The sequence below is a fragment of the Lagopus muta genome, chromosome 6 (assembly GCF_023343835.1).
Source record: "Lagopus muta isolate bLagMut1 chromosome 6, bLagMut1 primary, whole genome shotgun sequence".
Taxonomy (NCBI): domain Eukaryota; kingdom Metazoa; phylum Chordata; class Aves; order Galliformes; family Phasianidae; genus Lagopus; species Lagopus muta.
This window is the reverse complement of record NC_064438.1, coordinates 49,675,420-49,963,777: the sequence shown is the minus strand read 5'-3', so window position 1 is coordinate 49,963,777 and position 288,358 is coordinate 49,675,420. Positions and strand designations below refer to the sequence as shown.

At 42.4% G+C, this 288,358-nt stretch overlaps 3 protein-coding genes and 1 long non-coding RNA gene across 15 annotated transcripts; 2 read left to right on the top strand and 2 right to left on the bottom strand.

The window, feature by feature from the left end:
* Positions 1-7,177: 7,177 nt before the first annotated feature.
* Positions 7,178-9,003, top strand: LOC125695255 (uncharacterized). Its single transcript, XR_007377907.1, has 2 exons — positions 7,178-8,105; positions 8,237-9,003. It is a non-coding gene; the product is annotated as an uncharacterized LOC125695255 (long non-coding RNA).
* Positions 9,004-104,248: 95,245 nt separating this feature from the next.
* On the top strand, positions 104,249-191,648 carry CDC42BPB (CDC42 binding protein kinase beta). 3 transcript variants are annotated; one of them, XM_048949453.1, is made up of 37 exons: positions 104,249-104,645; positions 129,119-129,210; positions 139,652-139,735; positions 143,194-143,289; positions 147,330-147,478; positions 150,926-151,019; positions 151,910-152,110; positions 153,699-153,947; positions 155,207-155,286; positions 156,255-156,421; positions 156,520-156,639; positions 158,638-158,771; positions 160,440-160,682; positions 162,360-162,470; positions 162,867-163,111; positions 163,287-163,392; positions 163,942-164,066; positions 165,037-165,142; positions 166,726-166,874; positions 167,453-167,547; positions 167,635-167,714; positions 170,348-170,437; positions 170,875-170,949; positions 171,339-171,444; positions 173,953-174,089; positions 174,635-174,774; positions 176,320-176,401; positions 179,335-179,551; positions 179,934-179,996; positions 182,527-183,123; positions 185,794-185,891; positions 186,002-186,086; positions 186,240-186,360; positions 186,454-186,571; positions 187,663-187,771; positions 187,857-187,927; positions 189,984-191,648. In XM_048949453.1, the coding sequence occupies exons 1-37, from the start codon at positions 104,468-104,470 to the stop codon at positions 190,113-190,115; spliced, it is 5,145 nt and encodes a 1,714-aa protein (XP_048805410.1). In that variant the 5' UTR covers positions 104,249-104,467; the 3' UTR covers positions 190,116-191,648. The 3 variants fall into 3 exon arrangements, with proteins under 3 accessions (XP_048805410.1, XP_048805409.1, XP_048805412.1); XM_048949452.1 differs by having other exon boundaries at positions 170,860-170,949; XM_048949455.1 differs by lacking the exon at positions 170,875-170,949 and having other exon boundaries at positions 104,250-104,645.
* Positions 191,649-195,155: 3,507 nt separating this feature from the next.
* On the bottom strand, positions 195,156-213,102 carry AMN (amnion associated transmembrane protein). Its single transcript, XM_048949466.1, has 12 exons — positions 212,689-213,102; positions 210,514-210,632; positions 210,361-210,405; positions 202,583-202,670; positions 200,467-200,702; positions 199,824-199,961; positions 199,640-199,742; positions 198,894-198,976; positions 198,314-198,500; positions 197,357-197,531; positions 195,764-195,866; positions 195,156-195,674 (listed from the first exon to the last, which is right to left on the bottom strand). The coding sequence occupies exons 1-12, from the start codon at positions 212,813-212,815 to the stop codon at positions 195,564-195,566; spliced, it is 1,515 nt and encodes a 504-aa protein (XP_048805423.1). The 5' UTR covers positions 212,816-213,102; the 3' UTR covers positions 195,156-195,563.
* Positions 213,103-217,932: 4,830 nt separating this feature from the next.
* TRAF3 (TNF receptor associated factor 3) lies at positions 217,933-287,431 on the bottom strand. Of its 10 annotated transcripts, none has more exons than XM_048947893.1 (15): positions 287,233-287,428; positions 286,322-286,377; positions 284,222-284,316; positions 268,613-268,754; positions 263,441-263,582; positions 250,527-250,783; positions 247,855-247,906; positions 245,501-245,605; positions 244,556-244,723; positions 240,595-240,675; positions 237,755-237,829; positions 235,859-235,951; positions 230,996-231,136; positions 226,696-226,870; positions 217,933-225,563 (listed from the first exon to the last, which is right to left on the bottom strand). In XM_048947893.1, exons 6-15 carry the CDS (start codon positions 250,766-250,768, stop codon positions 224,992-224,994), a joined length of 1,704 nt encoding a protein of 567 aa, XP_048803850.1. In that variant the 5' UTR covers positions 250,769-250,783; positions 263,441-263,582; positions 268,613-268,754; positions 284,222-284,316; positions 286,322-286,377; positions 287,233-287,428; the 3' UTR covers positions 217,933-224,991. The 10 variants fall into 10 exon arrangements, with proteins under 10 accessions (XP_048803850.1, XP_048803852.1, XP_048803849.1 ...); XM_048947895.1 differs by having other exon boundaries at positions 268,613-268,751; XM_048947892.1 differs by lacking the exon at positions 284,222-284,316.
* Positions 287,432-288,358: the final 927 nt, after the last annotated feature.

Below are 288,358 nucleotides of genomic sequence, written 5' to 3'. Positions count from 1 at the left end.
GAGGAGGAAGAGAAATGCTGGACGAGCTCCAGATATGGGTTAATATTTCCTCTAGGATGGGAGTGGTGACGCAGGCTCTGTGCTGGGGGTGAAATGACGGGTTCAGGCAGCTGGAATCGATGGGGCAGCAGAGAGAGAAGCAACCTGGAACCTGGTCCTGCCATGTGTGGGATGAAGTCCCCAGGGGTGAAGACTCAGGTGTAGCCCAGTGCTGATGCATGGGCATGGCTTCATCCCATTTCACCTTGTGCTGCCCCACTTCTAGAGGTCACAAGTGGCCCAATCTGAATAATAATTGACAGGTGCAGGTGAAGGACCAGGAGAACTATGCCTGCAGCTATGCATTTGTACAATCAGCCTTTCATTCCTTTCCTTGCTTTGGTAACTAATATCAATGGGGTTGTTAGCCATGGATTCTTCCATCCCAGCAGCTTTTGGGCATGCTGAAAGGAACTCAAAGCAAAGCAACAAGGATGTAAAGCTATTAGCGTGTCCAGAGGAGGGCTACAAAGATGGAGAAGTGCCTGGAGAGCAAGGTGTGTGAGGAGCAGCAGTCCCTGGGTTTGCTCAGCCCAGAGCAGGGGAGCTGAGGAGAGGCCCCATGGCGGCTGCAGCTCCTCACAGGGAGTGGAGGTGCTGAGCTCTGCTCTGTGTGACAGTGACAGGGCCTGAGGGAAGTGGATGGAGCTGTGTCAGGGGAGGGGTAGCTGGGGGTGAGGGACAGGCTCTGCATCAGAGGGTTGTGAGCATGGAACAGCCTATGCAGAGCATGGCCCCGAGTTGCTGGAGTTCAAGGAGTGTTGGGACAGTGCTCTCAGATTTAGGATTTGGGTTTGGGTGGTCTTATGTGGAGCCAGGGGTTGGACTCAGCAATCCTTATGAGTCCATTCCAACTTCTATGATATTCTATGATTCTATGAACATTCTGGTGTCTGGAAGGCTTTAATGACGTTGAACAATGCAGAGCAGGCTGGTGGCAGGATGCCTTTGTTTGGGACAAAACATAGCATCATTTGGGTGCAGGAAATCCTGCCTGGAATCCCCCTCATCTACACAGTCCAGCACTGAGCTTCTCATTTGAGCCATATTTCAGACAGAGGCAGCCTTGTCAGGCTGGGGAAGGTTGCAGTGAGCAGCACTTCTGCACTTGGCAGAGTGACAATGGGGACAAAGGGAAAGTGCTCTTTAATCAACGCGTGACAAGGTGTGGAAAGCCCCTTCTTACACAAAGTCCAAATAAACATATTTCTGTTCAGGTTGGTCATCTCCTCTGCCAGACATTTACAGGATATTTCTTTGCACAGGCAGGTTGGCTCTGGCTGGGGTCCTATGCCACCAACTCACAGACCCTGCTTGTGGGATCAGACCCTCTTGGGAGCTACCAGCTCTTCCAAACCAAAGCCAGCAGCAAGAGTCCCCAGGCTGCTGATAAACATAGCCTGTGGATTCCAGCACCCTGTAGTTTAGGTTACCCCAGTCCCCACCAGATGCTGACTACAAGGCAGCAGAAATTCATGAGTCTGCCATGGAAGTTCATGAGAATTTAAAAATGTATGGTGCCCCAGAGTTATTTACCATTTTACTTCAATTTTGCTAAAGGGTCCTAACCCTCCAGCTATCTGTGAGAGGTTATTTTCTTTAAAAAGGAAACCTGAAGGTCTCCTTGTTCCAGCAGGGGACTTTAAAGGGAAAAAAGCACCAATTGTCATGAAGTTCCAAAAAATAGTGAAGCTGGGTAATGGTATAATACATGTAATCCTTCCTGCTCTCTATTGTCCCTGTAGAGTGAAGCCTTCAAGAAATCCTTCTTGTTTACAAGCCACCAGTAGCAGCTCTTCGTTATCGGGAGCATGTTTTCTGGGCAGAACCAAGGTGTCACTGTTGAGCATTCAGAGGACTTTGTGCTAAAAACCTTGTGGTCCTTAGTCCAGTGGGCAGCACGTAGACACCACCTTATCCCCAGTGAGCTGTGGGACATCTCAGCCAGTCCATGAGGCTCTTCCTAAATAAACCCATGCTCTTTGTTCAAAGTGAACAAAGAAAGAAAAGCAAATCCTGCAGGAAATGCCCTGTTCTTTTCCCCAACAGTGCCTAGGGCTATCTCTGGCTCAGTCTTTGCTGATCCATCTCCTGGTACAGCATCAGTCATGAAGCTTTGTGGCTGTGCCAGCCTTCACGCTGAGCCGGCACGCTCGGTTCTGTTGTTCAGACCTGCCATCAACAGGAACACATGTTCCTGAAAAGATCTTGCCATCTGGAGGAAGCACTGGGAAATTACCTTCCACCAGCACCAGCCTCATTTCCTTCTCGGCCTCCCAGCACAGTCGTGAGAACAAATGAATCACCAGCACAACCTGGGGGCTTACAGCAGGCTGGTAGACAAGACGAGGCTGGGACCTTCCCACCAGGAAACTCAGCCAGGGAGGAGAAAACAGAAAAGATGGAAAAAGATGGATTGGGAATTAAGAGACAACCTGACAAATCCAGGTGACAGTACAAATACTGCAGAACTGTGGTCAGGGATTCTGTGGCAAGCACCTGCTGCAATCCAGTAGCCAATTCTTGCAAGCTATAATCAATGAGAGATTTGCAGCCTGGCTTTAATGGAAAGCCAAGCTCATTCTTAGCTCCTTCACTACAGGAACTTGACTTTTTTTTTCCTTTTATGTGTCTCCTAATTCATAACACAGTGGTGTCAGTGCTTTCACTCTATCTTACTAAGATAAGACTGATTAGTGATAGATTTTAATGGCAAGGAGGTACTAGTGTCCAGATGCCAGGCTGACAGGGATGCAGACATGGTAGGGGAGGCATGATATACAGATCTGGGAGCGATGTACAAACTCTGTGTCCCTAAATACCTGCATATTTCTGCAAATGTTGGCAGAGGGTGGGAGCCAGCCCAAGACTAGGGCAGAATGAAGGTTCTTTGTGCACATTCTGAAGGGCTTTGTACACATAGCGTGAGCTTCCACTTCACAGGCTTTCAAACACTTATGGCTTTCCCCTCACAAAACATGGTGCCATTGCAAAAAGTGACAACCCAGCTGCCCCGGGGGTTTCCATGGCGACCCAGCCTCATTCCCCATCTGATTTGTTCAGTTTAGAGAAGAGTGATTTTTCTTTTTTCCTTCTCACAGCAAATCGACCCTCAAGCCCAATCCATTTCTCCTCAGTTCCCAAGGCCATGGTGTGTGCTCATGCATCCCTGTTCCCCCTGCATTCACATGCTCATGCCTTGGCTGTGCTGCCCCATCCCAGAGTCAGCCCATGCCAAGTGGGTCAGTCCCTGACAGCTCATTCTTGGGGCCTGGTCCAGAGCTGAGGAGATGCTCCTGGAGATATCTGATCTCAAAAATGATTGCTGCTAACATCAATTTCTTTTCCATCTACATTATTGTGAGTTTTTTCATGTGGCAATGTGTCAAAACATCCAAGAACACTGCCCAATTGAAGCCGTTGAGCTTTGAATCCTGCAGTGTCCACATGGCTTTTGCTACAAGTTCTGCAAAGTTACTGGTTCATAAAGATAACTTTAACCAGAACTGGAGAAGATTAGGATCTGGAAAAGTGTTTGGGCAGTGGCTTAGGTGCTCCTGCTTCCATGTGCATGGGGAGACCCCTCTGGGGTGCCTCAGAACCACTTTGCTCCAGCACCATGGCTGAAGCGGAAGCACTATGTCCCTGCTTCCTCTTCCTCCTCTTCCTCTTTTGAAGTGTGAAGTTATTCAGGAGAGAAAGTACAAGGATTCACCCCACCAGTTTGTTCACAGAGCTTGAAATAAATAAACCCCAAACCCAATGAGGGAACTGTGGTAAGCACCAGGGCTTGCAGTGAGCCCCAGGTGTGAGCAGCAATGCTGCCATAGGAAAGACAAACACAGGCAATGTGCAATCGTAAAAGAAAACGGAGAGCATAATTTAAGCGAGTTCTGCACTAATAATGAAGAAAATTCTGGCAGGTGCTTGGAAGCTGCATTTCTGCAAAGTGAGGAAATACTGCCTGGAAGGAGGTGCTGCTGCCCAGGAGATGGGTGTGTGATGGGGCCCTGCACAGATGTGAAAAGGACTTAGCAAGTATCACATCTCAAATGCTGTGTGGAATGAATAAATGAGTTCTCATTTCATTACAGAAGGGAGGGCCTGGAGGATTTTCCATGAGAGCTCCCACTGCAGAAACCCATCCTCAGAGCTTTAGCAGGATAAAAAAAAAAAAGGTTTCCTTCCTCTTCTGGAGAAGATCTGAAATTGGCCGTCGAGAGCAGGACTTTGTTTTTCTTCTTTATTGATATCATCAAGAAGTCCAGGACTTTTCTCAATGAGCGAGGCACGAGCAGGGCTGCAGGGCACTGGGGCTCCCATCAGCCAACAACTGCATGTTTCTGGCTTTTGGGGACTGTCAGCCAGTTCATCAGGGAAATATCATGGTGAGAGCCCCAGGGAATTGTCCAGTCCCAGCTGGTGGTGGCCGTCAGCATGCAAGGACAGCCCATGACCCTTGGAGCAGTCTCTGAATTGTAGTGCCACAGCCTGTGGCCTCCAGCATGGAGATGCCTTCTTCCCCGACGGGATGCCCTCATCTGTTTCATCATGGGAGCTGCCAAAGCACATCTAAGAGCAGAGCACTTTGTTCATGGCAGCAACTGCAGATTAGCAACTGTTATGCTTCCCTTTGCAATTCACCCTAGGCTGTGCAAAAATATTGGTTTGATGCCAACAGGAAAAGCTGTGGCTTCTGTGGTATGGAGCCCGGTCCTTTGGCATGGGGCAGACGTCCAGCTCTGTCATAATGCTTGGCTCCAGAGAGCTTCTCCATTGGGTTAAGCACAGGCTGAGCACTCTCTGTAAGCTGGAGCAAAGCTGTGCTCAGCAATTCAAACAGAGTTAGAGTGTTCCATTACTTAATTTGAGTGGCTAACAATAAATCACTTCTGGGTCACAGGCACCTACTACTGTGTCTGTCACTGAAGCCAGGTTTTGGGTTTTGCAAAAGCATCATAAAGGACAAGGGCCTTGTCCTCTATTACAGAGGTTTGCTTCACTGCACCAGCATCGCCAGCCCACTGTACTCAAACACTTCACCAAAGCCAAGTTAATTGTAGAATATCCCAAGTTGGAAGGGACACAAGGATCATCAAGTCCAACTCCTGGCTCCTCAGGACCACCCAAAAATCAGACCATATGTTTGAGAGTGTTGTCCCAATGCCCCTTGAAGTCCAGCAGCTCGAGGCCATGCCTACTGCCCTGGGGAGACTGTTCCAAGCCCACTGCCCTCTGATAAAGAACCTTTTCCTGATATCTAACTTGAGTTAATATTTATTTGTATTCTATGCCGTGCTGTGTTATGGGGTTTGTAGCCTGGCTCTGTAGTTTTTTGCTTTGTGTGAAAACAGAGAAATGAAGAGATTAGCCAGTGCCCATTCCTGGGCTCAGCCTGTTAGCTGCACAGCTGCAGGATGTTCTCAAGCACAGGAGCTTTGAGAAATACCAGCAAAGCTTTAAAGTGGCCTTAAAAGAAACCTCTTTTGGTTTGGTTTGGTTTGGTTTGGTTTGGTTTGGTTTGGTTTGGTTTGGTTTGGTTTGGTTTGATAGAGTGAGAAGAAAGGGACAGGCTGGTTCTTAATTGCACGATGCTACAAGCTAGTAGATTTCTCCCAGTGCCAAAGGGTGCAGGTATCACCCCTCCATGTTGTCCATGCCAATGGGAACTGTGATGCCCAGCATGCCCACAGCTCTGCACTGTGCTCCCTCTGTACTCAGCTCTGCTGAGTCCACTTCTTAAGTACTGTATTCAGTTTTGGGCTCCTCACTACAAGATAGATATTGAAGCCCTGGAGCGTGTCCAGAAAAGGGCGATGAAGCTGTGAGGGGTCTGGATGTCTATTCCCAGGGGTGAACCTCTGGAAAGTTGTACTTTCCTTAACTTGATGCCTGGGGAAACCTGAGAACTAGCACTTTATTTAAATATATATTTCTGTACCTTTTTTCTTTTTTTTTTTTAAATAAATGTTTTTGAAGTTTCACTGAAGATGTTGTCACTGGAATCATTATATTTCTATAGAGATTATAATGACTCCTTTTGAAGAGTTAGTCTCAGTCAGTCAGTGCTTAATTCACATATCAATGACTTCATAAACCCTAAATCCACAACTCTTCTGAAACTGTACTCATCTGCTGTACCAGTGAGTGCCTGCTTCTTAGTGCCAGATTGTTTCTCTATAGGGCCATCTCAGCAGCAGTGGAGCCTTGGCCATGCGAGGCAGCGCCATGCAGGTTTTACAAGCCAGTGTGAGTACCACAGCCCAGTTGTTCCCCCTGGCTGATTTGCTCCAAGTTTCTTCATTTGCAATCCATTGATTTGGATGCTTCACTCTTCTCCATAATTTGCAGCATTTAATGCTTTTTGCATGACAATCACAGTGGGTTGGAGTTTTCTGGCCCAGACTGCATCCAGTGTCAAAAATGGCATTGCCATCTCTACATGGAGCAGCTAGGAGCCCAGCACCCCCAGTCCCTGAAGTGCTCGGCCCAGAGCGCTTAGTGCCTTTCCAAAGCAGAGCAACTGGCTGACATTCTTTTTCTTTTATAGTCAGAAGATTTATACAGCCGTGTTTTGAAACCTCCTAATGTGTGGGGCTATACAGGAGTCCTAATCGCAGTAGCATAGCAGGTGCTGCTGTAAAAATTCAGCTTTCTTTTTTGTGGAATTTAATTTTATTTAAAGTGCTGACAGGGAGACAATGAATTGCTCACACGCGCTGGTGGATTTTGCCCCTCCTCCTCATATCTCTTGCAAAAATGGGTACAAAAACAGCATAGGAAACAGGATGATTCCTCTAGCATTGCTTGGTTGACAAGAACTCAACAAACATGCATTTGCATCCCTAGTCATGTTTCTGCATCCCTGGTCCTGTCTCTGCATCCTTGACCCTGCTTTCCTCCAGCAATTTGGAGGCTGAAGACCCATTGTAGTATAGCAGCTCTGGAGAAACTGTTGTTGCTGCACTGTGATGGGTCCCCAGGTGTTTTGGTACTGTCACATAAGATCAAACTCCAGTTCACACTGACATTTGCATGTGCTGTGTGGCCAATGTAAAAAGCATATATATCAGATTTTCCCAGGGGATACGAAAAAAAAAAAAAAAAAAAGAGAAGAAAAGCAAAGGAGTTGAGTGGAACAGATGCAGACCTGATGTACTTGAGGCTGAATCTGTGCTCCTATCAGCATGAAGCAGTTATTTATCATGGTGAGACAAGGGGAGGCTGCATGGGGCTGTTGCCATAAGGGTACCAGGGCTGATGTTTGGGTGCCATCAGTGCCCAAAGTGTTCTTGCAAAATCTTCACTGCACTGGAGCCAGAAGAAGAGAGTAAGTAATCTTAATTGTCTCTATCTGCTCTAGCATAAAAGAAATCAGGTGGTGCTGGATACAAACAGAAATACAAACCTGTATTTCTTCCAACTTTGGAAACAGAGGCATCAGACTTACTGGCTTTTTGCTCAACTTTGCCCCTGCATGCACCTCTTGCTGCATGATGCAGTTGCCAAAATGATTTGCTCCCTTCCTTTGAAGTTCTGCAGTAAACATTTTGTCCTCTTACAGTGTTTTCCTCTGCTTTCTTTCTTCTGCAAGGTTCTGGTGCTGGCAGAGTGAGAGGATTAAAGCACATCATCATTTTCATTTTACTCTCTGAATCACGTCAGTGAGAAACCATCTATTGCTGGATCTAAAACTCACTCTGCCTCACTCTGCCCCTGCCCTGGAAACCTTACAGGAACAGGAATGAATGATGGCACAGCCTGAATACCCAGCTTTCCTCTTTGATTAGCTGGAAGCAGAAGAGTCCAGTGTTCTCAGAGGCAGGACAGGGGAGGATGGAGGTCCCTGTGTCCTGCCAGCTCAGAGCAGACTTTGTTGCCTTGCTCGTGCTCAGAAGCATAGCTTGGATCAATCTGTGCCCCTCACTGCTGGAATGGAGCCAAGTGCTGCAGCTGCCCTGCGTCCTGCAGCTCACAGACAACTCATCCACATGCTTTGTGCACCACCAGACATGTTCTGCATGAGTCTGAGCAACCTGTTTCAGCCTGTTCTCCCTCCTACCTGCGTAAGTCTTGCCAACTTCTTATATTTTTCACCTACATAAATGCTTTAACTTGAACTAATGCTATTGATGTAATACTGAGGACATGACATGCTCTACAAGTCACAGCATAACCTGGGTCATGTCCTTCTTAGGACCAAGCCAAGCTCTTGCATCCAGAGAGCTGAAGATCTGTTGGAAAGCTGAGCATTAGTTGGAAATTGGACAACAGATGATGCTCTCAATGCTGTGCCCTCATCACTTGTGCCACTGCTGAGCTGAGCTTCCTGAGGAACAGTACTCACCAAGGCTGGCTGGAGCCATGTCCTTCATATGATAGAGCCAGGAACAACGCTTGGAGACATCCTCAGCTTTGCAAAGCAACCCTATGTCCTCTGGGCAAGAGGGATGGGAATGCAGCTCCAGGGCTCCTACTCAGCAATCCCTGTTGGTACCCAACAGGACTGGTGCTGCAGCCACAAACCACTCTGTTTGCAGCAGTGCTTATGTTGCTTCAAGTCCCAGGAAAGCTCCAGCACTTGGCTGAGCCCCAGGGACAAGGTCTCTATGGGAGCATGGAACCCTCACTGCTCCTTGATAAAGTCAGCACTGAGTGGGCTTCCCTCTGATGCCGCTGGGAAAGAAAGGGAAAACAAAACAAAGCAATGTTGAACTCAGCAGATGGAGGGAGCTGAGCTTTCTGACTGTTTCTATGGAGCCCCTCCCAGCACTGGCTTGATGTGGGTCTGAGCTCCATCCCTTCCCAGAGGGGTGCCTCTTCCCATCCCCCTGTAGGACCCACTGTTCTGATAACAGGTTGGTGCCACGCCACCAGGCAGCCTGCTTATCTGGGTACCCAGCAAACGATTTGGAAGAAAAATCCATTTTTGACTCAACCAAATAAAACATTTTTCATTTGTTCTTTTTCTTCTCTCTCTCTCTCTCTCTCTTTTTAAAATGTTCTGCGTGAAATGTTGCCTGATCATCCTGCACCTCTCTCAGTTCTGCTCTCAGCTATCTGTGGGTAGAAGTGGAGGGCAGGAGGTGATGATAAGTGATGAAGCTAGAGAGATGATTAAAATGCAGGAGGCAACTTCACCAAACTCAGTCGTAAAATGAGATTGTTTTTTCCCCAGATGAAGCTTTTTGGAGGATCCAGCCCTTGTCTGTGATCAGATTCAGATGGTGAGGATCAACCCATCATGGGCTGCTGCTCTCTGAGAATACCCCCATGTGAGACTGACACCTGCACAGGCAGACATGGCATTCCCACTCTGCAGTCCTTGGTTTGCTGCTCTGTGCCATTCAGGTTTTTCAGAAATCCATAGGTGCTGTAACTATGCAGCTCAAGGCTACCAGGGGCTTCAGCTCTCTTACACAGGAACTTGGGCTTTAGGCCAGTTCTATCATTTCTCCAGGAAAGAAAAGTTAGATATGCTTGAATTAACAAAATTCCAAGGCTGTTCTTCCATCTTTCTACATTCTTCGTGTTCTAATCGACCATTTGGAAATCCTTTACTCAGAAGGGGAAAATAAGGATAGGAGACATAACACTGAGGGAGAAAGGTGTATAAACCCTTCCACTCTACAACTGCAAAATAGCAATTGGACTGATAGATCTCATTTTAAATGCAAACACAGATTTCTTCCCCAGTCGGCTAAAGAATCAAAGGACAAACAGTGAAGCCAAATTTGTATTGCTTCTGTGACTATCTTGCATTTTGCCTCCCGCATTTTAATTTTCTCTCTGGCTTCATCTGCTAAACTGATGCTGAAATGTGTTTGGCCTCATGGTGATTATCTTTGCACCACATCACAGAGAAACATCAGTCATTTCCTCTTCTTTGACCTATTAAACAATTCTTTCTAGCATATTGCTGACTTTGATCAGATTGAAAGAATATAGTCAACAAGCCTTTTTAAGCTTCCACATTAAACTTCTCTGTGTTTTTGTTGTTTTCTTTTCAACATCATATTCTGAAATACAAGTCACCCTCTTCTCAAGCTGTGATTGCTCCGAGTTACTCAGCACAGGGGCAGTTTGGTTTCAGATTTACTTCTCACTACATCGTGTCATTCACTCCACAATGTGAGGACACTGCATGGAGATGAAGGTAAACCCCAAGCAGTGAATCAGGTCATTATGTGCAAACCGGTACCTGTACTTGTGTAATTTCTTGAATTACCTCTTATCTCCTCATCTTTTGAGCACAATTTGTGTGTGGGGGTAGTTCTCATTCCTGTGAGCAACATCTCCAAATTCTAAGGATTATTCTTTCTTGACCTTGATGATTCTAATATATTTATTGTATTTTGGGGGCAACAGAAGGTGGGAAGTTGATGTGAGTTTATCTCACACCCACCAGCCTCAGTGTGAGCAGAGCTACTGCCACCAGGCACTTTTGGGAAGCCCCAATACACATCATTAATTTGGGATTCTATGTGTTAGAGGGTCTGTTTTTAACAGGAAAGATGAAACAGAGGTGGGAAACCTGGTCATGGGAAGCATCAAAATACAGTGCGTGATATTAGAGCTGTGTTTAATCATTCACGGTGACCACTGTTCTATTTGTGAAAAGAGCACCTCTGGATAGGCTGACCACACCGTGCTTGAATACAATGGCCAGCAGTAAGACTGTTAGTGAGATAAGGACCAGGACTTGGCCTTGAATGTTGATCAGGAGAAATTAATGTATCCTGTTTGGTGCTGACCGTGGCCAGCTCCTGAGTCACAACCCATATCACATCCTTGAACTTTCGTGACCAGGTCTGTGAACAGATAAGCAGGGTAAAATGCTGCAAGGCGAGTCCTGAAAGGACTTCTGCTTCAGACAGAGGTCTGTGCTACTTTTTTTTTTTTTTTGTTCATATGGAGGCCTTAAAGAAAATGCAATGCAAACCTAATGCAGGCACTCGTTATTTTCCTTCTTAGGAGGCAGAGCTGACTTGTACAGATGCAGGTAGATCCTGGATCCAAGCACCTTCATGCAGCAAGGGATGTGGCATGCAAGGTCTGCATGTGGTGGCAGTGCCCCTGTGCTACAGGAGCAATGTGCAATGGGAGGCCAAATTCCCCTCACTGCTCCCCTGCAGGTGCACAGCCTCTGCTGGGTGTCCGCACCCCTTCACCGCTGTGTCATCCAAACAAGTGGCAGTGTTGGCACAACCAGCTGCAGTTGTATGGGCACAAGTGGCTCCCGTGCTGCTCCAGCTGAGCGCTGTGCCAAGAATGCACAGGCTGCTGCCAGGAGGCAGAGCCAGCAGTGACTGCATTTCACTCAGTGCACTTTTTTTCCCCATAAACTCTTCAGAGTCCGTATGCAGTCCTTGTTGTGGCTGTCCTGCATGTCCTGCACCCACATGATGAATGGACATAGAGCCACCTGATGTCCCAGTGATGGGAAGAGACATTGCCCCATTCCCATCTCACCATAAATCCCCCATTGCACTCCAATCCCATGACAGGAGTAAACCAAGGTGATGTTTGGGTGAAGCCCAGACTGGCAAGCAAGTCTAGTTGCTGGAGGGCACCCTGAGAAACAGCCACTGTGTAGAGCAGCAGGGTCAGCTCTCTGCTGCCAGTCTCTTCTCCCCACCCTCTCTATGTACAGACATCCTGCACAATCTCATTTCCCCAGGAGAGGCTGCAGCACCACACTTCCTGAGCTGGTGGCTTTTAGTCTCAAGGGAGAAAACAAAGCACATGAAATTCAGGCAGACTTTTGGCTCTGCCTGCAGCAAGTTTGGGCACAGCTGCACTTCTGCATTCATCCTGAGCTGTTTGCAATCTGAAGCTGCTAGAATCATAGAATCACAGAATATCCTAAATTGGAAGGGACCCACAAGGATTACTGAGTCCGACTCCTGGCTTCACACAGGATCACACAAAAACTAAACCCTATGTCTGAGGGCATTGTTCAGTCACTCCTGCCTTGGGGAGCCTGTTCCAGTGCCTGACCATCTTCTCAGTGAAGAATCTTTTCCTGATATACAACCTGAGCATGTCACTGGTATGGAAAAGTGTCTTAGCATCGTGCTAGAGGCACCAGCATTCATTGGCTCTATGTGCTTGTGGTGCCAGAATGTCTTGGAGAACGAGAGTGAGGAAAGAGACAGGAATATAAACAGTTCTGAGAATGAAAACAAGTAAAGACAACATTGAAAAAAAAGGAAAAAAAAAAAAAAGAAGGTAACTGACAGAAAGAAAAGTCTTTTCAACAGAGGGAAAGAAGACAGATGGAAAGACAGGAGAGAAGAGAAGAGAAATGTGGAGAAATGAAGGAGAGGTTGGGGGAAGGCTGCACAATAATTTGGCACCAGTTCCTTGCATTAGTTCCCTGAAAACTGTGCAAAGCGGGGGCAGAGAGCTATGGATTACTTGAAGTGTAGCACCACAATACCGTGGGTTGGCCACTAAATTACCATTCTGAGAGTCTCTTGGCTTAGCCTCACTGCTGCTGTGAAGAGAGCGACGTGTGCTGAAAAACAGACCTATGAGGAAGAGGATTGAGACTAGAAATTCCATTATATTCTTGGCACTTTGACATTTTTCCTCCCCTTTTGTGAAATCTCAAGGGAGCGCTGCCTACTCTTGCAATAATAATAATAAAAAAAAAATAGGTAGCATATGAGTTGGCATGGTAACTTCATCTACTAAGTAACTAACATGTAGGATTTGATTCTTGATCTAGAATAATAATGTCAACAGCCTCCAGGAAGGTGCTTACTTGTGACTGACTGCCTGTTCCAGACTGGATTTCATGCTTCTCTTACACTTGATGGCCTTGGTGAAACTCATCACAGGGACAGGGACAGGGACAAACCTGAGCCACTCTGATGCTGGAGTGCATGTTTGCTGGCTTCCTCCACTACACCTTTCAGGTCAGTACAGCTTGCCAAGCACTGGTTTGCATTAATTACTGTTGTTGACTGGGTATTCTGAAAGATCTGTAGAGAGGATCAAAGGTCTGAGGACTGAGCAGACTGGTTCTGATGTAGCCGTGCTGCAGCATCAGGCACCCTTCATGCCTCCAAATGAGCTCAGTAAGTACTCTCCCACCTGGAAGGGCCCCACAGGATAGACCAACTGTGCCAAGGAAACAGGGACAGTACATGAGACAGAAGTGGAAGCTAGCTGTTATTACCATTTTCAATAAGGCAAAAAAAAAAAAAACCAACAACAACATCCCTATACTTTATTTTGCTAGTGCTTATGGCTGAGGAGTAGCTGTATGGTTGGAATCCACGTATCTCCTTCATCCCTACTGCTGATCCAAGAGAAACAAGTGCACACAAACAAGGCTCCCATGAGGAGGGGGAACAGTGGGCCCACAGCCCAAACAATTAATCCTTTTCTATCTCTATTTTTCCATCCCCACACGATAAGTCTGCTGCTGGAATTCTTAGGGTGCATTGTCCATCTTGCTCCAAGAGCTGGACAGCTGCAGCCATCCTCATCAAGGTGCAGGGTAAAGAGACAGTCCAGGGGATTATCTGGAAGAAACCTTTGCTCTCTATAGCACAGCTGCTCTAGGGAGTTGGCTTCTGTGCACACTTCTTGTTTAAATTTCCTGCATTCTTCAGCCTGTCCTTTACACAGGTCCCACATAGTTCATTTTGGTCTCAGGGAACAGACACTGCCCTACTGGTATAAAGACTATTTGGGTCAGTGTGGCTTGTTACAAAAGAGCATAAATATGACTATAGAGTATTTGACTAGATCCATCTAGCCCAGTATCTTGTCCTGAAAGCCATCATAAATGGATGTGCAAAGAAGAGAATAAGAAAGCAGACAGAGATACTCCTTCACTCTCCAGCCATTTTCAATTCAGGTGTTTCCTGAGCTAACTGAGGTCTGTAGCAAGTATCTAGCAACTTCCAGAAGATTGTTGGTTTTTTTTTTCAGGAACTTCCCAGGTTCCTTTTGAATGCATCCAAAACATGCAGCAAAGAGTCCCATGTAGCCACCTGCTGTCTGAAGAACAACTTACTTCTGCTTGTTTTGAAGCTGGATGTTACAGGCTTTATTTTCTGCACCTAATTACTATACTGGGAGAGGCAGAGAATGCTTCCTGTGCAGGAGGAAGCTGCTTCAAAGGGCAGCTTTTAATCACTGTGTGGCCTGACAAGGGGGATACCCTGATGTAGTGATAGTGTGTTTAATGGAGTACATACAGCTCAGCAGCTCTGTGGATATCAGCTCTCTGTGCACTCTGCAGGATGCATCCTCTTGAGTTCATCCTCAACCAAAGAGAAGACAAAAATTCCTTTTGAGCATGATTTTGTCTACTTCTTCCAACACATCAGGTGCTACAGTGAGATATATCTTATCCTTACCTCTTTTCTTACCTCTCTTGTAGCCTTACCTGCTGTTAACTTAGCTTCTTCTTGCAGTGGGTACAGAGGTACCAGAGCTCTTTTTGTACCAGTGAGTTCCTAGCCAGCAGCCTTGAGGACCACACCGTGGCTCCCAGCCCCACTGAGACACTGGGGACCATGCAGCTGAGCTGCCGGTAATGCTCATCCATGAGAGCAATTCCAAACCAAATGGTCCCTCTCCTCCCTACAGGCATCTTCTAAATGCCGAACAGTGTCTGCTTTAAAGATTTTCATATCAAACAAAGTTATTTAAAATGGCTGAGCGATAACCTCCTCAAAGGAAGATTTATTAACATTTACATCCAGTCCTCAGTGGCACAATAAAAATATATTATACTTTAGGTACAAACTGCTTTGCCTAGGGGAATCCCAATAAAATCAATGATCCATTTTTTTTTTCTTTAAAGTGAGCAAGAAGCTCTAAGGACCTTTATTTCCTTCACTGATCAGTGACTCAGAAATATTTTTCATCACACATCTCTTCCCCGTAGAGTTCCCTTTATCCTTGCTGTCTGTACTAATGAAACCAGCTACCAAAAGGCACAAGCAGTGACTGCCTGAACTTTCTTCTCACTTTATCTACTCTCTAAAGAAGGTCTGAGCCCAGCAGGGTTTTCTGAGCGCTGTTTCAGGGTTTCTAGGTGAGTACTGTAAGCACAGGGTCAGACTCCGCTTGCAGCCTTGTATCCCTTTCAAAACCTCAGGGGTTTGTCTCCTCAGCAGAGGCAGCAGGGTGAGATGTGCTGCCAGAAGGTGCTGCTACCCAGCCATCACCCCACCGAGCAGCGGGGCAAGGGCCCTGCCCCATTGGGATGGGAAGTGTGAGCAGCGTGGCCTCCTCCAGAAAAACATGGGCTTGAAAAGGAAAGACAGAGAACACATATAGCGTTGCTTTTATGAGCATCAGATAGTGAACAAACACAAACTCAGAACCACGCAAGCAACGGGGCCTCTTTCAGCCACACATAGGCCCTGCTCGGTGCCTACAGACAAGCCAGCTGCATCAAAACCATCAGGAGGAGAGCAAGGTTTCACACTTCAGGGTGTGATCAATGACAGCGACTTTTGTTGTGAAACAGCCCCGCCAAGGGACCTCACACCTTACTCCTCAGCTGGGAACTGTTGGCCTCATTGCACGGGGCACCTGTGAAAGAGCACAGTGAAAATCTACCCTCAGCAAATGGCTGCACAGCACAGGGTTCCTGGAAGCTCTGTTGTTTTTGGAGGGTGAGAAGCAATACAGAGCAAGCAAAATCCTTTCACAACTTTCAGTTTGTGCCACTGACAGATTCATAGGGTTATTGGTTTAAACTAATGTTAATGATAAGAAAATAATGCTGATGGTTGACAGTTTCCAGCTGTGAGCTAACAAAACTACTTAAATATGTGCCCAGATTACTTGCCTTCTTCTCAGCTGTGGGCAGTATTGTTAAGCCAAACTGCCCAGGAGGTCTTTCTGAAGCCCTGAATTTGTGCTCTGTGTATGTGAGAGTGAGAAAAGTCGTGGGATCCCTTTGCACCCTGGTGAGTGATGCACCTCTGTTGGAACAGGGAAAGCTGAATGCATAAAGTACAAGTGTGCAAAGCTGCTTAAAAAATCATGAGTGAGAGGGCAGCTGGAGCAGAGCACTTTGAGGTGAGAATATGACTACAGCCTGAGCTAGGACTGGAGCTGTGTGCAGTTCTGCTAATGTGATGCTCCAGGAGGACCCTCTCTGACTTGCGAAGCATCTTCCCTGAGGCAGCCTCAAGTTGGAAGAGGTCTAAAGTTATTAGGTGGGTCTACTGGAAGCTTGCCTTTACTCTTTAATCTTCTGGCTTTCTGAAAGCTTATGACTTTTGCACCCCATGGGGCTGGCACTGCTGGAACTGCAGTATGTGAGGCATAGAAATGCTTCAAAGCCAGGCCTGAGCTTCATTCCCTAACTGACAGGTTGCTGGAGTTGAACTTGTGTGGTGTGATGGCTGCTGTGTTTGTTTGCTGCTCTGGTGGATCTGCTGGGCCTTTCGTGTCAGGCCTTTGCCTTATGGAACTGGGCTTTGAGGGCTCCCTCCAAATAGCTTTTGCTCTAGAGTCTCCAACAATTATTTCTTTCTGTCATATATCTGTAGAAGCAACAGTAAAGATATTGGGAGAGCATTTGGTCCACATCAAATGCTCCATGTGTTTATTTTAGAGTGAGGTCATAGCTCTCAGAAAAAGAAAATAAATAAAACCCAAGAACTTGTTTTGAAATTACCCTGGAATTTTCATGATTGCTGTCTATATGCTTATTGTTGAGTTTTTCAGAGTATTTTCTGTGCTGAAGCCAATATTTTGCCAGAGATGCTCAAAATGTTCTGTGAATGAGTGCAAGGAACTGATTTCCTGTCTGTTACAAACAGAAAAGGCTCCTTCAAAGCCCAGAGGTATTAAGAGACAATAATTTTGGATTGTTATTGAAAAGCTTACAAATCTGTGAACTATTACATGGGGCTGTCTAGCAATGTTCTTTGCTAGCTTATGTAAGTCTTCAATAGAAGGTGTTCTAAAACTCGTATCCCATTGTTTTCCAGTGCTGTATCATGCAACACGAATCAAAGTGAAACCTTCATTTGAATGCCCATTCAAATGCAGAAAGGTTGTTGTTCAAGATTACGTTTAATATGCTTTGAGCTTTTTGTCTTTTTTATCCTGAATCTTTATAAAATGAGGCCTTTCTGACTATGTGGGTTAAGCAGCTGCATGAACAGTGAGACTTTTTGCGTTGCTAATAGTAAGTGCCATGAGATGGAAAACAGGCCTGGGAAATGCCAAAGTCCAAAAATCTGGAATAAAGAGGCTAAAGCAAGCCAGGAAACTCAAGCAGTATCCAAAGGCCTTGCTCATACTCCGGAGATTGTGATATTTGAGGTCACTTTGATACTGATGCTCCTGGTAAATTTCAGTCCACCCTTGTCATCCTGACATGTCTCACCTGCCAGGCACAAAAGGCAGACTTGTTTCTTCCAGCCAGCATTGTGTAATAGGCCAATGATTTTAATTTTCATGACCTGTTCCTTTTTAAAGTGACTGTTGCCATTGCTGTAAGGATCATACAAGGTTGGTTTTCGTTTGGAGCTTGCTTATAACTGAGTTGATCTACAAATCCTGTTGTCCAGCTTTTTTAGGATATACCCAAGACAATTTTCTCTTCTGTTATTTGCACAGCTGTGGAGTACTTATACACCCTAAGATCTCAGCAGTTTTTCATTATGCCTTGCCATTTTATTCTGGACATCTGCTGCAGGCACTCTCAATAAAAGTTATTTAATGACTGTTGGCTAGACTCCTTTTCTAAGACTCACCTATTACTGGTGCACTATTGCTGAAGAGCTGTAGCTTGGTCCTTGGGGTGCTGCGATTCTATGGGAGGCCAGGGAGGGGAAGTGCTATCCTCTAGTGTGAACAAAGCCATCAGATTTAGGAAAGTTACTGCTGAAGTAAGCCTGTTAGAAATTCTCAAGGATTCTGTTTCTAGATGATATCTGAGGATGTACTGATATTTTTTCTTCTGATTTTTAAGATCCTTTGGCTACTAACTGGCTCAAACTAGCTTTTCTGCCTGCTGTGTAGCATTCACTTTATCACCCAGGATATGAAAGTTATTAGGTAAGCCCAGAGTACTGACCATGCAATCCAAACCTGGAACTGTAATAGCTGTGAAAAAGGCCGGAGACCAAAGTAATGATTCTAGTTGAGGGAGGGAGAAACTTTTGATTTTTATCTCTGGTAGTAGTACTGAGTGTTTGTTCATTCATAAATTGAGATACTCCTGGTGTCTGGATGATTCCTCTAGTTGTATAAACAGGTCTATGAAATTCTGAGAGGCAGTGTAAGAGTTGAATACTCTGGGATCATACCCTTTCTCACTTAGTGCAAGATCATCAAATGTAATTATCAGGAGATCGGCTCAGAACGTAGGAGAGGTTAATTTTTCCCACATCACTCAGTAGAGTTGTAAATTGCTTTGCTAGAGGATGTTGGAGGTGATAGAACCTTGAGTAGATAGCCATGGAAAATTAATACCTATTGGCACTAATTAGATGCGAAGATGATCACATGACTCAAGAAGGCCTTGATCTGTTCATGTTTGGGGTGGTGAATAAGGGAAGTGCACCTGGTGGGAAGAAAAAAATCACTGTATGCCTGCTCCATTCCTGTGCTCTTTCCCTGAACATCTGCTGTTAGCTGCTATTGGAGCTAAGAAGTAGGGCTAGATGGACTTTCAGTGTGACCCGATTCATTCTGGAGTTAGAAGATATCTGTCATAGAAAATCTTCAGCTCTCCTGTCAAGGACTTTCTATAAGCTAATAAAATTTGGGCACATAATAGTTGCTATTCTTCCATTTGTTTGAATGATGTGGAAAATATGGACAATGCAAGAATAGGACAAAACCCAAGCTGCACTGGAAGCCTGTTCTTGACAGAGTTGCGGGCTCTGTTTGGTACTGTTATACAAAAAGAACTGCCTTGGAACAGGCAACGACATGTTTCCATCCTGACTGTTGCAGTCATTTAAATCCCTTTGGTGAGGAAACTCGGAGCATGTTTTTCCTCATGCTTAGGGGTTGATGCCTTTCCTAGACTCAGCTGTGGGCACGTAGCTCTGTTTTGAAGCTTTCTTTACAGAACTGCCAGAAGAAAATGGTAGGAATTTATTCTGGAGTGCTTCTCTGAATCTTTACTTCGCTGGGAATTTCTTTGAAATCCTCTGGGGTGATTCTTGCTTGTGATGTATATAAAATTCTATCATTATGCTGATGAAGGCAAGTTTTCTTTGAAGTGTCCTTTATTCAACATAATAAGTAAAAGGTTTATTTAATGTTTTCATTGTCCTTCACAGCTAGAGAGTATTTCATGTCAGTTTTGATTGAGTCATTGTAGTTGTAACTCGTTCACTTATAGGTCTCTGTGGTCTGGAAGAGATCTTGCGTGCCCTTTGGTGCTTGCTGCTTCATGCTCCCAGGCAAACCTGTCAATAGTGTTCAGCTCTTCTCAACCTGATCTTTTGCAGGTTCAGATTGATGCATATTTTTCATCAATGGTTTTTTGTCTTAATTATTAATAATGAGGATATTCAGAGCAGCCTGTTTATTTTCAGGAAGACTTGTTCTTTGGTATTTTGACATCGTTTTTGCCTTTTACCTCCTGTCTTCAGGAAATCATAAAAAAAAAAAAAAAAAAAAAAAACAAACTGCAGTGTTTGTGTGTGGCACGTGTTATCAAGAACTGGTTCTCGTGTGGATAAGTGGGTTTGAGGGCTGTGTTCTAGTTTTCTTCCATATATTAGAAGGGTTTGCCTGTTTTTGTTTTGTTTTTTTTTTTTTTATTAATAAAACCACTTGGGTGGGGAGAGAAGCTTTTGTATTACTGGCAGCGTCATCCAGATAGTCCTTGTATGCTTATACAAGCTCTTCATAATTAAAAGAAACTTTACTCTGTAATATGAATGTTTCTCTTCTAACTTTTCTTGGGAGAAGAGGGGTAAGAATTATATTTTAAACATAGCGATTCTTTTGGCAAAGCTTCCATCTTTATTTTTGATACATGGAACAATTCCTTGTGGTCCAGTGATATTACTTATTTCATCCTTATCTATTTGTACTTGCACAGTTACTTTGACCATGAATGGTTTAATATTATCACCTTTCTGTAATCATGATAGAACCTATTTCTATGTTTTCTTCATTGCATGCTTTTATTTTGGGGGTAGGGGGGGTTGAGGGGGTGGAATAATACTGAATGGTTTTCAGAAGCATAATCTGTCTTGTATCTATTCCCGGTTTTCTTGCATGGTGTCACTCAGTCTCCTCTTTCTCCAGCTACAGTGCCTCAGAGGTTTATCACTTTCTTGTTCTTGTTTGATGCAGCTTATTCCTGGTCTGCACTTAAGCTGTGCTCTCCATCTCTCCTCTTGCTCAAGCTGAAATTCCTTCTGGTGTTTCTACAGGTACATTCTGTAAGCTTGTCTGAATCTTTGTTTCCAATGGACCAGTGAGGGTCATCTACTGCCTAGTCCTAATCAAACTATCTTGGCTAGAAGTCAGGACCTTGAAGGGCAAATCTGGAGCATTAGATTCTGCTTTCCCTACCTCAGAAAAATCTTCTGATGCCTTGAATTGTCAACCTCCATCTAAGAGGCTTCAATCCTCCTCTCAGCTTCTAGAGATGAGAAACTAGTTTTGACGGGACTGTATGCTTCCATCTCCTAGCTGCCTCTCTCTGTCAAGGTCAGAAATTCCCATGTTGCTGTATCCTTAGTGTACCTCTTGCCTTGTAAGGTGAAAGTTGTATCTTTATGGCAAAAGAAAGAAGTAGCAGAGAATGTGGAAAACTAAGGCGAAATGGGCACTTATCAACATCTTTGTGTGAGAACAGTGCAAAAATTGTTGGTTTTTTTTTTGTTATTATTGTTAGCTTTCCTTTTTTACATTAGCAATTCATGTCTTGTCTACCCTGTTTGTTTTTTTTTTTTTTTCTTCACTGGAGAATTAATATTATTATGACAGTGCAAGTAAAAGCTGACGAATTTCAAGTAGAATTGCTTTTCCTACAAAATGTTTTAAGCAGTCTGTATTTAGCTAACATTTATCTAACTCCACTCCTAACCAACAGTTGGAAGAGAAATCTTTGCAGTTTGACACCTCCTCCTCTCCCCCTTTCACTAGAAGCTGCAAAACCTCCTACTCTGTGTCTCTAGATCTTCTTAGAAGACCTCTGCCAAAACAAAACTTGATGTTTCTTATTTTTTATATAAGGAAAAAGCACAAAACAAAACACTTCCAGCCTCTCATACACAAAGTATCAGAACATGGCACAAGTCCAATTTGTCTCCCTTCCCATATTTCCTGCACATCTACTCTCGCAGAGGCAACAAAAGCCATCTACTACATGCTCTACTCACCAACCTTGTAATGCCTCTCTGGCTGGAGAAATAGCAAGGCTATCTCCCATGTGATCCTGTTCTTCAAGGCAGGCACCAAAGCAGGGACTTTACCAAGCCCCTCAGCATTTGGCAGCAAACAAGATCCTGTCTTTGACAGCTTGGAATGAACTCTCCAGGAACTCTACCAGCTCACAGTGAAGGCTTTGGATCTCCGTAGTTATTTCTGTAGTCATTAACTGTTTCTCATGCAATTTATGGACATAAAGACTTTTCTTCAAAGCAGAGTGTGGCCAGGTTTCTCAAGGCTTCACCTAGGAAGTGATGAGCAGAAGGCATCTGCTCCAAGGTCACCTGCCAGCACTGCGTAAAGAAGACACTGACACTGGTGCTTTCTGGTGCTCAGATGGAAGAGATTAACTTGGTTCAGCTAAATATAGGCAGAAGCAAAAAGTGAGGGCAAGGCACGTTGTGTGGGAGGGAATTTCGTGAATGCCAGTGCTTCTGGAAGCTGCTGGAGAGACAAAGGGTGAGGTTGTGGTGGACAGTGTCGGGGCATGGGCACCCACTGTGATGATGGCTGGGAGCTCATGAAGTTCTCCAGTGCATAAGCAGGGAATGAGTGGAAGCAGTGAGATGTCTTTACCTGTGTTTGGCACTGGTGCCAACTGGTTTTTGTTTGCTGTATCCAGCCCTCAGGTGCCCAGGTTTCCTTCTTTGTCCTCCCTGGTTGAGGAAAAGGGGAAGATAGGGTAACTGGGCCTCATGGCCTGTGGATCATCTCACCTAAACAAGGTCTGAAAGGTAGAAGTGGGGCTGCTGTGTACAGTTGATTATGGGAAGTCCCTTCGGGAGCATTTCAGCCCCTCAGGGTGTTGAGAAGGTACAGGGTAGGTAGAGCACTGACTGGGATACCCCACTGAGCACCTTACCCAAAGTGCCCCAAGTGGCCAAGGGAAAATGGCATTGCACCATTCACAGCTACACTGGAGCAGGATGCTCGGGAGAGGAGGTGACAGATAAGTGCATGCCTGTATCAGTTCATTTGCCATTACGCTGCCCGTGCTGTACTGTGAATTGCATTGCCATTAACCTTTGTGCTATTAACTGCCACTCATCCATCCTAATTACAAGAGGAAGTGATGGTGGGAGAAGGAAAGAGGGAAGCAATCTGCGTAATGGTTCAGGAGCACAGAGCTGATTTGCACGAAATCCAATCTGAAACATGAGAGAGAATGTGATTCCTTTCTGAAACAAAATAATGCATTTAAAGGCAGATGGAACTGGAAAGCACAAAGGAGCCGTCCCCAAGCAGTCAGACAACTGGTTGTGGTGAGGATTTTCTTGCAGAGGTCCAAACAGTTGCTCTGCCAGAGATGGGATACGTGTTTGTCGCAGAGCTGCCTGCTGGTTTTAGGGGGAATTCTGTCCTGGGCTGCCAGAGAAGTTCCCTGATAAACTTCAGTAGCCTCAATTGGTGCCAGAGCACTTGCTAAGAAGGTGATGTTTCACAAGAATATAAATGCTTTGTCAGGTTCTGATCATAACTTTTTAATGGGTAGCTCAGAGTTCCTTCTCCTTCCTGTACAGCACTGCAGTATGAAGACAGAAGGAGGGAGGGAAGTTTCTGTTTGACCATGTGCTTATTCAACTGTTGACTTTCTCTTTCAAATGCACATGTAAAACTCAGACAGTCAATTTCAAACTAAAGATGCCACGTGGATGATTTTTTTTGTAAATGCTGAAATAAAACTTTTTTTAAAGTACTTTTAGTCATCTGGAACAGTTGACTGAATTCAGTGTTTGTGTTTGGAGCAGCACGATATGTCAAACTTCCAACTCACTGAGTGTTGTTTTTCTGACCCTCTCTGACTAGCCTGCCCTGTGCAAGAGGCTAATGGGGATGGTGAGCATTGCTGCCCCCAGGACGATGGGGAAAAGTGTACAGCAAGGCTGGGCACTCAGCCAGCACCAGCAGCTGCTGCTTGGGATGACAGAAGAGGGAGAGCGAGTACTGCAGTGGTTCGTGTTCATCACATTGATCAGTGACCTCCAAGAGAGAGTGAGGACTGAGCCAGCTGAGCGCTGTGCTTAGGTTAGCTGGGCTCCAAATAGGGCTCTGATGAAGTTCAGTGTTGACAGAGGCTAACTTATGGCTCTTTGGAAGATTAATTCAAAATGTTTATTTTTTTGAGTTTCCTAATTAACTGTTACTGCCTGGGGAGCAAACAAGCTAGCAGATTGCAGTGGGTAGCTTGCTGTCTGAGCAGGAGTGACAAGGATGCAGACACCAGAGTTCTGGACAGCCAAGTAGATGTGGAAAATGTGGCTGAAAAAAATGCCAGGCTGCAGGATTTATAATGCCTGGGGTCAAGTAGGTCTGTGATCGTTAGTCACTGACCAAAAGGGGTGATGAATGCAGAGTGTCTCTGTCACCTCTGAAAGGCAATGCAGGCACTGGGTAGCTGAGAACAAGAGGAGGCACAGCCCTGTGTTTTGAGCCTGGGCCCATGGGAGCCTGGCACAGTGCAGCAGTGAGTGGCAGGGCTTTTCTCTAGGGCTGCCAGAGCAAGAACAGAGGTATTATTTGGTCCTGGCCTTGTGGCACTGAGGAAGATGAGAAGCAGATGTGGTACTTCTGCTGCCTGTCACAGCTGGAGCTCATTGGAAGCCAGACCTGCCAGTGGGATACACAGCCAGGCAGCAGAAGCTGATACTCCTGTGGCATCTTGGCATCCAATCTGGTGTCCTTTCCACATCCTCAGTGGATGCCCTGATCAGATCCTACACAGCTGAGACACAAGCAGCAGGGCCACCTAACTGTGGTGCAGGGAGGCAGTAGCTTCCATTTAGACAACTTTAAGCTGCCATGGAAAACAATGCCTCTGTTACTGTTATTGTCTGTTTTGCTCTTCCGTGCCTGACAAAGCTAGGCTCTGTACTCAGTCACCATTCATAAGCAGAATTGCACCTGGGACATGAATTCTCAGTTTTTCCAATGAAGAAACAACTTCATGAATTCCTGACTGACTGCTAACTAACAGTTCACTCCAAGAGAGCAAGACTATAATAATGCTATTAAATAATGTTCTTTCAGTGTTTGCCTGCAGATCTGAGCACAGCTTCATCACCATGCTTTCTGCAGGAGCTCCTCAGATACCTGGAGGTAAATAGGCAATCCCAGGCAGTGCGTCGTAGCAGGCTTCCCTCTGTGCTCACATGTCTGTGGGCTTCAGTGAAGGCAGATGATATCTCTGGAGGTGCTGGGAGACTGTTCCATCTTCCTCCCTTGGAAGGCAGGGGTTAAAAGGAGTCGGGAGTGCAATTCAGGACAAGCAATACATGTGAATGCCAACCTGTTGTTACATAGGCAGCAAATTAGGAAAAAAATAACCATATGTAATGAAGCTGAAAAGCAGGATTCCTAAAACTGTTGGATGGAAACAATCCTTCCCCAGTGCGTTGGCTGCAGAAATCATTCGGTGGGCTCTGTGGTGCTAAGTCAGGACAGGTAGGTGCTACCACTCAGCCCTACCACAGAGGACACGTTCAGGCTAGATTACCTCAGGCAGTGTTTGAAACTGTTGCTTTATTTTTATTCTATATCCTACAGAATGATACATGACTAATGCTGAAGGTTTGCATATAAAGCTGGTCACAGTGATCTCAGTTGCTCTAGTCCAGGTATTGGCCAGGAACTGATGCTTCCACTGCAGCTCAGACTGCAATAGCCATCTCCTGATAACCCTGTGGCCCTGCTGGAGCAGGAACTGGTACCAGGCTGGGGGCTTGGTGCTACAGGTGTGCAGTTGGGGTTACCTCATCCCTCACCAGCACCATAGTGTTTGGGTCTATTTTATTTTTTGTGTTGTTGTTCTTTAGTCTCCTGACATTACACCATCCTTTGTACTTAATGTGATGGGACTTCTACAGATGCATAGCTGATGTGGAACAAAGCCTCTGTATGGCTTGTTCACAGGCAAAGCTGGCCCAAATAATTTGAGGTAAATCAGGCTTGTGAAATTCAAGGTTTCATTTTAAAAAGGAGGAAAAAATGAGTGAGTTTGCAAACAATGTAGCTGGCTTTAAAAAGACTTGAGGGTTTTTGGTCTTCAAAATAGCACAACCAGATGGTAATAGACTATTTTTGAACTTCTGTTACATAATTTTGCGAAATGTTTTTCTTCCCTCTGTGATTTGGAAATATCTGTAATTCAGCCTATGCTGCTGCTGTATATGGGGGACTCCTGATATAAAGACACTCAGAATATGCAGTGCCAGGAGTTGAGGTGGTTCCAGCATGGGATGTGCTCTCACTTCAGTATGGATCCTGGGGACCAAGAACACAGTGGATGCTTAGCAGGGCCCGTAGGTGGTCCCAGGTGCAGCAAGCAATGAACCAGTTTTATGTGAGGTATGATGTGGTTCCCAGGAGAGGTGGTCACAGCCAGGAGGGAGTTTTGGTGTCTGGGGAGAGGTTGTATGGCCCATCTAAGACATCTTAGGAGAACTGCAGCACATAGGAGAAGAGAGGAAGAGGCACCTCTAATTGAGAAGAGTCCTGCAAGATCTAATGCAAAGGGACTGTAGATGCTGCCTTCAGGGAAAGGAGTGAAGTCACTTGTTTCCCTACACCAGAACATGGTGTTATTTGGAAGAAAAGTCTTAAGTGACCATTGCCATTACTTTAATGCTGAAAGAGAGAGTTGTTCCTTCTCTACTCTTAAGTGACATCACTGTACAGCTCCATTTGAAGCAAGGCTTTAGAAAGGGCATGAGTGTTTGCTAGCAAGACAGAAATCATTCTTCTCTGGAAACAGTAAAAATAGCTTTTATTTTTTTCCTCAAGAGAGCTCAGGCTTTATGAAAGAGATCAGTGTTTGATTTTTTTTTTTTTTCTTGTTTCAACCTTTAGCGTCACTAGAGCTGAGAAGCCATTTCAGACGAGGATGGTTTTCCTCTTTTCCAGTCTGTTTTTAGCACACAGCTGCAGCTGGTGTGGTCTGCAACCCTGCCTCCTGGGGCAGTGGGTTACCAGCTTGGTTTCTCCAATCTGAAGACACTTGTGGAGCTGCAGAGGAAGGGAAAGCTGCCAGCACACCAGTTAGAGGATGCATTCTAAAATACGGAATTTTGTTTTAATGTAAAAATATCAGGTTATCCCTGTCCTTCTACTCCATACAATTGACCACAACTCATGAGAATTCAAATCAAATGTCTGTTTTTCCCTCTTCCTTGGAGAATTCTCCTTTAGACCAGGTCATAAGCGTGCATTTGCCATGGGTTCCCAGTTGTGCTGTACATTCATCACATAGGACAGAAAATAGCTTGTAGCACTGTGCCAAGCTGAAATAATGCCAATAGACAATTTTCCACCAGAAAAGTGGAATTTTTGTCAGGAATATTTTTTTTTTAACGTCATTATTTTAATAGTCTGTCTAATGTCACTGGAATGGAATTGCTGAGGAAGCATAACAGTTCAGAAAACCTTACTCTCAAATTTCATTTTTATCAGAATGTATGCCTTAAGATTATTTCTTAAAAATTACTCAAATTTCTGAGTGAAATGTGATTCATTCTTGAGATTTTTAAATCGGACATTTGTTACCGAGCAGAGGTTTGGTTTTCTGCTCAGTACTATCTCTGTTCCTTAAATGGCCCAATTTTGACCTCCTCCTACCATCACCCAGCCATGTGCCATGAGGGGATGCTCCTGCAGTTATTTGCAGCAAAGGAAAAGGCAGCTTGCTTTTTTTTTCCTCAAGTGGCCCAAAATAAATGTGTCCTTAAGTGAATATTTCTGCAGTATCGCTCAAGGGAAGGGGAAAGATTCATGACTCAAGCTGGTCTACACAGTTCAGAAGAATAACAAAAAATGATTTTTGCAGGTTGCTCAGATTCTGATTTCCTAAAATATTTGATTTGGGATCAAATCTGGAAAAAAAAACAACACAGGTATTTGAGCTCTGGAGTGGCGTGTTGGCTCAGAGCAGTGGAAAGAGACAATTCACAAAGCCACAAATGTCTCACTGTTCCAATCTCCCCCAAGATGTCTCTGCTGTTACCCACACTTAATGGTAACATCATCCCACAACTCACATCATGTGTAGATCTGTTTTGGGTCCCTCCAGGCTTTGTGCTTTCTCAGCACATGCAGGCCTATGGAGTCTGTACAAGTTGGTCTGCTTTCACGTCTGAATGTTGAGCACCTTGTGAGAGCTGAGTGTGTGATACAGTAGCAGTGCAGCTGTGAAAACTCATCTGGATTTCTAGGTCTGTGTTTCCTCCCACCTCTTTCTGTGAAGCAGATGAATCAATATGCTTTGCTGTTTTTCCATGCTCATTTGAAGCTGAGGGGAGAGCACGGTTGCATCTCCCCCTAGCACTGACTGCAAGCGTTTCACCCCTCCATTGCTTTCAGGCTGGAAGTTCCTCCAGCTTCATTTTTATGCCACAAGCAGACCAAAGCCTTAAGCCAAAATAATGGGACTTATGATTACAGCAGAAAATTTAGAAGCAAAGGTTTAAAAAAAAAAAAAAAAAAAAAAAAAAGATTATCCCTACATTTCATCCAGAAGCTGTTTGTGACTTGAGGAAACCATGCGTGCCCTGCAGCTTTGCCTCCACCTCTGTTAAATGAGCCCAAAGGCTGGCTTATTTGTGAACACTCCTGATGTTCACAGCTTGAGAAACTAGATTGTCTTGAATTTTGGCTGTGCTTGGCCAGTAGGGTCAACAGAAGACTCTAAATCAGTGCTGCTCATGCCCAGTGCCTAACCTGCTGTGTCCCAGCCTTGAAAATGGCTCCTGTGTGGTGCTGCCTCTTTGCCTAAATGTTTTGGGGACTTGTTATTGCTGGTTGAGAAACAAGGAATGAGAACATGGGGATCTAAAATAATGTGGAAGGACCAAGGCAACTTGCTCATTCTTCCCTCCCTGGTCCCATTGCCTGTTCCATTGCTCAGGTACCCCTGGGCAGTGACAAGTGACCTGTGCTGGACTTGTGGCTGTGAACTGGGGATTGACCTCCTCAACAAATACATACCATTTGGGGCTTCTCTCAGTGGATAACTTTTCTATTTTTGTCAGGGTGAGGTTCTTTTCTCCTGGTTGTGTTTAAAGCTCTAAGTGACAAAACTGAGGGACATGGTTTAGTGCACATGGTTGGGATAGGTTGTCAATTGGAATAGATGGCCTCAGTGGTCCTTCTTAACTTTAATGATTCTGTGATTCTAAAACTGCTGATTTTCCAGCTGTGAGAGGAACTACCTCTAATCTGGTGTGGAAGGCTGTGTGGCATCAGCAGACAATATCATTTTCTGCAAGGTCAGCAGTAAAACAGCAAGAAACCAAACTCCGTTTTGAAGACTATGACTAGGCAAGGGCTTAAACTTAATCTGTCGATTTGCTTTCACCACCAAAATGCAGGTGTCTGTACTGCAATCAGTCAGTTCTTCATGCAGAACAGGTCGGAAGTATTGAAGATCTGCAGCCCTGTGTTGACAGGAACACACTTTAAACTCTGCTTGCTTTCTTTCCTGGATAAGAAGAAATGCTATCTTTAGTTTCCTATGTTCCCAGCTTGACTCTTGGAGCAACTCTTTGGAAAATCAGCAGGGCACAGGGGGCGCTTATGATCAATCTCAAAGGCCCAAGGGTTGCTGGGTTCTTAGAGGAAGAAGTGAGTGCTGATAATACTCTCACGTTTATGCTGCTATCTGATCTTTCATTGCTCCCCCAGCAGCACCTCTCATCCCATCTGAGTTTAGTGGCCTGGAAAGGAATGTATATAAAGGTGAGGTCAAATTAATAGGTGCTAGAAGAAAAAGCAAGGGCGGGCTTGCACCCAGGAGAGGGAAAATTGGCCTCATTGTAGAAAGAAGAAAAGAAAATCAGAGGGCTTTTTAAAATATCAGGAGCAGTGTGTTGCTGCGTGCTCTGTGCTGATTGAGTATAGTTTGGGGGAGGTTTGCTTTAAATATACCTTCCATACCACTAGACAGAAACATGTTTTTTAGCGAACTTTAAACATCAGCTGTAATAGTCTTTGGATAAAAAGGCAGTCATTATTTCTTCGAACGCGCTCTCCAGGGCTGAGCAAACGTTCCGTGTGGCAGGGTGGTGGCTTTAAAAATAGCTGTTCGCTCCACAGCCTCCCAGAGTGGCTGGGAGGGAAATGAGATGTTGGGCTGGGAGCTGTCATTGATGTGGTCAAAGAGCTGCAGAGGCAAACCCTCGTTTCACTGAAGCCAGTGGAAATACAAAGCAGTGGGAAAGGCGTGCAGAGAGAGAGGAGGTTTGGGCATCTTTGGGAAGCTCTGAGTCTTTTGGGAGCTATTTTTAAAAGTCGTAATTTGCTGAGCTGTTAGAGAAAACTGACACCCACCATCAAAATCTCAGAAAACTCGGCTGAAATGGGCAGTGACAGCAAGTTATTTCGGGTGACGTGGCTGTGCCACCTCTTAAGGTTCTTGTGCAGCCTCTTAAATGTCCAGAGGCAGATATCCATGTGTCCCAGCTTAGGGCCCCTGTGCTTTGCTATTCCCACTGATTTTTTTTTTTCTTTTATTTTTTTTATCTCCCTTTCTGTAATTGAAGCTTTTTTTTTTTTTTTGTCTACCCACAGTAAAAACGGGGAAAATATATTCCTCTTTTCTTGATAATGTTCTTTGAATTTATCCTAAGCAGAATAGACCTAGTTCTTCTGCATGCCTGTCCCTTCCTACATGTGGGACTTGAATTTGTACATGCTGTATTTCATCCTACCTTTTTTTTTCTTCAGGATATATCGTTGCTTTTTTGAGACTACTTTATATTCAGTGATGGTCCAGCATGGAGCAGGCCTACCCATGCTAATGCTATTTGTGAATATCATAAACATCTTTTCTATTCCATTTATAAAATTGCTGAGGAAGATATTGAAGGGTGAAGAACCCTGCAAGGTTCTGCAGAGTAAATACTTCCAGTCTTACTGTGAGAAAGTGCCACAAGGTGAGCACACGATGTGCCAGTGTACTTCCAAAAGGTGAGATGGGGAATATAGCCAGCTGCCCCTCTCCTCTCGTGCTGGCAGCTCTCACACAGGCACAGCAGCAGCTCAGCCCTTTCCTGGGCACAGTGCTCCAGCGTAATTTTGTTCTTCAGGCTTCGCTTAACACATGCATTTTCAAATGGGAATATGTTTTTTGTCACAAGAAAGGAGGAAGTCATGGGAAATTTAATTTTTGGCAAAGCAGCAATTTCATTTGGAATTTCAGGAAACATGAAAATATTGATTTTTTTTTTTTAAATTGTTTTTTTTATCTCCAGTTGTTGATTTTCAAAATTAGATTTTTTTTTTCTTTCACTTAGATTTTTCCTTTCCACCCTCTTCTTTCATAACCTCCCCTCAACTTTTCCCTCATCTGCTTGCCAGGGATATTATGATATTTAAATATTACTTCAGAGTCTTCCATTTTCCATTGTCTAACATTTGAAAACTTTGATTTGGAGAAGATAGTGGATAGAATTAAAAAATAATAATAATAGGAGCCAACAACTGTGAAACAAAAATGCTGAATTTATTGGGATGTATGTGGAGCCATGCTTGTGCAGGGACATGTAGGAGAATGCTGATTAGGAAAAAAAGAATAATAATGTCACTTGGTGGCCAGGGGGAAGGAATAGGAAGTAAGGAAAAAACAAAAGCTTCTGTGGTTTGCAAAAAAACACTCAGTAAAAAGTGGGGAAGAGGAGCTGACCTATTGCTCTGACCTGGCAATACGTACTCTGTTACACATCTCTGTAGGTCTGAATACATTGTTTTCATGCCACTAAGACTTGTTAGTGGCCAAACCACAGTGTAAAAGACCCTCTTAAACCTTTTTACCGGTATTTATAGAGCAGTGGGTTTGTTAATCTCAACCCCCCCCCCCCCCCCCCAGTAAGCCTGCTTCATACCAAAGGTGATGATTAAAGACCCTCTTTTCAGCAACCCTACACAAATAGGTTGCTGACTACTTGTTTGACAGCAGAAACTGGGCAAATGATGGCATCCATAGGTAGCACTGTGTCACAAGTGCTGGTTTCCCATATGGCTGTGTGTACAACCAATGTCTCAGCAGTGAGTACTCACTGTGAAAGTTGAACTACAAGGTTTTCTGTAGGGGGTGGCAGGGTTTGGGGGCTCTCATCATCACCTCAAATGTGAGATTTTTTGAAGTCCCAGTTTGCACCACTGCCCTTATGCTGGGACGAGTTGCACTGCATTGTGCATTAGTGAGAACAGTGTTTCCAAGGAATGTTTTTCCATATTCTTATGCTCTCTACTCTCCTGCGTGCTCAGATAGAGGTTTATATGGAATATTTTTTATTCTTTTTTTTCTTCCTTTCTTTCTCCTAAGATGTTTTTCATTAGAAATATTTTCTGGATAAAAATGTAGGATGAATGTGAGCTGAGAAGCTACAGCTCAAGCTTCTTGAAATCTGTACTGGTTTGAATTGAATCTTGCCTCTTAAAAAGCAAACAAAGGCAGTCCTATCTTCCCTGTAGATGGAAATGCTTTCCTGGTTCTGCAAAACTGGAAGTGAGGAGGCAGCTCCTTTCATGTGGGGGTGAGGACAGAAGAGGGAAGAGAACATCACATGGATTTTACGCTCTGACTCACTGGCAGTATCTTTGAAGACACCTTTTTGCTCGGATGGGAGTGCATAAATATGGTGGCTTTTCTCTTCAAGCCCTGTGAATGCTGACGTGCAGAGCTGCTGGTTTGGGTGCATGAAAGCTGAGTCAGGCCATGGTCTCAGATGTTGGTCCCAGGTGAGCTCTGCTGGTAGCACCTGTGGTCCACCATCCTTAGCTTTGACCCAGAGTTTGCACTGATATGTGTTCCCTAAGAAGTTTTCAGTTTTAATTCTCAAACAAGAATTGCCCTAATGTCGGTTAACTCTGAACCCTAGGTGGTAGGTGCTGGTGAACTCTGCAGTGCTCTTGCACAGGACTCTGCTGTGTATTGGTAGCACAACAGTAAATGGATCCAGGGTGCCCCAGCACTGTCCTACTAGATTTTATGATACATAAGGTTCCCTGAGCATCACAACACACTATGTATATTAGACTTGCTACTGCATTTTATGTGCTTATTTCTGCTTTCATCTTCTGCCTCTTCCACAGTACCAAATAAATTAATCAGGAAAAGCTTATTGCACCAAAGCTATTGCAATTCACTGCAAAAATGTTGTACAAGAAGACAGAAGATAACTGATTCTACTTGGCCAAATCATGCTGTTATTACACTGGTGTAAGTCACCATCCAGTCATTGGTCTTTGAGAGGCTTTATGCCACTAAAAAAGACTGCCTAGCTAAAGTATGTGCCTATTCTGGATTCATTTCTCTTCTGACTTAACCAAGTAACTGATCCTTCAGCAGTCTGTCAGAAATCCTTAGGTTGTAGCTGAGAGGGGCTGCTGATCTTTCTTGACCCCAGCAGACAGATCACATCTAAACCTTCTGGATTTCTTCCCATGTTTCCTCTCTATAAAATGTGTTTTTAGCCATGCTAGCATTTGACCTCCTGCCTAGACTTGTTACTTTGTTTTGCTGTCCTACTTTTTTTTCCCCTGTATTTTTGAATGATACTGTAAGAATATTCTACTATTGTCCAGCCTGAAATGTATAGCTGGAAAACTTTATGCAAACGGAAGAGGTAAGGTAAGTCTGTCTCTGTCAGTATTAAGTAAAATTACCTTAATGCATTTCTATGCTATTTTATTTCTGCATATAGTTTTTCCTTCCTTCAGAATCTGTCCTAAAGACTACTCTTAATTTTTTTTTCTTCCTGTCATGTATGTGCTACATTTGTTCTTTCATCATCATGTACAACTGCCCCTCCTTCCTTGAGGATCCCTGCTACCAGAACCATGACTTCACGTGTTCCAATTGAGATCATTTGTTCTCTGCACTTGCTGGCTCTGAGACAACATCTTAAACTTTTACTTTATGCGCAATGCTCCTTCTGCTGTCTTTATCCACTGTCCAGCTTGCTTTTTCTGTTATCTGCAGAGCCAATTTCTCACTCAAGCAAAGTGTTTGCTTGGTTTTGGGGAGACACCTCAGTTGCCTTTAATCTCTGCCATGTTCTTACCACATAACAGAACCTCTCTGTTCTTATTCTGCTTTCATTTATGTAACTGAACAACCTCTGTGTTATTATTTCCTGTGCAAAGTTTAACTCAGCCTGATTCTTGGCAGTCCTTGTTGGTTTCTGAGCCATGATAGTCAGGAATATCATCACCAGCTGCACTTATTTTCCAGGCTGTTCCTGGGGCAGTAAAGACTCCCAGAGTGATATGATTCTTCCAGCATGTCTCTGCCCAGTATCGTTACAGCAGTATTTGTCCTTGACCAGGTGAAACTACAGTAGGGTCCCAACAAAGTCCCAGTAGACAATTGTTCCCTCCAAATAATGACTCAACAGTTCTCAGTCTGTTTTTCATATTCTGTCCAATTATTTCTCTACAATCTATCACAGTGCGTGCAGAAGCTGTACCTTCGTCTACTGCAGCTTCACTGTGGCCTCTGTGAGATAGTATCCTTTCTTCAATGTTTGTGTTGCAGTCAGAGCTACCACTTCTTTGCATCCCACAGCAGGGAGATCTTAACTCTGTGTTGTTTCTATCAAGAGATGTTTCTACCAAAACTGTCTTCCAGGTGCAGCTACCACTGGCACACTGATTGCAGTGTCTCACATGCCAAATTTCCTCCAGTGAGACTTGCTTTAGGGAGCCTACTCCTCTTGGTATGGGCTATTGTTTTTGGGAGTTTCTCTTTTCTTGTTGAGTGAAGGTCTCTCTTCCTCATTTCTCAGCCTTGTGTAGCTGGAGACTCTGGCTAGGTGCTTGTATGGTAATTACACAAGACAGTATTGACTGAATAACCTAAGGCATAGTGAGGTAGGTGACTGCAGATGCCTCTATCACCTGCTACTAATTGGCACACCTGTTGCACAGACCTGTCATACCACAGGATGTAGCAGTAACAAATGAAATCATGGTAATTGCAATCTTCCTTCAAGCTATCATTCAATTTACATTTTAATTAATTTTATAAGTCTTGTATTTGTGAAATATTGAAGCAATTAAAGGTATGAAGGAAGGAACGTGTCAGTGTCAGTTAAGGATAGTGAGTTAAAGAGGTGAATTTGGTTCAAGACAAAGTTGACACAAACAATGATGCTTTGCAATTTCTAATTCTGGCATGTGACATTTTCTAAGCTCTTTGGAAACTTGCACAAAATAAGCCACAGTCTTAGAGCTTAGACATTTTGAGAGACGACTACTTCTCTTAGTTTTCAAAGAGAAAAACTGAAGCAGAAGCAGTTGAGAAACATCAGTTTATCTGCAGCAGAGCTTGGAATTAAGTCCTGACCTCTTGAGCAATCCAGGCAGGTATCTTCCTTACAAGAGCATTCTTCTCACCAGCGCTCAAGAAGTAATTACATAATACTTGTGTGTTTTTGTGAGTGTGGACATGCTGTTATTGCAGATCTCATAATCTGCCCTTTGGCTACCAACTATTTGGAGTCCTCAGAGAAGGGCTGTTACAAAAGAGAGCATTGCTAATTCCTGTGATTGTCATATTTACTTTTATTTTAAATCCCTACTTCTAGATGCAGAAGCTTCACTTCTTAAGCAAAATCTTCTAGCTGTCACAGGTGTGTAAAACATTGAACACTGCTCCTAGCAGCACAGAAATCAGAATGTTTTTGAATAGTGTCAAGCATATCACCACTCTATTTTTTAAGCCACCTCGGCAATTCTGTAGGATAGATTTGGGACTTTCAGGGCTACTGTGCATCAGATGACAATGGACCTGGAGGCACAGAGCAGCCTCTATAAGTGGTGATAGTCATGCCAGCAGTGTCTGCAGAAAGTGGCCAGGGCTTTTCATCACCAGTACGCATTGGGCTTGATCTGTGCAGAGATGTGGCAAAGATCTGACATCATGACTCTGTGATTCCGTGATTAAGTTTGGAAAAGATGAGTAATATCACCAAGTCCAACCATGAATCCATTCCCAGTAAGCCAAGTTTTCCTTAGTGTCATATCTCCATGTTTCTTGAACACCTCAGTCACTGCTTTCAACAGGCAGCTCTCTGCTCCTATGTGTGTTCTTATAAAGCCTATAAGGAATGACATGGGGCAGAAAGCTTTCACTTCACTTGGTCTGGGCAGCTGTGCCCTGGGAGAGCAGGGATGACACAGCCTGGCTGGTGAGGGGTGAGAGAGCTACTCCTCACATAGACTCAGTGCAGGGAGGTGCTGAGAAAACCAAGGGAGGAAAATGCTCTTTTGAGGGCAGAATTGCCAGGATCAGATTAATTTGCAAATGCCATTTATTTTTATTCTGTCTTAATTTGATTCTTATTTACACCAATGCGTTCTTTGTTCTTTGCTGTTAACAAAATGCAGCTCTTGAATTTTACATGGCTTTGCATAGCAGCTGCTGGCTATGAAAGGGTGGGAACTGACCTGAGTTTCCTGCAGGGTTTTGGGTTCTGTTCCAGAGTTGAAAAACAAGGACCATGATGGCTGCACTTGGGGACCAGCATGGCACCAGCTGCTGGTGAGGGGTGGCCAGGGAGACATCTATCTTTGTTCTGGAGGGAAGAGGCCTTGTGGAAAACAGAGGAGAGGTGGGATGAAAATTGAGCAGGGAGTATGTTCTGCAGGCCAAGCCTGCCGCAGCTGCCAATGTCATCAACTGCAGGCCCACGGTGTGGCGGGAGCCACCCTTTCCAAACACGGCAGAGGACATTGGATGCTCTCCCAGAAACAGAGCTGCAAACCCACCCAGAAAGCTCCCGGCACAGGCAAAGAGAAATATTATTCTCCCATTAAAAAAAAAGAAAAAAGGTGATAAGATATCCAGAAAACATCTCCTCCCAGTGCCTGCTATGAGGAGGGAGAGTGAGGCTGGAGTGAGCGCACATCCCAGGCTCTGGACACCGTGAGAACACTTGCTCAGTTCTGATGCTATGCATTAGCAAAATGGGAGAGTGGTGTGATGTGGAGCAGATAAAATTAATAAATGCTCTTTTCATGTTGAAATTGTACTTCTGTTCCGTACGTTGAGCAGTGAAAGAGAACAGCTGTGTCAATAGCCCATTATGAGTTAGGGGGAAGAGTGTTGTTTAAACCTATGTTGGCTCATAGAAAAAGTTTAAAGGTTTTATTTAAAGCAGTGCATGGCTCCAGCATCAAAGGAACGGGGATTACAGATGTGCTTAGAGCATCCTCTGAGCACCATGAACTCAGAGCAGCGGGAGAGTCCTGAGAGGTGAGAAAAAGTGCTGGCCATTCTCAGAGCCCCAGTGCCAGCAAAGTTTTTCTGTCTGGGATTTGATATGGAATATGAAATTTGCTGACTTATACTGCTGATAGAGTGCTGATTTGGGGAAGTGGAACAGAACAAGGCAGATGTCTCTGAAAGAGTCAGAAACAATATATTTGGAAACTTCAAGCTTGAGGATTTCCCTTGTGGTGGCTAGGAGGTCCTTGGGTCATTTGTACTCAGCAGAGGAGAAGAGTAGTGACTGTTCACCACCCCTTTGAGACTGCAGCCTGCAGAAGGGGCTGCCATTTGTCCCTTCTGGGGAAATATCTAAGTGGAGACTTCACTGAGGGCTCCTCCAGGGAGCTAGGCTGTGTTTCTGAGCAGCCAAGCTGATGCTGGAGCACCACTGCTTCTCTTTTTACCCATTTTTCCCCTGAATGCTAACCCTTTCAGTAGCAATTCTTTTTTATTTACGCCTTCCAGAATCCCATGTGAATATGAACTGCTCACCTTAGAGTTTGTGTTTGTTTATCCAATGCTTTCCTTAGGAGGTGAAGCCTTGTATGTATTTGTATAGGGAAAATGCTGAAGCTTTGCATTTTAGGTAAGTTGCCAGCTGATGCAGAAGGTTTTATTCTGAAAGTTAGATGTGCCCGGTTGAAAAATGGCATCTCTCTACCATTGAAATGAACGTTTGTGCATGTAATGCCCTAAGTGAATACTCAAAGGGAAAATATTTCTGTTTATTCATTTGTCTTGGAACTCTCTTAAGACCCCTGATGTCACAGGTTTGGCACATTGTTTTCTTTGTATCCTGTGTGGTGAGCCCTTTTCCCTTCATTTTAAACATGTCTATGCAGGTGAGATTGATTGTTCTCTTCAAGTGTCTCTCTCCATTGATTACAAAGGGAACAGCTCAGAGTATGCAAACTGCTGAAGTTAATGTGTCCAGAAGTGTTCAGCAACCTACGTTTTCCTACACGTTGCACTGCAGAAGTACCTGCTTGCCCCCTCTAGGCTCCTCTGTATCAGTTTGCCAAGGCTTTAACTATATATAAACTACTGATCTCTCCAAATTCATTAAAGGAAGATTGATTGTTTCAATTCTTGTGTATCCGAGGGCTGTTTCTCTTGGAAAATCATTGGGTTTGGCAATGGCAGGGCTCAAGGTCTCTACCAGCCCATTTCTGTTGCTCTCTAGGCAGTTGCTGAAGGCATAGTTCTCCCTAGCTTGTTATTTCCAGTTCTCCACGCACATGCCCTTGGTGTCTGAGCAGTGGATCTCTCAGCAGCTCCTTGTCATAGGCTGCTTCTGCACAGCTCATGAGCAGAGACGTTCACATAGTTAAGTCACTCCAGGAGTAGAGTTGAACTGAGAGAAAGGCAGAATTCCTTTGGAGCAGAGTGGCAGAAAGAAAGATTGCTTGAGATGGCACTTGATTAGCAGCATCCTTCATGCCCTATCCTCCATAGTTGATGTGGGCAATCAGGAGAAGGTGTTGCCAAGGCTACAGAATCTTCTCAGTCTGTTTCAGGTCCTCTGTGACTTCCCTCTCCCCTTTTCCCTCCCTTACTGTGCCCAGACTTTCTGTTTAAATACCATCTGTTTCAGCTGCAATTTGCACAAGTGTCCCTGAGAGCTTTACTCTCAATTCTCTGTAATCTGCCCTTTGTATGCAAACCCTCTTTGAGATGGTCTTGTCACGCAGAACATACACTTTTCTGTGATGAGTGATAAAATAGGGATGCGAAAGCAATAGAAGACAGGTCAGGCCTGATGTTATTCCTATTAGAACCAGATTCACCTGCAGATAGTTCCTGAGATCAACTTGCCAGTAAAGCAAGACAAGATTTTGTCTTAACTGATGAAAGGGTTAATGGAAGATGCTCTGTAATGAACTCTCTGGTGTGTATTCCTGCTCATATTTTGCAAGCAAGATACTTATTGGTGCCAGCAGGGATTTCAGGCGTGGAGTAATGACTTTGCCATGGTGATCCACATCACTGATGCAGATCAAACCAGGTTTAAAATTGGCTGAGTTTCAAAGATTGGATGCTGATTCTCCTCTGCTTTCACCCTCTCTTCCCCCATGTTTTGTTTCTTTTGCAGAAAAACAAATTTGAGGTAGATAAGCGAGGTTGTTGCTGGCAAGGAGCAGCATCCCTCAGCCAGTCAGGCTGAGACTGTTATAAAAAAATTCAAAAGCAAGATGAGTCCTTTCCCAGCAGATTTACTGTAAAGCATTTCTCAGTGTCCGACCAACTCATGTTTCTTGCAGTATTGCTGGAGGAATAAGTACTATCAGAATCCCTAGAATTTTTGTATGTAATCACCTTCCTCCTTTCACTGCTTCACATGTACCCCGAACTTTGCAATACTTTTGCTGCCAGCATCATTTTTGGAAAAGCCCATTGCTGTTCTGCTGCAGGCTGCCCTGCCACAGATACTTGCAAGCAAAGCTCCTCACTTGGTTCTTCTCATTAGGAGACCCTTTTCCCACTGTTTTTCATTCTTTGGCCTTTTACTGTTTGGACTGAAGTCATAGAATGGCTTAGACTGGATTGGATCTTAGAGATCATTGAGCTCCAACCCCTGCTAAGGGCTGATTACCTTCCACACATTGGGCTGCCCAAGGCCCCATCCAACCTGACCTTTAACACCTCCAGAGATTGGGAACCCACAGCTCTCTGGGCAGCAGTGCCAGGGCTTCACCACCCTCTGAGTAATGAATTTTTTCTTAAACTGAGAAATATAATATCTGAAAATATTCTGATGGAGCCCAATAATTTGAATGGCTGCATATGTAAAGATGTTGACCTAAAACAGCAGTTTCTGGGCATAAAAGCATAAACTATTGTTTTGCCCGTGTTATGAAATGGTTGAAGGAATGATTTAAAATTTGGTGAGGCTGTTGTAGGATGGACACCTTTTTCTCTGAAAATTCCAGTTAATGTGTGAACCTTCATCATAATCACAGTTTGCATGGGGAGACTTGAGGGATTTCACAGGTAAGTTCTCCCCACATCTCTCCTTTCCATGAGCTCTGTGCACTGCAGGGAAGAGAAATGTGGAGCTGTCAAAGCAGCATTGCACTCTCTTTTCCCCACAGCCACTGTCTGCACCCCATAGAGCTCTGGGTCTGGTGCTCACTGGAGCTTCCCTTAAGTTCTAGCACCAGAAGATGTTCCCTCCAACCTAGCAATGAACTTTTCTGCTGATGTATTACCTCGTTTCGCATCTTGCAAACGAAGCAGTGTGCTCTGAGGCAAGGAAAAGTGCCTAGGGGCATGCTGGATCTGCTTCATACAAGGTTTGTTCTCTGAGACCTCATCCCAGCCCCATGGGGTCTCATCTACCTGATGGGCTTGTCCAGCGGTGGTCCTAGGGGTCAAAGCACTAAGAGATCCCAAAAAGGGAGAACATGAGCCCTTTCCTCCAGCTATCACCTTCACTCTCTCTTGATACCTCCATGTGTCAGCTCCCTAACTTAATAGATGCCTTCGCTCTTGTGTGTTCTGAGGATTTTCTTTCAGTTAAACAGGAGGTGGGAGAAGGGCGAGAAGGAGAAATGATGGACAGTGCAAAGGAGCAAGAAGGGGCAGAAGAGATGTTACAGCATGGCTGAGGAAGAGCAAATGGGACATGTGCAGGACTTCAAATCCTTGTGCCTTAAAATGGGACTGTATGTCCAGTTGTGTATTGGTGTTAAGAAAGCCCTAAAGAGGATGGAGAGGTGAAAATAGAAAGTAGGTCTGAAATGTCTCTCTGTACTCACCAGTGTTGAGACCTCACCTTGAGTACGTGTTCAGTTTTGGATCCCTCACTACAAGAGAGACACTGAGGCTCAAGAGACTGTCCAGAGAAGGGCAGTGAAGCACAAGTCTCATGGGGAACAGCTGAGGGAAATGGGATTGTTGAATTTGGAGAAGAGGGATCTCAGTGGAGGCCTTGTTGCTCTCTACAATTGCGCTAAAGGAGATGGTAGCGAGGTGGGGGTCAGTGTGATGGCCTTATATTGTCCCAGGGGAGGTTCAGGTTAGATATTAGGAATTTTTTTTTTTCTCGGAGCAGTAATGCATTGGCACAGGCTGCCCAGGGAGGTGTGGAATCACCATGCCTAGAGGTGTTCCAGAACTATGGAGATGTGGCACTGAGGGAAAAGATTTAGTGGGTGTTGTGGGGGTTGATGTTGGACTAGATGATCTTAGAGGTCCTTTCCAGCCTTAATGATTCCACAGTTCTAAAAAAAATGAACACTCTGCCTGAGCAGAGTTAGGAATGGTCTCCTGGCTTCCAGGCCAGATTCAGAAAAAACATTTCAAAAGCCATTGACAGTTGTGATGCCTCCGAACAGATAAAATGGTCACAAAATGGGGTAGAGCAGGTGCTGGCAGAGACCTCTTTTCCTGGGAGAGCAGAAAGTCTTCCCTGTGGAGCTGACACCACAGTCCCCTCTGCACACAGGACTGAGAGCAAACAGGACTGGATCCAAGCTTAACAGGATTCACATGGAAAAGATGAGAGGAAGGCGTTTTGTTCTGCACGCCCAAAGCACAGGGATTTCTGCCCTGGCCGTTTCTGCTGGGTGTGCTGAAAGGTCAGCAATATTTGAAGCCAACCAACAAATAGCTATTTTTGGCTCCTACTTTGCAAACACCACTTCAGAAACAACGGGTTATTTTTGTCCGTCAGGATTTCTCTGATAACTTTGCTCAGTACAATGTTAAATAATCAAACCCTGCAGGAATAACAGCGCTGTATTATAATCCCCTATTATCAGATATGCAGAGGCGCACAGGGGTGTGTGTGTGAAGGGTGAGCTTAAATCTTTTAGCAAATACAAAGGAATATTTATATTAATCATAGCATCTGAGTCCCCATATTGCAGTGATTTGGAGTATTGCGTAGGTGTACATAGAGGTGTGGATTTTTAAACAAGGGATACTTGTCCCAACAGGAGAAAATATTAATAACTATTGTCCTCCACTGCTTTTTAGCAATACGGGTGCAGAACATGGCTGGTGTGACAAGGAGCAGCTGAGGCACCTGCAGAGCCCAACTCCTACACACACACTGTCACTGCGGCTTCCTCCGCATCTGTGCTGTGGAAACACCTCCTTTGCCCATGAAAAGCCTGGTGGAAGTGGAGCGTACTGATTTGTGAGTCACTGGTAGCACTGCTGCAGCAGCCACAGCGGAGAGAAGCTCCCAACTGCTGGCTTTCTGTGGTCTGTGTCACACAGACAAAATGGGAACAGAGCTGTCTTTTGCTGAACTCTTAGATGGACTCAGCAGAGACAGCCTTTGACTGAAAAAGCTAAAAGTTTCTCTAGAGAAGACGGATGTGGATAAGAATTTTATAATACCTAATTCATTACTAGAGGAGTTAAGCATGAAAATCTCACAGGCCATCTGCACCTATACAAAGAACATTTTTTGAAACATTCTATTGAGATACCAAAGAAACATCTGATTTTCAAACACCTTCATTGCAGGTGATCCTTTGCAGGATCTGTTGTGATAGGACAAGGGGAAATGGTTTCTAACTAAAAGAGAGGAGGTCTACAATGAGTATAAGGACAAAGTGTTTTACAGTACGGGTGATGAGGCACTGGAGCAGGTTGTCTAGAGAATGATGGATGCCTCATCCTTGGAGATATTCAAGGTCAGGCTGGACGGGGCTCTGAGCACCTGATGGAGCTGTGGCTGTCCCTGTTCAGTGCAGGGAGGTTGGACTGGATGACCTTTAAGGGTCTCTTCCAATTCAAATGATTCTATGATTGTATGATGATATGGAAAAACCTGCTCCTGAGTGCCCAGATGGTAACAAGCTCCTCTAGAAACGTGGAGGACCTGTTCCTGTGAGAGTCAGGTGCTTTGGAGCCATGTTGCTCCAATTACCTGCTACTGATATTGGGGAGAGTCACTGTAGTGCCAAGCCTGGTTCAATTGCTTACCTTTCTGTTCAGCTTATTTTTCCATTCCTTGGATGGCATGGAGGGAAGTCCTTTCTGTCTTGTCTTGTCTAACCACCAGTGGGTCATGGCCTGCTGCCTAGGCACAAATCATCATAGAATTTTCCGAGTTGGAAGGGAAACTTAAAGATCATCTAGTTCAACTCCCTGCAGTGTTCAGATATATCTACAGCTCAGTCAGGTGCTCAGAACCTGATCCAGCCTGACTTTGAATATCTCCAAGGGCAGGATATCTACCAGCATTCTGGGCAACACCCTCACTGTAAAAAACTTCTTCCTTATATCAAGTCTAAATATCACCTCTTCTAATCTTCCCAAGTGCTTTGTAGGGCACCTCAGTATCTGCTTTGGTGAGCCTCCTGATCTGCAAGATGCACAGGAGTCTGGCCCTGGAGCTTATGTTGTCATATGGGTCTGTCCCAGCTGCAGAAAATAGACTTGATATGGTGATGGATCTTGGAGGCTTTTATCTGACTTATGTTTTTATTCTTCCCTAGATCATGTTCTCTCATGACTCCAACACCCAGAGCTGGGAGACTGTCATCAAATCTCAATCTGGGGTTTTTCTAAAAGTTGTTCTCAGCTTTTTGTGCCACAGAGAAATGGTTGAAAATGCAGTTCCTCTCTTCTTTCTGCTGCAAAGGGCAACCAGGGAGCCTAGATCTGTCTGTTTTATATCTTGCAGTTTATAGCCAATTACAGAATTTTTTGCACACCTGGAGCTGTCTGTGATACAGCTCAGAGATCCCTGTGCCTGGACCGCCCAGGTTTGCAAATATCTGCACAGATAAGTGTGCAATGTCTTCAACTGGTAATGCTTTTTGCAATAGCTGTTTCAGTGTCTTTAAACAAGTACTTGATACTCTGAGAGTCCATGTTCCAAAGCACTGGCCTCTTTTGGAGTATTCGTCTGCTTTTTGTGTGTGTGATGGAGAGGCTGCTTTCACTCTGTCAGAAGGAAGATTACATATGCAGTTGCATATTAGGGTTGCTCATCTTATGGAGTGCTGAGCAGTCTTCCTAAGCAATGCTTCAGTCTTTTGCTCAACTTTCAAAATGAATATCCCAGAGAGGTCTGCATTTTCTGGCTCAGAAAGACTTTCAAGCACAATGAATCAAAAAGGGGATGATTTTTGAAGCACTCGTATGGGAAATTTATGGCTTTGCTTCTTTCCAAGATGAAAAACCTGATGTAGGCTATAAATTTACTTAGAGGTTTGCCTTTATAACTCAGCTTGTGACTTCTCATGGGAAACAGAGATTGGGTGGGTATAAATCAACCTGCACTAAATGGAATGGCTGGGACTTCAGAAAGAGAAATCTGGTCCAAAGGACTTGCTCTTTGTTGTGGAATTAGGCAGAGGTCAAACTCTTTGTTATTATTTCATGCACAAAGATCCTCTGGAATGAATCTTATGGCACTTTTGGCCAGGTGAGCTGGTGTGAGCAGGAGCAGAGCCAGGGAGGATGCAAGCTATAAAACCGTGCTTAAGCCCTCTTACATTTTTCCACTTGTGCCAAGAAAGACAGAGATGTTCTCCCAGTACTGGCAAGGAGAAAGAACAGGATAGGTTGGCTTGGGGCAGCACAAAGAGCTGTGGGATGGATGCCTTGAAATCCTGAGGTTATGGTGTGTGGTAGTGCCAGCAAGAGCCCAGTGTGGCCTCACGCTGCAGCTCTGCTTGATGATCCCACGCACCCACAGCCAGCCTTGGCTACCCACATGCACAGCCTGTGGTGGTCATCCCACACAGCAATGTGAAATCCCAAACTACTCTGCTGGGACAGGGAGAAATAAAATTGAACTGGAACAGGGAACCAAATTCATGTTTAATACTGATTAGTTTGCATTGAAACATGGCTGCTGACAGGTTATTTTGTTTAAAAAAAAAAATGCAAGAGCTCATTGTGTCCCTCATTCTGCTGCCTACTCCCTATGGGTGGAGTTTCACTGAAATCAGCTGGAGCCCTTTCACATACAGCAAACAGCAGGATTAGCAGCAATGTTTTGCAAATATCCCTCTTACTCAAATAACGTATTAACTAAAATGCTCCATTGAGCTGCAATCACTAGTAGAGTTGTTTTAGTGTATAGTTTCTATGGTGAGTAGTATGTTTTTGGAAGCAGGTTTAGGTATTTTTTTTCCTCCACTTGGAAGCACTGCATTGAAGAAAGAAGAGATTGTTCAAGGATTTCAATCATGTTTCTCCGAAAAATGTTTTCCTTTTCAATGTGTGGTAATGCAACTTCATTTGCATGCTGCTACAGGCTGTGGGCTAAACTGCTTGGCTGGATAATTGTTTAACAAGATACAGAGATGCCCCAGAATTAGATGCATGTTCAGTGAAAAGCCAAGCAATGCTCCCGTTTGCAGTGCTCCAGGGTGCTGTGCAGTGCTGGGGCTGAACACAACTTAGAGCAAATCTCTGCATTAGAGCACAGGACACAGAGAGGCAAGTCCCACCATTTGCTCTGCCAAGAAGTGTTTGTCCATCCCTCTGCTCTGTAGTCTGGGGACATGGCTTCTCAGCCAAGCTCCCTCTGGCCTGTTTGCATCCAACAGAGGCAGCTGCATCCTGGAGAAGAAAGGTGGGTGTGTAGCAACATCGGGTGACTGCTGATAGGAATGTGGAATATTTTAACTATTTCAGTTTTCGTGTAGAAAGCTCAGCATAGGCACAAGGAATGCAACAGCAAACACCCAAAAAGGAGAAGAGGCGAAGACTGAACAGTAGCAGGTTTTAGTAACTGCATGCACGTTTCTGCACATTAATCTGAAGATGAAATTCTTAAATCATGGCAATCTCACCACTAGATTCTATGCAAACTCTTTTGTTGCGTATAATGACTCTTGTCCAATTTGCTAAGCAGCAGTGATCAATGTCACATTGTGTAGGCAGCAGAAGAATTATTTGGTAGTCTTTTTAATTTTAAAGATTTCTGAAAAACTAGACATATAAATTACTGCTTTTAAGTTTGGAGTGAAGAGAAAGAGTGTGAAGAGTATCAATGCTCTTAATCAGTACATCATAGAGTGTGGTGAGGCACTGGCACAGGCTGTCCAGAGAAGCTGTGATACCCCATTACTGAGGATGTTTGAGGCTAGGCTGGATGGGCCCTGGACAACCTGATCTAGTGCCTGATTTAGTGGTTGGTAACCCTGTCTTTGGCTGGTGGATGGAACTATATGGACCTTAAGGTCCCTTCCAACCCAAGCAATTCTGTGAGTCTATGATATCTCAATACCGTACTCCAGCAGCACCCCATGAGTGCTTCCACTGCTAAGACAGTGTAACACACACCCATCTTTGCAGCTAACTTTATGTAATATGTGTATGACCACTGCATTTCTTCATTGCCAGACATGACCTGTGCAAGATTCAGATGCTGTGTCCTCCATCACATCCCATCCATAAGAATGTTCATAAATCCCACAGGTCTATGTAGCTGTGGAAGTCAGATGAGACAATGCAGAGCGTTGAACTCAGGAAAAGCAGATGTCTCCAGGGAAGCAAAGATGGAAAGGTTGAAAATCTGGGGACCGAACAAAAAAAAAAATCTCCATGTGTGACTTCAGCTCAGTTAAATGAAATGGCTATGCTGAAGTTTGGGATGAAACCAGAGCCAGAGCAGCAGCCTAAGGACTCCTACAGCCCAGCAAGCAACACTTTACCCCTGATTAATACGCCTGCCTCTGTTTGTGGATACTTGGAGATTGCTTGTGAAGTTCAGAGGCAAGAGGCAGGAGGAGGAAGTGCAGTGCTGCACAGTGCATGCATTGGCTCCCAGCAGTGTGTCCATCTGCTCACGTGCACTAACGAAGGCCTGCTGTGCTGTGCCTTTCAGAGAGCTCCCATCTTTGGGGCCTGCTGCATTAATCTTTCATAGGCACTTTGTGTGCTTGTCATGTAGGAGTGCAGAGGCTGAAAATAAGCTTCCTAGCCAATTAGGTACACATTAGCTAACTTCTGCTCTGGGCTGCGGGACAAATCCCCCAGCCTCTGGTGCAGTAGAGACTAGGTTGGGTTGCACCATAAAGAATCTCGACCTCTCTTTTTTAATCCTTCTTCTGTTTGAGCTACCTGAGCTCTTCAGTAAGACACAGCTCATAGGAAAAGCCATGGATTCAAAAGGAGGCTCCAAATGATCCAAATCATAGAATCGATTAAGATTGGAAAGACCATTAAGGTAACCTAGTCCAACCATCCACCCATCCCACCATGCCCAGTAAAACGCATCCCTTAGAGCCACATCTCTGTGGTTCTTGAACACCTTCAGGGACAGTGAATTCACCACCTCCCCGAGCGGCCTGTGCCACTGCATCACCACTCTTATTGAGAAGACAGTTTTCTTAATGTCTAGCCTGAACCTCCACTGGTACAACTTGAGGCCATTACCACTTGTCTTATCAAATGCTCACATCCAGTGCATTACTCAACTTGATGCAGGTCCTCAGCCAGGGGAATTACCTCTGTGCACACTTGATCACAGAGGAAAATTGGGTTGAAGGTTTGTGAGCACAGCTGCATGGACACAGTTGGGTTATTTTAAGTTTTTGTGGTATAAATTGGTTATCTGCATTAGCTTCATTAGCTGCTTTTGTACATCAGACATTCCTGCTCTTTTGTGTGTATTGTATCCACAGTATCTTGCTTTGAGTTGGCAGTAAGCCATTACTCAGAAGGGAATGGTATCACCCTAAGAAAAACAAACAAACAAACAAAAAGACCAAAAAAAAATGCACAAAGGGAAGATCTATCTTAATTATGGGAAAATTAAATGCAGAGTTTACTGTTTTACTGGTAGGCTGAGGAAGAGTGGCGTAAATAAGTTTTCAGAGTTAGTGCTGACAAATGTGGTCCTGACAAAATTCAACTTGTGAATTCCAGCTGTGGTCTTAAACTTTATTAAACTGCACTCAAAAGAAAACTGAGGTGGTAAAGTAAAATAATTAGTGGTGCCTTGTAAAACCTGAAATATCAGCATGAATATTGGACTGCAGTGCTATTCACAGTAAATTTGGTGTGGAAATCAGCTCTGAGAGTTTCCTCTGGCATCTTTCTCTGCAGAGCTGATGGTTACTCTAGGAGTGTTAAATACTTGGTGCTTAGTATCACATGCTCTGTGCCTCTGTCTCATTCTGTCTGTGTATGTTTAACTCCTGTAAACTTGGTTCACCATCATGGTGCAGTACTCACACATCTACTCACTGCCACGTCTCATCTACTGCAGATGTTACAGAAACTCTGCTGTCTGTGAATGCTCAGGGTGGGATCATGTTATACAGACAGCCACATTCTGCTCTGATGTAAAACATGGTGTCATCCCACCACCTGCATCATACTTCTACCAAGAACTTGTAAAAGCTTACATCATTTTGAATTCAAAACATAAAAATATTCAGTGTGCGGAAATTTCCTTGTAAGTAGGTGTAGCTCCATATGCAGGAAGGTTTTGCTCAGGCACAGCAGCATCTGGTTCTCATTTTGGCAATCAGTCATGTATCCAGTTTTATGGGGCTGGAACACAAGAGGTCAAATGACTTCAAGTCAGGCACCTAGTTGGTGGACCAGGTTGATTTATATCTCCAGATGCTCTTACTTCTTTCCTTTGGTCGCTCAGTTTTACAAACACATATGAAATATACTTTCCAGCATTAACCAGGTATTGCTTCTCTCTGCTCCCATGGCCTATACGCACTCATGTGTTAAGACTTCACAAGATCACATCACGGTGTTCTCCCAGGCCTGCATGCTCTCTGATTAGCTGTGTATGGTGGACTTAGCCAAAGCCATGCTTTGTGTATCAAAGGTCATTCGTACACAATTTTTATTGTAAATCTGGAATAGCAAGCACAGCTCTTGGCGGAGTTCTGCATGGCAGAAAGAGTTTATATCTTCATAGAAATGCATGTGAGCTTTCCTGGGGAAAAAAAGGAGAAATAAGTTAATTTATTTCAGGTTTTCCTAGCAATGTAAGAGTACTCTGGACAGATAACTACAGAGGCACTGACTTGTTGCTTTTACACTGCTTATAGGCAGCTCTTGGACCATTTAAACTACAGTGTGTTAAGAACATTTCTGTAAAACAGGTTTTCAAAGCACCCTTTTTCTATTCTTTCTTCCCTCCCCTCCGTGTCCAATGGCATCTCTCAGCTGCAGTGGGCCCAAAGCAATGTCACCAAATTTGGGGGTTTCTACCAGTATATTTGCCGCCATAGTTTGTACCCATACACCAAAACCGTGCAGTATTTTGATCACTTCTTTTTCTCATAATGTATATGGAAGTCTTGTAGATGATTTCTAGTGGGCAGTGGCTCGATTTCTGGTTTTATTCTGAATCACTTGGAACAAGACCTACCTCTGCATGTATGAACTAGGCTTAAAAAGCTAAAAGGGTGAGGGAGAATACTGGGCTCTTTGTCATGCCTGGAATTTGTTTGAAACCTCAGGAAAAAGGCACTTTATTTAACTCAGCCCAGCTATAAATAGGCAGTGACACCTTAGCCTGTGTGTGAACTGGGGAACTCAGGTGTGTCTCCTCAGTTGCAATTACACTTGAGAGGTGCAGCTTGAATTTGAGTCCTGTCCCTATGCTAAGGGATCATTAAATGTAACCAGGGCACCAGAAGTGGTACAGAGGGAGAGCTTAAGTAGAATGGAGGAGCTGGGACTAACAGAGCCAGGCAGCTGCTGCAGTTTTATTCTTCTTTTCTTGCTCGTGTTCTGGTTTTGCTTTAAGCACCAAGTCTTCCCAATGTTTAGCATCCCAAACCTCATTTTAAATCCGTTTCTTGCTCCTACTGGATCAAAATTTCCACCAGTTCAGTGCGGTGGAAGTTAAACCTGGTATCAGTAAAATAACACCTGAGCTGCTGGTTTTCATTCCATGCCACTTTACATTGTGCTAACCCCGTATTTTTGCCACAATGCTGTGCTCATAGAAGTTGATGAGACAGAAGGGTGAATTCTGGAGGACACGTGAGCACTCCAAGGCCAGACAAGGCTGGGGTGACAGAATCATTGAATGGAATCACAGAATCATTAATGCAGGAAAAGACCATTAAGATCATCTAGTCCAATCTTCAAATCATCTAGTCTAACTGATGGGACAGTCCAGCTCCTGGCTCTGGCTGTATGCCCAAGCAGCATCCTAGAGGCTGTATCCCCTACTGAACGGTAATGTGGGGGAGTGCAGCTGTCAGGGCACAGAGGACACCTGAGTATCTGACAATACCCAATCTACGTTCCGTAAATTAAATGACTAATTCATAAAGAGAGCCTGTCACACTCCAGGAGCCTTGCTGAAGCAGAACGCTGGCTTGATTGCAAACATCCATTTAAGTGTTGGAGAGAAGGGAGGAAAATGCTTTATCGGCATTCTTAGAGGAAAATTGCAACTCTTTAATGTTTCAAGTTTAATTTCTTTCAGTGAAAACTTCTAAAAAGAAAAAAGAAAAAAAACCCATTGTTAGAATCCTCATTTTCCAGAACTGAATGAATTTAAACAATGAGGAGTTACTGTCTCTGAAATGAAAGCCACAATGTCAAAGACAAAAGGAGGAAGGGTGTCCTGCTGCAGTGCATGGTAGAAGCAGTGAACAAGGTAAAAGCTTTTGTAGCAGTAATGTGAGGGATGTTCTGCATCTGTCAGGGCTCCCTGCTGCTGCCAGGGATCACTTGAATTCCCACAAATACTGGATTTGAAGAAAGAAAAAAAAAAAAAAAAAACGCTGCCAAAAAGCCTACAACTTATTATGTGATTTCATCTATGGTAAGGGTGGTGAGGCATTGGCAAAGGTTGCCCAGAAAAGTGCCCCATCCCTGGAGACAGCCGAAGTCAGGCTGGATGGGGCTCTGAGTACCTGCTCGGAGCTGTGGGTGTCCCTGTTCAGTGCAGGGGGTTGGAATAAATGGCCTTTAAATGTACAAGAGTTAGGGTCAGTCTCCTTCTGTGGGGAAATCTATACCTGGACTACAGATTTTCCATGCATGGCACAAGTGAAACACCAGTGCGGAGTGATGCCAAGCATCAGGTTTACAGTGCATGGTGCCAAAGTCAGGGTCATTGCCTTTCCCTTGGGCTCAATTTCACTTTCAGGGCTGGTGTTGCCCACCAAGCACCACCTGCTGTGGATGGCAGGGCCACTCATGGCCACCAAGGGGCTGGTTGTCCTCCAGCAGCATTCCTTGCTATGTTCCCATCCCAGTGAGCACAGCCTCAAAAGTGAAACAGTGACAGAGCCTCAACTCCCATTTATCCAATCCCTAACACTTGGGTAAGCTGATGTTTTTGGAAAATAATTTGTTTGTTCGGTGCTGACTATCTCTACCTCTTATCTTCTCTGCCACATGACCCCGCTCTCCTTGCAGTATAGGTTTCCAGTAATGTGAGTTCCTGCTGGGCTCTACAAAAGCCTTTCCAGAAAATGCTAAAATTGTGCATCGCATTAGGAGGGCTGTGACTGTGCCAGCTGTCAGCGGGGTGAGGGCCACCAGGAACAGCCCAGCAGCAGCAGCGAGGTCTGAGGTGCTGCCCTAACAGGGCACAGGGGAAGAGGTGGCAGTGAGGTGGTGGTTGTCCTCTTCTCTTAGTTAACAGTGATGGGACAAGAGGTAACATCCTTAAGCTGTAACAGGAGAGGTTCAGGTTGGTTATTAGGTAACATTTTTTCTAAGATAGAATGGCAGTGCATTGCCACAGGCTGCCCAGGGAGGTGGTGGAATCACCGTCCCTGGAGGTGTTCAGGAACCATGGAGATGTGGCACTGAGGGATGTGGTCAGTGGGCATGGTGGGGGTGGGCTGATGGTTGGACTAGATGATCTGAGAGGGCTTTTCCAATCTTAATGATTCTGTGACTCTACGATTCTAGGTGGAGAGAGTGAGTGCTGTGGGCATGAGTCTGAGTTGAGTGGTGGAGGAGCCGTGGGATAGAGGACAGCAGTGGGACAGCTGCCCAAGGCTCCCTCTGGGCTTTTAGACCAAGACACTGCAGATACATCACATCCAATCAGTCTGTTATAGGCATTTAATAGGCTAAATGGTGTAGTACATCTACAGAACATACATTAGTTGAGTATTATGTACAGGTGGCATTTTACAAAATTAGAAAGAACAGAAACAGCAAAATCCAATGATGTCTTACTCCATAAAACTTCCTTTCTGCACTACATGAAATATTCTACAAGCTGGACTAGAAAAATATGACTGAATGTCTTTTTTTTTTTTTCCTTTTAAGTTTCTACAAAGCTTTTCATCCAGAAAAAAATACAAAACAACAACTGAGTTTATCATAGAGACAACACTTGCACACAGACAAAGTAAGTGGACAATCATAGGCCTGCAAGTTGAATAAATAGGGCTTGTTCATATAAAACAAGTTTCTCTCTATCTGATCATCTACTTAAGGGCCTCTGGCCCATGCTCAGAAAAATAAAAGCAGGAGGAGGAGTTTGGCTCTGTGTGATGGTTAAACTGGGGCCACAGAGCTTCAGAGGAAAGCTTAGGTCTGAAGCATCCATTTGCTTCAGCTGAAACACTCAAAGGGAGTAGCAGAAAGAGGAAATAGGAAAGAGGGGAGTGATGGGGATGGAAGAAGGAAATCTGGCATTTCTTCATGGGCTGCAGTGCTGTGTGTGATGAGCAAAAAAAAAGAGTAGCATCGTGTGGCTTTTTGTCAGGGTGGATGTTGCATTTTGTTGTTTCTTTGGAAAACTTATTTAGGGAAGTGCCATTGACCTCAGGTGGAAATGGGATAAGGGCCATCCAGAACAGGAAGGGAGGGAGCATCTGAAAGCAGATAGAGTGCACATAAAATGAGGGGAAGCGTTCCAAATAACTGGTTTTCCTTTCACGAAGTAAAAAGCAAATCAAATGACACGTCTGTCATCATTCCCCACGGAGCTGGGCAGACGCAGGGTCAAGGAAATCATGCGGCCAAAAATACGTCGTCATCATCACTACTTTTCCCTAGAGCTCCAGCAAACTCCAGCCAGTGCTAGGGCAGTATTTAAAGGGCACCCTGTGCCCAGGCACAGCAGCCAGACATAGGAGGTGATCCCAAAATCTTCTGCAGCTCTTCTGAGGTCTGGCGCACCCACCACCATGAATAATTTTGGGACAGGTTGGGGAAGGATGTCCACATCAGAAAGGCAGAACAGGTTGTTATATAGGTCAAGAGAGCAAAGTTAAACTTCATTATCACATTATACTACACTACAATGCTTATAAAAAGGGTTCTAGGTCCCAAACACCCCAAATAATGAGCTAGAATTTTGTACATAAATTAATGTTGCTTTGAAGTAAAATAGTCTCTTCTGTTTGTATTAAACATTCATTGCACAGAATTCTTTGTAAGTAAATATATTAAATTTGGTTGCTAAGAAGGTATAAATGTATCTTAGTAATACATCTGGCCAGTAAATTTTATCCATCATCACACAATTGAAAGTTTCCTTTAGAGAAAATTATTACTGGAGAGAAAAATGCACTTGAAAGTCAACTCAGGAGTTAACACTAGGAGAAATCCTGTTATTTCATTCCACCCACAGCAAGCAGCTTTTTCCGGCTGCAACATTAATTGGAAGTACAGACCCTGTCCAGCCCTGCCGAGATGGAGGCATCCAGCTTCATAGCTCTCAAGACTCTTGTCACTGAAGCAGTTACACTCTTTAAGAACGTGCATTATCTCCACCGACACTGTCCAAGGGGTAATGTTTTGGGCTGAGATCATTACTTCTCCTGGGATGGTGCCCAGCAGGAGGGAGTCTCTGGAAGGTCCCTGTGCAGGAGCAAGCTCACCTCTGTGAAAATGGCCCTCAGATCCATCTCCAGACAGAGAGACAAAGAGCATCCAGCAAAGCCCAGTATGTGCAGAACTCATCCCACTGTGGGCTGCGGTCTTGGAGATGGCTGTGCAACCAGAGCTGAGGGGCTGGGCAGGGTGAGGGCTCCTCAGGGGCAGGATGGAAGGTGCTGTGCGTCTCACCAGCCTGGCCCTCTTCCACTTTCACTTCTGGCTCGGAGAGGACCTGGCACCAGGTGAGGAAGCTCCACAAAAGAAAAGGGAGGTTGGGCCATGTCATGAAGCTCCCTTCACCCCCCCAACCACAGCGTGGCTTGGGTTAAGGAAGGAAGAGCTGAGCCTCTGCATCTACTTTATACATAAAACATACCAAAGGAATAGTTACGACATCTTCTATGAACAAGGTGGGACAAATCCAGCCTAAGCAAAAGCAGGAGCCATTTTGCTGCCTTCAATGGAGAGCACAGCTGGACCTGGACCCCAAGGAGCACACAAACAGCACAACCCACCCAACCAAATCTACAACACACAGCCTCACTCCACGAACACCAGTGACTAGCTATTCCAGTTCATCAATGTACAGCAAGAAAGTGTCTCTGAAACTTCTGAGCCTTACTGAAAAGACAGTAAGCACAAGGCTGGTTCACCTCAATTTGCACAGGTTGCCCAAAGGGAGAGATCTGCTCTGATCTGCACCCAGGCGGCAGCCTGGAGATCCTGCGTAGCAATGGAGGCTGATCTTACACTCGTGTCTCTATACAAAAGTTACAAAACCAAATGGTGACGTTATATTACAACTATTGTCCGTAATATCACAGTGCTAGTTTTAAATGGCTAAAAACAATACAGGTTTTAGATTTAGACACCCCTTCTAGAGAAATGTAACCCCTTGGTCCTGCTGTTGATACCTGGAAGCAGCCTTGCTTAAAAAAGGTAAATCCAATGAAATGTGCTAACTGAAACTAAGAACATTTTTCCTTTGTAATCTCAGGTCTACGGTGCATTTCCTGACACGTCCCTTTGTTTCCTATGGACAAACTAAACAAATAATATGAATCTCAGCCTGAAAGTCAAAATGGTGAAAAGAACAGTTCTAAAGCCCATACACTTCCTACCAGGTACTAACTAAATAAAACCCTTGCAAATTTAAATACAGATTAGTTTGACATATCTTCAGAGTGTGTTAGCTTGTCAACAATGTTCACAATGAAGTTTCACTTCTGAGGCCATGGAATTCCTACTCATCCTTTTCAGTTCTGCTTTCAAGAGTATCTGTGCTGTCTTCCACTTCTGGAGCTGGATGCGCTAAAGTATCTGCAAAGAAATGGTTTGTCAGTATCGATTCCCCCACACTGTACAACAGCCTTCATGTGACTCCCTGCTCCAAGAGGCAGATGATCTGCTGGGCACTCAGCCTTGAAATTGGTAATTTGTTGTACTTGCAAACCGATAGTTAAAGCTGGAGTAATGTACTCTGAGTGCATCTCAGCCTGACTTCACAGGGAACTTCAGACCTTGGGATGGGTATTAATGAGATGAGGTGATGACCCTTTCGTTAAAAGCAAGACAGCCACCAGAGTGGCAGGGCTGCCTGCTGTCTAAGTGCTCAAATGTTTGGTCCTGAAGACGTAGCAAGTCCTGCTGTCACTGCACAAAAACAACACAGAGGCCATCGTGCACTTCTGGTCCAAGCCATAGGTTGGGTCCTATTTCTTCTTGAATGATACAACCCTGTGGTTGCCTCTGCCTAGGAATGTTGATTGGTACAGTAGGTGATTTGACACCGCAAAATCAGACCTTGTGTCATTGCCCCTCTGAAGGCATGGGAAGGTGCATCCTGCACCCCATCCTAGCTGCTGGCTCTGGGCATTTGTGGGGCAAATGTTGTTGCATGGAGAGGGAAACTGTGTCACTCTTTAAGGGGAAATGAGAGCACTGAGATGGAAAAAAATCCACCAGAACTACACTAACAAGGTCTTATCTTTAGGCATATTTAGCCCACAGTGACCCTATTATCGTATCTACATATTTGTGAGCTCCTGTTACACTAATGCACTCCTGGGATACCTTTGAAAGCATGCAGCTGTTAAATACTCTACTTCTAGGCTAAGAGATAGGGAGATAAAGATACACTATTGAAGAGGGTTACTGTTTCCTAGAGTGAACTGCTAATGTGCAGCACACTGCTTGCTGGCCCTGTGAGCGGCCAGCACTGAACCTGATGGAAACACCTCAAAAGCCTCAAGGACTTGATCAGTTCACAGGACTCCCCTCCATGTGCAGGTGTTTCTGTGCACCCACTGTTATTTGGTTCTCTGTTGAGCCTAAAACTGCCCTTTTCCTATGGGGAGCAAGGATCAAACTGCTCTTTCAGACCTTCCAGATCCATCTGCTGCTGCTGCTGGACACAGACTCTTTGGTCACCGTGAAGACCCTTGTCCTCTGCTGATTTCAGGTCATCGGGAGGCCAGCGCAGCTCCCCACTCTCCACCTCACCGGACTCAGTTGGCTCCACCACAATCGATGGCAGTCTCTTGGACAGCTTGGGGTACTTCTCACGTGAGTCTGGGAAAGCCTGGTGAGACACATGGGGACATTCCTGTCAAAGCCCTGCCCAAAGATGTGTATGTAGAGTAAGTGTGATGCATGCTCCATCTTAGCATCCTTTCTACACCAGACGTGCACTCCCATCTACTATGCCCATCAAAAAGCCCCTTCAACCTGGTGCAGAGTGACTTACATGATCCAACATGCACAATAAAAACAGATACATTGGCATTAAAATTCACTACGTTGCCAAATCCTCATGTTTCATGGTATGTTTGTAGGATACAAAGCTCATTGCTGGAATGCTAAGCTACATGTATGCTTCAGCTTTTCTGGCCACTGTCCTTTTGCTCTGATGTGATTTATTCACATTTTCATGCAGTGAGTTTATTAAGAAGACACCGTGCTGCAGAGCTATTTTCTGTAATGTGAAACTATACTTTCTGATGCATTCATGCAAACAGGTAGCCCCAGAGATCATCTTTACACAGAGGATAGTGCCAGCTATTATTTCATTTGTCACACTGAGCCTACAGGTCAAACTTTATGTAGTGATTAGAGCTTGAAGTTGAACAAGGTATTTTTAGTGAAGGATATTATAACACATAAAAGTTATTTCCCTTTTTCAATACAGCTGCTTCATTGTAGCTCCTCGGGGTACATTGTTTGTGGGTTTTGTTTTTTTTGCTGGAGGCCAGAGTGAACCAAAGGAAAACTCACTCCAGGTCCTTCAGGCTATTAACATCACACAAACTTTACTGCTGAATCCTTGTCTCTTGGCTTTTCAATTGTCCATCTTGTGCTAATGGGCTGTAAAGTTCTTCCAGCTGGATTTCCAACCCAAGCCACTCTACAGTTCTATGATTCAGTATCCCCCAGGACACTGCTTGTTAACCTGGTAGCATAATCCACTGGAGGTGTTTGCTCCTTGGCTTCTGCCACCTCCCTTCATCTTGAGAGCTGCTCTTTCTGAGAGCTCATGCCTTGCTTGTTCTGCTTGGCATCAGTGCTGCCATGGGTATGCGAGACTGTAGGAAGGGACAACTTCCTTCCAGCGTGTCTGGGAAGCACATTTCAGTCTTTGCTGCAATGCCTGTATCTGACTGCATGCTGAAGATGAGGATGGATAGTAATTCTCATCCTCACGCTCCCACTCCCCTGGGTGCTGTCATGGGGATTCATCACTGCAAACTACATGAATATGGAAAATTTTATACACTATTGTTAGCCTTGCAAATTGAGACACAATTAAGAAGGACTTTTCTTGTGCAGTTAGACCAAGGAAATCACTGAAATTAAACCTGTCTAATGCTTCCCAGAGCTGCACTCACAGGGGTAAAACACATTCTGATCAAGGATATTCACACAGGCAACTCATGCTGACTATGAGAAAAGTTCCCCCTAATTTCTCATTACTCCTCTGGAGCTGCTTATAATTTGGAAGGAAACTTCCATGTCAGCTGTCTTGATCGCAAGGAACATTGAAGAAGTTGCTATTGTAGCCCATAGCCCCTTGCAGGGGGAATGCAAGTCAACAAAATTCCTGCTTTTTCCATCTTTTTGGAGACCTAGGAGATGACACATACCAGTGAGAAACTATGATTAAACATAATTATTAATGCTGCAACAAAACTTAGGCGAGGCACCTGTATAACCTCAATGCTATTTTCAGTTGTGCTGTTCTCACACGAATCACATCGTGTTTCTCCCTCGGCACCCTGCATGTACCACGTCCCCCCAGGAATGAGTCAGGAGCAGCAGGAAGCCGCGCTGTGTTTTTCTGCGGAAGCTGGAGCATGCAGCGAGTGGGCAGGAGCAGCAGGAAGAGAAGGACGGCTCTCCTGGCCAGAGGGCTTGGAAGGTGCTGGAACAAACCAAGCTCTCCTGCTGAGTCACTGGCTTCGTGTTGCCTCTCATTTCGTTTTACTTTCTTGTCTCCATTGGACATCACTAAGCTGTGGATAGGACTCTAACCTACAGCAGTTTTCACTAAGAGTAGTTAGCTGAGTTTAGCACTGACTTTGCTCACAGCAATACATCTTGTGCTGCAAAGCAACCCACGCCCACCAAGTTTATGGGATTTATCCCCGAGCAGTGGCACCCTGACTCAGGAGCACACCCAGAGTGAACATCAGGACACTTTGCGGTTTTTCCACCGGTACCTGGCTGGAAGGGCCCCCTTCCTCCTCAGGAGACTGACTGAGAGCAAATTCCTCCATCACCGGTTCCCGTGTGTTCATCACCTCTGTCATGCTGCAAAGATCAGAACAGAATTGGAAAAACTCAGCTCTCTGCTTAGCCCTATTAATACAACAGGTTAACACAACAGCAAACATACTGTTCTATTACAGTGCGCACTGTCCTTTCTAAGCAGCTCCTGAAGTATTCCCTTGCCCGTGCTTCCTCTCTTGGGCACATGTGCCTGGGGTTGTGGTCCCCACAGTGTGACAGTATGGTTGCATCACTAAGCCTTGGCTTAATCTGCTGCATTTTTATCCTAAAAAAGTGCAAACCAAAGGTTCAATATCGATCTTGAATTAAATTCTCATTGTGATTCTTTGTGATGTCTTTAATATTTGCCCTTCCCAGTTGTCTCCTCCACTTCCTTACAAGCCAGCACTTCTTTTTGAATGGTTAATTCCAGACACTCCAGCTCTACTGGTGTCTAAGGGCCAGATTTGTCATAACCTTTATTTCCCTGAACACTCAGAGAAGTGTTGAGTGGGATTTTCAAATGCATCAGGGAAGGTTCGGCACCTAAATCTCATTTCAATCGAGGACTTAGGAACTTAAGCTGCTTATGTTCCCATTAGCCACTCCTTGCGCTGTTTGGCACCCAGGGCACACACCCAGCATGTGCCACACACTGCCCAGGCTGTGGCATGCAGGATGTGGGCACCACCACCTGCCACACAGCAGCTCCCATTGAGCACGACTAAACTCTGCCATTAATTCTGGTCCTGCTTTGCACACACAAAATCCTCTTTTGTCAAGGCTTCTCCGACTGAGAAATGCAAACTAAAACATCTCAAGGATGGCTTGTTGCAGGCTTACATTACCAATTACCCCACAAAACTAAATTTCACAGCATCTGCAATTACTACAAAACCCATCACAAGGAATTTAATTAGCTATAGCACGGAGCAGATTGATAGCACAGAGACTGTCACTCCACTGTATCGTAACTAAGAAAGAGCATTGCAGACCCAGGAGACACTTCAGCTGAGCTGTGGGCCATGGGCTGACCCTGTAGACATCCAACTTGGAGAAAGCTTAGAGAAAGCCCTGTAAAAGCCAGCCTTGGACTCAGCCATCACCAAATCAAGCAATATGTGTCCTGCTACATGCACACAATGGAAGAGCAGAACAGGGCTACTAATTTCAGCAACAGGATGGACCAGCCATTTCCCTGTCCATCCTCCAGCCTAAACCATCCTTCCAGGATTTGGTGCCTCATCCCCTCTCATCCCGTATATCAAGGAAAGAGACTGGGATGCGAAAGTGCATGCGTGCCTGGAAATCATCTCAGAAGTTCTGTGGCTGTATGAAGACTTAGGCTTGGCCAACACAGGGAAGATACGTCCCACCTCTGCCCTGGAGGTCAGTCCCCGCCAGTCAGCAGCAGGTTGCTGGGCTGCCCACAGCTTGCTCATTTATTTTAGCAGCATTTCAACAAGTACCAAGTCTGTAAATCACTTCTACATCCTTGTTCCACAAGACATCAAACATATACATCTACATATGCACTTTCAAATGTGTAATGTGAGATCAAAGATGTTGTTAAGACTCATGAAATTCTATTATTGAGCAATAATGGGCTCTGTGCTTCCCGAAGACCACATTACACCCTGCAGATTATTTCCAAATGATAAAGACAAATGGTTCTGGCTGGGAAAATGGTGACAGTCCTGCCAGTGTTATAGCAGATGCCTCCATGAATCAGCTCCCAAGCTGCTGAAGCCCAGGCCATTTGAGAAATCTGTGCAACTTAAGGGTTTGATTGAATAGGATGGCAGAAGTGATTGTACTTGATGCATTTCAGAAAAGAACAGGGGGGCATGCAATTGGCAGAGGAATTGGGCTTTAGCTGGAACAGATTAATTGTTCTCAGTCTCCACTCAGAAGCACTAAAGGAAATCAGAGGAATTCTATAGGGGCTGGAAAAGTAGCAGTGGTCCTAGCAACCTTAATCAGGTATTTAACTCTAAAAGCAAGCAGATATAAAACAGTTGTGAAAGCAGCTGCAGATCAGTTCATCTAAAACTTTGAAATCACTGTAAGACATCACCAAATTGTTTATAAAGAGACAGAATCTGAATAAGGCAGATGGGTGCTGCTGAGGGCTTTTTTAACTGCAATATGATTTAGGTGCAGGAGAAATTTTACCTCTCAGACAGTTTTGATGGAAAAAATATTGAGCTACTTTTCCTGCTGCTTTTATGTGAGAAATGCTAACATACAACACGAAAGTGGCTGATAGCAGCAAATGGTTATAAGAACTGCATTTCCTTCAAAGTGAGTCTCGCATTTATGTTATGTATGGTAGGTGCTGATATCACCAATGACATACAGTAGCCATAGTGATGCAAAACAAGGCAATAAATAGCATTTACAAACAAAGAATAAATTCTCTTCTGATGGATGAGTCACCTACTCTGAACCTTAAAATTCTTCTAGCAGTGAATTAAGAGATGCATTTGCTTCCCCTAGGTTTAATTAAGCTTAAATATACCAATTATGAAAAAAAAAAGAGCAAAATCTATTCTTGCTTTTCAGTGACAACTACAGTCAGAGATGATTATCCTAAATGCAACTGCTACAGTGGCAGGAGCATGCTATCCTGATCTGTTTCCAGGGGCATGGAGCAAACAAACAGCCCACTCTCTGCTGTTTGTGCTTGCACTGAGAAGGTCAGTAACGTGCAGAGCAATATATAGGTTGACAAGTGCTAAACCACTGACTGCGAGAAACAATGCACACATTTTTATTTTGGTTTCTGAACAGAGTGCAAAACTGACCTGTGAAATTCCTGGTTGCAAAACTGTACTTGAAGGAAGACCCATTTCACTGCTCAAAACTGTGCAGCACTTACATGGATGTGGAAAACAGGTGGGCTGCATGACGCAGGCAAATCTCCTTATGACGTGGGGCAAAACCACCTCTTCTCTGAAGCAGGGATCAGAGAACCGGGCAACTGTGTGCTTCTACCCTAAGCTATTCCAAGCCAGCATGTCCTGAATTTTTGAATGGAGTATTTGAAGCCAAGAGAGTCCCCTTTCAGCCCCTCTGCAGTTTGTATGCCTGTCAGACTTTTCAGGGATAGAAGCATTCTGTAAGCTTGTGCTGACAGCAGACAAGTTCCTTCAGGCAGCTGGACTGCATGTGCATTTTGCAGCACAACCAGCAAGAGCCTTACAGCCCACACTTCCAGCCCTGCATAGCTGGTGGGCTCCATGGCCATGTGCTGTGTGCCCCAGCCTGGAGATGCTCAGAAGTGCACCAAACTGGGCCCAGTGCTGTGCTCATGGTGTGCAGTCAGAATGTGAGACTCAGAAGGGACAAATGGAAGTGTGGGGCCGTGACAGAAGGAAGCACATTACCTTCAATCACACAAATGGGCGTCGTTTCTGAAAACTCCTGCAGATGTTCACTCCTGCTGACAAAATGCTGTGCAGGCTCTGTCAAATCCTAAAAGTGCCTGAAAGAGACAACACAGCAGGGTCAGAATGCAACCACAACAAAGCCAGCAGCATCCAGGAGGAGGACCACGGTGAGCTTGCTGCTTCAAAAGGAGGCAGAGAAATTCCTGCTTTGGAGCTCTGGGTAATTTTCTACACCAAATGGGAAGTGATCTCACTTGGGATGGAGCTCAAAGCATACGATATGGATTACCCAGGCTGAAATACCTTGCAGTACAACTCTTTTTATGATGATAAGCCTTATTCCTTAGTGTAAGCTACATAAAAACTGTCGAAACGGGAAACACAGCAATTCTTTCATCAAACCCTAGAATGGCTTGGGTTGTAAGTGACCTCAAGAATCACCACGTTTCAATCCCTCTGCCACAAACAGGGTTGCCATTCATGCAGGAATTTTCCAGATATTTGGAAAAATAGAAAATAAAGATGTATCCCCTTGTTTGGCAGGTTTTGCATGCTTAGTGAAACATAGTTCAAGACATGAAAGTACAAGACTCGTGCTCTTGAATCAATTGCTCAACATTCAAAGAGGAAAAATAAGCTGGGAGAAGGTTAACTGAGTTACACTGCTGCACTTCTTCCAAATGTCGTGGGAGAAGGGATTTTTGCAAAGGTCTTCTCCAAACTGAAGACAATACTTTCAGTGGTATCAGGGTGGGGAGCCTGCTGAGCAGAGGTGAGGATCCCACCATTTCAAAGAATTATTCACCAATTTCTTATGACTTCCCTGTCGGAAAGTCTTAGCTGAGGAGCTTGAGGAGGTACAGTGGTGAAATATAGTCAGCATCTGGGCCAAAGATGATTTTCTGAGAAATTTGTTTTGCTCAACAGCTTGCCAAATATATATTCATGCCAGCCACAGCTATTTCCTTGGATGGGAAAAAGGTGTTTTCAGTGAAGTGAATGGCACTAGTGTATATATTTTATATCCTTCAGTGGTTTGGATACCAGCCCAAGTGATTAAACAAATCTACCTGCTCTGGAGGCCTTCCCACCACGATTTATAACACTGGATTAGCCACACACTGGTTTTTTTGTCGGTTTTTGGTTTTCTTTTCAAGAACAGTGAGACTGTCCATTGCACTCTGGAGTTTCTCTCCATGCCACAGGCCATGCGTACTGCAAATTGGAAAAGCAGAAAATCGCATCTCCTTCCCCAGAATCCAATTCAGGAGGGTTTCATTCTTGTCTGGCAATTTTCCTTCTCCCCCAGTGATCAAACCAACTCCAGAGAGGCTGGTGTTTTTTCCCTTAAAAATTCATGACTACACTCAGACCTTGTCTCCTGTATGGAAACCAAAGGAGCATCCAATACCTTGTCATCCAATACTCTGGGAAGAAGATTTTTATCCCACTACCCATTACAAAACAGCTGCTTTTAAACCCATGAAAATTCAGCAAGTACTCATGTACCTTAAATCTCTCCTTCGGAGAAGATTAGATGTCATAAGAACAATTAGTAAACTGAGTCACCTCTCGGTGAAAGACAAAATGGCATAAGAAGGAATGAGCTGGGCACCAGCTGGAAACCAAGCCAACCCAGCTGCCAGTTAGGTGGATGCCTGGGTTTTGTTATAAGAGGATCAGTGCAGGATGGAATGACCTAAAACAATGCCTTTTGCTTTGCCAGCCTCAGTAAGGACTTTGGGGTAGAACTGAACCAAGACCAATCCCTCTCTGCAGCTGTGGGGAACTCAGTGCCATGAGGCTTGCAATGAGAGGGGACAGCAGCCCCTGAGCCTCAGCTACTGAAAGCTGTAATGAAAATAAAGCCACCTGAGCACCGCAGAGTGGAGGAAGCCCCTTCCTGCAGCCACACAGCTGTATTTCAAAACAGAATAATTTCTTCCCAATCAGTATTCTTGGAGAGTTCAGTGTTGAGCAGCGTATGAAACTACCAGAATGCATTATTCTCTGAAGAGTAAATACTCACTTTATCTACCTAATACATGTGATTATCTTCTTTGGCTGGCACCAGAGGAAACATTAACTAATACCCTTCCTTCTACGATGCTGCTTAATCTTTTAAAAACCAGCCACGGCTATTGAGGCCATGCGATGAGCCTTTATGCAGTGGAAATTGCCAGGAAACATCTCCAGCAAAGCCTTGCTCTGTTTACCTCTTCCCACAGCTTTTCTACCGTCTCCACCTTTGCTGCTTTTCTGATCGCTCCAGCCTTGTCTGCTTGGTGCTTTCCAGTACAGAGCTATTGGGCTGGGGACTATTCCAATGAGCTGGTCTGCTTAGGAGCATGGCACCAACCATGTGGAGATAGAGCTACAGTAACAACAGTAGAGATGGTTCCACCTGAAAGACCAAGGAAATACCTCCGCAGTGTCCTCTGCACCTGAATCAATGGCTCTCCTCCTGCCACTCCATAGAAAAAGATAGATTTCCACAAAAATTTCAGGTCGCATATTAGGAAAATCTTCTCAGAATGAGTGGCAATGCATTGGCACAGCTACCCGGGGAGGCAGGGGAATCACCGTCCCTGGAGGTGTTCAAGATCCGTGGAGATGTGGCACCAAGGGATGTGGTCAGTGGGCATGGTGGGGACGGGCGGGGTTGGACTGGGTGATCATAGAGGTCCTTTCCAATTTTAATGATTCTCTAACTCTATGAAAACAATGGGCACTGATTGGTGCCCTCTGGACTTCTCTCTCACTTCGGGGCGTTTGGAGATCCTACACCAGAAGAGGTGGTCTGTCTCAGAGGAATGGTCTCATCTTCATTGTAAGGACAGCCAGGAGCATAAGCAGGATTTGGAATAGGTGTGTGGGAAGCCCAGTCCAACTTACCCCTCATTGGCAGCCTTCTGTATGTGACTCGCAGAAGTGGACGCCTTTCCTTGGGATAAATTCACTATGAATTGCAAAGTAAGTGTTCTTAAGGTGAATGTGCTTTGTCAGCAAGACAGAAAGAAGAACTGATCGCAGTTCCAGTGGCACAGAGCTCCTCAAATGGGAGCAACACCTCTGACACCAGGTCTCTTGCGTCTGGAGGAAATCCCAACTCATTCCCCAGCCACCTCAGTGCTGAGGACAACTAGATGGCATGAGGAAAGCAGAGCTCAGGCACCATGGCCATGGCAGCAACAGGCAGGGCTGGGGCGAGATCAGCAGCTGCAGCAGGACAGCCTCCTCCCTCCCCGCTTCCCGAGTAAAGTCATTCCCCACGGAGCACAGATGGAAATATTATGATAACAGCCTAACAATGTTGCATTGAAGGTTCACCTTGTAACACAAATAAGTGTAGATAGGCAGCAGAAATTGGCCTTGAAACACTGATCTGTGTGCAAAGGTATCATTTCTCCCCTTCTTATTACAATGGGGTGATCCCAGGGGGCTTTCCAGCCCTGTGCTTAAATTGTGAGCACTGGAATCTTGGAGCTCGCCCACACATCAAACAAATGGGAACCTCAGCCCTGACTTTCCCATCCCCCTCAACCTCACTTCCTTACAGACTGTGGGTAAATGGAAACTTTTCTCCATTCGAGGAGCCTAATCTTCATGTGTACTACAAAAAGAGAATAAATCCCTCTTATTGATTACAAGGAGAATTGGAACAGGCCAAAGAACTGTGTCAAGAAAGAGAAGCAAGGATCCACTTCTTGACTTTTGCAAACCAGAAAATTCTGACAAACTACAGCGAGCTCTGCTCAGCAATTCCCAACAAACAGGAGCTTTTTCCACCTAGAAGAATGGATGCCTTATTTGGGCCACTGTGCTGCAGCAGATTGGGCTGTCAACTCAGTCAAGGTGGGTGTATGGGCAATGTAGGACAGCTGTAGTGGGTGAAGGCATGAAGGGGCTGCTCACATTGTACCAGAAGGTACATGTCCCTGCAAGGAAATGTCAGCATTTTCTAGGGCCAGGAGTTTCTATTCCCTGGCCTCTTTTCCCAGGTAGCTGGCAACAGGATGAGAGGCCTTAAGTTGTGCCAGGGGAGGTTCAGGTTGGATATTAGGAAAATTTTTTTCTTGGAAATAGTGCCAATACATTGGCACAGGATGCACAAGGAGATGCTGGACTTACTGTCCTTGGAGGCCAAGAAATGGTTGGATGTCACACTGAGTGTCACAGTCTAGAGCAGTCACAGGCATGGACTCATGGTTGGACTAGATGATCTTACGGGTCTTTCCAACCTTAGTGATTCTATGACTCTGTGGATCCAGTTTTTGTATGCTTTGGTCTCACGACATTTTACAAGGATGGAGCTGTGGCTCCGTCCCTGTAGCACTTCAGGCCACATGGGTGAGTGCCTACTGAACTCACAGATGGGAACTTGGCTTCTTAATGGACGTATTTTATGGAGTGTTGTGGGTTCCATGGGACTTGAGAAATGTAAATTACAGCATGGGCCACTGAAGATAAATGCGTGTGTGTATGAACTCCTATTTAAACCTCCCACTTCTTTTTGGATGCAAATCTCTTTCCTAAGCAACTGAGAAAAGTGTGATATGTGTCAGAGTCTGGAGATTAGAGATCTGTTCTGTTCCTTGTTTCAGAAGCTCTTGTCTTTGGCTGCCCACACAGTACTTGAGTTCTGCTCTCTGCAGGCCAAAGCTGCCTGCCTCTCCTTGGCACCACAGGCTCCAAGGAGATGTCGATCTCCCTCAGGAAGCAGCAAGATGAAATGACTCTCAATGTGGAGGAGCCGGCATTTCAGCATGAGACACAGCACGGAGTTGGGGAGAGCAAAAAGGGGTGGGAGGTTGCTATTTGCAGACCTCTCTGCCTCCCTCCTCTAACTTTGCTCTAAGCAGTAGTTTTACTGTTCCTGCGCCAGAAAAGCTGCTGGGGTAAATATCACCCTGGGGAATTTCTCAAACACTCATCTGTGGACTCAACACTGGAAAATACAGGCTTGCAAAGAGCTTGGTGCTGGTGAATCCCTCCAGCTCAACCTCCTCAGCTCCCCTGGGAGCCTGGTGAGGCCAAGGCGACCTTCTACATCCCCAGCTATGGAGCAGTGCAACTGCACACAGACCTCAGCCTTAGGTTTGTTGGAGTCGCTTAAGTTCCCACTGGCCCTGCTTGCCAAGAAGAGCTACACTGATAAATGGCCAGAAAAGAAGGAAAAAGAACTAAATGAGGAGCACAATGACCACATTTTCAGTCGCATGGTTTGGGAGTGACTCAAAGCTTTAAGCAAATGATGTTTGCAATGCAGCTAGTAATGACTGCTTCTTTGGTGCCTTTTTCTTTTCCTTTCCTTTCCTTTCCTTTTTTTTTTTTCTTTTCCTTTTCCTTTTTTCTTTTTCTTTCTTTTCCTTTTTCCTTTTTCTTCTTTCCTTTTCATTCTTCTTCCTTTTCCCTCTTTCCCTTTCTGTTTTTCCTTTCTCCAACTCTCTCAGCACCCAACTACCTGAGCTTCACAGCAGAAGATGCTCCCAGGAAGAGACCCAGCAGCAGAGGGGAGCAGGGCTGCCAGCCACACTGCAGGGCCAGGGCAGAGGAGCAGGCAGCCAGGAAGTGTGTGCGGAGCAGCAGAGGGAGGGAGGAAGCAGCAGAGCAGATGGGAAGAATGACTAAGCAAGCTCCTCCGAATGCTTGTAGACCTCAGTATCATGGAAATCTCCACAGAATCTTCATAAAGTGTGTGCCAAGAGGAAGTTTAGATTTCTTTTTTAACACTGGATTCAGCAGCTGATTGATGTGAAAGGACCTCATTAAGAAAACAGCCCATTAAAATTAGAGATAAGCTGTTAAATGGTTTTAGGGGTATCTCCTCTGGTACTTGCTGTGCAAATACTTTGTCATTGAGAACACACTTTGGAGATCAGAAATGCCAGTGCCAAGCAGTGTTACTGAGCTCTGTTCATGCAAGCGAACCTTGAATTGGCTTCAATTTTTCCAAACAACTTTATGAACCTAACACCTTACAAAAAAGTACAGCATTCTTTCTAAGTCAGAGCAACCATTTCTAAAAGGAATCATAGAATCATGGAAAGGTTTGGGTTGGAAAGGACCTTAATGTCCACCCAGTTCCAACCTCCTGCCATGAGCTGGCTGCCACCCACCAGATCAGAGCCCAGGGCCCCATCCAGCCCAGCCCACAGGGATGGGGCATCACCGAAAGGTCTCTAAAGAAATGTCATGGAATCATAGAATTGTTTGAGTTGGAAGGGATCCTTAGAGGTCATCCAGTCCAACTTTCATGCACTTGTTTCTGTTTCTCTGGAATACGGTGATTCTTCTGTCCCTGATGTCCCTCCCTTTATTGTACCTGTGGGATTGTAACTGATAAAAATCAGCTTCCTTCTGCTATTCCTTAAGTGTGATGACTGCTCCAAAAGAAATGCCTCCTATTTTATTATGTTGGCCCACTATATCAGAAACAGATGTTGGTGATATGGCAGTAGAGGTTGAACCTCCCAGTCAGTATTCCACTACTTTTGAAGTGACCTACATATTTCTGGATGGCTCAGAATTCATGCTACAGAAGATGAGTGGGAAAAAAAAGTGTCTTAAAATATCAACTCAGAGCAGGTGATTGTTGGGTGGAAACATCCTGGGAAATGGGTTGCAAAATGCAAGTGTCTTTCTGGCGCAGTGAAAGAGTGCTCTGGCCTGTTGGTCTGACACTGCTAGGTAGCAGGATAGGGCAAGAGGTTAGGTAGATAGAATAGCATTTACTTAAAAGACAAACTAATTACTGCCTTGTAACTTCAGGGAAAACAGAATATGGTGTTAATAGTATCGTGATGTGATGCAATATTGAGATAAGTTTGAATTCAGTACAGCCAAAGCAGCAAAGGTGTTAAAAGCTGATGGGAAAATAAACTAACACATAAAAAAATCTTAACAAGCCCACACCACCACCACAATAACAAAACCACACACACTCCTAAGCAAAAAAAAAAACAATGAAAAGATTTGTGATGTCCCTTACTGGTGATTAGCAGCACAACCACAGGTGTTACAGCCCCGCAGCCCAATGCCAGCAATGCAGCTATTTTTCCCTATGAATTAAAACTCTGACCATTATTGAATTTCCGAAGTATGGGAAGTTGCCCCAGGCTGAGAAGGAAGACAGGAGAACACTGTGTGCTATCGCTGTAGGGTTGGGCACGACGGATGGCAAGAACAAAACCTAGATAAAAATGAATTATTTTTTAAAGTGCAGTATTATTTCTTTGAATTAATCCTTACATTGAAAGCATATGTGCGTTAGTAGGGCTATGTGTCCCTCTGCAAAGTGATGCTCTCTCCTAAGTGTGAAGAAGAGGTGATCCCGGCCCCTAAGAACGTGCAACCAAAGAGGGACAAAGGCTGGAACAAGGGCCGAGTTAAGGTTTTGAGGACCTGTTTGTTGCAGTCAGCCTTTTCATTCTACCTGAGTTGTTACTAGTTGGTGGTTTTCCTGGGGCTTGCAATAAGGTCTTCCTTTGAAGAAGGAAAATGCAGGAAAGTGATTCATGCACAGCTTTTTCCAGAGAGCACAGATGTCTGAGGAGCGAAGGGAAGGGCACAGCTGTGAGATGACACGGGGATCCTTGACATCCCCACAGGGCTCCTCCATGAGATCTGCCCTGCAGCCTGGCTGCCCTGACCGACCACCCCAAACCAGGCAGCTGTGGGTAAAAGGCCCCACAGATGGGGACATCATTTTGGAAATGGAACGATATCAGCCTGTGACACTGTGGGTCTGACACCTAATCTGTACAAAAGCCTGTTGCTTGGTACAAAGAGATCATTGTGAGGAGGGAGGGAAAATTGTGACTATATTTACACATTCATTTCTCCTGGTAAAGTAATGTAGCAGAGACGTTGGAGGAAATTCCACATGATTGACAAATTGTCAGGCTGGATCGGGAAAGCAAAGAAATGGGGTTGAGTCGCTCCCTGTTTGCTTGTTTTTTCTCTGCAATCATTATGCTGACCTTGAAAACGTGTTCTTTAAATGGAATATTAATTACCAAAACCCTGAGCTGTGTGCTGGAGTCTTTTCTGGGCACCAAATTTGCTGTTCATTAAATCTAAGAGATGGAAAACAGTGCCTTGGGACGGATGGTGTGTGGGCAGATCTCCCCACTTCAGCTCCAGGCTGCCCCTAAGGAGGCACTGCGCTTGGGACCGGGTGCGAGAGCACAAACTTCTGAGTTCTTCAGTACGATATGAACCTACAGCCAGCAGAGCTCTCTCTGCTATCGGGCTGCATTGTGGTCTAGAAAGGGCTAATGGAAGCAAACGTCTCTGCGCATTGCCTGTTGTGGTTGGAGGGGTTAACGCTGTGTGCAGCCCAGCCCAACTCCCCTCCGAGCCTGCAGCCGTGTTCAGAAACCGACAAACACATCTCTGTCCCAGATGAACCACGAATTTTTGTGGTACGCTCATTTGGCAGCAGGAAAACATTCACACCCCTAGCTCGGAGAGCAACATAGTCCTCATTTACGGAGGAAAGGGGCTCTTTCTTTCCGTACAAGTAATCAAATGTGGGGCGTTCACCACCTGATGGATAAAGCAAGATTCCAGGGATCTTTCTTCCTGCTCAGCGAAGCTGTGTTGTTCTACACATGCATTTCAGTACCCTTTTTCTTGCCTCGAAAAACCCCGAAATAAAGGAACAGCTGAAGCGAGCGCAGTGCAACAACTCCCTCCGTGCCACTCTCATTCATCGGGATTCCTTCACACAGCCTTTCCTCTCGCCAAACAAGTTTTGCTCTAGAGGAGAACCCATTCTTTAGCCGGCCACCCTTAACACCCTTCACTAAACAAATAAGCACGCGGGAAAAATAACAATAACAACAATAATAAAAGAAGAAGGAAAGCGACGCAAAGCCGCCCTTTCTGCACCCCGCCGTTCCCTCCGCGGGGACGCGGCGCTCCGTACCCGAGCACAGCCCGAGCGCTGCGGTCCCCGGCGCTCCGCAGGCTCCCCTCTCCGCACCAAGCGCTGCCCGGAGCTCCCCGGGGTGCAGCGCTCCGCCACCCGCACCCACCCCGAGCCCGTCCCGGCTCACCGGCGCGGAGCGGAGCAGCGAAGCGAGGCGAGCCGAGGCGAGCCGAGGCCGGCAGCCGCCCGCCGCCCATGCACGGCGGCAGAGGGGGAGCCGGCAGCTCCGTCAGCGCGCCCGCATCCTCCCGTCCGGCCGCTGGCACCGCGGCACCTCCCCGCCCGCGGACCGGCCCCGCTGCCGGCGTGGGGAAACCACTCCCCCGGCAGCGCCGGCTGGGCGGGGAACGGCCCCCCCCCCGTTCTCCCCTTCCCGCCGCCCGGCACCTCCCGCGGAGCCGCGTGGGTTCGCCGGGTGCCGGTCCCACGCGCAGGGAGCAGGGGATCCTCCCGCCCCATCCGCTGTTGAGAAAATGTTGAATGCACGAGGGGCAAAGTTTCTCTTCGGTCTTTTTTTTTTTTTTTTTTTTTTTTTTTTGCAGGGAGGGATGTGTCCTTTCCCCCCTCACCGTCCTGTCCATAGGTGCCCCTAGGGCTGTGGCAGGGGCTCTCTCTTGCAATCAGTTTCCACAGAGGGGTGGCTGGGGACGTTTGCAGCCCCTCTTGTATCTGTAGGGCAGGCAGAGAACAAGGGCAGCGCAGTGAGAATGGGTGCTGCGGAGTAATGGTGGGATGAAGACCTGGAAAACATCCTGCTGGGAAGTGACTCAAGTGCTGGGGGTGCCAGGACCTGGATCTGCCTCCATCCCTCTGCACGCCTGGAGCTGTGGGATCAGCCAGATGAGGTGTTGGGTCCCCCACTTTGCTTGGCCCAGGAACTGTGTGGCTCTGAGGAGGGACGCATAGTTGTGGGGACATGGCTGGCAGATGTGCAATGCTCTGGTATGATGCATTGTGTGGTCAGAGAATCATATAAGAGAATAATGTCAGGTTGGAAAAGACCTCTAATGTCATCTAGTCCAATCCCAACCCATCCCACCATGCCCACTGACCTCAGTCCCACATCACCACAGTTGTCTAACACCTCCAAGAATGGTGACTCCACCACCTTCCTGAAAGCAGGAAGAAAGGAGATCAGCCTCCAGGTTGGGGTGATTCACCCTTTGGTTTCTATGCACAGTGATTCCCAGAGCCTGGACTACGGATGCAGACCTCAGCCCAGCAGCAGCCCTGGTGTCTGCTGTCCTTTGGAGCTGCTCCAGAACTGTGAGCAGTTCCCCACCACTACTTTTTACACACTCATTTTACAAGCACGCGTAATATACAGCTATCAGTTTAAATCCAAATGTACCATATATCATTTGGGTGTATAAAGTCTCAGTGTGCTGAGGATGAACTCGGCAGAGGCAGTGGGTTGGCCGTTTGCTTGTGGCAATTTTGTTCCCAGGCTCATAACAATGATTTACTCCTGTCTGAGGATGGGACTGCTTTAAGGGTAGATTTATAGGATGATGTTACAACTGACCTCTCAATAACACTGGGAATTGCAGGAAATATTCAGGAAGAAGTCACTGTGAGTACAACCCCAGGGAGGTCTTAGGGAATCCGTGTGCCCTGAGGTTGGTATGAACATTAATGAACCGTTCTCTCTATTTTCCTTCTTCACTCCTATGAGCTGGTTCCCTTATGCTCTTTTTCCAAGGTTTGTTGCTTTGCCTGATGTGCCTCAGCGAAGTGAGGGTTCCTGTGCTGCATCTTTCAAAAGGTGAGATGAGGCCAGGGCAGGGGGTGCCTGGTTTCAGAAAAAAAGGTGTGGGTGAAGGAATGTGACCTTTCTTTTCTCACACAATCCTTTGTGATATGGTCCGTGCCTCTGCCAGCTCAAGACATCCCCACGGCAGCTGTTGGAAAGGCTCAAATGAAGCAAACAGCATTGCCTTGGCCACTGGTGCTCCACAGGTGGAATCTGAGTGGTGTTGGCAACCTCTGAGACTCTCAGTGGGGTATTCAGTTCCCCCCATGGTCATGTTGATCTGCAGAGACATAGGATTTAATTATGTGACTCATTATGTCAAGAGACCCCTTGTCGAATAGATGCTTTTATTAAATAAATATCCCAAAAATAGCTCTTGGCTCCTAGAGAAGGATTTTGCATTTTCAGAAATAGAGCAAGACTGGTTTGGGAAGGGCTCATCCTACGCACATTGAGGTGAAAACCCGTGACCCACCTGCTCCTTATGGTGATGCACCGTGTGAGCCCCAAGATAGGCCATGCAGGTGTTACAAACGCTGCCCAAAGTTTTGGTAGATGTGGCCTCTCCTACTGTATCTTTGTGTTTCTCAACTTGATGTAGAAGTAGCTATTTCCCAAGCAACAGAGTTCAAGTTCGTGGCTTGGAAGCCAAGTGTACAGAGGAGTGGTGGCCAAACTGACCACTGAGAGGACCAAAATGATAATTGGCCCATCTACCCAGAAGTAATTTCAGATAAAGCAGTGCTTCTCCATAATAAAGGAGCATCATGGGGAGACGTGATGGGAAAGTTGACTCACAGCCTGCATGGTTTTTGAATCAAAATTACAGCTTTTAACATCTGGGCTCTGAATGTGGAATTGTTTTCTGTCTTAAGTTGTTTGCCTTACGTATCATCACAAGCTGCTTTCTCAGGCCAATTACTTTAATTGCCACAACAAAACACGTCAAATCCGGGTTTACGACAACATTGGTCTTCTTTTCCCCTAATAAAGCCCTGAGTGACATTAATCTGATGTTGGTCACCAAGCCTCACTACTTAAAACTGTCTTCTCTCTTATTGCTGATACAAAAAAATTAACACTAAGAACTGCAAACAACAATTAGTAATAGGATTGGGATGCAGACAAAGCCCAGATAAAACTCCCACCATAGTGAACACAACCTCAGCTATGTTACAGCTGCTGAGGGCAAATCCAGGGCTGCATCAGGTGCTGCTTCAATGCTGTGGGCCTTGGGCTGAGCTTTATGTGTCCATCACATCACGCTTTGATTGTAGGCAGTGTGGAGGAGCAGCACCTTGGGAAGAACAGCATCTCAGGGACACTGGGGTTCCCACATCCCACTGGAGGCTGCAGGTCTCTCTGTCACCTCCTTCCTCCCTCTGGTACATTTACTGCTGTGAATCTGATCTTTTTTCTGCCATCCGTCTCTTCCCAGTGGATCACTGCTGCCCCTCCTGAGCACCTCCTGTTCTGAGTCGTGAGATGCTGTGTGAGATCTCTGTGAGATGTGGAGGTCATCTTGTACAGGCTCCAAGACAATTAATCATCCCAGGCCCGGGGCTGATGGAAAGTTCTCAGTCCATTTTCTGATTGCATTTGTCTGAAAAATGGTTTGCAGAAACAAGGGAAGAATCTCCAATTCCTTTGCAGGTATTTTATTACTTTAAAAGACATTTTTTGGTGAAGTATTTGCAATACTTGAGATCACATTAGCTGAATGTCTGGAAGGAAAGCCCAGGCACCAGCAAAAGGGATCAACTCCTGCCTGGTACCGAGGTCCTTGTGCTGCAAAATCTGCTCGTGGCATGGCTTGGAGTGGGGTATGTAAGGAGTACGGCCCATACATGGCTGTGTGGTGTCCCTCATACTGCAGTGGGGACCTCCATATAACAGGAAAGGTTTGTTTATATTATTGTGCTTATTGCTACTATAAAATACTACACATTACAGCGCTGCCATCCTTGCCTTCTCTAAATCTGCCCACTTCTGGTGTCGGAGCAAGGTTTTACCTATGGAGATCACTCTCTGGCCATGTGAGGGCTATAGGATGGGCTATAAGATGGGCTCCCCCAGCTCTCCTGCGGGCTGTGGCTCTCACTATGGTTGCCATGGTGGTAGCGAGACAATTAGAATGGCTTTATAACCAGCTGAAGGTACCGACTGTTTCCTGGATACCATACATCCCAATCAATCTCAGCTCTGACAGACCTTGGAGCAGAGCCAGGTCCAGTGACAGCAATTGGTGCCATTTAATGTATTTCTTTTTTCTTTCTTCAGCTCTCTAAGGTTAGCTTTCCCACACCGAAGCTGCAGTTCAAGGTAAAAAGAAAAAGCCAACCTTCATCCTTTCTGGATTCGGTATTTTTCAGCCAGCATCCTTGAATTTGAGTGACACAGCGCAAAAATGCAGGAAGTTACCAGCACTCTCCTGATCTTTTGACCTGCAAGAAGCTGAACGGGCTTCATGGCACTGAGCGATGTGGGTGCTGCCCTTTTGCTCAGCGCACGGAGTGAGGGATTTCTTTGTCAGGCTCCTCCTAGCAGGCTGTGTGCTGCCCGTGCCAGGCCATTCCCTGTGGGTGGTGGGGGCTGGAGGCAATATGTTGGAAGTCACACTGTATCCCGACAGCTTGGGACTCGGAGCTGTCAAGCAGTGGCTCATTGTTAGTACAGCTTCTTCCAGAACGCCAGGAAAAGAAAAGACGGCTAAAGGCTTTTTATGGCCTGCTGACACACGAGTCTGCTAGGAATCGGGCTGCCTGTGAATCCAGAGGGAAAACTGAGGGCTTTGAGGGGCTGGGCTGGTTGTAGGGCTGTTGGTCCCCACAGCTAGCGAGAATGCTTAGAACAATCCCAAATAGCACCATTACAACAATTAATCTGAACCTGTTCAAGGTTTGTGGCCCTGCTTAAGCCTTCTGAATTGCAAAGCTATTTTGGAAGGCGCTGGCCCACATCTTTGCAGTCAGCCAGTAGTGCACACTCAGTAGCCTTACAGCGTTTGCATTAGATGATCAGATGTTACATCGGTCTCCTGAATTCCTGACGTGCCCATGCATCTGCAAGCACTTTGGGTTTACCTGATCCCACATGGAGGAGCTTCCAGCAGCCTCCACTCCACAGGAAACCAGCTACCTGCGGGAGTTCCTCAGTGACCACAAAGAACAGCTTGAAAAAGACCTAATTTTCTAAAAATAAGAAATCTAGCAGTGTAGATGGAAGGTTATGGGCTTGTTTAAAGGCTCTGTTTGAAGATATTTTTTCCACAAGTCCTCCTTGACACCAGTAGGTCTTCCTGGCTGCTCGTGTTGGATGATTTTATTTCAAAATCTGTTTAGAAGCTTAAGTTCTAACCAAGGACAATAATTACCCAAATAACAATGAATTTAACCAGCCACTCAGGAGTCAGGATGATTTACAGCTTTCAGAGGAGCTGGTGCTCGCTTGCCTTTTGTCTTTCTACTTAATGCCTCTCTAATACTCTTCTCTGGACACAATGACTTTCTGAACTATTTTTTTTCTCCCTTTTTTTTCTTTTTTCTTTTTTTTTTTTTTTGTTCTGAAATAGAATGCAGAGCCCCTCCACCACCTAATTTGCTGCATACAAAAGAAGATTTAATATCCTCTAAATGACTATAAAGCACAAACCTACCAGATGGCAAATTTAGATGCTCAAGGGGGATACAGGCTGCTTTTCTTGGAGAAGCATTTGAATATGGCTTTGAAAGAGAGAGTCCATTGATGTATTAATCTTTTCCTTAGTGGAGTGCTGTGGTATAACTCAGGAGAGGTGCAAGAAGGAAGAAATGGATCTCATGGCCCAGCAGAGGAAACAAATGGAAGCATTTTACTGATTTCTTGGGTCTCTTTGAGAAACATTAACTACGACCTTGAGCATCTCTGCAGAAATTTGGAGCGCTATTGTTTGCATCCTAAGCATAACTTTACAAACGTGAAGAAAGGAAAGATTCGAGAAAGTTACTGGCTTCCAAAGACTACTTTCTCTACATCTAAACCACGGATGTTGTTTACATATTTTCAGAGCTCTCCAGGAAGAAACTGTTCTGCTTCATTTTCTTTTAATTTTTCCTATGCCAGAAGTCAACTTGCTAACAAGATTAATTGATAAAAAGGAGGACTTCTTTAAGAACAAATGTTTTGAATTTCAGTTCAATTCCAAGTCTTTGGCTGAATAACTCATCTGACACATAACTGAATAATTTTGCTTCATAGATTATCTGAGGAGAGATCACAATATTTACATACGGGCCTATTGTTCAGATTTATTGGCTAAATAATTTATTGGAATAATCTGTGCTCTGCATCTTATTTGTGGCCAGTTCTTTGGGAGATGTTGATATTCTGATGGTGTGATATGGTTCTGTTCCCATCCAATATCCCATCCAAGTGGATGAGTGTAACTTTCTGGAATGATTTTGTGATGTAAGTGGTTGTTATTGTGAGTTTGAAATGTGTTTTCACGCTAACTTCACACTTGGTGAGTATTCCTACCAGAAAATGTGTTCCCTAGGATAGCTGTAGAAAGCAAACACAAAAAAGGAAGAAACACAGTCAAAGCAAATCCATAAAAAGATTCAGATGAACAGAGATGTATTTGCAGGATATGCTTATCTCTGTTGTGATGCAACATGGAAAAGGAGAAGACCTCAAATTCATAAAGTAGAAATCTGTGTGCCAACAAGGTACATGGTCCTGCATGGGCAGCTTGGAAGATCATCACTGCCAGACCTACTATCAAACAAATATGACCCATAGTGGTTTGCACTCCTTTGGGGCTATAGATTACACAGCAAAGCATCAGGAAAACCAAAATGTCAAGTTACATATCAAATGAAGAACAGAGAGAAAAGAGGAGAAGGGCATATTCTCATGGAACACAATGATCTCAGTATTAGGGATGAAGAAAATAGGGTATTTTATGTGTTGTTTCCAAACTAACACAATAGCCTGTAGTAATGGAAACTACCTGATACTCTGAAAACAAGAGAATAATTTCCATCATGATCAAGTGATCAACTTTCACCCTGAATATGGAGATCAGGTCCCCTTATCTTTGCAAGTGCTACTAGAAGACCTGTTTGGTAACAAGAAAAGAGTTCAACCTAACAACAGTCCATTCATCCTGGCATTGCATCAGGCAAAAAATCAAGCATTTATTTGGAACATGAATGCTCTGCAGACCTTTGCTTCAAACAGTGCTTGCCACAAGTCAATAGGTGTATTAAAATAACAGGAGAGGGGCCTTACTCTCAGAAAGCCAATTGAACTGTGTTTCCCACTGTGACAAAGTAGATTCGAGTGGAGAACCTTTCACAGTGCAGCTGTAAATCTCAATGGTGAAAACCAACCATTCCATCTTCAATCCCAGCTACTAGCTAGGATGACAGGCTGCAGTATTTTCTCCTTTAGTATTCACATCTTTCTCTAAATTTCAGAGGACTCCTCTAGACCAACAAGAACAGGTATTGACTTTTAGAGCTTTGACAATCTCTCTCTCCCTCTCGCTCTCCCTCTCTCTCTTTCTACTTACAATCAAGCTTCACTGCCTGCTCACCCTGTATCACTACTGTAACAGTCTAAGATGCTTCTATTGACAATCCTTGGGTGAACATTTTTTGTTCAATATACTGGGAGATGTCCTGAGTTCCAGTGGTCCTTTGCTCTTCTCTGTGATCTACAGATTTACTGGCAGTACGTTGTGGGATTCCTATCCGAAACTACAGAAATACTGGTCTGGAGGGGTAAGTATATTAAAATGCCAAACTCCCATGATTCACATCCTTTCCTACCATCCATTAATGTTTCTGGCACCATTTTTGAATTACTTTTGGGCAGCAGATGGAGGACATGCTGCTGAGTGCTATGATTATGAGATTCATTAATATGGATGGGATTATGCACATGCATTTGTAGTTGGGCAAGTAAAAGAATTTTCATCTGGGTTTTCCTTGGACATTTGATAGTGAGGTGGTACAGCTTCAAGAAATGATATTGCAGAATCAAATGTGGCAGAGCGTTTACTTGAGTTAGTTCTGTTTGATAAATCTTTTGATTCAGGATGCAAACAGGCAGCAATGACTGGTAGAATCCAAAAATCAGTGCAGAACTGGATGGCCACTGCTAGTGGCAAAGCTTTTGATGACAAAGGCAAATTACAAGTATGAGCGGATCCCAGAGCTACAAGAACACAGGCATGAGAGTGCCCATCAAGTGAACAACCATGCTACCATTGCCTCTGGCATCTTGCTGCTGATTGGAGAGCTCACCAGCTGGAGCTAGGTGATGAAGTACAGCAAGTGTTGTCATGGGGATTTGTAATGGGGTGGGTTCTGCTCTGTCACGTCACCAGCCTGGAAATGTGCAAGAGTAAGTGCTGGCCTTAAAGGATTGTAAATGAGATAGACACACGCCTACTCTGGGCTTGCAGAAGTCAACTGATCACTATGAAATATTCACCAACATTTACGTGAAGTTGAACAGTCTGTGACGCTTCGTTATTGCAGAAATGGGTTCTGCTTTCTGGAATGGAGAGGGACTGTTTTTTTTCCAGAGGGGATATGAGCATTATGGTTCTTCTCCTTGTTCTGAGCATCTGGATTCAGTGTATGCTCTGTTTGCCTGGCCAAGGAATTTCTTTGTTGGTGGTTTCAGCAAGATGGAAGAATTCTTTAGCTTTGTATGGAGTGGTTGCAGATGATCAATGGCATGTACTTTAGGAAGATGGAGAGGAGGGAGGTGGTACTTCATGAGAAGGGTAGGTGTTTCTCATCATGATGTGCTTCATGTGATAAATGCCTGCAATTTTTTGCACATCCATAAGAACAAGAGAGACATCCTGAAGGAAGTATTGGAGTGGGAATGTGGGTGGGAGCAGGAGAAATTTAATATTTTAAGCAGATGGAAAAGTACCTCTGTGAAATGACCAAAATAGTAATGACCACAGCATAGTGGATATTTGGTGTGCTGAGGACAAAGAGTGATTTTTGGCCTATGAATGCATTGTAACCAAGGAAATGTCTTCTTCTTTGATGTATTGATGGTGTGTGGGTATGATCTGTCATTTAGGGGTTGAGCTGGATCTACATGACCTTTTCCTGTCAAATGCATCAAAATGAATTTGAGTGGGGAAAGTGATGCATGGCTTGTTGAATACAAAACCAAAGACTTCAGCGAGGAAACACTTAAACATAACAGCTATGAAAGAGTTCCCTGGTTGCACTAAAGATATGTAGGAACTCTGGGAGGTGCCAAAGCAAGGTTAGCAATAATGAGAGCCCCGACATTATGCATGTTCCAGGTTGCGTGGAACTCTCTGCTCAGCGCTGGTACCAAAACCAATGTCTCAGCTGTTTGCCTTTGCATTGCCCATCCAATCCCCTCTTCCAAGGTGCCCCATTCCTAATTTTAGGAGCACCCCAGAAGTGCCATCTCCCCCCACTTTCTCTGCAGCCCCTCTGTTGAGACGTATTCTAGAGGCGCTGAAACAGATTCTCTTGCACATGTTTTTTTCCATTCAGGTATTTTTCAGTCTCCCCATGTGTGATAACGCTCCTCCTCACACAGGTTGTGCGTTACAAGTGCTAAGGGAAATGATAAAACCTCTGAGTACTTATTGTCCATTCCTAGTTTCCATAGCAACCTTGATTAAATGCTTCTTTTCCCACGTTTCAGGAATGTCATTTACCTTCTTTCCCACTCCCTAGTTCCCCTAAAAGAGGGCACTTCCAGGCACTTCTCAGGGGCAGAAATAATGAGCTGGGAGCATTTTCTAGTGAGTTTTCTGCTTGGGATGTACTGCTATTGCACACGTATGGGGCTGAGCAGTACAAGTACAGCAGGGAGCAAGTCTGTGTGTCTCTGATGACTTTGTTTGAAGTTGTATGGTGTGCGTGCAAAGAGAGAGTTGGGTGATAAGCAGATAGATAGCCAGAGCATGGGGAAGAAAGGTGTCCTATGTTGGTCAAATATTTAATTTTTACATTATATAATTTATGTGCATTTATAAGTATCTACTGTTGCAGGCTCTTTCTGCACTGTTCAGCAAAGTTCCTCTTAAGGCAGTTGGAGGCATTGCCCAAATCTGCTGCATCTGTGCCTGTTCATGGTTGCCATTCTTGATTTGCACCTCTATAGATCCTCCCAAGACCTGAGATATCTTTTGTTTTGTAAGTGGCAAGGGGGTAGTTCTGAAAAGATGGCCTATTCACCACAGTTCTACCTGGCAGCAGATTCTGTAATATCAGATTCTGTGTCTTCTGTAAAATTACAGTCCAGCTATGCAGGGGCACCAAAAAAACCAGCCCCAGTAAGGAGCAGTATCACCTGGGTAGTGTTTGGAAACCTACCAGAAGTGTAGTGTTAGTACCAGGGCTAGATGAACCTCAGATGTTCTGATTCACCAAAAGTAAGGTTTTCTTGCATTCTTTCCTTCAGAATTTCTGTAAATCAGAGCCAAAGACACAGACTCAAGGCTTCTCAATCCAGAGACACTTTCCAGATACATCTTTCTGACCCCGCAGTTTGCAATATGAGCCTGAGGATGTTAGGTATCCACAGAAAGGCACCCCAGAGCCTGGCCTCCAATTTGGTCTTCTCCATGAAACATCCCACATGGCCCTATCCACGAAACATTCAAGATTTGAAGAAAACAGCTGTTGACCTGAAACTCAGCTAAATGAGCCTTCATGAACCCTGTAGACCATCCAGCCTCACTGAAAATTCTACCATCACCTATTCACGGAGTTTTCTTGTGGGTCCAGCAGTGAAAATGCATGAAAGGTCTCAGGTGGAGGACGCCATCCTTGCTACTTAATCAGTAGACAGTGACTTCCCCACCTCCCTGGGCAGCCTGTGCCAACGCATTACCGCTCCTTCTGAGAAGAGACTTTTCCTGATATCCAGTCTGAACCTCTCCTCACACAACAGAGAATGGTGAATTCATTGATTTTTTTCAGATCTATGTTGACTAGTCAGCAAATTTGCTACAGAAGTGAGCAGCATGAGGGCATCTGGCACTTTTGAAGCAAACTAATTAAGTTACCCTTTTATACCATGATCTTAAATGTGATCTTGTGGAAGAACCTGGAGGTACAATTGTGTAGTTCTGCCTGCATAGTAAGTTCTTAAGCATGATCAGGATGAAGTATGCTCCACTAAAGGTTCTTTGGATTGCTAGGGTGACCAAATTCTTCAGAGATTATAACTCTCCTGTGTGTATTTCTTGTGATATAGACTGCATACAGTTTGCCAAATTCTTCACATACTCGTTATGGACAACAGTTTCCACATGGATTTAATCCCTACAGGGTTGAAGTGCAGAATGGGGAACGGAGAGCATCCAAGGGTGGACAATACTAAGTAGCATTTCAGATTTTCACCCCTCAGTTTTGTGTGTTCTTTGAAAATAAGCCTGGGGTTCCTAGATTAGTTGAAAAAAAAAGAAGGTATTTGAAGAAGGATTTGAAAAATGTAGATAAAGGAAGGGATTGGCTGCACAGGTAATTCTGCATCATAGCTATGAGCACCTCATCTATCTCCCAGCCATTCCCATTACATTTAAATAGAGCTGTTGTAATGAAGCATTGAGAGGTGAGAGAAGGGGGTTAATGTACTACTTTGTTACTGCTGGAGATATTATTTCCAATTTGATGGAGGTCATGTGAAAATGAGTGTGGTTGTCTCCACTGATTCTTCAGGGCACAACTGATGGCTAATTTCGTTTTGCATTAGTTAAGAATCAGCATCAGAAACTTTGGCAGAGGAGACTGCTCATATCCTCTTGGTTTTATTTAACATTACATTGTTATTACCTGGAGTTTACTCTTCTGGTGTGATGCATTTTCCCCCCTTCAAACAGGGCAAACTAATGGTTACCCAGAGGCCTGTAGAGCATATAAATGGGGCTGAGTTACAAAGGTCAGCCCTACAGATATGTTGGGCCGTACCAAAGAGCAAAGTGAACAGATTAAGCTGTATAAATATTTAAAGAGTTGTAATTAGAACTAACATGGCTTCACTCCCAAGGCTCTTTATTATACATGCACATGACAGCAAAGTAACTAATCGTGACCTTTTTCCACTTGTTTTTTACTTACATTTCTGACAGGGCATTTTTCATACTCCGAGATGTTTCTGGCTGGTGCTGGCCTTCTGGGAGCAGATGGAGCTCAGATCAAAAGCCCAGTGGTACCTGAGGAGCCCAAAGTTGTTAATGACATGAAGCTGTCCCATTGTCACAAAGCAGGAACACCCTTCTCCTGACTGGAAGACAGCAGCTCATCCTTGGCCTCGGGACCACATCTCTCTTACTACTTGTCACAGCTTCTACAACTCTTCTCAAGTACTCAATCTCACCACCAAAAAAAGCTGTAGTTGGTACAGAGCATCATCTCCCCTTTGCTTAGCAACACGTTTCCATGAGCATCTCACTCCGCAATGCCTGCTGCTGCTTCGTCGCTCATTGGTTGTGTCTGGTGGAAGGTCTCCATCCTCAGGTGGAGGCACATCCTCACCTGCTTGTCACCCACAGCAGCAGGCAGCACTCCATAGCACAAAACCCAGGGGGCAGCTCCGGGACACAGAGGCTGAGCTCGCATGGCAGCTGTCACAGGGCTTAGCTCCTCAAAGCACAGCCCTAGTGCCACCAACTCTGGGAAGGGAGAGCACAGGGGACCAAAGCTGCCGGTTTGCAGATGTCTGAGCTGACTTCCTCAGGAGAAGAAGCTAAATAATGATCAGAGATTTCCACTGAATGGCCCACAGACGGCTCCTGGGGCTGACTGGGGTCAGACCCATGAATGCTCCCTGCGGCATTGCAGAGGGTATGCTCCTTGCTGGGACCAGCAGGGCTGCTGGAGCACCAATACAACTGTTCCAGACCTCCCCCCTTCCTAATCATGGTGTTATAAGCCTGCCTCTGCCCCTTCCCACTATGCCAATGGCTCAGGAGGAGCTGAAATTAGCAACTCTATAGCAAACAGCAGTCTCACCTGTTCTAAACCAAACATGGTAGGGATGGACAACATCACCTGGACCAAAGCAAAGCCTGTTATGGTTGTGAACCAGTTTGAATGACATTTTCATTGGGAAGTCTGGTGGTAATTGAACAAAATGAAAGAAAGAAAGAGAGGCAGGACAAGGGAAGATGTGTCCCCGCAGAGGCTGGAGGCTTGCAAGTACAGCCCAGCAGCCCACACCCAGATGCACAGCTTTGCAAGTGACTGTGGGACAGGAAATACACACGTTCACAGGGAAAAAAAGAAAATGTTGTTTGCTGCCCTATTCTTCCCTACAGCAGAATTAATTGGGTCTTACTGCTGCCGTCTGTACGCCAGCAGTACTCCCACAGCACCGACTTTAATAGGAGTGCAGATTGCAGGATCAGGCCCACGGTGTCTTGGAAAAGATGAATAATAATCACTACATGGAGAAATACTGCAGTTTGCAACTCAAAGAACACTGTAAATCTGCTTCGCAATTTGTAACGCCCACAAGTAGCACACTGTGTGAAGCTGCACTTAGGGCACAAATCGCTGCTCCGTAGCTGTGGCTGCAGAACTCGGCTGGTGCCAGCACAGAGTGCGGATGAATGGAGGGAAGGGCACAAGGTGGAGGAGCAGGGACCTTTGCTTTCATGGAAGCTGCTGTAGTATCTGACGACACTCAGCATCTCCCCAGCTCCGTCGCTCCTGGAGCAGCTGCAGGAATCACACAGCAGCGTTGCAGCCTGGCAAGGGTGAGGAGAGCCAGGCTGGCTGGGAAATTGGACAAAAGGGGCTTGGTGCGAGGTGTTCAGAAATCTTGAATGGGAAGAAAGTGTAGGAAGATAAACAGAGCCAACAGCTGAATTCCCACCATATTTTGAAACAATGACCAAAGGAAAATGTAAAGGAGGAACATGTCCTCGGAAAGGTGGGGAGAAGGGATCCACAGCTCAGTGGTGAGAGCGGGTATTGGAGGGGCTTCACTGCACCCAGGAACTTGGACTGTCCTGCCCACGTATATGGGATTACAAGAGGTGCTGCAGGCCCTGAACATTGGATCAGGGTTGGCATAGGGAGAGTTGCAAATAATACCGTGTGTGAGGGACAAAGGTAGTCAGATGTGGGATCCTAGAGAGGCTGTGCAGATTGTCAAAGCTCAGCTAGGGAAGACCCTGGGTGACCTGGTTTAATTTTGGCATTTCTCCTCCTCCTCAGGGGAGCAGGAGTGGATGACCTCTAGCAGTCCCATCCAACTCAGACTGCTCAATGATGCTTGACTGCAATCTGCAGGGATCTCAGATCAATATTCTGCCATTTTAAAGAGGCTGCCTGCTGTAGTGCAACACTTGGAGATCTGGAAGGGGGCTTTCAGGAGAACACAGCAGGGCCTGAGCCATTCCCAGAATGACAACCAAATTTACCCGGTTTCAGAGTGGGCTTGATCGCATGCCTGTGTTTTGTAGGGAATGTGAGGGATTTTACTAGCAGCATTTGCACTGGGTATTGCATCTCCACTTGCAAAGGAATAAAAGAAAACCTCTGCTTGTTGCAAATAGTCACAATTTTCTACTTTACACCTCATGTCCTGAGACACATTTTTGGTGCTGGGTTTGGGCAGTGCTGTGCCAATGGGAGCAGGGACATTTTGTGCAGCCAAGGCCTCTTTGCTGCCCTCACCCTGCCAGGCTCAGGAGATGGCATTGCAGCTGGAGCATGTCTCCAGCAGTTTGCTGGAAAAGTAGCTCTGACTCAGAGCAGAAGTCACTGAAAATAACAGGAAAAAGAAAAATCCCATCCCACAACTCAGATCAGCTATCAGTGACTCCAATGGAAATGCTTTCTCTTGAGGTAGCCATGCCTTGCATGTCAAGCTGTGGCCAGGATGCTTCTGCAGCCATCACTCGCCTAGGGCTGAAAGCAGCAAACAGATCCCATTTGATTATTATTTATTCAGTAACACTTTGAGGGTGGATGCTATGCACACAAAGTACACCCCTCTCCCTCACCACCGTACTGAAATTTCCAGTCTGTTTTCTCTCTTGACCCACATTTTTGCAGCAGGTGCTTTTGAATCAAAGAAAGAAAATGAGAAGCAGCTGCTTGATGGCTACTGAAGGCTCTGGGATGGCAGCAGCAGCAGCCTGAGCTGAGGAGGATGAATAGGCAGTGTGCACGTGAGGGGGTCAGAGGTGGCGAATAAACGTGGTTTGTCAGAGAGTTACAGAAATAAAGGAATGAATCACATCGCTCTCATCACCATAGATGAGGTATAAGTAGAGTTAATCAGCACTGAATGAAAGCATATTAACTCAAGAAGAATTATTCATGCACTGCAGGTGTTTTCTCAATCCCTGTCCATGGAAGTAATGAGCGAGAGCAGTAATTGGTGTCCAGCCCATCTCCAGCCGGCAGCTATTGCCCCTTCTGGACTGAATTAATCTTCCAAATTGCCACGCTGCTTTACAACACATATTTCAACATAATGATCTTTTACTTATTATTATTTTTGGTAGCTAGTGAGTTATCGAGATTGATAGCATCCTTTGCAAGAGAAATAAAGAACCCTAAGGGGAGCTGATCACTCATTGAACTTTTGAACTACCTCCACGTCCCCCCACTGGGACTTCAAAAATATAATGTATTATTTATCCAGCCCTGGCTGTGCCTCTCACAGTGTGGTAGGAAGCTTCAGGGGACTAATAACAGGCGCCTGTATGCTTTCCCTGGATGCTGACTGGAGAGAGCCTGCTACTAATTTGCCTTTCAATAAGGACAGCATTTTTCCTTCGTAGTCACTTTTTAAAACAGCTGTCTCTCAGTGTCAGGTTACTGACGCGGCCACCAGAGTTCCTTTCCTTCTGGCCAGCAGAACTGCTGCTGTGCGTGCAGCATCCCTGTGCGTGTAGCATCCTTGTGCGTGCGGCATCTCTGTGCGTGCAGCATCCCTGTGCGTGCAGCATCCCTGTGTGTGTAGCGTCCCCGTGTGCCGAGCATCCTTCTCCCACAACTGCGCTCCAGTCCTGCGACCTCCCAGCCCTCTGGGCTACCGCCACCCTTCCTGCAGACGAGACGAGGGCTGACCCAAAAGGTGTGGGTGAGACGTGCCCAGGGATCCGAGCGGAGTTAAGGCCCCCCAAGCGGAGCCCAGGGCCCACAGCTCCGCGGGGCGCGGCGGAGGCAGCGGCCGCCGTTCCTTTACGCCTGGCTCCCTCTCGTGGGTCTCCCCAAAAGCACAGCTTCTCGGCTGCTGCGGGAAAGGACGAAGACGTGCAGAGATATTAGTCAACAGCCGGCTGAACGTGAGCCACCAGTGTGCCCAGGTGGCCGAGAAAGCCAACGGCATCCTGGCTTCTATCAGGAACAGTGCAGTCACCGTCCCCGGAGGTGACATCCTTTCCTTCCCCTCATGCTCGAGCCTCCCCACACCTTTCTTCCTCTGCTGCCTGCCCATTGTGCCCCAAACCAAAGCTGCTGAGTGCAGGACTGCTGCTTGCCCCCTGCTGCTTGCCCCTCTGCAATCGTGCACAGAGCCTGATTGCAACACAAACAGTAACAGTGGCGTGTAAAATAATCCTCTGGCAAAAGGGAGGCTCACAAGGGAAGTGGTGCTCGCTAGGTTTTACACATTAAACACCCAGGAGCCTGCAGCCATCCCTAGGACAATTTGTTTCAATTCCACTCATTTTCTTGTGAGATACTCCGTAAGACCCACTGACGGTGCGTGAAAAAGGAGCTCAGAAGCATTCTGGTGTAGAGCAGTCACTGAGCCATCCAGAATTCTTGATGGGCTTTGTTCAGAAACGTAGATCACCTTGTACTGAAAATGTATGGGTAAAGAGGGCATTTTGTGTTACTGTGCCTTGCCCTTCCCACTGGTGATGTTTCACTGGGCTCCTTGTCACCTCAGCACAGAGAAGCATGCACTCCCAGGTTCACTAACATCACTTGCTCAGAGTATTTATCAAATATTGTGTGTGCTAGGAATGCCTGAAGTTTCTGACAAACAAGAGAAGGCTATTTCTGAATGATGCCATTCAAACAGGTGGGTTCCCCCTCAAGATGGAACTATTGGGTGGCAAGGGGATGCACTGCTGAGACACACTGTATCCAGCAGCCAGATTCCCATTGCAGCTCATCTGAGTTTCCAACTAGCCAGGGAACAGTCCTTGCTTGTCCTGGGGCTGATACTGGTCACTCACACTGCTGCCATCGCTGTCCTGGCAGTCTGTACGTTGTTCTCCAAAGAATCCTTTGTGGGAAGGATAAATGCTGCCACAGCCTGGCTGTTCTGTGCCCTCTGAGTTGGGAATGTGCTGCTAAATAAAACAGCATGTGCTCTCTGGCTGCCTCTTCCCACCTCCTTTGTCTCTGGCTGGAATTATTTATTACCCAGGAGCAGCTGTGAGTGACTGGATACCTCTCTCCCCATCTGCGAACGGCAGCAGCCAGTGTTGGGTTCTGCCTTTTGATCCCTTTGCTGCTGGATCCACTGTGTTTCAGAGGACCAGATTCTCTTGATGTATAATAGAAATGAGAGAAGATGTAGTGCTTACCCCAGAAGCAGCCTCTTTGGTCAGCAGGCAGATGAACAGAGAGAAGGAAGGAGGAGAGGACCACAAAACCTTCCAGGTCCTAAGCAAGTGAATACACTACTCATTTGGGAATCAGAGTTTGCTCATTCCTTACCAGATACACAGACACCCAAGCTCAGAAAGTTACTGACTCTTGTATTTACCACTACAGCACTGATCCTGTCTCAAAGGCAGATTGCTTTTCATTACTCTTCTATTTACTTCTCAATTTAATATTACACAGAAGTGAGCAGAGGCAGCTCTCAGGTACTCATTCAGGTTTGTCCAGGCTCACTAGGAGCTGTTTGCAAGAAGATGTGGTGAGAACCTAACAGGAGAGATCACTGTGGTTGAACACAAAACATTTGGGAAAGGTGATCAGTTGGTCTTCTGAATCTATAAGCTCAGGATCCCTTTGAAGAAAGGCCTGTGGCTGTGAGCTGGGTGCATGCCAGTTCCCACACTGCAGCCACTGCTCACACAATGGCTTGCATGAAACCAGGAGCCCCATGGCTGCATTTGCTAAGGTGCTGAGCACTGGAAACTCTGACTAACCCAGCTGGGAGTCATGGGCTGCTTGTTTTGGAGAGCACTTGCAGTTAGTCAGGCTGCAGAACTAGCTGTGGGCAGCAATGTGGACTCTTACTGCTCAACTCATTCATCTCATTTGTAACTGTTAGAGAGGAAGATACATCCTAGAAAGACATCACATGTGACAGACATGCTCACATGTCTCCTTCCTTCTGGACACAGTGCAGGGTCACAGCACCCATCGTGGTCACAGAGCATGTCGTGATGTCTTGCTGCAGAGAGCAGGATCTGCAGCAGACACAATGAGCCAACTGGTGCAGCATGACTGCTGAGCCACCTAGCTTGCTCTCAGCAGCTAGGTGAGGCAGGATAAAGGCAACTGGATTTGGATTTAAGATAGGAAATACAGCTCTTTGGATAGAGGACTCTGGCTGGAAATGATGGATAACCACCATCACAAGCTTCTGTCCCCTCTGTTGGCTGCTGCTGGGGTGATTTACGAGCTGGTTTATAGGCAGAGGCATGTGATAGCAATTGCCTGTTCCTCTCTGCAGCACGAGGAAGGCTGCAGCTGGCAGCAAGGCTGGGCTCTGCTGCGGTCCTCCACAGAGGGACGGCAGCGTGGTCCTCCCTGGGACAGCACCCACAGCTGCAGACATCCTGGTCTCTTATGGGCAGCCAGGAATTGAAAAATAATGTTCACGAGGCAGCTGCAGTGTTAAAGGGGCCAGAGCTGCAAAGATGCTATTTTTTAAATCAAGTACAGCTATTGAGTACATCTTCGCAAGTGGAGTTCTTGGGGAAAAAAAAGGGGCTTCGTGTGGAATTAATGCCTGGGGGTTTGCTTTACGGTTCCAAGTTAATATGCTGAAATGATTTGCAAAACAGTGACAGAAAAGAAAAAATGTACAAACTAGTCATGCATTTAAAAAGCATGATCCTTCAGTGGACTAGAGCCAAGTAATAATGCATTCAGCTCTCACTGAATTTGGGCTTATTTTTGAAAGAAAATGTGGAAAACCATTAGAGACACGGACTTGTTAGAGCACATCCAGAGGAGGGCCACAAAAATTATCTGGAATACTTGTCCTATGAGGGCAGGTTGAGAGCTGGGGCTCAGGGAAACATGAGAGTGGCTTTTTGGTATCTAAAGGGGGCTGTAAGAAGGAAGGGGACAGACTCTTTAGCAGGGTCTGTTGTAATAGGACAATGGAAAATGATTTTAAACTAAAAAAGGGGAGATTTAGATTGGATATAAGGAGGAAGTTTTTTGTGATAAGGGTGGTGAGGCACTGGCACAGGTTGCCCAGAGAGGCAGTGGGTGTCCCATCCCTACAGACAGCCAAGGTCAGGCTGGATGGGGCTCTGAGCACCTGGTAGAGCTGTGGGTATCCCTGCTCAGTGCAGGGGGTTGGAATAAATGGCCTTTAAATATGCCTTCCAGCTCAAATAATCTATGATTCTTCTCTGGGGAATACACTGTGGCTGCAAATGAAGAAAGATACCAGAATTCTGACAAAAACTAGAAAGTTGCCGGGGTTGGTTACACTCCATATGGGGGTATGGAGGTGACAAATGTGGATTTCTGGCAGTCAGCACTGGCTCTATTCAAAAGGGCAGCAATGACAGTGCTGCAAGAAACATTGGCCTGTGACTTTATAATTGGTTTCCATGGAAAATACTGTGCCATGAGAGAGTATGAATTCAAGTCAGGAAAAAAGCCAAAGACTCGGAAACAGGATGCTGGGATGCAGTGGAGAAGGAGATGGGTGGCTGTCTGTAGGCAGCTGCACGTGTGTCACCAGAGGTGGGTTTGTCCCTGCAGTTATCCTGCACACGTCAGCCTCGCACAGATGGTGACAGCCCCTTGTTATCCACCCCACACCTTGCAGAGGCCTGCTCACCCCAACTCATGCTTCCTCCAGCCTCATCACCCTAAACCAGACCCCGCAGCCCTGAGTCCCGCAGAGCTCAGGCACAGCCCTGAGTACAAGTCACTAGAGGGCACTCGGGTTATTTTTTCCAGCAAGTCTTCAGTATTAATATTCATAACAAGCACTGTGCTCCTGGAGTGGGTTGGCAGTGTTCTCCTACACGGATGGGAGGATATTCTGATGGCTGTTTCCTTGGAGCAGGACAGTAGTGCCTGTTTGCAGAGGGGGTTCCAGGAGACTGAAAGCAGCCCCAGGAAGTGGCATGCAATGATGTGCCACTAGCCCTGCTCCTGCCATACAGCTTTCATCCTGGTGGAGGCCAGGAGGAGCCCCAGCCCTGGGCTTTCAGTAAGTGCAGCAACCTGCCAGCCTCAAAGGGCTTCACACAATAGGTACTTCCAGTCCTTAGTGCTGGGGCTGCAGGAATGCTTGGGGTTGTCACAAATTCCCCTCAGCTATGACAAGCTGAATCCCAGTCACCACAAGCCTCCAGCCTCCATAGGAGCAAGGCACATGCCATGCACGTTTCCCTCTAGCAAATGATGTTTCATTAGTTATAATGCTTTGTAAGTTGTAACTGGTATTCAAATCAAAGAGAAGTAGTGTATTTTCCCCTGTTTATTGCCACTTTATTTGTACTAGAGTAGCAGCTAGAGGCTCTGATTGGGACCCCTGTGTGCAAGATATAATGAAAAGACAGTCCCTGCCCTAAAGAACTTCCGGCTTAATTACCGAACAAGAGACAACAGATGGGTGTCCCATACAGACAGGGAGGAGCACGAGGTAACAGGGAGACAATTATGATTAGCTTAATAAGCCGCGGTCACAGTACAGCAGCTGCCTGCTATTGTCTGTAATTGTCACTCCAATTCCTATGAAAGAACTTTTTCAGTTAATCAAGAAATGAGCTCCATCACTTTAGGAAGAGAAAGCCCATTTTCCACCTCCATATCACACACATTACCATGGCCACAGCCTATAGAGCTGTGCACTGGTGCAGGAACCCTGGAGCACCCTGGGCAGCCTGGAGCCAGGGCTGCACCAGCCCTGGGCAGCATCTAGGCTTTCCACCAGGGCACGGTGTTTGGTTGGTAGCTTTCTAAGGGCAGAGCATCTCCTCCATCGGTGCAGATTTTTATGAGCGCAGCATGCAGGCTCTTGTTCATCACATATGAGAACACACAGGTGGTGACTGAGCTGAAAAACAGTTCTCTGTAGCCAAGAATTTGCTTTATAAAATAGTGTTACTGTGCTCTTTTTATCTGCTGTAGCTTCCATGGAAATAAATAAGAGGCATTACTTTCGGAGCAACCTATGTTTAGTACTTTTTGTTAGAGCAGTAAGATGCCAGGTTTATTAGCAAGCTGAACAAAATCTGTGGTGTTAATGAGTGTTAATAGCTTTGCATTTACTTTGCTGTCACAAAAAATATAATACAAACATTCAAAGATTTTATGGTAGCTGCTGCTGAATCATTGCAAAGTGGAATAACTTCATCACAAATTATTCCATCATGTTTGCTTTCTCACTTGTGTTTCCAGGGTTGTATTTCTTCTGTTTTCCCAACCAGTAAATATCAACATGACAGGTACAAGCAAGACATGGGATAAAGGACAAGAGTAATTTTAAAATGAAACCTCCCAAGTTGAAACCTAGCAACTATATGGCAGTCAATCTGCTGCTTCTTTCCCTTCTGCTGAAGCCAGTATAAGTCACTGGAAAAGGGATGCCACGGAACGTAGCTATATGCTCATCACAGCCAAGGCCACAGAACGAGGTCTCTTGGGGCCTTGAAGAACGTGACAGTTGGAAATGATTTCCCTGCACATATTTTGCACCATATGTCCTAGCAGTTGAAGTACCTATAAAGTGTGTCTAAGCAATGACACGCTGCCAGGATGAAGGCTGCTGTTCCTCATCCTTTCAGCAGCTCTGCTAAGAGCAATAGCCATAGAAGCTCTGGAAATCTGTTGGTGTTCTATACCCTGGGAATGCAGAGCTGGTTTCTTTGTCACCCAGCCCAGTAAAAAGGTGAGAGACATCACAGGCAATTAAAGGCAAGCCAACGTTCACCGTGCAGAGTTCAAAAATACTTGAACCATCCTGTCAGAATGAGACGATATTCCCAAAAGACCAAATGCAAAATGCAACCAAATACATTAAAACAAACAAACAAACAAACAAACACAAACATCTATCAGAAAGAAAATACTGTTATTTGTGAAGGATGCAGTAATCTGGCTGGGGCAGGTCTTGATCAATCAGCACTTTGGTGCCTTATTTACAATGATGAGGCAGACAAAGTGGAATGATGGGAAGTCTTGCATAACTAATTCACTGCAATGCTTCAAAGCTGTTAGTGGGATGATAGTAAGAGAAAATAGAGTGGATATTTTGTGCCAAGATTTTTAAAAAGCACTTCATAAAGGGAAAAGTTAAAGATTAATTAACTACCGGCGGTGTTATGAGAACGGAGTAAAGAAGCGAGTTGGATAGACAGCTGGCTTAGAACAGCTTATGAGGGGAGGCTAGGACATGAGCAAGCCAGCAAGCATTTGATTTTACGACTTTAATTATCTGTAATGTCTTGTATTTTTAAATTACTAGGTTGGAATATGAAATATTAGTTACCAAAATTTGCAGGTTAAGACAACAGTCAGAGATTTAATAAGCAGGAAGGGAGCTCTGTTCTGAAAGGCAACTGTGAAAATTACAAACTGCATTTCTTTTTTTTTTTTTTTTGCGTGGTTCTCTTCCATGCACAAGCAAATGACAACTTCATAAGCACCTGCTTTGCAAACCGAACTGGAGATCCGTGAATGTCAGTGGGAATATTTGCAGAGTTGGGTGCTTCTCAAAGTGAAACAGGGCATCAGTCCCTGACCCCAAGCCAATAAAGGAGAGATGTGCTTTAATGTTGATGACTAATGTGAAACAATAAATCAGGGAGAAATGCCAAGCTGCAAATAGCACTGTCATGCATTATACTGCCAAGTGTTCGGGAGCCCTATTCAGAAAACTTTTGAGCTCATCAGCATTGTATGTAGCTGCAGTAAACCCGGGAGAAATAAAGACATCACTGATGGTACTGAATGCAAAATCTACACCATATGGTCAGTGCTCAGTGTGTTTTGCTCAGATTACAACATGAAACAAAAGCAGTAGTTCCATAAACACTGTTTTAGAACTAGGCTAAATCTCATGAGCTATGGTAGGCTTACGCACTGCTCTTCCATTTAAGGGATCTTTAAGACACAGAAAACATATGTTTCGTATAGGGAAGGCTGCTCAGGAATTTGACTGTTCTGGCTGGTGGGGCTTTGTGTGTTTGACGCTGAGCAATGGCTTAGGAGACAGAAATTCACAGGCCATGCAGAAACAGGCACAAGAATATATATCGTAAATACAGCTTCCATAGTGGGGGAGGAGAGTGGGACTTGTGTGCCTGCACCCAGCCTGGACAAAGAGAGCTGGATTGGGGAACAGGGAGGGAGCGCTTCATAGCTGTAGGCAGCAAAGCCATCTCAGGCTGTCTCGAGTCCCGTGCTCAGGACTGGCTGAGTGCAGTCTTGGCACCAGGGCTCTGCCTCTCACAGGTGTCACAGTTAGATTTCAGTCTTTGAAGAGTAGGTTTTGCTATTCTCACACTCTCACTTTCCTTCTTTCACCAAACTGGGCATGCAATTTAGGTCACTGGCAACCTTTCCATGTTTGTTTCAAGCCTCCAAGCCAATAAAAATAGCTTGTAAAGGTTTTCATTTCATCCCCATTACCCATTTTTCAGTGATTCAGCAGGAACAGTCCATGCCCTGCTGCCTTGCTGCTCCTGAGCTTCCCAAGTGACTCCTGCAACTTTTTTGTAATTTCTCAGCAAAACTTTTCTGCTGTCTGGAAAACAGCCACTCTCTCTTCACCTTTGCCCACCTCTGCTGTGGAGCTCATTAACGTGTTCTCTCTTCTGTCTTTCTGCAATTGAATCCTGTGTAACTGAAAGTTCCTATTTTGTTCCTTCCTGGAAACTTGCTATCTTTCCTTCACAACCACTTATGAAAATGCTCACATACTGTTAGGGTTTCTACTCTGCCCTGTCATCCCCAGCAAATCACAAAAGAAGTCTCTTTTGCTTTGTTCTCTCAGCTTTTTGCACTCACTTTTGGCTGTATCATACTCCTCTGCCAGAAACTGGGTTGATCCTCAGTTACTTTTGTGTCAAATACATCAAATTTTCCATCTTGTTTTTGTCTCAGAGATACCAACATCCTTCATAACTCTCATTCAACACTCAGTCAAAACCTCAAGCTCTCCCTAGCATTTCTGTGATGCCTCTATCTGGATTTGAGCTCTTCAAAACCTTTGTGGTATTTCTCTGGCTGGCCTTCATCTGGTTCTTCATCATGTAGGCATTTCTGTTATCAACATTCCTACAAGCCACAGACTGAGCTCTCAGATGCCTGCTGTTCTGGTTGTTTCTTTTGTCAGCCCGAGTTCCTTAGCAACCTGTCTTCTGGTTATGTGTCAGCTGTTTCCCTGCGCCAGCAACTACTGAACTTCTACCAAATTTGGCCAAAGCACAGAAATAGCAAAGCACTTTCCTGTAAGTTCTGTGAAAATTGATGTTTTACTAAAGAAGAGAGTTACTGCTTTTTTACCCTCACAGAGAGGATCAAGTCAGGCTCCAGCCCTCCCTTGTGTGTAAGCAGCACAGCTTGCCAGGATGCTTCAGCGCTCATTAGGAGCCCAAAACAGGTAAGTGGGAGACAGGAGGGGAATCAGGAGCATTGTGAGCAGCTAGGAGGAAGCACTAAATGCTTTGGCTCACTGCAAGGCTGGAGGACAAAGGTACAGGAAGGATGGGCACTGCTGGAGTGCTGGATGTGGGGCAGAGCTGAGTGTGCAGCTGCAGAAGTGCTGTAAGGACAAGGAGAGGAACAAACATCAGTGTGTGAGCAGCACCCAGGGCACAGATCCTCCGGAAAATTGTCCCTTCATTCTGCTGCTCCTGAATCTTTTCTATCTTGGATCAGTACTGACTAACTGGTGGAAGTGATTTAGTGTCACTTGTTCTGTATAGCCAGAACTTTAAGTGTAGCATAGCTAGCTGGTCTCATTCCCTTGTAAATATTCATAGCACACCAACCATCTGTTGGGTTTCTTCCACTATTTGAGCACTGCAGTTCCCTTGTCCATTTCTTTCAACAACCTTGAGAAAGCTGTAATACATCAGTACAGTACAGTTCTTCATAGGCTGCTATTTTATCATTCCCTTCTGCAGCAACTACTGACAATGCAGATGCCATGCACTCTGTATCCCAAAACAGCAAATTTATTCACTGAGATCTTCCAAACCAAGTGATGCTAATAACCCAGGCTCACCATGACACATGCTCAAACTGTATAATCTAGCTGGCTTTTTTCTGCTGTAAGACAACGGGTTTGCTCAGATTCAAAAGATAAACTTTCAGCACTCTTAACTTTTATGTGGCTGTGATAGTCCTCTGGCTGTGACAACCCATTCTGGGTGCAACATGACCTGCATAAAATCAAAACATTCTACGTTCCCGGTTTTTAGTCATTTTTTCCATCATAAGCCACTCACACACATAGTAGTTGGTACTTTCCCAAGGTGTGTTTGAGTACAAATCAGAGACATTAAGCATATGCCCCAAGCCCATAGCCTAAAGGACAACAGGACTGCTCCTTAATTTGGCCACTGTCCTTCGGTGTGACAGAGGAAAAAGACTGCCAGCAAAACTTCTGGAGGTTTGGCTGCATTCCCGTGAGAACACAAAAGCCTTTCTGCATGGACAAAACCATAAAGGGTCATTAAAACACAATTACAGCTCATACTTTGTGATGACTGAAGCCCACAGCCCTGCTTCAAGGTAGTGAAAATGAAGTAAGCACTCACTGAAGCCTAAGGAGTTATTCTCAAGGGGAAATCTAGCAGGCAGGAGGAGATGCAGACAGAACAGGAAAAGGTGTTAACTTGAAAGACATCTGGGCTTAACCTGAGCCAACTGCGTAAAAATGTCAAATCCTGTCCCATGCAGACAGGACAGCTAAAGCCAGAGGTGACATGGCCAGCCTGACCAGGCTGTGCAGATTAGAGGCTGCTGCAAAGCCACATAGATACAAGAATCTGCATGGTGTTATTGTCAAAATCCTGGGAAAGGTGTCCAGACTTGGGCTGCTGTCCTGCATTTCTGCATGTGCCATCACACAACGTTGTCCTTGAGCTTCCTATGGTAGCCTCATATCACCTTGCTTGGTGGAGGTTGCTTCTCAAGCAGATTTTCTCAATAGTAACAAGTCAGGTGGATTTATATTAAGGTAGATGGGTGAAGGTGACCTGTGAGAGACTGGTGTGCCCTTACTGAAAAGAAGGCCAACAGCAACCCAGACTGCACTAGATGAAGGGAGGCGATCTTTCTCTACTCAGCACTGGTGAGGCTGCACTTGTAGTGCTGTGCCCAGTTCTGGCTCCCCAGTATAAGAGAGATCTGGGCATACTGCAGAGTGTCCAACAGAGGGCCACCAAGACGATGAAGGGACTAGAGCACCTCTGCTACGAGGAGGGCCTGGAGAAGAGGAGGCTTGGGGGGGATCTCATCAGTGTCTATTAAATACCTGAAGGGAGGGAGCAAATGGGAGATGTGGTTCTGTAATACATTCAGTGAGGCCCATGCATAATACCTAAACTCCTAATACTGTCAGAAAGGTGACCCTGACTTTCTATTTTGACAATGAGTGATCACATTTGGAAGCTGTCCCTGAGATTTTGCTTGAGCTAAAGCCTATTGTGAGTACTTTGCATTTACTCCTAGAAACTACACCCAGCTGGCTGGTTCAGGGAAAAAATGCATTTAAATTAGGCATGTGTATTTGCATCTTAATCGTGTTATCAAGATTAAGTAGTACCTCGGTATTACCTGAGGCAACCATAGGCTGCACACCTAAATGAAACCTGAAATATTCAAACCTCTTCTGCTTTACATATATTATGTCAGTTCAGATTTTCACATCCGCGGGGCAATCACAGATTGGCAAGTGGCATTTTAACGATCGAAAGAGACAGCCTTGCCCAGGACAGGCCTCAATTAATTGCAGTAATGATGGATGCTTTGAAATAATGTGCCCTGTTCCTGGACCACCATGAAATTAAATTTAGGCCTTGTCCTACTCCCAGCAAAATCAATAGCAGGGTCAGCTGGACATCAGTGGATTTCAATGAAGTTATGACAATTTCTACCAGCTGAAGATTAGCCCTGGGGAGTTTAGTTATTGACATCGTGATTCTCTGCAGTTTGCTATCGATTCCAATGAAGCCATGACAATTTATTGTAGCTGTGGATCTGTCCCCCTCCTGCTTAATGTCAGGAACAGGAGAAGTCTCCATTTAGCCATTAATCCTCTTAGAAAGAGCCATCATGTGTGCACGCTCCTCTGGGCTGTGCAGCCAAAGCACTCTGCCTGTGGCAACAGTAGAGTTCTGCACATAGAAACATCTCCATTTCCCCATCACAGCTAACAGATGGAATAACAGTAGCTTCCTCAGACGCTGTTCACATGCCCTTACATCTCACATGGGGCAGCAGATCGCTGAACCTGGGGCTACCTGGGGAATTGCTCCCCGCTGTGCCTCACCCGAAACAGAGAGACCACAGCACTGTGTTCAGTCTTGTCTGCAAGTCAAAACCCCAACAGACACAAATCTTTGCAGACTTGATCTCCAGAACTTCATGTTGCTCTGGGACACAGATCCTTTCAACATTGTTCTGTACAGAAACAGCTATAAAGAGCAGCTGAAAGATAAGACAAAATGCGGGGTAATTTGTTGGTGGTAATTTGTTGGTGCTTGGTTGAGGGCTGAGTGCCTCCAGACCTGTAATGGTGCAGCTAGGATCAGACTACATCTGGAGCAAAGCCTTTGCTGGGACAAATGAATAGGAGCAAATTTTTTTTTTTTTTTTTTTTTATTTTTTATTTTTTTATTTTTTTTGGCATGTTGTTAGAAAAATCACAGTTTTTGGAAAAGGCCCCACTGAACTGGAAAGTGAGAATTACCATGAGCAGCCTTTCTGGGTATGTGATGCTGAAGATGGCACATCTATTTTTTCCACCGCCTCGTGACATTGTGAATAAATGGAAGCCATTTTGGCCCCACCTCTGCCTTTCTGAGCAGCCCTGGAAATTCATAATAAAGCACCAGCGGCCGGAGGTGGTTGCCCAGATCACCACTACTGAGGAAGCAGAAGTGTTTTCCGTTCAATATCTCCTGCTGCTTTTTGGGCAATTACAACTGTATTTTTCCTGAATGTTTTTTAAGCTCCGCCTGTATCTTCAAAATAAATTGGGATATTTTCTGATTTCAACTTCTCATTACCACAAAATGATTATCTATGGATTCCCCATTGTGTCGAGAGAATCAGGGAAGAGAATACAATGGAACTTGCTTTTTATTTTGATTGTGCATTTTCTGAAAATCAAAGAGCACTTTGTCATAGAAGAAGGAAGTATGTATTAAAGTAACAGTACGGCACTTAAAATGCAAAAACATTTCATTCAAAGCAGACCAGTTCTTTTCCTTGTAGGTAGATTCAGTTGTGCTTATCTCCATGGGAACACTCCTATTAAAAGTTAGTGACAGATTTTTAAAGGTTCAGGAGAGAACACTGGGGAAGTTATTTTTTCATCTCCAGTCATTTCTCTCAAGACATAAAAAAATATATAAAATGCAGTATTAATGCAAAATGTAATATGACTAATGCTGCTACCCTCAGCAACCCAAGGGAAATAATCCAACAGATTAGCTAAGAAAGAACCTATCTCCTATCTCCTATCTTTTTTTTTTTTTTTTGCATATATCACCTAAAATTCATCTTGTTCCCTGCAGTGAACAGTGCTACTTTGTACTTGGCTGATCCAGAGTGCCAGAATATCCAGCAAAAATACATAAATAAATAGAAGTCCATAAAACCAAATAGGATAATCTTGGTACAACATCAAGTCAGGAGCAAAAAAACCACCTCTGGCAAAATGATGTTTTTGACACTTTGAACAAAGATTGATCTGACTGAGTGCAGCAGATGTGAAGTTGTGGTAACACAAAGCTATTAAATGGCAAAATGGCAGCTATACAGATAGCAGGACATGGTACTGCTACTTGCAAGATGTCATAATTGTTGACAAGTACTGGGTTTTCCTGATATCATCCCTGTACCAGTGCTTCTACCTTCTTTGATGTTCTTTGAAATAGTGTGAGTCTAGCTACTTATTTGTTTGTTTGTTTTGCCAGAGTTTCAACATTATATATCTCAGCAGTCTGGATCATTGATCAGTGCTTTGCTTGGGATACTGTGGACTTGAGATCAGAACTGAAACAAAACTGTGCTGTTGTGTTGCCTAAATGTGGTGATGACATTCTGTTCCAGATGTCCACAACAATGAGCTCATCTAAAATGGCAGCTCCCTGACACTTCAATCATTTTCAGACAAATTCTGAAAGGGAAAAAAAAAAAAAAAAAGAACAAGTGGCCTCATTAATGATTTTGTTGGAAACAGCTGCCCACTTCAGTTAATGCTACTCTCAAGACGTGAATTGAATGGGAAGCCAGTTAATTTGATGTGATCTGTTTCAGGCTCCATGTATTAAGCTGCCTGTAATCAGGAAACGTACTGATCAATACCTCTGGTGGTGTCCTGAAATAGCGGCAGGGAGGCAAGTTCCTTTCTTCAGGTGAACTTTAAAAAAGCCTGAATTACTGAGAAAGAAAACAGTGTGAGTAAGAAAAATTAGTGAGGAGAAAACAATCTGCTCAAGAACCTCTTCCATTAACACTGAAAGAAGCAAGGAGTTAGCATGATTTCTTTGCCTATGATAGCATTTTGCTCCCTAAATCAAGAAAAGCAAACCAGTCCAACGTGACATATCCCTAAAACAGTCTAATACATCTAAGCACTTTTTGCTTCTTCAGTTTTTTTCTTAAGAAAAAGACATGCAGCAAGTGCAAAATCTTTTCATATCTTAGTTTGCCTCACTCTCACTTCAAAATGCTGTTATACAACGTTATACAACCACTAGATTCTAGGGACTTACAGGAGTAAAACAAAGGCACTGCCAACAAGTGCATTTAATGGAAGAACGTGCTTAGCAGAAAGTGGCCTGCTAAATGGCTCTGCTTTATTAGTACTATTATGAGAAGGCATTTTAGTGAAAATTGGAAATGAACAGGCTCTCAGCCCTTCACGGCACTTCTCCATGAGCAACTTCCTCCTGATTCACTCATCATCATGTGCAAAGAAGAGAGCATTTCATAGAATCATAGAATGGCCTGGGTTGAAAAGGACCACAATGATCATCTAGTTTCAGTCCCTCTGCTGTGTGCAGGGTTGCCAAACACCAGAGCAGAATGCCCAGAGCCACAGATCTCTGAAATTCCAGTGCTGAACTAGCCCATCAGCAGTGAGCAGAGTGAGCTCCCCGGGAGGTGAAGTTCTATCATCTGTTATCCTACCCAAGGAGAGCCTTTGAGAAAATTTCTACTCACTGCCCACCATTGCTAGCATCAGTCTCCTGTGATGACCGAACCGCTGTTGTTGTTAATATTCAGTTTGTTACCTCAATGCTCAGACTCACATGATGAAATGTCATCAGACAGCCTCCACCAGAAGACTATTTTTGTCTCCCAGTGTAGATGACAGCTGTAGATTTACGCTGCTTTTGGCAAGAAGGAATTTTTTAGAATATTGCCAAATACAAACAGTTATGGAAAGGTGACAGTTTCCTAAAAAATAATTCCAGGAAGGAAAGTCTATGATGACAACAAGAAATAAACCACTCGTTATTCTCAGTCAGATTTAACTCTTTCTTATATCTCTATTTTTTTGAATTCATTATTAAGAGCTTTCTCTGATTTCAGTTTAATTCTATCTTGTATTCTGAATCCTTGGAAAACTTTTCCCTCACCCCACATTAGTCAGCTTCTCTCTCTTCTAGAAATACCATCTAATTTTATTAATTAGAAGAATATATTTAGGTCTTCCAGATAGCTTTTCTAGCTTTTCAGAGTCTCCCCTTTGCTTATTAATGCAAAAACAACTGAAATAAAAAGAAAATAAAGATTGCAACTTGAATATTTTTTCTTTTTCTAGAGTTGTCTGTCTGTATTTGGCAAAGTAGATGTTTGCAATGTTGTCTTGTTTTGTTTTGTCTGGTTTTGTTTTTAGCATGGAGGGCTCTATTTTTAATGAGCTCCGTTGGCAATTTCTGTCCACAGCCTTCTCTATTTCTTTATTCTTCTCACTTACAAATCGATCTGTGGGTGGATTTTCCTGAAGTCATAAAGCAAGTGACACAGCTATTTCCTGTAGCCATCAAAATTCTGTAAGAGAATTTCTCCCTTTAGTAGTTACTAAGTTACCTGGAATACAGCCAAAAAGAAAAAAAAAGAAAAAAAGAAAAAAATGAGAAAGAAAAAAAGAGACCTAAGTTGATTAGGTCTGAGATAAGTTTTCAATAGCCATATGGACATCATGCCTTCAGTTCTGCAAGTCTACAGTGATACCACAAAATGTATGAAAATAATTTTGCTTGCATTTGTCCCTCCCAAAAAGAACAAGTTTTTAAAATTAGAACAGTACCAGAAAAGTGGGATGTATTTTTCCACTGAAATACACCACAGGAAAAAGGAACTGATGAGATGGATCATTTAATTCATTTTAGCCAGATCACATTTATTTTTAGTACACGGAGTTGGCACATGAGCAACAGGAGTAGAATACCTTCAGCTGCATTTTCAAGCTTATATCCATTTGTTAATAAGTATACCAAATGTCACTTTTCAGCGAGGTTGGTTTTTTGTAACTGCAAACACTGCTGTGAAGATCCAGCATTATTTATAACACATGAAAGTCCAAATGGTTTGCAAGATTTTTTGAAATCTCCCAACTAATTCTGAAATATGTTCAGTACCAATTAAATATTCTTGCATGTGCAGGTCTGATTCACAGAATTCTCCATAGCTGCTAAAGAAGGCTTCAATATCATCTGTCATCCATCTGTTGTCTTCTCAGCACAGGACTTGATTCTTCACGGTGATTGGTGCAAGTCAGAAAGAGCTCTTGAAATCCCTGAATCCCACTAATGTAGAACAGACCAATGAGACTGGAAACATTAAAGCAACTGGTAGGCAGCAAGTGGCTACTTCTCCAACCAGCTGCAGTTTCCTTTATAAGAAGGCTGTGATAATCACCATCTGCAGGAGCTGATAAAAAGGGGTAAGACGGAGATTGTAACTTGCTCTTGCGTTGTTATGGTGAACTATTCTATCTTTAAAACTCTATTCCAACTCCGCTCTGATCAGCTCAAGATCAGTCCAAAAGTGATCAGAGTTCAATCACAGTCTCTGAAGTGGTAATAAGTCAAAAATGTTACACTCACATTTTTTAATAAAGCATTATCACCCAAAAAACAACTGGAATTGTTAAAATGCTGAGGATTCTACAAATCAATACATCATTGATATTAAACAGTTTAAGATTAGGTGAAACAACTGTAATCGGGGAGGAACATAGAAGAAGGACAAAAACTTTTGTCTATGGTGTGAAATATTTTTTTCAAGTGGATGTTTGCAGAAGGAAGTACAAAGAGACAGAAATCATTTGGAAAATCCTCTGTGGTTTTTCTTCATTTAAAAAATACAGTGCAGTAACAGCACTGGGGAAAGGGTAGCTCCCAGCACAGTTAGGGTCTGGCCCTGAAGGTAATGATCAGTATCATTCAGGTCTTTCAACAACTTCTTTCATGGTCCTTGTAACCACAATGGACCCCAGCAACAGCAACTACGCAAACCCCATCTTCAGCTTCTGGTCCTGGCTCTGACAGCCCAGCACCGAGGTGCCTCCCTTCTCTGTGCACTGGTTTTCAGCTCACAATGCTCCGGCTAATCACCAGGGGAAAAGGAGTAAGGAAAAGCCATCCTTCCCACTGCAGTTTTGCATCGGGACCTGACTGGCTGCATTCCTATAGAAGTAAACTCCCATCGAGCTGTTCAGCATCTTGCCTTAAGGTGCTGCAATCTCTAGGGAGAACAATTCTCAGAATAAATTGTAATAAATAGAAAAAGGCACTGCAGAAAGCTTGAGCATCTTGCACCTAGCTCTCTTCGAGTGATCATGGAGAGCAGCTGCTAAGTGCAGGCTTCTGCTTGTTTTGCCTGCCTCCAGCCTGAGCCATTCCCTATCACCAGAGAGGCACAGAGCTGCCGTTTCCAATGGTGGGGCCTTTCGCCGGCATCAGGACAGGGGATGAGGACAGGGCAGGACGTATGTGGCCACCCTGCAGATGCTGCGATGAGCTGCCATCTCTCGAGGGAAGCAGTGGCCTGTCATGTTCCCCAAAGCTCCGCGACCTTGCCTAACTGCATGAGGGCAGCTCCTCAGGAGCTGTCAGCATGCAACGTTGGATGGATGCGAGGAAACATTTATTCTCAGAAAGAGCAGCAACGCAGTGGCACAGGCTGCCCAGAAGGTGATGGAGTCACCATCCCTGGAGTGTTCAAGAACCGTAGAGCTATGGCGATGAGGGATGTGGTTAGCGGGCACGGTGGGAACACGTTGATGGCTGGACCAGATTATCTTAGTGGTCGATGATCCCAGCGGTCTTTTCCAATTTTAATGAATCCACAACAGCGGCGAGAGGTTACCACAAGGCGAAAGTGCGGCCGCGAACGCGCAGCCTCCTCTCGGCCCCGCGACGAATCTGCCGAAGCGGATGCAAAGAGCAGACGGGCGCGCCCCTCCGTCCCCGCACCCCCCGCTACGGTGCGGCGCTCGGCCCAATCTTCCCGGGCCGTGCCCACGTCGGAGCGCGGCGTGTTGGGCGTGGCGGGCCCGGCGCGGAGGAGGAGCGGAGCCGTGAGCGGAGCCGAGCGGGTGCGGCCCTTCCCGCCGCCGGGGCGAGGCCGGAGCGGGAGGCCGGGCGCGGCCCATGGACCGGCCGCGCCTGAGGCGGAGCCCGTGGAAGGAGCCGCTTGGCCCCGGAGCGGCCGTGAGGGGTGGGAGGCGGCGCGGCTGAGCGGCCCCGGGGCCTTGCGCGCCGCCGTCCGCCGGTTCGGCCGCCCGGCACCATGTCGGCCAAGGTGCGGCTGAAGCGGCTGGAGCAGCTGGTGCTGGACGGGCCGCAGCGCAACGACAGCGTGCTGAGCGTGGAGACCCTGCTCGACCTGCTGGTCGGCGTCTATGCCGAGTGCAGCCGCGACTCGCCGCTTCGCCGCGACCGATACGTGTCCGACTTCCTCGAGTGGGGTGAGCCGGGCGGCGGGCCGAGGGCGGGGGGAGGCGTTGGCCCCGCGGCGCGGCTGGAGCGGGGAACACCGGCTCTGGGTGCGGAGTCCCTGAGTCCCGCTGCGAGCCTCCCGGCTGCGGAGCGTCCACGGGCCGAGCCGACCCCAGCGGTAGGGCGATGCCCCGCTCCTACGAGCGCTGCCGGGCTGCGGGAGGGCTCCCAACTCCGCCGCTTTGCCGGCCCCGGCCCTGCTGCGGCGGGAGAGAGGTTACGTCCGTGTCCCTTCCGTTCAGGAACAGCCCCAAAGGACGGAGTGCTGCCAGGCGGCCTTTGTGGCAGCTTTGTTCAGTGGTTTTGTGGCACTAAGCGGGGTGATGGTGAGAGCCCTCCGATAGCGGACAAAAGGAAGCGTGGATACGTGCTATTGCACTTTTATCCTAAGTTTTCTGTTCCTCGGTGCTTTGTAAAGGTTGTTGACTACAGGCAAGCAAATAGAAGAGATTCTTCCCTGGTGCATGCTTAACTGAATTTATGTTAAAACGGCCATGGTGGCTGACTGGTTTATTCAGCTGAGTAAGTTATGAATAATAATGTGCAGTGAAGGTGACTTAACTTCTCCGTGGAAAAGGAACTGGGGGTGAGGGAGGGGAGAGCACTGCTCGCCAGAACGCTGTCCTGTTTATCAGCTGGGCCATGTGTGTGCGGTTAATGAGGCTTTTAAAGATCTCTCTTAAAAAAAACCGAACCCACAAAACAAAGGATTTCCTTAGGGAGGGGGAGGGGCGATTTACTTCAATGGATGCAAGTGTGCCCTTGGAGCTTCCACTGCAGTGCTGAGACGTGGGGACAGCTGGTTCTCCTTAATTTCTGTGGGGACCACCACTCTTTGTCATACGCTAACCAACTAAGAGGATTCACTTCCTGGACTCTTCTATTGACGTCAGTAATGCGATTGCCAACTGAATAATTAACCACTTTATCACATCTGCCCTGCAAGCTGCAGCCAGGGGAGCATTGATTATTTGTTTCGTGGTGGGAGCTTTGTGTGTCTTCTACGAAGTGCAGCGTGTTGTCATACTCTTGTTTCCCAGCTGATAGCTGCAGTGAGTGAGCATATATGAACTGGTTGGAGTGATACAGCGGACTGCCATGGTACTTAAATCATTCTCTTAATTTCTATCCTTTGAGACAGGCCAAAGAGAGAGATGCTTCTTCTGTAGTGCTGTTGGTGGTTGTGCCTTGCTGATGGATGCCCATATTGTCCTTTTCTGTATGATGGAAAGACCAATTATCCAGCTGTTTGTAAAATTGCTTTTTTAAGTTCTATTTGCAGCATCCACTGAATGTGAAAAGGTTACTGACTTGATGAAAAGTGTAGGTCGCAATAAAAACAATGTGTAGCTCTTACTGCAGCGTGGGATTACCCTAGTATAACAAAGTGCCTATTCAATAAATAATTGAAATCTATGTGAGCTACCATCTGGTGCTGCAGAGTAGAGATAGAAGTTTATAATCTGTGCTCTTCCTGGTAAAAGGATGGGCCTAAGTCTGGACTGCTGTATATTTGTGTTCCATCAGCCGGGAATATCCTTAAAAGCAATTAAAGCTGATACTCTGGGTTTCTCCCTTTCCTTCAAGCTGTTAAAAGCAAGTAAATGCCAACAAGACACCTTTTATCTGTGTCCTAATGCCCTCACAGCGTGTTTCCACTGACAAGGAACTTGTTTCTGCCTCCAGCTAATAAGGAAAATAGCATGCCAAACACACTAATCTTCCTCATGTCATGATGCGCAGTCTTAATTACAGTTCGTTTCTGTGTTAGAAGATATTCTGGATTGATGCGCTGTGTTCTGTGTGCTGTTATATGTCTGTGGCAGCATGAGAGTGTAGCTAAATATTTGGGATATACTTTGAAGATCGGCACATTTCTTTATCAGCTGGAGACAGAAGGAATTTCCTTTTGACAAAATGGAGACTTATCACTGACAATGGAAATAAGCTGCACGAGTCTGAAGGTTAGGTTAAATCGAGCTGTGTAACAAAGCATTCCTCTACAGTTGTACTGTGAGACTCAGGCCAGTTTCTCCCAGCTGACATCCAAGAAACTTTGCACATCACCTGCAGTGGTTAGTGAGCCCCGTATGATCGATCTCATTGCTTCTGCCCTATAAACCTGGCTGCTGCTCCCTGCAGTCCTGCCACAGGCTTATTTCTTCAAAACCTCCTTCCTATTTGGTAACCATAGAAGAGTGTAGGGTGTGGCCATTTGCCCAGGGGCATTCCATCTCTTCAGAAGCATCATCAGAATCTGCCATTTTAACCTTGGCAGTTGTAGCTTTCCCATGGTGAATGGCATTTTGGATATTCTATACTTTTTTCCCTATGCTGGAATTATAATAATTTTTTTTTCTTATGCCAGGTATCTTTGGAGAAGGACTAGCTGAGCTTTCAAGTGAAGATTTCAGAAGTAGTTTTCTTCCAGTTACTTTTATTTATAAGAACTCTTGAATAAGATCTCACTCAATTAGCTGTTGCTGTATTGTTTACATAATGGATACTAAGATAATGCTCAGTATTTCTAGTGGGAATTAAATCCAAGTTTGTTAACTCAGCAGACCCATGTCTTACATGTTCAGCAAGAGTTTGCCAAATCTGTGCTTAGTGTCATTTTAAGCCATTGCTGCATATGCTGCTCCTAGAGTGAGAAATAATAAAGAACTTCAATAGCCAGCTCTGTTTATTCCAGTTACACTTTATCTTTCCTCTCTGAAGGCTGTCACCAGGACTGCCCAGCTGAGAGGGCTTTTTGGCCTCTGAGGCCAAGTTCCTTGCCTGTCCCTGCCAGACCTTGTAGCACTGTAGGGTTGCCAGGAGAGCTATCTGGTGCTGGGCAGTCCTGGTGTCCTGAAAGGCCCACAGATCAGCCTTGGCTGATGATGCGCAAGCCCACTGAGACAACCCAAAGATGCGGCAAGCAAGGAGGAAGGTACATGGCCTTTGGAGTTACTGAGAGGATTATGCTGGTCACCAGTGCTTAATAATGTCTGTGCACTGCAGGGGGACCTCCTGAGAGACTTATCCTGAAAAAAGCGTGTCTGACCTTCTGCATGACAAGGAGAATACGACAGGGTGGGGAGCCATCATGGCTCGATCTGCATGCATCACCTGCCCTACAGTTTGGCTTTTAGGTGCAGTGTGTTCCTCTGTACGGAGCATGTTGTTCCCTCATACTGAGGAATATAAAGCTTTCCTAATCCCACGCTGAATGTACTGGAGCACAAGGATGGCTTGCTCACAGGGTTACTTCACTACAGCCATGCTCACCTAATGTCACTTTATTATTCAGGACTGATGTCAGTGGGCTGTGCAGTGCTTGCTGCCCCTTGCTCCAGCCAGCAGGGGCTGGCACAACCAGCTGCTCCATTCTCCAGCAGATACTGGCAGGAGTTGAGCCAGTCAGCGAGTGTTTTTGGTGCAGAGTCTAACAGGAGTGGGCCTTGTTGGTGTTCAGAGTGTTCTTAGTGCTGCACAGGCTTTCTTACTCCAGCCTTTGTTTCCTCTGATCCTGTTTTGTACTGCTGGCACTCTGTGTAGGGTGGGATGGCAGTCATCCCCATGAGATTTGTTCAGCATTTCACCCTCCTGGACTACACACTGGCTTGATTTCTTTGTGAGAACACCTCAAAGCCAGTGTCTGAATAGGTTAGATTGATCTTCTGCATTCTCAGTTTGTGTAGGGTCTGCTCTCCAGTTAGGCTGGTGTTCTGCTTTTGTTTTTTCTTTATTGCTATTGTTGTTCTGTTTGTTTGTTTTCCCTGAGAAGAAGCAACTTGAAGGCAGGCTGAAGTTGTGGGGAAAAGAAAGAAGTCTGCAGCTGATTAGCACAAGTAGGCCAGCTGGGCACCTGCTGTCAGGCTGCTTGGCTGGCATAATAGGCAGGCAGTGCATGCTATTGTAGTAACAGCAATTTATTCTCACTGTGGCTTAGGCGGGGGAAAAATGCGTGTGTAGACGCTCAGCAACATCTCCAGCCCAGCCTTGAGCTGCCACTTTTGGGTGGATGTCTGTTACATGGGTGGCTGTGCCATAGATGGAAAAATCATGTGCAGAATGCTCAGCAGAAGGGTTGCTGTTCTGCTGGTGCAATGATTCACAGCTTTGGGTCACTGCAAGGACTGGTACTTCAAGTTTTGCATCTTGCTTTTGGTGGGGGCTAAAAGAGGAGTCTATGAGTTAGTTTTGCAAGTCTGCTCCTAGACCTACTTTCTTCTCCTTCCAGCTGCTTGAGAGGCATGTTAAGCTTTCAAATAAAAGGCTCTAATGAGTGAAGAGAGAAACTTGCAGTGGCCTTCCTCTCATAAGAGTTTAGAGTCTGTTCTCTCAGCTTGGAATGGCTATATTCACATATGTGGATATGGACCTGAGAAAGGGTCACATTTCTGCAGCCTGCATACAGGGCTTCTTCAAAGCTTGCTGCAAGGTAGCCCTAATCCTCTGGCTGCCACAGAGACTGATATGCTAGAAAATGAGCTAGGTAAGGGCGGGAATGTGGTGTGTGGTACTGGTGCATGAGACAGAGACTATTTTGAAGTATTTTTGAGATGACCTTAGAGCTGTCAGGCTTGGAGCACTGCTTATCAGAATGTTCCTTGTGTCCTTTTTTTGGGTAACGTCAGGAAAAAGTGTCACTTAATGGCATGTTTCTTGATTTGAGTTTTGTTAGCTTGAATTCTCTTCCCTTCACCACTTCCCCCTTTCCTACCCTTCCTGTCTGCAGAAAAAGCCAGGAAGTGCCTCCAGCCTCTGCGGACCTGTTTGACATCCTTCTCTGCAGGCAGAAGCTGGCCAGAGAGTGATAAGCCTGTTGGGAGACAGCTTGCTTCAGTAGCGTAGGCAGCTGATGAATGAGAAGTCTGAATTTCTGTCTCTGCCTGAAGTCCTTTCGACCGATTGCTGAAGCCTGTTGTGGTCGCTTGTACTTGAGGCAGCCGCAGGAGGTGGTGGGTGAGGCTCTTGGGGCAAGGAGCTACAGCCTTGCAGAGGTTGTGGAAAGGCCAGTGGTGGCCATGGTTTCTTTGTGTGCATTGCAGCGTGGATACAGCTGGAAGCCTTTCCTGCTCCCTTAGGGCTTTTCTGTGTTCAGAGTCAGGGCACTGTAGCCTGGGTCGCCTTTGTGAGGAAGCCTTTGGCTGTCATCTGGCAGACAAGCACTAGCAGGGCCACTGAACCCTGGCTTCCAGCATTCTCTGCTGTTAATGGTTCTTTTACGAAATTGATGTTGGGATTAAGTCATGGTGGAGTAGCAAAAACTGCTTACAGAAACATTAGGTTTAAGAGCTCTGTAGTCAGGGCCAGTGATCTAAAGGCACGAGGTTCAAAGCTCACTACTGAGTACATAATGGACTCTTTACAGCACATCTCTTCTAATCTCGTATTTTTAGAACAGGGCAATATATTTTAATGACTTTCTGTAATATTCTGCGCAATGCTGGCATTGAATGTGGAGTTGTGTTATGACAGTGTGAAGGTACTGTGGCTTGGAGGATGAGATGCTCACCAGCATGTGCTATTAAAATGGCAGCTGTTCTGGGCAGAGATTGTCCCTTGTGCCATCCAAGGAAGTGGGCATTGCTTCTGTCCTGTGGATAGGTAGTTTCCAAAAGCTTGCTAATAAGTCGCTTGTTAAAGGCCGCTACCTGTTTTGTATTTTAAAGTTGTTTATGTATGAAAGTCAGCAAGGGATAGAGAAGTCATTGCTGAACTTGTATTCACATAGAAAACATGCACATGCTGTCTGGCACATGATACAGGAGAACATAGAACGCAGAAGTAAGGTTCCAAAAGCATCCATAAATCTAACACTTTTCAGACTTGTTTCATGTAGAAATACAGAAGTCATTTTCGTTCCTTTTTTTGTAGGTGATATAAAGATACAGTGTTTGGCTAAGAAATTCTTTATTTACACCATTAAAACTTCCGTAGTTGGCACCACTTACGCGTTCTCAGTGGAGAGAAACCTCTTGGATGTTGGTTTATTCAGCAGATTTGGTGCAATGAACTTTTTTGTCAAGTGAAGTAACCTTTTCTTTTGCAAATAATTCACATGAGGGGGTGAGTCAGTATCTGTTACACCTACGAGAAGGAAACGGTTTTAACTGCGTGAGTCAGGCTGAAGAGACTTCTTTCCTCAGCTTTTTTTAGCAAGTTGATTTTGCTTTATGGTTATATATTAATGCGTCGGTTTTCAGAAATCTTGATCTGTAGCTGAGATTAGCTGGGAATGTTAAACTACAGCAGATTCTTCAGACTTTAGGAAATTTACATCCTTCCTTATAATTTGAGACACTTTGTGCAAGCTGTTTTTGGAAGGCTGTTACAAAAAGGAAGAATTATGATACCTAAACAGTAGCGAATGTATCAGAGCCATTAATGGAATGTAGTGCTTAGGATGCAGATTAACTGCATAGACTCATCTCCTTATTTACCCATGTCTGAACAGATGATTGGGATGCTGGCTCACAAGCAAAATCGTTGGGAAAGGTGACAAGGGGCTTACTGAAACTTTTTACTAGATTTTTGCTTTGATAATGCTTCAAACAGAATTAAGCTTCATTATCTAAGGCTCTTGCAAAGTACGCATGAGAATTCCAATCTGTTCTCGATGTAGTCACTAAAGAGCTTATATCACACTTGCTAATATGTCTGACTGAAGCTCTATTTAAAAAGATAGGGAGGGGAGGCTTGATTTTAAAAAAAGCTTTCTGAGGTAAAAAAAATTTTCAAGTGCGTTCAGGCTGTGGTTTGGTGTGTTCTGTTCTTTTTAAGTGTCTCCTAATACTAAAATATTCCACTGTATTTTCATCAATGTATGCAGATTGCTGGAACGCAAGCTTCCACTTACGAGGACCTTTGTTCCTATAATGAATGTAGCTTTTTTCAATAGGAAACTACACACTGTTTTCTTAAGTCCTGATTTTGCATAGACCTCAGTAATCATGTCTGTGCTTGGGGTGCATTCAGATTAAGCATGTGCATCCATCATTACCAGCTGAGACTGTGTGCCTGAGTTAGTAATTTCTGTCATTTGTGCCATCAGGGTCTTAACATTGAAATCTGTTATTACTTAACCATGGCTTGAAGCTTCAGATGTGACTGGTACCTCTGGGTGCCCAGCTTGAGACCTCTGTGAAGGAGTCTGAGGTTTGGAAAACAGCAGGGATGTCTTCATTGAGCACTGAACATTTAACATGGATTCATTAGTCAGGTGTGCATTAGTGCAGGTTGAGGTGATGCTCTTACCTTGCCTAAGTGCAGTGCCATTAAGGCCTTGATATATTCAGCTGCCTTTCCCCAAAAAAGCCAACTAGAGAAAAGACGAGAAGCAGCATCAACTCCAGATATATCCCAAATTCTTTTCATGCTTATGAATGTTTTCTGGCAAAAAAAAAAAAAAGTGGGTAATTGCTTTGTGAAATCCTACTTGAAGTTCATCTATGTCTGTTTAGTGAGATGTTCATTTTCAGGATTTTAAAGAAGTGTATAAAGCATTCTGTCTGAACATTTAATTCAGCTTAATCATAGGTTATTTTGTTCCACTTTTCATAAAAAAAAATCAGAGATAAATATCAAAGATGAAACCAATTTAAACTCTTTAAGTGTTTATGTGGAAATCAATGTTTTTTTGTTAAAGGAGTGCTGCAACTATTCTGCCAATGTTGTGCTTTTCTTCAGGACTGTGTGGTTCGTGGGATTTGGATCCTTTCTTATAGAAGATGGGAGCTCAGTTAAAGTATAGCAATGTGGCAGGAGTATGGCTTCCTGCTTGCAGCAGCTCCTCAGCTGAAGTACTGTACATCTTCCCTGCATGTGACTTATGGAAAAGCTTTGGACCTCTGCAAATTCTCAGAAAATGCATAAGCATGGTTTTTGTTTTCAATTGGTTTAAATGCTGGAGTACTGTGGAAATAAACAGCTGCGAACTTTTTTCTTTTAAAAGAAAAAAAATTGAAAGTGTTATAAACCTTGAATGAGCTTTAGAGTTGTGCTGGGTGCGTTGGGGGAAATCTGGCCTCATCTGAGGAAGGAAGAGGTAATACTTCTTGAGCATCAGAAGCCATTGTCCCTACTCTTGTGGCATTCCTCTGTCCTTGGTTTCCCCCTTCTTCCAGAGATCCGTGCACACCCTGGGGACGGACGGCGGCCCTCTCTGCTATTTCTGCTGCTATCACAGCACGCCTTCTCCTATCTTAATCTTCCACATCCTTTCTCAGAAGTTGGCTTCTTCGTGCAGTTTTTCTGTGTGCTGCCAGTTCTATTGCTGCCCTTGACGTGGCTGATCAATGCTGAGGGCTGGAATGCTCTGCCTGCCTTTTATTTTGCTGTAATTAAGGCAGAGTAGGAACAGCAGGAGGGTGACTTTAGACACCAAGATCCTATTAACGTCTTGAAATATGTTCTCTCCAGGGTTTGCTTTTTAAGGTACATGTTTGGTTTTTAAGTTTAGCTCTTCATGTGATAGGATCAATTATCCTCCACCCTCAATTTTTGTGTATGATTTCTGTGTTCTCCTTGACTCTTATTAGTGCTAGGAGATGAATGCGGTGTGCGTGTTCTGCAGACTTTGTTCTACTGGCTTCTGTCTGTTCTGGGACTCAATCCAAGGAAGTAGCATATGTCTTTTTTTCAGTGGTTGCATATACTTCATGAAGATGTATATACTGAAAATTTAAAAAAAAGAAAAAAAAAAAAAGAAAAAAAAAAAGCAATAGGGTTTCTGTTATCTAGTATGTGATCGTTTGGACACTGTCCATGAGTTGAAATGGGAATGTAACTTCTCTTTGAATTTTCTCTCTTTTATACTTGTGTGTTCTTTTTAAGGCTGGGGTGGGATTTCACTGTGTGCTATCAGTGGGTTCTTTTAAATGCTTTTGTTGCCCTGGAGCCCTGTCAAGGGCTCAAAAAAGGAAATGGCGTTTTTATGATTCAGGACCTCACCCTGGTTGCCTTATTACATAGGGAAGGGAGAAGAACATTTTTACATGCACAAATGACTGTAAATGATCTAAAGATCCTAATAAAATAACTGGTAAGAAGCCCCTGGATGCTTGGTTATAAGTGCAGGGCGAAGACTGGAGTTTGTGGTAGATAGTCTTTCTGCCTTTTATGGATGACACGGTATTTTTACTGAATTCCAGAACACATCATCCTTCAGAACAGACTTCCTGACGACTTGCAGATAAGGCACTTCTTGTGTCACAGGGAAATAATACAAAAAGTTTCCTTCAGGCCAGATTTAGCGAGGAAAGTGTCTCAATTGTATGCCATCGTATTGCTGTACTGAGGGACTCGGTTTGACTATTTAAACTACTCTTGTAAGTGTAGGTTTCCATTATCAGTTCAACTTGGGGTTTCCTGGGTACTTAATTTAAGTTTGGAATAATGACAACGTTAAACTGTTTTTAAGCTGTAGTTTTGCTGTCTGATAAGTAATAAAAGACAGCATGCCATGGGGATACCTAACTGGAGACTTTCAGGCCCACAGACTGTCTTTGTGTTGCTCTTAGAAGCATTTACTGGTCACTGAGGCAGCTGAACTGTAGTTATTGCTGTGTGCATATTCTTGAGGGCCAGCAGGATTTACTGGGTTGGGTGTAGTGCTGTACCTGCAAGGCTTGAGGCTGTCAGCTCTGCATCCATGGCTAAGAGTATGCAATCCTTGTGCATCCTAAAGTTGACTTTTTCTGATATAAATTGTAAAGGTAAAAAATGTAATGGCGGGGGGAGAGGGATTAATTTAAAATGTTTTTAGTGCTTTTTTAGGAGAATGTGTCCTTAGGAAAGGCTTTGCAGTAGTTATCCTCAACATTAGCAGTTTGTGTGTTCTTGAGTGACTGAACCCAGGAGTAGAAGCGCCCTGGTAGATTTTGACAGAATCAGAATTGGAGGTACTCTAGTTATAAACTTGCTGCTCTTGCAGGTACTATTAAACATTGCAAAGGTTTTATTTAATGTTTCAGACACCCTCAGTGGAGGGTGAGGATATCTGACATCACATTTGATACTTTACTTTTTTTTGATACTTTTGCTTACCAATATTGTTTTTTCTTCACATTGTGAACCTCACAAAGTTGGACACAAGCGCAGCATCTCACATTGTGGACTTGTAAAAGCTGGGGAATGACCGGCTGGAGAGCCTTCAGAAAAGGATCTGGGGATCCTCGTAAACAGCAAGTGGAAAAGGAGTCAGTGGTGCACCTTTCTGGAAATGCAGGCTGCCTGTATACTGGGCTCCCACAGCTCCATCCCAGGGTATCTTTAAACCTTAGTTGGACCAGGCGCTGCACTACCTGGTTAAACTTGGACTTTGCCTCAGAAAGTTGGACTCTGCGATCTGCAGAGGTCACTTCCAGTGAAAATGTTATTCTGATTATTGTTTGTTTTTTTTTTCCCCTGTGTTTTAACATGAAAGAGTTCCTCAGACTTTTCAGAATGAAAACTGAAATAGATGCCCATAAATCATTCTTTGTTGTTGGTGGTATATAACATAGTTCAAATAACTTGTGTGAATGCACTGTTCGTTATTTTTTTTTGTAATCTCAAATGTTTACCCTGGTTGGTTGGTGTTTTACCACGTAATCTGAATGTAAGTATTGGCCAAATTTTAGCTAAATGTTGGACTTGTAAATTACGAGAAACTAAAGTTGGTTTTTTTTCCTGTGTTGTTTTGTTGTGCTTCTAATAAAAGTGAATTTCCTCATTCCTGCAATAGAATTACAAGAACAGGTTTTAAGAACTTTTGAACTTACACTTTATGTCTTTTGCCTTTTCCCAAGTACCATTTCCTGATGTTCAGTTGCTAGTCTTGACAGTAGTTGAAGTATTTTTAAAGCTTTGTTGCATGTGGCTGTGGGAAGCCTGCAAGCCCTGTGTGGCTGTGAGGCTGAATCACCGCTTAGGAAAATAAAGGTGGTGTTGATCTTCTAGATATTAGTGCTGTATTACAAAGGGATCTCTATCTAGTAGAATCCTGAGTATTCTTATGCCTGACATGACAAGAAGTATGTCCAAGCAGTTGCTAACAACAGGGAGAAATAAATCTACCTCATAGCTGTAAAGATCTAATGGGAGATTATCCCTGGTTTTTGTTTTCCTCTGTAAGATAAAAACTCATAAAACTTGCGTGAAGTTGGACTTGAAATATGGCTTTTCATCCTGGTATTGTTAGTGCTAGAGCATGAGCAAACCAGAACTCACAGTAACAATTTCAGTGTTAAAACCATATTGCTGTATGGAAGATAGCATGGTAAGTACAATCAGTGGTAAGGATAGCAATGTATAATTGGAAAAGAAAACAGGAGCTGCTTCTTTTATTAGTGGTGCATTGTGAGTTTTGATAGAGTATACTCTAAATGGCACTTGACTTTCCATACAAATAATTTGTGTTCTTGAGTAACTTGCCTACAGTTGAGCATCTGTGGACGAGGAAAATTTCCCTAAACTCTTCAGAACGTAATTAGACTTTACAAAATGATTCCTAAATGTATTGAAGTCTGGTAAATATCCTTATTGGAGAATGTACACTGTCAGTTTTAGCAGGAAGGCATCCACTGGCAGTGTGATATAACGTAATGTACAGGCCCATTACCCTTTTGGGGCAAGGGCTATGAACGTACTTGAGAAACTTCTGTTGTGTTTTAATTTTTCAGAATAAACCTTTTTCCAAGTAATGTATGGCTGTTTCAGGTGCTGTGGTTCTGAGCCCTCAGCTGTGCTTGTGTTTCATTGTATATAAAAAAAAAAGTGGTTCACAGCATATTCTGGTTTTGGTGTCTTGCTTCCCTGTTGGGATGCACCTGCACACTTACGGATGCCATTACTTCGCTCCTGTTCATTCCCCGTGGTAATAACTTCTTTTTTTGTGCCAAGTCTTGCTGCATAAAACTGCTGAGAAATGTCATCCCACTTCTCGTATGTCCTTGATTTCCTCTTAGTTGTTCAGAATTTTTATTTCTTATTTACTAACTGATTTAGAGAAGCCCCTTTCAGGCAGCAGTGGACGCTTTTGCACACATTGGTGCCATCATCTGTTGCATCACTAATTGTAATGTATCACTGTGCCCACTGGTAATGATAGCTGTTACTTCAAGTAAGTGCTTGATAGCTACTGAATAAATAGTACAAAGACTTCACTGGAGAATGTGCTCCAGTGACTTACCTTCAGAGCTCTGCAGGGAGCTCTGAAATGGGTGACAGCTGGTGGAAGATAATGGATTATCTCTCTTGCAGAGCATGGGCAAGACCTACTTCTTACTTCAATCTCCTTGCCCTCATCTCTCCCTCCCCCATCATGCCCCATATAATGCCTAAGAACTCGTCCTCTATATTTTCAGAGGGACTTAGGCGGAGAACGTTATCTCTTTTGTGCAAAATGATTCACTGGCAAGGAAGTAAATTTAGCTGTGTGTAACAATTCGTGGAAGAGGAAATCAATGTTGTTGACTCGCAGTCTTTTAACACTTGTCTAGAAATCAGTTGTTGAAGTATTTAAATTGAAATGAGCATCAATTATAAAGAACTAGAAGAAGCATCACTTAGTCCAAAGTATGGATCATTGCAATGTAAGCAGTGGTCAGGCCAGCCATCTTTATCACTTCTGGAAGCACCAAGTAGGTGTACTTTAAGAAAAATCTTAAAGGTCATGTACTGAAATGTCTGTTATACAGGATTTTGAAGAAGGAACTGATGATACTCAAAAGTATGTGATAACTAGAAAATTCTTACTTAACTTTTATGGGTTTTGATAGGTTCATGTAAGAAAGATGAGACCCTGAAATGACATCCTAGTTCTTTGAAAATGCATTTTTTAGAGAGCAGTCCCTCAGAAAAGACCTACTTGTGCAATTTTGATTTCATGTGGTACAGCTGTAAATGCTCCTGACTTTTCTTCTATTAAAATGCTGCTGAGCTAACAGATGGGGGTGAACTTCTGACAGCAACTTCACAATCTTCTCAGTTAATATAAAAATTCTTACAATAAGTTGGTACGTTTTTGTTCCTGTGTAAGAGGAACTGCTTGTGCCATCTGAGTAGAAATTGGTACAGAGTGACACTGGCTTTTTTTTTTATTACTTGCAAGTAATACCATGCAATAGTTCAACAAATTGCTGCTCCTGATAATTATTTTCAAAGATTTCACAGAGCAGTCTTTTCTAATGATGGTGCTAGGAACTCTGTTTTAAAATTTAAATTATAAAGGAGGTGAAAAATAGACTTCAGCTCCAAGAAATCAAGAAATACTGATAAAGTGAAAATTGCATGGCTGCTGGGGTATAAACATCAGGGCAGTTGCCGGAATAATAGTCTTGAAGACATCGGTTCCTTTACAGAAGATTGTAACAACAACAATTCTAACTTTTTAAGTGTGTTCTTCTGCACAGCGCTGTTTGATGTCTTTGACTTAAGGATCCTTGCCACAGACTTGTGGAGTGTGTTCCTGTCTGTAAGAACTGGACTGAAGCCTTCATATTTTTGTGTTTTTTTTTTTTTTTTTAAGACTGTGAAAGAAGGAAGAGACTGAAAATGTTTTTGGTAATATTTACATGCTCACTGCATTCACAGTGACAACCCTAAGGTGGAATGATGTGTTACTAAGTAAGACCTGCTATCCCTTTTCCCGTAGGCTTAAAAACAAGGAGATGTTGTTGTTGTAAATTCTAAGACTCTTAGGGATGGAAAGCTAAAATTGTAAATATTACATCTCTTCCGGACTTCTTTCCAATAGAAAATTCCAGATATGTTTACAGAGCAAAAAGATTACATAGCATCAGCTCTGTGGTACTCACATCGAAAATTAGATACTGAGCTACAGTATCAGGAATGAAAGTTTGACAAAAAGAGTGTGGTTTGGGACAGAATGGTTTTTTAAGTGAGTCAACACTAATGGAAAAAATTACCTAAGAGCTAAAACAATCACTGGACGGGCAAAGTAGCCAAGGTTTATTTAGATGACATTGGAGATAAGTTAGTGAAGGGAAATACTAAATTCTGCATAGAAAAAGAGGGGAAAGGAATGAGATATAGCTATAATGCTGTGTAAAGAAGTAGAAAGCTAACCATATGGCTCTTCTCTGTGTATTTGACTTTAGTGTCTGTACTAGTTTTCAGTTACTTCAAATATTTTGAAGATTGCCTGAAATTCTTTCTTATTCTTCTGCTTACGCCCTTATCTTCTGCTTGTGGTCTCCTCAGAGGCCATGCATTTTGTCAGAAGATTTTAGTAGGGAAGTCAATACATCTTGTTGTAAAACATCACTATTTCCTTCTTTGGAAGTAGAAGGTTCTGCAAGCACAGCCGCACCAGTAGGGTTCTGCTATTGCACTGGAGCATGCAAGCCTTTCGTTGTTATTTTCAGGTATGAGTAAACGAAAAGGTTGGAAACCAACGCAATGTAGCTGGTAGTATAGATAAAGATTGGAGTTTCTGTCTAGCGCAAACATGTTCTGAATGCCCTGGTACCTGAATTTGTACTTTCAAGTCAGTACGCTTGTCTAGATAGGTTGTACGTGAGGATAGAAAAGGAATCCCCTACTTAAATGCTTGGAAATAAATTTCAGGGCAAAAGGATTTTGAAATACAGCGCTCGCTAAACAAAGACAATGTGGGAATTTACTTAAATTCAAGAGAAGGGAGAGTAGGAAACTAGAAACAAGAAGATTAAGAGCAAAACTTCTTCAGATACTGTATCTGATATGGAAAACTTGTTGGGATGGTCCACAATTGACTTAATTTTGATACCAGCTTATGGTCATGAAGCCCTACTGGCTCCAAGCGTGTTACTGGAAGAGAGAACCCAGAACCCAACTGCTGCTGCTCATAGTTTGCTCATAATTGGCGGTCTGGTTTGGAATGGTGGAGTGTGAAGCATATGAGCCTCCAAGGAGTTTGGAGAGGTCTAGAAGGATGTCTGTTAACCTGTGCTATGGAGGCTGAGAAACTGTTCAGAGACTGTTCAAAATTGTGAAACAGAATTGAAGAATTTCTGAAAGATAGTAAGGCAAAGATCTTAACAAAAGATGGGGGTAAAATGCTAAACCATACAAAAGTGGAAGTGTGGGTTTTGACCTGCGCAATGCTGGGATAATGGGAAAGAGCTTATTCAATATATTGTATGTGAATTACAAAGGAAGTTGGGTGAGAGTGGGTGACAGGAATGTAGAGTGAGGGGTAGAGGAGAAAGATCTCATTCCAGCTTTATAGAAATAGCTAAATTTAGAATGTTTGGAGGCTTTGCAATGTCTCTGGAAAAGGTACAGTGGTGTTCTGCTTTTAGATTCAATTCTGTGCATATGCATGCAATCTTAAAGCCCATCAGTTGTTTGAAAAATTCACTCTTAACACTGTTCTAGAAGTTGGCTTTTTATGTGTAACTGTTAAAAGGGTGCTTTGAAATTTTGAACAGGAAGTGTGGTGTGTCTAATATTCCTTCTTTTTGCGTATCCAAAATGTTTTCTTTCAGAGCTATTCAACATGTATTTAAAAAAAAAAAAAAAACACAAAAAACACAAAAAACAAGCACACACCACCTTTTTAGATGGTTATTTATTCTTAATTAGTAGCAGATATTATGTGTCAATTTGAATCTTCAGAATAGCAATGCTATTCATCAGACTAACTCAAATGCATACTGTTCTAGAACAAAATTCTGCAGGCCTTGCTGTTTACAACTGACAATTTTTTGCTTTTCTGAGCTGCGAACACTTCATAAAAATACAGGTTAAATGAGGAACATGGTACGCTTCCTGAAGAACTTATTTTGTAAATAATTCAGGGAGCTGAAGAAGAGAAATTATTTCTAATAATAAGAAAGTCTCTCCAAGCCTTTTGCTATAATGTGAGACAAGTTTTAGCATGAGACTCCTTCAGTATTCTGTGCAGATTTAAAAGTAATTTTGCTCTTCTCTGCCTCTGAGAAACTTGAGGTACTTGTCTCTGGTTGCAGTAATTACTTGGTGGGCGTCTGTCGCCTTTACCTACAGCAGCAATTTGACTTTTTGTTGACCTTATAATAAGATCTGGGGCTCAAAGGAAGTTCTGAAACTGGGTGAGTAACGTTGGAGAAAATGTCCTGTGCCGCCGTGTAAAAGTGCAGTGCACAGAAGGATGTACCACACCTTGCTTCAAGGAGGTGTTGCTGTCTAAAGTCTTCAAATTGGAAAACAGTTCAGGCTGTTTACGTGCAGTGTTGCAGTCTTGAGCCATCAAAAAGAAATAATAAACATTTCTCAACCAGCGAAAGTCAGGTGCAGTGTTAGCTGGATCTGGTACTCTATCCTCTCTGTCTTTTGTTTCCCCACTGATTCTGTTGATCTGGATGAGAACTGAAGTAGGGAAAAAAGGTAATTGTGATCTGATTTGGCTCCTCGCTCAGCTTAGCATGCAGCAGCAGCAAGGCAGGTAGCACTGCACCAGTAGGGCTGCGGCAAAGGCTGTTGTGTCCATGCTTCATCTCATCTTGATCTGTGCTATTTAGGATGACTGCCGCTGAAAAAAAAACCTGAGCTCTTTTCCTTTTCTTGCTCGCTGTGGTGTAGCGGCCTTTCTGACCCTTCAGTGCTGATGATTCCATTTGCTAAACTACCTGGAAATGCTTGCTTTGTGTTGCTCAGTAGCTTAGCTTTCTGCTGCTTTGGTGAGCAGAATCAGATCGGTGAGGTGTGACCAGCAGAGTTGTTAGAGCTGACACAAGGAAGAAAGCAGGCCTGTGAAACTGTCCCTTGGTTGCAGGGATCCAAGATCACTCCAGTTTAATTGAACTACAGACTTAAATTCGCTCTAAATGTGTAGGCATGGAACATGGTAAAAGTGAATTGCTCTCCTGTTGCTGAATGTATGTGGAGGTGCTTTGCCAAGAAAAGCTTATTAATAGGAACATCAGTTCTTTAAAGGAGGTGGCATGTGGTAAATATAGAACCAATGTAAAGTATAAATTTTGCTGTTACATAATGCATATACGAAGTATTCAGATACTTCAGACTGTCTTGCATATATCTGGAGAAAGCAAAAGATAAGTGTATTTACTGTAAGTAATAATAGAATGATTATGGTCTTCATAGTTTTACTTTTAAGATGAAATATAGCATGCAGATGGGGAAGGTAGAACTTTGTTTGCATGTTGAAGTGCCATTTCTGTAATGTAAGTAAGCTTATATCAGCTCAGCGTGGTCATCAGTCTGGAATTGTTTTATTTCTTAGCAGGGTGTGTGAGAGATTTGAATCTGATACAGTTTGGAATCACTCTCATGTTGTTGAAATTTGGGTGAGCTCAAATTCAAGATTTCCTTAATATTTCATTTGAAACCATCTGGAAAATAAGTGCAAATAGCAACTTTTTTTTTTTTCCTTTGCACTCATAATTCTCAAACTATTCTACAAAAATTGTTTTTAACTCTGCTTTTTGGATCATTTGTCCTGCAGTGAAATTAATGGATTTTTAAAATATTTACTACTTTGTTATGAAATAAAGGAGATTGAATCATGGGTATTTTACTGTTTGGAACTAGTGATTCACATTGAAGCATGAAACAATTTTCCATTACTGATGTGCTTCAGTATGTAATCCCAATTTGCTGTGGCTTAAATGGTCTCTCCCCACACCTGCAAAAATTGGCCTTGTATTTAGCGTACAGAAAAATTCAGGTACCAGAACAAATAAAGCTACATTAAGCAAAAACAGCATTCCGTGTTTGTTGCCATGCATTTCTTACAGTGTTTTGACACAGATCTTGGAAGTTTCTGTCCTAGTGTGCTGTAGGTTGGCTTGAAATGCTCACATGCCAGATGCATGCTGATTGCAGTGTGAAGTAAGTCCACATGAATTCCAAAAAAGGCCATTTTGTCCCTCACCAGTCTCTTCCTGCAGCCTGCCCCGGGCTGATGCTCCAGCATTGCAGCTGTGAGTGAGTCACGTTGGGTGAATGATTCGGTGGGAGGGGATGGACAGACAAGTTAGTTTTTGCCTGGAAATGTTTCCTGGTTTGATGTGCCACGTGAGCACTACTGATGATCCAAACAATAAAAGTGGAGCGGTGGTGGGAAGGAATGAGGAGGAAGTCTTTCAGCAGCAGAATGGATTTCCTGGATTAAAGTGGTCATGCAGGCTCCCCTTTTGCTTGTCTTAAATGTCTGGGAAGCCAGAGAGTCAATCCCAGGGAAAACCTGTAATTCAGTGAGCTTCTGTATGACTTTATGCGAGTGTATTTTCTGGGTGGAATCTGAACCTTGTAAGGAAAAAAGTTGAGGATGAAACTCTAGAAGGTGTTGGATACTGACAATTGTTTAACAGCAGAATCATGGAATAGTAATACTCGTATTTCTTTGCAACAGTTAAAAGGAAGGAAAATACTGTAAAAATCTCATAAGGCAAGATCTACTGTTTGTCTCTTTGGAAAATCATGTGCTGCAGACATTGTTGGGCTCCTGCACAGTAGTCATTAAGTCTCTGAAGCTGAAGAGTCTGATAGGGAATCTGTGGTTGGTGCTCAGTCTGCAGGACTGCTTTGAGCCTTGGGGAAAGGCATTGCAGCTTTCCCTCTCCCAACAGTGGCAGCTGGGAAGCAGATAGGAAATACCAAGCTTTACACTCTGCAATGAGCTTCCTTCTCTGGTAGACCTCACATGCGAGGTTCCTCAGCTATATATGCATCCATTGTTTCATCAGCACATACCAACACCTTCAAGTCTGATCTGTGCGCGTGGAATTGAAGGTGTGGAATTGAGTTCCTCCACGTGGAGAAAATGGTGCCCATTGACATTCGTAGATGCTCCATAAGGAGACCAAGGAGTGGATGTCAGTGCAGTGAGGTGGTGGGATGGTGCAGTTCAGAGGTGGCAGAAGCAATGTGAGATAGAGAAAATTCTCAGCTACAAAACACAATCAAATAGTGTTATTATGCTCTTTGTATCTCTTGTGGTTTCTTTGGAAATAGGAAGCACTGCTTTCAGAGAGACCTACAGATACACATAGGAAATAGAGGTTGGATGTTTGTTCTTGCACATGTAAGCCAGTGCTTTTTTCCTCTTTTGTCTGCTAGAGCTCTGGGGCTGTGCAGGTCTCAGAGAGGTGCCATTGCTTTGGCAGCAGTTGTACTGGCAGTGCGTTTTACCACTCAGACTGCTCAGAACGATCTGTGTGTTCTTCAGTGTTTGCCTGTCTCCAGTGTTATCTTTGGTGCCTTTCACTGTAGGTGAACGGGCTAGTTGAGCAGTGGGCCAGCTATTGAGTGCTCGTGGTAGCGTTCATCAGTGTCCTGGCAAATGGTAGCATGTTGCCGCTCAGGGAGTCCTTCTGTGTGGTACTTCCTTTTGGGTCTTACCCTACACAAAGTATACTTAATGAGTAACAGTGACCACAGATGATGTTTCAAGGTAAATACACTACTATTCTGCCAGCAAAGTTAGCTATGCCAATAGGGTCAGTATCAGTGCAGCAGTGCCAATAGAATCCGTATCGTGGTGTTTCCTGCTGCCATTATCCTTCAGCATGGTAATACCTTTTTTGTATAGGTACTTGTATCAGATCCTAAATGCCAGAATTATTTTTCTGTGATTGATACAGCCTCTCCTGGAGCACAGTGCAGAAACCATGGACTGTACAGTCTTGGTTTATACCAAAAGTAGTGACTGTTTTTGTCCATTTAAATCTTTGAGGAGTTTGATGTGATTTATGTGATCTAAGTCCAAGCACCATCGAGATATCTGACTGCAAGTGGTCTGGCACTGTGCTTTACTTAGGCCAGAAGACTTTTGTAAAACAAAGCTAATCCTGTGACTGAGTTATGTCTTCAGTGAAGATCTGGCATTTATTTGTTTTTGTTTGCTCTTTAAAAAGCATTTGCATACCAATTTTAAGTTTCTTAATACAATCTCAACTTTATTAATAAACTTACCACCTAGTAATTTTCTCACTGGCAATCGATCTCAAGAAAGTTCAGGTGTTGCTGGTGTTGTGCTAGCGCAACTATGTGTCATTGAACCAAGCGCTGACCAACTGTGAGACTTGATGGCTCAGCATGGAGCAGCGTCCTACTCAAGAGGCTCTTCTGCAAGATCTGTGAACGCCTTGCAATGGGAACTAGGCAGTGCTTCTCTGGTTATTATTGGATTAAACACCGAAGTCTTGCACCACTGAATTTGCTTGTGTAATGAATGCTGAGTGATGAAGAGTTGGATCATTGAGTAAGAGGCAGGCAGAATAGGTGAAGTGTGTGTGTGTAGTGCAGGTTGTAAAAATGGGAGGGGGGACATGGCACAAGTAAAATGCTCGACAGGCAGTGAGTCATAGAGCACAAAATGTCGCCTTTCTCTGTAAACAGCAGAACGTTGAAGTTTGGCTTCCCAGGGATTTGGGACCTGCCTCCATTACTGGCACAACCCTTTGCCCTTCCCACTGCACTGCCTTCTCTTTTCTGATGCATGTTTTCTTTTTTCACTTGGGGTTTCATCGTCACCCTACTGTACCTATAGCTCCCTCCATGTCCATGAGTGACAAGGTATGTCTGTTTTGCAGCTCAGGATGCCCAACTGTATTCCTGCTACAGCCTTTCCTTTCATTGGAATGACGCAGTGGTGTCTTTTCTATCACCCTTGGTTCTCGTAAAACTGGAAGTAACTTAGTATCTTTGGACATTTTAAGTGAAATTTGATAAACGGGAAATCAAGTATCTGAACTGGGATCAGAAGTTAGGAAGAAGGAGGAATGGATACTCTGCCAAAGTGTGATCCTTTATTTCCTTAGGAAATCACACTGAGGAAAAAAGCTTTTGCAGGGGTGGATGGTAAGAGGAAACAGGCCAGCACAGGAAAAGGGAAGCAAGGATCTATAATTGGAAGAAGTGAAGGCTGGAGTCAACAAAGGATGGAGGAATTAGCAAAAATTTACACTTCTAAAATAGAGGGAAAGTTTCACCATCAAGTAGAGAGAGGATTGTACTTCTTTAAAACTTGAGAGAGTGGGTTATAAGAGGTATTTATCAGCCCTCGTAAGCTGGTTGGGGCTACCTGGGTGTGGGTATCTCAAGACATGTATACAAGCACTAACTTGTTAAACCTGTCAGCCTGCTGTTTTAGTAGCAATATCACAGGAATGCTGTTTCTTTGAAAAGGGTGCACAAAGGGCAAGCAAGTTACTTGATTTCTAGAATGTAAGTTAGGGGTGGTTGAGGGAAATAGTAGAACTTGCTTCTCTTTCATGTTCTTCCTCCAAAGAAAACATCATCTTAAATGAGAAATTGGATCTGCCTGATGTGTGGCTCTACAGACAGTTATCTGCATCATTTTGTTTTTTCTTTGACATCAATATTGTGCAATTCTCACAGTTTCCTACCATACCTTTTTGTACAGGGAGTAGATAGATAATGGGAGTGTGGTTTCTGTGCGACAGATGGTTTGGATGTGCCTTCTGGGCAGGTCTGCCTGAATGTTATCCTCTCATTATATAGGTTTAAAACCTAGATCAGTTCTGATATGTGACACTCTGGGGCAGTGGAGCACAGTATCTAGATGTGTTGTCCACAGAGGTGGTGGAAGCTCCATCCACGGAAGTTTTTGAGAGCTGACCAGACAGAACCCCAGGTAACCTGCTGTAAAATCAGTGATGACAGCAATGCGAGCAGGAGACCTCCCGAGGTCCCTTTCATCCAGAATTGTCCTGTTTGTCTGTGTTAGTTTCTTACAGTTGTCACATTTATTTAAAGCTCGAGGTTGCCAATAATAACAAAACATCAGATGTTCCCGAACATTTGGCAGCTTCCACTCAGTGATTTTTGTGATTCCAAATTTCTGGAACCTTGCATTGCCAAACAAAACATGGAGTCCTCAAACTGTAGCTGTTGGACTGCTCCGCCACTGAAACAGGAGTTACCAAGAGCCCACAAATGGGCTTTGGTCCATTACAACATAAAGGCGCTACCTTTTGTGATTCCAGAGAGTAAATTATTAACAGAATCTAAAGGGAAAGTACAGCTCCAAAGCATCGCTGCCCTTGGCTGGGGCTGGAGTGCACCTGCCTGCCCCACTGCCATGTCACATCACTTTGCTGTTGCTTCCTGCAGCACCTTGTCCTTCTAAATGGATCCATCTGCAAACATCTTCTATTGGATGCCATAATTGACTGTGATGTAGATGTATGCAAGAAACCTAAATCACAAACCTATTTACCTGTGACTGGGCTTCAAATTATGTTTTCAAATTATTCAAATTGATGTTTTTTTTCTGTGCAAACAAAGCATCGTGGTGCCATCTATCAGGAAAAGAAGAGAACACGATTGGAATATAATTTTTTTGTGGGAAAGAATTATGTCTTTCCTATATACCTTGGTTTTCAGTGAAGAAATGAATATTGGCATTTCCTTCAATTTATGAATATTGATCAAAACATAGACTGTGACTGTTGTGTATACTGCTCTTGAAAGCAGGCGTTTCTTGGCTCCTTAAAATTAGTAGACTTTTTTTTTCCCCCTTTGTGTACTTACAGAGAACATCCTTCTTTCAAGCAAGTGCAAGTATAAGAATTCCAAACCAGCTTGAGTGAAAACACAGCGATGCATATAAATACATTGAACATAGAATGCCTATCCCAAATTTCAATCAAATTTCAAGTTTCAATCATGAATAAACAAGCTCATGCAGTTACTCAGAGCTAGAGTTACCCTGACAACAGTATATATAACAGAATTCAGTAGTTGCTGCCAACAAAACCCCCAGTACGGTTAATGCTTTTGTTTGCCAGGATAAAATACTTTCATTAAGTATTACATCAACTCCAACTGTTAATATTGGGATCAAAACTAATCGCTAAAATGTAATAATTCATTCCAGTGCATGGAAAAAAGACCTTACTTTCAGTTTCCTATTTATACAATAGAAAAAGAAATCTGGAGCCCCTTACTGATTCTGTGTTAGTGGGTGTATTGCTTGGCATCATCCTGGCAAGGACAAATGGCAAATGGTGTTCTGATACTTTGTGGAACAAGTTTGTGCACTCTCAGTCTTGCTGGTTGTGTATATACTGCTAATTTGGATACGAGGCAGCTGAGGAGCAGCAGCAGTCCGGAGGCGAAAACAGGAAAGCAGTCTAGAAATGTTTTTTTGATGTAACTTACTAAGAAGTAAGAATTGTGCAATCCAGTACTTGAAAGCAGCAGGCTACATGCTGATATAAACAGTGTTCTGCTCCAAAATGTCAATAAAGCAAATATCAGTTTAAGAGAATTACTGGCTTGATGCCTCCTCTAGGCTCTCATTTGTTACATAAACTCCATTTTGGTATCTGTGATGATGGGATTCTGTCCATGTTAGGTTCTACTTTCAAATTTTATTTACTTTTCAGAAACTTTAGATACCTTGAAAAGACCTGAATTTGTCCATTGAGGTGAAGTACCATCCACTCTGCCATTCTGTACATTCAGACATTTGTGTTTGGTGCTGTATTTTCTAAGAGAGTTGCTGCTGAAGTTACTGTGTTTATTAGCACCAGTGTTTGCTAAATACTTAAACACCAACATTCATGAGGTTTATGAATAGCTTGTAACAATGGCAACTTCCTTTTAGGAGGGAGAATGTTTTTTTCATTTCCACGGGTTAAACTAAGTCATTGTGTTCCATACTACTTCTGCTAACAAATGGAGATGAAACAGAAGGACTGACATAGGACTTGTGCAGTTCTCACATAGAAATGGTGGTGAAGGAAATGGGGTCTGCTTATCCCGCCGTCTTGAAGGATCCACCTCCTAGGGATACAGGAGTAGTGCTTTTCTCTGCAGACATGATTTCTTCCTTTTGTTCAAATTTAAATTCTCTCTCTAGAACAAAAAAAACCCATGGCTGTTCTTTAGTATAGATATTTGTTTTATGAGCAGCAGTGAGTTTTTGGTGATGGTTTTTCTCCCATGTGGCCTCATGAAGTACATCCTATCTCCTGGGAGTGGGTTGTGGACACTTGGCTGAAGTTGATAATGCCCATTCATATGTTGGGGTGAGTCGTAGTAGGATCTGTACTTTTCTTGTCGTAAAATAAGAAAAGTTCATCTAATTTTATGTGTGTTCTACGTAATCTCATGCACTGCTCTTGTGGACTGCAGCTCCAGAAAGCTGTGTAGTCATGTAATCACCAGCACTTCAATAGGGTTGTGTCACACACTGTGCTTCTTGGTGATGCATAAATGGTGTAGATGAACTAATTTAGAACAGAAGGTTGAGACAGTGATTTTGTCATAAGACGAAAGCTTGACTACTTAGGGAATTTAACTTCTTTTTAGAATTCTAACTGTTAGTTGCACAGAGCAGTTTTTTCCTCCTATTTGTATATTCTAGTAGTAGCTGAAAAAGTAAACCATGTATGCTTCAAGTACTTCAAATTTCTGTTTAATGGATTAGCTTGATTTACAAAATTTCTGTTAATAACTGAGTTTTCCATTTGTTTTTTTTCCCTCCAAACAGCAAAACCATTTACAAAATTGGTAAAGGAGATGCAGCTTCATCGCGATGACTTTGAAATTATAAAAGTGATTGGAAGAGGTGCATTTGGTGAGGTAAGATACTTTGTAACGTAACTCTCGTCCTTTGTTCTTCTGATTTCTTGGTGCAGTTGACCTGCATTTGAAGACAAAAGATTCACACAGATAAATTAAAATACTTGCAAATGTGGGTGCCAGCCATTTACTTTAAAGTAGGGCTTCTGGTGTCTACTTCTGCCATTCCTGTGATCAGCTAATTCATTGTAGCAAAGCTCCTATTCAGTGTGTGAGAGCTCAGTGGTGCCATTTAGCAGCTGCACAGCTGACTTTGGGATCCTTTCTCCCACTTGCCATATGTACTTACTCTTCTGCGCTGCTGTAATTTAACACAACTGGGCTGCTTCTATGGTAGGAATGCAAAGGCTGCTCCACCCATCTGCCCGTCTCTGTAGCAATCTGGTAATGCAGAAAGACGCATTAGGCTGCCTCAGAGGCTGTTCCCTGTCATCTTTGAAGATCAAAGGCTGCTGGATCTGTTTTTTGGACAGCAAGTTGAATCATGCTGGGATGATAGGAACGCCTTGTGTTTTGAGGACTTGCCAGGCCCAGAGCCCTGGACTGAAGTTATACTTCTTAATATGCTTAATGAAAGTCTCATCAATCACAGAAGCCTGAGAGGGCCTGACCCTGGCAAAAGTGTTCATGAGCATATTCCCTCTAGGAGGCACAGGATACCTGAGACTGCTGTAGAACCTCAAAACAACACTTTCTGCATTTGAGTACACATAACAAAAGGTATAGCTGTCAGCAAAAGAGATGATTATGTAGAGGATTTCTGGAAGTAAAAAATTTACATTTCTTTCAAGAAGATTCTTTTGTTGTACAGCAGTAAAGTCAAATGTAGTGACAGCCATCGTTGGCTCACTCGGACCCCTTAGCACTTGGTTGCAACCTCTGCTGCCATTGGCTAAGGCTTATCTTCAGCTGCTGTCTCCACAGAGAGCAGGACTGTATACTGTGCAGGGCTTTCCTTTCAAGCATGGTGTGCTTCATATGTCAGGCTTTCACAAAGTGTTTGATTGCGGGGTAGAGCTATCATAGGCAGACTACAAACAGAGCTAGAAAAATGCCAGGACCTTTCTCATTCTTGGTTTGGAAAGTAGTGAGGGTTGTGTGTGTATGCGGACTTGGTAGTAGATGAAATAATATCAAGGTCAACAATATTCTAAACTCTTCAGGGACTACTTGTGAAAAAAGCAGACACCTATGGAGACAGAAATTCGTGTTTCAGGAATATAATCTGATCCTTACCATCCTCTAACAGTATAGTGCTGTAGTTTGTGTGTAGTCACAGTAAACATTGCTGTTCCAAGAACTTGAGTGTTTTAAGTAAAATGACCAGATAAGTACTAAGATCTTGATGAGTAAAATAAAAGTTAACTTTCTAGTGGAATTTGATCTCCATGACTTGCAATATTTGTTTTTTAAAAATAATTACAATCAATTGGTTGTTTCACTTAAGGTTTTGTCTGTAATCTGTTACTTGGACACAGCTTTTTGGTAGAATAGTTCTGCAGGAGCTCACATGAGGAGAAGAAGAGAAGAACAGAAATGAGAAACGCAAGTTGATAAGTCCAACAAAGGACTGAAAGCACAAATTAAGTGTAGAATAGAAGTCTGAGCAACAAGGTTTATGGCCAGATTAAGGGACCCAGAAAATCAAGGCAGTAATAAGTAATTGTCTATGTGTCTGTTACGAGTTTTGATTCAAAGCAGTAGCATACCATAGTTTTGAAGACAGTGAACCCACTGTAGAATGGTTTTGCTATGTGTGACCTGGATTTCTTCTGGAGGAGACTAAATGAGTACCTTTGTTCCAGGTATTCACAAAATGTGCTTCTGACCCCAATGAGTACATAAAAATCAGTCACTGGTTTTAACTCTTCTAGCAGCATCAAAGCATGTGTGGTCCAGGAGATCAGACTGGATACACACTGAAGGAAAATTCTTGAACTGCATATAGTAGTGATGGAAGGCTCAGCATGGGCTACTTTGATCTGCTTTTTTTGGTCCTGCTGTGCCAAATTACTTGCTGTAGTGACTGTGACCAGATCTGATATCTAAAGAATTTTAGATTAGTGTTTTGGTGGTTTGTCTTTTGGCGGGATTAGAAGGGGTTTCTGGATCTCTTCAGAACTAAACTTGTGAATGCTATAGCTATCAAAAATGATTTCAGGACAAGGGAACCTTTCATTAGCGACTTGCAGATGGAGCCAGAATCAGGAATGCCTTTGCCAGAATATTTCTCTTAATCCTAAAATCAATGAATATTTAACAGTAAACTCTTTTCACATTGCACACAGAAACAGGATTCATTTCCTGATGCTTTTTCAAGTTCTGATATCTAGCAGGAGAGGAACTATGTTGTGGAATGCTTCTGAAGGCGACCTTGAACTTAACTTACAGACAAAGTACTCAGACAAATGTTGATAATTTACATGCTTTTTCATGATGAAGTAGAAGTCTTGTGTGATGTGTAAGGCTTTAAAGCCTTGTTACAACTTTAAGGGAGGACTTGCTCTGTGCTTTTCAAAATGATGATCTTTTCCACGTAGAGTTTTCCCCAACTGGAGATCTCAGTACAGCAGTGGATTAAATATGACTGTTAACTTTTCAGGGATTTCTGTTTATACTTGTTAGGAGGTTTAGGGTGGCTTTTCTTAGCTTTGGATCAGAAGGATGAAAAGTGTATAAGAATCACTGTGGAAATTTTTGCTAATACTGTTTGGGGTGCATAGATTAATGTCTTCCATATTATTTCACTTGCAAAAGCATGGCATGACTAAAGCAACTGGTAGATTCTACCCCTTCCCACTTCATCTCAGTGAAAATGAAACTTCAAAGAAGTGAAGTGATAGAACATCTTTATTTCATCCTTCTGGAGCTGTGAGAGCTCACAAGTGTTGGTTATCTTTCAGTTTTACATTGTCTTGTTCTTCTTTTAAGTAAAAGGTTTATAGTTGTAGGAGCTTGAAAATTTTTGATCAGGATTCATTGATCTGAAGCTCACTGCTCTTCATTCCCACTTGCCAGAAAGTAATTTTCCCATGGTATGCTCATACACATATGGGAACCATGTTATAGATTAGTTAATGGGATTATAGTGGTTATTCTTAAGGTTTCTGTTTTGTTCTTGATAACAAACAAAAACCTATTAGCTCAAAACACGGTTGCAAAATATTGTATTTGTTGAAGTGCATAAATAATTTAATCAAAATTAAACTAAGCATATTCCTGCTCGAAATAAGTAGTTTAAATTAAGAAGCTGAACAGCTAAATGAGCCAGACTTCAAAAAGGTTGAAAACTACGTTCCATTCTCCCCAATGTCTGTAGCAGCTACATCCACCGTTTAGCTATTTAAAACTTCTTTGAGAACCCATGGGTTTTCAGTCTTACCAGAGAACTTTTGCATAAATCAGTAGCTTTGAAGAAAGATAGCTTAACCCAAATAAAGACATAGTAGTAATTATTAGTTGGGATCAATGTTGCCACGCAACACATACAGCCTAGAAAACAGAATCTTGACCAGAAAGCGGATTGAGATGGCGTATGTGTGTCCCTCCATACAGAGCAGTATCTAATTAAAGGCAGATTGATAATTCCCAGTGCATGACTTCTCTGCCAGTATCTTTTTCTTTCCTTTTCCTTTTCAAACCCACATAACAGCCTGATTCTTTACGCTTTTTCCAGCAATATGAGAAGAAGAAAACAGCTGGTAATCCAAAACCACCTGAGTGAAAGTTCTTAAAGCAAAGGAGAATTGAGAAAGCAAAAGAAAAAATATTTCTTAAAATTCTCATTATTATGCTAAGACAAAAATAGCCTAACTCAGGACCTGGAGATTTCTTCTGAAGCCACCTGCCAAAACACACGGTTCTCCTTTTCTCATAAACGTAGCCAGCTACTTTGCATGCATGGTAAACTACGTGTCTGAATATCCTTTACTGGAATATTTAAGGTCTGAGTCCTGGAGTCACTGGCTTAAGAACTTCATTAATTTTCTTCAGAAGTTTCATAGATACGAAGAATAGTTTGAAATAGTTTGATTTTGTGCCTGTGACAGCTAGAATGATATTGTAATTTGAAATGTTAAGTGTATGATTGATAAACTACTCAGGGTTCTTAGCCATCTCGTATGGTGTATGCAGGTGTATGCACCTGGCTGGAACATTTTTGAGTGCCCACATATTACTTTCATTCTCTTTTTTGGGGGAGGGCTCACATGCAGACGGGAAACTTCCAGGAAGAATAAAATAATGGTAAACCCTCCAAAATAAAATCAGAACTAAAATTATTTTTTGAAATCTTAATTCTCATTTCTGTTCATGACTTCAGTGTCCTATCTTTGCGAACAAGAATGAGCATGCTGTGCAGAGTCATGTGTGTGTTGTTAACCAGTGAAAACACACCTTGTCTAGGGGAAAGTGTAAAGACTGTAAGAACAGAATGGAAAATGACTCCAGTTCTTAGACATAAAAATACATATATCTCTGTAACTTGAAATTTGCATGTGGTTGTCTGCTCCTTTTGTCTGGAAACAGTGTGAACCATTATTTGAAAGGAAATGTCCTAAGAAACTCGGTTTTGTGGGATTGTGTCTATCTGAGAAACCCAGACCAACCTAGGATGTGCTGTCTGTGTGCTTGGTGCTGCCTCTACTGCTAAGGAAACTTGGATTCCTAGTGCTGGAATGTAGTTAAGGGGTAGATAGGACGAGTGTCCTGTGTGTCAGAACTGTGACCCTAGATACTTGCACTTGCTCCTTTGCAAGCTTCAACTAACCTCATTAGTAATGTACTTTAAGGCTTTAACATCACTTCTCTTTGTTTTGTATGGAGGGCTATTTAGGTGCTTGGCAGTAGATAAACACATTTCAAGAGCAAGCTGCTGTTGAGGGAAGAACTCTGTCAATATGTATGTTGTTGGGGAACTTGCATTGTATGGAGTGGCTGGCATCTCCTGGAAATCTGGCAATATCGGACCCAAACAATTGTTTTCCTTCCCTTGTTTTTCAGTAAGGATTTTTTTGAGTGAGCAGCACTGTGGTTGCAGCAGAAGGGTTGAATTTGCTTAGCATCAAAATAACTAAAATTCTTAAAGTGTCCCTTGTAAGCATCGCTTACCTATTGATAGATTGTAAATATTTTTTCCTGTAAATGTTTGCAGACTTGATCCATGTGATCAAGTTTTTTTCTTTTTTTTTGTTTTTTTTTTTTTTCTTTTAATGGTTTGGTTGGAAGGGACCATAGAAATAATCTAGGGTAATGCCTGCAATCATCTAGTAATAATGCTTGTTACCTCTACATATGCTTAGCATCCTAGCTGCAAGCAAGACACCTAAAAGTGTTTCAAGAGGAAAATAAAATTGTGGTTGGCAGAACAGGATTGATTCTGCGTTCCACTGGTTTCTGATGAATTATGTGGTTCCCATTATTATGTGGCTAAGAACTGGTTAGACTCTGAAGAGAGCATGCAAAAGCTAAGCTTCCTATTGACAGTCACTGTTGGCAGTGTGAGGCAGTGCTCTTTAGGCTTTGTCCACACCGCAATCTCAGATTTGGGGTACCATGTTCAGTTTTCTGTCTGCATCTCTAGAAATTAACCAGGGATGTGGTGAGCCTGCAGGCTGCCACTCAGATTGCCTCCCCTGTTCAGGTATCTTGGTGACTGCTACTGAGTACCCCAGAAATATTTGATTAGGTTTGTGTTACCACTCTGTGCTCTTCACAAGTTGTTTTCTGAAGTAGAAATGGACAAAGAAGCTGTTTTCTTAAGAAATTGCTTCAAAAGAGACTGCAGCTATCTACAGCCCTTGCCAGCTGGGTGGCTGCGTGGAGGCAGGCCAGCCGCTGGAAGCTGGATGGGCAGCCCACACAGACAGACCTGCCTCGTGCCACTGCACTGATGCACATGCCAACTGCTGAGGATGAGCCCGGGTGTTGCTCAGTGCCACCTTCTGCAGAATCTTTCTTCTTGGCACTTAGAAATTATTTGTTACTTGCACAAGACAGAGATCAGTGCTGTCTGCTAAAAACTATTATTTTGCTTTGGAAATGCGAACCGTGGAATATGAACATCACCAAGGATACTCTGGTTGCCCATTTTAAATGTAGGGTAGACAAAAAAAAAAAACCCAAAAAACTAATGTAACAGTCCAGACCAGTTTTTCCTCCACAACGCAGTATTTAAACTGTTAACTAATGAGCTATGTGTCAAATACTTCTCACGTCCAGGAGTGTTGAGAAAATAAAGCAGTTCCAACAGCATTTTTTCAGTAGCATGTACTGAAGATATCAAGAGCATGAGACAGAAATAGGAGTATAAAAGTGGCATCTAGAAGCATTAGTTGGGGGAAATGTCTGTAATATTCAATTATGGGCCTGGTAACAAGACATTACAGGTAAATTGTTTACGTCTGAAATGACATTTTCTCTTCTCACGGATGAAAGGTTTGTCTAAAATCTTTGCTCAAATGTCTGCAGCCATTTCGAGTTCCTGCCAAAGGTTAATTCATAGCAATTTTACACCATTTTATCCATGTAATTTTATTGCCCATTAGCCTAAGCAGCTCTTTCATCATCCTTATTAGTGTTGTCCTTTCTTCCAATTTTATTTATAGGCAGCAATCATGTCCCCCTTTTTGCTTCCTCTATGCAAAGCTTTTTCTATCCTGTTGTTAATATGAGAAACACTTTAGTTCCTTGACCATCTAAATAGCCCTCCTTATGGCTGCTCCAGGTTGGTCATCTCTCTGAGGTGTGGCTGTATGTGAAGTTTCCAGTGGTTTTGTGTTTCCACAGGCAGTAACGTTCCCCCATCCCAGTTGGTGTATTGTGCCTATCAGCTGCAGTGCCACATGTGCCTTTTTCTTGACAACCTTGCGAGCTGTTTGCATAAGGGTTGTCAACTATATGTCTGTCCATCTCCTTTAGTGATGAGAACTTATTTTTTTTATATTTTATACAATCACACAACAGTGTGATTTCCAAGAAGTTGAGCACCAAATAATCCATGCGCTTCCCAGTAAAATGTATTTTTGTTAACTGTTTTAAATGTATTCTGGAAATTCAGTCTTGCATTTAAGTTATTTCTGCAGTTTCTTGGATCATCCTTACTATTTACATAAAACAGAATTTGTCATTTAATACTGCTTACTGTTGCTGGTCATGTACCCAAAGGTCAGAGTCCAGCTCTGGGAAGTTCTGTCATGTTTGTTGAGGCTGATTTGGCTTGGATTCCTACCCTATAGGTTTCATCGAGGCAGAAGAGAAGGTGGAATTTGGCCTGGGATAGCTTTACACATTACCACCCTAAATGTCAATATCAGATGGCTTCTGAAGATCGGAATGTAGCAAGAGGCTTTTATGAGACCATTTGAGAAACAAAAAATTGAGCTCTTGCCAAAGCGTAAAAGGGTTATTTCAGCTATATTGGTTCATTTTTTATTTTATTGCAATAACAGGGGAAGCAGAGCTTTGAGGCAAAAGGTACTAGAAGAAATGAATGGCAGAAATTCATACAAACCTGATAGTGTGTGCGTAGTAGTTACCACCGCTGGCTCTCACTGCTTTAGCTCCAGTTCTCATACTTTTTTATGACACGTATATGCCTTAAGATGGTTGAAGCGTAGGCAGGAGGATTCTTTAGGTTTTCTGAGGAAATGTACTTGAGCTTTATTCCAGTGTTTCTGTTGCCATGAATTATGAGAGCATGAAGAGTCCCAGGGATGGTGCCAGGTGATCCCTGTGCAGCCTTGGAAAGGGCTGCACTGAGGGGGAAGGGCTGAACCTCTCCTATCTGAAACTTCTCCTTATCAATTTTGCAGACTTCCTCAATAAAACAGAATCACATTTCTCTGTTATTGCTTAGTATTCAGAAACTTCGATGCTCCATTCCAACTGAGCATGTGGAAGTTAGACATGTTGTAGTTTTTATTTTGTAGCTTAACCAAGTATCAAAAGTAGCTTTTGTGAGTCAAGCGTATTTGGATTAATTACCCCACACCCCATCCTTGTGGCCAGGTATGGGAAAACAATTGTAGGGGTGGATCAGAACTGCTCCTTTCCAGCCTGCAGCAGCTTAGGGTTCAGGGACTTCCTAACCACACCTGCATTCCATAATCAGTAGTTCCTGAGAGTTCCTGAGGCTACTGCTATGGGTGTTTCTTAAGCATTAAGAGCATACTTAAATATATCCTGAATGGATACTTATGTGTCACAGCGACCTGTTGCAAGAAAATAATATTTTATTTCATCTTGCTACCTTTTTACTTCATTTGATGCTTTTCAATTTCTGTAACATGAAAAACTGTTTTTCTCTATTCATCTTCATGACTTCCAATTGCATAGAATGATAGAATCATGAAGAGGTTTATGCTGGTAAGGGACCTTATTTACAGCACGTTTCTTAAGTTTGCACAGCTTCTCAGCTGTGCCTTCCACAATGCTGGGCTCACCTTACACCTTAATGGTCTAGCACATGTCAGTGTTAAACTCGTGCTGCCCTACAGTGCTGTTAAACATTGATGGGCTTAGAATGAAATGCAACAGATGCATGTCTGCATTCTGCTTTGTGTGCTGTTTGTTAATAGAAGGCTGAGCACTTCAAGCACTGTGTTGTAATGAAACTTGATTATTGCTACTTCAGGGCTTGCAACGCAAACTTATAAACTGTTTCTGCTGCACAGCTTTCATTCTTCTCTAGCAATTAATTGTGTTCTACTCTGATCTCCTTGAGGAGATTGGGGTATTTCCCAAGTGATCAAGTTCTGTATGAAACAGAATTTAACATATATAGAGGATATGTCAACATCTTAGTTTCCCAGAGGTTGTAATGCGCAGTTTAACTTACAGCATATCTTTAGCTGCATCTGGCAAATGATTCTATTAATTGTGGTTGGAGAGACTGCTACAATAGGTTTTAACTAGGAAGGCTGTGACAAGGCTGGGAACAAAGCAGAGCGTTTTAGGCCATTACTAAAGGGCAGGTTTGTACAGTTCCATCTGTGCTTGGGTAAGGCTTCCTCATGTTTACTCATCCATCTTCTCCTGTTGGAGTAGTGTTTATTGGATATATTTGTAGACCAGCAGAGGCCATGATGCTGTGGATATGCTACACACCTTACAGAAGGATTCCTCATAGCACTGTGTTTTTCCCAGCTGCATTTAGAGCTAAATTCTCATGTGTTTCTGCTAGTTCTTTCCTTAAGGTCTGTTTCCACTACGTCATTCTGTGCAGGTGCATACTAGCTGTAGGTGTGACCTGGTGAGCAGCTTCACCTACTGAGGGACGGGAGGCATAGGTATACTGCTGCAGAGTGGAGTGCCAGCATCTCATCCTCGTGTTACTGCAAGAGCAGTCTCCCCATCCCTCATCTGGAGTTTCTGTACAGTAAGATATTGCATTTCCCCCTTCCCTCCTCAGGGTCAGTGTTGCTCTGCACTATTTCAGCCTTGGTTTACAGGCTGCCTCTGCTTGGAGTTGCTGCATCCCCTGAATCCCTTATAGATAAGAGTTGTAAACCAACAGAAGAGGAGAGAGTGATGCGATTGCCGTCACTTTTCCCACTGATACTCAGAGCTCTATTAGAGGCAATGGAAGATGATACATTTTATGCTTCTTACATTGGGCAGCAACAGAAATGTTTAGGCAGACCTTGTACAGCCCTGAGAAAATGCTGCTGTCCTACTTTGTGATTCCTCCTTTTCTTTGCCAAACAAGGATTTTGTGGAAATGACGGCTTTACTACTGGAAGAATTAATTTGTTCTTGGAGAATACAAGTCATGACCCAAATGCAGTCTTTGCATTCTCAGGCCTTGAAGTTTCAGTATTCTGCATTTTTTCTTCCACTGCAAAGCCATAGGAACAACTGCTTTTCCTAACAGGCCAGTCTAAGCAAGTTTAATACACAGAATGCATAGTGAAATGCTTCAAGCAAGATGATGAATAAGTAAATTAATACTGTTTTTACTTCTTTTTAAGTATCTGCATATAGTGCACAAAAGCATTTTAATTTGCAAATATCTTTCAAGTTTCTGAAACCAGAAATGTGAGAACAAATTAGTCAAATGTAGTGCAGTTCTATTGACAGCAGCCTTCCTCGTTTTCTAAGACTGCCCTGTTGAGCATTCCTTTGTTGTCTGCAGGCATGGTGTTACGAGTGTTGCTTGTTCTTGACAAATAATACAACTTTACTACACATCTTCACAGGAAAAGCTTCACACTCTTCCTGTATCGTCTCCATTGCACTTGCTCATGAACAGCTGACCACATGTGGTGCATCAAGTAGATAGTATTAATGGAGGGAGCAAAGAATCAAGCTGTAATTTGTCTGTGTGAGTTGATTGCTGATGATTCTTTAGTAACTTAATTAACACTGTGTGAACGTTAAGCTGTTTAAATATTGTATTTCTCTGACTGAGCTTTTGTTAAACAAAGATATCTTGTTATTTCAGGTTGCAGTTGTTAAAATGAAGTGTACAGAGCGCATTTATGCAATGAAAATTCTAAATAAATGGGAAATGCTCAAAAGGGCAGAGGTAAGTAATATGTTTCTCTAACGTGGAGAATTTTTAAAATAGCATAAGGAAAATTACATTGATACTCTTCCAGATTAGGAAGAATTATTTCATGAGCATAGGAGCTGAATTCTTTTTTCTTTTTTTCCTAAGCTGTTTTAATGCAATCAGGTCTGACAGTCCCTTCCAGGCATCTGTTGTTCTCAGCATTACTGTGTATTCATTTAGCAGACAGTCTGCCCTAGTTTTACCCTGAATTTATTGGCCAGATTTTTGTTTACAGTGAAGGCAAGTTAAAGACTACAGGAAAGCTGAGATTGGTGCTACTATGGTATTCATAGCTGTATACAAATGCATTATGAAAGGTTCTTTTTTCTCTTGTGTTCTGAAAGCATATATATTAAGGAGCTTTGCATCCTTCAGTTTATAACAGGATTTATATAACTGGTAAAACTGTAACTAAATACTTGGGAACCACAGATTCAAATTGTAAAACAAAGGTGTTAAGAGGGTAAGCCTATTTGAAAACGAGTATCTTTGATGAAAGGAGATGTACATTGTCACAACAAATTACATAAATGGGAATGTGTACTTCATAGGTGAGGGAAGGACCTGCTATGCTGTAAGTGGCCTGTACCTAGAATACCTACTCTTAGACTGCAGAGGAAAAACATCATGGCAAAAGTACTATATAAATTAGCAGTTAAATGAGCAATAGAATTGATGGGGAAATATATGTAATGCATCACAACTTGCAGAAGTTCTGTAAAGGGACAAAGGTGAGGGGCTTTCTGAGGACTAAGCCTACTGATCCTTCCCTGTCCTATTCTGCCCCCATCCTGATGCCTCTCTCTCCCTAGCCCACCCTTCCCAGTCTCTCCCTTCCTTTCAGTGAGTCAGTTCCACCTCTTTTCCTGTGAATAAATCCCTTGCCTCTCGTTAAGCCCCCTCACATTGCACTGGGCTGATTTAGTCACACTGTCCATCAGCTCTGCTCCACAGGCCGCTGCTGCTCTGCTCTCCTTGGAGCTGTCAGGAGAACTTTGCTCCAGGCTGTGCTGCATCATTGGTTCTTAGTTGAGTGTCTTTGTGGAGGAAATTCAGTGCCACTTCTATGCAGACTTCAGTGGGATGAATTCATTGCTCAAAATTTGTTTAAATCCTAAGGTGCTTTTTGGGAACTCCCAAACTCTGGTGTAAATACAACCATGCAGGCTTAGTTCAGTCATTTTTAAAGTGACCTAATTAAGAGATTTAGCTAAATAGCTGAAGCATTAGAGATATCCTGAGGAGAGAAATCTTCACAAGTTGTTGTCTTCATATTTCATGACTAAATCCTCCTACACTCTTAGGCAAGTGAGAGCTGAAAGAGGGTTGTCTATCAAGAAAGAGCTACAAGGAGTGGTAGTTCTCCCAGTGCATAGTTGGGATGAGTATCAGTCCAGCTCAGTCCTCTTTCCGCTGATTTCTCTATCTATGCAGAACTGTAAAACCAGCTGTCTGCTTTGCTGTGCCCCTTTGTCATTTCCTGTTCTCATGGTTTGGCTTTCCTGGGTAAGCAAGAGCTTGTAACCTGCATATCAAGTTCATAAAACATTTGGGAAATGAGAAATTCACAATGTGGTAAAACTTGTTAATTTTTAAAATGAAACCTGCAGGAATACAATAGCTTCCTAAGTGGGCAGTTCCACTGAAAAGCAGACTTGAAGCATTTTATTATACACTCTGAGTGGTGTAAGAAACATTCTTACACTGGTTTATGTAATAGAAGCATTGTGTGACATTAAACATAGCACAAAGTTATATAGATAGTGCTAATTTCTGCACTGGCTGCAAGAAATAACATATGGTTGGAAGCTACTAAAGGACAGCAAAGATTAGTGACTATCAGCTGACATCTCTAGGTGGGCTGTAAGCAAAAAAATAGGCATGCTGTTTGCATTGATGGTGTGGAGCATTTGTGTTCATTGTTCTGACAACAAAATGTGTAGTCTTTAGTGTGTTGCTGCTCAGTTCCAAACCCTGACTAGCTAATGACATGCTTTTTCAAGGTGTTGTCTCGAGACGGTCACGGTAGGTGGATGGTTGGACTAGATGATCACAGTGGTCCTTTCCAAACGAAATCATTCTATGATGTTTTGTGCTGGTGTCAGTTGAAAAGGATAGTTTGGAACTTAGAATTCACGATGCAAACTGTTCCGAAGCGTACTGGTTTAGGAGTGTTGGTAATATTCCCTCGCTGTTTGAGCTTGTGCAGTGAACTGGATCAACAAACAGATGTCTTTGAAAATAAATAAACTAGCTCTGTGTGCTGGCAGCCACCCCAGGCAGCAGTGCCAGAACGACCGAGAGCTGTGGTGCTGGGACTGGGGATTGCATTACTTAGGACTGCTCCTGTGCCAAGTTTTTTTTTTAGAGTGGTACTTTGGCCTTGTTCGTAAACATGAAAATCACTCAGTTAACATGTAATTATAATTTACATCTCTTTGCATCAATAATTACTGACTTGACAATATGACCCCAGTATGGAGCTTTTCAGTAGAACTATAAATTGATTTTTGCTTCCTTACAGGGAGAATTACAGTTGAGGTAGTTTATAAGATGCGATCAATATATGGTGAGGCTTCAGCTTCCCAGGAATATTCTTCCACAGTACATTTTCTAAGACATCTGGACAGTTGGCAGTGACAAAAAATCAATTCTTATCCCAAACCCAAAACCTGAATCTGGAACTACTGGGTGTTGTAATAATTGCTTTCAGAATGGAGAGCAGTGAAAGGATCTGCGTCTTGATAATACTGATCCAATAAAAACATTTTTCTTTTTTTCTTCAGAGGACTCTCAGAGGTTATGAAAGGTGGTTTTATGTAAATATACTAAGAAAACCTGCTATGCAGGGCTTGCTTCTCTGAAGGTTGCCATGTGAAGTAAAGATTCTTGAAATTGGAAATGTATTATACAGGACAAAGATAGTATAATAATAAATAGTATAGTAAATAGTATAGTATAATAATAAATTTAATAGTAAATTTTGTTCATTTCCCTATAGTATGTTTGCATGATCTATAGCTGGAAGTGCAATGCAAGAAAAGTATACAAAACAAACTGTATTTTCACAAAGTTCTTTTTCAGAAGAACCATACTTACAGTAACAAATTATAATTTTCCTAATGTTGTTCCATAATATATTTTAAAAAGATTTAGTGTTGGCTCGAGCTGGTTTGTGGGTTTTCTTTTTGCTGTTTTGTTTTTACTTTTTTTTTTTTTTTTTAATGTCACAGTCAGAATTAGTGTGACTGAATCCCTAACTACAAGCCTGCAGAGATTCCTTGGCATGTCACTTGTGCAGTCTGAATTCTAATGAATTAGAGGCCTCTGTTCAGCAATTATAAATAATCCCATAAAACATCCATATATATTCTGCCTGTGGAAGCTACTTGCTGATGTTGACAATGGCTTTTTCCCTTCACTTCCTTTAGACAGCTTGTTTCCGAGAAGAGAGAAATGTCTTGGTGAATGGAGATTGCCAGTGGATTACTACATTGCACTATGCCTTTCAAGATGAGAACTATTTGGTATGTTTGATTCATCAGCAAATAAAAGCTTTATGTTATGAAAGAACTTTATTTTTTTTTTGTATACTTAAATGTATTGGTGCAATAAATCAGTCCACCTCATGCCTTGCAGCTGCGTTTTGGCATTCTTGTTTTCTCCTTGAAGAAAAACTTCAAAGCATTGACTGTAAATTTAAGAGAGTGAGAAAGTCATGTAGTACTATGGTCTGCAGAGGTTTAGCTAAGCACTTTTTTAACAGATCTACTCTTGCATAAATGTATCATGCTTAAGTTTGTTTCTGGACAACATTGCAACTAATTAACTTAAGGGAGATGTTAACACAGGGAAAATAAGAACTGTTTTAATATTAAAGTTTCAAATTCAAGACTGTTTAAAAATGGCAAAATTAACATTTAACTTTAAAGCAGTGATTAAATTGTAATCTTAAATAGACTCAGGAAAAAGTATTTCAGTGAAATGCTTTTGAAACCAGCAGATTGGTCACCTGAAGTGATGGTTACTGGAAAATTGAGAGTTACTATAACATACAGTCTGTACTTAGCTTTATCACAGAGATCAGGAATGTGCTGGTCATGATTATAAACAAGAAATGAGCTTATTGATGAAAACTTTCCAATGAGTTCAGGAACTAAGCATAAAAAAGTCAGATAATATTCAACATTCCTTCAGAGATGCTAGTTTGACTATCATCTTAAAAGTATTTTCACAATGACAAGCACGTCAGGTCTCTAGGTGCTCAATTACAGTGTTATTTCCATTTTATTAATACTCTGTGATAGGTCCACATTTTCCACCCCTCAAAATCTAGTTATCTGTGGAACTGCCTCAGGAAGATTGCTCATAAATTCAAGTTCCCTCAGAATCAAACAGCCTTCAGACTTTTATAAAAATAACTCAAGATACTGTAATGTAATATTTCCAAGCAGCATCTGAAAATGAGGCTAAGAATTTTTTTTTTAACCTGTAGTAAGAGAAGGCAATAGTAATGACAGCGGAGGGAGAGGTACAGTATTGCTAATAGCATTTTATGAAAACCCGCTCCAAGTAAGCTGTAACAGTGTAATACATTTCCCCAAGTTCCCAAAGGCATGTAGAAGTTTCACTTGACAGCAGAGTTTAGACAGCTAACATCTAATTTAAGATCCAGAATTTAGAAAGCAACAACTCTGCCTGGCAGCTGAAGTCAGCAGATTGCCAGCTTGCCTGAGGTCTGGTACTGCATGTGCTGAGATGCTAACTTCCAATTTGGTCTGTTACTCAGCATCCATCTCATGTAAATGTGTGGTACTAACAGATGAAGTGTATGTGCATTTTAGTTCCTCTATTGTAAACGATGTTTGAAGAAAAAGGCGGGTTGACAAAACACATCAGGAAGTAGCTTTCAATCCAGAAATGTGGGCTCTGGTCCAGGCTCTCTTCCATGCTGTCCTAGTAGTTAGCTTGTCCAGGGCTGAAAGATCTGTGTTCAGAACTCTGCTCATCTTAAGTTTATAGCTGTATTTTTCCACATCTCAAGAGGGTGCTGCCACATTGCAGAACCTCTTCAGGTTTTACTTTTCAGCTTTGCTACTCATCCTTACCCTTGTGTAATGGACCACAAATCTAAGAAGAAAATGAGAACAGACACCAGAGCTTGAGTTGCCAACCCTTCTGGAAGGGAAAGCTCTTGATTCTTTTTATCTGCTCCCGTTGATATTTGTGCATTATAGCTCATGATTCTTATATGCAAAACCAGAGGGGTGTCTTTCCACACCTAGGGCTTTACCATCCTCCCCTGGCTGCATGAAGTAAGACTTCAGAATGAAACAAATAATGATAATATATTAAAACAGAAAAGCAGTAATGCCGTTGGAGTCTCTAGAAATAGTTGGGGTTTTATTTCCTCTCTTTAGTATCAGTAGAGCATGTGATGATATAATACAAGCATGAAACACAACGTTCTACAAAATGTATTTGTTCTAGAGTTTGATTTTCTGGTTCTGCTCATCTACTTTTTAAATGTGGTGGTTTTTTCTGAACAGCCAGCTCTTAAATGACATTATGTAGAAACGCTAGTGTGCCTTTTTCTGGTTCCTAGAAAGTTTTTTGCAGAGACAGTATGAGTCAAGATGGATTAAGTAAGCCGTTGGTTATTCTACTGAAGTTGATAGTGGGTAGGTAAAGCTTAGTCTGTGCACATCCGTGATGCATATGTGACCTGAAGTTCATAATCTAAATTTAAATCCGTGAGTTTTTGTGTGATTTACCAGGAATTCAAGGATAAATACTTTCTTATTCATTACAAAAGATCTGTTGCCAGCCTCTTTAAGTTTCCTTATGAGTATTTTGACATCTTTTTTCCCCTTTGATCTCCAGCCACCCTCCCTGTTTGATGTAACCACTTCCCAAGGAGAAACGCAATATGTCTAAATTTAAGTGTCATAATACCCTTTATTTTAACCCTATATGAAGAGAGAAGTGCCTCTGGGCAAGAAGATCATTGTGGGGAAGATGATTAATAAAATTTGACTTTCTTGTAGAAAAGGTCTCAAGTGTTCCCCTGTTCCAGGAGCCTCATTTCATGGGTCAAGTGAGTTCTCACTGCCTTATGAACTCTGTGGGAACTGAGAAGTGCATTACTGTGTCTTGCTGACAAGCAGTCTATTTCAGCTCCCTCAGAAGGCTCTGTAAATTCTCTTAACCTTACTTTTGAAAGAAAATAGCACGATACAATATTCATTTTAGAACACTTCTGGTTCCCGTCTGTAGCTTTTTGTTCCCAAACATAATTGCTGTGTTCGTGCCATGTTCCAGCAAACATTTAAAACTCCTTATTGGATTGTGTAGTACGTGCTGGTTGCTTTCAACATAATCTGATAGGCAAATTTCATGATTTAAGCTATAATGAAATGCAGAAAAATATCAAAATGTAGGCCTTCTCATGTCTTCTTCTAAACCAAAAGATAGTGAGGAAATAGTGTTCCATCCTGGGAATCATGGAACAAAAATGTTCAAGTCATTATGCTTTGAGTGATGCCCTGGATTTAGGTGTATATTGCTGTTTTTCCATCTATAAAACAGAGACTAGGATATTTCCTAACAAGTCTGAATCCTTTACTTTCACATGATGCCATATCCATGTTGGTACTTTCCAGAGATAAAATAATGGTTGATTGGCCTTGGAGGCAATTTACTTTTTCACTGAAATGCATTTATGTCCAAGAACGTGAACGTTTGATTTCTTAAATTTTCAAGTGCTGTAGTGCCTCTGGCATGACAGCACTTCTGACTTATGAGCAATCTCAGCCATGGTGTCATGGAGCTCCTGCCAGCTCTGTTGTGCATTTGTGATGTGGCATGTTTCAAGATGAGTACTTGATAGTGATGTACTAAGTTCCACTTCTGGAACCACTAGTAGTATTGAAATGTACCAAGGGTAAAATTTGTAATGAAATGTTTGTTTTAAACTAGGCTGCATCCATCTGTTGAGCACTAATGCCTTCCAAAGAAGTTTTTAGTGAAATTTTAATTAAAAAATGTTTGAAAGAAGGAAGGATTGTTACTTAGTGCTTCTGTTAAGAGTTTCCTTCAGCAAATGGTTTGTATAACATAAACATCTGATATTCAAGTGCATAGTTCCTCAAATTTTAGCACCTGATGATAGACGTGCAATTCGGGCAAAAAGCCACCTGCAAAACTAAATGTTAAAATGTTAATCCTTGTTGTTTCCTAGTCTGAAAGAATTCTATTCTGCAAGAGGTATCAAGTATTTTCTGTTTATGTATAATATAGCACTGAAGTTCTCTTACAAATTCCTATTTTTAATTTCTTTTTCTTCCCATCTGGAAATTTTCAGTTTAGGCACTGATGACCTACTTAAATTTTTCGTTATATTAGATTATTTTTTTTTCTCTCTGTGCATCACTGTAGTAGAGATCGAAGGGACAGAATGATTTTCTATCATTATCATTATTGTTTCAGTAGTTAACTGATGAACTTCATATCGTTTTTCTTAATAGCTGTGTATCAGTATGTAACTGCTTTATTTCTCTCTTTTCAGTATCTAGTGATGGATTACTATGTTGGTGGTGACTTGCTGACACTTCTCAGTAAGTTTGAAGACAAACTTCCTGAAGATATGGCAAGGTTCTACATTGGTGAAATGGTGCTTGCAATACATTCCATACATGAGCTGCATTATGTGCATAGGTAAAATGTCACCTTACTTTGGAAAAATATGTATGCAGTTATATTAAATTAATTCTAAAGATATTGCTACAAATACAGATGGCTAACCACGGGGATGCTACTGTGGGCACATGCTTACTGTATGATGAATAATAATTACATAAGCTATATAATATTTTAGTTACCAAGTCTTGATGGATTCATATTAGAAGCAGTGGCATTTAAATGACTAACCTCTCAGTAAAGCTTTTAGTCTTAATCATGCTTCTTAAATTATTCTCAATTTGCTTCATGAATATTTATCTCCAGTTGTTCAAACCAGCATAGATGTTTGAAGCTGTTTGAATTCTCTGCAAATGTTTAAAAGTTATGCAAAAATGTATTCACTGTGAGCCCATAATAATGGTAAATCTGCTTACCTGAGCTGATCCTCAGATGGAAGAGGATGGTTTTGGTAATGAGTGAACTTGTTTAATTGTGCCTGCATGTAGGAGGTATATTCCAGACCAGTACCTACAGTCGTGTAATTTAGATTGTAACATTTAAGAATATAACATTCCTTACTCTGTGTAGGAGGAAATAGGCCAGGAAGGTATATTTCTATTTTGGGTTACCTCTTGGAGTGACTATTTCAGAAGAGCTGCTAGTGGTGCAAGGGAGACATTTGGTAAATATTTTGTTATTTCAAGATTATTGATCGAGTGGAAATCCCTATCCTTCACTTCATTTTCAGATTTAGCAATTATGTATGATAGAACAATTAGAAAGCAAAATGATAGTAATACTAGAAACCCTTGTGGTTTGTATCCTTATAAGCTACATATGACCTTAGAGCTTGATTTCAGTAACCAAGAAGTTAGAAAATGCAAACTGCAAGAGTAATGACGGTTTTCAGTCGTGTGAATATTGCTTTTGGCTATGCAAGCACATTCATGATGGGTAGCTGAAGTCAGTGCTCAGGAGAAGTGGGCTTTAGGCTAACATTCTATCTCACTTGGCTGGTAGGTTTTGACTTCAATCACTTTACGGTGAAATACAGACAGTAATACTCTTGTGGGTAAATACAGACAGTATGTGGGGATTTTGAAATTGTATGTGTTTGCAGAAACTCACCAGAGGCACCACTGCACCATTTCCAAGGAAGGTGGCTGCCTAACTGACCAACTACAACTTTGAGTGGGATTGAATGAATGCCTCCTGTGGCAATAGGAATAAATTTTTCTGAGACCAAAACACGCGTGAATGTCCAAGAAATTACTGCTTGGCATCTTCAGTGGATTAGGAAGAAAAATGATTGTTCTAGAGAGGATTTCAAGGGACGTTTGAAGGCTTATATGACCTGTTAGCTGTAGATAGGAAACAGTGGAGCTCAGAGATGCGGCATTAAGCCTTTCTGAACAGAAGCGGTGTTCCCTTAGGCAAGCAAGAGCTGCATGCAAAACAGAAAAGTAGAGATGTGTTGGATGAGATTGGCTCTTGCTTCCAGTGGCACTGTGAATGGTGTTATTTAAAAACCAACCAAAAAACTGTGCACAGTTGTGTACAAGGTTCCGTAGTCTTGTGTTCTTAGTGAGCTTGACTCTTATGGGACTGTAAGGGCATCTGGAAAGGACTTAGAGCTGTAATAGTATAGAATAAATTTAACAGTGGAAAATTACTGACGAGGTTTTTGGGAAAGGAAAATAGCCTAGTATTCAGGGTTAGCAAATATATATATTTTTTTTCATTCTAAGAGGTAAATATGCCTTTAATTTATGTTGACAGGCATAAATTAACATTCTTATTTTGCCTTAATACTGCTCATGAGCAGCAGTATTAGTGAAGTGTCAGTAATAAATTTGGAATCATTAGCTCTTGGTTAAAAAGTAGTCATTTCAATCTGTGCTGGAAAGATTTCTAAGTTTGGCAGGATTTCTATATATATTAGGTTGTTTGTTAAACCTTTCTTCATGTTTTTCGTAAGTTTTCTCAAGTATAAACTATGGAAATCAGCAACCTAAAAAGCAGACATTCTCAGCTCCAACTTCTGTGTAACAAGGTGACATTTGGAACTGCCTATTTGAACAGCAATTCAGTGTTGTTGTGCAACAAGATTGCATGTAAAACACATATTTAATAATAATACAGAATATTATTTGAATAAATATGATATCTAGAAAAAAATAGATTTATTGGTTTGTTTGGGTTTTTTTTTTTTTTTTTTGCTAGTTTGAATAATATTTCAGAAGGGGTTGGTGAAATGCTGGCATGTTAAGAGTTGATCCAGAGCAGTGTTGACTAAGGAATGGGAAGGACACCGGTATGAGTTGGCCTGCAAGACTTGATTGTTCTAGTTTTTAGTCTGCAGAATTGGTGCATCATTGAGTTTGTTCTGCTTTCTCTACTTGTTTCTCTCTCTTTTCCCTGCACCTTCCCAGAATACTGGCTAGGTGCTCTTAAAATAATGCTGGCTATTTTGAGGCAATTAATTAGTATTATAGAGAGAGAGAGAGAGTATGCATCAGGATTGTATTATTAAATTGGGTGTTGTGGTCCATCTTTTGTGAATCTGAGTACAAAATGGCGAAAGAAAATGTGATTGATTGGACTAAATTCAATTAACATGCTCTTATTAAAGTCTTTTTTGGCTGCCTTTCTGGTACCAAAAATAATATCAAGTAAAGAGCTACAGTGAAATGGGAATCTTAGTTCAATGTCATTTAGTAATCTCAGTATGCAGAATCCATTTACAGCCTGCTGTATACACGTATCAGTAGGAATGGCCTGCTTTGACCCTTGAGACTTTCTCCCGTTATTGTATCCTGCTGAAATGGCATTGTCCTGGTCCCAGAGCCACGAGAATGCAGAGATTTCTACAGTAACAGCTGCGTTTATGTAGGATGGAAAAGTCCTTAGGCACCCATGGAAGCTAATGTGATGTGCAGTTACTATATAGAAAAATGATCTGTAATAGCAAGTGGAGAATACAGGCCAGCAGAAATGCTGGACAAAGTTTAGAGAAGCAGCGAAAAATCTCAGGTAGGAAGCTATAGGTTGATTATAAATCAAACAAAAAAACCAACAACAAACAAGCAAACAAAAACTGTTACCTTACCTACCGAGATTACCTTTTCTTTGCTTTTTCTCTTGCCTCCAAAAGCATATTGCAATGCGTACAATCTTGAACTAACGTTGATGAAATGGACTGCATATCTGGTCTGTTCTCTGACTCACTGTAATTGTTCTTCTTGGTTATTTGACCAGAGTTCAACTTTGAGCTGAAAGTCCAATATAGTCATAAGTTTCAGTGTTACAGGCAATGTTTTAAGTTTGGCAAATAGAGAGAGTCATATATAGTATAATAAAAAAAGGTTGCATCACTGTATAACCAACATAAATTTCTTTGTCATTGTGACGGAATCTGATGTAATCTTTACAAGCAGAGCTCAGACTATATATTTAATTTTTTCAATTCTTTTTGTCATACAGGGACATAAAGCCTGATAATGTTCTTTTGGACATGAATGGCCATATACGACTGGCAGACTTTGGGTCCTGTCTGAAAATGAGTGAAGATGGCACAGTATGTATGAAGCGGAATTAATTTGGGTCACTGGTAGTGGGATCTTTTAAGTGCGTTCCTGGTCCTAACACTATTAAATGTATTACATTATTAAAAACTTTTACTGTAAGTTTTTTGACACGCTAAAAATTGAGGGAAATGTTCAACACATTTATAAGAAACAGTTTTTGAAATCTTCATTTCCTGGTATGTGGTGACCAACAGTTTTGGCACAAACTCAGGTCTTGGTGGCATTCTGTAGTCTTAAAATGTCTGTCAAGAATTTACCACTTTAAAAACAAAATGAATTGGAAGGAGCTATTGTAACTCCACAGGAACCCTTGAAGTGTGTTTCTAGAGATTACAGTTGCTCCTCTGCCCGGATGGTTGAGGCTTTCCTACTACATGGACACAAGGAAATTAATTACCTACTCCCTACAGTGCATCCACAATTATGCTACGCAGGCATTAAGCCAATTTCAAACCTAATAAAAATAGGATGCTACCTGCCCTGGAAACTTGTTTTTGCTATTTTTTGATGAAATTGTAAGCTGAAACTCAGGTGTAGAACTCAAACTGCCGGCTTATTAATTTTTCATTTCAATTTCTTGCAAACAGTTGCAGCTGTAAAGTGTAAAAGCACGTGTACACACAGGCAAAACATTTTCTTGGCTTTTTGACAACAGGTGTAACTATTTGGAGGTTTACTGTGTGCAAATTAAAATGTAGACTTTGTTACTTAATACATTCTTTGTTTCATTGCTGTGATTTTTCTTTTTTTTTTTTAATAGTTAACTTCCTTTTCTAAAATTGTGTACTGATGTCTCTGTCAGAAATACTAAAGTATGAGTAAGAATGTTGCTTTAGAGATCCTGAAAACTTACCAGAATTATGTTTGCCTTGTTTTTAAGGTGCAGTCCTCTGTGGCAGTGGGTACGCCTGACTACATCTCCCCTGAGATACTGCAAGCCATGGAGGATGGAATGGGAAAATATGGGCCTGAATGTGACTGGTGGTCACTGGGGGTCTGCATGTATGAAATGCTTTATGGTGAAACACCTTTTTATGCAGAGTCATTAGTGGAAACCTATGGGAAGATTATGAATCATGAAGTAAGAAATACGTTCATCTTACTGTATTTACTAAGACTAATGTTTACAGTGAAACTGTTACTGCTTATAAATATTGAAGTGATGGTAGTTCTTTGCTTTCTCATGATGATGTAGAACTGTATCTAATTATGTAGATTCGTTGGTTTCATTTTTAGGAATGTTGGCATCTCTGAAAGGCAGAATATTTTTTTTTTCTCTAAATGGTAATGTTCTTGTTGAAAAGTCTAAGCAGTCTTCATGAGACAAAATTTAAAACCAACACTTAAGATAGGCCCATTGAAAGTTTCTTCTGGAGTGTGCTGGAGAAATGAAGTAATGCATTATTTATGCAGCTGTGAACATTTTCTGTCACATCAATAATCAGTACGAAAAAAGGAAAGAGGTAAGTCAGCTGGTGTGGACATGAGCTGCATAAAGAACATGAGGTCAAGGGGGAGTTGCCCAGAGTAGAAGTGGCAGAAAAACATGAACTTTTGAGCTGCATGAAGAATATGAGGTCAGGGGGCTTTGTCCAGAGTCAGAATGGTAGAGAATTGTTCAAACTTCTGGATGCATTCTGAACATTAGGGAATAAGAATAAGCCAGTTCACAATGTCCTTCCAGAGGTGTGGTAGGAGTGTGTGATTATGTGCTGGTGTTTACAATATTGTGCTCTCCTAGTGAAGCAGTGGTGGGTAGGACATTAAATTCTTTCTAGAGCTGTCACCCTTGCAGTGATCAGTGCTAATCTCTCGCTCTCTTTAATTTCCTCAATTAACTAATTGTTGGCAATCTTTTCTGTGTTATGATTGAAATATGTAATCAGCTTGGGGCTAAATGCTGTCTGCGTGGCTGTAAACTGCTTTTGAGAAAGTTTGAAGCTGTTATCGTGCAGACTTAATATTGTAGTCTCATTTGCATACAATTGGTGTGTTTTAATTTTTTTAATTCAAATTTTTTAATTAGAATTATGCTGTTTTGGTCCCTAATGGTCTCATTCAAACCTTGAAAGGTTGTATTGTAAAACCATAAAAGTACTACTGGCCTTTACTAAGTCAAACTTCTTACTGTACAGTGGAAGCAGTAAACTAAAAGACAGAAAAACTTTGCCCAGTTTTATCTGGAGTAACTTCATGTATAACAATGTTTTGTGGAGCACTGACTAGCATCTTGGGGTTTTAAGAGCAGAAACAAATAAAATCTCAAGGAGTACATCAGCAGGTCAGTGGAGCTGTGGCTGAGAGTGTCAGTGAGTATATGCCTATGTTGCACCATCTTTATTGTACTGTAATGTGTCAGAATTCCTGTATGTCTTCCAAAGAAAACGTTGCCTTTTCTTAAGGGTTACTGTAACAGCAGCTGTTTTCAAACAGATTTGTATTAAAGGAATCAAGAAGAGATTACTAATCTTCATAATCTATTTTAAGACAACAGATCTATTGGTGGTCATGTTGCATTGTACTCTGCCACTGCTCAGTGGATGTAGTACAATTCTCTGTATTTCTTTGCAGTTTTATTGGTGTAATTTAGCACTTTCTTTTTGAAAACAATCACTGAAAATTATGGGATGGATTCCTCTAAAAATTTCTTAATTTGTTTTGTTTTCTAGGAACGATTTCAGTTTCCATCCCATGTTACAGACGTGTCTGAAGAAGCAAAAGATCTGATTCAGCGACTTATCTGCAGTAGGGAACGTAGGCTGGGACAGAATGGAATAGAGGATTTTAAGTCTCATGCCTTTTTTGAAGGACTTAACTGGGATAACATCCGAAATCTAGAAGCACCTTATATTCCAGATGTTAGCAGTCCATCTGACACCTCAAACTTTGATGTAGATGATGATGTGCTAAGAAATCCAGTGAGTCTTTTATTTAAATATCACTTTTGCAAGTATGCAACTGTGCTGCATTGTAAGGTAGCAGTGAGAACTTGTTTCACAAGATAATTACTTTCTTGTTTTTGGGTTTTGGTGGTGTTGTTTTGGTTTGTTGTTTTTGTTTTGTAAAAGGAGCAAGTAGTGAGTTTGTTAATGTGTTGTGCCAATGAAATGTTTTGTTTTAAAATCTAAAAATCCATGAAACAGATTTCCAAGTCTAGCAAATTCAGTGGCACCTGTGTGTATATGACATGGATATGCGCTGTGGTGCAGTGTTACAGCAACGGGGAGTATTCATATTGCAGCCATACTGGCACGAATGCTCAAATGAAGATCACAAGTAGTTATGCTATGTGAAATTTCAGATGAATGAAACCCCACTCAGCTGCTGCCATTTATATGATAACTAAGTTTGTCAACTGTTACCATTTAGAAAAGAAGCTCATGATCTCTGAAAACCCAAAATGAGCAGTGAGGTGGAAAACGTTATTTTTTCACATTTGAAATGACTTATTTTTCACATTGTAGCATCTAATACTTGGTCATTCAAAATTGAAGCTTATTCAAAGCTGAAAAAAAGCTGACAGACATTTGCCCTTTTGATTTACCTTTACAAGGAGCTTGTATTTGTTTTGTTCTTTATCAGACATGAATATAATCTGTCTTCAAAAATACATACATGCAGCTTGTTATCACAGCTGCCCTGGTGAGAGAACTCAAATTGATGCTACATAAAAACCAGAAGATTATTTTTGGGAGTGGGGGTGTTGGTGTTCTTTCATTTTGTTCATGGCCACTTGTTCATCAGTTTCAATCCAAGAAATGGAGAACTTCTGGCTTGATTTTTTGATTACGTGTCTTGCAGTAACAAGCATACTAAAGCAAACATCATGCATTTTCATGCCTGGTCACTTTAATTAGGAACTTGAAGTTTCGGGTTTTCTTTTAATGGTTGCCTTGTGCTTTGAACTTGCTGAAATGCTGCCTTTTCAAGCGCCAGCTCACAAAAAAAAGAGGCTTCTAAATTCAGGTCATTATATTAAATGACCTAATCTGAAATGAGGTTCATGCAAGGACAATGGAAGGCTATACAATGAAGCATAATTGCCAGTTGTGAATTGGTAAGCGCTAAGAAGAATCTTTCTACCAGCTGTTTCTTTTTAACCATTGAGACTAAATCAAATGGCTTTAGCTCTGCATGGGTTCTCTTTTGGGTTTTCATGCATGTTATTTTTATGCAGGAAGTGGTGCCACCGAGTTCTCACACAGGTTTTTCTGGACTGCATTTACCCTTTGTTGGGTTTACGTACACAACTGATAGGTAAGCAAAGGATATGTTATTTATTAAAGTCATTTCTCAAATACAGCTAATTCTGGAAAGATCTCATTTTTGTAATCAAGCAGGAAGAAGTCCATTATATGTATTAACAGATGAACATTCATCCCTCATGAATATGTCTTGAATATATTTTGATCATGTTTTCGAAGATTAGATGCTTTTGTATTCAATTTCCTTTATTTTAGATGAATGAAACTTAAGGGACTAGATGTGTCACATGTGAGTAAGTACAGACTTGCTCTTCTGCGTGAAGAGGCTAAAAGCAAGTCTTGTCCATGTTGCTTGTCTGCCAGAAACAGTCTAGGATTAGTTCATTGCTTGTTGATAGGCAACATTAACATAATGTAGTGTTACTCTTAATACAGATACCCCATTTTCAGGTGGTTCTGAAAATAGGCGAAGATAGCACACTTTGCCCATCTGTGAAATTTGAAATGAGTCTTCATCTGACTTCAGAGATCCCTCAAATACATTCTTGTGCCTCTGGGTTTGAGGTTATTCTACCTTGTTTGTTATTCCCTTCTTTTCCTTTGCTGAGATTTGTTATCCTCACAACACAGCACAGAAAGGACCTGTTGCACATATCTTATTTTTTAACTAAATCCATCTTTGTCACACTTGAAACTGAAGTTTTGGTTTTGTTTCTCAGTTCTTTCAGTTGTGGGCCTATTCTGCTCTGCTGTTAGGTAGTAACTTCTGATTGAGGGGAGTTACAATTTTGAAACAGTTTGTATAGTTAACATACATTGACATAATGAAATCCCTGAATGTAAATATCTTAATTCATCAGCAGCATACACAGCAATGTCAGGGTATACCTGCTCTGACAGTTCTCTCAACAGTAACAGTTTTACTGGATGTTCTTGTAAGTTTAAGTTGCATAGTTGGAATCCCAACATGTCACTGCCGAGAGTATTAAAAGATTTTTACTTATGTGGTTTTGTTTTCAGCTCTTTATCTGATAGAGGCACTTTGAAGAGTGCAATGCAGTCTGACACTGTAACCAAAGATGCGGATGTACAGCGTGACTTAAAGAACACTTCGCAAATAGAAGGTTATGAAAAGAAGATACGGAAATTAGAGCAAGAAAAGCAGGATTTGAACAGAAAGCTGCAAGGTGAGTGGCGGATGGTTTTTTGGATTCTTAGCCTTTGCTATTAGAGGAATCGAAATGTGTTTCACTGAATAACTTTTTCTCCTTTTCTGATTTTAAAGAATCTACACAGACAGTGCAAAGCCTCCAAGGTCCGGTGTGTGTTACAGTAAATACAAACCGTGATAAGGAAATAAAAAAATTAAATGAAGAAATTGAACGGTTGAAGAACAAATTAACAGGTAAGCCTTTGGCATGACTGGCAGTAATTACGGTACTGCAGCTTAATGTTAATAGAAGTGGCAAAATACATATTGTGGTTTTGCAGTAATTACTGTTATTGAGGTGCTTAAAAAAATATCTTAAAAGTTTAGTTGAATAGTTAGAGGCATTTCAGTTTTTCCAGGCAAGTACTTAACCTTTTATTCCACTTCTACATCCTCATACCCTGTACTAGTATGGAGAATCTAGAGTAGAATGAATTGAATGGATGGATTCAAGCAAATATTTTTGGTCATGTTGATTTCCATAAACGTCACTGGAGATCCTGCTCTCTCTCTTTTTGAGGAGTATATTTTTGGTGTAGTTTTACTGGATGTATGTGTAACAGAGAGTAGAGAGAAAAGATCAGTTGCCCTTTAGTAATATGAGGGGATAGGTAATGGTGAAGATGTATAATAATAATAATAATGCTGTATATTTTAATATTTCTGAGCTGCTGTTCCCTTTGTGTTTTTGTCTGGTGATGCATTAATTAGGAAGCATTGCAGAAAAATACTGGCATCTGTCCCAAGAAGGGACTGACTCATCTGTATCTCTGAAAATCTGTTGCTTGACAATGCTGTTAGTTTATGCACACAAACCTTCTGTTAGTTTTAGAATCAGTCATATGCCAAATGGTTGTTCTGAATCCTGATGGGTTGGCTAAGAGGTTTATAGGGGCCTGTAGTATATTGTAAGTGAGTTCAGATGCTGAGTTACTAATACCAAGACCTCCAACTGTTGTCCTCCATTCATGAGCACTTTTTTGTAGATATATTTATTTTCTTGGTCCAGATTTCTGGTACTTCCTTAATTCATTATCTTGGTTTGTGTATCAGTCAGTCCACTGTCAGTCACAACTGATATGTTTTCTACACTTTGGCAATACTGCCCCCTTTGTAAGCACATCTGTTGTGAAATCAGCTTTGCTCCAAGTGAGAATTTTTTCAAAAAAACCCTCCAAACTCTGGTCTTGTGCATTCAAGAAATCATATTTGTCTAAAGAATTTGATTAAGGTGCTACTTCTGCAAATGGGTCAGGTTTATCCAGTTCTTCAGCCTATTGTGTGCTGTTACATATTGAAATCTGGCAGTATAGTCTGTGGAGTGGGAGAGAGTTTAGCACTGCTTCATACTAAAATGAGAAAAGGAATGCTACTTCAATTGCTACTGCAGTGCTTGGGATCTCTGAATGCATAGGTTCAGTTTCCTGTTCTGCCATAGATGTCAAAATTTCCGTGAGACAGTTGTTTGTGTGCAATTTCTTATTTGTGTAAAAGAAGTAGTAATTATAACCAAATGGAGAACTACAGTTCGATTTCTTACCAGCTCTAAGGCTGAACAAAAATACATACAAAGGCAGTTATCTTTTCTGTTTAACAGTGATCAATTTTATTATTTTTTTTTTAATTTTCTTTGAGACTAAGAAGAGAACTGCCAAGAGAACATCCTGGTAGGAATATGGGCAGTTGGGTTTCCATTCTGCTTCACGCAGAATGGTGTTGCCTTTCCAGATTTTCAGCTCTTATCTGCTCTAGGATAAGTAGATATGGAAATAAATAAGCTCTAGGAAATAAAAAGTTCTTTCCTGTCTTGCTGGTAGCACCAATAAATGAAGTCTTGTCATATAAAGAAAACTATTTAGGAGACAAATTACCAGAACTGGAATTCAAACAACTTGAGTTAATTTCAGTTGTCAAGGGCTAGGAGTTGCATTTCTCAAAACATAAAACGTCCCTGTGCTAAGGCTTTTTTGCTTTAGGAGATAACAGTCGTTAGGAGGTGTGGAATTGTTTGTTCTTAATATGTTGAGAAAGTTAAAATGACGTGGAGCTGCCGGTGCATCAGAGTTACTTTTAAGTTGCCTAAAATGGAAAGAAGTTAATTTTCTGAACCAAGTTATGCCAGTTTGCCTAAGTAATGCTCCTTACTTGATGTACATTTGGGACCAGTTACCCTTATTATGTATTACTCTGCAGATGTAAGTAAACTGGAAGGACAGCTTGCAGATGCAGTGGCTTTTCGACAAGAGCATGAAGACTGTATGCATAAGTTGAAAGGACTGGAAAAGCAGTGTCGAGTATTACGGCAAGAAAAAGAAGACCTTCATAAGGTATTGATCCAAAATGAATATGTTTAGAAATGGTCATGCAGAATAGTTCCAGACCAATTTTGGTTTGATTACAGTTTCAGTGTTAGAAATGTTGCTGTGTAAAACTATAATGAGATGTTAGAGAGCTTGTTAGTCTTGTTAATGATATACTAGTTTTCCAAGGTGTGCACCTTTTTTTTTCTTTTTAAAGTAGGTTGACATCCTAATAATTTCAGATATGTTCTCACCTTTTTATATTGACTTGTTTGATGCGTTTCTGTCTTTTGAAGACAACTGGAGGTTACATATCCATGCAGTCACACAGAAGCTAATAAACTGTATAATCACAGAGCTCACTGAGATTTGGTTTGCTGGAGGTAGGAGGGGATTTTCTAAGGAATGATTTTAGTGTAACGATTTGATTTTCTCAAGATATTCCAGTTTACACTGGAGTTAAATATGCGGGTCTGTGGCTTGTCATTAGTTTTGTAGATGCTGAGAGGTGTATATTTGAATGAGTTAATAAAGCTCAATTGCTGTGCCAACTTGAGCCCACTTATTCTCTGTAATACCAAAGGATTAATTATTGCTTAAGGCTGAGGATGACTTTTATATTACTGAATTGTCTTACTGTTGTGCAAATTATACCTCTGTTTGCTCCCTAGAATGTAGAAGTATGGTAAGGTAGGTCACTAAAATATTTACAGTAAATAAAGGCTTTGCATTTATTATATATCACTTCCAGTAATACCAAAATATCATCTATTCAAATATCTAGATTTAAAGACCATGTATTGCTTATATGGCATTCAGATGGACCAAAAATAATCCATGGTCAAAGACCTCTGAGTTTTTTGTCCACTAGAATTTAACAGCATCTCTTCTGTCCATTAAGCACAGTTAAGATGTGTTCACTGGGGCATATGAGCAGGGAGGATGGCAAATCTGCTCTTACTGGTTTGCACACACACCGTTTTGGAAATTAATGCATACTTTTGCATGACCTCTGCTAATGGCAGGATTTTTTAAATGTCTCTTGGCCAGTATACATTTACTCTGTTGTCTAGTTCTGCACTTTTTAATTTATTTTCAATCTCAAGTGATTTTATGTAGAGCGTTTAGTTTATATTTTAATCCTGTTAAATTATGTTAACTATTTGCTGTAAAGGAAACAACTTTTGTACTTTCAATTAAAGCTAAATTAGATTATCATACTCTCAATTAAATTAGAGCTTTGCAGTTTGTTCTAATCAATCTTCCTCAATTTTCTTAAGAATTTCACAAGATCTGCTGCAGCCTCTTAGTGCTGGTACAGTCTACTTGACTGTTTTCCTGAATGGGCAGTCTACTGAAACTTTACTGAAACAACTTCCTGTAAGAAGTATATTGTGCAAGTACATTGTGGTAATCTGAAATTAAGTCTCTGAGAGGTGAGATGGCCTTGTGCAGTCCGATTTGTATGAAAGACTTTGGGAATAGCAAGAGTCCTCTTGGAAATGCCACCCTAGAAACGGAATAGCTGTTGTCTTGATATGCTCCTGCAGCTGTGTAAATTAACTATTAGGAATAATATTTGAAGTTATCTGAGAGGTTTGAGTTTTCAAGTCATGCTTATGTTGGTTCACTTTCTTTCTTGGAAAAAATAAACTGACTTCAATTTATATATATTTTTTTTTTTTTAAAAACCAGCAACTTGTAGAAGCTTCAGAGAGATTAAAGACACAATCCAAAGAGCTGCGGGATGCCCACCAACAAAGAAAGCTGGCTGTGCAGGAATTCTCTGAGCTCAGTGAGAGGATGGGAGAGTTGCGGTCTCAGAAGCAGAAACTGTCCCGACAACTTCGTGACAAAGAGGAGGAGGTGGAAATGAGCTTGCAGAAAAATGATGCTATGCGACAGGACATCCGTAAATCAGAGAAAATCAGAAAAGAGGTAGCTCAATAAAATAACTAACAGTGACGTGTTTCAGCTGCTGCTTGCCCTGTATCACTGATGTGATTGTATTGAGAAATCAGGAGCAGGAACGATGAGTTACTCTGCTTATAAGATATTGCTCTGATAACTCTTCCATATCGCTTCACTGTACTTCACAAAATAGATCTTGAATTGATTTCTAGAAGTTTTGCTAGTGTATCAGGGAATGAGCAGAGTCTACTTTATTCTTTGTACGCAGACTGATTTTAATCTTGAGGAAACCATTTTTGCTACGTGCCCAGCCTGTTACTTCTTTGTGTTTTGATTCCTGCAGACTCTGAGTTTCAGTCAGCTTGAAACTTAGAATGCTCAATGCCTTGATGTGCTTTGTGTTGGACTATTTTGACTTCACTTTTTTTTTTCCAGTTGAATGTTTCTGTTTATCTGGAGAGAGGGACAGTGATACAGACTGAATAGGTGGTTTTCCTTACTATTTTCTTAGTCAGTATAGAGAGTATAATTGTAAATATCTTTAAACAAGCTAATTTTCTGATTACTATCCTAGGCAATTTACAGTTTTGAATAAGAAGTGGATAACTGGAGGAATGCATAAGACCCAGTTATCATGGTTAGCACAGTGTTTTAATCACTGAAAAGCTGTCATATTTTGTGCTCTATGAGTGAAGTTTGAAAAGAAGCTTGAGCTTTGTAAGTGGTGCTAGAAAACTCCTGGCAAGTTGAAGGACAGATTATGAAAATGTATTAAGAGGTGAAGTATTTCAGACCTGTCTGTGAATTAGGGGTGGTACTTGACTGGGAAAGATGTAGGGCTACAGCACTGTATTTGGCAGTGCATTCTGCCCTCCTCTGTAGAGCTAGTTCAAGTGTTGAAAACAACATGAAAAACTTGATCATCTGTCTTTGTTCCTAGGAATTCCTCTGTCCTCTCTTTCCTAACATCTTCATCAGTCTTCTGTTCAGAACATAATCTATAAGTTCATTATCTTGGTCTGCAGTTTTAACTACAATGCTTTTAAAAACAACTTTGTTAGTTGAATGTGAATGCAAAAAAAAAAAAAAACACAAAAAAAACCAAGCAGGTTTTATTCTTCATTAGTTGCATAGCTGCCTTGGATGCCACTAAATTGTCTTCCTGATACTGTATACTATATACTTTTGAAATAGATAAATGGATGATCAAGACTATTTTATTCCATAATTACAAGGTACAAATGTTCAGTGTTCATATTTGAAGTATTTCACAGTAACTTGGCACAAAGGTCAGGATTTTCAGATCTGCTGCCTTAGTAGATACTGAGGCATGGAGCTGACTTGTAAATATGAGAGGCTTTCTTCTTTCACAGCTGCAGTGAATTCCTAGTGCTGATTCCTTCTCTTAACATTAATAAAAGCTTTGCAGTTATCCCTGCGTGTATCTAATGTGGTTTATATCAGTACCAAAAGTCATTTGGTAGTAGTTGTGCTTTGAAAAAGACAGATGCCTGGATCACTGAAGGCAAAACATTATCATGAAACTCTGAAAGCTTTGTTATAGTGGTTTAATGTAAGATAGAGATAAGGAAAAGCTTTGTTTTCAAGGCCCTGGAAAGCTCATCCCTGTGGAGGAGAGGAAATGAATGATACAGATAGCCCTATCTTGTGTTGAAATGACTTTAAATTACTCTGATTTTATAGCTGGAATCCCAACTTGAAGAAGTTATGGCAGAAGCATCAAAGGAACGTAAGCTTCGTGAACACAGTGAAGTCTTCTGCAAACAACTGGAAAATGAACTGGAAGCTCTGAAGGTTGCTTCTTTTTTTTTTCTTCTTTTTTTTTTTTAATGTTTACTCATGACACAGGAATTGCAATATTTTTGCTTACTCAGCTGTTGATACCAGGATAAAAACTGCAACATTACTAGAAACCTGACCTAGCCTGATTAGGATTTGTTAGATTTATTTTCCTTTCTTTTTTTTTTTTTTTTTTTTTTTTTTTTTTTTTTTTTTTTTTAAATAAACCCACATGGTCCAAAGTTGGTCACTTAAGGAGCTAAACCCTTGAAGGCAGCTTTTGAGCCATTAATGACCTAGACAAAAATTTTCCAAAGTGTTGCAATGGGACAATTCTTTCTCAGATGATATTCCTAAAATATAAGGATTGTAGTCCTTTCCTGATGAGTTCTCTTCTCTACTCTTCTGCAGGTGAAGCAGGGGGGGCGGGCAGCAGGAGCCACACTAGAACATCAGCAGGAGCTTTCCAAGATGAAGGCTGAGCTGGAAAAGAAAATCTTATTCTATGAAGAGGAGCTGGTCCGGCGAGAAGCATCACATGTTCTAGAAGTAAAAAACGTGAAAAAGGAAGTACACGATTCAGAGAGCCATCAGCTTGCACTGCAGAAAGAGATCATGATACTGAAGGATAAATTAGAGAAAACGAAGCGAGAGAGGTAAGTTTTAGGGATATGATTAATAACCAGGGATTTCTTTTGTATGTGTGCTGCATTGTACAGGTAACAGCTCAGGATGGTGTTTCACCTTAATTCTGTTCATGTTTTTCTGAAAATCCCAGTCTACAGATTCTGCAGTCTTGCTGTACATGTTTGTGTTTCTTATCCTCCTTAGGCACAGTGAAATGGAAGAAGCAGTGGGATCAATGAAAGAGAAATACGAGCGTGAAAGATCTATGCTCTTGGAAGATAACAAAAAGCTAACAACAGAAAATGAGAAGGTAATTATTTTAGGAAACATTTTTTAGCAAAGCAAGAATTACATTTTGCTTCTGTGCAGTGTTGAAATAATGTTCTCATTGATCTGAACAGTACCAGTCAATGTTCAGGCAATATATAGCGAAACAAATGAAGTTCTGGCCATAGACGTATCAGAGATCTAGCCAAGTAGTAGCTTTAGCATCTCAGTTACTGCACTTTGTGGAACCAATTCCTGCAACTCAGAGGGCACCACCTTCCAATTTCTGTGTGAAAGCTTCACAGAGGGCAAAGCATTTACGATGCCAGCTTGCCTTCCTGATGGATTACAGTTAAGCCTCTTTCCTCACCATAGCCCCTGTGCTTGCTTCCCTCTGCTGCACCTTTGCTTTGGATTGATTTGTATGAACTGGAAGTGTATTCTATTGTCAGGATCTGATCATGATCCAGTTCTGCAAAAATAATAAACGAAATACAATTTCCTGTGTTGTTTGTTCAAATTCTGTAAGTGTGTGGACATACACATTGCTAAATGTATGAAACTCATGTAAAGGGGAAATCTTTTGTTTCAGCTTTGCTCCTTTGTGGACAAATTAACAGCACAGAACAGGCAGCTAGATGATGAGCTCCAAGACCTAGCAGCAAAGAAGGAGTCTGTTGCTCACTGGGAAGCTCAGATTGCAGAAATTATTCAGTGGTATGTATTGTTCAGAGATCCTGATGGCCACTTTGAGATTTTTGAAATACTGATTGCACTCTTTTTTATGTATAGCCAGGCCCTTTTTTGTATGTCTGGGATCAACAAAAGCGTGGTGCTTTGGAGTGATGATGAATTGTTTCTTTTGCTTTTGCAGAAGAGCTGACTAATAAGATTTCTAAATGAAATTGTCAGATACCATTAAGTGCAGAGGAAAGGGTTTGGTTGTCACTTCAAACTCTTAAGTGGTTATTAAACCACAAAGTTTAGAATATTCTGGTAAGCCTTGTCAGGAAAATGGTCGTGATTTAAAGTGATTCCATGTTAACACAGATCCTGAGTAGTTGTATGAGACACACTCTTGCACTTAATTCACACATCAGTCTTTCCTTCTTGTTTCCTGGGTTAGCATGCAAGTATTTTCTGAATGCAAGACATTTGGTCACCTATATGTTTCTTCTGCTGACTAAAATTGAGTGTTGCTGCTGCTGGAGATCAGTGGTTACAAATTAGATGAATGTCTAGTTTCTGACTAATACTTAGGCCTGAAAAGGCATTTCAGCTACTGAGTGGAGAGGGGCAAGGTGTGGGGCTTCATAGTTTTTCTACTTGCCCTTCCAAATGTTATAGGAGAACTTTACAAATAGCCCTTATAAAAATCCAGCAAGCAATGTGCAGATCGTGTTACAAAAAAATAACAGAGAAATCTCTGCAGAACTCTTCTTGATGGCAGAAGGAAAGCTTCAGTTTCCCTGGTAACTGCCACAATCAAGAGAATCAAACACAAGAAAAACCTAAAGCAGGCAATACGAGCAATATTCAATTTTCTCTGCTGGGAAAGTTTTTTATGCTCTCTCCACGTTTGCCACATCCCTAAATCTGATGCAAATACCAATTATTTGGTAGTATAGCCTTTGTTGCTGTGATCCATGAAACTGTTCACTGATACCTTTTTGTAACTGCACAATAGGGTAAGTGATGAAAAGGATGCTCGTGGCTATCTCCAAGCATTGGCCTCCAAAATGACAGAAGAACTAGAATCTTTGAGAAGTTCCAGTCTGGGATCACGAACACTGGTAAGAAAATACAAGCATTTGAATGTTCTGGGGATGTCTAAGAAGCCAACAGTTTTAGTTTCAGCCACATTCTCAGTATCTGTCCAAAATCAGAATTTTTTTCTAATAAATCCTCTGCTCTGCTAATGACATACTAGTTTTACTTATGGCTTGTTAAATTCATTTGGATCATGCAATCAGAATTTGATAATTACAGTGGTATTTCTTACTAACATCTACCATTAAAAACTGTTGCACACTACAGAGTAGAAACAATGGATTAAACCCATAAAGATCACAGAAATCTACCTCACCACAATAGATGCAAGAGAATAATTTTAATTGCCACTACAGTGACAAAATAAGTTTTCTCTTGTACAAGTATTTTGAACAAGTTTTAACTGGTTGGTACTGTTACAAACTAGTGACTCATGAGAGCCTGTAGCTTTATGCACTGTAGGACAGTGAGACCTTGTGTCGTAGTCTTTCCCATGTAGTAGTAGTTGCATGGTTTCTCAAAAATAGAAGAGGTGAAACCCTCTCAAAGGAGTATGGTTTCTAAGGCAAAAGCACTGTTTTGCCTTGCAGGTATTAAATACCTACATACAGAAAAGGAGAAACACTTGCAGCTGGCCATGGAAGCCCACACCCCTAGCAGTGCCAGTCTGCACAGTCAGATGCTGTGGAAAGAGTCAATCTGCTGCTGATTTATATAGATAAAAGTTACTCATCCCTTCTAAACCTATGAATAGGAAAAACTAAGAGAAGGTTATGACTTTTTACAGTCTAGCCTTTGCCTGCATTATAGAGAAACGATCATAACGTTGAGTGGTTTTATAAGAAGAAAGATTGGATCAAATGCAGTTGGCCCAGAATAAAGAATGCTGTCTGTTCTGTATATTACAGCTGGTTTTGTAACTTCTGCAGAACCTGATCTAAGGTTAATTATTTCTCAACATAAAAAAAGGCTCTCATTTTCATGAGTGTTATTTGCATTTTCATCTGTGACTAGAGAGAATATCCATTCGGGAACACTGAAAATGTAGTCCACACTGAAAAATGCTTTGAAAAGCTTGGAAAACTAGCTTGTGGTGGTGAGGATTTGCATAGTGTACAATGCTTAATGAGCATATGAACTGTTTAGATGAAAATCCCTGGGTATCCAGAATATTTCAAGACCCAAATTACTTCATTTTCTTCATGTTATATTTTAGGATACTATGTCTTACATAAACTATATACATTCATCTAAATTCCTAAAGTCCAGTATGTCCCTGTGCAAGTTCTGTACACTTTTATAGTTTCAACAATGAAAGCTAGCCATTTTCAGTGGATTCTCTGCTTGACTGTCATGCTCAGTGATCTAGCAATTTGACTTCAAGCATATTATGTTAATGGTATGACCATTAAAAGCAAATGATTGTTACTTTGTTTTTACGAAATAAAATCTGGCTATTGGCTGATTTCTGTGTAGCAGGAGTAGTGTCCATAATTAATCAAAAGTGCATTCTCTGAACCAGTGTGAAAGTTATTTTACATCTGTGAACAACTATGGAAATACGTTTAGACATCTGATATTAATATTCAGTAACTTACTGCCACAGGATCCACTTTGGAAAGTGCGACGCAGTCAGAAGTTGGATATGTCAGCTAGGCTGGAATTACAGTCTGCCCTCGATGCTGAAATTCGTGCCAAACAACTAGTTCAAGAAGAGCTACGAAAAGTTAAAGATGCAAACATATCTTTTGAAAGGTAATAGCTGCTTTGGTTATGTTTGGGTTTTAATGTGCAGCTCTAAATTAGAATAGTAATAGTAACAGCTTTTTTTTCAAATTGTTCCCTTGTGCCCAGATTAGTGGACTTTGCTTGGAAGATCCTACTCTATAGACTGTGCATTTCTAGTGTTGTCAACTGAGAACTCTTAACGCTTTGTTCAGGTTAACTTTACACTGCTGCGAATATCTCAGGAATAAGATAGGGATCTTAGGCACCTGAGGTATAAGTATGGCTAACAGCAGATTGAAAGCAAAACCAATTATTTTTTTAATAAGCTAACTGGGAAGAAAAGACCAAACTAGTATTATAATTGTGTTTGGCAAATATTTGCAGTGGTAACAAGAGTCTTAAGTGTAATTCTCACTGTCTAGCCAAGAAGTGAGGTGCTAATTTAGGGGAAAAATAAAATCAATAAGCCTAGAAAAAATATACTTATCCTCCTCCCTTCCCCCCCCCCCCAAAAAAAAAGAAACAACCAAAAAAAAAGTCTGAGGCAGGCATTCCTGACTTGGAAATACCTACAACTGTATTTTGATCTTATTTTGTTACATTAGTAAATTAAAGGAATCTGAAGCAAAGAACAGAGAATTGTTGGAAGAGATGGAAGGCTTAAGGAGAAAACTGGAAGAAAAATACAGGACAGATCCAGGTAATTGAAGTTGCTGTGTTTTAACAGAGTTCTAATGCAGTGTTTGATATTGCATTGTAGCTAAGGCTATTCTGTTTTGGGTTTTAGGTCTCAAACTTCCAGACTTTCAGGATTCCATTTTTGAATATTTCAACACCTCTCCTCTTGCACGTGATCTGACATTCAGAGTGAGTTATTACATAAACTAACAATGAAGATGTGATAGCTGAGTTGTATTTTTATTACCTAAAAGTAACGCTTGGGCCCTACATAACAAATTTATATCTGGTTTGTTGGACAAGTTAGTGTGTCGTAGAATTGAGTGATCAGCAGACGTCAGATTAATTGGCATTTTGAAGAGAAGCTGCCACCTTTAGGAAATACTCCCATAAGCTTACATTACATAGTCTTCATTCTGTTTTCTGTAAGTCAGTCTCAAGCCTTTGGCTGAATACTATACGTTCAGATTGTTTTAGAAAGGCTGGCGCAGCTTATTACAAATAAGGGATTAAATACTTTGGAGTTGGAAGATGCTAGTTAACATTTTAAAAAAACCACATGTATTCACATAGTTCAAAGAATGCTTAAACAAATATATAAAGTTGTTGGCTCCAGATCTTCATGGGGTGGTCAGAGTAGAAGGGACTGGGAAGAGAATCAGAGGACCCACAGATGATGATACTGTAAGTTCATTGTGACACACCCTCTGATCCTTTGAAAACTAATCATACACATAGCAGCTCCAAGTGGGCGTTTTGCTTAGAAAAAACTGTGCATTCCCCAAGGAAGCAGCTGTTAAATGCAACACAGAATCACATCTCCTTGCTTCATGAACTCCTGATCCTTGAAGATTTGAGGGGTTTTTTTTTTGTTTTTGCAAAACACATTGCCAGTTCAGGATAAAGCTACGAGCTGGAACTGGAAAGAATGATCTGTTATGTTTATGGATCTGAGTTAAAAGGGCTGAGGTTAAAACTTAATTAGTCTGGTGAGATAATATATGTGAAATTTGTACGCTTTCTGTCGTTTTTCAAATTCTTACTGGTGCCAAAAAGAAAGCTCATGGACATGCTGTGATATTTGCATGTGTGTACTTTGTGTCTGTGCTGTTCTCGGTTAGAAAATGTCCAAGCTGGCTTTCCTGCTTAAGCAGCGAGATGAGCTACGTGGATGAGGTGAAGAGAGAAACATTACTTACATACACTACAATCTGGATAGCTTTTATCTACCAACTTTGATGTTGCTTTATAAATCACCAAACACACTTAAAATAGTAATGTGGAACATCAAGGCGGTAACTACAAAAGATCCAGTCTACAGATCCAGCAATAAATGCATACTCACTGATTGAATGCAAGTGGCATTTTTTGATGAATTACATTAAAATTCCTGATACAGTACTTAGTAACTTCCATTAGCAGTTTTTTTCACATGTATATTTAAGGATCATCTATGTAATCTGCTCTAGGTTAGTTTAGTTTGAATGAATATCATTGGGCCACATAAAACGTTTTATTTAGCTAGCCTGCTAGTTTTCCATCTGAAGTTTTTCTGTGGGTGATAAGTGATCATTTTTATCCCTCATATCTGTTACAACAAAGGATTCTGTTTCTTCTTCGTCTACATCTTCTCTGCTAGCCTTTTGGGAAGAAGTAAGTCCTTGCTAGTAGTTTTGTCTCCTTATTTTGTTGTGACCTATCATAGTAAAAATGGCCTTCTAAAACTAGATGTTGCTTCCTTAGCATCTCTATAATTTAATCCACTAAATAGAGCTAGTTTAGTTTTCTTTTAATACATTTTTACAGGCTTATTATTTTAGATTTTGACTGTCTATATGGCTAAAGCTGAATCACGCCTAGCATTTTTAAATTGTTCATATTGCATAATGGTATAATTTGATCTTCAGTGGCCCAGCCCTACGAATCAATTCATAACAAACAAAAAAAATAACAAATACCCGAATCTATTTAGTGAGCTAACTGGATTTGAGTGATCTTTCTGTTGAAACTAGCTGGGAAGTGAGTGATTCATTACTCATTGCCTTTAGTGCTAATTACATCATTTATGTGAAGTCTAATCTGATGTTTGTTAATCGTGATTTCCATGATGTCCTCAGAGAACAGTAATACAGTACCCTGCTTCCACACCCAGATTCTTTAGCTCTGGAATTGTAGCATACTTCCCCCTTGTGCTGGCAATTAGTAGTTGCTAATGTAAGTGTGAAATTGAGAGCTTCTAACGGGTGCTAGCTTTAAATTTTAGTGAAACGTAGAGCAGTGTGATAAGACAATGTGATTATTTTTAATTATCAAAGTGAAAATAGGATGAGAAATCATCTTCTAAAAAACTGCTTAGTTTTAAAAACCTTGTGTAGTATTACTCAAAGAATTTTTCTTGTGGTGGCTGCTGTGTGCTAGAAAAATCTTAGTGTAGCATAAGCAACCATGAGAAATGAGCTGTTTTATGGATTACTGCCAAGCTTCTCAGACATCATTCCATACCTGCCTGCAAGAGAATCAACACAGTCTTTCTGGGAAAAGCAGATTGTTAGAGTATTTATGCTGCCTACTACTGGGTTTTGCATATCTTAGTGCTTCCAGCTTTACAGCTTTTCCATCAGGTGGCAGGGTTTGTTTTGAGGAAGGATTTTTTAAGAGTATAAAGTTGTTAGATGCATGCATACAGAAATGAACAAAGTTTCTCATTTATTTTTGCAGTGAGCTGTTCATTGTAGCTACTTTGAACTTCCATTCTGTTGGCCTAGGGACAGTTCATTGTGTCTGTGGTATCTAATCTAACATGTTTGCTGTCACTTTTGCAGACTGGCTCCGTTAGCGAGCAGGAAACACAGGGTCCCAAATCAGAAGTTTCACCATCTACTTCAGTTGTAACTGCAGAGCAGCAACAAGAAGTAAGGGAACCATTATTCTACTCTGAAGAGTAATGCAGTGGAAAGTCTCTCTGTCTTGTTCATTATCAGTATATATTGCAGCTTTTGTATGAAGAGGCAAGATTGAATGTTGCTTATGTGTAACATGGCAGTGTTAATTGCATCTGCTTTGAGAATAGTTGCAAATGTGAAACTTTTTTGCTGGCTCTGTGTATGTTGATGTACCTCATTTTTGTATGTTTTCTGTACTGCTGCTTGCTTGTTAGTGTGCAGGCTTTCCTGTGAGTGCTTTAGAACACAATCTGTTTCTACTAAATCAGAATTGCAGTGTTTCTGACAAATTTTTGATAATTTTCAAAAAAGAAAAAAAACCCAGAAAACAATAAGCTTTGCCACCCCAACCTTAAAACAAATTCTTGAACCCTCGTTTTGCTCAATTACAGTTTTTTGTGATTCAGGAACCAATTCGGCTTCAGAGGATGCCTGCTGCTCCTTCCCCCACCATTCAGTCCATTTCTCTAGCTGTACCAAAGGTAGGGGGACTGTGCTAACCATATTCTGAACTAAGGAAGAATTACCATTTGTTAATTAGCCATCTGTGTTTGTCCTGTTTGGGTTTGTCATGTGTTGTTTCTTTGTTAGGTCTCTGTTTTTATTCAGGTATTACCAGATGCAAGTTGATGGGCTTTGATTTGTCAAAAGGGATGGCAGAATAAATAGAGGATTTGGCTCGAATGTCTTCTACGATTTGAACTAAACGTTACTGTTATCTTGCAGCACCTCTTACAAGATGCAGTTACTTAAAAGCTCAGATTTCATAACACACACTGATGTATTGGAAGGGGAGGGGGAATGGGCATGCTTTCATTTTATAAGTTGAAAAGTTGTTTTCTTTTGTTTATCCTGAATGTATCTTTTACAGCCTAAAGCTCACCAGCTCAATATCAAGTCATTTACAAGCCCTACTCAGTGCAGTCATTGCACCTCACTTATGGTGGGATTGGTTCGACAAGGTTATGCCTGTGATGGTGAGTCACTCAGACTTTCTGCTTTTTTCTGCAAGTTGACCCCTTTGTCCCCCACCAAAAATTATCTGAAAACACTAATGTATTTTAAAGCAATTATTTCCTTGGGAAGGGAGTGAAAGAGAGAGGAGTAGCTACCACTGAATGCTTCTCCTTTTCTTTCTTTTGTATCAGCATCAGACTTTTAAATTCAAAGAACACATTAGACCATTACACAGAATCACAGAATGGCCCAGGTTGGAAGGGACTTCAAGCATCATGAATCTCCAACTCCCCCTGCCACGTGCAGGGCCACCACCATTTAATACTAGACCAGGCTGCCCAGGGCCTATTCCAGCACCTCACCACTCTCTTTGTGAAGAACTTCCCCCTGACATCCAACCTAAATCTTTCCTCCCTCAACTTAACACCATTTCTCCTTGTCCTGCTGTACTGTTGCTACCATTAGTGCTGTTATATATAGTGTGAGTTGAGTGCAGGCCAGATGTGTTTTCTGTCTGCATAGTGAAGCAAAAAAGACTTTAGGAATGCACTGATAGCATACAAATCTTAATATAAATCCTGTGTTTTGGGAAGAGTATGCACTAATCTTTTTTTTGCCTATAGCCTGCCTTGCTGTCAATTGAGCCTATTTAAAATGCTTTCTGTGATGCATGTGTACCACTGAGTTCCATGTTTGAGTATTTGGAGATAATTTTATTTGAAAATACTTCTCTTGTGTTGCATGCAACTCGGTGAGACATATCAAGTCAGTGAGTGTTCCACACATCTTTTCAAAATACTACAGTATAGTTTTATTGTATTTCTTTGCCCAGTTTAGTTTTTTCTCTGACACCCTCTCCACACCTCCAGCATCACACTCAGATGGCATCATCTGCCCTTCAGGGCTTCTTTCCTGACAGGTCTTCCAATGATTCTTCTTCCCCAAGAGCATCTACAGTTCTGCTAGCTCTTGCCCTGGGGCACACTTTTGTCTCCTGCTGGCAGTTCAGAATTCTTGTTTTGCATCTCTTCCTGCAAGTTTTAAACTGTCTTTCCTCCCCTCCACACCCCTTAGTATCAGTATCTCTTCTTTTTGCATGTGAGCAGAGCATCATTAGTACAGTGTTTGCCTCTTCTGCTCCAAGTCTTGATAGCTACAGAAAAAAACTGGAATCACTTTGACATAAGAATAGAGATGACTCCAGTAGAACAAAACTTTTGCTATGTTCCACCCCCAATCACTTGCTTTTCCCAATTCTTTCTCTTTTCTAATGCTGGAGGCTTTAGTGAAATATAGCTGTACTTTCAGAGGCCTATGGAACTGGCCCTGCACTGCACCTAATGTACCTTGATTTGCACAGTCCCACCAATTATGGTGCCTTCTGAAGAGCTGAATGCATTATCTGGTCATGAGCAACACCTGCAATGCTTTGTGTGCATGATTTGCACACAAGCCAGCAGGCTGCCCTGGGCTACCCACTCTCCTGTGTGTTCCCAATGGCACTGTGAGGTAGAGGTTTGTAGGCCAGTCTGTAGTTCTAGCAGAAGTATGCTGCTCCTATCTACCATATGTTCCTGGGCTCCTGTGACCCTTCCTAATAGCAGGACTAGATGTGCACAGAGTATCTGACAGATGTCTGCATCTGAGAATATGGTGAGTAAGAAGCATGACAGTGCCATGTCTCTGTCCTCCTTCCTGTACCTAGCGGTAGGAACACAGTGGCAAACAAGACTAAATCTACGGAAAGATCTGGCCCCTAAACTGTGGGTCAGGTACCTCTCCATAACGTGTTGATTCACTCTGCAGTTCTGGAAGTCTGTCTTAAGTGAAATGTCATGCATTCTGTGCTTTTTAAATGTAGTGCTTCTTTATAAAGTACTCTGTAGACAGGAGACCACTGTCTCTTGCTGGCGCAGCACAAAGTGGAGTGAATGGTAAGAAAGAATGTGATCAGTATAGCATATGTTTGCTCCTTACTTTAGCTCTGAAATATATTTATGCCCTTTTCACATCATCCTCAATTTCGGCTGTTGTCCCCTGGTTCTGCTTTGTTACACCTTCAAGTCTACTGCCTATGCTTGTTGCTTTTAGCCTTTCTGTTTTTTGGAGTTTTAGTTTTATTTGATTTTTGCAACTTTAGACTCTCTTGCATACTAACATCAAATTGAACACCTGTTATCTTTATCTTGTTTCCTACCCAATCATTTGTATTCTTCCTTTATTAATACACATTCTCTCCTGTAGTTGAGTTGGTTGCTGCTTAGCAGTACCAGGACTGACCATATCCCTTTCCTTCTGGAAAATACCTTTATAAGCAGCATTGAGATGTGAAGTCACTTCCTGCCTTTTATGGAAATCATGGGTTGAAAACAAAAGAAAAGCACTTTGGCGAACTCTTGTTATGTTTGACTGGCAATTTCACTGTAGTTAATCAATTTTCTCTTGTAAGGGTAGATAAACTGCATTAATCTCCTGTTACGATTCACTCATGCACATGTTTCACTGTGGATTTTCTCTTTTGTATTTAGTGTGTTCGTTTGCATGCCATGTTTCCTGCAAGGACAGCGCTCCTCAGGTCTGCCCTATTCCACCTGAGCAAGCCAAAAGGCCTCTTGGTGTGGATGTACAAAGAGGAATAGGAACTGCCTATAAAGGTTATGTCAAGGTAATAGTCGTTTGTTCTTGGACAAGAGAACAGCAGCACATTTTACTTACTGTGCAGCTAAATTGTGCTAAAGCCATAAGACTTTTAGGTGATATCTGTATAACTTATTTAACATTAGCTGCTTTAGATGTAGAAGAAAGGTTGTTTTTTCTGCAAGAGCTGAAGGTTAGTAGCTAAAATTTTAATAGGTGCTAAGAGAGAAAAAAAAAAGGAAAAAAAATCAAATGCGTCCCATTAAAGAAGAATTTCTGTCATAGTTGATGCAAACATATAGAAGGTAAACTGCCTGACCACTTTGGCATTTGCGTATTACACAGGCCACACTGTTTATCCTAAAGCTACTTAATATACTTATTATGCTGTAACAGAGAATATAAGAGCTTAAGGAAGGATAAATGTTTGCTCAATTACTGGATTTTCACTCCATTTTAAAGAACATGTAAATTGTGTTGTAATCCATTGGTTATAGTTTATCTAAATGTCCCTGCTTTCTGTGTCTGCTGCATGTGCTTACATTTAATAAACAATTAGTTACTTCTACACAGGTTCCAAAGCCCACAGGAGTCAAGAAAGGGTGGCAGAGAGCCTATGCAGTTGTCTGTGACTGTAAACTTTTCTTATATGATGTGCCTGAAGGAAAATCCACCCAGCCTGGAGTTGTTGCAAGTCAAGTCCTGGATCTCAGGTTTGTGTCACTATGATAGAGGAGAAATCCTCTGTTTTTTGGTTTTTTTTCCCCACTAACAAAAGTACTTAAATATGCAAGAAACTTCTGGATCATAAAAAGTCTGCTTTGAAGAAGACTTTATTTTCTGAGTATAGATGCCAGCTAAGTTTAGACTGAAAGAAGTGGCTCAAAAACAGTGAGTCACTTGAGTGACTTCTGAGAAGGCACAAGTATCAGAGTATTAGCATGCTTCTTCCTAGAATTCCATATGCCCAAATGGAAAACAAGTGTTCTTGGTGGATGGGTTCTTCTGCTGCGTGCCCACCTGAACAGTGAGTCAGATTGTCACACAGTCAGTGATTTCAGGAAAGTTAGGAAGACTGAAGCAGCCTTCAGATAAGCACCAGCTAATTGACCATGCTGATGCCTCTGACTCTGCCTTCTCACAGAAGTCATTTTTTCATGGTGAGCCATTTGTGACACTGAACACTGTATGCAAAAGTTCTGAGACTTGCATTCATCAGAGTAACAAAAAAGTTTTAAAATTTGAATTTACAGAAATATCAACTGTAGTAACTTATAATGTTACAACACAGTGTTGAATATTAAGTTTGCATTCCCAAGCATGTTGATTTATATGTTTTCCCAGACAGTAGTACTGTGGGATTACATCAGTACTGCTGCTCTGCTCTCACATTTATTCTCTGAGTATCATCAATGTCAGTTCTCTGACACGCTGGCAGCAGAAGTGCAGATCTATTGAAAATAGCAGCATTCTCATCAGTACATTGCTTGAAGCAACTTTGCCAGATATTATACTGACTGTAGTATGCCTTATCTGTTTATTGTAGCTGCCTCTTTGAATCTGTCTTCTGAAGACTCTTAGATGTTTTAACAGAAGCTAACTAGCACAGCTGTGAATTCTAGCATAGGCGAGTTTAGTGGCATTAGTGTCATCTTTGCACTAAAATTGGCAATTATGATGATCAACCTGGTCAAAATGCAGTTTAAAAAGGCTTGTGTGGACAAGCCCTCTGGGGTGGAGCGTCCTGAAATGCAAAAGTTGTTCCAATGTCTGTTTATTTTACTGTAATAGAGAATAAAATCTAGCTGTTTTGAAAACCCTTATTTGAATCCCACAAACTATAATTATGTTGCCAAGAGCTTTTTATGTGATTTTTCTTTTTTTCCAAAGGCCCCTCTCATGCTACACATTGAGGTATGAATTATTCATTTCTAATGTGTCTGCTGGGCTGGAAGAGCAATATTCTTGCTGCTAATTGTAGAATAGGCGTGGCTGGTAAAAGCAAAACTACACAAAGCCAGCCCACTTAACTTCAGGTGTACTTAGTTACATGTACGAACGCTGTAGAGCCGTAATTAAAGCTTGTGAGTTGTTTAGGTAAAGGGGAGTCATAGCGTAACAAACAAGTGATCCCAGTTGTGACCTCTGTGCAGTGTTAAGAGATTGCAGCCTATTGAAATCAGTGTGATATCAGTTAGATTTTGCTCAGTATGTTTGTGTGTGCATGTACGTGATTCTCTTGTTCTCTTTTTTGCTAGAGATGAAGATTTTTCTGTGAGCTCTGTCCTAGCGCCAGATGTAATACACGCAACTCGTAAAGACATCCCTTGTATATTCAGGGTATGGCTATCAACTTACTGTTAAAGATAATACAAATTGAACACTGGTATTCTGTTTTCATAGTGAAGTATTTCATCCACGTTTAATATTAAGCTATGCAAATTCTGTTTTCCCTGAATGCAAAAGTATAAGAAGTGTAGAAATGTGTTGAAACGTGTATAAAACTAATATGATATTCCTCCTACTGAATTAAAAAGAATGAAGTTTTCTTCCTTTTGGTGCTTCCTTGCATATAAAGTTGCCTTTTTTTTTTCTTTCTACTTTGAACTCAGTTCCTTAAGTGTATTTTTGTATCCTCTACCATTGGCATTACTGGATCCTGTTCTTCTCTTCTTGGTTTTGGAGCGCTCTAGCTTTGAGAATTGATGCTGTAACAAATTAGACTGAAGCTGGATTTTACTTGCTGATTTTGATTTACCGTATGTTGTCTTAAGTAAGAAAGTACATTAGAAACTTATTTCCTCAATTTCAAACATCACTATAGTAGGAATTGTGAAAACAAGATGGAGTAATTAGCTTAGTTATGAATTCATCTCTGCCGTTCTACCTGAATGCTGTGTTTAGTTTTAAATAAGAGAAAACCTTCCTAGATTTTCTGTGAATTATGTGGAATTTTAAAATGTAGGGAAGTGTCTGTTAATAGCCAACATCTATAATTCTTTGCATTTCAATACAGAAACTCTCACTGTTTTCAGCGTCCTCTGAACCTCAATCATTTGGATCAAATCAGTGGAACATGAAAGCCAAAAAGCTGCGAGTCACGTGCAGTGCCAGTGACTTGGTGCTGTAGAGTTTTATTTAGATAACATCTTGGCTACTTGAGTTCTACATTCATTTTGCTTTTCTGCTTTTGTTGTTGTTGTTGTTGAAATAGTTTCTACCTTAGATTTTCGTCCTTTAGTTCACTACTACCTTCTTTTTCCTCTTACTAAATTGTATTTTATTTATTCACATCTGCCTTCTGTCTTCCACACTGAGGAGGTTTGGTTGCTTCATTTAAGAAAAAGACATCTACACAGTTCAGCTTGCTTGACTTTCTGCTTTTGTCAAGTAGTCCCAGTATTGAAATACTTGTGTGGATGACAGAATGCCTTGTGTTTAATCAGCTTATCCCCTACATTTAAGAAATTTGATGAATTAACTAAAACTCTGGTATGTGGGGCTCTTTAGATATCCTTTTGACAGGGACCAGAGAAGATGCTGGTCCACCTTTTTTTTTCTTAGTTCTTCAAAAAGGGAGTCCCTGTAACTGGAAGCCAGTGGTATAGAATCATAGAATCCTTAAATTTGGAAGGGACCTTTAGAGACTGTCTAGTCCAACTCCCCTGCAATGAACAAGGACATGCATAGCTAGATCAAGCTGCCCAGGGCCTGATCCAGCCTTGCCTTGGAAGTCTCCAGGGATGGGGCATAAAAAAAACCAAACACTAGGTAACCTTTTCCAGTGCCTCATCACCCTCACTGCAAACATCCTCTCCTGCAAGAGCAGCAGTTTTTGTAGCTTCATTTGATTCACCCTGAACATCATCTCCTAGATCTGCACGTTACTGACATAATGTTATAGAATTGCCTATACAAAACAGTTAAGGTGGTTACTTTACATCATTTGTATAGAATATGGCATCTTTCTTTTGTGTGTTATTTCACACAACACATGATGATACTGTGATGTACCAGAAGGAGATTTTTATTTCTTTTGGATTGTCTATTACCAGAAAGCAATGCCGAGATGATGCTAAACTCCAAAATATTTCCACCTCTGATTCCCCATGAAATTGAGAAAGAAATGCTCAAACTCCAACCATCTCTTTTTTTTTTTTTTCTTAACCTTTTGCTGCTTTTTTTTCTGTCTGTTGTTACTCTGCCAGCCTGCTGTAAAGGCTGATACTAACTGTTGTGCTGTCTATGACAGAAGACACAGTTCTTATGATCTCTCAGTTCCCACAGTCTCTTCGTAAGGGGTGCAAAACTAACATTGAGACGTTAGACATGAGGAAGAACTTTTTCTCTTACAGAGTGGTCAGGCACTGGAATGGCTGCCCAGGGAGGTGGTGGAGTCGCTGTCCCTGGCACTGTTCAAGAGGCATCTGGTTGAGGAGCTATGAGATATGGTTTAGTGCTTGTGGTAGCAATGGTAGTGGAAGGATGGTTGAACAGATGATCTTGCAGGTTGTTTCCAACCTTGCAGTTCTATGATTCTGTGACTGAGTTGACGCGTACAGAAAGTTCCTGGATGGTTCTCTTATTCAGAATACGTTCTGCTCAGAGACCTATAGGATGATTTCCCTGAAAGTTAATTGAAGCTGTTTTCATTTTTGTTCAGTATTTCATTTACAGAAGATTGTTTTCTTTCAGGCCTTTAATGCAGATACAATTTGCACTTCTCTCCAGACAAGTATTTTAAAAATTAGCAAAATCAGAATCTAGAACAGCAATAATAGCAATGCCATTGGGTTTAAAATGCCTCTGATACTGAAAGCACGTGTTTCATTAACAGTAAGTTATTAGAAATCGATGGGGGAGACTGGGACAAATTATTGCATGTATCTAAAATTCCATTTCAGAGCAGGAAGGAGCCTTTGCTTGCATGCATTGATTCATGTGGGAAAGGAATGTAGGATTCCTTGCCCATATTTTAGGATTCAGAATGATTAAGCAAGACTGAGTGTTTTTAAACAAAACCGCTGAAGCTTGTGCATTTTTGTCGAAGTGCTGTGGCCATATTAGGCATGTGCTGCATTGCTTACCACTTAGGTATGTTGTGGCATTTTATGTTCACAGTTCTGGGAAGCATTTAATACTGACAAAGTGGCCACTTCCTAAGTCAGAGTAGTATTGACAAAGTAATCAGCTCATTTATGGATAACAATAAAATATTGTCAAATACGATTCTTATTACTGTTACTAATTTTATTTTCTCTGTCTCTTAAAAGGTGACAGCTTCTCTCTTAGGTTTGCCTTCGAAGTCTTGTTCTCTACTGATCCTGACCGAAAATGAGAATGAGAAGAGAAAGTGGGTTGGAATTCTAGAAGGGTTGCAGTCTATCCTGCACAAAAACAGACTGAAAAACCAGGTTGTGCATATTCCACAAGAAGCCTATGACAGTACACTGCCTCTTATTAAAGCGAGTTTAGCTGCTGCTATCGTAGGTATGTTTGTTTTTATAAGTGTGTGAGAGTTGCTGAAGCTTTTAGGTGGGCTTCTGTAATAAGAATGCTGATGCTTTGAATTCCTCAGATGAATATCTCAATAGGAAGGCATGGGGAAGAGTGCTAATCTTGCCCTGGTTATTCGGATTTCTCCATCCTCTTGGGGTAAATAGTGATTGCTGAGCAGACTGTTTGAGCAATAGAGCATATATACATTGTACAGCATGCTTTTGACAAGCTACATAAACTAAAGCAAAATTGATTTACTGTTGAAAATCTTTGTCCAGAAATGTTTCCAGCTGTTCAAAGAAAACGGTCTCATTTAAAGATATGATAAAATATAGATATACTAATAGCCTTTTTTTTTCCCTTCCTGGTTTAGATCGAGATAGAATAGCAATTGGTTCAGAAGAAGGGCTGTATGTGATAGAAGTGACCCGTGACGGTAAGTTAGGCCATAATGAATGCAGTAATTATGTACAGAACAGTGAGCTCCGTAACTTTCAGTGCTGTTTTAATATAGGTTATACAACAGCCCTTCAAGTACAGTAAGTATCAAAAGCATTCATTTAATTGACGAGAATGAAAAATGAATGTGAGATATAAACACTAATTTGTTCATTATCATTATATTCAGTTGACTGGCTGAAATTAAAGGGACAGTTTACTGGGCATACTCTGACACATTCTCACCTTAACTTTGTTCCCACAGTAGACAGCCAAACGCTTCAGTAATCAGAGCACACACAGCAGCAGTTGATGCACAGTGAATTATCAGGCACTTATTAAATAGAATTTGAACTAAGTGAGAGAAATTTGGCATGGAAACTTGTGTAACATGCACCATCAGAGGACTGAAACTGGCTCTAATTAGAAATCAGACAGCAACAAAAAAGTGTTTAGAAGACTTTGCCCGTTAAAGCCATTGTGTACAGTTTTCTGTTTCTTAGCTGGTAGAAATTTGACAGCCACTCGTATTATGTGACTGATGGTGGCCAAAGTAAATGACTTGCCTGCCTTTCCATTATTTCTTTACCCCCATGACCTAATGCTTCCTTTCAAACCTGCTCTTTTCCTTCCCCTTTTTGATACACTCTGCCCTCTTCTTTGAGAAAAGTGAGACTGCTTCAGCCTGTTCTTTCCCATGACTTGCCATGTCCATTCCAGAAGTTCATCCAGAACAGCTTTCTGGTGTCTCAGTAAAGTGAATGCTGCTTAGTCACTGGTCAGCAGACATACCTCTCTAACACTGAATTATCTGTCGTCACAGATAAGAAGTAAAGGAAGCATTTTCCCCTTTAGGCTTATATCCTGGTCACAAACACAGACAAGTGAGGCAGACATGTCTTGGTATGGTAGAGAAAGCGTAGAGGCCAAAAGGCTTACTAGCAGATGAGAACAAGGACAGTTAGGGGCTAAACCAGTAAAACACGTCTGTTTAATTCTGCAGTGCAGTTTCTTGAAATCTGATACTCCATGATGTCTTACTGCAGTATAAAATAAACTATTGGAGTCAAACTGAATTAATAAAATTTATATTTCTAATGAGCAGTGCGAATTTAAAAGCAAAAGAATCTACAGCTATCTATCCTGTTCCAAATTGCCATTGGAAACATTAGTCATTTATTTCCCTTTGATTTCGAAAGCAGCCAAACATACCATGTAAAAAACGTGCTTGTTTGTAACTGATGAAGCACTCTAAATTCAGATGATATTCTAAATCCTTACTTTTGTGGCATAGGAATTTAACATCTTTGGCTGTCTGGTAGGATTGTTTTTGAGGCAAAAAGCAAACTGTTACTGCTTCCTCTTGTTTAGAATAGGCCATTGCCCAATTCTAGGAGAAACTACTTTGTATGTAAAGACATCAGATATTTGAAATTCTTTTTCGCAGTAATGAATGCCATTCTTTTGAGTAAAATTCCAGTGGTCACCATTCTGTAAGTAGTTAGATATAAACATAACTTAAGATGCAAGTAATTCCAGAGATTCCAGGGTAGCTTCTTGCGCACAATGTGTTTCATTTAAAGGTCACTTCTTACAGAAGCAATAACCACATCACAGTGCCACATATAAGCGTGAAAACAAATCATCAGTTTTGGTTTTAAGTTAAAATATGTTTTCCATAAGTTTTCTGTGGCCAGTTCCTGTGTGTAATGATATTTTCGTACATAATAATCTCTGTCATTTTAAGGCAATTGTAATTGTCAGTGTTAATGAACTGGCAGCTGCTCATATGAAAGATCCTTGCCAGAACAAGTTGTGCCCAAGCCTGTCAGATGCTGCTAGCTCAATATTGAGATCTTCAAACAGTGAAGTCTCCCCAGTTTCTATAGATAACGTAAATAGTCTGTAGTGTGAAATAGCTTTTCCTAATGTGTGTATTAAACCTTTCCTGCTCCAGTTTAAGCTAATTCCTGCTTCCCCTTCACCCAGTGTGCACAACGTTTTTTGCCTTTCCCTATAGGTATTTAACATCCACTGGCTGTAGGGCTCTTGTATTTGCATGTGGCATTTGCCAACACTAACAGCGTTCTGTATCTTCAGTTCATAGCATTAAATACTTTACATTTCTTCTCTTTCTGTTCTGCTAATTCAGTGTTACTCCACTAGTATACTCAAAATACTGATGTTTTTCCCGAGCGTGGGGCCAGTTTCAGAAGGTACATGGTGTGACAGTGAGTAGGTAGTACGGATATTAGTTTTTGGGTTTTTTTCCTGAATTTCCCCTAAAGGTTAAGCAACCTTATCCTGCAATGCCATGAAGCTTTATCTCAATAAAAAGAGTTACAGGAATGCTTTGTTTCACTGTTCTGAGAATTAATAACAGAGCATCTAACATATAATAAGTGTTGTTTGTTATCTGTATGCGTCTGTGTTTAGATCTATTTTTGGACGTCAGTATATAGCTCTGCTTTGTTTCCAGGCCTTGCAGGTTTATTGTTTGACTTAGGCAGCTCTTGTTTCCTTTGCAGTGATCGTCCGTGCTGCTGACTGTAAGAAGGTGTACCAGATCGAGCTTGCTCCCAAAGAGAAAATCATCATCCTCATCTGTGGCCGGAACCATCATGTTCACCTTTTCCCCTGGGCCTCTCTGGACGGATCAGAAGGAAGCTTTGACATTAAGCTTGCAGAAACTAAAGGCTGCCAATTGATTACAACTGGAACGCTAAAGAAGAGTTCTGCGACTTGTTTGTTTGTAGCTGTTAAACGGCAGGTTTTTTGCTATGAAATTCATAGAACTAAACCTTTCCACAAAAAATTCAGTGAAATTCAGGCTCCAGGAACTGTTCAGTGGATGACAGTGTTCAAGGACAAGCTCTGTGTTGGCTACCAGTCTGGGTTCTCTCTGTTGACCATCCAGGGAGATGGACAATCTATAAACCTGGTAAATCCTAATGACCCCTCACTTATGTTCCTCTCACAGCAGTCTTTTGATGCCCTTTGTGCTGTGGAGCTCAGTAATGAGGAATACCTGCTTTGCTTCAGCCATATGGGAGTATACGTCGATTCGCAAGGTCGAAGGTCACGCATGCAGGAACTAATGTGGCCTGCAACTCCTGTTGCCTGTAGTATGTATATGTTTTTCTGTTGCCATATCCCTGTTGCTGCTTTACTTGTCTAAAAATAATCAGCATGTATTCTATTTTGCTTCGGTTTGTCTTTCAGTGCCAACAGTTTAAGTTTTGTTAACGGGATGCATATCCTGACAGTAGTTTTGGACTTGGCGATCTCATGGACTGAGATCCTGGAAGCTGCAAGAAAAATGCTTTGTTTTGTTCTAGGACGCAGAATAACTGACAGTGGAATCATAGAATCATATAATTGCTCAGGTTGGAAAAGACCTTAAAGATCAAGTCCAAAGACAACCTAACCGTACTACCCAGACTCTAGCAACCCTGTGCTAAATCATGTCCCTCAGCACCACATCCAAATGGTTTCTAAACCCATTCAGAGATGGTGAATGCAAAATGTCTTGTACAGTGTAATCCTGGATGCAGGGCAGTACAAGAATTCTGGAGCAGTCCTCAATGCAGGAAATTCTGCATAGGTCTCAGCTCCTCTAGAGAACCTAAAAGTTTGGTTGTCTTTGGATTATCTTCTGTGTCCTGTGTTGAAAGCACAGTAGGAAGTTGGAGACTAAATGTAACTGCTACTCTGAAGGTTCATAAGGATAACAAAATAAGTAGAAATATTGCTTGTGGCAGCTGGTTGCAGTTTTCTCCTTTTTGTTGTATTTTGAAGGAGAGAATTTCCAAAAAGAATAGAAATAGGTAAAGGATATCTTTTCATCTGCTCTGTCCTTTTCAGGAGCTCTGGTTTATCAGCTGGTTAGGAGAGAAGCACACATGGAACATTTTTCAGTAGTCAGAGGCAGTTCATGATAAAACTCAGATTTCTATTTGGAGCTCAAATAGCAATTAAAGTGTTTCAGATGATTGAAAGCAAGAAATATCTTTTTGTTTAAATAGTACACAGAGCAGGTCGGTGCTCATTGGTTTGATCAGGCCAGACCCTAATGGCAGTTTGTTTAACTTTAACTGTCTCAAACTGAGATTGTTTGCTTGCTTTCCTCTGACCTAGTTCTGTACAGAAGTCCGAGGAAAAGGTACAAGGAAACAATGTTGTTGCAAATTTACTTTAAAGCACCATTAGCCAAAGCTAATGTTTCCTTTTCCTTTATCAGCTTTACAGTTCTCTGTATTTCAGCTGGCTAGACGTGCTAGTTAATTGTTCTGTCTGTTATTATTAGAAGCTGGTCTTACTGTAAACTATTTTATAGCTCTCTAATATGTGCAGTTTGTTTTATTTTTTTAGAATAGTAGACAAAGGAAACTGGATTACTTCCTTTTCCATCAGCCTTGTCTTCCTTCCCAGACCTGATGTGATGGTGGCTGGTTCTTTATTCCTTATGAATTGTCTCATCAGGAGACCATCAAAGTGAAAACAGCTCTTTCCCTGTGGTAGCTTTTGCTGTAGCACAGGAGGTTTGAGGATTTGGTGGATAATATGGGTTATAGGAGACTCCAAGGTCAGTGCAAGCACAGTCTGCTCCCTTCTTTTGGGCAGCCAGTTGAGTGTTGGATGTGAACTGAAGGGGCTTAGGCAGCATGGGGCTGTTAGCTGCAGTGTGCTCAGAGCCTGCTCAGCACTGGGAGCCACACTGTGGGCAAGGCCAGTGCAGGTGGGGCCAGGTCTCTGGACCTGGTGAGCTCTGCCTGGGCTGCAAGCTGTGCCACGCAGGAGCTCAGTGTTCCTGACTGGTTTCTGTGCTCTCCCTTTATTTGTACATCCAAGCCAACCCCATAAAATCAACAGCTGACCATCAAGTTCCTTCTGGGATACGTATATATGGTAGCTGTCCAAGGATTTCTGTGAATGAGCACAAAAAACAGCACCAAAACACTGTTTCAGTTCTTGTAAAGAGTGTCCTGTTGGGTTATTTTCCTTTTGCTCATTGAAGCAGCTCCCAGACTATCTTTTCTCTACTAAATGCAATAAATTTCTAGTAACTTGTTCTTTACATCAGGACACAGACTTTGTGTGAGTAGGAGCACATTGATATGAAGCTGTAGCGATCTCTAGTTTTTGTTAGACCTGAAATAAGCTTGTCTGCAGGTGCCCTTTATGTTTTAAAAAAGGCTTAAAAGACAAAATGGATTGTGAGTCTTAACTATTGTGACATTTTGGTGTTAACCCGATGAAAGCAACCCATACGTGAATATCTAAAGCTAGATAATTGTTAGCAAGAAAGGAAGGAAATTCAGAATAGAACTGCATCGTGACTTCGTGACCCACCTCACAGATGGTGACCCTCTTTTCCCCTGCACACAGCAGATGTGTGGGTAGTTTGTTGCTTCCGAAATGAAGTAATCTGCATCTGTAGAAAAGCGAGCTTCAAGCGCGTCGCTTGATTCCTACCAAGTGCCAAATTAGTGTGCATCTGCAAACTTCAGATGGCGTTTTGCAATTTCATGAAATCATCATTGAAAGCTTAAAAGTACTGGCAGGGTCAGAGGTAAATCTTTCTGTGATGCTGGCAGCTGTCATTAGCAAGTCTGTTATGGCAAAAAAATGTCTGTTTGAAAGTGGGCCTGGGAAATAGGTTGATGTTTTAAAATGTAGCTTACATGTAGAGTAAGGGAGAGAACTTGTTACTGCTAAAATTTGCTTAAATATACATCAGGTACGGACCTCTGAAGCCACATGAGGGTCTTCTCTTTGTTCTTACATCTATGCAGGTTGCAATTCTTCATACGTAACAGTGTACAGTGAATATGGTGTTGATGTATTTGATGTTAACACTATGGAATGGGTCCAGACTATTGGCCTGCGAAGGGTAAGTACTTTTCTTTGAATATAGAACTTAATTGGGTTAATTCCAAGGGAGGTGTTCCTTCCCAGTGTATGCTAAGCTTCAGTTGATTTCTGCCTCCCTCTTGAAAGCAGATCAGACCATTGAACATGGACGGCACGCTGAACCTCCTTAACTGTGAGCCACCAAGACTAATATATTTCAAGAACAAGTTTGCAGGTGAGTATTGAGCAAGGGGAGAAATGGGAAAATGATACCAAGCTGCCTGAATAATTTTAAGTGATGTTACCTTTGCATGAGATGGAACTTGTGTTGGATAATTCCGGGTCAGCATGACTCTTAAGCATACAAATTTGCATTGTGATGTTACAGTTGGAGCTGTCCTCAGTGTACCAGAAACATCTGACAATAGCAAAAAGCAAATGCTTCGAACGAGGAGCAAAAGAAGATTTGTATTTAAGGTTCCCGAGGAAGAGCGAATACAGCAGAGACGGTGAGAATTAAGTTCTTTTTTTGTAACTGGTTCTACATGATGACGTGCAAAGATTGGGAATGCTGAGAGTAAAAATCACTCTGCTTTCTTCAGGGAAATGCTCAGAGATCCAGAGCTAAGGTCAAAGATGATTTCTAACCCAACAAATTTCAACCACGTGGCTCACATGGGACCAGGAGATGGAATGCAGGTTCTCATGGACCTCCCGCTGGTAAAAATACATTTGGAAGGGAGGGAGATGTATGTGCACGTGCAATTGCTCAGGAAAAAGAAAACATGAGAATTTACTGTGTAGGATTCAAATACTATCTAAGTACCAAATTTTTCTTCTAGACATTTTGAGAAAGGTGAACCTTCCTTATTTATGTGCAGTGGCTCTAAATCCTCTGCACAGAAATACTATTTGCTGGCTTAAGAAGGAGACACTGAAAGAAGTAGATATCATTGCTGGGAGCTTGTTAGTAGTTATGTAAATAATCAGTCTCTCCTCCTTCCTTTTTCTTGTTTGTCACCTTAAAATAACAGAATGAATTTCCTTCCCTCTTGACATTCTGATCTGATCCCACCTCCTGCAGGCTTGGAGCATGTCTTTCACAAGCTCTGTGTCCACTGAAATCCTTTTCCCGAGTGACCATTCCTCACTGCAAGGCTCCCCTCTGCTTTCTTCCTCTTCCTGTTCCTCCTCTGCTTCCTTAGCAAGGGTAGGAGTAGCTGTGTGCTGTCAGAAATACAAATGGTGTGCTTGTGCCATTTGGACAACTGCAGAGGAAAAAAAAAAAGGGTGGGGGGGAATGAATGCTTTGGAAGATAACTAAAGCACTGTGAGTCTGCAGCAGCATTTTTTTGGTTTGCATTTAACATATACAGCAGTGCGAGCTATGTAATAGCTAAATCTCCAAGAGCAAGGTGCAGAGGTACACTTCTGAGGCTGTGTCCCTTCCATTTTATAGCTGCTGGTCAGGATTTTTCTCGTCCTTTGCTAGCTTCTGTAAGGATAATGCATTCATCCTTTCAGCAGGAGGAGGAAGGAAGCAGAGCTATTGGCACAGTCACTGCCCCTTCATAGAGGGTTTGCTGGCTGACAGGTTCCAAAGGCTGCAATGGGGCTTAGTTCTTTCTCTGTCTTTCTCAGGGTTTGTGTCTGTTACTGAAAATATGTGGATGTGGTCAAGTAAGTTCAGAGTTTTTCTACCAACACCGAGTTGTAATAGCTTCAAAAGCACGGCAGAATTTTCACGAGTAACAACCTCTAGTCAGATAGCTTCTGTTGCTGGCTAACAAAGTGTTTCATTTCAACTGCAGAGCGTCTTACCTGCTGCACAGGATGAAAAACCATGTCCATCTACAGCTAACCTCTCACGGCAGCAACAGCAGCAGAGAAGCAAAACCTACATTTCATGGCCCTCATCAAGTAAGGCTGGGAGCAAGCTTTTCAGTTCTAAGGTGTTGTTTGTGGCTTCAACAAGAGATGTAAAGCTGCTGTTTTTCCATCTCAGGTGGCAGTGATGTGGGGGGAGCCATGCCTTCCCGAAGTATGTCCGATCCTGACCAGGAGTTTGACAAAGAGGTAAAGATGCTGTTGCTAAATGGAGACTGACAACATCCTGTCACTGTAGATTGTTTTCTTCTTCCAGTACATGAACTATCTTGGAAAATACTTCATAAAGGCTGCATTCTTTGTGGAGATATTTTCTTTCTGCAGATGTTTTCTCTAGCACTAACAGAATCTGATTGTATGTTGGATACACCAGTGCTGAAGCAAGGCTGAGAATCTTTTTATAGTGATATTTTAAGACATATTGTGTCCTGGATTAAGCTTTGTAGATGAGGCAATTTTGTCTAATTGATGAAATGTCCTCAAAGCTCCAAGAAATGTTCTCTGGGCGATTAGCATAGAAGAGCAAAGAAGTGCTACTTAGTTAAATAGTTTTCTGTGCTGCCTTAAGGAAAACTTTTTGTCTTGTAACTTGAAAAGGAATAGAATTTTAAAATGTGTAAAGCTGTTTTTAGCAAATGTAAAATTATGTGCCAGTAGTCACTAGTCTGAAAGTGTCTGCAGAAGAGTGGTGTCCCTGAATTCAAGGAGATTATATGATAGATTTATTTATCACCCCTTGATTTGCTATGGGTGTCACTTCTTGCAAGCTTTATTGAAATGCCGCCTGTGTGAGATAAGCATTAGGAAGTTTTGCTGGGAGACAAACTCTTAGATGAAGGCATTTGTTTTCATTTTTAATGCTTTTTAGTCTCCCAATTTTTAGCAGCCCTATTTAACATCCTGGATTCAGAGAGGTGGCTACCTTGCTTTTTCTAGAAGCCAGACCTCTGAAGGATGCCAAGTCAAAGTGTTTGTCTCGAGTTCTGATCACAGCCATGCTCAGACTTCCTGTGTCACCTCACTGAGAGAATGCTTATCACCATTAAAAGAAGCATGTAACGTGGGACTCTCTAACTGTAGGCACTTCTAAAACTATCTTGATTTTTGAAAGGTGCTTATGGTAGAGCATCTCAGTTGCCTGTTGTTCTGTAGCATCCTTCTCAAATTTGATTATGCTTCTTGCTCTACTTGCTGTCTGTAGGCAGGAGTAGTGGTAGGTTTTTATAACGTGTTCCTTTTTTGATAGATCTTGCAGTTTCTTGAGACATGTTAAATTTAATATACAGTAGTTGTAACTTGGAAAAGAAGCATCTGATAGCATCTTCTACTTATATACTTCTTTTCCTCATGTGGCTTTATTGCTGCGTGATCCGGTTCATTTTGTTACAAAGGGTCTTGCGTTGTTTGAGCCATGCAGAGCCTGATGAACAGCACCCTGGTAGGATGTTACCTTTCAATCCATTTATGAAACATGTATTTTCCCTTTCTTGAAAGTAACCAGCTGCCATAGTACCAATGTTTTCTGTGCGCTATTTTGTAAGCTGTGAATTTGTGCAATGCTCACAGTTGTAGCTCACCAAAATAGTGGGAAACTTGCCAGCCATCCTGTTGAAGTGAGACCAGCCTGTGAAGGCAGATATCCAACAACCAGTCTAACGCTGGGGAAATAACTGGATAGCCTGTCTCTGTTAGATATTGACGCAGGGCAGCTCCAGTAAGTGCGTTCTGTTTCTAGACCTCCGTCCCGCCTGGTACTTGGCAACCTCCACTCTTCTGTCAGGCACTGCACATGCTTGTCTTTCTTGCTAGCACTGTTTTGTAAAGAGTTTGTGTGCTCGTTTCCTTCCTTCTCACCAAATTGAAGGTGATTTCACTGTAATTGTGTACATGTTTATATGGACAGATAAACCTACTCCTTGGCTATAAAAATGGCTTTAAAAGCTCAGGCTGGTGAATGCAGAGTAACAGTGAACAGATAGATGTGTTCTATCAAGGAGGCTTTGCATTGGCTGAAGTAGAGGAACCTGGGGTATAGCAATTTCCACACACTTTGCCGTATTTCAGGTTATGTCAGAAGAGCTGCACTAAGGCCTGTTAAAGATGATAAAAGGATTTGCATAGTGTTTAGCTATGCAATGAATCTAATATATGCTACATGCTGCTCTCCTTTGAGTGCCTTGACAGCTTTCGAGTGCAAGAAATTGATCTTAAATAAGTGTAATTTTTTAATGTTTCTCGTTGACAGCCTGATTCAGACTCTACCAAACACTCTACTCCATCCAACAGCTCCAATCCCAGTGGTCCCCCGAGCCCCAACTCTCCTCATAGGAATCAGCTCACATTAGATGGACTGGACCAGTCGACCTGCGATGCATAACACTACTGCTCACACCCGCCTGGCTTCAGTTACCTGCTGCTCCTCAGAGCACTCAGGAGCAGGACAAAGCTGTCTCGGATGCTAGTGCCAAGACTGACACCGAATCTCTAGTGTTGTACAAGAGTAATTATATATCCAGATTGTAGATACAAACTATTGAAATGAAGAAAATTCTTTACTAAATAGCAATTGAGCTTTTTATGCAGAATTGTTCACTGCTCGGTTACGGTCGATTCCTTTCTGCACAGCTGTGACACAGTTTTATTGCATAGGAGCATTTAAGGCCACCAGTAAATATTGTTATTCTTACACTGAAAAAGAAATAGAGAGATACTGATAATGTTGCTACAATATCAGGAATATTATTTTTCTATAGAATGATGTAATATCTCATTAGCAGGAAATTCTTTTAGACACGATTTGGACCTCTGGATAGGAAATGCAAGCAGTCTAGTTACGTCCTCAGAAAAAATACACTTCTCCCTTTTCCCCATAATGGTTTGTTTCCTAGATCTTAAGGAGAATACGAGGAAGCTGTCGGTTGTTCCCAACATCAGTAGTATCACCAGGATGTCAAATAAAAGTTGGTTATAGTCTCGTGGCCTTTTAATTCATGTAGCCATTACATATTCAGCTGCGTAACAGTCTTTCTATCTTTCTACCAACTTTTTAGTCTTGTACATAGGACTGCTACCAGTTATCTTCTACCCACACCCCGCTTGTTAGTCCTCATCGATCCCAGTCATTAGTCAGGGCTTTTAAAATATTGATAATTACTGCTGTGAAGAGAATTTTACTCGTAGTTCCTGCCTATCTCCTTCTGAGAAGTCATTTCTCCTGGGCTTTTTGGTGTAAGGACACACTACATGCTTAGCTGGCAGGCCTTCCTGTGGGTGCATTGCCCTTGCAGGCTGCTGGAGCTAAGGGACTCTCACACTAAAACGTCATTCTGGTTTATTGGTTACCAAAGTGGAATGTGAAGGATGTGTAACTGGGGGTGCTGCTTTTCTCATTAAATGTATCCTCATCTGCATGAAGACCCCATGATTATTAATCAAGTATTGATCATGTAGAAAAATGCACAACACACTCCTGTATATTTTGCTATGGCCCACGTGCAGTGGTGATGTTTTGCGTGTATATTTAATCTCATGCTTCCATGTATTATACATTTAGTAATCAAAAGATTTGTGACCATGTTTCATTAAAAGCTTGTAATTAATTCAGTGGCTGGCATATCCAGTTTGTCATTGTCACACTAGTGTGCCTTCTGTGCCAATTTTATGACAGTTGGATGTCACTTATTTAAAATTTGGTTTAAATGGGCTAATGATATACCAATGGCTAATGTTCTTTTCTGAAACACTGTATAGGACGTGCACTTATCTTTAGTTAAAACTGAGTGTTCTAGTCAACATTTAATCCTGTTACGTTAAGTGTTGGACAGTACTTGCTCTTTTTCTCAGATTATTGATAAAGGGGCTCAGTTAGAGCTGGACACTACTGCTTTGGGGGTTTTCTGGTTTTTACTTTTTTAATGTAAGTCTAAGTCTTTGTAATTATTGAATTGTGAGAACATTTTTGAACAATTTACCTGTCAATAAAGCAGAAGAGGGAGGTTTTAAAGTTTATAGTCGTCTGTCTTGACATCTGGAAACAGTCCACCACTGACACGTGCTGTCGTCTTGTGGTAACTTCGCTTTGTCCATGGAAGCTTTATGTAAACTGAAAAGTACCTTGAAGCTCCATACCTGAACACTACAAGAGCGGTGCGTGTTTCTGCACGTAGAGATGGATGCACTGGAGCAGCGCGAGGCCTTTTGGTGAATTACAGCGCTGAAACGTGCCCTCAGATTGTACTCAAATAGCTCCTGCATCAGAGCAGGGGCACAGTTAATTCATCTCAAATGATTCGCATCCTTATGGCCAAGGCATCACACTGGCACTGCTGCCCAGAGAGCTGTGGGTGCCTCGTCCCTGGAGGTGCTCAAGGGCAGGGTGATGGGGCTCCGGACAGCCTGAGCCGCTGGGTCGTTTCCCTGCATTGAGGGAACTGGATGCTCTTTGAGATCCCTTCCAACCCAAACTCTTCTGTGCTTATGAGGAGGCTGCAGGATCTGTTTGGACATCTGAAGTGAGGCAAAACAAGAAACACTTCACGTGTTTTCAAAGCAGAAAAAGTGCTGAAGAAACACTGCAAACATTTCAAGGAGAGATGTGTGGATGGTGCCCCACACACAGCACTGAGGGTGACAGGAGGATCGAGGTCTGTGTGCCGGAAGCCTTCCGACAAGCATTCATGCTAATCAGCCTTTGATTTTTACAAAATGTTTCTCCCGCTCTCGAGTTGATTTTTCTCCTCACACTGAGGACTTCAGATGACAACAAAGTCTTTAATTATGGGGGTATTAAATCAGAGCACTCAGCAGTGCCAGGGCTCAGTTATAATTTAAGCAGGAGGACGTTTCTAGAAAAGTAAATGAATTGCTCAGTATGAATGCATTATTTATTTTTTCCTTCCCTTCAAATCTGGCTGAGCAGAATCCCTCTCTGTGTCCCCACCACCGCACTTTTCAGATCTCTCCCCTTACAGCTCCTAATTCTGGTTACCTTAAGAGTTCTGAGCCCTCAGGAGAGCTTTCAGAAATGTGGAAATATGTGGAAATTCAAGACTGGAAGCAGAATGTTCTTCTGACTGCGCTTTCTTCTCCCTGGAGGCTGCCGGTCTAATATCACAAGTAAGGAATCCAGTTAAGCACAGTGAGGATAATTTGGTCTGTGACACTTTCACAGGCATTACCTCAGTCCGTGATGGAGGCACTGATGGACGTGCTACTCAGGAACTTCATCAGGAAATTCTGGTCACTTCTAGCATAGAACTTTGACACAAAAGGCTGTGTATTTTGGAATACCTTCTAGCTGCTCAGAGCTGAACAAAGCTGCCAACACCTCTGTCTGCAGCACAGCTGTGCTGAGAGCAAGCAGCTTCCTCAGTGGGTGCAGTCTGCTGTTGTATGTTAGTAAATTCTTGCTTTGTAGAACCGTTTGAGTTGGAAGGGACTCTTAGAGGCCACCCAGTCCAGCCCCCTGCACTGAACAGACACCCACAGCTCCATCAGGTGCTCAGAGCCCGTCCAGCCTGACCTTGTCCACCAGTGAAATCACAGGGACTTCAGTGTGGGACTGCTAAACGGCCAGCATAATAATTGCTTTTCACAAGGCCAGCTTGGGCATCCTTTGCATAAGCATGTCAAGAGCTGGCACTGGTAGCATACGGCACTGAGAAATGGGAGCCTTGAAGGGAAGAGAGGGATGTGGGAACGGAACTGCGCCCCCAGGAGAGCCAAGTGTCACGTTGTGACCCCAGACCATGTGCCAGGGCTAAGCTGAGACTAGGAAAGAAGAAAAGAGCTGTAGCCGTGGCTGCTGGGCTATTGGAGCACCTCATGTTCCAGGTTGCTCTGTGCAAAGCAGCTTCAGTAGCAACAAGGTATCAGAAAGAATTCACCTGCTCAGGTCTGACCACCCGTAGCATTGCCAGCAGGTTTTGTGGTTTTCCATCTGCTCACACTCTTACAAACAGTTCCCGGCTTGAATTCCGCTCTCCAGCAGCCTCGTGCTCCTCGTCGCCTTCACCGAAAGGCACGGACGGGCCGGGCAGATGGCTGCCATGCAGGAGCAGCGCTTTCCCCACGGACGGAGAGCCGAGGGGCCCTCAGCTGTACCGGCGCTGCGGGGCCTGGCGGAGCTCAGCCTGCCCGCGGCAGCGGGGTGAGCCGAGGACAGCGCAGCGCCGCGGGACGTGCTCCGCTATGAGCAGCTGCAGTGCTGCAGCCAACCGCAGGAGGAACACGAACTCAGGAATCGGCCGTTCCCCGGCCTTGCAGTAAATATCTTTCCTGCTCCCCAATAAGATGCAGCACTTTTTTTGTCACCTGACTGCACAGGGAATGCGGATTTATTGGTCGTTTTAGCATAGATAAAGCCCCCAGATTCTTGCAGCACCGCCCGCTTCCAGCTTCTTACGCAGTGCTGCTCTGTATTCCCGGGAGGAAGAGCAGAGCGATGGGCACTGAGCTCTGAATGCTGATGAGAGGTGAGGGCCGCTGCCCCGCAGCAGCTTCCCCTGCTCCTTCCCTCCAGCAGCCCTGCATCGCTTCCCTTGGCGGCTGCAAAAAGCACAACGGGCCCGGGCTGTTTGTCGGCTCTGTGACATTTTGAGCACTGCCACATGCCTGAAGCTGGAGCTGCATGGCTGCTGGGTGCCCCACACCACCCCGAGTGTGGGCACAGCCCGGCCAGTTGGTGCCCATTAACCCCTCTGCTGCTAAAGGCCTGGGAAGCAGAGACTGCTGAGCCGCAGCCGTTAGCACTAATGCACTCTGCATTAGCCTGTCTCATTGGGACCCCCGACCCTCAGCACTGAGAGCACAGCAAAACCCCTGGCAGCCTGAGCCATGGCTCAGACTGTCATGATGGCTGTGCATGAAAACCCCTCGTTTACACGAGATCTCAGCAGAGACTGCGCATCCCAAAGCCCCGCCGTTACCCTGCTGGAGGGCAGTGTGTTGTCCCCCGCTCCCCACAACGCTGTTGCTCCATTGTGTGCAGAGCCCTCCTCCCTGCAACGCTCTGCGTGAGCAAGCAAACGGCTCCTGAAGGAAAAGTACAGAGCGTGCCCAGCGAGCACACTGACAAAAATTGATCTGGGCTTTAATTAAAGCCTCTGTTGTAAGTGACCTCGAGCTGCTAATGCATTTTAAGAATGGGGCCCGGCAAGCAGCAGAGCCAAGCGCAGAGGCGTTTAGGGGCTGTGCTGAGTGCAGAGCAGCAGGGACCGCCCTGTGCCCTGCAGCCCACAGGCCGCTCAGAGCTGGCTGCAGTGCTGCTCCGGTGCCTGCACCCACAGCAGGGCTCTGGTACACCTCATGATGCCTCTGGAGCCCTGTGAGAAGGATTGTGTCTTTCAGAGACTTGAACAAAACACAATACACTTAAAATAGCTGCTTCCTTATGGAAATGCCAACGAGCCCTACTGAAAACTCAGCAGAGTGTAAATCTGCATACATTTGCATATATTTCAGTACCTTCAGGCTCACCCATTAGACTCGATGTGTAAAGAGCTGGTGCCTGAGCTGGCGCGTGGCACCAAAAACATCATCAGGTCCACCCTGTGCCACTACTGCCCCAACCCATGCTAGCAGAGTGCCTGTCCCCTCCATCCCTTGGCCACTGCCACAGTGCCAGGGTCAGACCCACACCTCACTGCTGCTTTACAGAGAGCAGCACCACCAAAACTCACATTACGGAAACAGAAGGGGCACCAGGAGGCTGTGGCTGAGCCCTGTGGAAGAAGGTTTATGATTTCCTTCACCAACACTTTTATTCAGGCCTGGACCTCACCAGGAGCCACATAACGGTGTCCCTGGGATGGCTGTGGCTGTGCCATCAAGTCTCAGTCTCGCTGGGGTCATACATGGGGTTGAGATAGAACACCTGGCGGGCCTCGGGAGCCATCTTCTGCAGCGTCTTCTCCACACTGCCAGCGCCTGGCAGTTCCTGCAACAGCGAGGAGAGAGAAGCACTGGGTAGGGAAGGGAAGAAACCCCCCACTGAGGCACCCCCATGCCCCCAGCAGGGCTACTCACCACGTCGAACATGGGGTTGTCAAAGCCTTTCCCACTTTCTGGCTGGGGGCTCTTCAGGTCCTTTGCTGTGTCCCAGAGTCGGGGGAGATGCAGTGCCTGCAGCCTGGGGACAGATGTGGCATCACCCCTTCAAACCCCAGCCCTGCCACTGCCCTCCGTACAGCCCCCCACCGAAATGCCACCACTTTAGCAGGCCTGCAGGAAGCACGGGGACAAAAGGTTCACGCTGTCTTTGCAATGGGACGTTTGCACGTTGAGCGGAAAGCAGTGAGCGCAGCTCCGGGGCTGCATCCTGCAGGGAGCGCTGGTCAGCCCTGCTGTGCTCTGCCTCTGAGCCATCGCGCTCCTTTCCTGAGCTGAAATGAATTGCCACCTGCTCCCACTGCAATCTCAACAAACACTAATTACTTTTTATCATTACCTTTATCAAGTTATCATTTTATCATCTTAATCACCGTCTTTGCTTTATGAGTTTCTCTTACCCTAAGGCTCCCCATCCCAAGCAGCAGCCAAGGGGGGCTGAGCAGTGGGTCCCCACTCACAGCATCCCACTGAGCACTGCCTGCCGGGGGAGGCACACCCAGGAACTCCCTCCCCAAAATCTGACCAGCAAATGTCCCACAGGCTGGAGCTGCCTGGGAGGCAGGGCAGGGGCAGGGCAGCTGGGGACACGGGCTCAGTCCATCTCTGGGAGCTGCACAGCCTCCTTTCCCACTGCTGACAGAGCGGGTTTCAGAGGCAGGCATCCAACAAAGTGTCAGTGTAGTATAAATCATCAGGCAGCAATTACAGGGCTGGGAGGGTTTTTTTAGATATTAAATGGAGGCACCGGTTTATTGCTGGGAAGTGTTATACCAGCACGTGCCAAATAGCAGGGGAAGCATCCCTGCTCACAGCCGGCAGAGGCCCTGTGCCCCCCAGCAGGTACCAGCACACCTCTCCCATAGTGACAGCAACACCCTCGGTGCTACAAAGTGCTCAGGGTCAGCTCCTCCTGCCCCCCACTCAGAGAGTTGGGATGAACGCACTGGGGAAGAGCTGCTTCCTGAGCTGCAGTCCCCTTTCACATCTACAGAACTCCTTTGCATGGCTTTGATGCGTTGCTATTTAGAAGCTGGCAGCTGCAGCTCTCTGTTCCCATCAGGCTGCCAGCTGAAGGCTGCAAGGAATGGGAGATCTCCATGGGCAGCCATGGCAGGCTGTGCCCAGCAGTGCAATGCAGTGCCAAGTAATCTCCTGAGGATGTCCCTCCACTCCAGGCCTCCCACCCACCCTTGCTGGACCCTCGGTGGGAGCTAGCAGAGCATGGCACAGTCGTGATCTGCCTCTGGGTTACCAATGTAGAATCATAGAATCATTAAGGTCAGAAAAGACCTCTAAGATCACCAAGTCCAACGATCAACCCATCACCAAAATGGCAATTAAACCACTCCCCTCAGTGCCATATCTCCACAATTCCTGAACACCTCCAGGGACGGTGATTCCCCCACCTCTCTGGGCAGCCTGTGCCAATGCACTGCCACTCCCTCTGAGAAGACATTTTTCCTAATATCCAACATAAGCCATATGCTGCTGCAAAAGCCCGGTCCATACCTCAGCTTTCCCTTCCTGCGGAGGTAGAGGAGCCCTCCAAGCACCAACAGAGCGAAGAGCAGCCCCAGGACAGTCCCCGATGCGATCTGCCTGGAGACATGGATTGCCACCTGCCCGCCGAGAGTGCTGCCAGTGGCCACCTCCACTCTGCCAGCTGAAATGCCCAAAGCTTCACCTATGGGGGGGCAGGAAGGAATGAGGTGAGAATTGGAGCGTATAAGGCTACATGAACACCACGCTGTGATGCACCACCCTGTGATGCAGAGATGTGGAGTCCACATCCTTGAAGAGATTCAGAACTCACTTGGGCCAGACACTGAGCAACAAGAGGGCTGGGCTGTCACAGGGGTCCCTGCCAACCCTGATACCCCTGCTCCTGCAGTGCTGTTCCACTCACACCACCACAATTAAAACTGTGAAATTCTGGGCTAAGCAAAACTCACTAATGAAGTCATTAGAAAAGCAGAGCATGTGTGTGTTAAGAAGGCACAGAGCTGTCTGTGTTCCATCTGAGACCAGACAGAAGGGACACGGACCTCAGGCAGAGCACCAAAGCTCTTCGCAGCATGTGCCATTTGCAGGCAATCAGGAGCTCCAGCGGTGCCACTATTACAGCCCACAGCTCCCAGCACCACACTGGTGGCACAACAGGGATGGGGCTGTGGGAGGGGGCGAGGGGGGACTGGGTGGTCCCAGAGCTATGACACCAAGAATGGCAGAGTTTGCAGAATCAGAGAATCATTAAGGTTGAAAAAGGCCTCAAAGATCACCTCACCCACCCCACCGTGCCCACTGACCACGTCCCTCAGTGCCACATTTCCATGGTTCTTGAACACCTCCAGGGACACTGACTCCCCCCCCTCCCTGGGCAGCTGTGCCACTGCATTGCCAGTCTTGCTGCAAAGTTTTTCCTAGTATCCAACCTGAGTTTCCTTTGATGCAACTGAAGGCCATTACCATGCTGTGCGATGTCACCCATGATGTCTGCAGCCAGCTGCTCCGCAGCAGTGCCTGTCTGCACCCCGGCCTCGCCATCGACCAGCACAATCTGGATGACAGGTATGGAGCCCCGCGGGAGGAGTCCCAGGAAGGTCTGAGCCCTGTGCACCTTGGAGATGGCCATCTGAACACCGGCATACTTGGGCTTTCCAGAACACAACAGACACACACAGCCCGTGAGAGCAGTAGGTAGAAATGAGTCTTCTCTATAGACAGCTATGATGGATGTTCTGTGAGGGTCACCTATAAATCTTCACGGCAGCCCCACCACAGAGCTGCCATCTCTGCTGCTGTGTTCCTCCTCCAGACAATTCAGAGCTGAGAACCCAACCCCCCATGCTTGTTTCCAGCAAGCCCCCCTTGGGCCCAGCAGCCAGCAGCTAGTTTTCACCAAAATTGAGCAGAGTGGGTGTTGTGGGGAACAAGGGAGGCTGCAGCAGCCCCCAGGGCAAGACAGCACATCCGAGAAGCCAAACCTGGTAGGTGAAGGCTTCAGATGGTGGGGAGCTGAGGAGCACCCTGCATCCCTGGGACGTACCAGGCTGAGCCAAGCTTGCACCACTCTGTCCCGGTATTGCTGCAGGTCAAATTCGGGCTTAAAATCCAGCGTGACAACAGCTCCTGCAGTTCAAAAGCAGGCAGACAGACAGACAGACAGTCAGAGCCCAGAAAGGGCAGAGCACTGTGATGGTAGCATGACTCTGGTTGGCCCAAAAGGCACCTGAGAACCCCCAGTATCTCCATATTGCTGGGTCACACTGGGCTCTAGGAGGGCTTTCTCCAGGCAATGGGGCCTGAAGAAACCTCACCTCTCTCACTTCCCTTCTGTCAGTGGGTTTGGGCTTTTGTTTCCCATGATATTCCAGCAGGAAGCCCCCTCCCCCATATTTCCACAGGAAGCTCTGCATTGAGATACATCTCAAGGCTGCAGCTCAGCAGCGCTGCCGTGGCTTTGGCTGTGAGGCACAGAGGAGGGGACACGTGTTCCCTGTGTCACTGCGCTGCATTCGGTGATTCAAACATTTTCCTTGGAAAAAGCACTGGCAAACACTTGCTGAAACATGAAATTCTCCTAATGGCTTTTAAATGCTCTGCTTTGGAGAGCACATCAGAGGAACATATGGTGCATTTTTAATGAATTTGGTACTACATTCCAAGTAACTCGGTACGAAAAAAATCCCCCTTAACAACCTGCCAGGTAGATGAATGGATAAGCGCCCATTGCTCTCACTGTGTGTGTTTTATTTTCAAAGAAACGACACAAACTCAGTGGGCCCCACTCACCACAGATCCCACAGCAGTGGCCGAGGGGCCGCAGAGGGCTGTGGCATGCCAGTGCCGGGCACTGCTCCACCCTGAGCAGTGATGCACAGATGCGGTCTCCATCCTAAAGAAGAGCACGGCAGGGTCAGTCCCTCCTTTCCCCACTTTCTTTAGGTGGGAAGACATTGCCCCCAAAGTGCCTCACCTGGGAGTTCCCGCAGGCACAGCCGGAGCTGTGGGGACAGTGGGTGCCCGTCACCTGCAGGGTGGCATTGCCGTGGAACTGCAGAGCGGCAGAGGGGCTCCTCAGGTACTCAGCCCACGCCTCAGTGCTGCTCAGCTCCTGCAGAGAGAAGAGCGAGAGGCTGCTGTGTGACTCCAGCTCTGCATCCAGGCCAGAGGACTCGGACTACCAGGTTTTATCAGGTCCCCTCACACCTGGCCCCAAAATGGCAGAGCCTGGGCAGTGCGGCAAAGGAGATAACAGATTACTGATGAAATGTCTTCCACATCTCCCGCTTCTGAAGGCAGCGCCTGTTTCCACTGCAGAGGCTGTGATCTTTGGCTCTCCCGACTGAAAGGGATGGGGATTGTCATCTGCCTGGGCTGCAGCACAGCAGGCTGACAGAGGTTCTATAATTATCCCTCTGATCAATTATACACTGATACGGAAGCAAAGCTGGGAGACAACTGTGAGCCCACAGGGCACGCTCAGGCTGGGGCAGGAAGGCAGCCCCTCAGTGACACAGAGGATGCCAGTAGGGAAATATCCCCAAACCCATCAGAGTGCAGTGCTGCAGCTCCATGAGAAGGAGGTGCCAAAATGGTTTCCCACCAGCTCCCCATACCTGGCCCATGAGTGAGATGCTCTGAACGGGGATCTCTTGCCGCGATGAGTCAAGGTTTACACTGAAGGAAGTTTCAGGCTGGAAGATGACGTGGTCATACTCGCATGGGACACGTTCCTCGTCCAGGAGGAAGATGTGGCCTGCTGGTTCCAGGTCTACTCTGTAGGACACATCCTGCCACAGCTGGGGGTTGAACCACGAGTGCTGCTCAGCATTGGCAAAGCTCAGCACTGCACCTGAGAGGAGCAAAAGGAGAGGTGAAGCAGGAGCTGGCTCCAGCCTGCAGCCACTGCTTGGGTAAAGCTGGTGCAAAACTCCAGCCCCAGACCCCAGGAGCTCTTTATTCCTCTTCTTTAAAGCTTAACCTTACAGTTAGGGAGGAAAACAGCCACAAAGCCTAAACTACAGTTAAACTGGGTAAAATCAGTTACGATAACTGATTTGCAGACCAGCAGAAACATGCTCAGCCCTATTATGAGCAGATAACCCCCAAACCAGAGCACCATCCTACCACCGGCCATTTCCCTGGTGGTCACACTGTGCCCTGCTTTTGCTTTCCTTTCCCCACAGCTTCCCAAATCACACAGCACGTGAGATTACCTGCATTCATTCTAAAATTGTGCTTTCAGGAATTCATTTGGGAAATCTGCCCAGAAATGCCTGTTGTCCCATGAGAGCATCACATGGCCAGGTCAAAGCCTTGTGTGCTTGCAGCCCAGAAACCAATGTTATCCTAGGCTGCATCGAGAGGGTGGTAGCAGCAGGGCAAGGGAAAGGATTGTTCCCATCTGCTCTGCCTTCATGAAGCCCTGTCTGGAGTCCTGCACCCAGTCCTGGGGTCCTCAGCACAAGATGGGCATGGAGCTGCTGGAGTGGGTCCAGAAGAGGTTGTGAGCACAACCAGAAGGCTGGAGCACCTCTCCTCTAGAGGCAGGTTGAGAGAGCTGGACTTGTCCATGCTGGAGGCTCCAAGGAGACTTCACTGTGGCTTTCCCGTACCTAAAGGGGTCCACAGGAAATCTGGAGTGGTACCAAGCACCAGGTATCAGGTACTGTAGTGATTAGACAAAAAGCAATGACTTTGAACGGAAAAGGGGTAGGTTTAGATAAGGAAGAAATTTTTCACACTGAAGATGGTGAGGCCCTGGCACTGCAGCCCAGAGAGCTGATGGTGCCCCATCCCTGGAGATGCCCAAGGCTGGGTGGGATGGACAGCCTGAGCTGGTGGGGGCAGCCAGCCCATGGCAGGGATGGGGCTGGGTGAGGTTTAAGGTTCTTTCCAACCCACACCATTCTATATTCATTAGTGATAGGACCAGGGGGAATGGTTTCAAGCTACGCCAGGGGAGATTCAGGCTGGACATGAGGAAGTATTACTTTTCAGAAAGGGTGGTCAGGCACTGGAATGGACTGCCCAGGGAGGTGGTGGAATCACCGACCCTGGGGGTGTTCAAGGAAAGACTGGATGTTGTGTTGAGGGACATGGTTTAGTGGGAGCTATTGGGAATAGGTGAACGGTTGGACTGGGTGATCTTTTAGGTCTTTTCCAACCTTAGTGATTCTATGATTCTATGATTCTATGATTCTAATACATCTCCCCGGCAAACAGCTTTCAGGTAAATAAGCAGCACTGACAAAAAGCTGCTGCCTGGCTCATTGGGAATCTCAGTGTGAAACTGACAGGAGGCTGAGGGATGTGCCAGCGCCCAAACATCAGTGTGCAGACACCTGTGGGGCTGAAGGGCAGCTCCAAAACATCATGGTTCAGCACTCGGGGGCCCAGCTGTGTAATCTGTAACCGATTTTCTTTAGCAATACCATGGCAAAGCAAATGAGGGCTTTGATGTGGCTGCATGCTTAACAGGCAGGGTAAAATACAAACAATATTTACCTCTCTGCTACAACTTCAAAGCGTCCCTGGCTATAATTACTTTTTTAAAAGACGGGTGATCTAGCAGAGGAAGAAAGATGCGATGTGAGGGAAGCCATCAAAGAGAAGACAGGGATTGAAGAGGGGTGAGTCACCCCGCACCCAGGTGGGACAGCAAAGGCCTTTGTAGCAGTGCTGGTGGCAGATTTGGGAGTTAATGGTAGCTGTCAGCCCGGCACACCATACCTGAGCCACATCCCGGGTCCCAGCTGCCATCGAAAGCTGCGAACCCAGAGCCAGATGCCAGCAGAAATTCTCCATTCAGGGGAAGGTACTAAAGGGAGAGAGGGATGCAGAGTGTTACTGTGCGGCCCCGCTGCCAGCCACCCAGGCTTGTCATCAAATAACAGTGCTAATTATTAGATTGCCAATTGCACTCACCATCTCCAAGGCACTTTACAGTCATTAGGAGTCACCCTCCCTGTGCCCTGTGTAATGGAAAGGTATTGTCTCCGTGTTTTACAGATGGGGATGCTGCAGGGTTGCACTTTATTTTATAGCAACACAGAAAACCACGAAGCGTTCAGGGAAACGAGCAGGAAAAAGCAACTTAAGCTCTTTCCACAGTTCCCTCCTCCTCCTGCTTACACATGCTCCTAACAACTCTGAAACAGCTTCGTACATTTGGATGCCACGCAAAACCTAATTCCTTTATGCTTAGACGTGTCTCTGCTGTTGGGTAGTAATAGTTTCTAGTGGTTCTGGCTGGGCAGAGGACTGACTAAGGGATGGGGGCTTACAATGGATTTCTTGCCACTGCTCAGACAACACAGCCAGCTTGGTTGCACCATGCTCACCTGGCGTGAGGGAGGTCTGCAGGACAAACACCGCCCCAGGGCTGGGTTGGGGAGGATTTGTAGCCACCAGCTGGCACAGCTGCTCCAGGCCAGGCTGCAGCAGGTGACTGAGTCAGGGACTCACTCATAGCACACAGCTTATTCAGCCCAGCTCATTTTCCGCTTAGAGACTGCCAAAGAAAAAGATTGGGTTTTTCCCCAGTATTTTCATGCGTCAAGGAGTGAGTGATGCTCAAGGCTCTGCTCTCCTCTCACTCATTCCAGCAGTGTAGCATCATGGAATCATTAAGGCTAGAAAAGACTTCTAAGACCACCCAGCCCAACCCTAACCCACCCCCACCATGCCCACTGACCGTGTCCCTCAGTGCTACATCTCTGCAGTACTTGAGCACCTCCAGGGATGGTGACTCCACCACCTCCCTGCCCGCAGCTGGCAGCCCTCCAGGCTGAGCTGTGCCCACACACCGTGGCCTGTGCTCACATAGAAACGTGTTAGATAGGATTCTGAGGTTACATTGACATAATTGGTCTTTAAATATGCATGTAGGTTAGAAAAAGCGAGACTTATGACTGAGTGCTGCATGTGGCTGTAATAGCTCTGTTCCGGAGGTGGTTTTGCCTAAGGGTGCTCGGTCCCGCACACGACCACCTTGGTGGTGATATCAGATTCACCAATATCATACGTTGCTCTGCGCTGGACGCAGAAGAGGAAGGAGTGAAGAGGTAGATTATTAAGGTATGGCTATCTTCTACCCCCAAGGTATGTCATCTCCCCACCAGCCAGAAAGATATGTTTGCCTATGGATGAGCCCATAGCATGAGCAGTGCCTCACTGGAAACCATGCCATCATGTTCTCCAAACCTCTATTACTCTTGGGTAATTTTTCCAGCACTGAAGCACTGAGAGAGGCTGAAAGACCTGCCAGGAAAATAAATGTTACCCTTTGTCTGACAACGAAAAAGTCACGTCTACTGACATTTTGAGGATCAGGACTCAGCCTGCTTGTAGTTGGCCAAGCTCTATGCTAGGAGCTTCCTTTACCAATCAATGTACCCTGCCCTGGTTAGTTTTCCTCTGAGCCCACACAGGAGTAGGTGGTGGTACATGCTATGGAAGGACTCTTCTCCCTGAGCCACGGATGGCTGAAGCAGTGCCAGTCTTTCACCACCATCTCCAGGTGGGTGAGCCCTGCCTGATGGACACTGCTTTCCCCAGTAGAGTTACCTCTACTAATAGTCCTACTCTACCCCAGCAGAGTAGGAGCTTTGGCTACAGCTATGTGTTGGAGCATCTCAAACACCCCCAAGGGGCCATGCAGGATGCGATGAGCTTTCCTGTCCAGGAAGCTATTCCTTTGGAGCTTCACAATTCAACAAGGAGGAGGAAAAAACTTCAAAGGCCATACTTTGACAACTACATACATATATGTGTGAGCTGCATCACTCTCGCTGCTCCCAGGAGCAATGCAAGAACGTTCTGTGCATGCATTATGCCCAGAGCAAAGAAAGACAGCCTGGTAAGAGCCTACTCCAGCTCTTGGCTTGGATGTGGAGAGAGCAGGGAGGAGGTGGGACCTCTCTGGAGAAGATGCAGTGACTCCTCCACCTCAAAGGCCACAGCCCTGGGCTGCAGGGAGCTTTCCAGCCCAGGAAGAGCTGTCGATATGTCCCATGAGGACACGACTGTGGTGTCCCAGCCTGACTCACCTGAACAGTGCACTGTGAGATGGGCAGTGGAGTTGCCTCATCTGCAGGAGAACAAAAATCAAGAGAGAACTCCACACTTCTGCTTTGCAGCAGGAGTTTCTGAGGCTGGCCCTAGCACCAGCAGCTGATGCCATTTTCCCTCCACCAGTGGCCTTAATGGAAGTCAGTGGGGAGCCACTCAATGGTTTGAAATGAGCTGGGCAAGATCCCCTGAGGTGCACGCACTGCTGTCCAAAGCATCTTAGTTTGTGAAAGGTTTGCACATTCTCTCTCCTTAAAAGAGCAAAGGGTTAAGCAACTGGGATCACTGCAGAGCACAAACAGAGTCTCTGGTTGGGCAGTAGCTTTCTGCATTTGGGAGTTTTGTATAGGAATTACATATAGGCTGGGCCCCTTTCCAAGTACATCTTGAACTGAGCAGTGACATGTACCAAAGGAACAGAGCCAAAAGCTAGCAGTTTTGTCTGCTTTCCTTGGCTCCTGCCAACCTCTACTCCACTGCCATTAATACAGCAGGCTCACAGTCTCGCTAATCATTTCCCATCCCTGACACTGGTAGATGACTTATCTCCTTGGTCTTCATTACCAAATGTAATGACAACTGAAATACAGTCATAATTTTTCTCATCCAAGCCAGCAAAAAAAAAAAAAAAAAAAAAGACAGGAAAGCCTCTCCCCCCCCCCCCCCCTTCCCCCCTCCCAGTTCTCAGCCAACACGTGCAATCCCAGCATTGTGCTGCTGTCCTGTTACCTTAACCTGTAAGTGAAAATGAAACTGCTGAGAAGCAAAATGAAACTGCTGAAATGCAAAAGAGAGGGAGAGGAAGATGAGGCAAAAGCTACCTCTGCTTTTCCTCTCTGCAGAACTACCTGCATTTCTTCTCATCAAACAGCAAAGACCTGAGCATGTGGCTTTTAACCACCCTCTGGCACATCCCAGCTCCGCTCCAGTAATGAACTATGCCACTTCACACAGGATGTGTGCCATCACCCACCAAAGGCATCAGCACTGGAGAAAGTGGATTTCTGCATCACCTCTTAAATTCCTGCTTTGCTGGGCATCTGCAGCCTGCAGATAGCAGGTGGACAGGCAGAAGGCAGGCAGGGCAGCTTTAATTCCTTAGAGGCTCTTTTTGCCCGCTCTCCTTCTTGGATGAAGCTCACACTTGCACCCTCAGCTCCTTTCCCAGCCCAATGTTGCTGGGCCCAGCCTCATCCTGCTGTTCTCTTACTATTGCCTCACTCCTGGGCCTGGAGCATCGCAGCATCACCGCTTGGCTAGAAGCAAGTAGCTCACTCATCTATGTTCACCCCCAGCAGCAGGCAGGGCACGGAAGAGCAGCGTGCCAGCAGGACATCATCACTGTGGCATCAACCCCTGCAAGCTAATGAGGGCTTGGCTGCTGTCCTTGCACATGTCCCCGCCTGCCCCCTGCAAGGCAGGGCCATGTGGCAGCAGTGCAGCTGTGCTCTCATTAATGCAGGATCAGGTTCCCCTGCTGCGTCTGCTCATCACTCGGTCCCTTGTTTTTTGGTGAAGCAGTCCCTGTGCCCACTGCCTGCACACACGTGGCTGGGCTGGGCAGAGGGATGAGGGGACATCGGGAGCATCTGCATCACATTGCCCGACAAATGAGTACAAAGACACAGCGCCCACAGCAACTGGGTACGTGTAGCATTGGCACCTGTGGGAGTGTGCATCAGGACGAGGCACTTGAGCTATGGCTGCAGACTGCAAACAGAGGCTTAGGGCTATTGACACATCTACTCTGGATTAGTTCCGCTCATTTTTCTCAACTCCTCTCCTTGGTCAAGGGCAGAGAGTGCAGGAGAGCGGCTGGAGGTGCAACACAGAGACAGAGCTGCTCCAGCATCCTGGCCACCAGAACCCACCTGGCCACCAGCCCCCCGTGGTGCTGTGGCACCCAGCCCCCCAAAGCACAACGTTCTGCTCACCTCAGGCTCTGTAGGCTCCTCCTACTGCTAGCAACAAATGCTCTCAGGCAGTTATAGGCACGGACGGCTGCAAAAGGCTGCTCCATCGCACCTCGTCCTCAGGCAGACTTTCAGCGGCAGCATTGCTGGAGAACAGCCTGCAGGGTTCGGGTTTGTAACGATGTGCTGCCACACACGCACTGCCATGACATTTTTTACCTTCGTTTCAGGAAAAGGGAAAACATTTCCTTCTCTGGGGCTCCTGAGCCTGCATTCCTGTGATTTTGGAAGCAGGGGGAGGGCAGCATGGTGCCTGGGATGAGCACAAACCATTGCGATTCATTAGAGCCAGCGCCCCCGGAGAGCAATTGGCATTTCAAGATCAATCTCTGCCAGGAACCAAGCGGGAGCATCCTGCAGCAAAGCTGAGTACATTCTGCTCTCACAATTAGGCAGCTAAAAATATAAAGCTGGAAACTGAGGTCCTGGTCTGACCCCGGTGCCCCATACATTCCTGTTCCTGTCTGGGCAGCAGGGACAGGGTTGGGGCAGCTGCACTTCGGAGGCTCTGGAATGAGTGCTGGAGGCTGAAAGCACAGAGATGCCCAGCACATAGGTGTTCTTCCCCCGAGCTGGAGAGAAGCAGCAAGCAGAAGGCGATGCTCACACTGTGCCCTGACCCCTGGACCGTGTGCACTAAATGAGGCTGCTCTGCCCACGTGGTTGGCTAAACCCAACTCCTGCACCCCAAAAATAGAAAGCGACATCAGCCCTGCTCCCAAGGGCAACTGCTGGACAGCACTGAGCCAGGACTCGTGTGAGACACACCATGTGGTGCAGCTGGGCTGGACAGCAGAACCCAATGCACGACACAGAGCTGCTCTGCAGCCACCAGCGGCGCATGGGGTGCTGGGCTCCTTGCTGGGTCATGGGCTTCCAGTGACATGCTGGCCCGTTAAGCATCACTGCACTGAGCACCTCTTTTTCTTTTTTCTTTTGGTGGATTTACCTTCAGGCTTCTCTGGAAGCTACTAAATATTTATCTGCAATTTTAGTTAGCTAAAGACCATGGAAAATCCAGCCTAATAGTGATGGTTATGCTTCAAAGTCACTTACATTTAAGCTGGATTTGGATTTAGCATGTAGTTGAATTAGGGACAAGCGTCAAATGGGACAACAAAGAGCCTTCCCCTGAAGCTGAGGGAAGTGGGCTTTGTGACCTTGCAGCCCCTGATCCTTACAGCTGTTCCCAGGGAGCGATGCAGGGCATCACCAGGACTGGAGGCTGCAGTTCTTGTGGGGCTCATCTCCACTGAGCAGCTGTGCAAAAGGCAACAGTGGACATGGGGTGCACGGCAAAGCAGTACAGGAGCCGTTCTACCACTCCTCTGCCCACCATGCACCAGATCCCTGCATCCCCTGCATATTTGGCCCCGTCCTCATGAAAGTCAATGAAAGCCAAGCCCCTTCCCCAGCCATGAATTTCCTCCTGTGATACCACAGCAAACATCGAGCTCCTATTTTTTTTTTTTGGCCAAAGGCTGTATAGCATCTCCATGGCGACTCCAAAGCTTAATGTATTCCTGCTGATTTAAGTGATTAATTCTCCAGCGTGGCAAGGCCAGCATATGAACAGGTGCAGCCCTGCCTTGCTGCAAAAAGCCTCCAAACCTATTTGCTTCCTAACGACCCCACTGCCCAATTTCATGCTGTCTCCACAAGTGGCAGAACAGCTCAGGTGCTTGATTTCAATTTTGTAAAATCCTTCATCTTGGCAGTCTCCTTATCACCTGGTGACCACAGAGTATGGCAGCACATGGGAGAGAGAGGGGTGGTGGAGGTGAAATTAAAAAATTCATAACAACGCCTGGAAAATTGATGGGACAGCTCCTTGCCAATGATGACGCTCCAAAGAGCAGAGAGCTGCAAGCTGGGTAATCTTAGAATCAGAAAATCATGAAGGTTGGAAAAGACCTCTGGAGTCACCCAATCCGACCCCAACCCATCCCACCATGCTTACTGACCACTCAGTGCCACATCTCCACAGTTCTGGAATTACCTTCAGGACACTGACTCCCCCACCACTTGCAGTTCAGGTGCTCAGCAGCAGTTTGCTTGCAAAGAAGCACTGCTAAATGAGCTGCACAGAATGGCAGCCTGACCGGTGACAAGGAGGAGTTTGGTGTCACTCAGCTGCCCTGAACTGACCCATCATTGCTAGGAAACCTGCCCTGAGCACCCAGCCGAGGCCTCCAGCCCTGCACCCACAGGTACCACCCTTGGTGTGATGCCGCTCTGCCTCTGCTCCCAGCACATGGCCAGCCTTGGGGCTTTCTAATTTTGGCTCTTTAGCTTGTTTTTGAAAGGCTAATGATGTAGTGAATAATGCTGCTTTGCAATTATGCACTTTGCAGTCCTCTGATGAAAGTACTTTAGAAATATTATACATTCATCTGTAAGTAAAATAAAATCTACTGGAGTGATATTTTGCTCTTTTCTTCTCTGGGTAAATTCCACATCATTTATTACATTACATTCGCACGCGTTTCCCAAGTACATTCTTTCCTTCCAAAATTCATATTTTAAATGCCATACAAATAAAGTAACTCCTCCAAATATTTGTAGCGGGATTAAATGCGGTGCAGGGCGTTATTAAAGCATCAAAACCATTAGTGGGGAAGACAGCCTGAACAAATTACACCACATAAATTTCAAGGGCTCATTTGTATTTAATGGCCGATAAAAGAGCAAAACCTGATTTTCTGCTGAGTCTAAAACTGAGAAGAAAACTCTGCCACGGTCCCATCCTGCTGGATGAGACACTGCTGGGTGTTGGCATGGTGCAGCCAAGGCCTCCACCACCACATGCATTACAGCACAGCCCTGTGCCTGTCTCACCGCCTCCGGGTTAATAACTCACAAGAAAAATCAGAAAAACAATGGCATTTGAAAGGAATTTTCTTGAGCAACGTTTTGGGATTTCCCACAATGGTTTGTTTTCATTTCAAAATGCTTTTCTGCCAGCTTCACTTAGCCTCAGCCCAGGGCTAGTGCTTGCTCCACACCAGCTGTGCCATGAGCAAGCTGCTGCAGAGAGCTGTGTGGCAGGGCTCTTTCCTTCCATCCCAGAGGAAAAGTTAATTTCTTTCTAGAGAAAGTGTTTTGGGGAGGGGGGTGAGGGGGAGGGGGCATTTCCTCCCTACTTGCCAAAATGAAAACAGAATCTTGGAACTGATCATTTTGCTCCTGGCTGATTTCTGTGCAGTGCCAACCAGCACGGACTGCTCTCACTGCTGCTGGAGGTGTTCAAGGGGAGGTAGGGCTAGCACTTAGGGACAGGGCTCACTTGGCAGTACTGGTGTACGCGGGCTGCTGGAATAGGTGAGCTTACAAGTCTTTTCCAACCTTAACGATTTTCTGACTCCTTTGTGGTCAGACAGGATCACGGCACATGAGGACTGTGAACTCACAGGGGCTGCACACCACCGCCTCCCCCACACCAACCCCCAGCTGTGCATTGCTCACCATGTCCATCAGCGCGTGGGTAGACCTGACAAACACTGAGACCACCTGGAAAGAGAGCAAAAATAAAAAGCCTCAGCGTGCTTTCCATGGGCAGGTAACGGGCCTTCTGCATGCCTGATATCATCAGAAAGAATAAAAATATCACTCCGATACCTTGTCCTTCTCAAAGTGAATCGTGTCTCTGGCACACGGGACTCGCTCTTTATCCCAGTTGGACGCCGTTTCAAAATTGGTGTCGGGAATCCACTTCTTGTAGGCAGCCATGGAGGCAGCTAGGAGGAACAGGGAAGCAAATGTGAGCCAGTACTGACTGAGTAATGTCCCAGCATGGACCAGACCTCAAAGGACATCACAGCCAGTGACGGGGTTTGCAGCCACACTTGTGATATTCAGACATGTGTGTTGCACCATAGCACCACCTCAAACCTGGGGCATCAAGACTGTGACTTCTCTTCCATCTCCCACTCCTCCCATGGCTCTGCAGTGGCAACATCCATATTTACTGAGGTAACAGGTAGGTGACCTACTAGGCTTTGAGGGACGTGAAGGAAGGCCTTCACCATCACGTTGCTCACCCTAAGGATCACTGAGTCTGAATCCTAGCCCCACCCAAGGCCACCTCAAATCCAAATCCTATGCCTGAAAGCATCATCCAAATGCTCCTTGAACTTCAGCAGGGCTGTATCCACTGCCCTGGGGAACCTGTTCCACACCCATCGCCCTCTGGTGCAGAAGCCTTTCTTGACACCAGCTGACCCTCCCCTGACATGCTCAGCATGTGTAGCACAAACTGTTGGCTGGCATCACATCTGGGGCTCAGCGGAGCAGCAGCACTGGTGCCCAAAAGCCTGAGGTTGGGAACAGCAGCATCGCCCTCACAGGCTCACAGGATCATGATGATGGTGCAGTGTGATACCTACTCATGGTGCCCTGCCCAGACATCAGCCCTAGGGAAGGTTGCTTTCTGCTCCAGCTCCTCGAGCAGCCTAAAGTCAATTAATTCAGATGAATGAATGGTAAGACAGAAAAGTGAGGGGAGAGAAAAAAAGAAAAGCAAAAACTTTCCCTCTCAACATGCTTAATCTTTTCAGGAAGAAAGGAAGGAAGGAGGGAGGAAGGAATACAGCATACACACAAATCTGGTGGAGGAGCAGGCAGGAATGTCACCTGGGTGCTGGATGTCGGGTTGGGAAGGAGACCCCAGGCCAGGAGGAGGGGGGGTCTGGATGGCCATGGCTGATGGAAAAGGGGCACTGCAGAGTGCCTGAGCTCTGTGAGTCCCAAAGATGGGAGAAGATCTGTTGGTTGTGCTAAGCAGCACTGCAGAGGCTTTATCAGTGTGCAATGATCACTTCAGAGCATAATTGCAGATTTGTAGTGGCTGAGTCTGCCAGCGGCTCTGCTGAGACCATTCGTCGTGCAGAACCACGGTTGAATGAAGAGGAAAAAGAGGAAACAATATGTTTTTAACCTGAATGAAAGGCAGAACACAGGAGCAGGTGCTGGAGCCCAGCCACAAGGAGCTTGGACAGGGGGGAGCAGGGGGACAGCAGAGATGGTTTCCAGCTGCCTCAGGAAGGGGGGATGGGGGGGGGGGGGGTTCCTGAGAAACAGCAAGAGCAAGTTGTCATTAACAGAAGGAAGGCTAGGATCGATGTGAGGTGGCTGGCTTAGAGTTGAATAGAGCTTCAGAATGGAAAAGACCCCGAAAAGTCAATGTGGGTTGCTCCGTCCATGCTATGGACTTGTGTCCTTTTGACTCTACTAAAGCTCTGGCAGAAAGGCCCCACTGCATACCTCATACTCCCACAGCTGCAAGATGTGCTGTGGAGTGAGCCCTGCTCCATGTGCTGCCCATCTCAGAGCCGGGGTCCCGGGGCTGCAGAGGTTAACCCACTCCTGCAATACCCTCTTTTCTTCATGCAGTGCACTGACACATTCCTGCACCCTCCACAGCCTGGGAGATATCAGCGTGCTATTTAATCAGCCTGGTCTCCAGGGAAGCGCAGTCCTTGAACATCAAAGCAACATGCATATTTAACAGAAAAGAGATCCTGCAGTGCAGAGCTGCAGGCTTCAGGCAGGACCAGAAAAACCTGAGCTGCAGAGGTGCAGCAGGGCCATACATACACTGCAGCCTGGGCTCCCGAGCTCGCCTCCATCCTTCGCTTTGCCCAGTTTGAAATGCATTTTGCTATTTCAACACAAACACACCGCAAGAGCCTACAGCTCTCCTACGAAAAACAATTGGTAAAGTACACAGGAAATGGGAAAGCCATCTCTCAGTCACCCCTATCTCCACACAGTGCGGCCCTGGGCAATACTCACCAAGGAGCTGCAGGACACCAAGGAGGAAAGCCAGGCTGTTCCCCATGTCGCTGCAGCACTTGCCTGCACAGCTCCTTCCCGGCCGGACCTTGGACCATCCTGGACACGTGATGGGCTCAGCACACATGCAGGTGGTGCAGAAACACGGTGCAGGAAGCAGCCCTCCCCAGCACCCACCTCAGCCCTGCTCAGTCCCAGCAGCCATTGTGCTCTCAGCTCCTCTCCCAAGCTCCCCATGTCCTTGGCAATCTGTGAGAGCATGGAAGAGCCTCTGGGGAGTGAGATGTAGAAGGGAGGGCAGCAGCAGGGGATGAAAGCAAACAACCATTGCATCCAGCGGTACCCTCAACCCCATAATTACTAATAACAACCCCATAATTACTAATAACAGCCTCTGTGTATTTTTCAGTGAGCTCAGATGGAAGAGAGCAGCTTCAAGCAACAATGTGTAACTGCACTTTGGCCAACAGCTGATCTGCTCATTACCAGTCATGTGCCACACAGCCCCACACTGCTTTCCTTGAAGCTGCCAGTGGTGAGGGGACAAAGGTCCCCACCTTCCCCTCCCCAATGTCCCCACTGACCCCAGATCTGCAGATGAGTGCCTTCCCCTCCGTCTCTGTCTCCAGACAGCCTTTGCAGATGGGGAGGGTTTTGATGAAGCCACCCACTGCTTCTTGGACATAGAATCATGGAATCATTTGAGTTGGGAGGGACCCTTAAAGGCCATCCAGTCCAACTCCCTGCATTGAGAAGAGTCACCTACAGCTCGGTCAGGTACTCAGAGCCCTGTCAAGCCTGACCTTGGGTGTCTCCAGAATTGGAGCCGTTACCTCTCACTTCTCCCAAAATCTTAATGCTGTGAGCACAGGTCTAAGAGCAGAGATTTGATGGACTGTGCCCCATGGAGGTCAGCAATGCTCATCCCCACACCCTCACCCCCAGCAAAGCATCACTCACAGGCTTGCCAAACAAAGAAGCTCATGAGCAGCATTCCCAGCCTGGGCACAAGCCCAGATACAGTCAGCACTTTCTGCGCAGGGAGCTGGATGCCAAGAGATGTCCTCGAGGTGAAAGGCTCCTGTGCTCATTACTGCTCACAAATCACTCCCCAGGGATCATCAGGTGAAAGCTGGCTGCACTGAAATCTCTAGTTTAAAAGGCAGAAGATGTATGCACTTAAGATGCTTGGCAGTAACAGCCTGAAGAAAGGCCTGCAGTGTGCAGAGGGCAGGGCACACACTTATCCTTGGCCTCAGCATTCTGCAGTACATGTGGAGCAGGTGGAAGGTCCCAGAAAAACCTGACTTGGAGGCAGCTGCTCACTGCTGCATGATGGCTAGAAACCTAGGGACAGAACAGCCTGGCAACTGCTCTGCATTTCTCTCTGGGACTGGAGTCCCCACCTCTCTGCTCCATCCTGTGCTGCTGCTGAGCCAGAGGAATGGGCAGCGCAATAGGGGGCTGAGTGAGAGCAAGCTTTGGGTCAGGCAAAGGCACAGAGAGAAACAAAGATGAAAGGAAGCAGAAATTGATCTTCAGAAATGAGAGCTATTGACCCAGCCTGGAGATTAGCAGGTTTACTCCTTGCTGTTAGCCAGCGTGCTTTCTTATACAGGCTCTGACTACCTGGAGAAGGACTTTTTAGAAGGGTATGTGGCAGGACAAGGGGTAATAGCTTTAAACTAAAAGGGAGTGGATTTAGATTAGATATTATAAAGAAATTATTTACTACAAGAGTAGTGAGGGCCTGGCACAGGCTGCCCAGAGAAGGTGTGGGTGCCCCATCCCTGGAGGTGCCCAAGGCCAAGTTGGATGGGGCCCTGAGCAGCCTGAGCTGCTGGCTGGTGCCAGAGGCACCATTTCCTTTAGCCATTCAACACTATGCCTCTGAATTTCCCTGCTGTACAAACACATCCCTTCTCACTGCAAGTCGCAGTCTGTAGCAGAAATAAGCAACACGAGGTGCTTCTCCTGCCATGACAGTCCTCAGCCCTGGAACTTCCTGGCTGAGAAGGAGCTCAGTGCTGTGCTTGACGGCTGTGAGTAATAACCCCCAAGGTAGGTGATGTGCTCCGAACTCGCCACAGCCCTCTAAATGTCACTGTCACACAGAGCAGAGCTCAGCGCTGTTCTTCCACTCCCTGTGAGGAGCTGCACGCTACAGTAAGGTGTCCCCTCACCCTCTGTGCTCTGGGCTGAGCAAACCAAAGGACTTCAGCAACTTTTCGCACACCTTGCTCTCCATCCCAGATCCTTCCCCATCTTCAAAACCTTCATTTTCAACACTCTCATGACTTTAAATCATTTAAGTCATTATCTTGCGGCACCCAAACCTGCACCCAGTGCTCAGGAGGAGACTGGAGCCTTTCCAAAGAGGAAGTGGAGCCTTGTGCTGCAGCAAGAAGGCTGGAGGAGCACTGGCTCTTTCCAAAGTCACTGGTGAAGAGCAGCACTGAGCTTGGGTGACGGTGAAGCAGCCATTTTGGCTCAAGGAGGAAGGACAAGATGCCAATAGCCACTTGAAGCTGCACTTGCTGACCTTAGAGTCACAAGAAGGAGATCAAGGGCTCCCTGCATGTGGGCAAGGGATGATTATAGAACTATAGAATTATTTGTGGATTTGGGATCTGAGCACCCCAGCCTGTTTTTCCACTCCTGAGCCAAAGCCCTGCTGGACACATTAACTAACCCCTGAACTCAGATAAGATTTCTTTATAGACCCTGAGGACTGGCAGCGCTTACCAGCCTCCACCTTCTGTCCTAAGATGCCTGCTAAGGTGGCAATAACTGGGGACCAGCTCAAGCATCACCTGTGTTCCCACTGGGTGATGTCACAAGGCACTTTACAAGGTATCTCATCAGCCTCCCTCAGACAGATGCCATGTTTTCATCAGTTGGGGCTGATCTAAATAACTGCTGCAGGAGCTGCTGTGTTGGCACAAAGCAGCAGCTGAGTGCCACAGCAATGTCTGCAAACAACTCGTGCCTCTAATCAACACAGCCATGCTGTCAAAACACAAGTTTTTACCAGCTGTAACTACCACCAGTCATGGCCAAACATCTCTTAATCCAATTCACAGTTCCTATGGAAAAAGCCATTCCTGTGAAGTTTCACCCACATTTGCCATAGGATCTCAGCTCTCCCACTGTCTTCCAGTTTGGGCCATGGGCCATTTGCCGTTTTCAGGAGCCCTCGGGACACACAAGAGCAGTAACCATGCTCTATCATCACTACTGATAGATGTGGCTCTGGTGGCCACCTCAAAGAGCTTTATGAACATGCCTTCCCCCGGTGCCATGCGAGCTTACGGTTTGCCTGACCTATAGTATTTCTACACCGTGGTCTCTCCTGGGGTGTTTTCCATGCCCAGCTTCTGGAAGATTAATAGCCACAACACAAGTGCTTTGTTGGTTTGCTTACTGAGCCACCACAGGTCTCTGGTTCTGGTAGTTCTGCCAGCTTCCCAAAGGAGCACACATTCATTGAGTGAGGCGAGAGAGGAGAGCCGGGGCAGCGCCTGTTTAGGTGTGGTGCAGCAGAGATAAAACCAGGCACTGTGAGACAGTGACAGCCCTCAGGGTTTAAGCCAGCAGGGCAGGAAACAGTGACACACCTGACTCATGGAATGAGTGCACTGGGGAAGGAAGGGGAAATCACCTCTTTCACCACTTCTTTTGCTCACCAGCTATTTCCTCCTTCCTCAAACAGTTCCAGGACTTCATCACACTGAAGCAGGCTGTCCTGGTGAGCAGGGGAGTTTTCAAAACCACCTGTAAGGGCAGGAAGCCAGAAGTTTCAAAAACATTTATCTTCACCAGTCAGTAAGCAAACCCAAGGCCTGAAATGCCAGAAAGCATTAAAAAGAAATTAAAAACTTCCCCTGCAATTCTTGCAGAGGATGACCCCAGCACCCGCTTAGCTCTGGCCAATGTGCACGTCTGCACAGCACCCTCTGGAGACCAGACCAAGAGCTCTCTGCCCTGCTGTCACCTGCTGTTCAGCTCTCCAGAGCTGGCACGCTGCTGCTGTCACTGAGGTAATGCACTGCCTTCCTGAGGAAATCATGCCATAAAGCTGGAAGGTGCCTTCTGTTACCTGTCAGCAGGCAAATGCATCTATAAAACCTCCTTCTTGCCAGGCACAGAGTAATGGATCACTGCAATTATGATCCATGGCTGGGAGAGGAGCAGGGATGCTAGGAGAGAATCAGTGTTTGCCTTCGAGTTTAAAGCAGTTTTCTGCTTCTCCACCTGTCCTGTAAGGGGATCAGCACCGAGTGCGAGCAGCACCAAAGAAAGAACTGGGATGAGCTCTGGGGATAGTGAAGACTGTTCTTCCTCAAGAGGGCTCTGCTTGAAGGTAACCCACATTTACATCAGTAATGCTCATAGAAAAGACAAGACGCTCTGTGCACTGCTCCTGTGAAGCTGTCTTCACAGCGCCGAGCGTGGAATGTGCTGGAAATGGCACAGCTTTGGCCCCTCCCAAACCCCATGGAATGATACAGACTGCACTGCGATACATCACTTCTCACACGTGCACACAGCCCTGAAATACATTTCCGAGCAGAGGAAAGAAAGATGCACAAACGACACTGGAGAATAACAACAACAACAATCTCCACTTTAGACATCGAAACCGCAGCACCTCTCCTTTAGCTGCCTCTTTGGAAAAAGCAGTGAAACAAGTGCATGAAAAAGCATTTCAATTATTTCTACTCTGCTTACCTGAGCACTCTCGATGGTGACAGCAGGATGAACACCATTGCCTGGCTTGTTCTAACCAAGTTACTGCATGCAAAGTAGGGCTCTGATAACATTTATAGCAGATTTCCTCAGAAGAGGAAGAAATGTGTCGTGATAAAGGCCTGTCAGGTGTAAAGCACTGAACAGCCGTGCTGTCTGTGGGAACACAGAAGTGATGCATCCTTACCCTGTTTGCAAGGCAGCAGCAATCATTCAAATTCAACACACTAGGGTTTTTTTTAAAAATGATTTCCTACTTAGATTTATTTTTCCTTTAGTAACACAGTTTAGCATTTCAGAGTTTTGCATTCTATACTCTTACACACTGTCCTTGTTTATTAGCATTTGAACACAAAAAGACATAGCAAGACCTCCAAACACAAATAAATACAAAAACACAATATACAGTAAACTGAAATACAACATATAATAATGCTATTGGGAAATTAAGACATGTTGCTAATTCTCTTTTTTTGTTGTTGTAGTTTATTATTATTATTATTATTATTATTATTATTATTTTAACAACATGGTTATTGCTGAGCAATAAATTATACATTTTAAAATTGTTTTTCCCCCCTAAATGAAAAGGACAAGAATCACTGGTTACCAGATCACTTGCACTGTATCCTTACAGCTATTGATAGTTAAGACAGGCAGAATATACACAATCAAATGAGGTTGGCCTTCTTTGGTCTTTGTTTTTGATCATAAAACTGAACACAAGTGTACCGTTCACTGAAGAGTATGAGATTAAAGAAATGGTTACACAAGTCTTAAACACGATAATTTGTACATTATTCTTGATCACTGATGTCTTTCCCATAGATATTTCTTACAGAATTTCTTGGAAACAAATGTCAGCTTTAGTTTTCCCAATTATTACGTTGTTCCACGCATCTTAAAGGTTATCCTCCTTGTCTAAGAGATATGGACCCAATTTCAGCCCATCACCTCACAATGGGGTGTTTTTCACAGCTCTATAGTCACCACTAAATCATTGGAGTTTTACAGCTTGTAGAAAAAATCCGGAACTTCCCCGTTTTGTTTTTTTTTTTTCCTATAAAACTGAAAAAATACATCAACCAAACATCGGCTATAAGAGAACCAAAAGGTAGGTGGATCACATGGCGCATCAGCGACAATGGAAGCTGGTACCTTCCCATTCCACAAGTACAGATTATACAACTCTCTGCCAGTGACGCAGGTCATAGTTGGAAGATGTGTCCTTTCAGACGTGAGCTATTTTCAAATCCAAAGCTCAGAACACTATGCAAGAAAATGACCCTTACGAATGATAATGCTGGTTTATCTCAGTAACCCTTAGACAGAGTCAAATTTTATCACTACGCCTCACACTGCCAGCAATGGAGCGTGTGAACACCGGCATCGCTAAGAAGTTAAAAAGTCCTTGCAGAACTGGCAACCAAATTAAAAGCTTAGTTCCAAAGGACCAAAAACACAAACACCACACAGAGACAACAAACCCTGAATGGGTAGGTTAGTAAGCCACAGAGTTGGGATCCAGATATGAATGTCACATCAAGTCTGGGGTGTTCGGATCCAGGATTTTGGTTCAGGTGCTCCTCTGTGAAATTTAGAACTCGTTTGAACCCTAAGGAACTAATCCTAACTTGGAGAGAAAAAAAAATAACACAAATAAACACAGCCTAATATCTACACTGAGATCGTGAAATGGAAGACAGAAGCTGCAGTCTTGCCCATAAATTAGAAGGGAAATAGGAATAGTCAGATCCTTTACGTCTCGTGTATCTCTACTCTTCTAAATCTCAAGAAGATGTCCCTGAATTGGCATTCCACAGTTTTCCACAACCTTCATTATCTGGTGCTTCTCAGAAAGGCCTGGATTAAGAGGCAGGAAAGAACAAGTAAGCCCTCTGGATTTCAGTTTAAAGAAAAGGAGAGAAAACAAACCTCAAGAAAGAAATGGTCAGCCACACTACAGGCTAGCAGAACCAAGATTAATCCACTGCAAAATGGTATCATTCACCCTCCTGTTGAGAAGAGAATCAAGAGACTTTGTTGGTATTTTTGAACAAAGAGAGCAGGATACACATTTGCTGCAATTATTCACACCAGCACGTTGTGCTGGCCTTCCACTCCACAGGCTGGGCAAAGCACAGCCATGTTGGTAGCAACACAAAGGCTGCCATCCATGTACAACCCCAAATCACGACAGCTTGTATTCTAGCCCTTACTGTCTTGATGTGGGCCTTTAAGGTATGTCAACTCGTTTTCAGTTCCTTTAAAAGGCAAATGTATTAAGAGTAGAGCCTAGTGATTGGAAGATGACACTACAGAACTGGATCCTTTCCCTTAGCCTCAGCTCCAGGAGATTCCTTACGCAACTCTGGGCAAATCACTTCATGTCTCAGCCTCAATTTCCTTTTTCCAGAAGAGGAATAGTACTTGCTACAAGAAAACGTTTGCAGATACAGAGCGCTTACTGCCCTGTACACAGCACAAAAAGCTACTCTCAGACTGAATTCCAAAATTGATCTTTTTTTTTGCAGTAGCTATGATTTCTAGGTCAATCAGAACATAGAGGCATTGACTGAATGGGATAGGAATTCTAAGAAGGGGTCCAGCTGTTTTCTATTTTTTTATTTTTTTTAAAAAGAGTGAATTTGCCTTTAACAAGCTGCCCATCCTTATGTTTGTTTCAAATGCACAAATCTCCTAAGTAGCTGAGTGCAAGGAAGGACATGTCATAAGTGACATTCCAAGGTCTCCAGAAAGGCTACACAATTTGCTCATTTTCCCAGTCAGTAAGTGGCTTGTTTGCTATACACAAGACTTCAGACATGAACGATGGGAATCCAAAGTTCTCCCTTAGCCCAGATCCTCCTCCAGCAGGAGCAAGTTATATTTGCACCACTTGATCAGGTAGAACTTGAGGGGAAAGGGTTTTGTTTCATCACTTCTACATTAAAAACAAAAAGACTTTGCATATATGTGTGCAAGCATGTCTGTTTGCATATGTATGTACCTACAAACTAATGAGTACTTTAAAGAGCAAAGACTATGAGATCAGGTATGCAACCCAAGAATTTTTCCCTCTCACCTATTTGTATATTTGCATAGTTAAATCATAACAAGGCATCAATACTGCAGTAACGCTTCTCACTCTTCTGTGGTTCAGGCAGTTTTTCTTATCACTCCCTAAACGCTTCTCTAAACAGCACCAGTGTTTTGAAAACAGAACAAAAATAACAGAAACCTTGCATTGTTGGTGAAATGCCTGACCCACGGGATGGAATACAGATACAAATAGGTGGTACCTTTTATACTCCAACTCAATGAGTCAAAATTGTGGCAAGCTGAGAAACACGAGCAATACAATCACAACCTGACACTCATGGGTTCAACACTTAAACCGCAGCTAACAAAAATCGCTACTATCTCTGCATTTGAGAAATTCACCAGGCACAAAAACAGGCATGTATCTTCAACTTTTCTAAGCGGGTTAATCCATTGGAAAAGGTAATAAACCATATTTCATACTTATTAGAATGCGAGCGTGTTACCCACAACATTTTTTTATCCATCAAAATTATGCCACCCTTCCTATCTTCCTATTGCACATTCTCTCTGTGAAGAACATTTACAGTACGAGGCTGAAATCAACACTGCATATCGTTGTCAGCAGTTGAAGGTGTATCATGTAGACAGTAACTGAAACAAGACCCCTTTAATTAGATCAGAGGAGTAACGCAGACATTGTCAATCATAATAATCACAGTTGGCCTTAAAACTGGAATAGTTTCATCCTGTTTAGAATTCGAGACTTTCTAAGTAACAGATGCACACTCGCTGTGCTGAATGGCGCACAAAAAGGGCAACATCCAGATTCTCACACACTGGCATCTCCCTTCAGAAAGCTGGAAATGAAAGAGGCTTGTACATCACTTGGAGTGTCATCATTAAGAAAGAATACCAGCTAGAGACTTCAGTTGTGCGCTGCTAAGATCTACTAAGCGGAGGGAAAAGAAGACTGTTGAAGAAATGCTGTTTGCAGTAGTACAAATACTTTGGAACCCCTTGTGACAGTGGCATACCGCATGGGTTAGCCAGGGACTCCAGGGAACATCTGGGGGCAGAGCATTTCTCCATTAATTATTGAGAATAGACTGACCCTGAAAACCTCGGATATCTGGGTCAGAAATACGAATTTTTTAAAAAACCATAAAGGGCATCTAAACGATGGAAGAAAAATCGAAATAATTTTAAGTGTTGAGTAAAGCACCAGGTATCTTTTCTTTTCAATTTAGAGAATATACAGTGGCCTTGTTATCACAAAATGCTACATACTCCTTGCTGGAAAGTAGAGGAAACAGATTTCTATGTACAAAGTAAGAACTCTGCAGAGACAGCCTGTGAGTTCTGCGGAAAGAGGAGTGTTACAGTCAAGGCTTCAGGTATCCCACAGCAGGCGGTGTGTACGTTTGTGTAGCGAGATCCCGGATTTCACAGTACGCAGGGTTGTCAAACTGGAAATTCTCTGGCAGCTTCACGTAGTTTTAAAAAGTGCAGTAGGCCTCCATTTTATTAACTGTGGTAAAAAGCATATATGCAAAAATATTTTTATATCGATAGCACATTACTGCATTATAAAAGCTGCCCAAGTGAAGCTGAAGATTCTGGCAGCTGGTGCTTTTGGCACTTGGGAGATGTGGAAAGCAGCATAGAGATCTGTGAAATAACAACAGTGACTGATGTTTCTGCTACAGTGATCGGCATTAAGATAGTTAGCAGTGTTCATATTTAAACTTCTCTCTGAAGTTTCTGAGTCAGTATCCCGCTAAGAGGAGACATTCAGATCTCTTAAAGCTACTAGTTTGGGCTGTGTGCACACTCAGGAAGACTTCCCTATTAGCATACACTTTTCAAAGTCCTCTTTCAGTCACAAAGGCTGGAAACTCTTTTTTCCTCCTCTTTCGGAGCCTGGATTTAAAAGCGCAATTCTGTCACAGGAGTTGGAAACTGTAGTCACAAATCTGCAGAATATGCTGGGCCCTGCTTATACTAGAAATCTCCTCCAAGTCCCAGATCGAAACAGGATATAAACTGTTTTGAGATGGCCAAACGTTTTCATTTAAGTTTGCAAGACATGCATTAGCAATGGGAGGAGAGTCCTTTGGACATTTCCACTTGGGAATCCTGTTTTCAGTAAAATTCTGTGATGCACAAACACAAAAGCTCAGCTGCCTACATTCACAATTATTAAAATGACACGAATCGAGCGAACCTTCGCCCTAAAGCATAAGTGATGGGTTTGCTTATGCAGCCTGCATAAAACTGCAAGTGCCATTGAATTATATCTAGAGATATAGATGCAGGTATATCTATAGATATTTATCTCTTGTGCAGAACGTCCTCCTTGTGTGCTAGAAATTAAATGCTAGCATGTGCCTCCATATTTTAGCTTGCACCTGTTGACAGCTGTGTACCATAGAGGGAATACAGTACCTGGACAATGGAAGGCAAGAAAAGGAAGACAAGTTGCTACTGACGATCGTGATGGTCAGCAGCAGGCAGTATTCTAGCAGGTGCCTGGAAAACCCATGAAGACCACTTAGCATGCACTGTATATTCATAAATACTTCTTGCAGGCACTGTGTGTGAAGGCACAGCCAAAAAAGACAACAGCAAAGACAAGCTGAAATACAAAGGCATGAACTCAACTGCACCTTAGACAAAAAAATTGTGACTATGCCTCAAAAAAGCAGAAAGCTGATACAACCTGACATTATAAAGACTAAGATGCACCATCTTCTTTCGAGCCCACACAGGCTTACCACAGCAGTGCAAGCCTGCTCTACTTAAGCAGTTCCTGGATTTTGAAAAGCACCACAGTCAGGCTATGTCACTAGACTTGCTTGTCACAGACTATTAAATAGAAGCAGATGAACACAGCAGGTTGCAATCAGCATGTTTCAGTGCTAGCAAATGCTTTCCACTAAAGTTCAGGCTGTTAGAATAAAGAAGGCCGTGCATTCCCTGTTAGAAAAGCTGTCATGAGCACATACATTCACAGCCCCACAGAGTTCCCCGGATGAGTCTGTTTAAAGTGATGCCACCTTACGACCGCAGGCATTAGAGGAAAAATGTCGCCCTCCTTCATGCTGGCCATGGAGACTGCCTAGTCCAAGCTCCATAGGAGCACTGAGCATAACGTTTTGGCACCTGTGTAAAGCGGATTCTGCCACGGCCAAGCCACAGAAGCTCCCAAAGCCAAAGGAATGGGTTTTGGCTTGTATTTGGAACACCACGAGGTGCCCTAAGGGCTTTGAAGTCAAGGCTAAACATTATGCCTGAAGTCCAATTAAACTACTATTTCAGATATCAGAATTAATCTGAATAAAAAGCTATGGTTTATAAGCAGCACAGCACATCTAAGGCACATGTATGCATGCAAGCCACCATCACTGTATTAAGACATGGCTGATCTGTCCTTAAGAAGCAATGGCTGCTAGTACGGAACAAACATATAGGCTTTTTCAGCACTAATCCTCCTCCCCAATACTGAAAATACTATATACTGCTGACAGCATAATTTGCAACATATATAGCTTGATTGGAAAGCATGGGGCAGAACTTTAAAAACTGTACAGGATTCCGTTTAGAACTCCAAAGTTCAACAAATGCCCTATTTTAGGGTGAAAACAATTATAAATCTGATAATGATGCACAGCATCCATGAGTGATTTTTCCTTAATTTTGAAATAGTGTCATTAATTACGACATATATTGTAGGTTTACATTTCTAAAGAGAAATAACAGAATTGAATAGTTTTTTTTCCTATCACAAGTGATAACCAGTGTTTGATTTCTTCTATTTTTCTTCCAAGAAATATCAGTCTATCAACAGTTTTAAAATAAAATGTTTTCTGTAACAATAGAACTTTAAATAAAAATATGATTTTGATTCAGATACTTTTGAGAAGACATGGATACTTTTCCAAGATCTTCTTACAAAGTAATTATTAAAACAGAGACCAGATGAGGCCTTAAAAAGACAATATACTATATTTCAGACAAGATTGCACCTCAGTTTTTTCAAATAATATAATCGCAACATTACTTCATTTCTTCTTTTAACATGCTGACAATTTCCAGCTAGCCCACATGTGAATGTATTTTTGTATTCTAGCTTAAAGAAATAAAAGTCAGTAATTTATTCAGCACATACTGTATATGTCTTTTCACCTCCAATGGACTAGATCATTAATAAGTTAAAAACAAAACAAAACAAAACAGAAATCCTCTCTGACCGTAATCATTATCCTCATGAGGGATAAGTGATTCTTCAGAGTTTTAAGTGTTGCTAGTTCTATTAAAAAATACACCATGGTATGATTTCTTAATGTGTTGCTACTTTCTCATTTGGACCCTATGCAGTTATGCCTTCAAACTCTTCCATCTGTTCCACAAGGTGGTTCTGTGAGCTTTAGGACCTCTGATTGAAGACAAACTGATATAAAACCCCCAAATGGAGTTGTCTTCTGTTTAATCTGCCTCCCCGACCATATGTCAGGGGTCTGGTAGATCCGACGTATCCACTATGACTTTAATAAAAATAGTATCATCTTTAATATACGTTCCATTCTCTAGAACAGTTTGAGCCACAAAGACTGGGCAGCCAGACGCAATGTTCATTTCTCCAGTTGGCTTCTTGAAACTGCTACTGTTTGGATCTGGCTTGAAAGCATCTCCTAAGTGGCGCCGAGACGGACCCTGATCCATTAGCATGAGAGTCACTTTCTGTTTAAATGGCCAAGGAAGCAACGCATCATATTCTCCACGCATTATGACAAAAAACAGCGACAAGTGCGTCCCCTTGCCCATGCCATCTCCATTAAGGTAAACTCTGGCACACATCTTGTAGCCAAAGTATCCAGTGTAAAAGGGTTGGCTGTACAAGGACAGAGTCTTCCCCATGACTGCCTCTTGCTTCCGACGTTTATAATCTCGAATCTTCCAAATTAACACTCCATTGTAACTAGCAGTTTCTAAAACTTGGAATCGGAGGTCCATGTCAGCCAGCCGAATGTCGTGAACACTCAGCATCTGGTCGTGCCTGCTGAGCTGTGTCTCTAGCATGCCTGTTAGAAAATGGAGAGGATGAGGGGTAAGAAAACGGGCTTTTCTCTAAAGACTTTAAAAATTGATCATCAATACTGTTAGTTTATACACAAACATCTTCTCCAAAAACCAAACCACACATGGTCACCTTTGAAACAACTTCCACTGCCAATAGTTTGCCAGCTAGAAACTAGGTTAATTAGGATTGTTACATGTGTGGGTGTTAATAATGCATTCAGTATGAGTAAACTATTCAAATCATCTAAAATTTTGTCTGGCCAGTGAGCAAGAGGCTTCTGTATTTTGAGAACATACTTGGTAGCATAATCTGTAGCTTATTAGCCTTGGAAGGACTCACAGTTCTGAAATTCAAAGGGAATTTCACCCACCAATTACTCCAAATATTCTTCTCACACTCTGCTTGTCTGAGAAGTGTAGTAGTTACCTTGGCTAAAGCACACGATAACAGAATGGAAAATTCAAGCTTAGCTCTGCTTTATATGGTCACTTACTTGGGAGGAAGGCTGTCCCTTTTCCCCAGCATGAGAAGTAATGTGTTACTCTTTGCACACTGACAAAATTGATCAACATGCAATACTGAGAGGCAGGTTTGTTTTATACACATCCATTTAAATGTTAAGTTCTTTTGCCTTATTATTTAAACCCTTATATATGATGTATACTATTCAGCAAGTATAACAACAACCTTAATGCCCAAGCACATCTCATAGTAATTCTTTGGATCAAATACAATTCTGTAACAGGTAGCAGAGCAGGTCATTTCAGCTGGATAATACTGATGCTAATCTATTCATGGATGAGAACAAATGATAGAAAATGATGTCTCAATACACTGAGAATGCATTTAAAGAAGATGCTGAAAGCTACTGGCTTTCAAAGATCAGCTCAAAAAGTGTTTATAATTATAATATTGTAATCAAGAGAAGGGTCAAGAAAACAAAAGAATTAAGCCTTAAGAACCAGTTTGGAATCATTGTCACAACACTGAAGTGACTGTATCATTTCCTATGTATGAATCACAAGAATCAGAATGCTTCCACAGGAAAATGATAACAAAACTGGCATTCAAAGGATATCCTTTTTCCTTCTGCAGCACTGCCAAGTACTTCAGTCCATTGTGCTTACACTTACTTGTATTTCGAGCTCCTTGCCCTGCAGTTTTGTCAACACTTTCCAGCTCAGTCACTCTATTCTGGAGGGATTCTACACTGCTCTTCATGCTGTCAGCCTCCTCCCAGTTCTGTCGGAAGGGACGGATTTCTTTGTCCAGTTCTTTCAGTTTCTCTGCTTGACTGTCTATCACTCGCTTTATGAAACAGTAAGTCAGAGTTACAAGAAAAAAAATAACAAAAAGACATAACTCATGCAGAATACACAAAGATTGTGTATTCATTATAAGATGCATTTCCAATATAAACAAGTTTCACTTACAAATATTGAAATAACAAAAAATTGGAGCACTATCAGAATTATCAACACAAATATTTCAAAGCAGGATTGTTAGAGTGCCTTTCTCTAAAGACTTTTTAAAAAAGCTTTTCAATGCAAGACCAATATTCTAAATGCCTCTACACTGGTATTACAGGCTGGTATTTGTTGGGTGTTTTAGAGTACTTAAGTAACATAGTATGGGCACAACTTACCATGGTGTGAATCAAGTGGCTGCTTGCGTGCATGCTTTTATCACTGGATAAAAGCAAATTAACTCACCCCTCAGGAAAGCCATCAGCACTCTTTCTCTCCACACAGAGTATGAATACGTGCAGACACAGGCATTAGCAAACTACAAGCTCCTATCCATGTTATCCATGCCTAAGTCAGTTTGTGCCCATATCATTAGGAGTAAAAGCTCTACACAGCATAAGCAGAACTAGCACTGCTAACTCCCTTAATCCCTTTTGAAATTCCCACCTTTCCTAAATTCAATAAACCACACGTCCTGAAGGTGCTTGCTTACTGAGTTCATTAGTTGTTTTTGTGGTTTTTTGTTTGTTTTTAAGAAAACAAAATAAAAAAACAACTGATAAAACATCACAATGTTACAGATATTATATATATTATTTATATATATTTATATATATAAAAAAGACTAGTATTCCAAAAACAGGAATATTGCAAGCACCTCAGTATATTTTAAGGGACAAAATACTCCCCCCAGTCTACCTCAAATCTGACATAAGAAATACAGAGTACTTAATCTCATCACGGCTAATTTTGACTAGCAGGAATTTTAGCCAGAACCCCATAGTCAGTTATAAAGTTCAAATGGTAACAGAAATATTTGAGTCAAGAAACTACTTTTGCTACCACCTACAGTTAAATTCCAAGTCTAACTTTACAGTTGATTATTATACAGTGCAAGCGTGTGCAAAAATTACTTTTCACTTCTTTAAAAAAATTATGTTTGAGTACAAAACGAGAAAAAAAGTTAGTTTGCATTTGCATTCTTGTTAACCATGTGGACTCTATGTTCCCCACGGATGGGGAAAACCCTTTTGCCTCACAAAACCTTCAATTCCCCTTTTAAACATTTGCTTTTTAATCATGTGGTTTCAGTTATATCAAAAGTCTGTAATGATTAATTGATGGCTGTCAATTTGACAAGCCAGCTAGCAAGATCATGTTCGTCTTGGAGTGTTCTATTCTGTTGTGACCCAAACCTACTAAGTAATCCAATATATTTCAAGTTAACCATTTAGTTCTATGTTGGTGTTTTAAAACAAGCTTTTATGTATATACATACATATCACTTGCAAAATTAGGACTTTGTCATGGAAAACTGTGTCCTGAATCTTAAATCAATGACTATGGTGCCATTAAACAGATCGAGCAACTTTCCTGGACATAATGATCATTAGCTACCAACAGTCACATCCTTTCTCTTGGACTTACAACCACCAGAAAATAAATTAGGAAACAGCTGTTTGCTATACATACAAAAGGAAACACTCAATGGAATGGCATGAATGAACACCTTGAGACCAGAGCCACGGGACTTAGTCACTAGTTCACAGTTAACAAGCAGAAATAAATGCAAGACGTGTAAGTCTGATATTTTCCCTGTACTCACACAACCCATGAACTCTCCAAGGCAAGGACAATTACATGCTTAAGGATTTATACAGTGCCTCACACAGAGACGCCCTCCTTTCTGACTGGGCGCTCTTAACATTAACACAGTACTAAACAAAATAAATAAACACATTCTTTGACAAACTGGGAAAGTTTCAAAGGTGCTGAAGAGTTGTAAGCTCTTTTCCTTTGAGGAGAATGTTTTTCAGAAGCTGCCACCAGGGACCAACTTCTCTCCATCAACATGTGCGCAATGTTCTGCCTTTGTAAATGTACAACCAATGTGCAGTTTATGCTTCTGGTTGACATGTGTAGCCTTTTATCTCCTCCACCTCTTCACGTAAATTCAAAAGATACAGAATAATTACAAATAGGCTTGTATTCCATGTTTGTTTTTAAAGCAGAGGGATCTCCATCATTTTACCCAATAGGGACACAGTCTCCCTCATGCTAGGAGATACTGATGTATTAATCTGAATTTAATGCAGAAGTGGAGAATTTCACTCTCTCTAATTATGCCACTAGAAAGCACACAGATGTCTCACACTGTACTCATAAATTTTCAAGTAGATATCAATTTTCTGAGCGAACTTTTTATTTCTGCAACTGACCTCTCCAGATCATTAATCCAGAGTAATATCCCCGAAAAACCTATTCAGGGTTCTTCTGGATATTGATTTTTCATCTAGGTTTTTTGGTTTGTATTCTTAATATATTATTTCAGAATTTTAGCATCATTATTTATTAAAAGAATTCAGCAAATTTCATGAGGAAATCTGAAGAAAACCATATTTGCAGTTCTCTCTCAGATGTTCCTAATGGACACAAGTGATAGAGCAAAACTGAATGGCAAAAGAACACACCAGGAAAGGAGTAACAAGTACAACTTTGACTGGAGGAACAAACTGTGCATCCTCCCTTCTTTGAAGAAACGTACTACCTATTACATGATTTTATATTCATAAGATTGTTATGCCTTTTGTCTTACATGTTTCATGTCCACACTCAGCTTAAGGCTTGGCTTACTATTATGATTTCATATGCTCATAAAAATGACTAGATACCGGATGTGAAAGCTCCTTTCCACAAAATAACAGCTGATCACATGCCCTCCCTTGTTGAAGCTACTGGAACCAGCAATCGGTCAGCAAGAATCATGAAAAACTACATCGTGCTTTCTTTATTTTACTTCTTGTCAGTGGTTATTGAGACAGCAAATGTCAGGCTTACAAATTAACTTACCTCCAGGCAGATTCAATAGGCAATATCAATACATACATGGATTAGCTTCCCAGTGTCAGAACAAAAAACTGTAAGCATGCAGCCAGATCCCAAACTATCATCAAACCAAGCAACAATGACTAAGGCAGGCTAGACTGGTTACTATGTGAGCAGAACACAGCAAGATTAAGTGCTGTAAGGATTTCTCCCCACTGCTGCAGAACTTAAGCAGTAGTTTGGAGACTTAAGCCCTTCTTGACTATTGTAACACCTTTAGTTCAAATGCAAAGTGAACAGTAAGTGAAGGAAATACTTTCATTTAATTTCCTTTAAAGCAGATGCTAAAACATATCTGATATTGTGGCAGAAGATATACTAGGGTAACGTGTAGGCAATACCTTCACAGAAGCTTGTTAAATATCTCCTGAGGTTTCCCTAGCTGCAGTCCACATCGTGGACATTAACAATTTCCCAGTATTCGAGTTCCAAGCTAGGTCTGCAAAGTATGTCAGCTTGGACCAAGCATCATGCTTGTGCATCCAGAGCACTTCTACTTTAACGCTGGCTTGTGGCCAGGTGATTCAGACCACAGAAAAAGCAGCTCACACCTATTGGCAAAGGAATATACGGACATATTTTCCTCAGAAAGCTCAAAGGATAACAAAAATACTGATTTTTATAAAGTGTATTAAAATGCATTGTGCTAGGTTGGGAATAATTCGACATCAGATTGATTTCACTCTTAATTAGTAGCTTTTAAAATACCAAAAAAAAGAGAGAAATATAGCTAAATGTATTAAGCATATGACAATTTTAAGATGCTGATCTTTTCCTCTAGTTTGACAGCAGTTACGATTGTTCTTCAGATAATATCTGTAACTTTGTTTTTATCATTCTCCTTTTTTAAATGGGGCTCTCCATTTTAACCCAGCCTAGGCAATTGCTGTGCTCTAGTGAAGTATCTTCTTCCAACAAACACAAGTCAGCTGCTGACAAGAATAAAACAAAATCAGAAAAGCTTTACAATAAGCTAAACTCTGCCCCCTTTTACTTACAACACCTCACTTCACAAGTGTAAACGTACAGTACAGAAGCTACTACCATTTCTGCTTTAATGGGGAGATTCTAAATTTCTTACCTGTAAATGAAGTATTTTAGATTCATTATTCCGTAGCATTTCCTTCTGTCTTTCAATTTCTATTTCAAAGCTACAAATCTGATTATGTAAAGTTTGTATACTCTTGTTCTTTTCCAAACTTTCATTCTGGAGCAAGGCCACCTGGAAAAAATTCTACAATTACTCCTGCCAGAGTTTATTAAAAATACCTATAACTTCATTTGTTGTAAACTACCTTACATCCATGAAAGAAATGAGACCCTAAGGAAACCTCTCTCTACGTGTTTAAAATAAATAAATAGATAAATAAATGAACAAACAGAACAACAACAAAAAGTAAACAAAGATGAACAAAACTAGCTATTGGATAGCTACTTCTCCACTTCCACAGAGTGGTACTGGTGCAATTTGGGATGATAAAAGCACAGATGGGATACAGAAACAGCAACAGAACTTATCCAAGCATAATCTTATTTAGGTTGTAACCGCGTTGTGGAACTACGACTGCCTCATAGTGCAACAACCACTGCTGACTTGGTTGTGGCTTGGAGTTTGGAAGAAACCACCTGAGCCCTGCACACACTGCTAATTAAGAAAGCATTCATCTTCCCCATCCATTCCTATCTATTCTGATCTGTAGAAATTTCAGTAAAAAATTGCCTGAATGGGATTGGTTTGGCTTCACAGAATGTCACGGTGATGAAAACTTCTGAGACAAGTGAATACAGAAAGGATTCATGCATCTGAAGGAAAACCCAGTGTTTCTACTAGGAGAGCCAATAGCTACAGAGACAGACTGCAGATTATATTCTCTCTCTGTATTGACATTTTATGAATTCATTCATTAGTGACTCATTCTGATTTTAAAACATGAGCCTTGCTACAAGAATATCATATATTATATCTCCTTGGAGATGAAAGTAATACATTAAATATCTCTGTTACTGCAGATACACACTATTTTCTGCTCCATTCATTAATGTGGTTTGGAGAAGGCTAGTGGTGGGTTGCTTCTATTATTTTTTTTAAATCTCATTTTCCCTAGGCAACACTAGTAAGCAACAAAAATGTAGAAAATAAACAACCCAAAATAACATTTGGATAACATTTGGACACATACTGATTAGTTCCACAGTTAGATCTCCATGTGGATAGGAAGCAGTACCATTCTCGACCCACTAAAATCTTCTGACAAACGTTCCACATTAAGACCAATTACTTGGATGCTTCGTGTTCTCAGGATCTAACTCCCTCAGCACATACACAGAAGTTTTTACCCCTGATGTGAACACCAATGTAGAATTTAACTGCCCTCTAATCAGACACCACAGGATTACTTGTATGTCACTACATTCCTAGGCTCAAGAAACTATTTAATAAGTAATTTTGATCACTATACTAGTCTAAAGTGGACAAAATAGACTGTCAGAGTCCACATGCATTCAGCACATTCACTGAAAAGGGGTCCAGAAATAGAGAGATACCATACTTCATATTATGTGTTTATCTACTTTCCAGTATAGCATAGCACATATGTATATAAACACACTAACTACAATTCCCATACATGGAACTTTAGCAGAAGAGGTTCAAAAGAAACGAGACAAGGCTAATTTTGCCAGTACAGAGAGAGAAACAATCCTGAGGCTAAAGTAATGCATTCCTAGGTACTAAACAAAATTTCCAAGAGTAAGTGCAAATTTAAACTAGTATGCCTGCCTCCCACATAGTTCTGATCTGCTGGGTTGCCACTTCAATTTTTACATCCTCCTTTTCCTCAATGATTCAGCGTTCTTTAGTCAATTGTGATCCTTACATTCCTCATCTCTCACTGTTTCCTCCCCAGGCCTCCCAGTCATCAGGCAGTTACACTCTGTGTCACCAGCTTTACATTTCCTTTTTTGAACAAGTTATAGTATGTGGGCTTGTCTTGTGCTCAAATTTTCCACGCACTTTTACAGAACATAAGAAAAACAGAATTATGTCTTGCAGTCTTTAATCATACAGAGCTGTCAATGCTAACTCAGTAATTGCAGTTTGGTGGTAATTTGCGAATAAAAAGTCTTTAATGCTAAGTAAATACAGTTTCCTAATTATATTTGGCATAATCTTTGGAATTTAGGGTAATTAAATTAAAAACAGGGTAATGGAAACATAGCATCCATTTATGAACTGCATCAACAACTGACTTCCTTTATTGTGCCGTATTTGCAATATCTCGAGGAAAAAGTGTGTTCTTATTCAGCAGTTTTCCAAATAAAGCCATTCTTTTGGTTATTGTTTACTAAAAAAGAATGGAAGAAATCCTCTTACACCACAAAGAACTGGATTAGGGTAGACAGGTCCCATTTTTAAGTCACACATTAAAAAACAAAGAAGAGTTTATACTGCATTTCCTTAAGACTGGGGACAAACTTAAGGGACAAAGGCAGAAAATTATATTAAAATCCAGAAAACCAATTGAAATTAATCTGTTTCCAGTGCCAAGAGCACAAAACCTGTGGGCCAAAGCCTGTCCCATCACAGTGACCAAAACACCAAGTTTTAATTTGTTCCACAACATTAAAAGGCTGGATGTTGTGTTGAGGGACATGGTTTAGTGGGAGCTATTGGGAATAGGTGAACGGTTGGACTGGATGATCTTTTAGGTCTTTTCCAACCTTGGTGATTCTATGATTCTAGGATTATGATCCAAGATTTTAAATCTGATCAGCTTTTAATTGCTTTTTGCTACTAACACTGTTCAAATGCCAAACTTATAACTCAGCACAACCTTTACAGCTCTGAAGACTTTCAGCTTGCATGCCCCCACGTCACTGCTGGGGATGCATCTCAATGTGGTGGTGACTGGGATTGGGCAATTTCTTCTTCCCCCGCCATATGTATCACAGTGAATATCCCTAACAAAATACTGACCCTCAGAAACCAGGGACAAGATTTCAACAGGGCTGCAATTTCTGTGATATTCACCAGCCAAGCTAACTTTGCGCTGTCTTTCTTCAGTGCAATTTTCAATTTTCAATTTTTTTTTTCCTCAAGGAGAACAATGAAGTTACAAATCATTTTAGTACTCTTCACTAGAAAACTCACAGATATATGATATGTGGTTATTCTGGTAAGTTGGCACTGTCTTGGGATTTCCAGTGATTCAACTCTTTATTATGAATAGGAAGAAGTCTACAAAGCAGGAAGTGAAAAAGCCCAAAAAAAAAAAAAAAAAAAAAAAAAAAAGAACAACAACAAAAAACCCCACAATGATAAGTAAACTGAAAATCTTTTGGTTTTGTTGAAAAAGAAGACATTAACAACTATAGTCAAGTGTATACAGTCTTAGCTGTAGAAGAGATCAAACTGCTGGGCACTTTTTAAATGCTGAAGCACCTCTCAAGGCAAAAGGCAAAAACCAATCTATTCTGGAAGTCACAGGGAACACTTTCCATTTTTTTTTTTTATTTTCTTTTTTTTTCCTCCAATGATGTAAAACAAGTGGTGTAATTTTAATCAAACTAAGGGAAAAAAGAACTAAAGATATGAATTTGTATCTGATAAAACTAAACCTCATGTAGTTCCTATATTTAAAAAAAAAGCTCGAGTGCAAAAGCAAACTGAAGCATTGATATTGATCAAACTAAAATTTACTGATGCAGTAAAAATTGTATGTGGAAAAAAAACTACATTAGACCTCTCCCAAGCTCAACAATTTCCTTATGGGACTTCAGAATAAAAAGCAGACCGTGCACTAGTATACCAGGGATAGAATTACATTTCACTGTTTCTGTTAACTTCTGCTTTAAAACTACACGTTCTGTGGCTGCAGGGTCCTGTTGGAAACTCTTACATGAGAGACCACTGTCTTAGACCAAGAGCAGAATGCACTTTCTAGACAAAGCTTGCTGAATCCCTGTTTGCAGTCTGCTGCAGGATATCAGAAGTCAGAAACCACACATACACAATGGCCACTGAGCTAACACTGGAATCATTATTCTCATTTAAATCACGAGAGAAATCTCAAGGCCTTCTGATTCTTGTGCCTGCAATTGCAGAAGGGTTCTAGTAATTCTGGGATCCCTACCACCACCGTAGAGAGAAAAAATAATAAAAATAAAAAGCATTATTTTAATGGTTATGTATACCATTAACCTTTTTCAAAAATGCAAGAAACCAGTGACTTCTTCTGAAATTCTCTATTTTAATATCAAAGATGTAACCATCTGCTCTCCAAATCAACTTTAATTCATTTAAACTATTAACAAGATCAGAGCTATTACTGGTGAGATTTCCAGCAATTTCCAAATACCCTACATTCTAAAAACAAGTAATGCCAAAAGGATGCACTACAATGAAAACTTCACTCTGATCCAGCACTAAAGCAGAAACTGTCATGGCAAGATTCACAGTAATTTAACTGAGCTACAATGATTTAATTAACCTTTGCAGGTCATTAAGTTTGGAGAGCAAGTGCAAAAACAAATGAAATAAACAACTGCTTTATTACCTGGTATTTCTGATAATGTAATTCCTTGAAAAATACTGAGGTAGCAGAAATACAGCTCATAGTACTGCCATATCTTTCTGAACCCTCTCTTTTGAAGGAGATAACTCAGGGAGGAAATTTAATATTGGACAGTTTATCTATGTGAACAGAGTGTTTTAATTACTAAGATAGCAATGAGGAAAATTGTATATGGAGTTGCAAAGCCAAGGTTCTCATAGCATTTTATAACAAAGGTACAGTTATGCTATGTGGCTTGAATACTTTTGGAGCTTACTATTGCTTCAGCTGTGCTGTTGAACAGCTGTTAAACAGAAAAAAAAGTGCTTCTTCTAGTACTTTTATATGATTTAAAGAAATCAATGAAAATTAGAAGTGAGTAGAAGATATACCTTATTTTCTAGAGCATTGCTCCACTCTTTCAATAAGTTAACATGCTGCACTGCTGAGCTGGCTTCATGTGCTTTAATTTGTTGGTTTGTTCCCTGTGACAACAAAGAATTTATACATTTTAGCCAATTCCACTTCTTTTAAACCTACAAAGAAAGAGTACATCAAGACATCGAACCAACAGTACGTATTTTGGTTCACGGATGCATGTTGCAGAACAGTAGGGAGAAGGGAAATCTACTTGAGAATTTACAAAAGTCAGGAATACATTTAGTAGAGCAAGTGTTTTATACAACTGCCATATATCTCCATCCAATGAACTTGATATGTCAGAGACAATAAAGATGAACAAGATTTACAAAATAAATTGCATTTCAGTCTTCTGCATAGTTTTACACTAAATAAAGCACAATAAAACTCTCGAGTCGTACAAAATCTAAAACGTCCAATTCCCCAAACCATAATTTAAACTCCTGTTGTATTTCATAAGCAGCTTCATAAGCACAAATTTCCCGTCAGTTGAGTATAAAACACAAATATTTAAGATAAATTTATCATCGCTGGAAACTGCCAGCTTTACAAACTACTTTGAGAGATAGCACCATGACTACTTTGTCACCCTAAAACGATTGCTCTACGATATTCAGATGTGCTGCCTCTGCACAACCTATAAGTGCTGTTACAAATAATCACTATATAAAAAGTTTACAGAACACACATAGATCATATACAGAGTACATAAGATGCAGACCATATCATTTTATTTGTATTGTGTGGCATTACACCTACTTCATTAAGTACTTTGCAACGCAGAGTATATTAGTTTTCATTGCAGTTAAGTTGCAAAGAGACCAAAAAGGTTCCAATGATCCTCAAGGTATGCACTCTATATAAAATACTAAAAATATATATGTGGATATATGTACATATATGCACACATATACATACATAAAATGAATGGCAATACATACGACATAACAGTGGGTAGGGTCATTGCACTGATCAGTTCTACCATTAAGAGCATTACTGTCAACACTGAAAATGATGAATGCTCATTATTTTAAAAAACTGGAAATACCTGCAGGAAGCAGTTTATGGAGAAGTGTTGCTACTTACAGCTCTTGTCTCTTTAAATTATTATGAACTAACAAATGAATGACACTATCTGATAAACTCAATTTTTTCCTGTCAGCAGTTTCTGAAATGTCCTTCATAATCCCTTCATGATACAAGATACATGGTATAGCGAGCAGAATATTTTAAGAGACTGGAATGCTAATACTGAAACTCAACTCCAGTGTTGGACTTCCTTTTGTTTTTTAAAATATTGCAGGGAGTGCCAGCATTAAAACGTTTTTTCTTTTAAACTAGATTTCATGCTATGTTTCAATTATACATGTATGTGCACACAGACATAGGAATGCACATTAGAAGAGATGTTTTATGTGCACTAATCTATGTTTAATTTTAATAAAAATATTAACACACAAATGAAAGAAAATATAACTGTACTTAGCTCAAAAAAATAAATACTTTTATATAAACATATGAAGTTAGTAGGTTTTTTTTTTGCTAAAGAACATAAGTTACCTGGATATTACTCTGTTATGGAGTTCTTGAAATGTATAATCTCCCTGTTTCAACAAGATGTGCCTAACAAATGAACTCCCAAACCACTGCATGAAAGTGATGTTTTGTTTTTGTTTTTGTTTTTTTAACATAGCTTATTTTTTCAATGAAAAAAAAAAAAAACCCATACATCTAGTACTTAATCACTCAGTGCAACTGGATGACTTTTTCTTAACCAAGATTAGAGAAGTCCAGAACTTTCACGTCAAAGAGTTAAGTTCTACTTGCAGATTTTCATCAATTGGGAAGTATAATTGTTATATACTGACCTGAAAAGTGCAGCCATAACGCTTAAAACTACAGGTACTTGGGGCATTAATACATTCTGACAAATGTGCATTCAACTGCAATAGGAAAAAAATGTGAGTTTTGGCAAAAGACGTTTGCATGATAATGCTCAAAACATAACGGGCACAGGTTATCAGGTTTGTAGTGTGCCACCTGCAGAACATACAATACACGTGTGTATATTTTCTCCAGTCTGACCTAAGGTGCAAATACTATATATACACATATGTAAACCACACGCACATGCCAATACAGTATACAGTGATACATTTAGTATACAGTGAAACTTCTACTAAAGACTATTTCAATAGGCAGCCCAATTTAAAAATAAAAAAAATAATAAAAAAAAAGCAAACAAGACATTCTGCAATTATTTGCATGATTTCATTTGACTTTTAAAGAATGATTAATCTTTTCTCGCCAAGTGATTCTTACTGGTGTTCTGGGTAAGTCTTAAGATCAGTTTCACTGTAGCAAAGTACATCTTTTCTATTCTAATTTCATGAGGAACCAGATTTTGAAAACAGAACATGCAATTCTCAGTGCCAAAATTTAACAGTTAAATTACACAAAAAAAGACTAAACAAGCACTGCATGAAACAGACAAAGAGCTTTGTAATAAGTACAGTTAAACAACTTCTAAAAATGCAGTATAAGGGATTTAAAACGATTAGTAAAATGCCTGCATTTTTCAGATTGAGATTTATTCCAGCATTCTTTTTATTATGATGAACACATCCACTTTTCATTTTCAAATAAACCAATTCACAGAAGCATATACATATATACAGACAGCAGCCATCGCAGCACAGAGGGCAGCAGCTGGATGCAAACTGCCCAAAAGATGGAGCAAAGAGCCATTTTGGAAACAATAGAACAACAAAGCCCCTCTCTTCAAAAAGAATCTGCAGTTTGTATTTCCCACAAAGCAGACAGGAGCTAGAAACTAGCTCCTTAGCTGGCATCGCTCTCTCGGCTTTCAGGACCTCACACAAAATTCCCACACAGTAAGTCCCATATGCCCAGCTCATCCACCTTCAAGGAAAGAAGGGGTGAACCTATTCTGCTTTGAACATTGAGGTCTGGAACGCACAGGACAGAGTTTGCAATCTAACACCAAGATGTAGTCAGTCACTCATCTCTGACGCACGCCTATATGATCTAAACACTATCCGTAGAAATGCATGGTAGAGTTTCAAAAGAAACACATGGTTCAGAAAAAAATCAGACCAAATGAGACGTGGTAAAAAGGTTTTACTAGAATGCCACATTTTTAACTTCGCCAAACTAGAAGTCTGCCAAAGAGTTACAAACTGAACATGAAAAATTGCCATTTATTCTACAGTAAGACATTCACTTTTTGTGCACTATGGGATTTTCTCAAACTGTTAGGCAGGCATTTTCCCATTTTCGGCATTAGAGTCTTTGTCCCTAACCATGCAGCTATGATATAAACAGTACCAGAAAAGAATTAAGCAACAAGTAACAACAGATGATGCAAGGCATGCCAACTGTTTAAAACTCTAATTCTACCAATGATTTCAGAACTTATTTATGGCTATATGTGCACAGAAGTGTGATTTGTATGGTGTATTGATCCAGGCTTTAATGAGACTTTTTTTTTTTTTTTCAGTCCTGTACACCTTTTTGCAGTGTTCACTGCTCAAATAGAGATTTAACAATATTCATAAGTCCTCCAGAACTGGGATCTAAACTGAGGAGCATTCAACAAAGAAAGTCCCTGATAAAACTGACCCAGAATATATACTTTCTCTTTTCATGGCAGCTTATTTTCAATTAATAGGTACAGAACCTATCATACATATTATATTTCATTATTCAGGGGAAAAAGACTGCCCCTATGTTTGGGAAGTGCCTTGTGCTCCTCGGGTATTGTGATATGATTAATAATTTACAAGTATAACCAGAAAAAAAGGAAAAAAAAAAAAAAATAGAAGAATCTAACTGAGGAAACAAGTATAATTGGAAAGAGGAATGTTCATCCTCAGATCAGAAACTCATCTTTCCTTAAATGAGGTTTACAGAGTGCTGAAAACTTAAATAAGCTCTTTCCATCCTAAGCAAGCTCTTTTTTGAGGAAAAAAAAATAACATTTATCAACTCTGACAGAAGCTACGTATAAACAAGAACGTGGTTCTGTTCAAAGATGCGTGCTTCTTTTTGTTTTGCAGTGATGCATAGATTGGATTAAGTTTCTACATATTAATAAGTTTCTACATGCTAAGAGAAATGTTAATGCATTTTTGCATGTGGTTGTAGGAGTGTTGTATTACCCTCTATGTTACACTAATTCCCCAAGTGTCAGTTATTTTTTCCCCAAATTTAATAATCTTAACCTTATTTTTTTTCCATGAAATAATTCATATTAGCAATTCACTTACATTTTTCTAGTCTTTACTAACTCTTGTCAACATGCACTAAAATTTCACTCACTCACTCTATTTTAACACCCTTGCTACCACTGCCCCAAGATGCTGATCTACTGTGATCAACAAATGCTTTACATCGGGGTAGGGATGTTAGAAAAGAAAGCAGGAAAGACATGCGCTGATCTTGGGCAAGCAAAGTTTATAATACAGACACAAAGCTAATAAATTATTTTTTTTTTAAATCATTTTTTAATAAATCATTAAAGATACTTGAGTGTTATCACACTTAACTGTGTGGTAGAAAAAGCTTTTCTTTAGATCTCACATTTTAATAAAGGAAGTGGCTTCTGGCAAAATTCTTGCGAGATCTTACTAAAAAAAAAAAAAAAAGCATTCCATTTTTCAGCACAACACTGGGCAAGACTTCTTACCTCGCTCCTCATGAGTGTTTTAACACTGCATTTATGAGGACATGAAACCATGACACACGGGCAGTCTGTATCTTCATGTTTCTACAGAGAAAAAAAGCAAACAAACCACAGATCAACTCATACTCTGTAAGGAATGAGGACTTAGCTGCAAAGAAAAGTATCCTACAGTAATTCAAAAACAGTTTTTTTTCAGTGTTTATCCCAATTGTGTAGAGAGTTACAGAACTGCAATGCTGAAACATCCATTTTTGCTTTTGATAATATAATTAACATTAAAATAAGAATTTTCTTATTTTTCCTATGGAGAGGAAATCCACTTGTTTTTGAGTGAAAAGATAATAAGAGATGAAACAATGTGACTATAATAAAGCCAGGCTTTCTTCCTCAAGAATTACTCACAAAAATGGTCAGCTTTGACAGTGAACAGAACTACAGCAGATATCCATTTAGTAAGAGTATACAGCACACGGAAAAGCTCTTCAGAAATATTTCTTTTACATTCAGATAACCTTTTCTTCCCACATATGGATACTACCCTTCCAATACTTTTCTAAATTTTATTCCCAAATATCTGATACCAACTCTCACTGCTACAAACCCGAAGTTCAAAGGTATGTTGAAATTCATCATACTGCTAGACAGGCATTTTCATCTGAACCTAGACAGATTCTTTAGTATAGCTGTCAAACCCTATCACCATTCAGAGGGAAGAAAACCAGACCTAATTGAATTTACATATTTCCTCAGTTTTTCTCAGCAAAATGAAAATCTGGAAAAAAATAATTGTTTCATGTCAAGGAAATGTCCCATTCAACCTGAAACAAACCGTTTCATATCTAGTGCTTAAGAAAAAAAAGCAAAGGAACCAGAGATTTAGATTTATAAGCTCGCTTGAAACAGAAGCACATGTAGCATGCCATTTTTGCCTAATAGCAATGTTTATCTTTGAAACAAAATCAAGAAGTAGAGGAGACCAAAGTTCAGAGACGTGAAAGGTCTTGGTTCAAGTCTCAGCCAAATCTGTGAGCATCTGAGAACATATTCCAACTCACTTTAAAAAAAAAAAAAAATCCAAACACACCAAACATGCCATTCTGGAGCACGTCAATCTTGCAATCCCTCTGATAAGCAAGAAAGACCAAGTAGTTTCTCAACTAGACAGATGGGATAGCCTCTTAAAGTGTGGCAGGAGGTTCAGTTCCTCCCTACCAGTACAGTCACCTGAACAGAGGCAGTGCTAGCACAGATGGAAAACACCTCAGAGCAACAGTACTCTGATGGTAAGAAGCAGGGACACATCTGGCTCCAGCATAGCAACAAAGGAGCAATGTGACAAGGCCACATGTCTTCCCTAGTGGCTGGCTCAGTCAGTTCAGCTATATTTCAGATTAGTGAACAACTGAAATTCAGATTGCCTTGGCAGGAACACAGCAGTAGTGAAGACCCAAGGCAACAAGAAATATCGTCCTTCTAGATCTATATCTTAACACTATTATCTAACTATGAATTTTATAGAAGCACTTTCAAGTAATAGAACATAGAAAAACATATGTCAGAATGATTTCAAGCTACTGGTTTGTTTTATAGTGCAGCAGCTTTGTCTGCCAGAAATTATAGGAAAAGGTAGATTTGTGGCAAGAAAAATTTTACATATGGTTTAAACAAGAGAAATTAATAAGTTAAGTCTCCTAACAACAGTGCAGGCTAGACAAATGCCATTGAAAGAAAGGAAGGAAAAAAAAAAGAAAGGAAGGAAAAAAAAAGAAAGGAAGGAAAAAAAAAAAAAGGAAGGAAAAAAAAAAAGAAAGGAAAAAAAAAAAAGGAAAGGAAAAAAAAAAAAAGGAAAAAAAAAAAAGAAAGGAAAAAAGGGGGTGACCTAACATTGTTAACTAAAGAGTCTGCATTCAACAACGGGGATTTCCTACCCTACAGGTCATGGGATTCTATGAAGTACTCTGGTAAAATTATTTTTGTTTCCATTTGCATACCTTTTTTCTCAGTACCCTCCCTCTATCTCCATTTTCAATTCAAGTCACTGAGGCCTGTTTCAGTCATTATTACAATTAAAAAAAAATTTAGGCTACTGAAGCTAGAGATGAACTCAACCTCTGGGTGACAAATCTCAAATCAAAAGGAGCCTGTCACTCAAATGTTCAGTCTCATTAAGCTTCTAATTCTCATGACTGCAGTACAATGAGATGACACTCAGACCATAAAAAAATAAAACCATTAGCATTTCTCTAGTATCTGAATTTTAAAAAATCTAGGTCAATAAATAAATAAAAATGATAGATTTCTGAAACTAAATAGAGTTTTATGTTCCTCAAAAGGCATGGACTATTTCAGACTCAAAAACATACCTGCAGATACTGCATTGCCCCTATATTAGTAAATTGACTGCAAGAAACCCATGAGCATGTTGGTTACATATTGAAAACCAGCTGTACAATACATATCTAATATTGACTGTTTTTGTCTACTAAGATAGAAGATATTTTTAAACATCTTTCTTTGTCTATTATCAATTCCCCACCAAAAGAAAAATCTGAGACAATAGCATTCATAATCTAACTACAGTTTCACCTTTGCATATGCAAGAATAAACAGTGTAAATAATTTTCTCCAAATATATACATTTTTACATTTCTGCCAACTAATGCTGAGTAATTGCACAATTACTAATGTACCAAACCTTGCAAGTATATACTCAAATAATATGAAGGCAGATGTACTTCCAAAACTCAGTAAGAGTCATAGAATCATTTGAGTTGGAAGGGTCCTTTAAAGGCTATGCAGCCCAACCCCCTGCACTGAACAGGGACACCCACAGCTCCATCAGGTGCTCAGAGCCCCATCCAGCCTGACCTTGAATGTCTCCAGGGATGGGGCATCCACTGCCTCTCTGGGCAACCTGTGCCAGTGCCTCACCACTCTTATTGTAAAAAAAATTTCTTCCTTATACCAAATCTAAATCTCCTCTCTTTCAGTTTAAAACCATTTCTCTCTGTATCACAACAGACGCCGCTACAAAGCCTGTCCCTTTCTTTCTTACAGCCCCTCATTAGATACCTAGGCTGCTATCAGATCTCCCCAGAATATTTTTTTCTGAACAGCTTTAGCTCTCTCTGCCTGTTCTCACAAGGGAAGCACTCCATCCCTTGGGTACACATGCTTTTCAGTAACAACACCTCTGAGTAAAGAGGCTTCTCATGATGGCAGTACTTTACTTAAAAACACACAAGAATACAAGTGAGAATGATCACTCTTGGTCAAACTATAAAAGCTACGTAAATATAAAATAATCACTGAAATGTAAGGGAGTAAGAGAGATTCAGCATAATACAGTAAAATGGGAAATATGCAAACACCTTATAACTACACGTAATGTAAGTATGGTTCTCACTGTCTGCACTGTATTCACACCATGCTGCTTATCAGACAACCTACTCAGCACAGCAGGAAGCCAGTCTAGGCCTGTCATGTACTGCTACTATCAGGCTAATGCATTTTGTTATCACATTGTCGTCTTCTTTCCTTTAACAGCTCACAGAGTACCAAAGAAGTAGACAAAATGACATTATTTCTCTAGTCAATTGCTATGCTTATGCTTTTCCAGTGTAACATTTAATTGTTGATGGGAGTTGCATTTATGATGTCCATTTAAGCAAAACAGAAAAGCAAAACCAGGAGTTACTTCAGAATTAACAGATTTGAATTTATTATTAACTGTAGCATCTGAATATCAGAAAAACAAAGAAAACATTTCCAAGCCAGTGCAGTAGCTGGTGCCTCCACTGGAGGGAAAAAATAATAATAAAAAAAAAGCAAGTCTACTTTCTGTTTTGACTTAAGACCATCTGAGAAGACAATACTCTATTGGCAACTAAGCAGAAGCACAAGAAGAGTTACTACTCTGAATTAACATACAGAATCTTATTCTTCATACAAGAAAATACTGCACCTGCAACATAATCATTGGGACTTGGCTTTTACAGTATTTACAAGTTGTCTCCCGGTATTTACAGGTCTTCTCTACATGGTCTGGCAAATCTTTTCTCAGTATTTTTTCTTTACAATCAGCACGAGGACACGCAAGTTCTTCAAACTGACAATCAGTTTTCAAATGCATCTGAAAGATGAATAAAAATTAGTCAAGTCAACTAAGTTTTGTGCATCTCTTCTAACCTTTGAGGATGTCCCACACAAAATCAAATAAAGGTTAGAACCAAAGCAAGCAGTTACTTCACGCAGTATACTGTGCAAAAGCAAATGGTTACAAGTCTTCTCACAATCACATTACTGACTTTACATTCCATTCACATACAATACAGTGAAATCTTCTCCAAAGATGTATATGACCAACTTTCATACTGTAAATATTCAAAATTCCACAAGCTATTTAAGAAAAATGTAAGCATTCTTTTTCAACATATATTATCTCACATAAATCTATATGCTACTCTAAGGCTATTTTTGAAATACCTGAACAGGTTCCCTCAAAGCACATTTAAGAACTCACATATTTCACTGCAGGCTACTGTGTAATTATCCCTTCTGACTCTTAAGTCACTGGGTTACTGCTGTGTTATGCCTTAATGAAACAAAGCTACAAACTTCTGGGCAAGTCAGGCAAAGCCAAAGGTTTGATATTTCCATGCAAAAATCATCACTTACTTCAGAGAATTATCATTAATAGTAAAAAATAGAAATTAAAAACATCCCCCAAAATGTCACATTTTTAAAGTACACATTAGGATTCAAAACAATTCAATTCTGTTCCACTTCATAAATCATTCAGATCAACCACTCATGTGGCACATCAAGAAATTGGCCAGGGTTTTCATCGGTAAGATTTCTTCTCGTTCTTTAACAAAATAAGGCAGCTTATGACTCTTAGATTACTTACCAGTAATTGACCCAAGGAAAGTTGTTCTTTGCAGCCCTTGTTTTCATTTCTGCAGTATATCTGAAGGGCAAGTAGTTCTCTCCTGCAACAATTATCCTTAAATACCTGGAAAAAATTAATTTAAAAATTAAAAATCAAAGGACACTCCACTTTAGAAACTTAAAAGCTCTCAAGAATATGAAAGTTCAAGGAAAGCAGAAATCATGCAATGTAATGTCATCTAATTCTAGCCTTATGTGCAAAAAATAAAATACTAAACATGCATATCACAGATTACTCCACTATGAAGCAGACCAGTGGAAGAAGGTATTTGGACAGAAGCTCTAATAAAATAAAGGGTAAAGGTAGAAGAAAAGACTAAGATTTTTGTTATTTGCTTGCCTAAAATAGGCACCAGCTAGAACTCTTCAGGTTATCTGAGAGGCTAAAAGTAAGACAAAGTCCAAGCACAGCAGATAAGAGAAAAATGCAACAAGTCTAGTTTGTTCAAACACCTATTTTCGCTTCAGCAGTAATATACAGTTATAGAAATTTCTTAAGGTCTTAGTTTGGAGGAGGTTTGTTATTTCACTGACAAGTAAGTTTCAGCCATCTTTCCATTTTAGTGTTTACAAGATTTTTCAGCCTTTCTTCCTATAACAGATCAGTGAGAAATTAGAAGCAGATTGCTCAGAGTCTTGGATTTTTCACCTTTTACAGATGATATCCCACAAAGCCTCTGATTCAGAAACAATGTAATGGCACTATCAAGAGGTCCTGTTGCTAAGGGAGGAAACTGGGAAAGAGGACTGAACACTGTTACTGTTATTTATCAGTCCAAAATGAAGGAATAAGAACCTGCAGTTACTTGTAATTTCTTCTGTGACTGTTTAGAAATACCAAAGATCTATGCTCAACCACAGTTACTCTACCGAAAAACGGAATTGTGTGATGCAGCATTCCTGCAGCATATGCAGTATCTACAGAACTGTTCAGCATAAAAACATTTAATAACAACGAAAAGTTGGGATGAGAACTGTCCACAATGACTATGAATCTATTCCAAGCATCAGTAAAGAATGAAATACTGCAGACAATCTCATCCAAATCTCATCTGACACAGGTCACTGATTCCTGTTTAGTTTTCAGATGTAAGTTTAATGAATCAACAAATCTCATTTAAATAACCAATTTTCAGCACTGTAGGTTGGTTGTGTTTGTTGGTTTTTTTCCCCCACGAAGTAATTCAGTGTTACTAAGCACAGCTTTGCCAACTGAAATTATAATAAGAAAATGATTTTTAAAGTTTTGCAGAGAATGTCTGAAGGCTGTTTTGTGATTTTGGACATCAGCATTCCGTGGGAAGAAAGAGGTTTCCAGTTTCACGAAAATCATCATCTGATATGCAGTCAGTCTCACATAAGTATTTAAAATACACTGCCCTTCATGTCATCCTTCTATCTTAGAGATTTAAGAAGCTTCCTAGCAAATGTACATGTTTATATGTGTTAAGAACTGGAAAGCCTGAGTTGAAATAATGAATCATAGACATCGTTATTACTGGTCTGATTTCCTCAAGAGCCCACCTATGTCAAAGCTGATTTGTTAACACTGTTCAGAGAACACCTTGGTGTTACAATGAGGAGAGGCTGATGTACCCACTAACACTTTCCTGAAATGGTTACTCCAGAAGCATTTATTGAAGCAATAAAGACGACTAACACACACAAAAAGAATTACTAAATACTTTAGACAAATTTGATGTAAAAAAACTACACAGACCACATACAAAGTTAAAAAAAATTTTCTTTACCCCTCATTCTTTCATACAAGTAGTTTCATTGTGAAAAAAAGGTGAAAGATTATAATTTAAGCATGAAATAACTTATACATATAGGAAGTCTGATTCTATTACAGTTACTGTAACTTCACACTGCTATGGTTCCAGTGTGGCTCATGGACACACTGGAAACCAAAGTTAGTCAACAGTAGATGTTGGTCTGCAGCCAAATGAGGAGTAAGATTTGCCAAGATCTGTCACAGTCTCTGAATACCTACACGAGATGCAGTATTTGTTACCATCCTCTCTGTTGATGAGAAAACAACTGCAAAGTGTTGCTGCAGCTCTCAGTTATGACAACCAGTAGCAACACCTGGCTGGACCATTAAGGTTGAAGCTGGCACACTCTGTTCTCTGTCACGTGGTTAACAGTAAGAATGAGCTGCCTTCCCAGAATACACATGTATTCACAGCTTAGATTTTATAACAGAACTATCTTCTGAAAGTAGCTTATTAGGCTTATGAAATAATGGCCACAAAATACATGTATGCTACAGAATTCAATACTCTTGAATAAGAAATAGTTTAACGATACCTTGTCTTTTACTATGCTTTCTTGACATGCTGTACATTTTGGACTCGGAGTGCTGCAGAGAAAAAAGAAGTTGCATTTCAACTCATCTGAGTTTTAAGAGCCTAAGAACTTCAATTTAAGAGGCACTTCACTTAGCTACAATTATTCAATGGTGTTTTTTAAATGTTAAAAGTGAATCCAGTTTACTGGAATAAGGTAACACGATGTTACCTCAAAAAATTTCAACACTTGAGTCTGGAATTCCTGAGGAAATAAAACCACCACTAGGCCTCTAGCCACAAGTGTAGTGGTTTTCTTCATGAAACCTGTACCCGATCCACAGCTCTTGTCAATTTTCTGTCTGTCAGTGCAAACACGGAAAATATTGCTTCTTTCTATTATCCAGACCTCTTTCAAACAACACATAATTAAACCTCACTCTCTCTGACAGTGAGTTATATATCCTGTTCTGGTTTTAACAGCTGCTACAGATCCCAGCTCCCTTTATCTTGAGTAAATTTATTTATTCCTCTGCAGTTCCTTTTCCCCACATAAAATGAGGATAGCCATAGCAATTTCTCTCTTAAAGCACTGAGATCCGTAGATGGAATGCACCACGTAACTGCTAGGTAAACTCTCTTGCAAGACAACTAATTGACAGACCATACAAGTTGCCATTGTTGGCAGCATTACAGATCAATGTAAAAGACCAAATTGGTTTGAGTATTTTATGTAATTAGTATAGTTATTTCAAATCACCTCACTCTGGCCTTTACTCATTGCAGTGACCATTCTATACATCTGAGCATCTTAACTGCCTTGCAGCTTCTACATCTGTAATATATATATATACTTTTAACTGGGAATAAAAAGAGGAGGGAAAACTAATCAACTTAAGGGCATATTGATACAATGTCATCCTTCCCTTGCTTTTACTGAATTCACTCAAGCATCCCACTTGCTCTTTTAAACTACAGTTGCATACTGAGCAGACATCTTTATTGCGTTAGCTATACTGACTGCTAGTTCTTTGTCCTCAAATAACCCTGGAACAGAACCTAGTAGTATGTAATCAGTGTGTGCAGCAGCATATCAACACTGAATGAAAAATTTTGTACAGGATTTGTTTGCAAGGGGCACTTAAACATAGTGAAATAACTGGAAAGAAAGAGCAGCATGGCAGATGGTCTTTTACCTATGTGTCCTTTTCAGGAGCAAACTGGTTGAAAAGAAAGGAAGGTAAAATAACACATTCTAGCTACACTGTAATAAGCACATGTGCATGTCTCTCAGCAGGGAAGGAAAATTGCCCAGATTCCAGCAATGCCAGAATCGTTACTGCTTGGATTGTTAAGAGTCTGCTCTGTCCATCTGCACACATCCAAGCGTGCCAGGTGTTTGCTTTTCTGCAGTCACTGCTATTAACCATGTAAGAGCCTTCCAAAAACATATATTCAGAAAGAAATAACTGCATTTCTCACAACAAACTACACCTTACATGAAGAACTGAAAGAAAAGTCTTTTCCATCTCCTTTCAATTTGGCATGCTGTAGCAAAAGGCCTACAGGAATGCATTAGGGAGCTACAGACACTTGCATTTCCTCAGTATGGAGGTTACTCTCTATCGTGTGACAGGGTAATGTAACAACCCTGTAACACAACCTCTTCTACCATGTAGCACGTACTCTTAATGCGCATCCTTCTGAGACTATAGTATTTCCAAGTAAAATATAAGCTACTGCCTCGAGTTAGGATGGTCACAAAAAGTAAACCGGAAGTCACCAGAGTTTTCAAAGTTAAATCCTCTCTATATTGGTAGTGCAATATGTAATATCCAGTAAGCTGATTTTGTTCTGCACCTCTGTTACCTATTAGTGAATGGAAGTACTGACTGCTTATTTACACCAGGAGATTGAAGCTTCAAGAACAATCTCTAAACATCAGACCAAGTGTCAAAATAACAGTTAAATGCAATCACTAGCAATGCATCGAAGTTGAGTGACAAAGATATATACTTCTACTGATGCACAGATACTTCTTAAAATCTAGACACTTCTTTTTAAACAACCACACTTTTATTCTTACCTACATCTTTCAGCATTTATTTTATCTCTAAAACATTCGCTCACACATTTTATGCCCTGGCATTCCTGACCCTACTGCAACCCATAAAATATAGCAATTCTATGTGTTTTCTGGCACTTTATAAGGGAAGGAAGCTCCATAACCATTAACATTAATGCCATGGTCCCACCAGTCAGCTGTAAATCTGAGTCCACCAGTAGGTTAGGTACTATCACTCCAATGAGCCTTTGCAGGCTCACTTCTTGACACAGCCACTGTTCCATATTATCAAATGGATCTTGGATCAAAACAGTCATGTCAGCAGTCATGGGAAACAGCTCTTCAGTTTACATTCCAGACAGTTAAGTTTTTACTTTATGCACCACCACAAGGGATTAAAACACTTTAAAGCAATTTTGATAATATTTACAAAATTTTAGTTATCTCAAGTTCACCCAGTATACAGATTACATCAGCACATGGGTAAGAAATAAGAAAGCAACCAGCAAGTTAACACTGCTTCCAATCCAGGGCATTACCTTACAGTACACATCAAACTAAGGTGGTGTTCAAAATGTTTTCAGGAGTTCTCAGGTGTTAAACATGTTTCATTACAACGGGAAACATACCTCAGCAAAGCATTCATGCAAGTCTCACAGAATCGGTGTCCACATTCAGTCTGCTTAGGATTGCATAAGATGAAGTGACATTTCTCACATTTATACTTATCCTCCACAGCATTTACAAATTTCTCTTTGTAGCCACCTTGCTCTGGAACATAAATGGATGCTGAAGGACTACGATCAGGATTGGCCCTTTGTTGTACCATTTCTACAGATAAAGGGGGTTCTGTCTTCTTACTGGTGTCCATGCTCTAAGATACTTTCTGTGGAGCAGAAGCAAAATAAGAGAGGCTCTGAGAAACAAAGATCTCTTTTTCCATTTAAACAAAATAAAAAAAAAACTTAGCATCTGAGAGACTACATAAAAACAGAAATTGCTAAGGAAAGACATCATGTGGACACAGCACATACATGAAGTGGGCATATGTGTAAACATATTAAGCTTAGCAAAATTTATACTAAACAATATATATAATATAATAAATAAAATACTCAACATTTGCAAAGGCTGTAGAGTGGCAAGCATTAAAAGCTGCTCCTAAAAGCAGTCTTAGTTAAATTTTGCCATTACTCTAGAAACAAGAAAGAGCAGAGTTTGTATCCTTCCATCCCTGTTGCTGAAAAAAATGTCAGTAATATTGAAGTTGTGACTTTCATTAGTGGAAACAGCAAGGGGTATGGAGGAACAGGTGTGCTGGTGCAGTACCATGCACAATGCTACTCATACGCTACTGTAAAAAGCACGTAACCACTGCTATTCTACACAAGATATCTGGAGTCCACACAACCCCACTGCCAGTTTTTCCTTGTCTCATGCAAGAGCAGTGCATAAGACGCACTGTTTTAGAACAAAGCAGCAAGATCTTATTCATTAAACACCTTTCCAAACTTTTCATCGTAATTCCCACATTTGGAAAACAGGTGATATAAGTCTAATTGACAGAGGAGATAGGTGTACATACTACGGCCACTTGGTTAATTAAGTAGGACTAAGTACAACTGACAGGCAGCTATGAAAATAATTAACATAACCGAAGGATGAATTACAGTACCCATTTTCCTGGACTACAACACCTCTCGGCCAGCATGAAATGAATTAGCAGAGGAACAGAGGAAGAAAACCCCAAGTTAAATTCAAAAACCTGCTCTGAATAACTTCTGACTTATAGAATATTAGAATAATTTAGATTGGAAAAGACTGTTAAGATCATCAAGTCCAACCATTACCTAAACACCACCCTCATTCCTTAAGCCATTTAAATCAAGGTTGGATGGTGCCCCAAGCAGCCTGATCTAGTAAGTGGCAAACCTACCCATGGCAGAGGAGGTAGAACTAGATTATTTCTAAGGTCCAATCCAACCTAAGCCATTCTATGATTCTAACACCACAAGTCAACCACTAAACACATCCCTAAGAGTCACATCCACACACCTCTTTAAATACCTCATAGATGGGGACTCCACCACTTCAATAGGCAGCCTGTTCCAATGCCCAACTGCTTTTTTCACAGAGAAATTATTCCCAACATACAATCTAAATCTTCCTGGAACATCTTGAGGCCTTGTAATTAAGTACTTATAATTCAACGTATTTTCTCATAGGTCATTTTTCATCTATATTTTAGGTTTGAAATTCTCCGCAGACTAAACACGCAAGGAACTTTCCTTCTTTTGTTTCCAATGCCGACTGTTTTTTTCTTAAATCAAAAGACAAAATCATTACAACCCACCACTGATGCTACTTCATGCCTGTGCCAACACCAGTGGAGCAAACATAGAGATGTTTAGTGAAGAATCCACATGTCAGCACCCTCCTATCCCAGGGGAAAGCCTCACTGCATCTCAATAAACCACAGAGAAAGCCTGAGGAAAACCATCCTCAGAACTCAGTACATAGGCTGAATGATTTAGTCTTACTCAAAACCAGTAAAAAGCATACAAAATAAATAAATAAATAAATAAATAAATAAAATCAGTTTCTACATTCACTGAAAGGTAAATATGAAGTCTGGTTCATAATCTGAATTAATGTCTGCCTGCTCCTTATGTAGTCTTCAAAGGCTTCTACCAAGGCATTAGACTGCAATCTGAAGGAGAGAAAAATCAGTGCTGAACTGTAAGAAATTTGCAGTTCTCTTTAATGAGCAAATTCAGATTAATTTAGATCAGGGAAGCAAGCAAAGCCTGAACTAGAGTTTCAGCAGCAAGCATAAAAACAGACTATGACAATACTGAAGAGGTAACTTCAGAGGTTGTAACCAGAACACAGAAAATGAGATGTGATGCTGACAAGAGTCTAGGAGACAAGAAGGTTAAGAGAACTGTCATGAGTGAGAAAGGAAAGCAGCTAATGAAAGTAGTTGAGCAATAGAGATTGCCCAAGACATGACTGGCATAGCTGAACATTCATGGCTGAACAGAAGTGACCTCAGACACAAGCTGAGGACTTAAAACTTTGAAGCACTAACAGAAAAATGTGAAATTTAGCTACCTATAGATTTGCTTCTTGTGTACAACTATGAAAAAAGCTGAATATGGAGCCTGCAGTTCAGGAATCTCCATAGGATTCCAGTTCTGTGTTCATTTATGGTTTGTAAATACTCTCTTTTTCCCTTTTCAGCTGCCTATTCTTCTGTCATATTTGAGACCTCTACCACTCATTCTGTCAACTCTTGAAGTCAGCAGACAACTTGAAGCACATTGAATGGTGAGAATAACAAATACAGGGAATATGATTTTCCTTAGAATGCAAGAACAGAACAAGACATGGTCTGAATTTGACTCAAGGAACAACTTGAAAAAAGAGGCACTGAAAGAGATGCTGAAGGGAGAACTGGCAAGTCACAACAGTACACAACTCCTGAACTTAAAGACATCCTACACAACATAACTGTTTAATGCTTGTTTCCTCAAATTTCTTTCAGAAAGAAGCTAATTATGATTTGCAATTTAAAGTCTTTCAGTAGCATCATTTCTTCATGGAAACTGAGTCTCAAGGAGGCAGGCAGGGGTGAAAAGGAGAAGAGGCAAGATTCAACTGAGAAAGAATACTGAATGTCAAATGAGCAGCAGGTGAGAGTTTCACAGAGATATGAAACCAATCAGGGGCTGAACTGTCAGCTGGAAAGAGATTTCATACCAAAATAAGCTGTACAGTGCTCCACGTGAGTCCCCATTTGGAACTGACATATTGGATATCTTGTCATAGAAAACAACCAGAAAGCCCACTGACAAAATTTACTATGCAATATGCATAACAGTGAGATTTGTGTACTTCAAATTTTATATTTTTGTTTCATGAAAAAGTATATCAGCCAGAAAAGTGCAGCACCACAGCAGCCAGCCTGGTGAAGAATTCTTTTCTACAGCATTCTGAACAGTCAGCATTTTCAGCAGCAAAAACAAGAAGCAATTCACAAAGTGCAGCTATAGAATAGTACAGAGTACCTAAATCTCTTTATTACAACCTGAGAGCTGCATTTAACAAGGAGGTGGGGAGATCTGATGTTTATCACAAACTGCTCACACAAGTCAAACTACTGTATGCACAGCTAAGTACTCATGCATGAGTTACATGCTATTACATGTGCATATGAGATCAGCAATGAATACAAGTGCAGATAGTATAAACATTTCAGCTGCCATCCTTTTGCAAACAGCTTTCTCTAATGGTTTACATACCACTACAGGGTGTCATCCGTGATGTCATTTTTTCCTTTTCAGGAACTTCTAGAATTGGATTATACCCCCATAATCATGTTTCAAACTGCCAATAAAAGGCAATTTTGAAGTCACACCTCAGTAAGATAGTATGTGCTTACAGTAGGGAAGGTAACCACTTCCAGAAAGAAGTGAGATGAAACTGGCTAGAACACTCAAGATATGCCAGTTCTGGTGGAACCTTCTGACTCCTACAGGCATGGCAAGCTGCCATCAAGTTAGTCCTTGTTCAGCAAGCTAAATCTTAACTCCTGATTCATCGCTAGTTATTTCCTTAAGCTCCAGTTTTTTATCCTTGGGAAACAACACAGAGTTAGAATAAAGCATCTATAAAACTTTAAAAAAAATATGCCTGAAAACAAAACAAAACAAAAACCCATGCAGAAACAAGGTGCAACTCTTACTTAACCTACAACATCCCCCAAAAGCCAACCACAAAAAGACAGTTTTAATATATTAACAATAGAAAACAAATAAGCTTTTAGCAGACTTTTAAAATTAAAAAGGTCAAGCAGATACTTCAAGTGTTATGTTATGCTAACACAGAAGGAGATAACAAAAGATACTAATTTGTTTTTTTTTTTACTTAAGACAGAAAAACTCTTCCATCAAATTACAGTTTTCACTGACAACAGAAGCTTCCCAGAGCAGTATGCATGCACAATCTCTAAATTAAGTTCCAAAAAAGAAACCTTAAGTTGGACAGCAAGCAAAAGATCATAGTGGAAAGATATCAATTTTCATGAAACCTATGTGGGGAACAGAAAGAGAAACTTCATGGAGTGTCCCAGTGAGCTGGAAAGTGGAACCACAGTCACCACTGCTTCTTGTATGGTCTATTAACTGGCCCACCACTTCACAGCTACATCAAAACCACCTGCTCCTCTTGTCTAGGGCAATAGGATGGTCTTTGTTCCCTCCAATACTGTAGCTGGGAGGGGAGAATGGAGATCTCTTAATTATTGAGAAGGTAGAAAACTGGGGCTAAAAGTGAACATAGTGCATAGATTAGAAGGAAACCAGACTTCATTTCCTTCACTCTCTATAGCATTTTGTAATTTACAGGATACCCTCAGAGAACCAAGCAGTCACACGTTCAGAATGGTATTTCTAGCTCTGCAGTCCTCCTAGCTCAGGCGCTTTCTGTCTAAGAGTTACTGCCTCAAGTCAACACACAGAAATCTTTATCTTAAATGATAAAAAACAGAAAACAAGCAAAAAGACCTGAACTTTTCATTTGTCTTTCAGCATTTTATAGCTTCTAATACATTCCTAGTACACACAGTGAAAAGAACATACACATCTCCTTCACACCTTTTAGACACCCCTTCAACTCAGCTTTGCTTCCACTTTTGAGTGTAATTACAATACACAACATACACTGACATAACTTCATGGCTGGTTAAAACAATAATGCAAGCTGAAAGAAGTATATTGGTGACAACATATTATCATTTTACTCAACGCGACAAATGTCAAAAAAAATTAAGGCTGAGCAGCAAGCCTGCCATGGAAATCTTGACTTCAGAGCTGCTTAGCACAAGGACACATCACTGCAGAGGCCTGGTATCATGTCAGGCCCTGCCTTAGTAAGACAGGGCAGCTGGTGGTTACCAAAATCAGGCAGAACTTTGCAAAGCGAACATCTGAACACAGAGAGAAAAGTCTGAGTATTCTCTGCATGAGAAGTTCCTGCCGTTTATAAGCTCTTTACAGTCACTTATTAGGTGCAACATTCTGGAATCATTCAGGTTGAAAGAGACCTCTGGAGGTTATCTAGCCCAACCTCCTGTTCAGAGCAAGGCTAACTTCAAAGCTAGATCAGGATGCCCAAGGCCGAGCTGAGCTTTCAAAACCTCTAAGGATGATGATACCACAACTCTCTGAGCAACCTGCTCCAGTTGCTCCCACTGCGAGGAGTTCTTTTTATGGCAATTACAATGTGATATCATACAGAAAAGAAATTGTTCTGATAAACAAACTGCTATTTTCTCAAGCAACAAGGGCAGATTTCACCATTATGCTTAAGAGCTTAATTTGCTAAGAACTGTTGAACAAACAGGAACACTTTGAGGGGGGGAGGGGGGCTTGAATGGTGCGGGCTATTCTTTTCCTATCTGAACTAGGACATTCGAAGTATAAAATACTGGTAACTTGAAATACTGCAAAAAAAACAACCACGTATGTCACAGACATTACAACACGGTATTTTTCCCCTGTTCTAGTTTGCAAGGTTATTAAACAGCAGATAATGAGTGGTAACCACGTTTCAGATTGTTTCACTCTTTTAACTTTTTATCACTTTGTTTGACCTCATCTCTTTCAACAATGAGTTCACACATTCGTGTCAAGTGACTTACAGTATTAAACAGAACATCACCCAGATACAGTTAACTCTATTTAGCAAGCCTGCTAGGCTATGTTTTCCGGGATACAGTTCTAACATACTTGTTACTCTGAGCAACAATTACATCACTATTAAGAGAATATTTGTAAGTAATAAGATCTTTTTCTTTTTTTTTTTTTTTTCTTTTTCTTTTTTTTGGGGGGGGGTATTCGATAGCCCAGGAACTGACAATTTTAGTACCTATTCCACAACATGCTGAGAATAATTAACAGTCTAATATATATTGCACTATGAGGAGGAAGGGGGAGTAGGGGAGGTGAGAAGAGAGAAAGTGAGACAATGACTCAAAAAAGAGCTCTCTTAAGAATTTAAAAAAAAAAAAAAAAACCCACAGAAAAGCAATACGGTTTAATTTAGGAAAGCTGATTTTAAACACCACTATGTTCAACTATTCAATTTTTTGCAACTTACACCATTTCTTTTGAATAGTAACATATGTAACAGCAAAATGACCAAGATTCAGCCCGAGGCAACACTGGAAACAGTGCTTTTATTTATTTCAACTTGCACTTGCTACCTACAGCTCTTAATAATTACTTTGTAGTCTCAGTAGGCTACCAAAAGATGGTATACAGTCAACCGATGTACAAGAAATCAAAAGCCTTTTAGAAATCAAAGATCTCTTAAGCTTTGAAAACCTGGGCCACAAGACAACAGATAAGAGACATGCTGACCAAGCTTGCCATGTTTAGGAGAGTAAAGAGTGCATTATGAAATTAACCCCTAGATAGGACCCATATTCCTATCTGAGGTTTCTAGTAGAGGCATTGAAAGAACAGGAAAGATTCAAAGATGAGCAAACAAGTGCTGTACAAAGTGTACTTCAATCTTTTCCTGTGCTGTTTAGGGGAAGTCCACAACTGAAATACATTTGCCAGTCCCATGGCAAGGAAGTGGATCAACATCCTACAGTTTTGCAAATTCTGACTCTGTTTACATGGGAAAAAAAACAGTCATTCTAAAATTAATCCTTTTCTTTTGTGATAGTTATGGCATTCCCAGAATATTAAAGTCTATCTCAAGTTAAAGGTAGTTTCATTTTACAGAACTGTTTTATATATGCTTTGAAGAGAATACTAGCAAAACCAGTTTATATTTGCATCCTGAGTATCCTATCTTTATGGAAATCTATTGTCATCAATTCAGATTTCCCCCATTTCTCATTTTGCAGCAAGTCTAACATTTCCTTCTCCTTTGTTACACAACATAGAAGTCACAGCACCATATGTCACACACAGTAATGCCAAAACACACATGCCCAAATGAAAAGTAACTATGTTTCCTTGCTATGCCTACTATGATGGAGAAATAGTAGGCTTGAACTAGTCATGACAATTTCTAACAGGGATCAATAAGGATCATGGTAAATGGCACATCCAAATTACTTTGGCCATGGCAGTCTCAGAAAAAGATACCTAACCCTCAAGTGATGTAAAAAAAGTCACTTTTCCTCCTCAGGTTTGCCTTCAGGGTTAAGAATAAAAAAAAGATCAGAAACTACTTGGTTTTAAAGTACATCAACTAAAAAACACACCAAATTCTTTTCATTTCTGAAATCACCAACAAGGAATCAACTGCTCTTGCTGTCTTTTGAAGTTAGCCTTTAAAAACAGCAACCCTACCAATGGACGCTATTCTGTTGCAATCTGTTAATGAAACAGGCTCTCGTTTTCAACCCTAATGAATACTCTTCAAATCATAATCTATCCACTCTGCTGACTGAGGAGCACATGAGGAATACTTTCCGCATTGCCAGACTCTGGCAAAATGCATCTGTGCATCACAAAATACCTATCTTAAAATCCCTTACTTCATCTTTGGCAGTTGTAGTAAGAAAGGATCCAGAAACAAAAGTTACAGAGACCAGGAAACAAGGAATTAAAAAATAAGTTGATAAAAGCAATAGAAGACATGAAAATTGCCTTTCTCAAGAATCTCAAAAAGACGAATCTAATTTTAAAGTGCAGCTAACATTTAACAAAGTAGCACTCCCAGGAAATTCTGAACACAGCAGAGTATGGAGGAAGCCAGCAAATGAAATAAACACTGTTTCAAGTATGGCTCCATGCTTTTTGATTCTATGTTGAAATTCAAAACTGTGGAACTAGAAACAGCCATTCAGTAGTACTGAGATGACAGAACTCAAACCATAAATGCTTTCTAGTCTTACCAGATTAAGTTTTCTAAGTCTACATAAAAAACTAAATAATAGTAATAAATAATCAATCTACCTTGTTTTCTATGAACCCACATTTCCAATGCTCCCAATCCAAATGACTACTGTATTCTATAAATTCAGGTAAGAAAACTACTTTTTCTCAGTGAAAAGCCTGAAATATTAATGAAATCCCAAAACCTGAAAACAAATCACATCATCAGAATATTTAACAGTAAATTGTCTGGAATACGTTCATCCATTAACAGATCATGAGGTATGTTTTTATTCCATGCTAGATGACATCTTCAACTCTGTCTAAAATCATTGCTTCTTATCCAGGAAGAAAGAGGTGAAAAGGTGGGAAGGGCAACTCCCTCTTCATTTGCTTTTATGTTATTATTCATCAAAACGTGGAGAAAGACCAGGACATTGGCCACTTGTTCAGTGAAGTGATCAAAGGTTTATCTTCAGTGTTTTCAGCATTTGCATTGTGCTCTTTACAGCTTTTCATCCTGAACTCTGAGAAACTAGGGGTTTGTTGCTGTTGTTTACGAGGAAATACCCATCCGAAACTCATTTGTAAATGAAATCTGAAAAGAACATTTGTACTAGTATTTCTGGTTATTCCTGTTTCTAGATCTCCAGTAAAAATATATTACTGAAGTTTTCAGGAGCAAAGCCAAAAAAGTCTGGAAAAAGTCATGCTAGCATGTCAGAATCTGAAGTCATAGAATCATAGAACCCTTAGAGTTGGAAGGGATCACTGAAGGCCATCTAGTCCAACTCCCCTGCAATGAACAGGGACAGCACAGCTAGATCAGGTTGCCCAAGGCCTTATCCAGCCTTGTCTTGAAAGACTCCAAGGATGAGGTATCAACCACATCAGCAGGCAAGCTGTTCAGTGCCTCGCCACCCCCTTCATAAAAGATTTTTCCCCTCACATCTAACCTAAATCTATCATCTTTGAGCTTGAAGCCATTTCCCTTTGTTCTAACACCACAGACCCTGCTGAAGAGTCTGCCCCCTTCTTTCCTGTAGCTCCCCTTCAGATACTGAAAGTTTGCAAGTCATAACTTGCAAAACTGAATATTACATTCATTGTTTTCTAAAGCACTTTTTAATTTCACAGAAGTGTTCATGGAAGAAGCTGAGTTTATTTGTAAATAAGGATTTAGATTTACAAAACACACTTTCCTGTCAATGCAAGAAAGGAGCTAACTTGTTACTTTCTCTTGGGATACAGGGTTTAGGAATGTGCTATTGAAAGCTAAGTCTATAATTAGTCTATACTTGAAAGATACACGTTTCTTCTGGTGTACAATAGTATTTTTTTTTCCAGTTGCAAAGTCCCATTAGAAGATTCTTCCACCTGGAATCTGATGCAATTTCCCACTTGCACACTCAGATTGCATTTACTTTCCCAAATATCAAACCACTTCATTGTTTTGCTTTGTCTACTTCTACTTTTATATTTGCTGCCTGCAGGTTATTGTAGAGGTTTCAGATTTCAGATCAGTAAATATTAATATATTGAGAATAAGCCATTTCTACACAATCAGCTTAGACAGGATAACAAACCAAGGACAGAAAAAAAATGAGCACAAACAGTAGGTCCCTTTGAACGTTGATCTCTGGCACTGGATTTTGAGAATCATCAAAAAATTGATGGAGATTTTGTCTGTGACATGCTTTCAAACATACTTCTGGTAGAACAATAAAGCGTAGCTACTTCTTAAGAGACCTGTTAAAAACTCACACCTTGTACATCATCCACAAGGCTTTAGAAATATTTTCGTATTCAAGCTAGAAACGTGAAGTTACCATTTTTAGTTGGAAATTCTTTTTGCACACTTTAAGCCAGGGGCTCCTTGGGTTAATATTAATGAGATCATGTTCACCTCTACCAAATAAATACTAAACGGAGTAATTGCTTAATGTATTAATAGCAACCAGATATTTAACTATGCATTCTTATTTTTAAATTTCAAACCTGACAGCCTCTAGGTGTTGAACTAAATAAGACTAAATGAGAATAAGAATACTCAGAGATTCCTTGAAGAATTCAAGCCGACAAAGACTACCTGCTTGCATTACAAAGATACATGCAGGCAGAGCCTAGAAATGCAAAGAGCAGCTCCCCAGTTGGAGCAAATACCAGATTTAAAGTATTCACTGTTAGAGCAAGCAGCTTAAGTCCTAAAATTAAAGTAAAATGTTGCATCAGTAGTGACTATTCAGAGGACAAACAGCTGTGATTCTCTACTTTTTTCAAATAACTTGTATCTAGGCAATGATGCTTCAAATATTACAGCAGTGGTTTGGAATTTTTTACACTGATCCATGAATTTAAGACTTTACCATTTTATCTTTTCCTCTTCAATGACAAAATAAGAACGATATTACTTACAGCCTTCCTGACCTGAAAAATTCTACATCAGCAGAAAGCATTATTTTTAGAATCTCCTTCAACTGAGATTTAAGTGTCACCAGTCAAAGTCCTCATAGAAAATTTTAAAAGAAAAGAAAGAAGTTCCTCCTTCCACAGGACAGTACAATTAAAATGGTCTTGTAGCCCAACGCTTCATGATCCACACAAATTAGTTAGAGGATCTGAAAACACTAGGTCTACCATCATTGACAAATAGCTAGTGAGGTCAGGTCGCTTGCACCTCTATACCTAAGAAGAACTACCACTGTCTCATTACAAAGTATGCACCCTTTCCTTCAATGGCTTTTCTTTTCCTGGCAGTTGGTACACTGTTACTTTTAGAAGACAACAAGTGAGCTTCAAATGTAAACCAGTTAGGAACATCTGTATCTCAAAGCCCCAAATTACACAAAGACTCCAAAACGTGCAGCTCCTGGGATCTTTTCCAATCGTTAAAAAGTGTCTATAACACACTAAGGACAGACTCATAGCCTACAGCACTTCTGCGCTTCCCTTCATCATTTCATTCAAGCCTAAAGACAACGAGTATTTGCTTTCCGAAGACAAAGCTGGAAGTTTTCTTAGCTGGCAAAATACAACATCTGAGAAAAAATAACGGCAATAAAAGTATCTCCAAAGCATCTATTTAGCATTTACTCTATTAACCTTAGAAGCAATTACTTTGAGGTCAAGCACAGAAAATTCCTAGTAGTATTAGCTCAGATAAGAAAATTCTGTAGATCAACCATAAACCATCTTAAAAGAAAGTAAAAATCTGCTTTTCATGACACTTACTCAGGGAACAACAACAACAACAACAACAACAACAAAGGAAGCTGTGTATTCAGAAGCATATGCTATATATTTTTTTCTTTATATAGTTCCAGTGATTTCTTCTCCTGGGCATCAATTGCACCAAGAATTTTACTAATCACAGCTATCACCAGCACAGCTGTCAGCAAATAATATAAGTGAAGCTTATCCCATTTTGGAACAAGGATGCATTTTGTTATCAGTCTGAACAGCTACTGTGCCTCACTGAATTAATGGATCTTCTAAGTGCACACAAAGCCAGAAACAGCTGTAATTAGGACAAATTCACAGCGTCCAAGTTCAGCTGAATAATACCAACTCCTTCTCACTACTCATATAAAAATTTTAAATGCTTAATGAGGTGCCTATCAGCCTCTTTTTTTTTTCCATCTCCAGATATATGTTAAAAATTATCTCTATAATCTCTATTCATACAAATCTTTTGGACTCGTACACTATCCTTTATACAGCCTCCTTTTATCTGGTGAGTTTTGATCAGTAGTTTCATTCAAGCCCTCAACCATTACATCAAGATTCTACCTTGAAGCACAAGAATTTACAACCCAGATTTAAAAAAAAAAACAAAACAAGAAAACATTTTCCTGACGTCAACCTTTCATAACAGCAGCAGTGTAATGGAAACTAAGTGCTGCACATGGAAATTCAGACTACAGTCACCAAAATACATGCTCACTTTCACAAGAAGTTCTATTGTACTTTCAGCGTCCAAGAGAAGAAAATTTGTGTATGACTAGATGCTGAAATAAAAAACAAGGCAAAAAGGAGATGATTTCTCAGTGAAGTTTGAGACGGCACATAAGCAGAAAAACAGTCAGCAAGTCAAGCCACTTATGTCAACCCAGCGAAGACTGCTCTGGAAGAACGTTCTTAGGAGAGCATCTATCATGTATCCAGTGTTATCAAATTCTTAAGCTGGCAAACGTAGGGTTTATCCTAGCAGCCAAAAAGAGTTTAGATTAAAAACCAAATGCATCAAGAAAGAATTTGACACAGATGTGAAGACAGCGTCAAACAACACCCCTGATTGAGTCACAAGCATCAGAACATTAGAAGTGAGTCTCCAAACAGACGATTCCATAAGATTTATGTATTTTCTTGGAATCTGCTCTTTAGTACATGCTCTCTGTAAGAACAAGTTTATAAAAACAGGTAAATTGTGCATCGGCTGGGAATTCATACACTCCTCACATAAAGTTCTCCTTGAAAGACAACTGAAGAGATTACCACATTGAAAAGTGATTTGTTAGTTTTGAATGCTATTGACATCCAAAGTTCTCTTGACAGATTTTTAATGGAATTTCTATCCTCCTTTTCTTTGTAGACTGACATCCCTCCCTTCCCCCAAGTTCAGAACAGGCTTTTTGATTGCTTACATTTCCTCTGTTTTATTTGAATGTCATTTGATCTGTAGTTTGAGAAGAGGGAAGAAAAAAGCACTTTCTCAATGGTCTGTAAGCGCTCTCTTTACTCTTGACAAAAAGAACTTTGCAGGTCTGCCTGGCTTCTTTCTTCACCCTAGAGAAAGAAAAGTTGAATTTATATCACATATCACCTTCATTCAAAAATCACGTACACGTTTTTCAGCATCGATAAAGTCAGTCCAATGAAACTGAGTATCAAACTAATTTTTAATGGCAAATTTTAAAAATAGTGAAGAAGAGTATATGTAACATACAAACAAATGATTTTTGGTTTCCTTTCCACTATTGCTCACAGAGTACTTTTCAATGAAACAATATTATATAGCAGGACCTACACAAAGTGAAAGTTATGGTCAATTTTTTCTGCCTTCATACAAAACTTCTCCACCCAGATGCATTAGTTGCCATCACGGACTGTAAAGAACTTTACAGGGCAGCACAAACTTCTCCTTAACAGTCTGTTAAATTCTATTTGGAAACATTACTCCTGGAAAATTAATTCTGGAAAAGTAACCAAATATTCTGCAGACTTTCTCCAAAAAGCACTCACCCTAAGACAATATTCAAATACACAGAAGAAAGTAACACGTGTTAGGGAAACTTTCTCGAACTTAACATTTTAACAGGCACAGAGAAGAGGAGGAAGAGTCTGAAAGCATCATTAATGGAAGACTCCAATCTCTATCTACGTACATTTCTAAAGGTGACAGTCAAGTTTAAATGGAACAATGCCACACTACCGCTCAGGCAACCAATACACCAACTCTAAATCCCCACAGACTTCTCATATTTACACTTCACTTTGTACACTACACTACACTTTGCAGCCATCTTGTAGAAAACTCATTCGACCATATACAATGCACACAGCAAAACCACATTTTTGCAATACTTTTAGTTTCTCAGCTCTTGTCAATGAAGTTTGCAGCCACCTACCACAGAGCCTAACAGTGTCAGAAAAGTCTGAAAAACGTGACCAGCTATTCCGTAGTGCCAGTGCAACGATGCTCCCAGATGACACTAAGCAGACTGGCACCAAGGGCCCAGCTTGGCAGGGTACTCCCAGCTGTCATCCTGCACAAAATGCTGCAAAGATGGATCAACCTCAGCAGTTACATAGAACTGTTTATGGAAATGAAGACAGTCACAGAATTACAGATCTGACACTGAATGTGCGAGGCTTTCATTCTCCTAATCATGTCTGAAGTAACTTTGTAACATGAGACCAAGGTGATAACAGTTGTTTAGAAACGCCACAGATTTTCAGAGCTATTAAATAGGTCCTTTTTGATCTTTATCACATGTTTCAGTTCACCTTTGCTCCTCAGGAGGTAAAAAGGCAGGGCTACACTTCTAATAGAGCAGACCACAATCCTACTAATTAAGGGTAATGAGTGGCTGCAGACTCTACAAAAAAAAAATACACTGACTTTTTTCATGACCAATGAAAGCCCAATCTAATTCTAGAAAGAAATCTGGAAAAACAGCCCAACACTAAGATGTACAGAAACAAACTGTTACCTATATGAAAAGGAGATCTGCATCTGTACAATACTTCCCCCACCAAAATAGTGTATTAACTCCCAATGAGCCCACATTGCTAGTAGATGTCACAAATTTCAATACTCAAGTTCAATACAGTAACTCACAAAGTTACAAGTTTCAAAGCTCTTTTAAACTCCTACGCAGAATTTAGACACGGATTATGATTCTCCTCGTCACTGTACATGCCATGTACACTTGCCATGTACATGCCCAGCTATAAAGCTTAATTTAGTGTAGGGAGTTTTGAGCTCTCAGCCTCTCCTGTTTTCCTACACACAACTCCTTCCAATTGACAAAGTAGTTACGGGCCTCCACATTTTCATTCTTACTGAATGAGCTCCACATCTAAGCTGCAGCATTACGATGGTGCTATATCCTTAAATCTCTGACATCAAAAAACATGCAGAAACAGGAAAAAGATATCGAAAAGATTGGTTTTCAGCTCTTATGATAAACATAAAAGACCAAACATTCCAAGAACATTGTTCTTGAAAAGAAATTTCCATTGTTATACTGAAAAATCAGAGTTAGAACTGACAAAATAATCTTTTAATTCATACATAGTACAAAATTTTTTTCTCAACTTGAGTACACTAGATGATCCACAAACTTTATTACAATGAATTTCCATGTGTTGCAAGCAATTAAAAAGATAATCAAAACTTCTACTCTCCAACAGAATGCAGTTATTGTTGCATGCTACATCATGCACAAATTACTTCCATTATCCTTTAAATGTCAGGCAACAAAAGTATCTTACCTTACTCTCCACTGTCTGAGCACAAAGGATTAAATACAAAGTATTAGGCAGAAACTGCAAGTATTTCATATCAAAGAATAAACTAATCACTGCATCACTAAACTTATTGGCTTTCTGGCATGACATGCAAACACTAGGAACACTTGATGAAGACTGAACCATGCCCTTTTCCACAAGCAGCCACATCTCTGAATCAGGAACTGAACTGCATCCATTCATTACTTTCTGCTCCCAAATGCAGATCTCAGCAAAAGGAGTCACCACAGCCTGATTTTCCCTTCTAGTAACCCTTGCCAATTACTGCACTGCAGTCTTACTGATGGTTACACAAAATGCAGGTAGGGATGGACTGAAAGTGCCCAGAAAAGAAGCAAAAATTTACAGTATAGCTTGTTTCAATAATCTCCTGCCACATCAGATGTGGGTTTAAGGAAATAAACTGCAGCTTGGTGGGATCTCTAGGATTTTTTCTACTATTCTTCCTTTTGGACTCCAGCATCATTCTTCATCTATTTTTTGTTCATACAATTTTTTTTGGTTGTTTTTGTTTCGTTGTTTTTTTTTGCTGAACAGCAACCTTCAGCAGCCCTTCAGCACCCTGTACCTCACTTCCAGACCTCTTGCTGCAGCCCCAGGAGAAGGTGCAAGATCCAGTATTCAGAACACGTTATTATTTGGAGAAAAGCAGGAAGGACACTGGAAAGAAATTTTGTGTGCATGAATCCTTTTGGCTTCTGGCTCCCAGTAGTGAAAAAAAAATTGCTTGTTTTTAGTGGCATGCTTCAACTAGGCTTACATTGACCTTTTAAAGAAAAGGTAACGGGCAACATAGGTACAGCTTCACAGATATAATCAACACATCTACTACTCACTTCCCCACCCACAGACAGAAGACAGATTGCTTTCTCACAGCTGTGCACAAGTCCTTAGCTTACTCTTCACAGGGGTTCCTGAGTTTCCAGGCACTGAAGTAACAGTCTTACAACTTGGGTTGTTTTCTTTTGTTTTCTTTCTTCTCCAGCATGGCATAGGTCCCATACAGAGTTTCAGTTACTTAAGCTTGTAGTTATTATTAAGAATTTATTCAGTGCCAAAGGTCATCTTCAGTTTAGAGCCTCTTCCCTGGTTTGTACACTTAACATTAAGTACTACATTAAAAATATATAATAACAGATTTGGAAAGGGGAAAAGCCTGGTGGCTTTGAAATACGGATAAAAAATTAAAATATGAGAAGAACTAATAAGTACAAACTTTCTACGTGACTTAAAGCACTTCTGTACTTTTCTGTTCTCCTTCACTGAGGAAGAAGGTATGCTGCCTCCTTTCTCTCTCCTCATTTGGACACCCTATCAAGTTCCCATCTCTTCATATACTTGTGTGTGTATTACTTCGTATAATACAGCTTCGGTCTGAAGTTGGGAATTGCCTAACTAAAATAAGGAACAACAGCAAGAAAATCTTAGTAAAGCTGGGGGAAAGGAGGACCAGAAATATCCCTTTCTCCAAAAAAAGAGAACATAAATGGTAAAATAAGATCTTTTAAGTACCTTTCAGTTTCTGCATCTAGTCTAAAAGTAGCATCTTAACAACATTTTTTGACTTATGTTGCTTCAGGACACTGAAAATTCCTTCAAGACAGACATGTGCAGTCTCTAAGGATCCTAAGAGAATCCTTAGATTCTCTTAGGAGAAAAAAACCCAACACCTACCATTACATTACAAACTAGAGCCAAGGAAGAAATTCTTGCAGAAAAGTAGCAAGTCTGCTTGACCAATTGTTCAGGATTCCTAGAGTTTCTCTTATTTGGAATGTTCTTTGTCATAATGCTTAAAAGAACTGTAGCAAAAAAAAAAAAAAAAATCTTCAGATGTACTCCTTTTCCATACAAAGTTTTGAAAGAACTTCTCTAGCTTCCAGCCTTATAAAACTGCACCTGCTCTGAGGAACAGGACACAATCTCATGTTCTGTAGTCTCAGAGTATCATCTGCTGCTGCTCTCTGAGGACACGACCCCTGCTGCTCACCCAGAGAACTCAGGAATATTCTGTGTTCTTGTCAAGAAGTTAAAAGGAGCATCTGTTTCACTTTTTCTCGTCCACACTCATTTTACAGATAAAACCAAAGGCAAACAGGACTGCCAGACTTCTGTAGAAGTATCTTTTCTTTCCAAACTTCAGAAAAAGGAAGGTGTAACAAGGAAGGAAAGGAGAACCCCAAAAATATTTAACGTACCATTCTAAAATATTTCTTCCTCTTGACTAAGGAAGTGGCTAACATTTATAGTGTTTCTAAGCTATTTCAAAAAAAAAAGTCTCCCACTGGTATTCAATGAAATAGAAATAATAATGCTTACCTTGGTTGCAAATAGAATAAAATTGATACAATGTACCAAAAAATTATTAACAAAGAAACCTCCATTACTATCAGGGATCATAATTCCACCAAGCAGACACTGCAGAAGAATTTGCTGAATAGTCCACTTGGATTGTGTGGAAGACACAAAAGAAGAGTGGTGCTATGAGAGGGCTGGCTTACAGAAACAAGAGAAACTTGCTTGAGATTTGAGGCATCACAGCCGAAAGCAAGTTCAAGCACCGAAGGCGATTTGTAAAATTAATACCATCAACTTGGAGATGTGAAAATATAAAGGAGAATAAGGTACTTTACGGTTTCACACAATTACAGGAATTCTACCCCAACTCCCCCCCCCAAAACAAAACAAAACCAAAAAGAGAAAACACCACTCACACAACTGTCACAAGATTTCTAAAATTACAAAAACAACGTATATAGGAAAAAAAAAAAATCACAACCTACCTGTTTACAGGAAAAAAATCCACAGCGCAAACACAGTGATACACAAGACTGCAGTGTGTACTTCCAATGGATTAATACATCGTCTCCTGCTGCTGAGAGCTGGTCTTGATTCAGTTAAAGCCTAAGCATTCAGGCTTTCCTGCTGGGAAACAAACAAGTAAAGTTGGTTTCAAGTGTCTTCTTTTAATATACAGAAACAATTCTCTCAAGCTTGAGGGCATTAAAGAGAAATAGTACGTTAAAAGTTGCATGAAACCATACAAACTACATCAACTCAAAAAGCCACACTGAAATTTATTAGTTGACTAGAAAATTCATTGCAAAAATGTATTTGCTTCAAGGAGGAAGTCACCACTGTCACCACGGAGTGAGTCAAGTGATCTGCGAGAATGTTTTACATAATGGGAAAATTTTTATTGGCCAGAGGTTCACAGTGTTCTTAAATTTCCAGAAACTGCAGATGTAAAGATACTTCTGTTAACCTGAACCAAAACCAAGAAAAGAAACCATCTATCTGAGATGCATGCTCCATTTCTCAACACAGATCTAATTTTACTAGCTACTGTACTTCAACCTATTCAGCAAAGGAAACATTCACACTCAGATGAAAAAGAGAGGACATACAAAGACTGAAAACAAAGGTAGGTTTAGTATCACCATCGAACAGCATCAAAACCCACTGGCTACCATACCAAGGCCATAGTTGCAATACTGAGAACTAAATGTAGTTTAAGCTACCAATTTATTGTAAAAAAAAAAATTATTTGTGAAACAATCAGAATGGATTTACAAGAAGGCACGACACCATCTTAATTCTTCCATGCTCACTTTACTGGGAAATAAAAGCCAACAATAGAGCCAACGATCACTACAGTCAGTCAGTAACAAACTGAAAGGTTTTCTTGCCTTCTTTTACCAACAAAAACATACTCCAGCACAACTACAGCATAAAATCCAGTTCACTCAGAGTAACTACGATGAGGGAATCTTTCCTCCATTTTTCAGGGGTTGATAACAGGCTTCAATCAATCAGGCAGCTCAAAATAAAATCAGAGCATAAATTCAAAGCATTTCACAGTTCAAATATTCTTCTTAGTCTGCTGAAAATGCAATAAATTTAAAAATTCAGATTGTCCAGATTATTGCTTATAGCTTAGTTTCTGCTTTTATTTTATCTTTTTTTCATAATAGTAAGAACTAAGTCTTCTTTTTTAATTATACAATTTTTGGGAAGTTGCAAATTGAATAAATACTTTTAATTAATGTTGTGGATGTTCATTGCAGAAGTATTAAGATTTAAGTTCTAGACTATTTTAGATAGCAAAAAATCAAACATTAATTAAATCTATCTATATAGCAGCTCAAAAACAGAAAGACCACATTTGTTTTAATGCTGAAATACAACTGGCACTTTGGGAAGAGTACAGGAATGCCAGGCATACATCAGGAAAGACAAGGCAAAGGTGGAACTAAACTTGGCAAGGGATGTGAAAAAAAAAAAAGGGATTCTACAGGTATATTAGTTAGAAAAGAAAGACCAAGGTGAACATAACCCCCTGTCATGGTTTCTTGGTTTTTCATCAGTATTCCACATCATAACATCATGCAGTGCACTGGAAGTTAAAGAGTGAATGCTGCAGTTCCATGGATTGTCAGCATTTCCAGTCTTCAGTTTCAGAAGAGAAGAATGAACTGCAACTCCCAGAAAACTGCATTTTCCTGTTTCCATTTTCCATTCAGAGGCAAAGATAAAATCGACTGGGAGTCACGAGACCTCTCTCTGCTCCCTGGCAGCTTCACCTACATTAGAATAAGGACTTCAGAAACTCTCTCTTTTGCATTTTATTTGACTTATTAGCTTCAATTTCCAAACACATTGTATGATATTGTGTTACCTCACATTCCACTACTACATTTACTAATCCAAGTTTTTCCTTCAGCTCATTGTCACTGTTTTCCTTCATCCAGGTGCAGCTCCCTACCTTTTCCTTTCCCCCATCCCCTTCTTTTCCCAGGGTATGAAATGGTGGGTCCCTTCACTTACATCGTGAAAATATGCTGAACTCAGAATACCTTTCAATAAATGAGAAGGGAGAAATGATAACCATAGACATGGTTACAGCCACTCAAAAAGTTACTTGCTTCAGTCTCTCACATTCCTAAACTACTAGGTGGGAATTGAGGAAGCAAAAACCATCCCACTGTAAGCAAAGAGCTAGTTAGAGACCTCCTGATGAGACTGAATGTCTGCAAGACTGTGAGGCCCCATGACATGCACCCCTAGTTGCCAAGCCACTCTCCATCACATCTGAAAAGTCACAGCAGTCAGGTAAAGCCCCCATGACTGGAAAAAGGAAGATATGGATTTGAAGGCTGGACTCAGTGGATTCAGTGGATAATCAGTTGGATGGTTGCAGCCAGAGGGTTGTAGTCAACAATTCTGTGTCCAGGTGGAGGCTAGTGAAAAGTGATATCTTCAAGGGTCTGCCTTGAGACCAGTGCTCCTCAACATCTTTATCAATAACCCAGAATAGTGGGATTGAGTACATGCTCAGCATGAGGATGTTTCTCACTCAGAGGGTGGTGATGCACTGGAACACGTTGCCCAGAGAGGTTGTGGATGCCCTGTCCTCAGAGGCATTCAATCAAGGCTGGATGTGGCTCTGGGCAGCCTGGTCTAGAGGTTGCCAACCCTACCCATGGCAGGGGGGTTGCAAACAGACAATCTTTGAGGTCCTTTTCAACCCAGGCCATTCTATGTTTGCTCATGACACAAAGGTGAGTAGTATAGTTGATACAACAGAAGGTAGGGATGCCATCCAAAGGGACCAGCACAAGCATGAAAAGTGCATCCACGTGAACTTAAGGAGGCTCAACAGTACCAAGCTAAAGGTGTTACACTTCAGTCATGGCTATACCAGATACTGTACAGACTGGGAGAACATATTGAGAGCAGCACTGAGGAGGACTTGAGGGTCCTGGAGAATGAAAAGCTCAACATGAAGCAGCAATGTGCACTTGCGCTCTGGAAGGCCAACAGCACCCTGGGCTTCATCAACGGGGAGTGGCCAGCAAGGCAAGGGAGGTGACTGTCCCCCTCTTCTCTCACCTCAAGAGACTTCATCTGCAGTACTGCCTCTAGTTCTGGGCCTCTGGCCCAAGACAGACATAGAACTGCTGCATCCAGAGAAGGGTCATGAAGATGATCAGAGGGGCTGGAGCACCTCTCCTGTAAAGAAAACCTGAGGGATCTGGGCTTGTTCAGTTCAGAGAAGAGAAGGCTCCAGGAAGACCATTTTATGGCCTTCCAGTACTTGAGGAGAGTTTTTAAGATGGAGAGAGATCAACTTTTAACATGGGCATTTAGGGATAGGACAGAGAGGAATGGTTTTAAACTAGAAAGGGGAAGATTTAGATAAGGAACTCAGAAGAAATTTTTTTACTCACAGTATTGAGGCACTGAAACAGTTTGCCCAGAGAAACAGCGTATGCCCCATCCCTGGAGGTGTTCAAGACCAGGCAGAGTGGGGCCCTAAGCAGTCCGATCTAGTGAGTGGCAACTCTGCCCACAGCACTGGGACTGGAACTAGATGATCTTTAGGATCTCTTCCAACCCAAGCCGTTCATTCTATGATTCTACGAAATCAGAAAGCATATTTTTAACTGTTATCCGGGCATGAACCCACACATTTATCTGAAGGCTCAAGTTCTATGTTTGGAACACACAGCCCAAGTAGTAGTAATGTAGCTGCACTACCTAAGAAAAATACAACACATCTGAGCTGCAGCAGCCAAAGCAATGAATTGTGCCAAAGACCCAAAGTTGCCAGCAGCTTTTCCAGAAACCAGCATAGCTTTTTACATTCTGCAGGATAACTGAACACCTTCACCCTGTACCCAGCCTTCCTATTGGTCTGAAGAGCATGGTATTTTCAGTGGCTTCATCAACTTTATCCATCAAGCGAACACCAGTCCTCACCTTCCATGAACTAGCAGGCTGCACTCCCTGTATGCCTTATCAAAAAACCACAGCCAGAACAATACTGGTTTTGTGGTCTGCCTTAGTTTTTCCACCTAAAGGCAGCTGATGCTCTTCAAATTTTAAGTATAAGCACAGCTCTTCCTAGTGTGTCATGCAATCAGAAGTCATACTGGAGCAAGTTTAATCCGTTCTTTTGAAAGATGGTCCTAAAACGATCGGAAACCTTTGAGCCACTGCCATAAGCAAGGGTCATGCCAAGAAAGCACCTTTCCTCAACTCAGATAGGAATACAGTGCTACAGAGGGTTCAGTACAGTCTTGTCAAACAACGTATTTCCACTTGCTTAAGGAAAGGGCCTTAGTACAGTAATACAAAACTGCACCATGACAGAAAAAAAAGAGAAAGCAGTACTAGCAAACCAGACAAGAGGCAAAGAACACAAAAAAAGAATTCCTTGCAGCAGCAGCAAACAGATGTATGCTAGCCCCTAGTGTAATCCTATAAAGAAAGGAAGAAACGAGCAGATGAAGGCAAACAATATCACCACACAACTGGAAGGCTCCGTTGTTCCTGTAATTGAGACCTCTGTCCTTCTACTGTACTCTGCTCATAGGCAGATTAAGAAGCCCCCCCTTGGTTGATGACACCAAGCTGAGTGGTACAGGTGATACACTAGGGGGAAAGGATGCCAACCAGGACCTGGACAGGCTTAAGAAGTGGGTCCAAGAAACCTCACAAAGTTCAATACAGAAAAGTGCAAAGTTCTCCATCCAGGTAGGAGCAATCCCAAACACAAATACAGGCTGGGTAGAGAATGGCTTGAGAGCAGCCCTAAGGAGGAGGATTTGGGGGTGCTGGTTGAAAGACTCAACTGAGGCAATGTGAGCTTGCAGCCTGAAAAACCAACCGTTTCCTGGGTTGTATCAAGAAAAGTGTGACCAGCAGGGGAGGTGATTCTGCCCCACTGCTCTCATGAGATCCTACCTGGAGTACTGAGTCCAGTACTCCCAACACAAGAAAGACATGTGGAAGTTAGAGCAGGTCCAGAGGAGGGCCAAGAAGACAATTAGAGGGTTGGAACACCTCCCCTTGCAGGGACAGGCTGAGAGAGTTGGAGGTTTTCAGCCTGAAGAAGAAAATGCTTTGGGAGGACCTTTTAGCAGCCTTCCAGTACCTGAAGGGGCCTACAGGAAAGCTGGGGAGGAATTTTTTATAAGGACATGTAGCAACAGCACAAAGGGAAATAGCTTTAAACTGGAAGAGAGTAGATATAGACTAGATATTAGAAAGAAATTATTTACTGACAGACACTGGAACAGGCTGCCCAGAGTGGTTGTAGATGTCCCTCCCTGGAAGTGTTCCAGGTCAGGCTGGATGGGGCCTTGAGCAACCTGGTATAGTGGGTAGTATACCTGCCTTTAGCAGAGGGGTTGGAATTAGATGATCTTAAAGGTCTCTCCCAACCCAAATGATTCTATAATTCTATTATATTGCTATTTACAAGCAGCTGAGAGTTCACTACAAATGTATTCACTTCTCAGACTTTACACTGTTTCCGAGTCAAGAGCATGGAGCAGAAACTCTTATGTTTGGGCAAACTGCAGGCAATAGCAACTGATTAAAGTTGTGTAACATTTCCATACTTGCTTCACCTACACATTTTTGCCATGTTCAATACTGGTTTTACCGACTGACATAGAACTGAAAAGTCATCAGCCCAGTTTCAATTCCCACCCCTCCTGTTTTTCCAAAGTTAGTTAATTCAGACCATCTTCTCTAACTCGTTCTTCCAGGACCATGGCAAAGCTGTAATACTGTCACAAAGAGCACTGACCATTCCCTGCAACTGCACAAAGAATGACCCAGTCACCACATCATCTCATTCTAGCTACTGAAAACAAATGAACATCCAGCATTAGCCTAGAACAATGGGAACTGAACTCTTCTGTACTAATTACAGCCACTACATGCTGACCTCTTTATTCAAGCAGTGAACATCTCAATACACGTAGAATACTGTATCAAAAGTACAAAGATTAAGGGTTTCTTAAACATGTTCCTATTTTCAGGAGGAAGAGTAGAGAGCAGAAGAACAAAGAAACAACATCAGTTTAAAGGGAGTACCATAAGGCCTCAGAAAGTTCTACCAGGGCAGACATGCCATACACGAACATACAAATTATTATATACTCTCTAAATGCTTTTGATCCTATTTTACTTACTGTATCTAACACTAGGCATAGGCTCTAATGCCTGAGCCCCAGTGACTAACAAGAGCCATTAAGATTCTGCTGCATCTTTGTTTGGTCTTCACATCTTTCTCTTTGAATTTACCACGCTTGTAGCGTTAATAAAAATTACAACATGGCTCCTTCATTTTTACTGTTCACTTCACAACTTCATACAATGTAAAACTTATGTTCACTGGTGGTTTAAGTAGCATTCATGGTATCAAGACAACTCCAGCACATACAGCTCTGGGTCTGTTTTACAAGTAGGGGAAAGATGCCATTTCATTTCAATGCTTGTAACAGCATCAGGACTGACACGTTGCATTTAGTCATAAATTCAAACTTAGGCATTTCATTTAGGATGAGGCTGTAGGCCAAGTATTTTGAGCTCAATGACATCTTGAATTGGATTCAATATTTGAAAGCAGGAGAACAAGAGAAATTGAAGATGCAAAAAAATGTAGGCTGTACGAAAATTTAAGAGCAGTGAGTTACCCAAAGCCAATGACTGTACCCCAGTCAAGACCTGTTCATTTTGAATCGGAATTCTGTTCTCCAGAGAACTTGCACGCAATCTCACTTTGATATCCATCTGCAAAAGGAATGGACGCCTTCTCTACTGTTCAATCCTTTAAATCACTTTGAAAATTTTAACCACCTCAGGAGACAAAAATAGATGCCTAGGCAGCGTACTGGAGGATAATCACAGCTATTGGCATCCTTCTTCTCACTTTTCCAGTTCATTCCACACTATCCCTGCAATTACATCCTGTAAAACAGAACATCTTAACCCAGTCCCCTAGACCTCAAATCACAACACCAAAAGAACTGTGATAAAACTCCTATGGAAAAAATTCTAATAGCTTTTACCATCAGTCTGCTATCTTGCAGATGTTTACAAATTACATCTATTCTAGTTTTCCTGGTAAATAAAATTCTATTACTCAGTTTCACATTACTCATTTCACAGATATCACAAGATAAAACACTAAAACACATCTGGAATTGCATTTAACCTCTATGAATCACCACAAACATGCTGAAGAGTTAACCATTAGCTGGATTATGCATTATATCACCTCATCCTCACATAAAAATAAGCAGTGTTCACTATTTTATTCCTCTTGGCATCAACTATTGTTACTTTTCCCTTCTTATTGACTGCTGGAACAATATCCTCCCACTGTTCAAAACCATATGAAAGATAATGAGAACATATTTGTACCTCCTTCACTAGTTTGATATTGTTTTATGTCTCAAACACTCTTTTTTTACTCCATGTGCCTGTGTCATTCTTTCTTTCTTATCCTTAACATTCTCACCTAGCTTCATACTTTTTTTTTCCTTGGATCTGAGGTCATTAGCAGTGTACTGACTTAGTCAAATAGGTCTGCTGCTATGTGCCAGTGCAAAAGGAAGTACTAATCAGTAATTCACACTTTTTCCCAACAGAGCAGGTAACATACTGACTTCTTCTTGGTTTCTAATATTATTTTCCTATGGCATCCTGCAAGTTTTCTGAACTCCAGCTATTCTACTCTTCTCTATTTTGTTATTCTTCCCCCATTGTTTCCTAGAAATAACGAATTAATCAGTTCAAGTTAATCTTTCACAAGCTACTTTTTATTTCTGTTTCTTAACCAGCTCTTTCCTCTCTTTGTCACTGCTAAATCAAGACAAGTTTATCATCAAGAGCTTTCCTGTGTATCAATAAACATAAGAGAACTGTCCTATCCGCACTCCTTTCCTGAAGGATGTATGTGCAAATAAAATCCTTCATTTCATATTTGGTTGTTCATTTGTTGTTTTTCTTCTTGAGCAGAAATAAGTTTTGCCATCTGTTTTCAGTGGATCTATTACAGCACTGCTTTTACCAGTCTCTAGAACCCCTTTAACTTTTTTTGCCAAAAAAAAAAAAAAAACCACCACTCATAATGCACTACAATATTTTGTCCCTTCTTTCCTGACTGTCCTCTCTGATGAACGTTCTGATGGGAAATGGTTTTGACTCTATTTGAGCAATAGCTACTCCTTGAATCCAAGCACTGCAAAATATACTGGTAAATCCTAGTAATGGCGAAGTCTTAGCCTATAAACACAATGGTAGCCACCTAATCAGATATAAGCAAAGACAGGAGGCAAGAAGGAAGGCCAAGATTTGCTAATATCTTACTAGTAGAGACCCAAAACAAGAATATCTCTGTTACACACTTCTGTCTATACATGATCCTACAGCAATGTTAGTCTCTATTCAAGATGACCAAGCATGACTTACTCTCTTCTAGATTCACTTCCACGCTTGGATTGGCCTAACTCAGAAAGCCAAATCGTGTAACTGAGGAATAGCAAGTTCATATTTGATGTGAAGTCATACAGCTGTAACCACTATCTTCTACCTGCCCCTTCACACGTTGTTATTAGCCAACAGTAAATTAACGGTAAAACACTCAAGGTGAAGCTCTCATTTTCTCACACAACAGTTTGTCCATTTCCCCAGTTATCACATAACTGTTAACATTTAAGTAACATTTTATTTAAGGTTTTCCCCAAGTGGACAACTATGGTCATCAAAGAGAACCAACCCTCTGCCTTATTACTTCAACCAGCTTGATTCTAGGGAACTAAGAGCAACTTACAATCACACAGCCAAACGTAAGGTTCGAAAGCAAACAAGGAATTTAATCAAGGATCTCATTTCCTTTCCTTGAGAAAAGAAAATCACACATGAGATCCAAAATAATTTCAAATTTCCAACCCCAAGATGAGGATGCTTGCTAAGCCTGCCAGCCAACCTTCACAAATGTTTTTGAATAAAAAAAAGTCAGAAGAAAAAGACATATATATGTATATATAATATGTCTTATATATACATGTCTTTTTCTATATATAAGACATATAATAAGACATAAGACATATTTTCTATTATATAAGACATATTATATATGTCTTATATAATAATAATTTCTTTCCTTAAAAGGAAGTGGATATATTAAAAAATAAAATAAAATCCCTCTGTTACATTTCTCACTCAATGCTATTCAATGCTACCAAACATTTTTAGCCGACTGGTCACAATCACCTGTACTCTTCAAATCCTGTTAAAAATACTTATACCTCTATCAGGAAGAGGGCTGTGGCTTCATGAACCCAATCAAGAACCAAAAACGTTTTGGGGTTGAAAGGACCTTAAAGATCATCTTGTTCAGCACCCACAGCTAACTTCTCTTCCTGTTGACCAATACTATTTCTAAAATGTAGGTTATGTGGGTTTTTTTGTTTTGTTTTTGTTTTTTCTGCTTACAGCTCTGTGGTATGAAAGATATCAAAGACCTCATCAGCCTTGCCTTGCCATCTTTGAAGGAGTCCTAACAGCAAGAATATGCCTGCAAATGCACACTGTTTTAAATTAATATGCATGAAGAGTTGAGTGTCCAATCACGGGTGTTAAGCTCAATTTTAGATGTCCTAAAGTATCCAAGACATGCAGAAAAGGTAGGTATGGTTTTAGACACATGGGAAATTGACGAGGTTTGAAGCAACAACTTCAGACCACTCAGATTGGCATAAGCTATGGCCTTTATGATAGTACTATATGCCTACAGATAAGCACCACATTTGTTGCCTTAGGTTTTCCTGAAAACCAGGAAAACCAGCCATGGCTTGTGCAAATGAATACTATCATTCTCTTGTTCAGTTAAAACAAAACACTGCTCTTCAGAAGCAAAAACTAAGTGGACAGCAGGCAGCAAGAAGACTTGAACTCCAATTTATATGGGTGTTAACACTGTAATGGTCAGTCTAATTCACTTGGGGATTTTAAAAATCAAGCACTTCTTGACACTGCATTTCTTTAGTACTACCTACAGTTATCCTCATCTACATGGCAGTGGTGTATGAAAGAAAACTCAGAACCATCTTTCAAACAGATGAGTGTTACAACAAAAGAGGCAGCTGCTAGAATCTAAATCACCCATGCAAAAAGTGTATGCTTTGCTTCTTCCATGCCTCCTTCCCATGGAAACAGCCTTTCTTTTCAGTATCTTACCTATTTATTTCAAACTGAAAAAAAATCTTTGTAAGTATCACTGCCTTTGGAAAGTATTTTAATAAAAAGAAAACATTAAAAAAAGAAAAATAGGGGGGGTTGGGGTGGTTGTAAAAGCAGTTCTAGGTAGATGTCTGCTTCCATTAGGTACATAAATATTTCAATCCCAGCAGCACCATCTAATGGAGAGTTCACCAATTTTTTCCCCTTCTTTAATATGACAAAACATTTTATTTTAGAGGTGTTAACAACTGGTACTATAACACATGGCCTATTTATTACGCTACAAAAACTGATTATCTACTAGAGAAGCCAAATCATTTTTCCACAGACAGCAATCTGACAGCCTTTTTTTTGCAGATACTTTCACGTGCAAATGTATGAAGTACAGTAGGAAGTTTGTTTAGCCAGCAGATAAGAGTTTAGTTAAAACTACGTAAAAACAAAATATTTGTGAAGAAGCAAGGATAGTTTAAAAATACCTTATGAATGTTTAAACATTCTCTTCAAAAGCAAAACAGAGGGAAAGGAAAAATCTAAGGACAGTGCTGAATCTTAACCACAGCAACCAAAGTCATTATCTACACCTGCTAAAAATCAAGTCCAGCTCTCCAAGGTATCTTTAAGGTTGTTCCTCTGCTACAAAACATACTATGGGACACAGGCAGTAAATGAACAAAAAGCATCAGTAAAGCATGCAGTAAGACGACTGCTGGCAATTTCCACTATTTGTCTCATTAACAACATTTTCTTATGTAAACAAACATGTCAGGAGAGCATACAGTTACATATGAAATGGATCTATAAGTACTTTCTTGCTGCATTTTGTCCCTTTTTCCTCATATCATTTGTTACATCACAACGCTGCAAGCAACGTCTCAACTACCCCATACTTTGCCACACTGACATTCTTGCTATGGAATAACCACCTTTTTACATACAGCTTAAAGGACTTTCAAAACCTATCAGGTCATTTCTAAACAGTCAACTGATATATTGAGTTTGTATCAAAAAACAAACCTTAGTGAATAACGTTATGAAGTTACACCACCATACTTCACCTGTAAGTACTACTGGCTTTGCATACACAAGCAGCATAATTCCAAACCCCTTCTACACCTATTCTGGAAGGATATCCTCATACAGAACACTGTGGGCAGAAATTTGTTTGCTTGTCTTAAGTCTTTAGGAAAAAAAAAACTCACAGGCAAACAGAGGGGAGAGTAAATCCCCTAAACTCCCTCAAGAAGTTACTGGGTAAAAATACTCAAGGTTAGATTGCTAAACAAACTTTGTTAAAATGAAAGTGAAGCTTTCAGGAATTTGTAAGAAGGAAAGGAGAAGAAGGGGAATTTATGGGCCCAGGTGCCAAGAAAGAGCAGATGGAGAACACAAACAACAAATAACAATAAACTTGTTTTACCTTCCCGGGGATTGCCGGGCATTCTGCTGCACATGCTCCAAGAAAGTGTCAAAATACCTTACTATCACATAGATTAAAAAACCCGCCGAGCACAGGCAACACAGCAGCAGTGTCCACTACTACGACTACAATGCAGGATCCATTGGCATTTCCATTATGTATCAACACCTTCAGCAGGAGAAATGCAAGTTTACCAGTGGCGTATTTCCTGAACTGAAATGCAAGAGGATACTGCTCCCCTCTCAAGGATACTGTTCTGAACAGAAAAGAAAGCAGTGAAATGGACATACTAAAAGAGCATTTGAAGATTTAAGGACATACAGACTTCAGACAATAGCAGAGTATGCTGTAAGGCCATCTTTGGCAATCTGGAAGAGCCTGTTAACTCATCTTGGGTGGAGGGGAAAAAAGAAACAGGCAGCTACAAAGAGGTGAAAGGAAACCTGATTTACATATAAAGATTACTAGTCAAAAGTATGAAAACAAATCCAAGTCTGAAAATAAGTATTTCAAGACAAAAGTGATGAAAATGGGGACTAAAGCAAACAGCAAAATGTAGTCAGCTGTTTCGCTCATGTAAGATGAGAACACCTTGGAATAAAGTCATCCCTTCACAACTTAAACTTACAACAAAAGATACAGAATGACTGAAAGCAGTCCTTTTTATAAGGGCATCTAATGACAGGACACAGGAAATGGCTTTAAATTGAAAGAGGGCAGATTTAGACTAGATATTAGGAAGCAATTTGTTACTGTGAGGGTGGTAAGGCACTGGAACAGGTTCCCAGTGAGGTTGTGGATGCCCCCTACCCAGAGGGGCTCAAGGCCAGGCTGGATGGGGCACTGAGCAGCCTGGTGTAGAGGGAGGTGTCCCTGCCTATAGCAGGGGGTTGGAACCAGATGATCTTAAAGGTGGGAACTAAGTGATCTCCTAACCGAAACCATCCTATGATTCTATGAAATTGAGGCACTTCCATGAATCAGAGGAAGAAAGCTGAGAAGTTAAGAGCATTTACATTGCTTGTATTTCTCTTCCATCTCAAGTTGTTTGGCCAGTCTGTAGAAGAGTATTTCATTAATAATTGAATTGCATAAAATAGAGAAAGAGGAGTCAATTAAGATGGTTTGAAGAAGAATCAAACAAGCAGAAGGCAGATGGAAAATTTAAGACTGTACTTCCTAAGCAAAAATCAAGACTTAGAGAAGTCATCAAATAAATGGTCAGAAGGCATCACTCAAGGAAACTTACTCTTTGGAAGGTTCTGTGGTGCTCAGAGACATGATTTAGCAGAGGGTTGTTAGAGTTATGGTAGTATGGTTAGGTTGTGGTTGGACTTGATGATCTTTAAGGTCTTTTCCAACCTGAGCAACTCCATGATTCTATGATTCTTCTCTGTGGAAAGGCAGAGTGGATAGTAAACTGGTAAAGTTTACTGGTACTACATACCTACTATGAAAACTCCAGCAATTGTCCTATTTATTTCTCTCTCTCATGCACATGGACAAGCTTACATAATGAGTTTCATTCACATTGCCAAATTTTGGTTCACAAGCTGGGCTTTGCTGTTAAAAAGTTATTTTAGGCACATTTATTGTAAGAGTAAGCTGGTTCCATAGAATAAGGAATAATTATTAGTGCTCTAGAACAACCAAAGCAGAAAGCTGGGAATAAGTAAAAGCACCATTCTGACAAATTGTTGTGTACTCTCAGATTCCTAAAACACTGCATACTTGCTGTACACAACAATGCAAGAGCTGTGAAGCAAATTCTATTTCCTGCCATGTAATACTGATGGAACAGAATGGTACAGCCCTGCAGAAGAGACAGAACGGGATACTTACACACAGCTCATGCAATTTGTTTCATTTATCCATGGATAATGCTCGTACTGCCAGGCTCTGTCTCAACACATCATCTCTGATGCCCTCAGACTGCAGGAAAGCAACACTACTTCCATTTTTACAGACTAGGAAAAGACAAAACCAGAACGGGCCAGAGGCCAGGCAGATACAAGCCACAGAATGTACGATAAGTACTCTCAGAAGTCCCAGCCAGCTACTACCTAACACCAGAAGCACTTAAATATCAGCCCCTTAGTATCAAGTCCTAAATACACCAGATAACAATAACCAAGACACCAGTGGGAGACACACCAGCAGGCTCTACACCTTTCCTCATCTCAGTAATTGTCTTAACCACTTGACTGGGGCACCATGCTTCCTCTTACTCCATTTCTCAGGCACAGAGTTTTCATTATTCCTGGCATAGCAGAAGAGCTTGAAGAGAAGGAAGTGACTCTACGCTTCACTGGCCAGTGGCTGACTATGAGAATGCTCCCCAGGGAAGTAGAAAACTTGGCTTGGAATCCCCCTTCTGCCCCTGGGACACCAGCATGATGTCACACCACTCAGCACTGCAACAAAGGTCCTCATTGCTTTGGCTGCACGGAATGACTTACAGTACAGACCATTACAGGAACAAGGAACAGCCTCTAGGTCTCCTACATCTTACATTGGTATCTTCCTTCAACAGGCCATCTTCTTACCAGAGCTGGAATATGTACAAAGTAGCAAGCAGAAAGGCACTTCACATCTTACAGAAACACCTGCAACATGCTTTTCAAGACAGACCAAATGGAAGTAATTCATTTTGTTAGAGGCCTAAGAAAGCTGTGAAGACTCATGCCCACCCAAGACAAGTCTGGAATGCCATATCTTACTTGGCTTACCAAAAGATGCTTTCTTTTACTACTGTGTAAACCACAAACTCAGGCAAGTTCAGCATTACTCCGAGTACTAAACTTCTGTAATAATGAGCTTCCATACAGTCATCATTACAGCACGTAAAAGAGAAGTTCCTCACTCTTGCATGAGCTGTGTGGACCTCCTTCAGTAAAGTTTTTGTTTAAGGCATTTGCTATGCATACTATATGTGAAAGGCTATTTTCACTTCAGATAATTTATACCATATTAGAGAACTATTGGTGATTTTATCATTGTAAATAACCTACAGAACGTTCACTCTATACAGCAGATAAATCTATTTCACAAGTGAGCCTTTTATGACAGTATATAAAGTAATAGTGGAACTATAAAATGCTCCAACCTAAAGCATTTCTGCTATGCCCAATGCAGTTCTAATGCTTACAATTTGCAGCAATCAATCTTGATGTCAAAGCACACAATAACCCTGTTTACAGAACAGGGGAGCCAGGGACAGAGGCCACCACATGTACAATATGGAACTTCTGCATCCTTGAGCATGTTGAGACTTCTCTTCCCGTGCTGCCCTTTGGTAGATGAAATGCAGGATTCTAGTAGAAGCACACTTTGCATACATGGAGTAAATCAGCACGGAAGAACAACAGGATAGAAATCAAAGGCTTAACATTTTCGGGGTGTGGAGAGGATTAGTGACCTACAGTTGCTATGTGTAATTTTAGAGACACTTGCCCTGTTAACCAGGTTATAAAGACAACAGTCAGTAGCAATTGAAGTCAGAATGGCAACAGTATTCTACTGTATGTGTTAGGGTAGAAAACATTTCCAAGAAGAAAAAGAAGTCCAAAAGAACTACACAACTATCACAATTTCCAATATCAAATTGTCTTTGTACCTTATTTCCTTCCTAAGTTATTTGATATTTCTACTTAATGCTTTCCTTATTGGTTTCTAGGCTCCCTTTGGGGGAGGGAGGGGAGCTCTATTTTATCTTCACTCCCATTAGCACAGACAAGAGAGCACCTCTTCCTACTTCCTACTCTGCAGACACCTAATCATCTTTCATTGCAAGTTGCCACCTCTTTCCTCCAAATTCTCTATCCCTTCTCTTTTCCTCTTGTCTGAAAAAGAACATAAAAATATTAAAGACAGATAAATTGAAAAGTGTTATTTCTCAAAACAAGCATAAACAGACTTTCCCACTTACTATAGTATGGGCTTCCTGCAGGCAGAGCTGGGAGACCAGTCACATTCCCTTTGCCAGCCCCTTGCTGCTGTGGTTTCTATGTCACCACTTCATCACTGCAGGTTAAAAAAACCAGTACAATAAAACCTTGCATGGCTACAGCACTTTTCCTTATGCTACAGTCATACCTTTCCTTTGATGCACAAACATACACAACTCTCCCTCTCTTGGCTTCTTTTCCCCATATCACATCTTGAAATCTCTGATTTCACTCTCTCCTACCACTTTTGGTGTTCCTGAGCCATAGGCAAAAAATGCCAGGAGGTTTTAAATACAAGCATCATATTCAGAAAGTACCCACCCACAGCCATTAACAAAAAAAAAAAAACAAAAAAACAAAACCAAAAAAAACCTTAAGTCTTGGCAATTCTTTAAAGGAACTGCGCACAAGAACACAGACATCTGAAACCAATGTGTAATGAATAGTCTTCAGACATCATAGGATTCAGCACCTTCAATTAAGAAACACTATTATAACAAAAAAATGGAATCCAGCTGTTGCATCATCTGAGATACTGCAAGAATAACACATTCTGATGTCTAATATCTATTCATACAAAGCCAATTCAGAATACTGGATTAGATTTCAGTCATACCTATTTTTAAACCGCCTTACTTTTTATCTTCAGAACTCTGATTGCCTACTTACCAACGTATTTACATGCCAGTGATTTAACAGCAAAAGTCAGAAATTAAGATTGCTGGCTTTTTTAGCAATATCTACTAATATGGTATCGAAAAACACGGTCCTTCTCTGTCACTTAAACTTCATATTGTGGACAAGAACAATATAAAGATCCAAAACGCTGCAAGTGTTGAAATGCTTTAGAAAACAAACTGTGTTAGCATGGACTGGTAAGACCCCTTTAAGAATTTTTTTTTGTCCCTGCTGTTAAGTACTGCCATCTTAAATGGTTTTCCAAGGTACCAACAGTAAATATGCTGACGTGATGGTGATCAAATTCTCTAATTCTACACCAGAACCGCTTCCCAAAGCCAATATTACCAAACCTGGTTGCAAGAGGACCTCTGGCAAGCCTGAAGACTTGCTCCTTCAGTACCCTCTTTGAAAGAGAATTTGCTCTGATACTGAATGCATTTCACCTTTCTATATCGTAGGTAAAGCTACTGTTGGAAGCTCTGAATCAATGTCAGATTTCAGTAAAACACCTACCATTCTCTTGCTGTACCAAAGCAACTTTTCTAACCTCCCAGGGCAGTCTGCTTGCAATGCCCAAACTCATGACACATCAGTGTTTCCGTTATCAGGCTGTATTAAAGGGGTTTCCCAGCCTAGCCACAAAGAACTCTGATTCAGTCCAAACATCCAAGTGCCTCTTGTCTTAACATCAAAACCCTCTCCCTAGGCATAATAATCAATATTTATGTCTACGTTACTCCATATATGCTTCAGTATGGACTGCCATTAGTAGAGACTTTGAGTCAAATAGTGCATCTTAAAGGAAAACATGCATTATGTTATCATCTCTTTAGCCGTAACTCCAACAATCAATGCATGCTTTACATTCATGCTTCTGTGTAAGTCAATACCCATTCTGAATACAGACTTCACTATTTCATATTTAGCCACTTATCCGCTGTGCTGCATACAGCCAGCGTGCCTTTACATCACACACTGAGCTCCGTTCTGGTCTATGAATGCAAGTTGAGATTAGCGCACAGCATTGCTACACATTGCATTCCGTGGGATGAACCAACAGTGAAAAATACACAGCTCTACTGAAGAGTAAAAGCACACGCATCACAGTGCACAGGACTCTGATAGATCTCAGCATGCTAGTGAAGTCCCTGACTACAAATTTCCAATTGTATCATCGGAACTTCCCACATTTACTACTACAGAAGGAGAAAAAAGATGAAGAATGTCCTAATGCATGGTACAGACCCACCCAGAGGGGCACACACAGCCTTTCATGTCACACACAGGCTCTGACTGGCAGAACATAAGATTACGCCTTTCAACATTAAGACCATCTCAGTTGTTTCTCCACACGTAATTCAGATCTCAGACACAAATAAATCAAGATGTAAATGCCTTACCTTCCTATTTTACAAGCCACTGCAGTTCTCAGATTATGAGTCAGTCATAGGTTCATCTGCAGAGGAATGACTCAGTATAAACTTTTAAACACTTATTATTTTCCCTAACCCTACAACGCGATCATTAATTTAAGCCAGCAAAACGCGATGCTGCAGAAACAGCGCAGGAGACGGGTGGCGTAAAAAAAAATAAAAATAAAAAATAAAAACACCAAAGCGCTGCCCGCTCCCGCCAGACAGCGAGAGGCCGTTCGTTGCATGTAGGAAAAGTGGCTCCGTCCACAACTCCTCCCGCACCGCCGGGCCCGCTCCGTGCTAGCGGCGGCGGATGTCCCGCGCTGACCGGGGCCACCCGCCCCGCTGCCGGGGCTTGGAGCCGCGGAGGGCGGCGGACTCGCGGGGGGCCCCGCTCGGCACCGGGAGCGGAGCGGCGCGGCGGCTGTCGGCTGTGCCCCTTTAAAGGCCGTCGTCCCGCCCCCAGCACCGCATATGGAGGGAGCCAGGAGCGGAGCGAGGCTTCTGCATTCAAACGCCACATCAAACGCCGCAAGCGCCGCTCCCGCACGGCTCCGGGCCGGGCCCGACGGTGGCTCCCCCCGCGGCACGCAGCCCCCGGGGCGGCGGGAGGAAGGCAGAAAGGAAAGTGGGGGGAGGGGGAAGGGGGTGAGGAGGAGAGGTAAGAATCAGCGAGCGAAAACGGGGCACCTGCAGAACGCCGAGCTGCCGAGCCCGCCTCGCCGCCACCGGGGTCCGGCAACAGGCGGAGCGCCCGGCCCCGCAGCGCCGTGCCTCGGCCGGGCGGGCGGCGAGAGCCGGGGTATGGCGCGGAGCCGAGGGAGCCCGAGCCCACCCGCAGCCCCGAGCCCCGCTCCGGCGCGGCACCCCGTCTCCGGGTCGAGCAGAGCCCCTACCTGCGTGCGAGCGAGCGTGCGGCGGCGGGGCGGCAGCCGGAGCCCGGCGAAGGCGACCGCCAGCCCGACGGAAAGTCCCTGCCGCTCTGCGCCGTCTCCCCCCGCCCCACACTTCCTCTCCCGCCCGCTCAGGCTGGAAATCCCCGGCGAAACCCGCTCCTCCTCACACACCGAGGGGCGGGCCCGGCCCGGCCGCTCAGCGCGCAGGCGACGGCCGGGGGCCGGGCCTGCCTTAGCCGGCTGCACCTGATGCCGCCGATACTCGGCACCCGCCGCCGCGGGGCAAAACCCGGGGGGCCGAAGGAGCGCGGGGCTCGGCGCCACGCGAGAGGGGCGGGCCGCTCGGGGCGGGGGGCGCTGCTGGGGGGCTCGGCGCGGGGCCGCGGGCGGCTCAGCCCAGGGTTGTGGTCGCCCCAGGGACGCGCCCTGAGGCGCCGGCAGCGGGCGTTGCGGCGCGGCCGGGCGGGAGGCGGTGCGCGGCGGCCGTTGGGCCGCGCGGGAAGGCTGGGGGGGGCACGGCCCCGCTCTCCTCACAGCGAGAGGATCCGCACAAAGGGCCGCTTGGAAACGCGGTCGCCTTTATTTAAAAAACGCCGCTGGGGAGGGAAAAAAAAAGAAGAAAAAAAAAAAAAAAAAAAAAAGGGGAGGGGAAAAAGAATGGGAGAAAAAAAAAAAAAAGAGAAAGAAAAGAAAAACGAGCGCGGGGAGGGGGGGAGGGAGGGGGAGAAGAGTCTGGAAAAGAGCAGAAAGGAGCCGCGAGCCGGGGCGCCTCGCCCCGGGCGGCAGAGCGGGTGCCGAAGCCCGGGCAGAGCCGGGCGCTGCGTCCCCTGCAGAGGAGATGCTGCCGGCCGTTAGCAGCCCGGCCAGCCGGATGAAATAAATGCCTGCATCGAGCTCCGCTCGTACCGTGTTATGTCCTGATTAGGGCAGATGTTTGACAGGCGTCAGAGGTGTCTGTTTCACGCGGGGTGCACGATACAGCTTGTCGGTTCCCCGCAGCGGGCTGCGAGCGGCGGACGAGGCTCGGCCGTTGCGGGGTGCTCGGCGGGAGCTGTGCGAAGGGGCTGCAGCCGCACGGGGCTGCTGTGCTGGGCGGCGGGACATGGGGAGCGCGGAGACCGGCAGA

Excerpts from the sequence above, each read along its gene's own strand:
- CDC42BPB (XM_048949452.1), top strand. The coding sequence starts at position 104,468 with ATGTCGGCCAAGGTGCGGCTGAAGCGGCTGGAGCAGCTGGTGCTGGAC. Across the intron at positions 185,892-186,001 it reads AGACTATTGGCCTGCGAAGG|ATCAGACCATTGAACATGGA; the intron begins GTAAGTACTTTT and ends TCTTGAAAGCAG. Across the intron at positions 187,772-187,856 it reads CATTTCATGGCCCTCATCAA|GTGGCAGTGATGTGGGGGGA; the intron begins GTAAGGCTGGGA and ends TTTCCATCTCAG.
- AMN (XM_048949466.1), bottom strand. The coding sequence starts at position 212,815 with ATGTGTGCTGAGCCCATCACGTGTCCAGGATGGTCCAAGGTCCGGCCG. Across the intron at positions 210,406-210,513 it reads TTCACTTTGAGAAGGACAAG|GTGGTCTCAGTGTTTGTCAG; the intron begins GTATCGGAGTGA and ends CTCTCTTTCCAG. Across the intron at positions 199,962-200,466 it reads GCATCTCACTCATGGGCCAG|GAGCTGAGCAGCACTGAGGC; the intron begins GTATGGGGAGCT and ends TTCTCTCTGCAG.
- TRAF3 (XM_048947899.1), bottom strand. The coding sequence starts at position 250,768 with ATGGACACCAGTAAGAAGACAGAACCCCCTTTATCTGTAGAAATGGTA. Across the intron at positions 235,952-237,754 it reads GTTATGGCTGCACTTTTCAG|GGAACAAACCAACAAATTAA; the intron begins GTCAGTATATAA and ends TTGTTGTCACAG. Across the intron at positions 231,137-235,858 it reads GCAATGCTCTAGAAAATAAG|GTGGCCTTGCTCCAGAATGA; the intron begins GTATATCTTCTA and ends AATTTTTTCCAG.